At 41.3% G+C, this 288,358-nt stretch overlaps 8 protein-coding genes across 13 annotated transcripts; 4 read left to right on the forward strand and 4 right to left on the reverse strand.

Annotated features, from left to right (window-relative positions):
• Positions 1–1,532: 1,532 nt before the first annotated feature.
• On the forward strand, positions 1,533–109,920 carry PCSK2 (proprotein convertase subtilisin/kexin type 2). 3 transcript variants are annotated; one of them, XM_031504219.3, is made up of 12 exons: positions 1,533–2,031; positions 20,838–20,942; positions 60,629–60,742; positions 62,089–62,197; positions 64,157–64,194; positions 80,946–81,022; positions 86,602–86,690; positions 89,868–90,043; positions 98,875–99,090; positions 100,309–100,409; positions 102,923–103,150; positions 106,767–109,920. In XM_031504219.3, the coding sequence occupies exons 1-12, from the start codon at positions 1,846–1,848 to the stop codon at positions 107,251–107,253; spliced, it is 1,926 nt and encodes a 641-aa protein (XP_031360079.2). In that variant the 5' UTR covers positions 1,533–1,845; the 3' UTR covers positions 107,254–109,920. The 3 variants fall into 3 exon arrangements, with proteins under 3 accessions (XP_031360079.2, XP_085433348.1, XP_085433349.1); XM_085577223.1 differs by lacking the exon at positions 1,533–2,031 and adding an exon at positions 36,802–36,956; XM_085577222.1 differs by lacking the exon at positions 20,838–20,942 and having other exon boundaries at positions 1,541–2,031.
• A 343-nt stretch (positions 109,921–110,263) lies between these two features.
• On the reverse strand, positions 110,264–137,927 carry BFSP1 (beaded filament structural protein 1). Its single transcript, XM_021555878.3, has 8 exons — positions 130,161–137,927; positions 123,900–123,960; positions 120,499–120,594; positions 119,634–119,726; positions 118,843–118,950; positions 116,546–116,766; positions 115,180–115,265; positions 110,264–113,889 (listed from the first exon to the last, which is right to left on the reverse strand). The coding sequence occupies exons 1-8, from the start codon at positions 130,529–130,531 to the stop codon at positions 112,943–112,945; spliced, it is 1,983 nt and encodes a 660-aa protein (XP_021411553.2). The 5' UTR covers positions 130,532–137,927; the 3' UTR covers positions 110,264–112,942.
• A 24,173-nt stretch (positions 137,928–162,100) lies between these two features.
• On the reverse strand, positions 162,101–179,689 carry LOC110484900 (serine/threonine-protein phosphatase 4 regulatory subunit 3B). Of its 2 annotated transcripts, XM_031504518.3 has the most exons (11): positions 169,673–179,689; positions 169,014–169,091; positions 168,698–168,811; positions 167,770–167,886; positions 167,448–167,579; positions 166,703–166,805; positions 166,094–166,252; positions 165,259–165,428; positions 164,794–164,933; positions 164,178–164,346; positions 162,102–162,974 (listed from the first exon to the last, which is right to left on the reverse strand). In XM_031504518.3, exons 1-11 carry the CDS (start codon positions 170,231–170,233, stop codon positions 162,891–162,893), a joined length of 1,827 nt encoding a protein of 608 aa, XP_031360378.3. In that variant the 5' UTR covers positions 170,234–179,689; the 3' UTR covers positions 162,102–162,890. The 2 variants fall into 2 exon arrangements, with proteins under 2 accessions (XP_085433350.1, XP_031360378.3); XM_085577224.1 differs by lacking the exon at positions 167,770–167,886 and having other exon boundaries at positions 162,101–162,974.
• Positions 179,690–196,609: 16,920 nt separating this feature from the next.
• On the forward strand, positions 196,610–204,410 carry PROKR1 (prokineticin receptor 1). Its single transcript, XM_021555877.4, has 3 exons — positions 196,610–197,450; positions 198,920–199,566; positions 202,176–204,410. Exons 2-3 carry the CDS (start codon positions 199,076–199,078, stop codon positions 202,870–202,872), a joined length of 1,188 nt encoding a protein of 395 aa, XP_021411552.1. The 5' UTR covers positions 196,610–197,450; positions 198,920–199,075; the 3' UTR covers positions 202,873–204,410.
• A 5,215-nt stretch (positions 204,411–209,625) lies between these two features.
• Positions 209,626–225,622, reverse strand: APLF (aprataxin and PNKP like factor). Of its 3 annotated transcripts, none has more exons than XR_014954523.1 (9): positions 225,125–225,622; positions 222,900–223,048; positions 222,124–222,254; positions 220,648–220,822; positions 218,460–218,848; positions 214,072–214,197; positions 212,868–212,914; positions 211,859–211,981; positions 210,406–210,516 (listed from the first exon to the last, which is right to left on the reverse strand). XR_014954523.1 is itself a non-coding variant. In XM_085577225.1 (8 exons), the coding sequence occupies exons 1-8, from the start codon at positions 222,996–222,998 to the stop codon at positions 210,362–210,364; spliced, it is 1,161 nt and encodes a 386-aa protein (XP_085433351.1). In that variant the 5' UTR covers positions 222,999–223,032; the 3' UTR covers positions 209,626–210,361. The 3 variants fall into 3 exon arrangements, 1 of the variants encoding a protein (XP_085433351.1); XR_014954524.1 differs by having other exon boundaries at positions 211,859–211,936; positions 225,125–225,619; XM_085577225.1 differs by lacking the exon at positions 225,125–225,622 and having other exon boundaries at positions 209,626–210,516; positions 211,859–211,897; positions 222,900–223,032.
• A 478-nt stretch (positions 225,623–226,100) lies between these two features.
• On the forward strand, positions 226,101–230,972 carry FBXO48 (F-box protein 48). The gene is made up of 2 exons (XM_077781847.2): positions 226,101–226,467; positions 228,074–230,972. Exons 1-2 carry the CDS (start codon positions 226,216–226,218, stop codon positions 228,233–228,235), a joined length of 414 nt encoding a protein of 137 aa, XP_077637973.1. The 5' UTR covers positions 226,101–226,215; the 3' UTR covers positions 228,236–230,972.
• Positions 230,973–237,563: 6,591 nt separating this feature from the next.
• PLEK (pleckstrin) lies at positions 237,564–251,909 on the reverse strand. The gene is made up of 9 exons (XM_021555876.3): positions 251,754–251,909; positions 251,066–251,221; positions 245,847–246,028; positions 244,741–244,832; positions 243,468–243,652; positions 242,150–242,254; positions 240,434–240,517; positions 239,718–239,787; positions 237,564–238,906 (listed from the first exon to the last, which is right to left on the reverse strand). The coding sequence occupies exons 1-9, from the start codon at positions 251,799–251,801 to the stop codon at positions 238,767–238,769; spliced, it is 1,062 nt and encodes a 353-aa protein (XP_021411551.1). The 5' UTR covers positions 251,802–251,909; the 3' UTR covers positions 237,564–238,766.
• Positions 251,910–259,903: 7,994 nt separating this feature from the next.
• CNRIP1 (cannabinoid receptor interacting protein 1) lies at positions 259,904–266,985 on the forward strand. The gene is made up of 3 exons (XM_021555865.4): positions 259,904–260,181; positions 260,809–260,953; positions 265,547–266,985. Exons 1-3 carry the CDS (start codon positions 260,003–260,005, stop codon positions 265,709–265,711), a joined length of 489 nt encoding a protein of 162 aa, XP_021411540.1. The 5' UTR covers positions 259,904–260,002; the 3' UTR covers positions 265,712–266,985.
• Positions 266,986–288,358: the final 21,373 nt, after the last annotated feature.

Raw genomic sequence — 288,358 nt, forward strand, 5'->3', positions numbered from 1 at the left:
GGGTTTGACTACTGTCAAGCAGCCACTAGTAGGTAAAACTGATCCAGGAGCTCACAGGAGCCTGTGTTACCTGGAAATGCTTTAATACTGGAAAGATTTTGTAAGGAGAGGCGTTGCTGACTCTCGATGAAAACAATCAACTTGGTTTAAGGAAATAACACATAAAGTTGTTCTTAATAACTGCCTCTTCTTAGAACAAGCATTTAAAAGATGAATTCTACCAACACTAATGCTAATCTCTTAATGAGACTGCAAAGTTGTTTTCCTTCTCTACTCTGCCATTTCTCATGGTTTACCTTTCCTCCACGTTTGATTTTTTTCCAACATCAGTCATACATTTACAACACTTCTGTTGATGTAACTGGGCTTTGGATTGGGCTTCAAGTTTCCATTTCCTTTCTGTTTAAATAGGGATTTCTTTTATCCAGAGGGGAAATCAATAATTTGTCATGACAAACCAATGCTCATTTGGATTCACAATGATGCGGTCAGCTCTTCTATTGTGTTCTAAAGCACTTTAGGATAATGGAAGAAGAGCCTTGTTTGTGATTTTTGATGTTTTCTTTTGTTTTCCCTGATTTATTTAACATCTGTACTCCATTTGACCATTTGCAGGACAGATTACAGTAAATCTATAATTTTGTTTGTTTTAAAGAAGATTTTTTGTTTGTTTTAAAGAAGATTTTGCTTTCTGTGTCCCAAGTCTTTCCCAGGGGATCATTCAGGGAACCATCAAAGGATTAACCTTTGGTATGACAAAGTAACAAATGCATCTGCAAGACAAAGCTTAAGTATACTTTGCCATAAACTTGCATAACCTATACTGTTCCTTTCCAATCATAGCAGATGGCAATTACTTACAGAAGCGAGCTCCCATTCTTTTTTAGGTGCTGCTATCTCTGCAATCCCACCTGTGCACGGAACATTCTCCATCCTTGGCTGTCTCAGCACAGGGAAGGCCCAGGTAATTTCCTGCCAGTCATCCCCTGCAAACTATTTGGGGATTGCTCAGGGAGCCTCTGTGTTCCTGAGCATCCCGGCAGGGCAGACTGGGAGTCAGCGAGGAGCCCTGGCCCTGAGGCTTTCCCATGGCTCTGCGCTGTCACTGCTTGATCACCTCCCTGTCCCTTTGCTTGTGCAAAAAGAGGGATAAGGGACAGGCTGCTGACAGCCCTGTGAGCAGCAGGCGCGGGGTTCTGCCTAGAGCAGGAGGTCTGGGGGGAAACTCCGGCTATTTTGTGTTCGCGGCTCGAGGAAAGAAGCTGGGCGCAGTCAGGGCGGTGAGGGTCTTGCCAAAGTCTTTCGTCCTCCGTTCCCTACAGCCACCCGCGTTTGCTCCAGCTCGGGAGTGTCTGCCTCCCCTGGGCGACCTTCCCCGGGGCAGGGGCAGCCGGAGGGCTCCGGGCACGGCGGGGCTGGCGCCGGGAGCGGGCTGCTGCGCGGGTGCAATGGGGAGGCGCGGCTTTGCGGGGGCAGGGCTGTGGAAGGTGGGAGTGAAGCGTGGGTGGGGTGCTGGGGAGGCGTGCGGAGCGCTCCGGGAGCGAGGGAGGGAAGCAGGGAGGGAAGGGGGGCCGAGGCGATCCTCCCCCCCATGATTGGCAGCGCGGCGCGTCCCCCTCCATCCCCGCCCGGCTGCTGCTGCCCCTCGGCCGCCGTGGCACACGCATCCGCACCGCCCGGTGCTCTCCGCGCTGCTCTCCTCTCGCCTCTGCCGCTCTCGTTTGTTTTCATTTTATTTTTTTTTTTTCTTTTTTTTTCCGCCCTCCTCCCCTCCCATCTTTTGGGCGCTCCCCCTCTCGCCCGCCCGCCCGGCGGGCTGCCTCCGCGGGCGCGCAGCGCGGGGCCATGCCGCCGGGGCCGCCGCTGCTTCGGGGCTCCTTCCTCCTCCTCCTCCTCTTTCTCCTGCACTTCCTCGGCGCCCCGGCCCGCGGAGCCGTCTACACCAACCATTTCTTGGTGGAGCTGCACGACGGGGGCCAGGCGGAGGCCGAGCGGGTGGCGGCGGAGCACGGCTTCGCTGGGGCGCGGAAGGTAAGCCCCCCGCGCAGGGTCGGTGCCGTGCCGTGCCGTGCCGGGCCGGCGGAGCGGGGCTGGCCCCGGCGCGGTTCTGGCCGCCGCTCCCCTGCGGGCAGGGTCGGTGCGGAGCGCCCGCGTTAATCCGCGCTGCTCCGGGGCCGCGAGGAATTGCGGTGCCAAGAGCAATCGCAAGCGGCTCCCCGGCGTTGGCACGGCAGGGTGGTTGTCTTGGAGGGAGAGCGGAGTTTCCCACATGGGAACTCGCTGCCTTGCGAGTTACTATGTAAACATCCTGCCGTGGAGGTGCTCCCATCCTGCGGGGCTGGGGCTGCTGCCCGAGCGCGCCTGGAACGGCTCGGGGCACCTACGGGAAAAGGAGAGACTCATCTCCATGGAGAAGCCTGCACACAATTTGAATAGAATTTTGACACTCAATTTTTGGTTTTGCTGACCTTCTTAATACCCCTATTATTCCCCTAGAGAAATAGGATGACCCCGTGATAAACAATGAATGGTTTTCACTAATAAATGTAAGTTGGGAAACTTCAAGTGCCATTGGAGGTTGTTTTCGCTCCTGAGGTCCTGGGAAATCAAGCGTAGCCAGAGTGGCAGGTCCCCTCCTGGCTCCGAGAGTGTCCCTCTCTGCTAGAAATCTCTCCCATTCAAGCAATAATTAGACCTGTAAATATTTTCAGGTAACAGTAAAACTTGGGGTGAAAACAGGGAGAGGCTGATAGAGTGCCCTGGTCAATACAGTTCCTGGCAGACTTGCTTAGAGGGATGCAAAAGGAAAGCAGGCTGTGAGTGTTGCTGCTGCTTTTTAGGTTTTTTTTTTTTGTTTTCCTGGCAGTTATGCAATGACAGCCGAATCCTACATCCTACATGCTATTATGAATGATAATAGCACCCTGAACTTGAATGAGTGAAATGGCTTTACGCCTCGATTTAAAAATAAAAATTAAAAAAGCATATCAAGTGAGACTCCCTCCCTCAGGTTGCCTTGTTTCAACTCCAGTGGGAGCTTGTTAGAGAAATGAGGACAAGATCATTGTTGCTGTGACCACAGCTAATTCCTGCTCTGATAAGATGCTTTTGTTTTAGGCACACAGCCTTGTCATGATAGTGACAGATAGCTGCTGATACATTTGGGAACGGATTCATTGTGTGCATTGGGTTTTGTTATATGAGACTTAGACAGAGCTTTTTGCTTAACAGTTTTCCTCTTCTAGTCTCTTCCTGCTTGTGCTGCCTTCCTCCTCTCCTGGGGTTATCAGACTGATAAGGCCTTTTGAGGATAGAAGGGTACATTCCCACAAAGATCAATTTATTACGACTTTTGCTAGATGCTTTCAAATGATCCTGTCATCCAAGTGAGGAAGAGAGAGCGGATTTTGTAGGATGGAGAAATGCAGCTTCTGGGCTATTTGAGGGCTCTCCCCTCTACCATGCTTCTCCCCAGCATGCCTCAGCCTCATTAGGACACATACAGCTTCTTCATGGAAATTGTAGCTTACCTGAGGAAAGAGCTGGAGGGAAGTCCCTCAGGTGTGCAAGAGAGAGGTACCTGCTTTCCAGGACATGCTAAGGGGAGGCTGTGGACACGGTGTCTCTAGGAGTGAAGCTCAGCAGAGCCATGGTGTGGTGTGTGTGTGTGCACTCATGGCATGGGGAAGTGGGTCCTGTACTCAGCACACACTGGCTGAAGTTTTCTGAGTTATACTATCCCAATCCCTGAAAAACCAGTGGGTCCTGTACTCAGCACACACTGGCTGAAGTTTTCTGGGTTCTACTATCCCAATCCCTGAAAAACCAGTGGGTCCTGTACTCAGCACACACTGGCTGAAGTTGTCTGGGTTCTACTATGCCAATCCCTGAAAAGCCAGTAAGCTTGCCCTGCCTCCTCCCCAGCTGTAAGTGGAAACAGCACTCTGATTTCTGCAAGACAGTAATTTTAGGGAAGAGGAAAAGTTGGCTGGGTTTGACGCTTTACTGGGTGTGTTGGATAATCCGCGAGAGGTTGGTAGCAATCTCTACTCTTCACAGGGTTTGGGTGGTGACAATTGGCTGCCACTAGAAGCATGTGCCATTTGTGCCAGTGGCTCTTCAGTGCTGCTGGAGAATCTCCTCTCTGTTTTGCTGTCGTCAGGCTTGTCTAGCAGCCTGCAGCCTGCAGACTCAGCTTTCATGGCGATGCCGACGGTGCAGGAAGTTGAACGTGGCCGTGCAGAGAAGCACAGAGCTGTTAGTGGGAAGCTCTTGAGGGAAACTACTATGTGGAGATATGCTGGCTAATGAAATATTAAAAAAATACCAGCACACCCCCCCCCACTCCCAAATTACATCGCAAGGAGAAGTGGTCTTTTAGCTACTTCGATGACACATGCTGTTAGGATGATATATTGAGTTATTTACTTAAAACAAATCCAGTTAACTTTGCCCATATTGGAGAAGAGCCACGTTCTGAAAATAATCACGTTTATTTCAGTGCAGTGTAGGAACACAAGAGCAGATTCCTCTTTTTTTATTGTGTGTGAATTTAAGATGCGTATGAGAAAGATTCCTTTTATACGTTTAGGGTATCACAGATCTCTTTTAACATGACTTTATGGGAGCTGGTTTTTAAATTATGTATTTTTAGTGCACATTTTTTTTTCCCCAAGTAACAAGCAATCTCTGAGCAAGTGCATATTACGTTTACTTAACAGCAGATTTCTGTGGAAATGCATGAGAAAGCATTGCTTTCAAGATTAATGTTACGGACTGCATGATGCTCTTTCTAATTGATTCCTTGGCCATGCTTCCTACCATCATTTTGAAACCAGAAGATGTCAGGTAGGCTAAATGTGTGCTTTAAATTCAGTGCTTGATGAATTGACTAAGAAGGGCTTGGTGCTTACATAAACAGGTGCTTTTGTTTAGGTCTAGGATCCTAACGTGTCAAAAAGAGTAATCAGTTTTTCTTTAATCTTCCCTGAATTAATCCTGAATACAGACATCTTTGTAATGCTGATTGTGCTCTTTGGTTTTTTATTTTTAATATTTGCAATTTTTCAGTCCATTTTTACCTGCTAAATTTGATTCTATGTATTCCTGGTGGAACACATACTGTGATAAAACATACTTTTTTCTTAAAATAGTTAGTCTTAACATTTTTAAGCATTCAGGAATAGTGAGACTGCCCCCCTAATATTGTAAGAACTGCAAAAAGAACAAGTTTTTGGTTCTGATTGGGTTTTCCCCCCCATTTGATTTATTTCCCTCTTGGCACAGTTGTCACCAGAATGCATTTCTTAATGCAGGTTTTAAAAAAGCTGCTTTCTGACCTTGCCTTGCAATTTTCAATTAATTTCTAACAAGGAGAGTTGGAAGATGCATTTAGAAAGGTCTTCTATTTGGAGATCAGAGTTTAGGCATCTCGTTCCATTTCATCAACAACAGCAAGACTGAGACAGTCCACAAAATGTCAATGTAACTAAAAGGCTAAATATTTTGCTTCTAGTAGCATTGAGGTGAAGGGTTTTAAACAGCTAGCATTCAGTGGCCCCAGATTTTAAAATAAGAACCAAACCTGGATTTGAAAACACGGAGAATTTTACATTTATGTTGCCTAAAGCTGGTCTATTTTTTCCTTGCATCACCTGATCCCTTATCCCTCTAAATCTTGCAAAACTCAGTCTTACCTCTCACAACTGTGACTTTCTTTCTTCCTGATTTTTTGCTTAGGAAGCTGCTGGTTGAGGACCAGGCTTTGTGGAACCAATCAGTAATTTCTTGATGAAACACTGTGAGCATTCAGATTTTCTTTTCTTTTTTTTTTTTTCCCTTTACTTTACATAAATGCAGACATATCAAAAGCAAAACTTAACAGATAAGGAAGCTACATTTCTTACTGCAGCAACTCACTTCCCTGCATTTAGGCAGAGGTGAGGTGGGAATTGATGTGGTGTAGAAGGCAGACCAAGAGGCAGAATAATGAGTTCACAGCCTTGAGAACACCTTGCTGGGACTTCTGTCAGGGATCCTGAACATTTCATCCTGGGATGCACATCCTAAAACCTTAAAATGCCCTCCTGTGCAGACCAACCTCTAAATCTGGAAAATAGGTGTTTGCTTTTTTTTTTTTTTTTGGTAATACTTTGTGTTTTGCCTTGGATGCATAAACAGCTCTAGGAGCAAACACTAGCTAACTTGGAACAAACAAACAAAAAAAAATCCTGTTACTTAAATTTAATTAATTACACACATGAAAGCTGTAAATTATCATAAAGATCTGTAAACAACAGGCTCAAGCACATCCCTCACCCAGTTTCTGCAAAGCTCCTTCTCTACCAGAGACTCAGACTGTTTGCTGGTAGTGAATCTTCTGTTTGAGCTATAAAATAATTACCTTGTCAGATTTTACACTTGTTTGGGTGTAAAACAATAAGGTTTGTCTCCCCTACTGTAGATCCCCACTGTAATGGCTTCATTTCTGCTTTGAATATGTGGTGTGGTTATTTCTTGACAAAAGGTGCAGATTAAACCTTACCTTTACAGAGTTTTGTTTTGTTTCCTGAACTACAGCTCAATAAACAGAGAGTTATGGAATTCTGTCTGTCTATAAAGCTGCCTGTATTTATAATTTTATTTATTCCATATTGTTTGGACCCATTTGCAAAATAGAAGTGCAGTTTTTTCATTTTTTTGTTTTTTGATGCTGCAGCCCAATGGGGAATGTGGAAATATTGTTTTTCATTTACATTATATTTAGCTTTGCCAGTGTCAAGTAGAAAAGGTGTAAGAAGTGGACAGCATTCCCTGCATGCTGGGATCCTGGTCTATGTCCTGCCATCTAGCCCAGAGTGCCTGTCAGCCTGGGGTCTCCCTCTTTATGCCCAGGTACCTTTCTTGAAAATGACTCTTTCAGACTGTTCCTGGGCTCTAGAACACACAGATCCATGAATTGCCTCTGTGTGTTTCACCTTTGGGATCCCAAATGCTGCAGCTCTGTCCATGGTCCTGCTTGAAGCTCTCATTCCTCTAGGTAGGCTTTTCAGATGCTGATATGGACATCTGCAAACACACCCAGAATTGAATCTGCCCCCTGACCCCCCTCTGCACAGCTGTGCAGCAAAGGGATAAAACTCTTCATTGCAAGAGTCCCCTGATTTGGAGATGTTTTTGGTTTTTTTTGGATATTTTGCATCAGGCCAGATGGACAGATCCCATTGTCACGCCCAACCAGATCCAGATGATTTAGGGTGCTGCAAATGAGGGAGGGCAATTTGTTTGTAGTTTGGGAGCTCAAATCCAGATTGAAGTCCTAGATCAAAATAAACTATCAGTTCATGCCCAGCTTGAAATGCTTTTTCCTTCTGAGATCCTGTGGCATCCTTGGCATTTGTTTATTAGCAGGCAAATTATCCCAGAGACTGAGTCTGCTGCTTGTCTCCTTCAGAATAGGACAGAGGTGTTTGAATTTTTGTTACCTTTTGGAAAATCCAACTGCTGTGTGAAGGTGAAAGATAGCCTTCTATCTTCTTGACAAAACATGCCAGGTGACAAGATAGAAGACCCTTTCAACTCTTAGGAAAACTTTTACTGCTGTAACTATACTGTTGTGGTTAAAGTGGGGAAACAAACCCAATTGCATTGCTGTTACTATCAGCATAGGAGAACTGACATGTTTCACTCATTCCAAGTCAAAACAATATTAGCAGAAATTTAATTTCCACTGGAACTTCTAACAGTAAGACCACACTGATTAAAAAAAAAAAACAACAAACAAACAAAACCAAGCAAAAGCAACAACAACATAAGAGCTTCTAGAGTGGAATAGTTTTGCTCGTAATAGTTACTGCTTAGTGTAGCTAAATAGAAGTTTTCATATGACACTTAACCTCATCCATTGATGGAGTTGTTCAATTAAAATGGACACATGCAACTCAAGTTTCAAATGCTTGTAATAAAGCAGTTGCAAAGTAGTTGCCAAAAGACAGGTAGAATTTATCTGGTAGGTAGTTTCCATTAGTAAGTTCTGAGAAATGTCCATGCTCACAGAATATTCTGTGAGCTGGAAATCAAGCCAAATTGTGAAAATGGATGATAAATTCTGCCAGTTCTTATTAAAATATTATAGCTGGGAAACCCTTCTGTGCAGTTCCAGGCCACAGAATGGATGGGTAGTTTTTGTGTGAGCTGTAGTAGCAAATTCAGTGCTGTTAATAGATGTAAAATTTACCTTTGTCCTGCAGTGTTATTCCAGTCATCAGAAACCTTGTTCTTTTTTTTCTTCTTTCAACTTTTTTAGATAATTAAATGGGTCAGGTCTCTACAGGATGCTGCTGTATGGTGGCTATAAATATTGCAGTGAGCAGCCCAACACTTCCATCCATCCTTGGCCTCTGGCAGGAGGAAGCTGAACTGCTCAAGACTTTGTCAAAGTCTAGTGTGCTGCTCTTGTAAATCAAACTCTGCATTTGACTCTCACAAGTTCATTGGAAAAGCAAACCCTATGCTACTGAAATGGAGATTTAATTTCAGCTCAGCAGGCTCAGGCCATGTTTTGTGACAGAAAGCAGCATCCCAGAGAGAGCTGGATTCGGTGTGTACTGTGTGAAATTCTGAGTGGCCATGACACACAGTTTGTCATGCAGTGTGAAATACAATTTGGTCACAGATTTATGACAGTAGCTCAGCAGTGTAACTCCACTGTGCTGGCTGTGTTCAGCAAGTAGCAGGAGCTTGGACTTAAAAAAGAAATTATCAGCTTGGCCACTATTTCCATTTATACACTGTGATTATAAATAAATGAATTGGGTAGTAATAGCTCTTTCACAAGGAGAGAACTGGGACATGGTCCTGTATTACCTACCTTCTCAAACAAAACTTCTGTGGAAATGTTACATTCTTAACTATTTTCTCCACAGAAAGCAAATGATAATAGTGACCTCAGTGTTTACATCAAACCAGCTGGCACATGTATACCAGATAACTCATGATTTAACTAGATTGTTTGCTTACCAGATGAATAAGGTGGTAATATGTCAGAGCAGCTTTCTCCAAAGAACCAATCTGTGAAAACCTGAAACCCAGCAAATATGTATTTAAATACTATTATTATTATTAAATAGAGAAATTTGCTGTTTCAAATGATTGTTGGATACAAACCTAGAGCCAAAGAGGTAAATCCCTCCCTTGTCTGGGTAGTAAAAGAGGTGGAATATAGCCTTCCCTTTCCTGATGACAAAGGATCCTTCTTTCTACCTACTCATCCTTAATGAAAAGCCAGTGAAACAGAGGAGTGTGATTCTGAAATCTGCTCTGTGGGTGAGTCCTGTCTCTGTCACCTACTGTGCAACACCAAAGGCAGCAAAAGCTTCTTTTTAAGGCTTTTAGCTGCAGCCAAATATTGTGAATTAGCTATAACCATGACTGTTGGATTCCCATCAGCCCCATGGGGACTTTATGCTTCCCTGTATCGATTAATTTTAGAACAGTGTCTCACCTGAACTTGGCTGTTTAGAAGTTACTTAGAGCCAGTTGTAAAGTGGAACAGTCAGTTCAGAATTTGGGTGAAGTATCAAAAATCAGCACTGGAACACGTTTGTAGATTTGGAAGAATTGGCTGCTAACATTGATGGAATGATGGTTGTGGATTATGACGCATTCATCTTGACAGCATTTCCATCTTTTAATTTTTGTATTGCCATTGAAACCCCCAAACTCCACAGGCAAATGTACTTTATCTCTTAACCGTAAAACCATTCAATTTCTCCTACAATTAAGATATAGTTCAGAATAGAACCATGTCAGAAAAGCAAGTGGATGTTTTTCTTTCTTTTGATGAAGATTAAAACACTCAGTGTGATTCTGAAAAATCCCTTTCCCCTGCCTTCTAACTGAACATATATTATTCATATTAAATATATTATACCTTGCTAGAGAAACTAGTTTTTCAGGCTCTGAAGGCTGAAATGCTGAGTGATTAATTAGAAGTTTCCTTTCCTACATTTTTCTTGCTTGATTAATGTCATAGGAGCAAGATAACATATAAGCACATGCTGGACTGAAAACAATTTCTGCCAGCAATAGACTTCCATCATTTATTAATTGGCAATAAAAGACTTATTTCACAGATGCCTGAAAGGTCAGTGAGGAAGGGTAAGAGGTGGTGTTGGGTGCTGCTGTTTGCTTTCCTTTCTCATCATTATTGCTAGGTTTAAGTCATCCTTTTTCTCCTGTCTACCACGGAGCTCTTGACCCCACTCAGAGCAGCTGCTCCTTGTTGTGAAGTGACCATTAAGCTGTTTTGTCAAGAGTCAACAGGAGCTCTCTCCAGGTTGTGGTGGCTTGAGTAAAGGATTTGCCTCTGACCTGATCTCGTGGTAGTGAGGACATTGTTTGTGGCTGCCTCCTAGCAGAATGAAGAAATGTTACAAAAATAAGGAAAACAGCAGTGTTCCAAAATGTTTTTTTTTCCTTTTTTGAGGCTTTCTTCCCCTGCTTTTCTCAAGCATGCTACCTAATGTTAAAAAAAAAAATAAAAAAATAAAAGGACAAACAGTGTGATCCTCCTGTCCTTTAATGTTGCAGTTTTGTTTCTAATTATTACCCATGGGCTTCTCTCCCATAAAACACACATTTTTCTGAAGGAACTGACTGCTTCTCTGGCAGCTGGAAGACTTTTTCAGTGTGGTTGGTGTAATATCAGAAACCTCTCTGTGAAGCACTTTCTGTCCATCAGCTCTTGCTTGGCTGCCTAGCATTGAACAGACATAGAGCAAAAAGGAAAGAGTAAAGGTTTTTAATTGCAAGAGAGGTCAGATCTTCTTAAAGTGTCAGTGAGAGCTGGCATCTTTGCATTAGAGTAATTCACATCTGTGCCTTCTTGAGTAACTCTTGTCAGCAGCCAACTAATTTTGCTCTGAGTTGCTCTTATCACGCTACTTCATTCAAGCCTGAGATCCTGGCTTGGCTTTTAGCTGCTGCATGAGCTAAGCACTTGCACACATGTTTATGTAGCCACTTTGTTATGTGAATGTGGACTTAAAAGGAATGCCCAAGTGCCTTACTGAAAATCAGGATCTCAGTGTTTAGCAACGGTGAGGTTTCAGAACTGGTGTTTTGTGTCTGGGGCACGCTGCACCTGAACGTTGTTTTTTAAATAGCAAACTTTAGCTCATGGCTTTTATCTCTGTGTTCCTGAAGCTGATGTGACACCAGGCTCCTGTGTGTGACAATAGCAGTCAACCTGTTCTGTTCCATGCTTAAAAGGAGAGATGGGCTGTAAATCAGGACTGAGGCAAAGTGGCCTTTTGTAAGCAGTGCTAATTGCTGTCAGCAATATTGATCTATCTCAGAAGCATACCATGGCCATTTAAATTTGCAGACTCCAACTGAATCAAAATGTTTCTTATGAGTTTTCTCTAAGGCAGATATACTGATAGGAAGAAGATATTTCCATCTTATATTGCTTAAATATATTACAACGTTTAACAAATATTTGTTGTTAAAGAGGTGCCTGATTTCTTACGTATATATTACATGTGTAGATATGCCCATTAATATATGTTTGCAATGGCACTTGGCATTTTGCAGTGGTTTCATATCACAATCTATAATGCTGTGCAAACATTAATTAAATAATTCATATCAATAAATAAAATAACTAAACTAGTACTTATAGGAGTATGCAGTTGTTTCATATCACAGTCTATAATACTGTGCAAGCATTAATTAAATAATTCATATCAATAAAATAACTAAACTAGTACTTCTAGGAGTATGCCATTTCACATGGGAGGCAACTGAAACAAGAATGTTACAGGTCTAATTGCCCAAGATTCTCCTAATATAAGAAGATACTGAAACTCATGTCTTTGGAAATTTAGTTCTGGCTCTGTCCTAGAGCAGAGTTGTTACCATTTGAAGCAAGAGCAGAGAGGGAAATAGCAAATGAAATAGTCATGGGTTGAATGATCTTGGAAAGAAGGTCGTTTGAGGTGTGAAAACTTGTACAGAATATTATCATCTTGAGAGAAGCTTTGAAAACACAGCAGAACATCAAGAAAGTGACAGAATACCCTTAGGACCTCCATGGGTCCAAGCAGGAAGAAGGTACTTACAGCCAAAATTTTATTCACCTTTGTTAATAAAACGTGGAACTGGCAAAGCCACTTCTGGATCACCATCCTTTTTCCTCCCTTTATTCTTACAGCACTGACTGCCTCAGACTAAATGAATTTTGGTTAATTAACTGGGTCAAGTACTGACCAATTGTCTGTAAAGAATATCTGGAGTCTGATTTCTGTTTGTCTTCTTTTCTCTCTCTTTTTTTTTTTTTTTTGGTTTGTTTAGGTTTGGGGGGGGGAGGTGTTTGTTAATTTTATTTTGTTGTGTTCCTTTGTTATTGTTTTGTTTTTAGGGGTGGAGGTGTTTTGTTTTAATGGGATGGTAAAATTCTCCCAATGTTGTGTTGCACATACCTGCTTTAAGAAAATTTAATTGATTCACCTTCTCATGAAATCATATTTACTTAATTATTCTAAATGATGTGTATGTTTATCTGTTGTTTGTGTGGTTGTTATGGAGTTGTGCAGCTGAATGATTGGAGAGGTTGTCTCCTTTTCCCAGTGGTCGTTTGTTGCTGCTAAAAATGACAACACAGCTGGTAGATACTCCCAGTGACTTTTTGTGCTGAACTCCAGATTTTTTTCTGGTGCCCAGGGCTTGACTGAGGTGCACTTCTTGCACACACACCCACAGCCACCCCATTTATGTAAGAGGACATAATGATGATTGCTCAGCCTTCACTTCAGCCTATCAGTAATAATCACCTACTCCAGGTAATGACAGCCTGGATTAACTCACAGTCCAATTTGAGGGTTAGTGTATAAGCAACATTCTCCTTGAAATGTGGGAAGTATTGTGCTTTCCACAGGGCATGTGGTAGAATTGATAATGGTGTTTACAGTTACTGGGGAGTGACAGATAAAACTCTCTAAACTGCACAGATCCATTGCCATAAACCAGAATAACCGTTTTTAAAGTAGCAAATGACTTCTCCAATTCACTGATAAAACTATCAGCAAATCCAGAGTATTGCCACTTGTATGACTTTCTGTGCTTGCAGGATGGAGCTCTTCAGTGCCAAACCTAACAGTGATACAGATACAATAAAACCTTACACCTGTGTGATTCATTCAATTGCAGATCCAATTCCAAATATCACAAACTTGTAAGCAAACCAATGGAGCAGTGTTTTGTAAAGGCTTGGAGGCTCTGGGTGGGGTAATCCAACAACAAAACTGATGAGAAAATGAGAGTAGCCATTTAACATCAGAATTGATCTACCTGAGCAGCAGTGCTTCTCTTACAGAATTCAGAGTGAAAGAGCTCCTGGGGCTCAGCTCTGCTTGTCCCTAACATGGCCACCTCAGAAAAGTGAGATGAATAATGCTCTGAAAGGTTCTCTTTTTCTTTTGCCATGAATTGTGCAGGGCATTCAGATGAATTGCTCATGGACAGATTGGACATGTAAGGGTAATCTCAGTCCACAGCCAGTGAAGTTTCTTTCATTTCCTTCCAGGTTTTTATTAAACACCTCATGTCCAGCTGTTGAGGAGACTGTTCTTGCTGCGTGCAAGAAGGACTAGGCAAAAGGCTTTGTTTTATAAAATAAAATTGTATAAATAATTTCATATAATAAATTAATATAAAATTTATAAAGTAAAATTTTATACAATTTATAAAAAAGGCTTTTAGATAAAATAAAATCCAAATACATATATTCTACAAAGTCTTTGGACATCACTTTTGACTTTGCACTGTTTCTAGAGGAGAAGATAATTTTGCTATGGGAGTGAGGAAATCTTTGAGAAACTTTTGGAAATTACTCCTGCTGGCTTGAGAAGATGCAATAGAATTTTTTGAGCAGGGCTGCTGTGTTCTTGCGGGGTAACCACTATTCTAAATAACAGTAACAGGTGGTGTTTATCATGTGTGTTACAATATTTCCATTGACTTTTGTATTTCTCTACTTAGTCTTGGTCCCTTCTTACTCCCACCACCAGTTGCTGATTCCTTTAAGAGATAGTTGGGTATTTATATGAAACAGAGCTGAAAACGCATGAAAATGTCTAAGACAGGCATTTATGAATTAATTTGTAAGAGAAATTGCCACTTTGTGTTACTGAATTGATTTCACAAGGATGCTCTGATGATGTTTTCATATGAAATTTGCCTTTTGGGAGTGTTGGAGCTGTGCCTATAACACCTCCACCTGCCAGATTTGCCAAGAGAAGCAGATGAGACTTCGGTGGGGGCAGCTGGCTACAGGACACAGGTACAAGGAGAACTGAGCCAGGGGGGCTGAATCACAGCACTCAGACCTGGGCCTGACTGTGCCAGTCCCTGGGGCTCTTTGGAGCTTGTGCAGAACCCTGGCTCCACCCGAGATCCTTATTGTGAGCCTTCAGCATAATTATAGCACACTAATGAGCAAGTGTGAAATCCTTGCCTGAGGCCATGGGGATACAGAAGACTGGATTTCATGTTGGGTGATCTCTGGTCTGCTCCTCTGTGCTATTTTGCATTTCTCTAGCAATGTTTGAATTAATCCTTTGGTGTTCGTGCTTTGTTCTTGTGTCATTTCGGTGCCTCATCCCTAAAGTGAGTGAGTGCTTTTGACTTCAGATTTGGCTCCCATCTATTAAAGGTAAAATTATTTCTATGCTAATTAGGGTGGGGAAAAATTAGAGCAAAAGAGTTTATGTATTAATATTGAATATTTATAAGCATCCTCAGTGCATTTGGTGAAACCGAGATGAAAAGGTTTCAAAAATGTTTCTAATTTCTGCTGTGAGGTACTTTGTTGTGCTTCTCTTACAATGGTAACTGAAGGTGTGGGGCCCGTGAAGGCTCCAAATACATTTATTTGTACTGGGTTTAGGTCATATTTTCTGTATTACTGAGCAGTAATGGGATGAAAGAACTCATCTGTGCCAATTTATGGTTCCTTTCCAAGTCAGAAATGATGCTTGGGCAGTGCTTGGACTCTGGGGAGAGATGGTTTGTATTATGCTTCTTTAAAATAAAGGAAAAAGAAAATTTTTTGAGGGACGGGTATATTTTTTTTCCCTTCAGAACCAGTGTTTGTTTGAACTCACATCCATGGCCACATATTCATACAAAGGCAGGCAAGGAGCTCTGGGGAGGGTCTTTGTCAGCCTGGCTGCATGAGTGCTTTCTGTGAATCCCATTCACTGACAGATCCATTTATACTGGTTTTGGTGACCAAAGAAGGTGGCAACTTGCTATAAATTACCCCTCTTTTATTTATAAATGATTTCGCTCAAAATAAAGTTGTTGTGGACTGTTGTCCCCATTAGTAACTTGGGAGAGGAATCTTAACAAAAGGTGAAAGTAAACAGGTTTTAGAATATTACATTGGGGAGAAATCATTGCAAATGATGCACATAATCAGCAGAGTGCTGTAGGGATTCTGCACTGTGTGAAACAGTGTGAAAGGCAGTATGGCAAGGCTGGGCCATAGTTTTTAATAGTTTTGTTTTAATAGTTCCCATTAAAACAAGAGGGGGCAATTCAGGTTGTTCTTAAGCTTTTTGTGGGCACTGTAATGTATGTAGAGCTCTTTAGTGAGCCAGTAAAATGCAATGTTAAAGACAAGGAGCCAGTAAAATTTGGTATTAAAGATAAGCCTTGGAACCAATGTTCACCTTTATTTTTTTGTTCTATATTACCTCTTAAAACTTGTGACAGACTGTGAATGCTGGACCTCTCCCTGAGAGCCAGATAAAGTATTGATGCCACTGGCAGCTTAATTCAACTTGGGAATTTTCTTAAAAATTTATTCTTCATAATACCTTTGCTAGATGGGCTTTTCTGGTCAGGAGATGCTGATGCTTGTTTGCTGTGCTAGCTCTGCCCAAGGTGGTCTCACTTGCTGCAGCTTTAGAATGAGGAGCAGTATCTGATTTTAGTCTTTCTGTGGCTTTTCTTTAAACTTCTGCACTGCTTTGCAGCTGATATTGTGGCAGGCAAAACAGCAGCTGGTATCACTGTGCATATTGTTCAAGGCAAGACCAAGCAAGAAGGGCAGTTTGATTTTCTCTGTCAAGTAGACAAGATGGGATGGGAGCTCTGGGAACTCTGTGTGCTGCCCCATCCTAGATCAGGTGTCTCTGAGGAACAGGCTACTTTATACCTGATTTTTCCTTCTCAGAGCAGTTGAGGGCCCAGCATGGACTGTCTTTTTCTCCCTTTTCTTACCAGAGAATGGCATTTCTCTGGAGCAATGCTTGGGCCTGGCAGGGGAGAAGTGTAGCTGTGTTTTTACAGCCCTTCTTCCCAGCAGTGGCATCCAGGGCAGCACAGAGTCCCTCCCTTTTCTTTCTGGGGAAAGACTGTAAGGAGGAGAGTGCAGAAAGGTTGAGAACCATGAATTTCACTTACTCATTTTTATTTCAGTAATTACACCTCAACCTCTGTGCTTTAGCAGTAGCCTGAGAACAGCTAAGGTACTTCAGACCTATTGGTGCTAAAACTGTGGTCAATATGAAATTTTCCCTGCTTCTTTCTATACCAAATTGTACATCTTTGCCATTTTCATAGAATCATGGATTGTTAAGGTTGGAAAAGAATCTAAGATCATCAAGTCTATTTTGCTTTCAGTTAAGTCTCTTCCACTGGAAGAGTTTTTCTTTCCTGCATTTAGTTGATCACTGAATTTTTGAAAGTTATTTTCTGGTCCATGTCCTTCAGGAAGAGGTTTAAACACATTTCATTTTTGCTTCAGAAAGTGTTATTAATAGCCACAAGGAGACTGCAAATATGAAGAAAAGGAGACAGGTGGATATAAAATGTTTTGCTCTACTTGCTGTTTTGTATTTGTGATTCTGGTTTTGCTTGTATGTATTTTCCACCAGTGCTTTTACACAAATATTGCAAGTAATGAAGTGCTTGTAATTCCAGAGATTCTGGCAGTTGTGCCTTGTAATGGACAATATTTATACATCAAGGCAATAACTAGGCCTATTTCTAATTCTAAGTAATCCTCCTCTCTTGAATGTTAAAGTGCTTTCCAGTAATTACTTATCTTACTTAATTGCTAATTTTTTTTTGAGGGCAGGAAGCTTTGCTTTTTTTCTTACCAAAAGAACCTGAGCCACCAGGCTGAGTGCATTATTGTTCCATGGTACATGCTGAGCCTGCTGCTGCCAGAATAGGAATTTTACTCCATAACAATTCCAGCTTTACAGCTCCAACATCACAAAGCAGATTCTGCTGATCACACGTCGGAGTCTTTATGTACAAGAGATCTGTTTTCATTTCACTCCATTATTTCCACTGTTCATCTCACTATTTGCTCTTTTGTTCTAGCTCCACATCAAAAGACACTTCCTGGAGTAGCTGATAGTGGGAATGTAAATCCTGCTGTGAGCTACCTGTGTCCTCCATTTGGTTGTGGCCAAGAAATTACTGGTCTGGTAGCAGGAATCCCTCAGAAATGGGAGTTTCAGTCATTCCTTTGTGGTATTCACAGATCTAAGTGCAGAATCCTTTTCAAAGATTGACATTTTAGGCCCTTTCCATCCATGGTGTCTAATTTCTCCCAAATGTATGTTCATTGATTTCAAGGGTTTACTACAGGGTTTAGATTCTTCCTGAAAATTACTTGGTTTCTCCTATTGATTATTCACTGTGAAAAACGCCAATTACTTGGTTTTTAAAATTTTAGAAGTGTAATAATAATAAAATGGTTATAAAAATAGTAATACAATTAGAGTAATAAAGTTTAGAGTTAGGACAATTACAAGACAATAAAAAGCAAAGAATTACAGGCATCCAGATGCTCTTGGACACTAAGTCATGAAAAGCATGTCTTGTGAACAAAGGAATAACCTTAAAACAACACACTTATTGCATATTCATATTTCCTTCATGGTTATGCATACATTCTATTTAAAACAAGAGCTCTGTCTGTTGTATCTCAGCTGTTTCCTTTAATCCCCATGGAGTCTTTGAGTCTCAGCAAGGCCTGGAGAAATTAGCTTCTGATAAGAAGCCATGAATTCCTCTCCTTTGGAAGATTTAGGTGTTCCTCGAAGCAAGTATCTCATTCCTAAAAAAAAAAACCAAAAACAAAAAACCTCCCCACCCACGTACATAGTCTCTATTTTAACTACTAAAAATCTTCATTTTAACTAAAAAAGCACAACTAATCAATATAACATAATACATATAGTAACTATGTGCGTAGAGCCATATAATATGCATTTTTTTCACATTCACAATCCACAGTGCTGGATCACATAATCTTGCCTCACTGAGCTGCCTTCCTAGGTGTCCCCCTCTGGTCTGATCTGCTGTGAAAAGCCATGTGAACCATAAAATATCCGAGTTCCTCAAAGATTACTGGGATAACTGTGGAAGAGTGGAATAATCTTAGTCAATCTTATGACTTTGTCCATAAATCTGGTCACTGTTGTACTAATTGTAATGGCTTATGGTCAAACTTGAATACACCTGCTTTAAAAGGTTACTGTATGCAATATTGCTTCATGCTAAGAGGTGTTAGAAACTTATATGGAAATAAACAGCAAATATCTTTTACATATTCCCAGATATCTTTGAAATTGCTTAGACTAATCCTTAATGGAAGAACATCAAGATCAATATTTGACTGGATTTAATTTTAACGGTTGATACTGAAATAAAAGGAAGAAAAGTAGCTTGATTTCATGGAGAGAATTAGAAGGCTAATTGGGCCACAGGCAGCAAAGGATGGTAATGGATATCACACACCAGGATGGATTTCAAGCTGTAACTAATCTGCCTATTTAGATTTTTTCCCCCCTGCATGTTTTTGAGGCATATAGTAATATATTCAGTGTGGGGGAAGCGCCTTTTCCACGGGAGCCAGATCTATTACCAAACTATGGATTATGTAAATACCTGATCACCCACTTGGCAAAGATGTCAGGTACAAGTTTAAATGTAAATTTGCTTTTTAAAGCTATTACCTAAACCTAGACAGAATTTGAACTTTCAGAGCTCTGACTCTGAGGATATATACAAAGTGCAGGGGATTTTGTTTGCCTTTACTGTGAGCTTTCATAGTCTTGCTCCTTCTATCTCAGTTGTATTTTTCATAGGTGTATGGAGCTGAAGCTAAATATTCTGATTATTCACCCAGAAAAGCCTTCCAGTCAGCCATGCAGATCAGCTCCAGGGAACCATAATGATTTTGATGAAATCTCCTAAACATTTTATAAGCACTTTAAAAGAGATGTTTTTATCAGAAAAGGATGCTTTGGGGTTTTTTTAAGTTACTTCACATTTATATATCATACAGAATGGAATTTTAACATGAAAACTAAATGCTTTCATTTCATTGATAGTAAATGTTTCAATTAACATAAAGAAGTACTTTGAAGAAAAGGAAAACCAAACTTGCATGCTCATTTTTGGAATTACCAGATTTTAAACTTTCAGAATTCACTATCTTCTATTTCCACACTGCTTTCTACGTATAGTAAATTATGTTTGTGGAAGTGTACCAGATATAGTGATAGATTGACTGAAACAGGAGGCAATTTCATAGAAGGTAATTTATATTTATGTACTGCATATATGTGTATAAAGGAACAGCATCTGTTTTATTTTATTCATGATGCTGCTACCTGTATTCAGCCCAGGTTTTCTCAACTTTTTTTCTATCTAGACATCAGCCTTTGTATTTCAGTAAAGAACTTTGAACTCCTGCTAAGATGTTTATGTTATCATGAAGTATAGATAATAAAAAGGAGAGGAACAGACTGTCATAGCTGTTCTAGAGTATCTCTTTTAAAAAGGTATTTTACATGCAGGATAGTCAAACCTTTGAAGCTGAAGTAGTCATTCCATTAATGTGTAACTTCCCAACCAATTTTTTTCAACTTTTACAAGGACTAGCTTAATTTAAAAACGTGCAGTGACTTGCTTAGGTTTAAATGTTTAATTGGAATGTCCCTCTTAAGTTCAAATGGGGAAAGAACTGATAATCTGAGATTGAAGTGGAGCTTCCTAATCAAGTGCTGGAAGTGGGATGATGCTCTCCTAACACTATGTCTTTTAGGCTTCTAAAAGCTAAATGTCTGTGAGCCTTCCAGTTGCTCTCTGCCAGTCCTGAGGAGAGAAATGCATTTAATAATGGGAAGCCCTCCAGAGGTGTTTGCTTGTTCCTTAAATGTCTTGGACATTAAAGGTGCAGAAAACTGTTCCCACCTGAACACTGAGCTCTCTGTTTTCTTAATATACTTTGTATGCCCCATTTTGGGGTGGTCAGAAGAAACTCCAAATATAATTTTTTTCTGAAAGTGGAAATCTCTTTGCTTTTTGTCTTCCATTTTATGGTGTCAGTTTGGGTATGCTCAGCAAAGCATTTGTGGGATGATCTATGGAGTTTCAAATATTTTACAATTAATTTTGTTCTTTTATTCTGGCTTTTTCAGGAAATAGGGAATGCTTCATCTTGTGATTTGGGGTGCCTGTCAGAAATATTGGCCCTGTTGACCTTAAATGTAAGGTGGAAAGAGTACCAAGTGCATCCAAGTGAAGTTATGCAATGTGAGCCTGTAGCAAGTAGGTTTAATGCTCCTGGGGGCCCTTCTCAAAAGTGGCATTCTCAAAAGTGATTTGGGCTCTTTGGTATAACTCTTCACAAGTGTTCTCGTAGATTCCTGCATCACTTCACAGGTAAAACTTTTCTTGTCATCCTTATTAACAGCCAATAGCTCCATGACTGTTTCTTTTTTTTTTTCCCCTCTCTTCTTCCTCAGCTCCCTTTTTTAGAATCTGGATACTTTTTTTATCACAATGGTCTTGCTAAAGCCAGGAGAAGACGCAGCCTTCAACACAAGCTTCGTCTGGAAAGGGACTCCAGGGTAAGTGTTTCATCACTCTCATATTTTCTTTGTGACACAGACCATTTTTTATGAGATATGAGATCAAATCTGTGGCTATGATTATGGGTTTTTTCCCCAATGCTTGTTTCAAGCTTGGTGGCTTCAGTATGCACACGCTTCCCAAATAGCCTCAACTCTTATTTTAATTTCACTGTCAGAGGTAGTCATTCATTCTCTGAGAAGTGTCCTCTCTCCAGTAAGTCTCCAGGACATCTCTGGGCACTCTGCAATGTGGAGAGAAGCCATCTGAGGTTATCCTGGTTATCACCTCCCTGAATCCTGCTTCCCATGGGTTACTCAGCCTGAATACCTCGTGGTATGAACAGTGGCACTTTCTCAGCAATCACCATAGATTCCTTTCTTCTCAGGGAATAGTATAAATACCAGTGTAAGCTGTCAAACTTGAGTAGTTCTTTTAGAGGCTCTTGATTGCAGTCTGCAAATGGTGTGCTCAGTTTTCAGCAGCTTAAACCTCTCAGACAGGAGAAAAAGGCCCCTTTTGTGGAAAGCTATGAGCTGGCACTGACAAATTCATTTAACTTATATGCAGAGTTTCTGTACCAGTTTAATACTGGGCTGAAGTTGGATCAGGTAGCACAAAAAGGGTATTTACTGCCCAAAGAAAGCAGGTCAGCCTAAGGAATGTAATGACAGCAAATAGATTATTTTTTAATCCTTCATTAAGATTTCAATTCACTGCACTGTGAGGAGAGGGAAACAATTTTATTCCAGACATAATGTGATTGCCAGATTTGTGTTATTGGAACACCTGTGACAATGAAACACTTGAGTAGGAAGAAGAGGACAATAGGTTAAATAAGATCATAATTATTGTTGTGACACCAGAGCAAACAAGGTCTAATGAATTCTCAGCTTGATTGTCTTGCTTCTGCAGAAATTTCAAGTGATTCCAGGCCCAGGTCCAACTAGGATGCCCATGGCTGGTCACTTCTGCTGTTGAGAGCCATGTGAGGGAACCACAGAGGTTCCAGGTGCTGCCTGCCCCATTGCCCTGTCCTAAAATGCTGATAGTTGGGTGCTCTGGGGTACCTCTTCCTGGTCCCCTTCTCCAAAGAGAAACCAGGGGCAGGTAAGGGGTTATGGGGCAGAGACATGTCCAACCTGCCTTGAACAGAAATTCACAGGCTTCCATTATTTTGTTTACTAAGCAGAGATAAGAGAGTAAATCACTGGGGAAATACTACAATTAGTGGATACTAAAGCAAATATCCTGAGATGTTTCCTGTCTCTGAACCACCCCATCTTGTAAAGGCACTTAGGAGAAAATGCATGAGAAAATTTAGGAGAAAAAGCACACAATTAAGTCAGAATATTGAAAAGTAGTAGCTGGGTACAGTCACTGTGCAGAGTCATTCCATATGCTCTTTGGACATAAATATTTCTGTAAGTCTCTGAAAATTTTACAAATACCTCTGGTATTTGTATGAAACCACCAATTCTCACTGCAGCCTAATTTAATATCACATGTCTGAGCACTCCTGTGCTAATTCCAGACTGGTTCTTGCACTGGTACCTCCAGACTAAGTGTCTGCACTGCTATTAAGAACAGTTTAAGTGAATCTACCCTCTCATTCAGAGATGGTCCCTTTTGTAATCATCTGATACTTGCAGTTTCTGTACTCCCAGTTGGCTTCTGTCACATGCAGTGAAATCTCATTTTTCCTAATAATCTCCACCTCATCGTGCTACTGTGTACCAGTGGCTCCCTCCTTTGATCTCAGGGAATAAAGCTGTGTTTAAATAACAGAATATCTCCCATGTGAGGGAAAGGATGAGCCTGGGTGAATTCTGACTTCATGGTTTGCACTGGGAAATGGAAGGGGGGTGAAGCAATGTTTCATTTCCATGTGTAACATGACATTTTCTCATTTAGCCTGTCCTGTTGAATAGTCCTTGAGCTCTCATGATATCATACACATCAGTTGCTTTATATAATACAGTTTGAGAGCAATTAAAATAATTAATCTTATCTCCTTTCTTCTTTTATATGTGAAGTTTTTTTTCTATGTGAAGCCATAAAAATTCCTGTCAAATTTGTGTATAAACATGAGTTGTGTTGACAGTACTTAATTTCAAACTCTAAAAGTAATTTCTAAATGTAATGGCAGCTTTCTAGACCATTTACGATCAATTTTACTTAGCAACAAATGTCAGCACTGTCATGGTTAATATGTTAATGTGTGAAGCCAAGAATAAAATGTTCCTGTTTTCAGGCTAGCCAGGAAGAAAACTTCCACCACAAGGCTATAAAAATCTCTCAGGAACTGTTGTGGTAAATGCTGCTGCACAAAGTTGCTTGGCCCTACCCAAATGTGAGAAAGTGGGCTGCACTTATTCTGTATACTTTTCACTTTTAATGTGTTACAATGCCCAGATAATTTTAGTTACTAGCTGAAAAACAGCACAGATGTTCACTCAATTAATTAATGTTTTTTAATCAAGGGAATCCCTTGAGGATCCATGTCAGCATTTCAGGAGCCTAAGATAGATGTCAAAGCACTATGCAAACAGGTTACTGCATCATTTCCATAGTCTGCATGCCCTTTAAAATGCTCAAAAATGCTTTGCTGTGTAAGATTTACTGTATGTTTGAACCAAAATAATTTGGAGTGGTGCTAAAAACATTGCAGCAGTTATGTGATTAACATCACTGCAGTCAAGGGGGTGGGAATGGAATGTCATTAACTTTCTAAAAATCCAGCAGGAATTAATCTTTGTTTTGAAGAAACATCTCAAATACTTTAACATTATTTAATAGATTTATATTGCTGCAGCCTGGAGCAGTCCTGGCAGTGGATGAAGGTCCATGTAGTGTGGTCACATAGAGTGTTGTCCTGTTGAACTGTTCAAGAAAAAATTGCAGGTGCATGTGGCTTTTGCTGTCAGTACTGTCCTGCCAAGGTGGCAAATTCCACAGTGGACTGAACTGCTTCAAATGGAGGCTGTTTTGTTATTTAAATTATATTATCTGAGGTATGAAGAACCTTCCAGGAGATGTTTGCTTTGACTCTTTTGCATCAGTTGCAAATTTCTGTGGTTTCCAGGTGCACTTCTATTTTGTTATTTTAGCTTATATATTATATAAGCCTATTTTAGCTTATATAATATATAAGCTTATATTTTAGCTTATATATTATATATTATATAGCTTTGTTATTTTAGCTTTGGTGCAAATGAGTTGCAGGGAGGGGAGCGATTCCCTTTACAATTTTTACATCTTTAAGCTGGAATTCTAAATGAGCTAAGACACAGCAGGCATCTCCAGCATTCTCCATGTGAAATTGCATTTTCGTGTGCCTTTATCTGTTTATTCCTTTAGCAGAAATATCTCAGACCAAAAAGTCAGCCATTAGGCTTTTTTTTTTTCCTTGGGAGACTTCATTTAAGGGGCTGCTGGACTTTTCCCTGGAGCTGCAGGCAGGAAAGCAGCCCTTGCCATGACCCATGGATGCAGACAGCTGGGAGGAGGTGACAGCCAGGGCAGTGTGGACCAGGCATCAGTGTGAATGTGAAGAGAAAATAAGTGGGACAGGCTGGGACAAAAGTCAGTGAGAAGGTTGAGTGATCTGGATGTGGAGGAGTCCAGGAGCTGAGTGGGACATGGAGGAGCGTGTGTTGGCCAGAGAGACTGGAAATAAAGTGTCCTTTAGAGAGTCTTCCCTGTGAGTAGGGGGAAATACAGCTTCTGTAAGAGCAAACTTTGCTTTTAATAGTGAGGGCCAGTGGTGTTGCCTTGATTCTTAAGATTTTCTAAAGCTTTCTGAGTTTACATTCTGTTAGAGAACTTTGTCACACAACTTTCTGTAAACAAACATATTGTTTTGCATTCCTTCATAGAGGTGGAGAAACTTGATGTACTGGTGGTTTGTCCAATGTCATTGGAGAGGTGGCACATTCACTCTCCAATCCACTGTCACCTTTGAAAAAGTATAAAAGTTGGAGTCAGAAAATAAACTCTCTCTTTTTCACCTTTGCAATAGCAGTGGCTCGCATCGTGCTTTCACGTGTCCTGCAGTGACACAATGGTATGTTTTATGTGATTGCCCTGGAAAGGTGAGCCAGAAATACAGAGGTACTTCATATTGCCTTGTTTGTTAGCACAGAAGGGGCAGGATGGGAAATGGAGTCCTCTCCTGCTCCACCATAGCTAAAGAAAAAAAAACAACCATGGGATTTGCTTCTGTAGTGGGCTGATACTGGCTGGATGCCAGGTGTGTGCCAGCTCACTCTGTCACTCCCCTTCCCAGTGGGACAGGGAAGAGAAAATATAACAAAGGAGGGTTCATGTGTTGAGATATGCACTGGGAGAGATCACTCATCAAACATCATGGGCAATACAGGCTGTAGGTAGAGATATGAACTGAATTTATTACACTAACCAAATGAGAATGGGCAGAACATCTTCTCCCCACTCCTCCCTCCTTCCCAGCTCTACCTCCAGCTCCAGCAGTGCAAGGAGACAGGGAATGGGGTTATGGTCACTTCCTCACCTGTGCTTTCTTTGGTTGCTCAGGGAGGAGTTGTGGGGACCCTCCCACTGGAGACTTCTCCACCAACTTCCAGCCTGAGCCCATCCCATGGGAAGAGTCCTCCCCAAACCTCTGCAGGGTGGGGTCACTTGCAGGGCGTGCAGTCCCTCAAGGACAGGCTGCTCTAGCGTGGGCTCCTCTCTCCATGGGCCTCCCACAGGGTCCCAGCCCCTTCTCAGGCACCCCCAGCTCCCCACGGGCTGTGGGTGGGTCTCTGCATCCCCCTGGATCTCCGTGGGCTGCAGGGCACAGCTGCCTCACCATGGGCTCACCCCAGGCTGCAGAGGAACCCCAGCTCCGTGCCTGGAGCACCTCCTGCTCCTCCTTCTGCCCCCACCTTGTGTCTGCAGGGTTGTTCCTCCCACATGTTCTCACCCTGCTCTTCTCTGGCAATTACAACTGCACCATAACGTTTTTTTCTTTCTTTTTAAATGCATTACCACCATTTCTGATTGTCCCAGGCTTGCCAGTGGCAAGTCTGTCTTTGGAGCTGCCAGGGCTTGTCTCTGCCAGACATGGTGGAAGCTTCTGGCAGCTTCTCACAGAAGCCACCCCTGCAGCCCCACTGCTACCAAAACCAGGCCATTCAAATCCAATCACTTTCATTGTTATTTTCAAAGCTGACTTACCTCCTGGTCTCCTATATTATAAATACAGCTGTTGTCTCAACTGTACTATTATGTAAACATTTTTAAAAGTGGCCACATAAAGAAAAAAATTCATGGTAATTTTGTTACCTTTTTGATCCATACTTTTGTATTTTTTGCTGTTGGTGGTTATTTTCTGTTTGTAAATAGTCTTCCACTGAAGGAGAATGGTTGAAATATAGTTTTTTCTCGCACAGATGATTTTGGTTTTTCCCAAGTTTTAGATAACACCATTTTCCTCCCACACAGTCTCTTTTGTCAGGCAGCTGCCAAGATTAATCCTGCTCAGGAAAGAAGCTATAATATGCAGAGAAGAGCTGAGTCCCATTATTGATATCCCTGTGCTAGTGGATCTGTGTTGCTAATGGGAGAATAAATATGCATGTGTGGAGGGAGGAAAGGTTAAATAAAAATCTTCCACTGAGAGTGAGTTTGGCACTTAGATGATGATTTCTTTGGAAAGAAATATCCCAGTGATGGCAGCTGTTACATTTCAGCAAGGGATTAGAAAGGGAGACTTGGCAGTGCTGAGCCATGAATCTGAGGAGGGTGGGTGCAGAGCTTCTTCCAGGAGTAGTTCACCAGTGCCCATGGTTAGCAGTACTCCCAAACTGCTTGTCTCATGGGGCAAGGATAAGAAGGGGGTTTTAAATGCAAAGGATTTAAGCTTTTAATTGAATAAATCAAAGTCTTTAATCTCCTTCCTCTCCTGAGATCCTTTACATGCCCTTTTAATGTGACTGGCTTATTTATGATTGGACCCTTGCAAGCTGTGAATGCAGAAGTGCCTCTGCCCCACCCTGGCAGGGGTTGTGCAGTGCTGCCAGAATTTAGTGTTTCATCCATGGCTCCTCTTTGACAGGGAGAAAGAGGGATGGATGGCAGCTTGGGAAGGAGCAGCACAGCAGCCCTTAGCAATGGTAGAACAGTGTAAGTCAATCCTCAGGGCCTTTTCCAGCACATTAGTGGCAGGTTTGAGCTGGGCTAAAGGTGTGGAGCCTCTTTTAGGTGTCGGCACTGATCTTCCCCTTTGCAGACATGAAAATCTTCCTGATAAGATCAGGAAAAACCCAGTTTTCCTCAGTTCTCTGTAGTTGTCCAGCCAGTGTGGAATGCAGTGATCTGGGGACACCAGGACTAGGAGCCATTGGAGCTTTCCTTTGTTCAGACCTTTGTATTTGCTGTGGAGATGTAACTTATTTCTCCAGCCTTCTGTTACTGGAGACAAATAACATTCTGTCCCTGGAGCAAAGCAATAAAAGCAATTAACTTTTTTTTTTTTTTAGTGGCAATTCTTGACATTTTTCCTCCTGCTCCATGCCCCACATCTTGGTTTCTTAGATTCCTGACCAGTTTGATAAAAAAAAAAAGTAAAAGCTTGGAAGGTATTCCAAGATCCTTTCTCCATCTGAGAAGAAAGCTGGTTTGCCCCTAAAAGTAAAAGGGCAGCAGAAGAAGAAAGGGCCATCACTTGACCAGTTCCCTGTTGTAATCCTGCTGTTGACACTGTGGGTAGAGGGAAAAAACTGGTTTTGTGCATTTCACCACAGCAGTGATCCCAGATTCATACAAAACTTTTGACTTCTGTGGAACTAAATATGATATAAATTAATGTAATGCCCAGGACTTGCCATGGCCTCTCAAATCTTAGATGGAGGCTTCAGGTTCATCATCCAGTTCTCTGCCCTGCAGGGAGGTATGGGTGTGTGTTAGGACAGAGAGATGGGAGAATGGCAGGACAAAAAGCCCTTCATGGTTTTGTCTCTTTTATGTAAATACATGCTGCAGATGGCAGAGGTTGACAGACTTCCCAGTAAAATCTATTTAGCATTTTGCTGTGATATCTGCTGTCACGGGGCTGGCATTCTGGTAGGATTATATTCAGGAGAAGTTTGGAGCTGCCATAATTTTGAGAGACTACAGGGCAGCATTACACCTGCATCATTGTTATCTTTTTGATATGACATGGAATGTTAGGTAGCAAAAGCTCTGCTTAAGTATCTGTAATAAATATTGAACAGCCAAGAAAAACTCATGGGAGGAAATGTCTTCTTTCCAATGCTGAAAAAAAAAAAACCCAAACCCCCCTCAAACCTACACTCTGTTCATTGAAGCTGCACTGCACACAGGCACTGAGGAAAGTTTTGTCTCAGCCATCCTGATGAAATGAAGGATGTTGTGCAGAAAACAGGCAGTGGCTTCCATGGATGCATCCCTGGGTTGTCATTTCTGCTGTAAGTCGTGTTATGCTTTATCCAGTGTATTTGAGGAAGGGTTTCCAAGAATTTGTACCAGTTCACAGAGGGCCTCTTCTGGCAGTGTTACCTTTTCCAGGTTGAGACCATCCTGCACTGTATTTATTTTGCTTTCCCACACAGCTCAGGGCTGTTTTTGAAGACTGTGTGTTTCTAATTCATAATGAAGCCAGCTGGCCAGAATTGTAAGAAAAAAAGACAATTTTTTTTTCAGGGAACTTGAGTCACCTGTATATCATCTGGTACTTGATCTTGTGTATGTCTTATTGCTGAGAAAATTCAATGCTTAAATGGGCTTTTTTCTTTTATGCTAATTGGACCCTTTACAGGTGTTGGTGGGTGGTTATTGAAATATACAGGTTTTTTATCTGAGAACACAAGAAGAAAGAAGCAGCAGAGATTACAGCACAGTGTTTAAAAAGGAAAAAAGCTCATACTCAGAGTCATTTTCTGGGAAGGTAGAATGCAACCTGCACTTCAGACATGGAAAGAGAAAGGGTCATAAGGCAGCAGGGCACAGATAAGTAATTGCAGGAAATATAGTGTATGAATTGTGTCATTCCAAACAAGAATCATCAGGGCTGCAAAGAGGAGATTTAAGTGTCTGTTAAGTGAGGAAAAAGGTTTTTCCATGACTCTGCCCTTCTTGCAATGTTTATATAAGTAAGGGGGTACTTCTCTGCCTCCAGAATGCAGGGGATAAGCTAATCTTTAGGTCATTAAATTGTTGAAAGAGATGTATCAGACATTTAGTGAGGCATCCAGTTTGGTTGGTGACTGTACTATGAATTCCCTGTGATTGCCTGTTGAAAACTGAATCTGAAATCTAGTTTTGTTGTCCCTGGCCTTTGCAGACTCTCCTCCTGCCCAGAGAGGGTTGCTGGATTTGACAGCTCATGGAAACTCTGTCCAGCTCTGTGACCAGTGAGGGTTCCAGCTGTAAAGCACCTAGCTGCTCTTTAATTCAGATATCACAATTATTACCTGATCATTTCTGTCTTCAGAAAAAGGACTCTCTAATAATAAAAAAAAAAGATGAGGCCTAAAGTTATTCAGATACTTAAGCTGTCAGAATGATTGGGAAGTCCTCTTCACTGCAGTGTGAGGGTGCTGAGCAGGTGCTGAAGAATTTTGCAGTTTCTAAGTTTAAATTCCTCAGATTTTGTGTGGCATCACTGGCTCATCTTGGGACTGCATATGTATATTGTATTTGTGATGTGCAATAGAATTCTAAAGTAAAATATCACAACACCATTGAGTATGGAATATTTCAAACAGTTTGCTACTGGAGAAAATTATGGCCAGCACAATGTAAAAGCTAATCTTAACTAATCTATTATTTCTATTTGTAACTAGAAAGACAGAGAAAAGAAACCAATTGATCAACATTAAAGGATGTTGAATATCTTTATATCTATGTTATATGAAAAAGCACCATTAGCTGCACACAATAAAATAACAGACTATCAAAGTGACATAAAACTCAAACTCTTATGAAAATACTGTATCACTGAGATTTCAGGGTAAGCTAGAAGTGTTTCTATTAGAAAAAAATATAAATGAATGTAATGTAGTGTAATAGAATGATGGGCAAAGGCATCACTGTGCAGATTAATGTAGAATTTTACAAAAATAAAAGCAGTGATGTGCTGTAGTCCTGGTGCCATCAGGATCTGAGGAATCTGCATGGTTGGTGGTATTAAGACAAGGTTAGACAGTGACCATGGTGAGCTGGATGTGGCTAATTTCTCTCTGTGGCTCTGGGATGGTTCAGGTGACCCCTTGAAGCAATTTTGTGTCATACATTTCATGATTTTCATATTGCTGAACAGGATACTTGGTGTGAGGCAATGGAATGAGCTTTATTTCTCAAAACCACTTGTAACCATGAGGAAGTTCAGTACTTTTACAAAAACTTGTTGTGAAAGCTGGCTACATTCAGCCTCTGTTCTGCTGTCTGTAAATTGCTGAATTTGCATGAGTTGAGTTTCTGCTTTATTGCTGATGTCTTTTCTCCTGACTCAAGTGTTGCTCCCCTGTCTCCCTCTGCCTTTTCCTGTTTCCCTCTTGTGTCCTGCCTGATGCAGAGTCTCTGTTTCCTAGGGCAGGCATTGCTTTTGTTATTTGTCTGTGCAATTTCCAGCCTAGGATCTTCAGAGAGGTTAAATATTGTTAAATATTACAATGCAAGCAGTGGCAGTGGTGATGCTGATGGTTTAGGGTCTTTTTAGTAGGATGAGAAGAATGGGCAGAGTGAGCCAGTGGCTTTGCATTAACATGGAACCCACTGTGATGCAGAATTCTGCTTTGGCTTAGGACAAGTTTGGTTTGGTTTTGAAAAAGGAATGCAGTGGATGGATAGGCTGAGCTAACAGTCACTGAAGGTTTGAGGATCTCAGCATTCACTGGATCCAGGAATCCATAGGCATTTGGTGCTTGATGAGTGTAAAATATGTGGGGGTTCAAAAACGACCAAGTTACCAACATTAGAGCTGTGACAGAATTCAGACTGCCATGTGCAGCTCTGTCTTCAAGTCTGGCTTCACTTCCAGTTTAGGAAGTGTGTCCATTCAGCTCTACTTCCTTTTCTCCTGTACAAGTAAATTATGTGCTAAGAAACCTTCCTCAGGAAAAATGCAAAAATGCAATCAAACATTTTGGGCTCTGTTTTCTTTTGGGCAAATCTCTAAGCCTAATGCAAAATACAGAGGCTGGAAAACTGCCTTTCAAAAGATTTTCATTATATATATGTTTAACATACAACTTGGGAAGATTATAGAATTAGTAAAATATTGTGTCTGGTAGTATATGATACCCAGACTGTGAGATGATAGGTCTAGAATGAAGCAAAATTGTAAGTTTATTTATTTTCTTTATTGATGTCAGAAAATCAATATTAAAATCAAATGTTAAAACAGTTGATTTGGTTTCTTGTGTGTACACTTTAATGTATATGATGTTGTCAGTAAATAAAAGGCAGTGCAACTGAGGATGTGCAGTTAAATCCATAACAACATAAGTCTGGAATATTTTTTGGTGTAGTTTTTTTGGGGTGTATCTAAGCATGGTGTACCAGGGCTTGTGTCACAGGGCTGTGACTTTGAAAACTCCACCCCCTTTCTCCTGAGACTTAATCTAAAAGAATATCTTTAATGGCATATTCTACTATATCACACAATAAATGTATTATGTAGTGCATCCACTCATGCTTTTTAACCTGCTTTACTGTTCTATGCAGTATGTGCTCCATGAATACAAAAAGGGGTTTTACAAAGGTCACTGAAAGTTGATTGCAGTATTTGGAGATACAATGGAAATAAATGAAAGGTTTAGATCTAAATTATTTCTGAGTAGTTTGCTGCAGTAATTATTTGATGCTGCATTGGACTACTGCTTTTTCAGCCTCTAAGAGCTCAAAATAGCCAATAATAATTAAAATGCTAATATGTATGTTATGGGTTGGTGAAGTTGAATAAATTCTTCTTGGCCTTGGAAGCTTCCACACTGAGGGAGAGAACATGCCTGGGTAGAACAAAACACCATGGAAAGACTAAGAAATATTAAACGTCCCTATGGTACATATTTTCCCTTATTATTTGTAAAGTATCAATTCCATACCATTATAAATGGATTCTATTAAATACTGCAATTTTGCTTATAAGGAGTGGTATCTGAATGACCACATTTCTGTGAAAATACAGCTTTGTGTTTTACATTGCAAGCTGCCTACTCTCTGAGTGCTGAAAAGAAATACACCCTTATTATGTGTACAGATTTAACATGTCATCAATGTAAATCATCTGTCTTCATGGTCTTTATCTTACTTGATTCTGAGCATTATACTTCATACAGAGGAATATATGGTAAGGGATCCACGAGCTTTGCAGACATGAAGTCTTCACAGGAGAACCAGAATTGCCAGATTTAATTTTTATTATGCTCCTGGCCTCACAGCAGTGTCACTGAACTGATTATGCCAAGCTCTAGGTTATGTAACACTGCAGTGTTACAGTCAGAGTTAATACCTGGTTCTCTTCTTCCTTGCCAGCTCTTCACACCCCTATTCCTTTTCTTTGGAGGAGGCACACATACATTGGATGTGTCCCCATCAAGAACCTGAAAAACAAAATGAGCCACTGGAGTGAGGAGATGCCCTGTGTTTTGTCTTGGAGTCTGAGGCTGAGGGATTGATTACATTTGTTCCTATCTAACTTGGCTTTGTCATCCAGCAAATATGATAAACTCAGTGCAGAGCTCATCCTCTGTGCTTGGCTGTTGCTTTCCCTGGCGCTCAGCCAGCCTTGCCCTGCAGAGCTTTTGGATTGCTTTTGTCCTCCCTGTGGTTCCACCAAAGTCAGGGCTGTTATGTCTGGAGATGTTTAAAAAAACCAAAAAAAAAACCCCAAAAAAACCAACCAACCAACCAAACAAACAAAAAAAAACCCAACCCCAAAAAAAACCCCCAAAAAACCCAAAAATAACAACAACAAAAAACAAACAAACAAAAAAAAAACCAAAAAAAAAAAAAAACAACAACAAACAAACAGAAAAAAAAAAAGAAAAAAATCAAGGCATTTGAGGAGCTGTTGGCTGTAGCTACTTCATGCTTTGGAAAAACCACAGTGTAGTCAGTGACTGCACAGTGACTTGAAAAAATGAGATACCTTCTATAAACTTTGTAAGCACCATTTAGCCGCTCTTTTTTTTTTCCAACTCCAAACAAACTGAACTTGTGTTATAAAACCTTCACTTATTCCCTGAACCTGTTTGAGGGACTCAGATTCAAAGAAAGAAACTGAGAATTTCTAACGAGGCAAAATCCTGTGAAAGAGCTGAAGAAGGATGTAAATAATTCTTTATCTCTCTTGTTATTCACATTTTTTATAGTTAAGTTCTATCACTGTGTGTCAAGCACTCTGCACCAATGCTGAGGGTTGTTTTCACTTCAGAACCAATGGATTTGATCCTTGTGAAGCTCTGTATAAAAGAGCAGTGTATTTTGAATAATTTGGAGTTTTTACTCTCAGCAGCCTTCTAGTCAGAGTCTTTTCATTCCTGTCCTGCCTCAACAGCAACACCTGTTCCCTTGGGCCAGCAAGTATCACTGGCAGAATTTGGACAAAAATGCTGGATATCTTAGGCCAAGATATACTAAAATAATTATGCAGTGCTTGCTCTATTTTCACTTCTCAACTGGAATGCTCTCCTGAGAAAATATTCATTGGAATGTTGTACTTCTTTTGGAACATAAGCTATTCTTGGGATAATTCCCTTGATTGCTACTGGACTTTATTTTCTGAAAACAGGAAGGGAAATATCCATGTTAAACTTATTTCTCTGTTTCCAGCTCTAACCATGTACAGATCTCATAATTTTCAAGGGCCCTTCCCCAAGTTGTGCAGGGCATGTTATAAGAAAAGCTTATGAAAATTTTTCCATTGGACAGTCAACTAACTATAATTAGTGTTTTCCCCAAAGAAAAAATATCTTTAAGACTTCAACTCATATTGTTGATCGTGAGTCACAGGGAAGTAGAATCTACATTTTCATATTTGAAAGACTTCATCATGCAAACAAAGTATTTTATAGCATCAAATGATTTTATTTAGAAAAAAAAAAATGTTTCATTTTGTTTCTGAGTTTTCGGTTGGAACTTTCCAGATTTTGTTTCATGGTCATTTTTGACGGTTTTCTTCAGTTCCATTAATCTTTCTAAATGAACATCCTAATCCCAGACTTCTGTCAGTCTGAGTCCAGTTTCTAGAGTGTGAAAAGTATGTATCATGCATGTTTCAAAGAAGAATAGTGGAAGACAACCTCCAAAAGTAACACCTGATGATCAGCCAGGACTCCTCCAGCCAGCCTTCTCCTGGGTAGCTCACTGCTTCCTTCACTTGTCTTCCTAATTGGTTCTGGATGGCTAAAAACAAACTTAAAGGCAGCAGTGCCACTGTGAGGGACTAGAGCTTCTCACAAACAAATCCAGGGGAGCTCAGCTCACTCTGCCTTTTCTGAGAACATCTAAGGAGGCTGAGATTTCATCCAGCCAGAGCAGATTTTCCCATTCTGAGGAGATGATGCAAGCTGAGTGGTGCAGTCCCTGAAAGGAGAAAGCACTTTACTCATGGTCTAGAATTCACTGCAAACTGAAAAACCCACCCCTTAACCTGAGAAGATGAGCTACAACTGGTATTTTCTTTTTAGTTCCTGGAAGCTAGCAGGTGAAAAACCTGGAAAAGGGGATAGAAATGATTTGGTTTGGGTTGTTATCCCTAAAGATGAAGACTTTGTATGGAGCAAGCAACTTCCAATAGGGAGAATTTTTTTTTTTTTGTTTCATTTCAGAGTTGCCATATGCTATCTCAGTGGAATTTGGGTTTTAATGATGAAGTGGTTTCACTTTCATGTGCCAGCAAGGCTTGGAAGAAAGCTTAAATGTATGAAAGAAATGCAAATTCCAGATTGAGATGGAAAGGTATGAAAAAGAACATTGCTATTAGCAGTGTGAATCGATCTGACATCTATTGGTGTCCTGCCATTCATTGCAGAATATTGAACATTTTTGTATAGACAGAGGATGCATTTCTTTAAGGACAGCTGTTTACATGAAAATGTTGTTTGTCAGAAAAATCAACTCAGTGTGGTTTTCTTATTAGCACTGCACTTGAGAAGTGTATGCAAGGTGAATTACCTACTTGACTGGCAAACAATGAATAATTCAGTGGGAGCCAGAAAGTCAAATGAATCTTCCTGAATACTTTCTGTCTGCCTACAAAATAGACAGAAGTGAGAAAAGGGCTGCTTCGGTGATTTAATACTTGCAGCTCTCACACTGAAATGATCTGTCCATCTGAAATAATTTGTGGTCTTTTATAGTATTTAATGGAATAATGTTTAAGTACAGGTTTCAAAGCACACTTCAAATATGGATTATGTGTATTTCACAAATGCTGGAAATAAATGTGTGAAGAAGAGGACCTTTAATTTTGCAAAAGGTCATCCAGCAAAGCAGAGGAAATTCGCAGTATATCTGAGATGCCCAATCTACTGTCTGAAAGAAAAAAAAAAAAACCACCACCACCAACAAAAAACCAGAAGTTGGATTACAGCCATTTGTAGTCTTTACAACACCTGGGCACTAAGAAAACTGAGATGAGAACAGTGGGAGAAAAATGAAACCCAAGAGATTAGAGCAGATCCTCTGAAGCCCAAAAGACTTACACAAAGGACAGTAACCTTAAACTGTGATTAGTTGTCTAGTGCTTCCACATGCATGACCTGGAGGTGCAGGAGGAATTACTGTGCTAGAGGCTATCTAAGCATAAAATAATTACACAACTGTATGGAGTCATTTATCCCTAGGTATATTCCAGAACTAGTGATCCTGCCTCTGTTCCTGTCCTTGCTTCCCCATGGCTCATTCCAGCTTTTCCCAGGTATTTCTTTATCCTGGTTAAAAGCAGCAGCAGATGGAGAAAACCTCTCCAACATTAACAGAGATTTGAACTGACTTCATGCTCAGGAGACTTTAACCTAAACAGCACTTTTTAATTTGCTATTTTCATTCTTTGCTGTCCAGTGAACAACTTGCATTTTGCATAAGCTATGCAAATTGACTGAATGTGTTTTACTTCATATATCTGACATATACACATTCAATGTTTCCCAGAAGGTAAAATCCAACAGCCCCTTGCCTTTGTATTTTCAGGTGAAAAGCAGCAGAAATTTGGGGAACTGTGTGTCCTTTTGCTACCTTAGACCTGCATTAGACTAATCTACTGACTCCAAACTTGTAATGGTTGGTTGGGGAGGAGATGGTTTGTCAGATGTATCAATGATTTCTTAGCAATTAGGGTTATGTAGGTGTTACAGGCTTTTGCTCTGATATTTGCTCGTGGAAGTTGCAGGTCTCCTGGACCTCAGCAGGTAGGAAGGTGTTATTCAGCTCCTTGCAGTCTTCCTGCCCCAACTGCCAGGAGCATCATCAGGACCAGGAATCTTCTTAGGTCTGATCCCACACTGCAGCACTGCCTCCAGGCCCAGGTTCTGGCATTTGTGAGTGAGTGCATTACACTCTGATGGAGATGGAGAATGAAATGATAAATAGTTTTTGTCCCCTTTGTGAAGTGATTGAAACCTCTTTTAATATGTTTTGCTTGATTAAAACAGCAGCTGCTTGCCCAGACTGACTAGGGGAGCTAATGATTTTGATGAAAGACATGATGAATAATTTGCTTGAGATTTATATGGGGTTTTTTTGCCAAGTCCTGAGTTAAACTGAGAGGAAACATATGAGGGGAGACTATGAGAGAACTTTTTTCAGTTCTGCCTTTATTTTTTTTCTTCTGAAGGTAGACAACAGATAAGGTGTTTTTTTCCTTTTCAGCCCTATTTTATGTAAGGACCTCAGATAAGATTCCTGAGCAATAAAGTGACTTTCAAGGACTGTGTTTTTGTGAGATCTCACGAAAAAAAAGCAAACATAATAACTATCTGCTTCCTTCATTCTTGGCCAAGCCATGACCTCAGTTACATGTTCAGGTAAGGTATGAGCTTCTGCTTTCAGCCTCTCTAAATGTTGCCTGCTTTGGGAATTAATAGAAAGGGGAGAAAAATTGCCTTGGACAGTTTTCATCACCTGTTGGGACCTGTGAATTTTGAGTTCAACCAGAGGGAGGTTTGAACAGTTTTTCTTTAGAGGAATGGTGTTAAAAACAAGAGACAGGCGTTTCTCCGGTTTGCAGCAGTGAAAATCTGAAGCAATCTCACAGAAATGAATAGAGTGTATTTACCCTTGGACAAGAGGAGATGGAACCTGGGTCTTTGCACTGCTGGAGGACTGAATCTTTGCCAAGAAGCTAATGCCAAATGTACACTGTTGTTCCACTGCAGAGGTTCACCTGATTGTTTTTTTTGCTGTGGTGTGCCAGAGTTTAAGAGTTTAAGTATTCCTGCCTCCTCCATCCTGACTGTTTGTTCCTCTGACACCATTCTCACTACTTTTTTTTTTTTGTTGTTGTTGTTACAGTGGCAGCTGGTGTTGGGATAGGGAATGTGATTGCATTTAAAAAAAGTTCTTTCTAAGCTAAAACATTACCCAGATTTCATTTGCAATTCAGTCCATGGTGAAATGGGGTGAGATGAAACAAGAGAGACTAACAATAATAACTGGGTTGACCTTCCCTGAAACAAAAGTGAGGAATGATGAGGAGCCCTACCCAGAGGAGATAAAGGAAATTTTCAGGCCTTTTCATGGACCCCAGAGGTTTTTTCTGGTCTTTTTTTCAGATTTCCCTGTTTTGCAGAACACTACGATTACCCTCAATCTCATAAAATGATATTTTGAACCAAGACTGTGGCAGTTTCATCCCTCATATAATTCTGCTGTATTGTTGGCATTGCTTTGTTGTTTATAATTTTTCTTTGGTGATGGTTATTTATAGGTACAGCTCACCTTGTCCTTAAAGGAAAGGCCCAGAACAAAGGATGTCATCTCTGATGTCATTGATTAGTGATCACTTGCCATGTCTGTGATTCTGTCATTTAGCACTGGATGTTTTATATTTCTTCAGGCCCAAGACGTGGGACTTTCTATCCTGGTGCCAGTCTAGGCATCTCTTCTTGCCATGAAGTGAATCCTTTTGCTGTAATAGTTTATTTTCCTAAATCTCCCTTTTGTTGCTCAGGGAAGATAGATCTTGAGTGCTTGCCATAACACAAATTAATTCTGGCTTTTTGGAAATATGAAGAGCCCTTAAAAGGGTGTGCAGCAGGCACTGTTAGTATTAATCAGAGATTCATCACTTCTCATATGAGAAATACATTTTCATGAGGGAAGCTTTTCTGTTAAATTTTTATTCTGTGGAAACCATAACATGAATTTGATCTCAAAGTCTGAACAGAGTAATTTCCATAGAATTTGCATGCACATTTTTGATTGCCGGCAGTGGGAATCCTGAGCAAATTATTTTCTTCCATGATCTGCTAAACATTTGTCTCATTGGAAATAAACTAGGAAGAGAAAGAAGTAGACAATGAAGACAGCAGTTTACAGCAGTCTGTGGAAATCTTTGGTGATAGACCAAACCCTAAATATGCTTTTGCTTTTCTCAGTCCTTTGAGGTATGGGCTCCTTTCAATGAGCACGAATAGAGAAGTCCCTATTAATATTAATGCAACTTATGTATGTACACTGGGAGCAAAATATACCCTGAAGTCTAATTATTTTATGCTAATAACTGAACTGAAAAGATACGTCCTTATTCCTGGCCAAAAAAAGCAACAATGGCTTATAGAATTTTCATCAAGATGATAATTTTATCACTTCATTTAAACCAGCCTCTGCTCTGACCCAGTGGGAACTAGGAAATATTCTGGTACCAAAATCCCTGCTGGTGCACATGCAACTGCAAATTAATAATGAGTTTTGTATTCTTCAGGAACCATTTTTCATTGCTCTAGGCAGTGGATAAATAGAGGGGCTTGTGACAACTTCAAACCACTTGGATGACCTGATCCCTTGAAATCAAGGCAGAAACCTCTTTGCCTCTAAGATTTTTGAAAAAAAAAATTAATATTGCAGATGTGCTTTAGAGAGCGGCTTGGCCAGCAGTCTGTGGGGCAGGCTGCTGGAAAACATGGGCAAGGGTGTAAAAAGCTGAAGTGGGTGTTGAAAAAAACCCATGAAGAATATTCAGACTATGCTTCTGTGTCCCAATATCAAAGAATGGTTTGTGTTGGAAAGGACCTTAAAGACCATCTAGTTCCAAGCCCCTTGCTGGGCAGGAACAGCTTCCAGAAGAACAGCTTGCTCAAAGCCCCCTCCAACCTGGCCTTGAATTCTTCCAGGGATGGGGATGCCTTGTGCTGCCCTGTCTCTGAGGAGAGTTTCCTCTGGGATGAACCTGACCATATTCATGATTTTCTCAGTTTCACGGGTTTTTTCCTTCTCTGTGGGCTCTGATATGCTTGGGCCAGCTGTGTGTGTCCCCACCACTGCACTGTGTTGGCTCTCCTGCCTCCAGTTTCATATGGGATGCAATCCCTTTGTCAAGTCACTCATCATCTGGTGCCTCTCTTGTCAAGAAAAGAACTGTAGGCTTTTGCTGGGGGCATATGGGTTCCATATGCTGCTCAAGCTGAGCACTGGACATTTCAGGAGTTCAAGTGCAGAACAGTATTGTTCTGCCAATGGATGGCAGCCAGATTCTGGGGTGAGGTGGGAAAAGTGCCCTGATGTGCCCAGCAAGCCCTGCAACTGCAGCATGCAAGGCTGTGACGCCCTGTGAAGGCTGACCTAGAACAGAGACTGGACAAAGCTTAAGAATAAAGTAGCTATTGATTAAAGGTCTCAATGGATATACCTTGGGCAGTCAGGGCTACACCCAAGATGAACCCAAAAATGGTCACAAAATGGATGACTGGTCATGGGGTCTCACACTTTTATAAGTTCTGGTCCATTTGCATTTTGGAGTTAATTGTCTAATTACAGCTTTAGCCCATGGGATTTCTTGTTTTTCTCTCTTCAGTCCACTGTTTATGTTCTTGGGAATGAGATTGGGATTGGTTGCCCTTGGGTCCCCAGCTAGAGAAGGAATTGTTTTGCCTCCCTACTATGTGAAGAGAGCTCAGTATCCCCTAGTATGAAACCCAGAGCCACACACTAAAGCAGAATAGAATCTGAACAATATAAAAGCTAAAACCTGCATCAGCTGGAAGTGAAAGAGAACATCTGACAATTAAAAGACAGGGTTCTGATGTACAAGGGTCAAGCACGATCCTTTGAAAGTATCAAAACAAAATCTAGTTTGGTAAAGGCCAGAACAGTAGGACTCTAGCTGTTTCTTTCCTTTTTGTAAGCCAATCCCTTACTTGTCATTTCCCCCCACCTTTCCTCTTATTACAGAAATTGTTCTCTAGAAATGATTCTGTTTTGATGGTTTCTGTGTGGCAGATGGCCTGTCCCTGGCAGCAATACTCTCCTAGCCCAGTGCTGTAGAGCAGTGATACATAAACCTCTGCTGATTTAATTAATGTGGTTGGTGATGGGGATCCATAAACCACTGAAATAGTGTAATTGCAACCTGCACAGCTCAATCAATAGAAATCATCAGTAGCTTCCTACTTGGCTGGGAAAGGCAGGGATGGGAGCAAGCTCCCATGTCTTTTCTGTCATGTGTGTTTTGGTAATTAAGTAGCTGTGAGCAACTGCTCTGCTTTTGGTTGCATGAGCAGATACGTGAATGTCAGCAGCAGCCTAATTGCAGTTTTCCCTTTGTCAAAAGACTGGCTGGCTTCTGTTTTGTGTCTGGCTTCTAGTTATGAAATTTGCTCAGAGAAGACATTGTGCAGCCCATGCACTATCCACTAGACAGCACTTTAGGAAATCAGTGCTCTGCAGGTTTTTAATCTTGTTTCCACTGCAGTAGCAGCAGAGCTCTGAAGGTGTTACAGATGGCCAAGAAAGGCTCACTAGTATATCACTACCACTCATGTGAACGTTGAGGTTTAAGTATTACAGGTTTTAAACACTAGAATAAGCTTAGACTTCTCTGGCAGCTGTTGCTGTATCACTCCAGGCAGGCAGCTCTGTAAAAATAGCCTTTTTTTCTTTATTAAAGCCAAATGGATCTTCTGCAGTTGTCATTAGCACCTGGCTGGGAGGTGTTGCCAGCAGTGGGATGTAATCCCTCCTAGAAACCTGCCAGCATGGTGCAGGGAGGACCTGAATCAGGGCAGGGAGCTCAGGAGATGCTGCAGGAGGCGTGTGTGCCTGGCTGGTGTCCTTCTCTCTGTGCAGAAGTGTTCCCTTCGTGGCAGCCAAAACCAGCTTCTCAGCTTCAAACTGCATCGTTTGCTCACAGAGCAGGAAAAGCAGGGAAGGGAAAAGTTGTATTTAGCAGTGACAGTGCAGAAGAGGTTACAAAAGAGATTAATTACATTCTTCAGGGAACTCTGAGGGTTGCAGCCAGGAAAACACAATTAGAAGGCACTTGGTGTGCTTTCTGAAACCAGTTTTGAGAAAGCCTGGATTCTGCATGGTGGAGCCAACTTTTACTTCACTGTCACCTCCAGACTCCAGGTTTGAGGACCCACAGCTAGTTTTAAATAATTCTTTTAAAGCAGACTTTCTTAAATTAATTTAGGTCAGATTGATTTTCAGTTTAATTCATGCACTGCATGTAGGACAGCATCACTGACACTAGTCTGCCTGCCTTCCCTCCCAGGGCTGTGATCTCGTTTTTATTCTGGAAGCTGCCCTTCAGCTGAGATTCTGGCAGCAATTTTGCTACTTCTGGATCCAGTGAGGCCCAACTGCTCAGAAGGAGCAGAGGAAGCTGAAGTAAACTTTTACTCTATGCCGCGCTCCCGCCCCGGTTCCCTTTGTCTCAGCCCCGGCTAGCTCTTGTGGGGCGAGGGCGGGCGATGGAGGCACCCTCCGCCGCTCCCAGCTGGGGTTTGGAGAGTGCCTTTGTGGGTTCCGGGCAGCGCTAGCAAGCCTCGCGGTGGTAAATGAAGAGCGGATCCTGCTGGGGGCTAAGTCCGAGTTTATTGTAGCCCAACGGGGCTAAATATCCTAGAACGGTGCCAGCCAACAAGAACAAGCACAAGGTGCTTGCACTGGCTTATAAACTGTAAGGGAGGGGTATCCAACGACCAATGGGGATAGGGATAGGGGGTGGCTCCGGGATGGGGGGATATGGTGGGGTCCAATGGGGGAAGGATATGGGGGGAGCCCCAGGTCCTCGCCCAATCACCCGGTGCCCTGAGTAGAAGCTTCTGGATGGATGGGAAGGGGCACCGAGTGATAGACAAGGCACCCGGGGGGGGTAAAATGCCTCTTTCAGGGTGATGGATAGATACTGGGAAGGCGGGAAGGGCGGACAAGGCGGGAAAACTGGGGATAAACCAAGTTGCACACGGGGGTACAAAGGAATAAACCAATACATAATACAGGGATAATAAAACATATACATAACGCAACTCCACATCTCCTCCTTTTTTTGTTTAAAAAGAAAGAAAGGTGAAGAGGATAAAGTAAGTCTTTAAACGGGGTCTTCACAGTCACTGGGCTCATTTTGAAACTAGATGTTTCCTTTTTCTGGAAATTCTTCTTTTTGAAACCCTTCTTTGTTTAAGGGTTTCAGTTCATCACTATGTTAAAGCTTGTAAGAAACACAATGAGTCCCAGCAGCAGCAAAAGTCCTGTTTCTTTAGAAAGCAACTGAAATTAATAGTCGAGGTAGGGGAGGTCTAACTCAAAGGGGAACAGAGAATTTCCGGAGCCAGGGAGGGAAGAGGGGGGACCAGGTGAGGGGGACCTTTTCCGCCGTCGGAGGGCGGCGTACCCAACTTGAGGACTGTCCGGTTTTCTCTTCTGGGTCTTAGGGACATATGGTCTGACGAATTTGGAAGGGACCCATCTCAGGCCTGAGGGCGTGGATACGCAAGCGTACCCCCGTCCCCAGGTGACCAAGTCATAGGGTCCTTCCTGCCGCCAGGTCTCAGGGTTTTTAATGAGAACTGGCGGCTTCTCCCTGACCTTGCTCTGCTCGTAGGAATTAAAGTGCCTCGCGATGGGGGGGTTGAGGCACTCGAAGGAACAGTTTAAGAAATTGATGGTAAAAAGGGCCCGCGCTAACTGAACCTGGGGGGACTCATTTTTAGCTGACGACTGTTGTTGTTTAAGCATCCTTTTGATGCTTTGATGAGTCTTCTCTACCACGGCTTGACCTGTCGGGGAATAGGCGATGCCAGTTTTATGTTCTATTCCCCATTGCTGCAGGAAGCCTGCGAATTCCTTGGATGTGTACCCGGGGGCATTGTCTGTTTTTATCTGTTTTGGGACGCCTAGCATGGAGAAGGCTTGTATCAGGTGTTTCTCTACTTCCTTGGCCTTCTCCCCTGTGTGGGCAGAGGCGAAAACTGCTCCAGAGAAGGTGTCCACGGAGACATGGACGTACTTCATCCTCCCGAAGGAGGGGATATGAGTAACGTCCATCTGCCACACCTCACAGGACTTCAGACCCCTAGGGTTAGCCCCTGCGCTCACCGATGGTAGGGGGAGCGACTTACAGGACGGGCATGTGGCCACAATGGCCTTGGCCTGGTCCCGGGTTAGATGGAACTGCTGGACCAGACCAGGCGCATTTTGATGGTAAAGCTGGTGGCTTATTTTGGCTTGCTGGAACTTGTCCGGGAGCGGCGCCAGCTGTGCGGGGGCGGCAGCGAGGGAATCGGCACGGCGATTGCCCTCGGCCAAGAACCCCGGCAGGTCGGTGTGTGACCTGATATGCATCACATAAAACGGTTGCTCTCGGTGGGAGACTAGCCTTATCAGCTTAGAGAGCAACCTGTTAAGGGCATCGTTGGAGACACCTTGCAGGATTGCATCCTGTGCTCTAGACACTACACCCGCTACATAGGCCGAATCAGTTACCAAATTAAAAGGTTCAGAGAACCGCTCAAAAGCTCGAACGACTGCGGCCAACTCAGCTACTTGAGGGGATCCTTCTACTTCAACAACATCTGCCTCCCACTGCTGAGTTTGAGGATCTTTCCAAGTCACTACTGACTTGTGGGACCCTCCGGACGCGTCTGTAAAAACTGTTAGAGCCTTTAAGGGTTTTTTGCTCTGAATTTGTTTTGTTGACAGAGTGAATTGGATTTCGGAATTGAAAATTTTGTGGGCCGGTCTCAAAACAGAAATTTTTCCGGTGTAGCTGTCCAGTGCAAACTGCAATGATTCATTCTCTTGCAGCAGGTGTTCTAACATTGCCTTTGTGAATTGGCCCGATTCTAATTTCAAAGGAATGTGGATGTGATCAAAGTCACACCCCGCCAGCTCCCGAATCCGCGTTCTCGCTTTGCGGATTAGCTCTGCCACCAGCTCTTGTGGCCGTGTCAACCTTTTGGATCGTGAATGACTCAGGAATACCCACTCTATGATGGAGAGTGGGTCCCTTTTGTCCTTATCCTTGCCCTTTCCTAGGGTGTCTGCCCATTGAAAGATGACACCGTGGAGGTGTGGCAGTCTGCCCAATATGATGAATCGGAAGGGCAGGCCCGGATCGTACCTGTGGGCCTGCCTGGCAGACATTGCCTCCTGAACCTTCTGCAAAGCAGCTTTGGCCTCTGGAGTGAGTTCCCTGGGAGAACTAGGCTCTTCCCCCCCTTTCAATAAATTGAAAAGAGGGGCTAGGTCTTCGTTGTTAATACCTAACCAGGGTCTCACCCAGTTTAAAGACCCACACAGCTGCTGCACGTCGGCTAGAGTCCGAATTGAATTTTTTATGGCCAATTTCTGCGGAACAATGGTCCGCTTGTTTATTTCTAAACCCAGGTACTTCCAAGGTGGCATTTTTTGAATCTTATCTTCTCGCAGCTCGAACCCTACAGCAACCAATGCACTGGTTGTCAGTTCAAGCGCGTGTGTAAGTAGATCGCTGTTGGGGGCACAAATAAGAATATCATCCATATAGTGCTGGATGATCACGCTCTCGGTGGCTGCACGCACAGGGGACAGCAATGAAGAGACGTACCACTGGCAAATGCTTGGGCTGACTTTCATGCCTTGGGGAAGAACTTTCCAGTGGTATCTCTCTATTGGGGCTTCTCGGTTGATGGAAGGAACCGAGAAGGCGAACCGTGGTGCGTCATCAGGGTGTAGGGGAATTTGGAAAAAACAATTTTTGATGTCAATGACAGCTAATTCCCAATTTTCTGGTAACATCGTGGGGGACGGCATCCCTGGCTGGAGAGGACCCATGTCTTCTATTACATTGTTGATGGCGCGAAGGTCATGAAGGAGGCGCCACTCGTCTTTGCCAGGTTTTTTCAGGACAAAGACAGGGGAATTCCAGGGGGATGTTGTTTCCTGGATATTCCCTTTGGCAAGTTGCTCCTTCACGAGCTCCCGAAGCGCTTTTAATTTCTGTTTATTGAGCGGCCACTGCTCTACCCACACTGGTGTATCTGTGAGCCAATTAAGTTTTCGGGTAGGACGCTCTTCAGTGACTGTTGCCCGAAAAACCTGGGGGGTCGGGATGTTAATTGTGACCCCCCACTGGGCCATCAGGTCTCTCCCCCATAAGGGTTCTGTGTAATCTAATACGAACGGGCGTAAATAGGCCGATTGTCCGTTCGGCCCCTCAAATTTTACGATGTTTTTTGATTGCTTTGCCAATTGAGAACCCCCTACACCTTGAATTTTCCCTGCCACGTTTTGCAATTCCCAGCGTGACGGCCAATCCCGTTCGGGAATGACTGTTACGTCTGCTCCTGTATCTAGGAGACCGCTTAGGTGTTTGTACTCCCCATCCTTCCGCATATAGCAGGAGAGCTTTGGTCTTTCCTTCCCTATGACCTGGGCCTGGCACACCTGGTAGCTCTTCTTCGCTGACTTTTTCCATAGATCCTCAGGGTGTGCCGGAGGCCCAGATGCTGGAATGGCTTGGGCGATGATTTGGCCCTTGGGAAGGAAGATTGGAGGATGGGGGCAGTGCAGCCACACCACTAATTGCTCGGTGTTCCTGGATGTCAGGGATGGTGCAATAGTGACTTCAAGAGGCGTGAATTTTGTGTCCCCAAGAACGATGTACTTACTGTGGAGGTTCCTCCAGGTTCCTGGGTCCTCTGTGTCGACAGCGATGGAGTGCCAGTCGCTGTCCCTTAGGTGCAGAGCTTCAGTCAGGGCCAACCTATATGGGGAGAAACCAGATACGATGTTAAGTATCGGCTTGGGCTGGTTCGGGCCTCGAGCCAGCCAAGCAGTGGGAATGAAATCCACATCTTCTCTCATATAGGCTGGTTTGTCAGCCATAATCTGGTGTGTCAAGTCTAGTGAAATGTCCTCAGGTGGGCATTGCAGATAGTCGTCCCTCCCCTCCTCTGATGTTATAGAACCCACCATATTTATGTCCTCGCGCAGGGAGGGACTGCGCTGATGACTCAGTTTTTTTGTTTTCCCCCCGAGTTGGGGGCACTCTTTTCTTGTTGCTGCTGTTTAAACCTAAAAAACTCGTCCCTCAGCGGGCATTGGGAAGCCCAATGTCCCTTCTGCCTACATAGATTGCAGGCCTGATGGTGTTGTTGTCCCCTCGGGGGTGCTCCTGTAGGGCGGCGATCTGGAGAAGGGGTGGCTGGCGGTGTCACGGCTTCAACGAAGGCTACTCTCTTTGTTGGTGGTTTAGGAGTCTCTGGAATGTCTTTAGCAGGAACTGTCACCTTCTTCGCACAGACTTGTAGCATGCTTTGAAGGGTAGGCTCAGGGTCCAGGGGCAGACTGAGGATTGCTTGCCGGCACGCGTCGTTAGCGTTCTGCCTCGCAACTGTGGCAAGCATCCCCTCTCGCAGCCTCTCGTCCGGGACCTGAGCCTCCATCGCGTGATGCAAGCGATCCACGAACGCGACAAAAGGTTCTAGGGATTCCTGCTTTAGGGACAAGAAGTTAATAACCGTACCGCTGGGTCTTAACTTAAAAAACGCCTTTTCTGCTGCCCTAGTGCTGACTTGCAGCGCCTCTCTGGGGATTTTTTCCGCCTGCTTGGTCCCCATTTTCCAATCCCCCTCCCCGCACAAGTGGTCTAGCGATATTACAGCCCCATCCTCATCCCTAGAGCTATCTGCATTGGCCCAGAGGTCAGGTAACACCTCTCTGATCTCCCGCTTCCACTCGGACTCCCAGATGAGGAATTCTCCGTGGGTAATTAAACAGGAGAAGAGAGTTCGCATGTCTGCTGGGACATATTTTTTGGAGGAGAGGGTTGCTTTTAATAAGCCTCGGAAGTATTCGCTTTCCATCCCGAACCCCTTCTTGGCCTTGCAGAGCTCTTTGATGGTCTGCTGGGGGATGGGGGACCACTGTGCAAGGGGCCTACCCCCCTGCCGCGGGGTACAGGTGACAGGTGCGGCCGAGAAGGCAGGTAGGGACTGGGGTGGATCGGGGTTCCCACGCTCCCCCCCCCCGGAACCGAAAGCGTGGGAACTGGAAGTGGGGTTGTGGGAACCAGGGGACGAGGCGTGGTCTGGAGCAGGAGGAGTGGTATGGTGGGGACTCCCCTCCCCGGGGGTGGAGCTGAGGGGTGGGGTGTTGAATAATTCAAGGGAGGGGGAGTTGACGGGGGGTGGAGGAGGGAGGTGGGCGGAGAAATCCGGGGAGCAGAAGGGGTTGGTCTGCCGGAAGGGATTATGGGAGGGGGGAGGACAGGGATCATGGGAAGAAGGAGCACGAGTGGCGGGAAAACCCACGCGGTCACCTCCATCTTGTGTCCTGGGGAAGGGGGAAGAAGGGGAGCCATTTCGTGGGGTTTGGGGATGGAGGATGGGGGATGAGGGATATTCGGGGGTCTGGGATAACTGAAAACGAACGGAGTCTCTACGGGACAGGGCTGTACAGCGCGGGGAAGAAGGGGAACGGGTAGAAGCAGAGACAGTGCCTGCACCGCTCTGCGGGGTGTCTAGGGTATTCTCAGAGGGGCCAGAATCTGCCTGCGGGCAATGCCGGGATGCCTGTCTGATAATACCCGACTTCGGGAGAGAGGGAGAGTTTTGCCGCAGTTTTCCCGCAGCGCCCGCCGCAGCCGCAGCTTCGGGAGCAGCGACAGCGGCTGCCCCGCGCCCCGCCGCAGCCGCAGCTTCGGGAGCAGCGACAGCAGCTGCCCCGCGCCCCGCCGCAGCCGCAGCTTCGGGAGCAGCGACAGCAGCCGCCCCGCGCTCTGCCGCAGCGGCAGCCTCGGGAGCAGCGACAGCAGCCGCCCCGCGCTCTGCCGCAGCGGCGGCTGCCGCATCGTACTGCAGCGACTGGGCTGAGGGACAGGGAAGCGGAGTAGGGTTATATGAACTACTCGCCGAACTGGGGATCGGTTTGTTTGCGGCTGGCTGTAGCAGACTTTCGTAGCGATATTTAATTATATCGCGAATTTGGAGAGCCAAATGGGTGAATATGGAGAGAGAGAGATCTGACTGTCGCAGGATCTTCTCCGCTACCTGTTCCCAAAAAGGGGCTTGGTATAATTTAGCTGGCGAAATGTCAGGGAAAGTTTGCGACAACCACTGAACGAACCGTTTTACTTCAGATTTTTTAACTTTAATTCCCCCCACTAAAAGGATACCCACAACTTGGGAATAAATGCTCTTCTGCGGCACGGACAGCCTTGCACCCATGGCTGTTAGATGTTAAATCGTGCTGCAGCGCCTACGATTGGGAAAACACGAACGAAAAACAAAAGACCACACTTCCGGCTTTGTCACGGTCCTTTAGCTTCCCGCCCGGAAAGGGAAGCACCAAAAACAGGAATTTTTTCCCCGAACCCCGGGGAAAAAGAAACCCACCAAAAAGGGATCCTTCCCCTAAAACCTAGGGGAAAGGAACCAACCAAAAAAAAAAGGACCGGGAAAGCCCCAGGGGCCCCTATACTCACAAACCACAGGGGTCCGAGAGGGAAGGGTGGAAAAGAAAAACCAATCGCAGGGCTTCTCCGCGAGAGAATCGACTCCGGAGGTGCTTTCCAGAGCTGCCGATCCTGTCCCCAAGAGGGCCACCCACTAAAACGTGGGTCTGCTCTCGCCGGGGTAGCTGACGGCCAGGAGGACGATTCTTCAGGTCTGCGCGACCCTAAAATCCTCAAACGAGGGTCCAACGCCGCGAAAACGGGGCCGCTCGTTGGGCGCCAGCTGCCGCGCTCCCGCCCCGGTTCCCTTTGTCTCAGCCCCGGCTAGCTCTTGTGGGGCGAGGGCGGGCGATGGAGGCACCCTCCGCCGCTCCCAGCTGGGGTTTGGAGAGTGCCTTTGTGGGTTCCGGGCAGCGCTAGCAAGCCTCGCGGTGGTAAATGAAGAGCGGATCCTGCTGGGGGCTAAGTCCGAGTTTATTGTAGCCCAACGGGGCTAAATATCCTAGAACGGTGCCAGCCAACAAGAACAAGCACAAGGTGCTTGCACTGGCTTATAAACTGTAAGGGAGGGGTATCCAACGACCAATGGGGATAGGGATAGGGGGTGGCTCCGGGATGGGGGGATATGGTGGGGTCCAATGGGGGAAGGATATGGGGGGAGCCCCAGGTCCTCGCCCAATCACCCGGTGCCCTGAGTAGAAGCTTCTGGATGGATGGGAAGGGGCACCGAGTGATAGACAAGGCACCCGGGGGGGGTAAAATGCCTCTTTCAGGGTGATGGATAGATACTGGGAAGGCGGGAAGGGCGGACAAGGCGGGAAAACTGGGGATAAACCAAGTTGCACACGGGGGTACAAAGGAATAAACCAATACATAATACAGGGATAATAAAACATATACATAACGCAACTCCACAACTCTAAGCTCCAGGCACAGGGGAAGTCCCCTACAGGTCCTCTATGGTTCCCATGACTGAGTGCTGTCATTGGGTTTGGGGGTCAGCTGTATAAAAATGTCTGGGTTTTTGACTCAGAAGCAGTTTAGAAATGGAGTACAGATGAAGAGCAAAACAAATGATTATAAAGGACAGGGTAACAAGCAGCTCTTCAACGAGTGGGGCATTAGGGAGGATTTCCTGTAACATGGACACAAGGGTAATGTGTGCCAGTAATTCTGTGAGAGAAAATGCATATTACAATTTTCCAAGCAGATGGTCCAAGGTGAGTGATGAGCTATTTAGATGAAATTTGAGTGGGAAGGAGGCTGTGGAGAATGAAGTGGAAGTATGATGAGTTATAGCAAAGGTCAGAAGCTGACTTCTAATTGCAGAATCTCTTTGGAGACCAGGGGGTGTATTTTCAGCATATGCTGCAGACTTAGTTTAAGACTTCATCCTGCTGACTCAGTTTCCCTAAACTTTACCTCCACAGGTGTATTGCAAAGCCCTTCTGATCTGTCCATATGGAATACAATGAAACAATGTCTATAAAGCAAATTTGCATCTTTACAAAGGAAATACATTAAGTTAGAGGGGAAGCTGCTACAATGGTTCTTCATGACTCCAAACGTGTCTGGGCATTAGCACAAATATTCACACATTTACAAGAAGTCTCTTCTGTGTTAGGGTGAGTCAAGAGACATTTCAACAAAAAGAATAACTTTATATTTTAGTTGAGTCTTACCGTAAAAACCAAATTCAGCAGGTTTTTCTCCAAGTGGTATTTTCTCACAGTCCCCACATATCTGAAGACTTGCTTTGGGAAATAAGTTAAAATCAACAGAGTTAAAGAAGTCTTTAGCCTATGAGCAGTCCTGTTCTCTTGGGATGTAACAGATATTCATTGCTTGTGTGGAAGCAGCTACTGTACTAAGAGAATCACTAAAAAGGAGGTTATATAAAGGTGGATTGTGTAGTACATACCTCCTTATAGGACCAGTGAGTTATGGAGTAGGAGGCAAGTCCATTGCTGGGTGAGCACCCTGGGGTATAAGAAATGGTGCAAAGTTACAAGTGATGACAGAGAGAATAAATAAAATAGAAGATTCAGCATCATATGAGCATCTCTCTTCTTTGCACAGACACAGCCAGAAGGTTTGCAATCTTAAATGTGATCTGGGCCTGGTTCCCATTTAAACTAAAACACTTTTTATACCACAGAGAGGCTGTAAATATAACTTAGAACTACTCTGGTTATCACCTCAAAGATTGATAGTGTTCTTTTTAATAAATAAAAATCACGCTACAAAAATATTTCTGCTGTTGAGGAAGAATAATAATAATAAGAAGGAGGCAGGTTTGTTTTTTTCCCAAGCATAAAGTTTTAAGAAAGTCATATCTGCAGTACATGGCAAAGGAATATAAGATAAAGTTTCTGCAAGTCACAGTTTTCCTAATTTTACAGCTAGGTAGGATCTGCAGTTGATAATGACCTATATACACAAGGCCAAATTTTCTTTTCTGTCACCAGGCATGCTGTTTATACCCACACTGAGGGGTGAATATTCAGATTTATTTGGAAAGGCTGATTGTTTCTTTGACCCATGTAACTGGTGAGACAGCAAAGTACAAAATTTACCCATAAGCTGCTGATAAAGTGTCCCTGTGGTTTGCAGTCTCTGCATATCTACTGGAAAGAGAAATGTATAGTTATAGCCCAGCTCCAGGGAATTTCTTTCTTATAGACATCTTTGATTTTGTAACTGAAGTGACTATCCTGCTATCTTGGAAGAAGACATGGGAGAAAGTATAATTTACTTTGTCTTTTTTTGGTATTATGTAGAATAAGAAGAAGTTTTTCATTCCTTTGGAAACTTCTTAAGATTTCAGAAATGCTGCTCTTGCTCTCATGCTGGCTTGTTTAAGCAGTGGGAAAAAAAAAAAAAGGAAACAGATTTCTGAGAATAGCCAGCACCTGTGGTAGTGTAGATCCTGATATGCCACTCCTGCCCAACTGAAGAGAAAGCAGAGATGTGAACCAGTTTGCTTGTTCTTCAGGCATTGCATAGAATATCAAGATATGCAGGGCTTTTTCCTCTCTCTGAGTGTTTCCACTTAATAAATTCTACTCCAGGGCAAAAAAAAAAAATCTTGTCAAAGAGGGCATGATCCCATGAAAATTCCTGTTTTACCAAATTGGCATTTTCCATTGTAGACCATCCATACTCAGCATTGATTTTCCATTGCAGCTTGACCAGCTCACTTGCATTTCAAACTAGAAGCTGGAGGAGATATTGATTGCTTGGCTGAGCAGGTTGAATATGATCTGCAGTCTCCTCTTACACATTGATTCCTTGTCTCTTTACTCTCTGCATCCTGAATGTCACTGAACTGTGAGAGGCCTGCTAAATGGACAAAAATATTGATTTCCTTTCCCCTTCTTTTATTTTTAAAAGCTCCTTATTTACCAAGAGCTGAACTAATACAGCAAAACAAAAGATAAAAAAGGCAGAAGGATGGTAGTTTTTGTGTATTTTCTAAAAAAACATATGAACTTGGTTGAAACTGAAGTCCTTTAAGTTGTGTTTTCATCAGGAAAGGTTATCTGCCTGTGTGAAACCTTTGAACTCAGGCTGTTCAAGCTTCATAATTTACTATTGTCTGATTGGTGACGAACTTCTGGGGTTGGTTCCCTACACTGCTGTACCTCTAGTGTTAGGATTTTCTGTGATTTTTGCAGAGAAGTTAATGAGCAGTCCCAGCTATGCCAGGTTTTAGTGCAGAATGCAACCAGTAAGTCTTTTATCATTGTACAGTGTTTTGTTCCTGTTTTGTTCACCCACAGGTGTGACACATTGCAATAGCAAGTTGAGAGGGACGGAGGAAAAATTCAAGGAACATAAGCTGGAGTCAAATAAAAATGAGGAGACATGCCAAGAGGGATGTCTGGGGAGACAGCATGAGTGTCCAGACATTTTAGTATCTGCTGTTGGTCTGTGTAAGCTTAGACATGTTTGGGATGGCAAATGGGGCTGGTTACAGGCAGGGTAAAACTAGAACTAGTCCAGAACATCCAAATGTGGTCATAAAAATACTCAGGAGGTCCTTGTTATCCAGTGGCATTGTTTCAACTAGTAACAAAAAAGTAAAAGCAAGGTAGAGGGATGGCTAAAAACAATGAAAAATAACTATTTTACAGGGAACATTACTTTTCCTATAAATCAAAGTAATTATCATGTTGTCTGTGCTTATCGTTATGAAAATAACCATTTAAAAATGCATAAAGAGTGATACAAGTATTTTGTGGAACAAATTTTGAAATATTTGAAATTGAAAAAAAATGAAATATTTGAAATTGAAAAAAAAAAATCTTCATGTGTTCTTCGCTTAGAAGTGGTGGGGAAAGGTCTGTTGATAAACTCCCAGATTTCTAAGGATTTGTGTTCTAACACGGGATTTCTGCTGTAACAGAAATAGGGTAAGTCCCTGTACAAAACACTCCCCAGGGTACAGCTGGGGAGACCCTTGAGAAGCTGTTATGAATAATCCTTCAGAAACATCTACATTTAGCAACAGTGTCTTGTTGCTAGGTATGGAGAGATCCATGAGAGCCTTTGAAAGTCATTAGTTTGCTTGAGAGGAGCAGTTCTCATTTTATTAGTAAGAATTGGATGGTCAGTGACACTCACAAGCCCCCTGATATCCCTGCTCAGAAACTTTGAAACCGAGCAGATGGATCCAAGTCTGTCACAGCAAAAGGCATCAATTTTCTGCATTGCTGTGTGTGATGGGGTGAGCCTGGTCAGATGCCAGGCACCTGCCAAAGCCTGTCACTCCTCTCCAGAGCTAGATGGGGAGAGAAAATATAACAAAGGAGGATTCATGTGTTGAGATATGGACTGGGAGAGATCACTCATCAAACATGGGCAATACAGGTTGTAGGTAGAGATATGAACTGAATTTATTACACTAACCAAATCAGAGCAGGATTATGAAAAGTAAAATGAACCCTTAAGAACACCTCCTCTCCACCCCTCCCTCCTTCCCAACTCTACCTCCAGCTCCAGCAGTGCAAGGAGACAGGGAATGGGGTTATGGTCACTTCCTCACCTGTGCTTTCTTTGGTTGCTCAGGGAGGAGTTGTGGGGACCCTCCCACTGGAGACTTCTCCACCAACTTCCAGCCTGAGCCCATCCCATGGGGAGAGTCCTCCCCAAACCTCTGCAGGGTGGGGTCACTTGCAGGGGGTGCAGTCCCTCAAGGACAGGCTGCTCTAGCGTGGGCTGGTTACACTTCATTTATAGAAATGAGCTGTCCCCATCACCATTTAAAAGTGATTCAATTTTGCTTTGTTCATCTGACTTGTTGCAGTTCAATTAGATCAGTACTTTCTTTTTGCTATTACTTTATTCAATGCTATTACTTTTACTTGAGTGGAGAGTCACACAAAAAAGGGTTACTTCGTGGCTTTAACAAAAATGTAGAATGTGAGATGGGTGGTCCTCTCTGACATTTTAGTTCTTAAATATATATACCTCTCGTGATACAGATGGAGTGGATAGTAAAATTAAATGTCTTTGTCTAAGTAAAATTAGAAATCAAAGGTGAAAAATATATACTCAGTAACTGTCCTGGTTTTAGCAGCAGAGGGATGTAATTTATGGACAATACCCCTAAAACTCCTGTATGTACATGCTGTCCCATTCTCATAACTTTCTAAAGGGTTTGTCACCGAAACTGTGGGAAAAACAAAAACCCTCTAACAACATTTTTAATATTAGCAAGACAAGGCATTACTTTATTACCTGGCCAAGATATATCACAGAAATCATCTCATCCACACATAGCCTGAGTGTGCAGAGAGAAACATTCCATGACACATGACATTTACTAGATTTTTCATATTTTTTATACAGTCAAAACTCATAGAAATAAAATGGGTCAGTGTTCATTTGTCTAAAGTTGTGTAGTTTTTAGTACTTGGTCTCGAATTGATCCAGATTTCTTTGCTTCTGATGTTAAGCAGGTCTTCATTCCTTGATTTTCTTACCCATCTTTTCTGGAGGAGATGTCTCCAACCCTGCCAGTCTGGGGTAGATGTTCATAGATGGCCGCTGGTGGCCTTTTATCTTTTGGGCTATTCCCAGTCTGTTGAGATGTTAAGTTCATCAGACCTCACCTAGAGGAGCAATGCCTTGGAAAAAAACTTAAAATTCTTTTTCCCCAGGCAAAGGCAAACAAACGCCCTTGACTAAAGTTATACCAACATTTTTAATCTGGTATGTTTTCCAACAGGTTGCAGGTGCAGATCACTGGCTCAGCTGAACTTTTCTGTCTCTCTCTTTTGTTGCCACCATGATTCTGTGGATATGAGAAATTAATGCTGCCAGCAGTCAGCACAGCATTCCACTATCTAAAGGTGGTTTGGTGATGCCTTTGTGCATCTGGACATGTTGTCCCAAACTACCTTCAAGGGATGTTGATCTTCAGTATAGTTTATAGGGCCTGAGTCCAGCCACCAGCCTGACTTCTTCAAAAATGCAGGATATCAGTTTCCTCTTCATCTTCAGGAACAGGCCTGTATTAACCCTGAGGCTTTAGAGAAAAAAGAACCATTACTTCCTGTGATCGATCAACTCACTGCTGTGTGCTTGTTGGTTTTTAAATCCCCTATCATGCCTATTCGATGTCATCAGTTGGGACTGCCTTCTTCCTCTGGAATTTGATTCAAATTCTCCTGTTCTGAAGTTCTTGGTATTTGAGGTTCAAGTTGTGGGTACTGTTCCACTTTCATACACCCACTGGTATAATTTAGCAAATCTGTCATTTATGCTCAATATAACAGAGTCATTTAACTGCAGGATCTCATTGGTGCAATTAACCCTGTTCCTTTAAAATTAGTAGCTGATTGTCTTGGCATTCATGGGAGCAGAGAGCACAGTAAAGTGCTGCACAGTAAAGTTCCTGGCCCTTCCAGAGCAGTACTGCAGTCAATCGATTATTTTGTTAATTGGTTCTGCATCCAGTATCCTGCTGGTTTATTATCATCCAAGTGATTGTATGCACCATGCACAAGTACAAGTATGGTAAAAATCAATAGTTGAAGCATTTTCTTCCTTGTAAAGAAAGCCATCCATGGGCTACCTTTGATACATGACCTTCATTCTTCTTGCAACGCAGATAGTCACTTCATCATAATTTAGCTCTATGCTAATAAAGTAGATGAGCAGGTTCTGATCTGTACTTAAACTTGTATCCTAATTAGAAAGGAAGAAATTACTTAAGAATGAAACAAAGGCTGTTATTGTAGCTAAATAAGCCTAATTTTGAGATGGCAAAATTCACGCTATTTTTGTAAGAAAATCTTATTATTTCACTAGGTTCTAATAAATATCATACTTCACAGGCTTGAATCATTTAGTGACTGTTATCAAAAACCTGAGTCCTATGAATGTGCTTTTTCTGCTTCAGTTAGAGAAACAAGGATTTAAAAGCTGGTGTGAGGTTGCATTGTGTGTGGGATTGAAGGCTGGGTTCCACAAGCAGATGGGGTTATGGATGCTACAAGATGAGAATGTTTCCAGTACACAAAAACATCTTCTCTCTTGTTTCTGAAACCTTGATGTGGTACTTGATGTATTACTGGGGAAGCCTACTCTTCTTTCAGAAGTAGAATCAGCTGCAGTTCCTCTCCTGATCTAGACTAGACATGAAAGCAGAAATTTCCTTCTTGGGAAGAAAAAAAAAAAGCATTTTTCTACTGTAGGTACCCAGTTCTCAAGAAGATGAGGATTGTGCTGAGTCAGCTGTGTGCAGCCCTAAATGGGCAGTTTTTCACCCAGATCACTGGATCTGCATTATCATTTTCCAAGTTTGCTCTTTGGGGATCTTTTTTTTTCTGGAATGTATGGATGTTACCTGTTCTTGGGCTCATTGCTTTCTAGACGCATCTTTGTGAGGAAAAAGGCAAGTTCTTACCTTGTGCTGGTTAAGATCATGCTGCAAGGCAGCTGACTAAGGCAATTTGTAGCTCATGGAAAAAGCTACCAAGACCTTTTCAAAAAATTTCAACTCTTTTTTTTTTTTTTTTTTTTTTTTTCCCACAAAAATGCCTGATCTTTCCCTGATTCAATTGTATGACTTACAGTCATTTGCAAATATGAAGAAACCCCCTTCATTTTTTGTGGCGAAAAAGAGGTCCCAGAATTTCTGAGACTGTTCTGTCTGTGGATGGTGGCATCCTGTATGCCCTTTCTCCAGGTGAAACATTCAGAAAACAGCCTGCAGAGTGGTTTCAGCTCAGTGAAGATTATTCCTCTTTGAGGGGTGTATTTCCATGTCTCAGGAAATTATAATTTATATATTTTGCTATTGTCTGATTGATGATGAGCTTCTGGGGTGGTTTCCTAAATAGCTGTACTCCTAGTGTACAGCTAAAAAACACATTATGTGTGCAAAATATACACTATGTTGTATTGTAAAGATGGAACAAATCAGACAAACGAGATGATACTGGAGAGGGAAAACAGGCTGTGCTATTTCTGCAGATTGCTCCCTCTCTTCCTCTCCTGTCTTAAAAGACAAGCCAGGCCTCCCCAGCATTGCTTTTTAATTAGTAGCAATCCCTTTCTACTTAATCCTAATTCAGGCAGGTCCTGCAGAGGCAGCGAGCTTACGTGGGAGCACAAATGCTTGAAATCTTTTTCTCTGGCATCCCTCTGCATGAGGCTTGTCTCCTGTTCCTAATTATGTTCTCTGGTGACAGCTTGGGGTTTGCAGTGCAAGCAGAGAGGCAGGGGTGAGGAGGCAGAGTGGCAGGTGTTGTTTTGTCTCCATGGCATCACTGAGCTTTTTCTCAATTCTGTCAAGCACTGCTCATACCTTTCCTTACTGTGTGCAGCCACCTGGTGCCACAAAATGCACCTTGTGTGGCCCCTGCTTAGTCACTGTCCCCTTACCAGCTTCTTTCATATTAAGTTTTTTTTTTCTTTACTTGCCATCTGTTCCACTTTTAATCAACCTGCACAAGTCTTGGGAGCACACGTATAAATGGAAGCATCAATTTAGTGTTTTACCACTTGGTGCCTTTAGTTAAGGAGATAAAATTCATACAAATATATTGTTAGAAACCTTTGACACACAGCTGCCTTTTCAGGCCATGCTGTGCCCCATCCTGCTCTCTGTGAATTAGGTTTTTTGGGTTATAGTGAAACAGTAGAGCTGTAGGAAATAGAGGAAAACAGCTTTTAGCCCCCATCAGTTAGATCCCAATTTCATCTCTGTCACAGACACCTCACTGAGCACTGTCTTTTATGCTCATGCTTTAATTAACTGAGACAGAAAGATGCCTCCAAGAATGATTCAACTGTCCTAAGGTCTGATTGAACCTTTGGATTAATTTCTCCTGTGTTGATTTTGACTGACACTATATATAAAAGTTGCTATGACACAGCAGAGTAATTCATATGTTTGCATTTTTAATCTGAAATGCCAAAGTCATGCATATAGAAGTTGTTCTCCGAGTTATTAGATTTATTTAATAACCATGGATTCTTTTCAAGAACACACGTAAGTAAATGTTAGGGGCTCTTACTGCCTTCTTGCTGCACTTAAACATGTATTTAATGCTTTTAAGCATTCCTCTTTGATCAGGAAGGCTAGATTTTTTAATTTTTCCCCCTTTTTTTTTCTTTTTTTACAATTAAATGTTAGTACTCCTCATCTATCTCCTTTCCACGTTAGGCTAAAGAGGGCAAAATGAGTATGCCAAAGATGACAGCACCTTTTGCAAGGTCTGTGAATATGTTAGCACATATTAGTACATATTACCACTCCAGCTACAGCCACTGCGGGTCTCCTTTAGGAAGGCTCTTTTGCATGGATCCAAATAAGCTGGTTATGGTCTGGCATGTGAAGCTCCAAAGATGTTTGCATATTTAACTTTTCTTATAGTCTACAGTGCTTCCTTAAATTTTTTTTTTGATTTGCATAAAGAAAAGGATTTCTGAAAACCTGTGATGACTTGTGTTTTATAACCTGTATTTTAATATCCTGTACTTCAGCCAGTGTGGTCAGTTTAGTGGCTTTTTTGCCATATAGTTCTTGCTAATATATTGATTTAGCGCTTATTTATTGCAAGGATAATCCATGAAAGTAGATCACTTTACAAGACATTTTTGAGAGCTTCAGAAGTATGATGAAAGCTCACAACACCAGATTCTTTTCCTCCCAGAAAATTTCTTTGGCAGTGTCCTGTCCTGCTGTAAAGAGGGGAGTTGGGGGGATTATTTTTGATAGATTTCTCAGACCAGAATAAAATGACAAGGCTGCCAGCACATGTACAGCCCCTATAGGAATCCTTCACCTCATGTGTAATGTTGAAGCATAAATAATCAGATTGTCCCTCCCTATCAGGCAGGAAAAGTTATCTAATGATCTAATAATGCCCTGGAGAAAAATCTGAAAAAGTAGAAGTGTGGCTGAGACCTGCTTTGTCATTTTGTCAAATGTCTACAGCTTGGAGTTGTGACATATTTGGGATTTGTTAAATAATTTCAGCTTCTATTTTGGTGGCAACAAAAAAAATAAAACTGTGGCAAGAGGGCTCATGAGAATAGTGATGCCTGGAGAGGGGCTCAGTTTTATGCTCATTGTTTGGTGTCTAAAACATGTTCAAGCTGAGTTTTTTTCTCCAGTGTTGGAATCTGAGGTATTGATGATTCTGAGATTGTAGAAAGTCTCTGTCTTTCTGCCCCGCTGCCAAAGCAGAAACCATAATTGGTCTGTGCTGGTTTCCAGGTTGTTTATTCTGTTTATCTCTCACATGTTCTGCTGCCCTGCCCAGCTCTGTCCTGCAGGGCAGCGTGTGGGGCTCTGCCCTCAGTGGGATGTGACAAACATTAAATACCAAAAACTCCCTGGGCTGGATTTACAAGAACGTGCCAATATCTGTCACCTACGTTGGACAGTGTGTCCCCAGCCTGAACCAACAGAAAAATGCCAACACCACAGTGAGACATGGAGGGCATGAAGAAGGAGAAAAAGGACAAGACACACCCAATTTCCTCCATCTTGTCCCCTTTGAACCCCTCATCTAGAATCCTAAAATTTTACTTTTGCACCCGTGCCACACTTAATTATTATTTATATCAAACACTCAGAGCTGGTAATTCATGCTGTAAGATTGAAAACTCTTTTCCATGGACAGAGATCACAGCCAGTGTCTCTGGGGGCTCTGTCCAGGGGGGTTCTGACCCCTGCCAGGGTCCCAGACCTGCCAGGGCAGCCAGAGGGAAGCTCTGGATTCCCACACTCCAGGTAGGATATTCCTACCTGGAATATCCAGGGGGGAGTCTCTTCCCCTCACAGATGTTGCAGCAGTCCTGGAGCTTTCTACCTCTTTGTGAATTCTGACTGGAATCAGTGCCTGGTTTAGAAATTGCAAATGAATGACACAAACACAAATAGTGTGTTTTCATAATCCTTATTGTGGGACACAGATTCAGTCAAAGGAAGAAACTGAGAGTTTCTAGCCAGGCAAAAGCCTAGGAAAGAGTTGGGAAAGAATGTAAATAATTCTTTATCTCTCTTGTTGTTCACATTGTTTATAGTTAAGTTCTATCACTGTGTGTCAAGCACTCTGCACCAATGCTGTGGGTTGTTTTCACTTCAGAACCAATGGATTTGGTCCTCACAAAGCTCTGTATAAAAGATCAGTGTATTTTGAATAAACCAGTTTTGCTCTCAGCAGCTTCTGAGTCAGAGTCCTCTCATTCCCGTCCTGCCTCGACAGCAACACCTTATCACTGATGAAAAGAAATTTTAAAAAAAGCTTTTTATCTGTGTTGAGAATGCTGAGGTAAATATGTAAAAATTAACCCTTCCAGGTGAGGAAAGCTGTGCAGCAGGAGGGCTTCATCAGAAGGAAACGAGGATACAGAGACATCAATGACATTGACATCAACATGAACGATCCTTTATTTACAAAGCAGTGGTACCTGGTAAGTCCAGAGACAAAATCACAGTAATCACAATTAAGTCATTGTCATTCCAGTCGTTCTGTGTAGTTACAGTGTTTCCCAACAGTTCTTTCCAAATGCAGCACTTGGAAATGGATCCAAGGCTCTTTTGTGTTGGTTTTAATTGTACCCCTTTTATACTGGGAAGATCCAGCATATTTCAAGAGATAAATTTCATTTCAGTCAACGGAAAGGTCCTTAGAAGGCTTGAAAGAGATCTGTATTGATGTCCTGTGGGCATTGCTGGTGTGCTGATGTGGCCCCTAGAACTCATGTATTTGAGCTTTTGCCAGGAAAAATATTGTTGTAGAATTATAATTAAAAAATTATAATGCATTTGCTAGTAAAAGTAAAAGCTTTTCTTTTCTTATGGAAATTTGAATGTAATTTGTCAAAAAAATAACACCTGAAAACTGATGAATTTTGGCTTAAGCTAATGTCAAAGGAAATTAATATTTTGCTTAATTGTTTCAATTTTTCTGTGTCATATTTTTAGAGTGAGAAGTCTTTAATTATGAAAGAAAAGTTATATTTTTACTTTGAAATGAAATGATTTTTTAATTTAAAATATTTATAAAGTAATTCTGGTCAGTTTTTTTGTTGCAACATATTTATGATGAAATACTCAGTAAATTCAGTACTGCCTTGTTAACTTAAGAAGGATATTTTTACTTAAGAGTAATGTTTCTTCCTCTTAATCCATCTCTTATGTTTCATGAATCCATCCAATGTGGCTGCAGGTTTCTTTTTCCTGAGGCAAAAGTTTTAAAATGAATTGGAGGGACATTAGCATGAATGGGATTTTATCCTTGACGAAAGTGAAGGTTAATTAATTTATTTTCTGGTAGTTAATCAAAATGTTGCAGTCTTAAAAATAACAAAAATTTAGGAAGATATACAGTAGATCTCTGTTTTCAAGAAAAACTATTTCCTGCTCATAAAAAATTCCTCTGTAAAATCAGTTGTTCTAACTTTTTTCCTGAATTAACCCACTGACTGACATGTTAAGTGGAAAAGTCCTTTTTTGGGGTCCAAAAGGATCAGTGTTTAACCAAATCTTATAAACCACAGAAAACTGAATTTTGCCAGTGTTGGGTTTTTTCAGGTATTGGTGTTTTGGTGGTTATTTTGTTGTTGTTTTATTTTTTTTTACAGCTGCATTATTGCAGTAGATATGATTATGGACAGATGCATACTCCAAAAACATATGGAATATATTTTCTGTACCAAAGATGCATGCAGAGACATAAAGGAAAAAGCAGTGGCTGTGGAAATATGTCAGTCAAGTAAAAAAAGCTATTTTTTTTTTTTTTTCACTGATGTACTAGATTAACACTGGTCAAGCAGATGGGACTCCTGGACTTGACCTTAATGTAGCTGAAGCCTGGGAGCTGGGATACACAGGGAAGGGAGTAACCATAGGAATTATGGATGATGGTAAGTGAAGACTGAGTACTAATTTAATACTTCTAAGTAGACTTTTTTCATGTAATTGAAGTTTAAAAAAAAGATTAAAAAGTAATAATCAATTGCTTGTAGTGTTGAGACTACCAGCCTTCGTAAATACTTTGAGATCTTCAGGGAAAATATGATACAAAGATGGGGTACTGAAGAATGGATATCCAAGCATTAAAAATAGCCTGGAATTATCACTCAGATGTCTTCCAGGGCACACTGTAATGGCATTAAACCTAAGGAGAAATTCCCCTTGACTTCTGTAGGAGGAAATTGCTGTGCAAAACTAAGAAAATGTTTTTTGAATTACATTATTTTCAAAGTCATCCTTGATAGCTGAAATAATTAAACACTTTCATGCTGAATTTCAATGAAGATCTGCATATTAGATATATTGCTAGTTTCACACTAAGTTCAGGAAAGATGAAGATAAAAGGTACAGTTGAAGTTACAGCTCTTCTACTTAGGGGTTCTTGCTGAAGTACAGGAATTCCATGCAGTCTCTCAACACTCTTCGGAATAAATTTTGCATGTTTTCCTTTAATGAGGCAGAATAAAATTAAAAATAAATAAAATGCCTGTATCCACATATGTTTTCTAGAGCCAGCCAGGATCTGTCCTTACTTATTTCTGTTCCTCACCTGCTTACTTCTATGGCAAGGTTTTGTGGAAGTAAGAAAGTAAACTCAGACACCTGGATTTTAGGAAGAAATTCTTTGCTGTGAAGTACTGTAACAGGCTGCCAAGGGAGGTTGTGGCAGTGTTCAAGGCCAGGTTGGATAAGGCCCTGAGCAACCTGATTTATGTATTGATGAAAGATCAGTCTCATCTGAGAGATGACCTCTTGTGTCCTAATTTCACTCAGGACTTGGCTCTCAGATTAGCAGGGCACGACTGTGATGGGAACCATGGCAAATTATTTGAGCTTTGTGTCAATAAAACTGATGGTCCATCAGATACAGCTTTCAGAGAAGGGAGTAATTTGCCTTATCATTTGTTTCTAGTAACTCTAAAAAAGATGGCCTGAATAACAGGATTCTTCATAGAGATTTTTGTTGTCCATCTACCATTTGGATCAAGGGTCTCCTAAAGCAAATCTACTGCTAAGGACCCTACAGAATGAGAAGTAATCTTTCCATCAGAAAATCCATGATGAAATGGCATTCTCCTTGCAAATAAAATAGAGCATGTGATGGGGAGGTGGTTGGAAAAACAGGATAGAGTGGTGATGATGAAAATGTAGCATGAGATTGGTGGCCATTGCTTTGTATGTTTTAACTGGCTGTGTAATAAGTCATCTTTTCCCAGCTGAGTGTAGATCTGCCACCTCTGTTACACCATCCTCTGGGATTTGTACATTTGCCATGTACAGAAAGATGCCTTGCTATAGAATGAGTATATTACACACTGTTAGAATCTTTAGCATGCTACCAAAATGTGGAGCCTATACACAGGTATTTGCTAAAATGGTTTAATCCACTGTTAAAAGTTCTCTTTCATACATATAATCTGAAATGTTTGCTTTAGTGATCACCCCAAGTCTACTCTAGGTAATTTCCTACTTAGTTTACAATGGTTAAAAATGCTCATTTTTCTATCCTGTACTGTCCAGTGCTTACTAATCTTGTTAGATTTTGTATGCCTTGAGATGACAAAACTCATACAAAGATAAATTGTGATTTAAACCTTGTAAATAAATATGATCTAGTCTACAAAACAATAAACTTTGTCATTCAGCTCACTTTTTCAAATGGCATCTGGATTTTGACATAAATAATTGAAAAGTCCATGTTTAAAAACTGGAATCTGACTTCAATCAGTTGCATTATTCACCATGATTATTTTCCTATGGTTGTAAAGGAATCTTGTTCTGTGATCATTAGAAAATCTTTTTTGAAAGTCTTAACCTTTGGTTTCTGTTCTGTCATTGTCTTATTGCAGGAATTGATTATCTGCATCCAGATCTTGCATCAAACTACGTAAGTCCATGCTGACCTTTTCTGTAAGATGTGGATTTTCTTATTACTGTAGTCCCTCTGGTACAAAATTTTAAATAGGGAGTAGAACAGCAGTACTCCTGATCTTAGTGATCATACATTTTCCATTTAATGAAGCAGACTGAAAATTGGGCTGCCTGTGCAAGGAGTGGAAATGTGACAAGGCTCTTTGTGGAGGAATGACAGTCTTGTGTCACATTAAATAAGCTGCAGCTTGCAATATTGGATTTAGGACAGAAATAAGCAACCTGTGAATTTTCTCTGCTATTAAGATGCAGAATGCCCCTGTCACTTGGAGGGCCATGGAGCTGTGAGCTGTGGCAGGGCATGTATTAGCCTTTGAAACCACCTGGAACTATTTAATTCCTTTATAACAGGTGTTTTGATCTAGTGTTTCACAGCACATGCAGATTGTGTATTCTCAGCATATCCTATGCAAATTTATTGTTCTCAAATCAACCTCAGGATTCAGACCTTTGGGCTAGAGTGAATTTCTTAACTCTTTGTTTCCCTCCAAACCTCCATTGGCACTACCACTCCAATCTTCAGGTCTCTTCCTGAGGGGAGCCCAGGCTGCTTCAGCTGAGCAATGTGGTTTAGTTGGCAATTGCAATTAAATGAAAAGAGGAATGAGGTGAGCATGAGATTTTGGAAAAAGATGTCAGCCACTTGGATAGAAAGCTCCGAAATGAGGAAGACAGTTATTTTTACATATGGGCAGTTTGGAACATAGTAAAACACACAGGATGAAAACCTATTTGTGTTGCAAGGAGCAAAGCACATTTGGTAGATAATAAGTGGATATAGAAGACTTTGGAGAAGGCATTTGGGAAACAGCTGACCACAGAATGCAGATTAGCCAGTTTCACTCCTTATGAACTGGCTTAATAACAGCTAATTAAACCCTGTGCCCTGACTGCAGAATTCTCTCTCAAGAGAAATAACTCAGTAGGATGTTACCATAAATTGATAGAAATAAATAATTTTTTAAAGTGCAGTCCTTTTCTTTGCAGAAATTGTGCTCTGCGTATGTTCTAGCATGTGATGTGGGCAAAGAATGTTCACTTTTCAGCAGCAAGTGTGGACAAAGTATGTGGGAATATTCTGTTTCTAAAAATCATGTCTCAAATAGACAAGCAGAAAGTCTGCACAATATACCTCATATAATAGTTCTGTTGTTGACAGTGAATTTAGGATCATGCCCAGAAACCAAAACTAGATCCTGCTGTAATACAGTGGTTTGTTTTTTTTAAATTCCAAAATATTTTGTGTTTGATAGATAAATATTTGTCGGGTTTAGCAGAAATATATCGGTTTTAGAGTGGCAATAGTGAATATTGTGGAAATTAGTGGAAAATGATGCAGAGAAGGGCAATGCACAGACATGATGGGCGAAATCCCGAAATAATGGATCTGGAGAGAAATCTGAGAGTCAAGAGATATTGGGATGAAAACTGGAAAGAAAAGCTGTCTGGACATGGGGTCATCAAGCATTTAATGGCAGTCATGGAAGACTTGTGAGGAGACTGACTTTGAAACAAGGATGTGAAAAGATTTGGGCAGGAGTGGCTTTGTCCAAGTGAGGAGAGGTTCTGTAACGTAGCAGCAATCAGGCTGTGGAGGGAAAAGAGAAGATTAGCTGGCTAATACAAAATGCAGAAGCAAATGGCTGGTTGGTAGGACAGTCATTAAAGGAGCAGCAGAAAGATCGTGAAGGAGATAAGACCTCCAGGCTTTAATATTGAAATTCATAAATAGGACTTTTCACATGAGGTCTGTGGTCCTAGGCTGTCACAGTGCTGTGTCTGAGAAGTGGCTGGTTAAGGACAAGGTTGATTCCTTCTCCTGATGCTAAAATCTGCCATTACCTCCCTTGCCCAACCATGGCAAGACTTGGTTCACCTGCACTTTGCCCCTCCCTACAAGGCTGCATGTGCCTCCTTGAGTCCCAGGAGTTCCTGCTCTGGCAGCCTCTGCTTTCTCTCAGAGGCCATGGGAACTTTTTTCCCCAGGAGGTAATAATTTGGGCATGGATGAAAGATGAGAGATTTCAATTCCACTGAAGAAAATATCAGTTTAGATTTTAAAATGCAATTAAACTAGTCTCTTAAGCTGGCATAGCAATTATAGTCATCTTTGTACAACTCCTGTACCACATTCTTGGTGTTTCACTATATCTGCACTTTGGGGCAGCTTTCTCTCAAGTTCTGTTGTTTATTTTTAGGAAATAAAAATCTTCTCAATTGTATTAAAGCCTACATACCCTGACAGTGTATGTGCATCTTGCTTGGAACATTGGGAGCAATTGGAAAGTCTCTCAGAGGTGGTAGGTTTGGCAGTTGAGCATGTTCAAGTGTAAAACCTTGGCCTTGGCTCCTCATTTTAATTTGGCTTTTATGATTTTGACTTTCTGGTCTTCTTGCCTGAATAGTTTAATGGAAGTTAGCACTTAGATGAAATGCAGGGTCAGAGAAGAGAAAGAACTTTCTGAAGAAGAAAACTTTGCATTTTCTCTTAAGACTTGAACTTCTACCTATCACACGGAGTGCACTTCCATCCATATTTTTATTTGTAGTTTTTGAAGATTTACTGCTTGAATCATCCATTTCTGGTTTTAATGCTCTTTATATACATGGAAAGACATGTTTCTGCTCATGGTGTGGGTGGACTGCTCTCCCTCCTGGCTTGCTGCAGTATAGCTCCTTGCTTTTCTGGGATCAGGGAGTTATGGCAAAGCTGGAATTTTCCATTCTACTCTGTGAATGCAGAGAGACTCATTGTCAAATGATCTATATTTTCTTCCAAGCCTTGGAAACCCTGCAGGGAACCTTGGAAACCTTCAGGAAATTATTTTTTTCACTGCAAAGAGAGCCCTTCATTATGAACTGATAATTAAAAAGCTGGGGTCTAATCTACACCACGGTTTGCTTTCAAATCATAATGTACATATAAACCCAGCAGTTTTCAGGATGGATTTCTCCAAGATACAGCATCTGAGTGAGAAGGAAATGTCAAGTTACAAGAGCTGCATCTAAGATATGTCTAATAAAAGGGGGGGAAAGCAACTGTTGGGGATGGACACAGCAAATTATTTTAAAGAAAAAACTAAGTAAACAGAGAGTTCTTGTGCCACAATCAGACACAGGAGATGAGTTGTCTCTGGTATCAGTTTTTTATTTTGTTCTTTTATCCTTGGCCACTGTCTGCTGGTGAAGGTCAGTGTAGCAGCATTATCCCACTCAGAGCAGTGGGGAGCTGATCATCTCCTAGAAGAGGGTTTGTCCCTGATTAGCAGTAGTTAGAAAAATCAGGATCTCACTAAGAGACTCGGGCCAGGAGTGAGAAATTGCTGGTTTCTGTGTCTGAGCTCTGCCTGAAGCTGAAAACTTGTTTCAAAAAACCCAGGAGGGAGAGAGAGAGAACAAGACAAACACTGTAGGAAAGCTGGAGGTGACTATGTGAGTAGTATTGATACATGTGGAACTAGAATCATACAGCAGTTCTTAGTAATAGATAGCAATTGAAAAGATTTTGAAAATATGTAGAATTGCACAGATGTGCAAACAAGCATCAACCTGAGCAGTGCTTCATTGCTGCCTTCCCCAAACCTCCTCTCTTTTCTTCTCTGTGCTACGAGTCCTTATGGTGCAGCCTTATCTTCCCAGGTCCTTGCCAGCTGTCACTCAAACTGTACACGGGAAAGGCTCTATTTAAGGAATGAGGGAAGATTTTTTTGGATTTTCCTCAGGTTTAGTCCAAGTTTTGTGTCATCTGCCATTTCTGATTCGGATGTGAACAGCAGATGGCCTTACCTGTCTTTTCTTCCTGCTTTGTCAGCATCTCCAAACACAAAGCAGCTTCTCTCTCATCACTTCTGATAACTTGTCTCCAGCCAATGCCATAATGGCTCCCCCTGCCTTGCTGAGAGTGGGAGCATATTTTTGGAATAATTATCTTATCACATAAGCAGTGAAGCAGGGAAATGTTCCACTTCTGTTCTGAGCTGCATTTGCCATTGTTTGCTAGAGGAACAAAAACACCACTGAATAATCTTCGCAGCCACAAAAGGAATAAGAAATAGTACAGGCAATAAATTTCACACTGCTGCAATATGTGCAGCAAAGCATAGCAACAGCAGGAAGGATTTTCTTTTAGAAAGTCTGTTTTTCCTTCATTACCATGAATTTCTGAGTATGATTTGGCCTCCCTGCACACCACAAAAAGGACCAGCAAACTGTTCTGGCAGCCATGAGCCTGTTTGCAATGATTTACCAGTACAAACCATCAGTATCTCCACTAAAAGCCTCTGGGGCCTAAATGTGGGATTTTGTAGAGCTGACAAAGCTCCACTGACATTTACTGATCCACACTGCTTTGGCCTTGGTGACCTACCACCTCCCCACCCTGAAATCCCAGCTAATTTTCTTCCTGAATCCTGTAGAGTCCACTTATTACTGGTGGGGAGAAAAATGTTGTCCCTTGTTATAGGACACGAGAAAGTACAACATGAGCCACTGCGATGGCAAGGGAAAAAAGAAGAAGGTTTATTTTCTGACTCCAACTTATATACTTTTCCAAAGGTGACAGTGGATTGGAGAGTGAATGGGCCACCTCTCCAAAGACATTGGACAAACCACCAGTACATCAACTTCCTCCACCCTCAGGAAGGAATGCAAAACAATATGTTGTTTATAGAAAATGTGTGGGAAAGTTTTCTAACAGAATGTAAACTCAGAAGGCTTTAGAAAATCTTAAGAATCAGGGCGACAGTCCCTTCTCAGGGCAGAATTTGTTGGAAACACTCTTCAAGGCATTAAAAAGCTCCCAGTGTCTCTGCACTTAATATGAACTCAGGGAATCCTCAGGAATCATAAACACAAACCACAGGAGAGTCAGGGTCCTACTGGCTTAATGTCAGGGAATGATTTCAGGCAGCTTGAGGAGATCTGGTTCCCATGGCATGATTTTCAAAAGACTCTGAGACAGTTAGACTGCATTTCCTACTGCATTTCAAAGGGTTATGCAGCACATGCACTAGACACTTCATTTCAATAAAGCTTTGTTTCTGATTCATCAGAGGTATTTTATGGGAAAACTCTATGTGCTGTCATTGCTTAGCATCTATTTTTAATTGTAATGCTAAAAAACATTTATTATAAAAAATAAAGAACAATATAAACTTCTTTCAGCACATCACTAATTAGATTTGGGCTTGGTTGTTTTCTTTTGGCTTTTTTGGTGTTGTTTTGAAGTTGGGTTCTTGCTAATAAGTTTTCTAAAAAAAACACCAGCATAAAACCTTAAAATTATCAACCAAACCCTGGGATAAATTCACAATACATCATTCTGCTAGCACTGACAATTCAGTTAGAACAGTGATGGATGAAGGCTGTTAATGAAATTTCTGCCACAACCTGCTTCAAGAAATTGCTGAGACAGAATGAAGCCTCTCTTTTGCCAGGATAGAAGAATGGAACAAGTGTTAAAATGTGAGGCTGACTAATGCCTTAGCAGTCAAAACTGGTACCCTTCTGTTGGGCTGTTTATGCTGCTCAGGTGGCTTCTGGCTGCTCAGGGGCTTATTTTAGAATTTAGAATATTATTACTGAGGAAATGCATGATAATAAAGTTTCACTGGAAAAAAATGGAAGTTACTGTAAAAATAATTAAATTCTCTTTCAGACATGGCTATTTTTTCTGTTATTTTGTGCAGGATCGGCTTCTGGGCTCATTCCTATGTTCTGTGCAATCTGTTTTGGTTTTTTTCCTCAGAACATAATAAAGGCTAAAACAGAGATGATGCCATCTCTGATCATATCAGCCAGGCATACAAGGATCTCAGTGTACCTGGAGGAATGTCCTGAATTAGTAACATGCAGAAAATGGTTCAAATCTTGGAAAACATAATGGTCTCCTGCAAACAGCCCTTCCCTGCTCCCAGGAGTCACTGCTATTAAAGGAACATCAAATTGGTGCTTGTGTATTGAAGTCTAAATAAGGTGACTGTGCAGTTCCTCTGCTCTGTACCTTATTGCTGCTTATCACTAGCACTGCCAATGGAGGAGAGAAGCCTGTGAAAAGGAGATGTCAGGGTCTTCCTATTTAATGAAAGGTAAAAAGTTTCTGTAATTGTAATTTCTAGCTTTCAACTCAATCAAAAAGCTGGAACAATAGAAAGAATGTAAAGGCTGTTTCTCCTCTGGATTATTTCATATGGCCAGAGGACACAGGAAGAGGCTTTTTCTGCAAAAGAGGCTGTGATTTGTGAGGGAGGTGTGATTGCCTTAAGGAGGGATGGTTTGTGTCACAGAGCTATGTTTACAGCTGAAAGCTGGATTTCTTCACTGAAAGTTGCTATGTGAATGGCTCTGCTGAAGCCCATGTTAAGAGATCTGGACCCTGAATGCTTGACAACACCTGGGGCTTAGTACCATCCATGCAGCTGGAGTTGACACCACACCACTGATGTTGGCCTCTCCAGGGGGATGCACTGCTGGCTATAAAATAACCTCCAAACACTGCTCCTTTGGAATCAAAAGGTACTCACATATTGGAGTTGCATTTGCCCGATATTATTTTCAGATCGATGTATGCTGCAAAAAGTTTCCAGCTTTATTCTATATTGGAACCACCTGAAAAGGATAATTTTCAAGTTAAATGCATGCCTGGTGTGCAAGCAATGTGAGATGATGCCAAAGTTACTTACTGTGCAAGCTAACAAGCACTCATTGTCTGCAGCCTTTATTTTTCTCTATAATCAATGTACTTAATCAGTTGCACACTGAGAAAGTGCAAGGTGGCTAATCACTTTAATCATAGAGCACTAGTATTAATTTTCACTTAAGGCATCATCTGTGGAAAGTAAATTAAGATTGTTGAAATGAGAAATGCACAAGGATGAAAGAGCAGATGACATTTCTGCATCAGTTCTGGCTGATGCTTTTGGAATTGGCTTGTGCCTCTCTCTAGGGTTTCGCCAAATAAGCCTTTTTATAAAATAAAGTGTCCATGGGGAAATGAAAGTGAAATATGTTTATTGTGGATCAGTTCAACCTAAATTTAAATATTTGACATCCAGAATATGCTGAATTAAAACAGCAGCAATAAAATTCCATTCTGGTGCTTGGTGCACTTGGCAGAAGAGGGTCAGAGACATGGTTCCCTGGAGGCAGTGAACACCACGTAATTTTAAAATCAAGTTCAACAAATTGAGAAAAAGAGGTTTCCTTTCCCCAAAATTAAAGTAATACATTTTGCATTGAAAATGGCCCAAACAATTTTTTAAGTTTTTTTTCCATTTGAAAGCCTTTCTTTTCTGTTTCTCAAAGAGGAGTTATTTAGCTGCTGATATTTTTAAAGACCCTAACCAGTGTGGAAATCCCTGAATACCCACCAACATTTAGATGCAACTTAATTAAAATTCATGCTGTAGTTATTTCTGGTTACCAAGGTATCACCAGGGAAGTCTGAATTAGATGGTGCATGTGGAGCACTGTTCCCTCATAAAGCTTTATCAAAATTTGATGGGGTTTAGGGAGAGTTTTTTGTGCCCAGTGGTGATTTTGGCAAGGAAAGTCACAAATCCACTTTAAACTACTGGGCTTGATTTTAAAAGGAGAGTTTTGGCCAAGCCCTCTGGATAAGCTAGTCTTGCAAAGTAAAAGACTGTAGGAGACCTGGAGTTCACAAGTAGTTCCCTTTCTTTTTGAAATCAAAATGGCCTAGATACAGTAAATAAAGATATAGATGTTCACCAATACTATAAACACCTCTCCTTCACTGTACCTGTAAATTAATTTGGTTAATTTGAAATTAATTCAATCTCTTCTATCCTGGCACTTCATCTTGGCATGGTTGTTTGCTTTGCATTGTTTGATTTTATTTGTATGCATTTATTTTCTTCATATTAATATTTTACTTCTTGGCAGCTATGTAGGTAGTTAAGGTATTTTTAGACATCTGCCTTATTTCAGATTGCTTTGATTTAAGTATAATGTTAATAATTTCTGTTTCTTTCCCAATAGAAGCAATATGCATAATGAACATCTCCAGGGAAGAGAATAGCAGTGCACAATGTCTAATAAAATGCTGGTCACATTGAAGTCAATGGTAGTTTTTGTGTTAAAATCAGCAATTTGACAGATCATATAAATAGCAGTTTGTTCTACTGTGCATTGCCTTTATTTTTTAAGCATAACAGTAAGAGGCATAGACTTCAGCAGAGCAAATAATGATACCAAGGGCTGTGGAAGCATGACTGCCTGGGATGGCAGGTTTTCCTGTGGAACAGGAGCTGGAGTTTGATGAAACTTCAGCTACTTCCAGTACTGTATAGCTGTTTTCTGGTGAAACTTAAATGTATATAGTAGTGGATACCTCAGTCACACGTTCCCTGTGCTGTCCTTACCTGTAAGCACTGAATTGGGAATTGCTGGAAATGTTTTTCAGGCAAATCCTGTTCTGACTTCTGTTAAATGAGGTGAGTCTCTATTTTACATATGTACAAAGGTGAGGATGAAGGCTGTGCTGTCTTCAAGGACTTCATCATTTCAATGCTAGCAGATGTTTTTTAGAATTCCTTTTTGTGAGAAACTAAATCACTTGAATTCAGTGGTACTTAACTCATTTGCAGGATTAGTCAACCGTGATACCATGTCTGACAGATGTAGTTGAGAAGCTTTCTATCATCGAGTGATGTCTAGGAGATCTCTTAAATTTTAACATCCAGTAAATTACTGTGAATACATTAGCTATGATCAAATATACTAATCTTTAACAGAAGAACTTGGAATGATCATGTACTATTTAAAATCTTAAATACTTAAATACTTGAAAAATTTAGCGTGTGTGGATTTACATGAGCACATTCTGAAGATTCCACCTTTTCTCTCCGTAATTTTGGATTTAGGTGATTCCACATGGAATAAGCAATGCAAATTTTAAATAATGCCAGAAAATCTAAGTTGGTGCATTAAAATTCCTGAGAGCCCAGCTTGTCTTAACAGTGTTAGTCACATTATAATTTTCCCTTGGGATGCTAATGAGGTCAGCTTACAACTGAAATAACACACAATATGTCTTCAAGACCTTTTAACTCTACGGATTGTTAATCAAGCTGTGTTTGCTTTGTGTGACAGAAGAAATTCAAGTAATAGTTTGCATTATGTTTTTGAGTCTCTTCTCTGAAATTTTCACCTCCTTTTGCTTCATCTACAATGTCACTTTTATGTGTTCATTCACCTTCCATATTCATGCAATTTAGGTGAAACACCAGCTGTGTGGTTGTTAACAGTTCTCTTGTCAGCTGAGAAGCCTTTCATGAGAAGAAAAATACCCAACCAGTTTTCAGTATTGTCTGCTTTCACTTCTAGTTCCTCTGTGTGAAAAACGCCAATCACTTGGTCTTAAAAAAGTGTTAAAAGTTTAATAATAATAAAATGGTTATAAAAATAGTAATACAATTAAAGTAATAAAGTTTAGAGTTAGGACAATTACAAGACAATAAAAAGCAAAGAATTACGAACGTCTGGATGCTCTCGGACACTAAGTCATGAAAAGCATCCCTTGTGAACAAAGCAATAACCTTAAAAGCAATAGCTTATTGCATATTCATATATCTTATACATGATGCATACATTCTTTGCAAATTAAGAACTTTTCTGGTTTTTGTCAACTTCTTCTCTTTAATTTTGTTGGTTCCACAAGGATGGAGAGAAGGTGGAAGAATGTTTGTCTTTTCTGATAAGGAGGCTGTAACACTTTATGGGCCTCCTTTGCTGACATCTCTGTGTGAAGAGTTTCTTGATCATCTCATCTTCCTGCTTGAGCTTGTAACAAATCCTATATCACAGAGTTTCTATTTCAACATTGTGTTGAAACCTAAAACTACATTTAACACACTACGTAAGAGAATTAATACAGCGTTAACCTTCTAACATTACACATATAATATTCATTGTAACATTTGCAAAAAGCCAATCATAAAATATGCATTTTTCATAACTGGACTTGAAGGACTGCTGAGTTTGTACTGCAGCCTCTGAGCTATAGGTTTTCTTGCAGTGATGGAAAAAAAAATCTCCCTAATCCCCACATGCTGCTTAGGAGACCTTGGTGCTGGGTGTGACCTGGATTTTGCTGTGTTTGATGAGAAGAGCCCAGGGCAGATTTTGCTAGATGTTGGGCTCATTGGCAGGAGCAAGATGGTTTAGCTCCCCTTCCCTTCCTGCTTATCCCTCCAGGAGGCTCTAAGTGCTGGCTGCCATCAAAACACTGCAAACACAACCTTTACTGCAGCTCAGTGCAGTAAAGCACATATTTGATGTAGTGACAGGCCTGTCAGCTATTTCTTACAGGCACCTAACTAAGAATAATGGACTTGGACCTCATTTCTCTGCTGCCAGCTTTATACCTCTATTAATTTTTCAACTTCAGTAGGTCAAACTAATGCATAATCAGAGTATCTGAAGAGGAAAGCTATCCATTGGAAGGGGAAGGTGGGCTAGGTTTTTAATAAAATGGAATGCTAAAACTAGATGAAAAGTGTGTTCAGAATTTGATTTTTGTTTGCTTGTTTGGTTGTTTTTTTTTTTTTTCCCATAGTAGGTATTGCACAATTTGTATTTCCCATTATAATAAAATAATCCAAGGACTCATATGTCTCTATATGCTCTTCCCCCCCACCCCTTTTCATTTCCCCCTGAATTAAAGAAACCAAGGAGTTCACACCATAACCCAAGGCTTTAAATTTGCTACTTGCCCTGAAAATTCTTAACAGCAACCGGTTGCCTAATTTATTTTTATTTTACTAATTTTATTGCCTTAGCCTTATGCCTCCCTATGAACATATGTTCTTGATGTGGTGTAGGTACAGCTTAAAGGTTTCTGTGCACCCCCTCTGAAAATTAAGGAATGTTTGGCTGAGCAGAAATAGGTTTGAGTTTTGTAGGTTAATTTGGTTTTTGCCTTCAGAGCTCTGGCTCTGAGCAATTAACAACTGGTGATGTGCTTCAGGTTTTTTCCCCATCAACCTGAAAATTGTGGAGCAGGCTAAGAATGCCAAGAGGTGAACCATGAAGCAGTGTCTTTATTATAAACAGAAATTCATTTGGCTGCTTCTTTATAATAAAGTCTCTTGTCTGCCTCAATTTCTTCTTTTTTTTTTTCTATGTCAGTTAAAGATGCTGGGGAAAATAATGGGGAGTATTTTAATAAGCTGGTTTTATTTTTAAAAATTGATTGCAAAAAAGAATTTTCTACTTCTTAAAAATTCTGCCCAACATAACATTTTCTCTGAATCTTTGTGGTTCTCATTGTTTTGGTCCTGTTTGACTCCACACCTCTGAGCTAAGCATTAGCAAACAGCCATGGGGTTGGGTGGCATTTAGCTGGATCTATTTGGATTTTTATTTTGTTCACTGGGAAAATGCCTGACAATCTTGGTACCTAAGATTTAATTTCTTATTTCTTTCCAGTTCTTTTGAGCTGGGAAATATCTGTGCTTAAATCTACCTAGTTGGTATACAGCACTGCTATACTGCCCATGTTCTTCACCTGTGTGAAATAAAAAGTGTGTTTACTCCACCCCTTTTTTTTTTAAAGATGCTCACATGGTAGAGAGCATCAGCCAGCAGTGTAACTAATGCTGGTTTTCTCATTTTGTCTGCTGGGGAAATAGGAAGAGCATTATTGTGGTAAAAGTAAAATAAGTGATTGTGTGACATTGTAGTGCTAAGTGAGATGTAGAGAGGATCATCAGTTACTTCACAAATAAATCTGTTTAATATAGAAAAAGAATACAATGTGATATGACCTCAGCTAAGCTATTTTTCTTCATAACTGTAACTTTTAAAATAATGCTACCTTAATAAAGACAAATGCAAATGCTAAAGTGAGACTCCATGTTTTTTTCAACTGCCTTTTTTTTTTGTTTGTTTGCTTTTAAATCTAAGAATTGAAAATCGTTCAGCTTTGCAAAGTAAGTTTTTAGATAAGAAGCGGGGGACAGCCCACCTGTCTTCCTATAAACTCTGAAGCTGGATGATTAGATTTCTTACATCTTGTAAACTCAACAATTTTAACTGTTGTAAATTAAGCAGTAGGAACTTGTTGTTTGCAGTCAGTTTATCTTCTTTTGACTGTAATTCCACTAGTCTTTCCTTTGGTCTAATCCCAGATGCTTGCTGATTGTTGAGGAAATTGAAGGGTTTTTTTCACTAATAACTAAAAAATTAAATCACTGCTGTGGTGAGGTCTTTAATTGCTCCTTCTGTGGCCAAGTTGAGCCTGTAGTGAATACCTGGAACTGGAATACCAGGAGGGTTTACAGGCACCTCAGGTACTATTCTGGACCCAGGACAAAACTCCATCAATTTCAAATGATGTTCTGATTTATTATTCTGTGGCTGTTTTGAAAAGAAGAACAGCATAGAAGTGTGCTGCTATCTTATTTATTATTCAAGATCTGGCTGGCGTTGTCTGGCTCAGTGTTTTTACTTTTGTGGTGTACCTATAAGAACTGGGTAAAAGGCTGCAGTTTCTGGGGAGACATGGCAGATTTCATCAGTTGTGAATTTGCTCTTTAAGATTAATATTTTTGAACAAAACCCATTACTTTGTGGATATATTCTTGGTGTTTACACGGTCTTCAAGCTAGCTCTCAATTTGCTGGATATAGGACATATAGGAAGTAGGAAATATAGGACATATAGGATATAGGAAATATAGGACATGTATTAGTTCATATAGATGCAGAGGTATTTAAAAAGTTACAGGTTTTTTTTAATTTCCATTTTAAAATCCCCACAAACCAAACCAAAATAAAAGTGTGCTTCCCATGGCAGAGAGGAGAGGGCTTATTGTACAATGGCTGACTTAGGAGCAGTGCCTCTGCTTTTTGTTAATGACCTTTAAGCCTTGCAGCACCTCTCCTAGGTTAAACATGTTGCCTCCTTTTTTGCCTTTTGGTGGGCATATTCTGTTTATTTAAGCCTATATGTACAAAACTGAATTTCATTTTGCCACCACATGATGTTCAGAATTATTTTAATACAGTTTCCCTGAGAAGTTTTATGTTGTGATTTGAGTTTATGGCTTTGCTTGCTCTTTGGATCAGTAAAGAAATCAAACAAACAAACAAAAAAAGGGATCTTTCTGCCTCAGATCTAGTACAGGACTTTAATGTCATGAATAGAATCAGCCTGTGACCAGTGAGATGTGTCTTTAATTGTCTCCTGCACTAGCATGTGAGCATAGGAATATTTCTTGACTTACAGAGAAATAGGGTGTGTGAATTATGCTGTAGAAGCCTGTGAAGTCAGACAAAAATTTATGGTCTTACTGCATTATTCAAGGTACATAATTTTATTACAGTGCTGAACAATTCATGGGACAACTGATTTATTGTTAGTGTCATATTTTGCATAATGAATCTTTTTCCACAGATGATTTTACTGCATGTGTTTTATAAGGTACAAGGCAATTCATTGGGAAATTCTAGTCTAAGGTTATTTTTATGGAAAGCAGAATTTTATACAGAGGCAAAAGTAATCTATTTGTGTCATGGTATACAACCCATTACTTAATAAATTATTGAAAGGGTCTCATCCTGGGATCTGATACTCTTCTGTTAGTATTTTATTTGGTGTAGAGGCTAGAAAGCAAAAATAGAGGTATTCCTTAAAGAGCAAAACCATTCCTTGTTGTAGTAGCATTTTTGTGATATAATAGATGTTATTTGTAAGCAGTGGTGTATAGATAGTGACTGATAACCATCAGATCACTGCAGCAGTGAGCTGGTTGGGTTGGACATCAGGGATTAAATTCACCTCACTGTAACACCCAGTGCCAATGACCAGTCTAAGGCCAGCCCAGTGCTGGAGGCTGGAGGCTCAAGTTCTCCCTGAGGTTAAAAACCAGGCAGCTCCCTTAGATGTTGAAAATCAAGTGTTAAACACTTCAAGTCTAAGAGAAGGACCTGCCAGTAGACTAGTTAGGCAAGAAAACAGGGCACTGAATCACCTGAGTGAAAAAGCCAAGTGTGCCCATTCTAAGTGCTACTGTGGATCCTCATCTGCACTGGTTTTGATTGCAGCATCACAGGTTCCTGTGTTGATTAATTCTTCATATTAGCAATAAACTCCTTCTTGCTGCCTGCTGGGGACTCCAGTCTATGGAGGACAATGGCAAAACACAGATTTTAATATTCACTTCACAAAACATGAAATATTTAAGCCGTCCACTCAAGCAGTTCCCTTTGTGGTGTTTTAATTTCTTACTTTAGCTTTAAAAAAAATTAACAAAAGCTGACCCTAAGGTATTTGTGGATTTAATCTTTAAATTAGGAACTTGAAGCAGTCCATTTGTACTTCTCTCTGCTGTTTCATTCCCCATTTCACTGCTTCCATAGTGTGGGTGAAATACTCCTTCACAATGCTGAAACTCACTGTCTTTTCTCAAAGACTCTAATGAAGATAAATTGCTCAGTTAGCAGTTGCTTTCTTTCCAAGACTTCCTCTTAATTTTGCCCTTTGTGGATGGTTCCCACTCTATTAGTTATCTTTTTCCTATGAGTGCTGTGATATAAAATAAAGCAAATGAGAGCTAAAGGATGTGGCTGGACAACTTGGTTTATCACCTGCCTAAAGGCATCTTTCCACAAGCTGCCTTACCTGGGATGTACAGCAGGGCTGAAGTTTGTGTTATATTATTTTTAGAAGTTTGTGTACTACAGCAGCACAGCCAGAGGGGCTTTTCAGCCTTAATTTTTGCACAGGGGAATTCTAGAGCCGAGAGTGGTTCATAGCAAGTACAAGGTGCTTGTATATTTGATGATGTCCTGAAAAGTCAGCCTCACCACACCCCCTTTGAGCTTAGGGTATGTAAGTGGGACTGCATTTCTTCTAGATGGGAAAATAAATCACAGTTGATGCATGACTGAATTTAAATTTTCATCCGTACAATATTTTTAAAGTGGAATATTTTAAAAAAAGAAGTTCTGGGTGAATATGAAGTTGGCAATATGTCTGTGTGGTACCTGCATGACAGTGATCTTTGAAACTCATTACATGTTCTGTGGAAAAGTACTTGTTTCTGTTGCCTCTAAGTCTCCCCTTCAGTAATTTCAATTTCTGGAATTATGAGAGGTAGCAAAAAATAACTACTTGTCCACCTTCTCTGTACTACTCATGAATTATAGACAAATGTCAAATTCCCCTTTTTTCCCTGGCTGAAAAGTGATGTTCTGTTTACTCTATGCCATTCAAATTGCTGTATAAGCAGTTGGGGTAATTAAAAGAAGCAAATTAATCAGACAGCTGGGCACAAAGACTTAGAAGCACTGAGAATTTGTGGCTATAGCTGCCATGACTGGAAAGCATCTCCAGGCTGAAAATCAGGGCGTGGAGATATGGAGAGATCTGCAAGGATCTCAAAAAGGAATTAATCTCTGAGCTGGAAGACAGCATCAAGCCATTTGAGAGCCACTCTGAAAATCTCTGCTCCATTCAAATGCTGCCAAATATAAAATATTTACTGTCTGTGCTGAATACAAGCAACCAAGCTTTGAAGTGACCACCCAAAAAACCCCACTGTACAGTGACTTGGAAGAAACTTAGTTTTGCCCTCTAAGCATCAAGGGCAATGCTGTCCTCACTTCATCCTGGAGCAAGTTTTTGGGAGTTTAAGGGTTTGAATCCAAAACTCGTGTGCTACCAATGGACTGTCTATTCCTGTATTTCAGGAACTGAGAATCAGATGAAAGGGAATGTTTTTAGGAGCATAGCTATTCATGCACAAGTCTCAAATTATCTTCAATAGCATGCTCAGCCAAATCTTAAAAGGAATACAAGTACACATTAATTAAGAATTAACATAATTCTGTTCCTTGAGTATGATGATTATTAAAACATAAACTCAATGAACATACACTTGAGAAGAAAGTGCTAAATATTTTTAAAAGCCTAATTTTGAGTCACCCTTTATTTTTTCATTAAGAAAGAAAAAAGAAGATGGCACTTGACTTTCTGAAACTTTCTATTTGCTTCAGATCAACAAGTTACTGAGTGTCCTTAACTGCTGCTGATAGGACAAATCAGGAATGAATTAGATTTATCCAGAAAGCAGAGACATGGGATGACATTTTGAGAAGCCTGAAAGCCACATTTATGAAGCTGTTTAGGCAGCTAAAGGAATGAGAAAATATGCAAAGAGATTTTCAGGTGTATGTGCCGGCCATTAAAGCAGTTTTCACGGTTGAATTTTGAGACATTTACATTCTTAGGCATTGAAATGCTTTTAGAAATCTGACTGTTGTAGTACCGCATCTGAGGTTGTCAAAAATACTTCTTTTGAGGAAGACCCATGTGTCTGGTCACTTCCACCACCATTTGGAAAATGGGATTTAACCTTTGCTTTGCCACACCAAGTATTCTAATACCTGAATACTCTTGTAAGTGTTGATGTTGATGCTCAGTAGTAACCTGAGCTCTCACACCACCTCCCAGTTGACCACACTGGCCTACAGAGGGCTTTGCATGCCAGAAAATATTGTTCCCCAGGCTTGCTGGGGTGGAAAATGGGAAATGGCACAGCACTGTGGGGCTGGTTTCTGTCCAGATACATCTCACAGAATGAAGAGGGCAAAGTTTGCTATTGATTCTCAGCTTCTCATTCAATTTGTGTTTCACTTCATGTCTGTTCTTCAGCTGATTTTCTGTGTTCCTTGTGTTTTGTAGAATGCCAAAGCCAGCTACGACTTCAGCAGCAATGATCCCTACCCCTATCCCCGCTATACAGATGACTGGTTTAACAGGTAAATGGATTTTGGGCAGCCTGCCTTCACTTTGAATTGTGTCACATCTTTGTGAAATGTCTGTTTTCTGCTAAACTCAATGGTCACGGAACAGACACTGCACTCTCAGTGCTGCTTGAAAATTAGGGGTTACTTACAACGTCATTTTTTTAGGTTTATAGTTTATAAATGAAGTTGCTGCTCCAGAAAAGTGTATTTTTAAATTGTTTGGATAAGTGATAGCTGCATACCTTTTTGTTGAAAACTTTTTCAAGATTTCAGGGCTCAGACTGGGTGCTTATCAAAAATATTTCAGGCCTATTTGATGTGGTTTTCATCTCTAACTTAAGATGACTGGATGGTCTCGTAGTTTTGGATGGGGGTTTTTGTATTTATTTTTAAAGAAATCAATTGCAGTTCTGTCAGAGTGACACAACAAAGAAGTAGCTGAGCTTCCACCTCAGACAGAGGCCTCCTGGAATGGATTAAACAGAGTTAGGAGCTGTGATGTCCTTCTTTGTAGTCTTGCAATTTTTCAACCAAAGCAATATCTCAATGAGATTTCTGCTTCATTTTGGGAAAGGACATCTAACACTTTTAAAGTAGTATGAATCCAGTTAGTGAATGGAAAGTCACAGAAAAACTAGGGCTCTAATTTGTGAAGGTCTGCTGACTTCCTTGCTTTATGTATGCAAAAGGTCTTTTTAGGAGCCAGATGCCACTTAGCTCTGGAGAGGAAGAAAATTAAATTTAGCTTTAATGTGTAATGATAGCTTTTGTTGTTTTCAGTGTGGAACTTTATAAAATTAAATATGTTCTGCCAAGTCCCTTTAACACTGATTCCACTGCTATCAAGTATTTTTATAGTGGGGCCCAGTTTGCTGTCCTTACCTGTTCTGCAAAGTAAACTCTCCCTGGAGGAGAGTTACATCCCAAAGTCTCTTTGGACAGACCTCAAGCATTCCAGATGTGGCAGGGGTCATTGTCCCTGGTTCAAGCACTTCAGTGAAGAATTGAGGGTGAGCAGCACTATTGTTTGTGACCCAATCTGCAATAATTGAGAACAACATGATTCAGGTTGTCAGAGAACTGCAACACTTTCCTCTGTTTCTTGGGGGAATGGAGAGTTCAGGTTGGCAACAGGAAGGGAAAAACCATGAGAAATTACTTTGCAGATATCCTTTACTGTTCTTTCTTTTCAGAAAAAAAGTAAAATTGATACTTAGGAAGTATAACATTGTTTGTCAATACTGGGATTCTCCATCCCTGGAAGTGTTCAGGGCCAGGCTGGATGGGGACACGAGCAGCCTTATCTCATGGGTGGCATCCCTGCCCATGGCAGGGAGATTGGAGCCAGATGATTTTAGGGTCCCTTCCAACCCAAACCACTCTATGATATGATGAACCTTGAGATTTCTTTTGCAAGACAGGGAATTTTCTGTCTTGCAAGGTAAATCATGGGAGCACCACATTCAGTTGAGCATCCCTTTCCTGCCTTAGTATAAGGAAGGCTTTAAGATGGAAGATTCTTTGTTTTCTGCAGGTTAAGGTGCAAGCCAGCACACCACATCCAGCTGTCCAGGAGTAGCTGTGACAGTTTTTCTCTGTGTATTTCTTTGCTATTCTGTTAATTGAGCTGACATACTCCTCTGTAAGCTCTTGCCATGGCTTCTGACTCCTGAATTAGTGTTACTGGTGGGTAACAGCTGTCTGTCTGACAGTCTGTCTGTCCCCACGTGTAGCTACACAGGTGCATCTGGACAGGGCATGATTACATGGAAGATCTACTGAGAGAAGCCTGAAATAAAGGCTCCGTTTTGCCCAGCCAGTGATGCATCTCCCACTGAATTTTATGCATGCAGAAGGATCAGACTCGAAATAGGATAGCATAATATTCATTTTCCATAAAGAATATGTTTCTATGTGAGCAATTCAAGCGATTCGTGGAACAAGAAGCAGAGGACTGATCACCAAGGGGCTTTTGTGAGCTGCCAGCTGCATGTGGAATGTGTTCATTAGACTTCAAGAATAAATAGGAGAGGTTTTTGCATGGAGTATTTCATTAATCACAGCTGCTCTGCTTGTAAGCACAAATTCCACTTGGGGCTTTGTAAGACTGCTGGAATCACTTTGACCTTTCCAACTAACAGCCACTGGCCTATGAAACCATGCAGGGTGGTTTTTGGAAGGGAAGGGTGGTGCCTCAGGCAGGAAATTGCTTTCAGGCAGTTCAGCTGCTGCTGTGGGAGAGGCCCATAGATGGCTTGGCAGCCAAGGGGTTTATTCTCATGTTTGCTGTACTCACTGTTTGACTGTTCAGATCCACAGCTTGGGGACCCAGCAGGAGAGTGTACCCAACGTGGAACAGAGCTGTGCTTGAGCCTGAGGAGCAGTGGGAGCAGTGAAGGAACTTGAATCAAGCCCTGTTCCCAAAACGAGAGGCAGCCCCACAGAACTCAGTGTTTTTTAAGAACCACTTTGGGAACTGACTGATTTTGAGCACCCTCTGCTTCTGAGCCACATTCAGTACCTTGGCATGCACCACATTCTGCAGTGAAGAGGCAGCCACAGGAGTCAGTGGTTGCTTGGCCTCATACTACCTCTGATTTCATGGTGGGAGCATGCAGAGGGCACAACTCGGGCTCTCCACCTCAGAGCAATGAGATTACAAATTTCTGCCCTGATCTAAATAACCAGTAATTATCTCAACTCCCATGGCCTTTGTATGCTGTATACTCCCTCACTCAGCTAATAGGTTAGCAGGGAAAAATTTCTTAGCTCTTCTGAAAACCTATCTTCTTCAGATGTAAGAATCTTTTGCTGACTGTGGGTCCAAACCAAAGCAGGAGAATGCTTTCCCTCCTGTGATCACTCAAATGCTTCCAGGCTGATGATAGAGGCTGATGGTGAATAAAAAGGGGATTGCATTTGCCCCACAAAGTGTCCATCTGCAGGTTACATTGGTGCCCACTGCAAGCAGCTGCCCAAGAAAGGCAGATGGTCCCAGCTCTTGAGGCTGCAGCTCTGCACAGCCCTCCCCTGCAAGCAGCAGAAGAGAGGATGGATGGCTCCTGTGCTTTGCTGTCTGCAGAAGCATTTCAAAGCAGATGAAAAGGAGCCTCCATAAAAATCTGTGCCACCTCTGACACTTTCAATAACACATCAGTAGGGAGGTACACACAGGACCATTGGTAGTGGATTTTAAAGCAGAATTGCTGTCAAAGACAAAGCAGAGTGAAATTTTCATAGCTAGAATAGTGTTGCTTTTCTTTTAGAAGAATTTTCTTTTCTAAAAGGAAAACTAAACATATAGATATAGGTATTTTTTTAAAATACAGTATTCAAAACTGTTTTTCAACTAAATCCACTTCTCCCCCTTACTTTTTTATGCATGTTCATGTAAAAGGTGTTCACTTACACAAAGTTTATGTAAGACTTGCTCTACTTGCTAATATATGGTTTATCTTTGAAGTAGCTTGTTCACAGATGAAAATATTTTTGTGTTCTATCCTCTTACTTTAAATATTGAAATAGGGAAGAGGTGAACACTATAGAGAAAGTCTGTGATTTGTTCTTCTGACATGAGTCACTTCATAGAAACCACAAAGGGTTTATCAATGATACATGAACAGCAAATAGGGCTGAGTTGGAAAAGTCTGCTATTTGCCATTAATAATTCAACCAAATGCATTTCCACTAGCTCATAAGTGATTTTTTTTTTTCTCTCTAGTCAGCAGCACAATATTGAAACTCTGAGCTGCTGGAATAGGCTTGTTTACAGTCTCAATTGTGTGGGCCACTCCTCTGGAGAGGCCAGGACAGGAAGAGGCCTTCTGGTAAAACTTTTTTGTCAGGAAAGTCCTAATACAGTTTTTCTCACTGTAATCTGGCAGCATCAGTGATATTTTGCACCTCAGCATTAGTGAAGCAAATTTTCAAAAAAGCCATTTATTCTTCTCTGTGCCTTGTAGATGGCCCATAGGTGACTAGATAATGAATGCCAAGCATTGCTAGCACCTGCCAATGAATGCTGTGTTTCTGTCACACTTCCTTGAGCAAGAACATGAGGGGAAATCTTGTTGTTTGATTGTTGATAGCAATTTCTGTAGCAGCTGAATAAGAAATCTGTATTGCTGTCTTCTCTGCCCCCTTTGTAAAAGGAAGCAGATGAGATATTCTGTCATCTTTCTTTATGAAATTGCCTCTAAAAATATATTCTCCCAAGGAGAGCAGGAAAAAGTATATCTTGCATTTTATCTTTTTATTAATGTTACACTTATCTTTGCCAGACACCCTTAAAGGGAAAGAGAGAGAAAAAAGGTGATTAAAACAATTTTGCTGCCTCACAGGATGGTCCATCTGATGCTCAGTATAACCTTTATAATACAGCTTTTGGAATTGGATGAATCCTTAGCATGCTGTAGGATCAGTGCCACTTTCAGTGCTCAGAGTGGATTGATGTGAGCAGTAGGATGGAGTCAGATATTCAACATCTTAGACTAAAAAAATAAATCTGACAGCAGCACAGGTTTCAGTAGTTTCCCTGCTGCTATGCTATTTTTTAAAAACTAGGTTATGTTGTCTGCATTTCTCTTCTCTTGAGTTTAATTTCTAGGATGAATTAGGAGAAAGGAAAATGCCATCTCCCTTCCTGCAGGAGCCACTGCCAGTGGTGCCAGTAGCTGCCACTACAGCTAGAGAGTCTCTGTTAAGGGCTGCAAAGCACTTCACAGGCACCAGGAGTTACTGAAATACCACGTTCAGCCCAAACCTGGACCCCTGGGTCAGAGCAGAGCCTTTTCCCACTTGAGCAGAAAGCAAAAGCTCTGTGAGCTGGGGCACCTTGTCAGCTCTTTGGGGATTAGGCACTGGATGGAGGGATGCACGTGCCTTAGGTGCCACAGCTTTGGGGTGGCCAGCCATGTGCAACTCTGCTGTTGAGTGCAGTGACCATTGTGGCTCCTTTCTGCTACTCCAGCTTGGTATTGCAGCCAATTCTTCCTGTGGCATTTCTTCTGTTGGCAGGGATATGCTCTTTGTACTTGTTCAGACAGCAAAAAGGCAACCAGACTTTGTTCTGTGAGGTTCAAAGTAATGGGTGTCACGCTGTCAAGACACAAAAATAAAGGAATTAATATTGATCTTATATTAAGATCAATAACATACAGTTATTTTATATTTATATGTATATATTATATATATATTTATTTATATATATTTACACTGTTCTGTCAGGGGCTGTTTCTGCTAAGAGTTGATAACGAGGTAGAACCTGTCTCACAAGCTAAAACATAAAAGAATTAAACAACTTTTCAGTTAAATGCAGTGTAGGGATACACGTTAACCTCAGAGCAAGCATCACTCGTCCTGCAGAGGAGAAACTGGATATTGCCTGCTTCAGCAAGGAATGAACTCATGCCACTATTCAGCACTCCACAGTTTTCCATGGAATGGTTTTACATGGAATGGTTTTCCATGGAATGGTTTTCCTCTGCAGCCCGGGGAGCTGACTGGGGCAAAACAAGCTCACAGTGACCCAGCTCAGCTCAGCACGTGCATTAGCTGGGCTTCACCTGGTCTCTCTGCCTTCCTTTTCACAGCCACGGGACCAGGTGTGCTGGGGAGGTGTCTGCTGCTGCCAACAACAACATCTGCGGCGTGGGGGTTGCCTACAACTCCAAAGTGGCAGGTATGGTAGCAACCCAGGGTGTAAGGAGCTCCCTGTGCTTCATGCAGAGCTCCTCCTGCACAGACACAGGGGTGTTGCCCAGTTCAGAGCTGCAGCTTGGTGTTGGGCCATGTATTTATTACTTTTCACAGTAGATGGATGTGAGAACCCCAGCCTTGCTCTGGGCTCTCATAAGGTGGTGAAATTCCTCCTCCAACCCGTGCTTCCAAAGAAAAACTGTTCAGGCTCTTGCTGTTCAGTCTCAAGGCAGTTTATTGCTAGTTATCTAAAATATTTTCTTCTCAGGCTGTGGCTGCTTGGTCAGCAGCCTGGGCAGAGGCTCACACACACCTTGACATCCTCTCTGTCTGCTGTCTTCTTCTTCTCTCCCCCCGCCCAGGACTGCTGCTATCTTTTATATGGTACATTACATATTACATGTTTATAGTTTTCCCCCAAGACCTACTACCTATATTACCAAGTGCTTTTCTACTCTAAACCAATCTATAAGTGCCAGCATCACCAAGAACATGGACGCAAGGAAGAAGAAGGAGGAAGAACAGGATCAGCCCACTTTCCTCCATCTTAGAACTTCTGACCCCCATGTACAAAGTAAAAACCCCCCTGTACATGTGCTAAAACCCCCCTGTACAATACTAAAAAAATTTCCCCTCTGTTTTGTAACTACTTTTACTATACTATCTAACCCTTTGTGACTGCTTGTTCCACCTCCAAAGTTGGTAATTAATTCCATGGCTCAAACTCAAAATCACAGCTGTTTCCAGCTGCCTGCCAGGGTCTAAAATGCTTCTGACCAAGGCCTGGAACCTCTAAAAATGTCTGAGAGACATTCTGAGTCCCCACAGATGGAGAGGGGAATTTCCCCATTGCCTTTTCAATCAAGGGCCTTATAAATAAAGGCTCTTTAAGAGCAGCTCTGCTCCTGCATATGCCAGCTCCTGTTTGTATGCTGATTTTCAGTGTTTCTTCCCTGCATAGCTACAGAATTGTTTGTGGCAAATCTCATTTTGCAGGAGGCAAAGTTTAAATTCCTCCTGCACTTAAAAACCATTTGAAAAGGCAAATCTGATGCTGCTCTGACTCCTTAGGCTCTCACGGGGCAGGACCTGCAGTGCTGTAGATCTCTGTCATTGTAGGTTTCCTTATAGGAGCAGATGCAGAGAATGAAGCAGGTGGTACCTAGCACCCAGCATCCACACCTTGGGTGTGTTGGGTATTTTTACTTCTAACAAGTTCTTCTCTGCACATATATACTGAATACAGTGCTGGGAGCGAGTTAGGCTCTCCACACCACGTGTCAGTTTAGTTAAATCAGAAGAAATCTAGTTTTCCCACTCTTAAGAAAGACAGTTCCATGATGAGAACTGAAGCACGACAGGCTGACATAGATGCTTATGAATTTCACTTTACTTTCCCTGTTCCACACCAGAACATCAGCATGGATGTACCCATTGCTCCTTGCACATGGTCCACAGTGTGTGCTCATGGACACCTCTGCTCTGCTTGGCCAGCCCCTGGTCCACTCTAGTGTCAGGAGAATGTGAGGAAGGACACATTTCACCTGTCCCCTACATGACTGAAAGCTGAATCTGCACCAGAGAAGGGCACCAAGGAATGTTTGCCAAGCTCTTACCCAAGAAATATCAGTGAGAGTTAGTAACTGGCTGGGCAGGTCTAATAAATGTCTCCTTTTTTCAGCAAGGATAACATCTTCAGGGATGGGACATTCCATAAAATTTGCATTCTTTTGAGTTACTCTTCAAGGAATCTGAATTGAGGCATGGGATTTTGTCTGGACCATGTATGGCACCTATAACTCTACAACTTCCAGCTGGTTGCTTAAAAATCAAGAGGTGTGACAATATTCCTGGTGACCAATAGCCTACAAATAACCTGTTTATCTACTTTGTAGTAAAATCCCCTCAAGATTTTGGGGAATCTTCTCAGCCTTCCCTGCCTGAGGACAATGTGCACTGTGTGGTCATGGCATTGGAAGTCCATGAAAGTTGAGGGGTCCATGTTTGCAGAATGAACAGGGAGTTGATTGCAGATCTGCATTCAATAAGTATGGGAAGCAATTTCTCACCCACTGAGTTTAACTTCATCATTTCTAGCTTGAGTTAGCCCATCAAGAACATCCAGCTTTGGTCTGATTTTTATTTGAAATTTATACCACCTTTTTTCCAGCCTTATATTTGACACATTGGTTTTCTATTGAATATAGGAAAGCCACTGGCTTCTAAATCATCATCCTTATTGCCATTCATACTGTTTGGCACTGATTTCTGCCCAGTCTGTGTCCTAAACCATTGGGAAAAGCTGAACTTCAACTCAGGGATACAAATTAAGCTTGGAATGAATCCCTGGTTACTCAGGTCTCATCCAGAGGCCAAGGGACAGGTTGGCTGACAGTGAAATTGTTCTGTGTGTGAGGCACGATGGATGTAAGGGCTTGCACTGCTGTCTGCTGCACTCTGGCCTGCTTAGAGTCAACACTTTGAGTTTTTATGAAGTTTACATGTCCTAAGATTGTATCATTTAAACTCTTTAACTTCTACTGCAGTACGGGTTAAAGAAAGTGGGTTTTTAGTTTGCTTTTTTCCTCCACTTGCTGGCTGTATTTTGCTATTATATCTGCATGTTGACAGAATGATATTTTTCCAGGAAATTGCTGGGTAGCATGTTTCCCTCCTCTGATTAAATTCTGGAGATGCACCAAAATAAATAGAAAAATTACTTGAAAAACTAATGCCATGTGAACACAAAACTGAATGTAAGTTAGATGAGGGAGGGGGCCTTACTCATTTTCGCTAGCTTACAAAATCTTATTTTAAATGCCACTGATATTGTTTAAGCACTGAATTTCTGAGACTGCTGAATTCTGTTATTTTTAAAGTGCTCTCAAAGAGTAGATGGAAAATACAGTGTAATTAGAAAGCTAACAATAAAGTTCTTTGTCTTTCTGGGCCATGCTGCCTTGGTGGCTGGGTGTTCAATACTGGCATCCTGCTGGGTAAGCACACCCCGGTGACATGGAAATATCAAGTGCTGAATTACTGAATGGGTAAAACTGCCAGTGACTTAAAATACCTGTAAGTGGGGGCCTTCTGCAGGTGCTGAGATTACATTTGGTGCTGGGTAATGCATATTTCATGCTTTTGTTGATTAAAACCACAGGTATTCGCATGCTGGACCAGCCGTTTATGACAGACATTATTGAGGCTTCCTCCATCAGCCACATGCCTCAAGTCATAGATATTTATAGTGCCAGCTGGGGACCCACTGATAATGGGAAGACTGTGGATGGACCTAGAGAGTTAACACTGCAAGCAATGGCAGATGGTGTGAATAAGGTAACAGTTTTAATAATCTGGGTTCTGGGGCAGAATGGTGTGTACGTGCTTGTGCTGAAACCAGGCTGTGGCAAGCACATTTCTCTCCCTCTCAGGGTTTTTCACAGAGGTGCACAGAGAAATGAAAGAGAAAACAATTTCTATTCCTTGTTTTTCCTATGTGGAATGTGTTTGGAGAATTGTTTACCTGGGGTGAGTCCTTGGTTGGATTCTGGTGAGGATTGTTTGAGCCTGATGGACAATCCAACCCACCTGGAGCTGGGCTCTTGAGAGAGGGTCACGAGTTGTGAGAGAGCTAGAGTCAGAGAAACTAGTATGTAGTTTTAGTATCCTCCTTTTATATAGTGTATTGATGTATTTTAGCATAGTTATAATAACTTTTTCTCTTCAAGTTCTCAGAGATAAGCATCATACCCTTGATAGCTCAGCTACCTCAGGTGGCATAAAAGAAGCAGGATGGCTCCTGTGACAGTGTTGGAAACAAAAAGTTTTTATAAAAGGCAAAATAAAAAGGCTCTTTACAGAGAAAGCCGAGTCAGAGCAAGAGGTTCTTGCTCTAAAACACTTTACAAAAGCCATTCCTTCTTTTGTTTTTCTTCTTTTCTAGGGAATTGCTTAGGTGGAACTTTTTGGCTTCTGTCCAATTAGCTATCCTTAAATTTGAGGTGAAGTCCCCAAGGTCCTATGGGGTGTCTTTTAACCAAATTGAGGAGAGAAACTTCTGGGCTTTTTTACTTTTTAAGGGTACAAAGGGTAACTTGTTTATTCCATCAACAGGGAGCACATTCCTACGCCAGTGACTTGGGAACAATGCATTTGCACAAATTATCAAACTTTCCCCATATTTCAAGGTTCCTTTGATGTTCGCTCTGCAATAATTTGGATTGATTTTATAGTATAGTCTCATCATACTGTGTTTATCTCTAGTCAGCTAGAAAAGCTCTACAGATGCTTTTCATAGGACATCACAGTTGAAATGAAAGAACCTGAAATATTCCCTGGTTGAAACATGCCAGCTGAGCTACTGACACTGCATTTTCTGTTTTGGTGTGTTACCAATTTAATAATTGTTTTGGATTTAGAATTTCTCTCGGGTCACTCATGTATGGGCATTGTTATAGCTGTGACTGAACAGCAAAAGTTCAGATATGCCTGGACTAATATCATTCAAGAGCCTCCTTGTTTATTCACACATTCCCAGCTCCTTCTAGGAGCAGTCTGTGGTCTTTGTAAAAGACTCAGTATCATCTGTAATCTGTTTAACCTGTACATTATAAGATAGTTGGGGGAAATATGTGTGAGCCATAACTCAGAAATAAAATAAATTAGCCCAAACAAACCAACCTTGCATGGCTTTGTCTCCACCTCTTTAGTGCCATGCAGCCAAGACAACCATGGCTGCCCCCTGGTGCTGTAGGGAATGAGCCTCCTCCCCTTGGCTGATTATTGATGGGTTTCTGTATTGACAAGATCTGAAATTACCCAGAACGTCTGGGACAGTTTTCTATGGGAGCTCCACAATCACTCACTTTTCCATCCAAATTATTTCTTCCTTTTACTTGTGCCAGATTCTCCAATTCTTCATCACCAGCTCACTGTAAGCAGCACGTTCAGTTTACCATGTTTTGTGACATGATAATTAAATCTACTGCTGTGACAAACAGTGAAGCATCTAAAGCTTCAAATGCTGAGCCTCAGATGTTTTGCCTGTAACAGAGGAATTATAGTCACCTTCATGCTTCCACCCATAAAATTGGCAATGTACTGCAATAACACTGGAAGACTTGTCAAAAATTCCTTCTGAGTCTGCTCAGTTTCGTAGTATAAACTGTACAAAGGTCTGATGAGTTCAGAGTCCCTCTGAAGTCACCTTGCACTGGCTGTGATCCTGTGCAATCTTGTGATTTTCATTTATATAAAGATCCCCTTCAACACTTTGGTCTTGAGGAGAATCTTTCTTAGGTGTGTGACAGTTCTAGCAGCACTTTGATGTGTTATAGCTGCCTGATCTCTCTTCCACTAATGTTGATTGTAGAACATATAAACTTTGAACACAGGAAATTTCTATGTAATTTCTGTGTTGTCCTCATCCAATGGAGAACTTGTGTAAAAGTAGCAAAAAAGGTGGAAGAATGAAAACTGAACTAGACTTATTTTATCCTTCAAGAGAAGCAGATTTTAAATCATAATAATGGGATTTTTTTTGTAATTTGGTATATAAAATACCTTTGAATTAACTTGCTGTCATATTGCCCTCTGCTTTAATTTGTGTGGTTACACTGGAATTAACTTTCTCTTTGAATGTTAAATATCAGAGTAGGGATTTTTCTTTTCTGTTTTGTTGCTTATTTGGAGTCCCATACTCAGAGCGTTGGGCATATTACCTTTTTAATACCTTGCCTTCAGGAATGATTCTCTTCAAGAAATAATTTGCAGTATTAAGATCAGAAGGGGCCCTGAGCTCACTCCAGTTGAAGGCTCAGGAAAGAGAGAGCACAGTGACAGTGAGCTGTGCTCTGGCAAGGATTGCTCTCATCAGGAGACATGGGTCTCTCTTTTCAGGAGACATAAAATTAAGGGGAGAGCCTGCATTAGTAAACCAGTTCTGTTGGCTGTTGCAGAATTAGGAGGAACTATACTGGATTCTCCCTTAAAAACAGTATTGTTGTCCAGGAGCAATTAAACTTAATCTTGTAGTGGCAGCATCCCAGCTGTCTCCTGGCAGTATGTGCACAGAAGATGGGACAGTTCTGCCCAAAGTAGCTCTCTTTGTGTTGTGATCACAGCTTTATCTATCCTTCTTTTTCTCATTAATTTTGTAACGGAACATTTTTTTCGGATATAGTTTATTCTGATCTGGTTGGGGTTTTTTTGAGCCAGATTTTCTAGAGATATTTAAAGCCACAAGTGTATGTTAGGTATTCTCCATGGTGCTGTGAAAAACCCACTATAGAGTTGGCTGCATGTAAAGGAAGACTAACAAGCCTTTGATATAATAAATCCCCTTTTACCTAGTTTAGGTCTATAATATATGCATCACATTCTCTATTAACTGTAAAAATGTAAATCTAGTTTATTATTATTATTCAGTGTAACCCTCCTGTCTTATTAAAAAGTAGCTTTTGTAACTAAGAAACAAAAAAAAAAAAAGTAGGAATTCTTTTTATCAGCCTAGAGCTGATTCTCACCAGAGTTATGGTTCACAAATTAATGATGAAGCTGAAATATTGGTGGGCAGGAAGAAACATGCTGAGAATAAAAATGTGTTCTTAAACTAAAAGCAATACTCCAAATGTCCTAGAAGGCAATATAAGAGCTCTTGCATGGAGCAAGATTAATATCCTAAAGTAAAAATCAGTAAGTAGGGGTGATATAGAATTCTTATGCAGACTATGCATTTAATTGAGTTGACAAACACAGGTAATGTTTGCCTTGCTGCTGCCACACTTGGGAGCCCAGCTCAAAGAGGACATTGCCAAGTGTTTCATCCTTCCCACAATCTCCATTCCACTGTCACGTCCTTTAGAATTTCTCCTTCCAGAGCTACTGAGATGTGGGGGTAACTAGTCACTTGATAATGACAATGTGCTAAAAACTGCAGAAACTGTGAAACTTCATGTTTACATATCTATTTTTATTTCTTGAAGCCACCCAGCTATAACTAGGTGGACTAAGGCCAACATGTCTTCTATTTCTCATATATATTCTTCTAGCTGAAGATGTTCCTGCTCATTGCAGAGTGGAGTTGGATTAGATGGCCTTAAAAAGTCCCTTCCAACACAAACTATTCTCTGATTCTATTTTCCTTCCTTTCCTTTTCCATTACCCATTCTTGGCACGTGTTAAACTCACTCTTTGCCTCAATCATAGCTTCATTTTGGTGTGCTGTTCTCTTGGAAGGCAAATAGCACAGACAGAGGCAGCACAGAATAGCACAGTTAAGGACAGCACAATCTGCCATCACACTGGCAACTCCTTTATGGGCTAAGGCTGGGCACAAAATGGATGGAGTGTGCATGAGCTGGGTGTCAGCATAACCCATGTAACCAGAAGTTATTGGGAAAGGTACTCAAGCTGCTTTTTGTTACTAAGACACAATCCCACTCATTTTTTTAAATGTAATCTGGCTTCACTGTGGTACCTCATGGCTTTAGTTCAGGCACAGTGGTCAGCAGCATGACTGGGTCACTGAGAGGCTGCACTGCAAGGATAAATGAGCTCACAGCTGAATTAGCAAGCATTTGGGAATAGAGATTGAAAAGAGTTTCCTACAAAGATCCACAAGTATTTGGCAATTACCAGCACTGACCTGACACAGGCGAACACTCTAACCTAATGCAACTTTCAGCTGCTAGAAAATACTTATTTGGGATGTAACTAGAAAGGACTTTTAAAAACTGCTAGTTTTTAAAGATTGGGCTGAAAGTTGTGTGTGTACAATACTTGCCTAATGAGGGGGCCTTGCATTCATTGTATGCTGGACAAAACAATGCTGTGGGATTTACATATCTCTTGTATGAGCTGTGCTTACCCACTTTGGGAGCTAGAAGGCTTGGAGAGGGAGGTGGAGGTGGTAGATGGAAATCCTGTGACAACACGTCTCTTAATTAGAGACTTTCTGTGCTCTAGTATCTTGCATCCAGAATTGTATCAGCCATCATCTTAAACAGGAAAAGGCAACTTAGGTCAAGAACTAATTCCACTTATATTTTGTGATGCATCCTGTTTTTACTGTAGTGTCCAGTAAACATTTCTTATTTGCCATTTTGTGAGTCCAGTTCCTTCCAGCTGGAGGAGCCAGGGGAGTGAGGGATGTCAGGGATGCAGGAACGTGCAGGGAGGCTCCAGAAAACCCTGGCACTACAAAAAATGGGCAGCAGTTCAGGGATGCCAAGGACTCACTGCCTCCAGCTGGCTTGTGCTGCACAGCCACCTCTGCAGTAGGTGGCTATGCAACAATCAATCAAAGCTTCAGGAAACACTGGCTCAGGTACTAGCCCAGCAGGCATAATGAATGAAGACAACAACAAAGGGGGGAAAACATCATTTAATGCCAGAAGTTACATAAAGTGAGAAAGGCTGAAGTCTTCTGTCAGCTCACTTTTGCAAGGTAGTTTACAAAAGATGTTTCTCTGGGATTATGCACTTGTGGAAGATGAGAAAAAGGGATAAGAATATTTCTCAGGGATTTTTTCCTCATAGTGCAGTATTCCACTAAGGACACTGGAAATAGAAAACCATCTCATTTCTTAAAGAGAGCTTCACAGGAATCACCTGTCAATTACTAAACATATAGCCTTGCCTAAAATTTAATTCTGGATCTACCTGAATTGAGAGCTGGGCCTCTCTTGGGCTGGTATTAAATGATCCATTTTCAACTCTGAGTGAGATACGTCTTCAGATGGCTCAGAAAGGTGAGTGCAAGGCCATGCATCACTTTTGGAGGAAATGAGCAGGTGTCTACAGGATTCTGGAGGAAAGATATTCTTTAAAATGTATCTTACAACCTTGCTGGTGTTGTGTTCTTGACTCTTCCTCCAAGCTCCCTCTGGTGGTTACAGAATATGACACTGCTGCCTTCTTCAGTCTCATTCTTGGTCCCCATGTACAGCAGCCTGAGTCACACTAGTAATGTTTTTTAGGTTCACATAAGGTTGAGATGCAAATAGGAGCTTTCAGTTCACTTTAAATATGATTTTTAGTTAATGCAACTGGATTTTTTTTTTTTCTGGCTTATCATAGAATCATGGAGTGCTTTGAATAGGAAAGGACCTTAAAGGCCATCTAATTCTTGACCCCCTGCCATGCCATGAGCAGGGATGCCACCCACTAGATCAGGACTAGATCAGTTCTATTACTGCTACTATCCAGAGAATTGAAAATTCCCTTCTCCTGAAGCCATATATTTCTACCTGAAAAGGACAATGCCTGAGAACAGCCACCAAACAGTTTCCCTGTGCAGGCAGTGCCACTGTGGGTCTGACTGTGGGACATGGGAGCAACAAGTCCTAAGCATCATTGCAAATAATGCAGTTGGGCTGCTGTCAGTTTATTCCAGCACTTTTTGCTCCTCTTTCCAGTCCTGGCTAGGAAGGAAAAGCAATTGAAATTAGAGTATTAAGAGGTGAGTTGTAGGTTTTAACACTAAGACCCACTTAGGGATGGGACTCCTGTGAAAGTGATATCCTGAGGCCATTCTGAATTTACAGTAATTGCATGCATAAAATCCATCCCAGAGTTTCAGTTCCTCTGTGAATTCCCCTTGCTTCACACCAACAATCTGCTACATACATTTTGTGCCATTCTGCTACAAATTCCATCCATGGGTAAAATACCTGGCAGCATGGAACAGTCCTGCTGAGCACAGCTAAGTTTTTTCTTTGTGCTGGCCACTGCAAAGGTTAACTTCCTATTAGCACTTTAGAAAATTTCTCATGTGAAGTTGAAGTGTCCCCTCTCCCTTTCAAATGACAAGAAAGGAGATTGTTTTAAGAATGGGTCCATATATAACAAGCATCCTATTCCTGCCACCAGCAGCCATCTGCTTTCTGTGTTGGACAGCCACCTACTTTTTTGGGGCTGAGGCTGTCCAAAGCAGGTAGAGGGTTGCAAAGTGGTGTGGTGGTGTAGGTGGGCACGGTGGTGGCAAGATTGTGATGTAGCCTCTGAGAGCAGTTCAAAGACCAGGTTTGGGCTCTGTAAACTAATGGCAGTCAGAAGCAAAAGGTGGGATATGGAAAAAGTCAAAGAGAAAAAAGGCACAACTGGTCTTGTTCTACTGATTTTATTTTTAAAATAAATTGCTAGCATGATTTTCTTCTTAAAAGTGTATATTTTTGCAATAGTATTCCCCTCCCTTAAAACACAGGTGATACCAGGCTGTTGTGGAAGTTCTTAGATGGATTTCAGTAAGCTTTTTCATAGTCATTATCTTTATTATGAAAATCTATGTCCTGAGATGTTACATATACCAGTGTCAGCAATCCTGCTGTGCAATTCAGTGGATTATAATGCAACTCACTAACATGCTTGAAATAATGAGGTTGCTCTCTTCAGTGGGGTGCAATGAAAAATAGAAGCTACTGCTGGGAACTCAGATTTGATTTAAAATCCTGACTGCAAAGGTTCCCTATTAAAATGCCACTGCAGGTTACTAAGTTTGTATATTCATGTACTTCCATTTCGTGCTGGGCAATGGGAAAACCAGAAGAAATATTTTAGTCTTTTGCTCAGTGCATCTAAACAGTGTGTTAAATTCCAGCCTTGCAGACTTCTGGTGCTCTTGGAAGTAAATGTTGGGTTACTTGAACTAAACACAGAGAGGAATGGTGGCTGTGCTGGAATCAGTTGGAGATCTGAACTTTGAGTTCCACAGCACTGACCTTTGAGAGTTGAAGTTCTCACATCTGACTCTCTTTCAGGCAGCTCCTACCTCTTTCTGATTATGGAATTAGAAGGAGCTGAGTTGATCCCTTCCCACTACCTGCCTATCTGGAAGTTGGGGAGAGGGAATGGATTTCTTTTGTTCAATTAATGGCAAGCCTTTCTAGTGGCCCTTCAGCTTCAGTCACTCCTGTCCATCTCAGCATAGTTGCTGGGCCATTTTTCTGTAGATTATTTGCATGGCCTCATAACTTTATTTTCTCCTTAGAAGTAGAAGCAGCTTTGTCAGAAAAACAGCTCTGAGCCAATCATACTTTTGGGAAAAGAAATGTATTGAGAGAAAAAGGTGCTGGTAGAGCTTTTGAGCCACTGTCTGAACCTAACTGGATCTTACAAACCCAGCCTGTGAGATTATGATCTTTATCCCTTTTAAAAGAATTCTTTTAGACCATGACATGAATGCTGATGAATCCATAAAATATGCTGATGAATCCTTAGCCACAGGAGTCTTCAGGGTGTGAAGCAAACCAGGTGATAAATGGAAGTGGTTTGTGTACACAAGGTTGCAGAACTGGCTTTGGCTGCCATTTACCTGGATTTAATAACCTGCATAGGTCTGTGTATCACAGCTGAAACTTCATATATGTTTAGTTTCTACCATATTTCTCCTTTATAGATGCTCAACTTTACAATTAGATGTACAGTTGTTTTGCCAAGTGATGAGGGCAATTTAAAGGACATGGACACCAATAAAGAATGGTCTTATTTTACTACAAATACTAAGGCAACACAGAGGCAAAACAATACATTTAATAAAACAATAAGCTCACTATGCACTTGTCTTCAGCAACAAACAAAACAAGCAAGATAATGCACCTAATCAGTACTGTATGAGAGAGAGAGAACAGTGGTTGAGAAAGATACATCACCAATTGCCTAAATACTTTACCATCATCCAGAGCCTGCAGTCGCTGGGTCTGTTGCAGGGACAATTTGGGGAACTTTCCATGGAACTGGGAGATCCTAGAAATGTGTTCACTTCTAATTCAGGTCTCCAAAATTGCTACAAATGGGGTGTTCCAGCTTTTTTAGTACTCTTCCCAGCCAACAGCGACCAGAGCCCAGGCCATGGTGGGGATAGGGGTTTCCTGCAAATAAACATCTGGTGATGTCACTTGGGAAGGTTTCTTAAAATTATACATTTATTAGCATATCTTACAGATAGTTACACAAGATTATGTGAAAGTTCCTAAAGCAGCTTGGTCAGTCTGTATTGAAGGTTCTTTTGGTAAATGGCTAACTTAGCATCTATTACATGATTTTCAGGATTCATCTAAGTCAGCTTTGGCTTGGGCCTGTTCAAGCCTGAGCACGAAACTTCAGAAGTTTCAAGTTGCTGCTATCTCCTATTTGCTGTTTAACTCCAGAGGGATTTTCCCCTGTCACAGGGCCGGGGTGGAAAAGGCAGCATCTATGTGTGGGCCTCTGGAGATGGAGGCAGCTATGATGACTGTAACTGTGATGGTTATGCATCGAGCATGTGGACCATCTCCATCAATTCTGCCATAAACGATGGCCGGACAGCTCTGTATGATGAAAGCTGCTCTTCAACCTTAGCCTCCACCTTTAGTAATGGCAGGAAGAGAAATCCAGAGGCTGGAGTGGTGAGTCCTGATACTCCTGTGCTGCTGTTGCTGTCTTTGTGCATGATGTTTGTCTATCTGCATGACCTATTGCAACTCTGTGTACTTTGAAGCAGCAGATTTGAGATGAATATATTCTCATTTGCAGTATGTAATGGTGCCAAACCTGTCAGCTGAAAAGATGTGGGATTTTTACTGAGAACAGCAATGATCTTCTAGAGCTTCAAAGGAAAGTTGGTGCTTTCCTTTGTCAGAAACCAGATTACAGAGTTCAGTTGCCTTCTTTCTGGAGGACATTGTGTCAAAAGGTCTCTGTAAAAATCTAAGTTAACATCTGAGATCATATTTACTTGTACTGGCAGACTTCTGCTGTACAAGCAGCACAGAGCAGAATGACATTTAGTCACCCACAGAGGACATATGGGCGTTCAGATTACCAGAGCCTGCTGTTGCTGCAAGGCCATACCTATACTGGAAAACAGGCAGATTCTGTTCAATTGTATTTGGGATTCTCTTCCACTGTGGTGATCACTGCTCTTCAGCTCTTCAGCACCTTCAGACTAGCCAGGACTTAGTTCAGTTCACAGCATGGAAAATTCAGGTGTGCTGACTCAAGGTTAGTTTTTGCAAAAAGCTGTTGTACATTTTCCATGGCCCTGTCTCAAACCCTCAAGACACACTGTGCAATCCTAAATGCCCACATGCAGTAGCAGACAGAGCACTGGTTTCTGTCTTCAGTCAGCTCTGGGACATTACCAGCCAAAATGATCTGTGGCATCTTTGTAATTATTGCCACAAAATGCATTTCTGAGGTTTTCGTCTGGTCTCTGCTGGTGACTAATCTGCACAGAAGACAGCAGCCTGTTGTTGCTGCTGGTCTCAGAGTTGGACAAATATTAAAAAGCTCAATAGTGTTAACAATTCTAGTTTCAAATATTTTTGATAATCAGAAAGGAATTTAAGGCCTTTGGTTAAACTGTGTTTGTAAGAAATAGATGGGTTCTAAGTGAAAATGACCACTGGTTTACTACCTGATGACTTGGTCTTTCATTTGTGCTCCAAATGTGTCTCACGGTGGTTTTAAATTTATACACTCTTCCAAAAAAAGAGAACATATCGTGGGCATGAACACAATTAAAGAACAAGGGCACAAACACCACTTTCTGTATTTTTCTGAGTCTGTAGCTGCAACAAAAATGGGATCTCTGGTTTCATTAATTACATCTAATATCATTGCAGGCTACAACAGATCTGTATGGCAACTGCACCCTGCGTCATTCGGGCACGTCTGCAGCCGCCCCTGAAGCAGCCGGAGTGTTCGCCCTGGCCCTGGAGGCTAAGTATGCTGCTGAGAAATTCCTCCTGAGCTCTGGAGAGGAGAGGGCTGTGCTGTTTCATGGTTTCATCATTCCAGTTGGCTGGCTGTGGCACCAGGCTGCAATAACCAGCTCAAAAGCCGCCTGGTGCAGTGGTGACGTGCATGGTGACTTGCAGATGGAGCAACAGCCTTGCCAAAGTTGCATGGAAGATGGATTTTGGCTGTCTGGCTCTCTCTGTGTCCTCCCCATCCTCTAGAAGTGTTAGACTTCTCTAGCACTGTTTGGAGGAAGAGATTATTTAATTTCTCCACATGTCCTCTGTGAAACGCCCAGCCTACAAAAGCATAAGAATGACCCTGTAATATGAGACAGGAATTCCTGTTGTGCCAGGATACTGGCTGAAATGACAGAAGCTTAGGAAGAGGACAAGAAATGGGGATAAAGAGTGATCTTTCAACAAGAGCTTTGTCAATCCATGATTGACAAAAAAATTCAGTAGGTCTCTTCTGTTTAATAGCAACCAGCAGATTGATCTTCCTTGAAGTTGTCTAATGCTTTTACAAATTATCTGTATTTGGCACATAGGTCATCCAGTAACAATCAGTTCCTCAATTTTTTTTTTTTTGCAGTGGTGGTGTGGAATGTTTTCTTTGTTTTCTTAACCCATTGCTGGTAGCTTGTTTCTGAGCTGTGTAATTGCTCTGCTACATGAAGGAATAAATATCCATTGTCTGTTTACCATCTCCATGATATTCCTGGCACTGGGAACCTTTTTTATACCTTGGAGTCATTATCTTCTTCTCTATTGATTAGGAAAAGTTTTCCTTTCAATAACTTTTACCACCTTTTTACTTTATGTTATCTTTTTCATGAACTGAGGCAACATTTGCTTAGTTACAGAGCTGCAGTTGCTGTAACCAGGGCATGAAGTGAGTACTATGTGCACAGTTTCCTTCAACAGTGCAAAATAATGAAGATTTGTGAGAGGAGGCCAAGTTTACATTAGCAGAGCGATGACTGTCGTGCTCAGAACGTGACTTGGTCCAAGCCTCATTTTTCAGGTTTTATACATGTAAAACACATGACAAATGTTTAGTTTTGGATGATCATTCCTTCTTCTATCAAATTCATTCAGTGGGACAGCCACTATATAAAATATTAATATGGCCATAAAAATGTAAATTTTTAATGAATTTTCTGACCACTGAATGTTTAAACTGAACTGGAACCTAGATATCAGTAATAATTATCATTCCTCTTCATTTCAGCCACACATAAAGACTGGAGTTAGTCTCCCATTATCATGAATAGGAATTAGACTTAATACCCCTGGCTTGCACTAGAATTTCTAGGCTTTGCTGGGAAGGCAGCAGGAGAGAGAAGGAGCTGTCAGTGTCTCCCATATCCTTCTAGCTGTATTGAATTTTATTGTGCAGAACTATCCTGGATGAGCCTTGCCAGGATCACTGACAATCTCCCATGAAGCCTGTTCGTGTCTGCATTATGTCTGTCAGCTCATACACAGCATAGAATGGATATATCTCTCAAACCAGACCAACCTATGAAATAGAAAGTACAGCTTTAAAATATGTAGCAAGCTCTTAAAAGATCTCAATAAGAATGATCTCTTCTTTTCAGCTGCCTTGTGTCACCTTGGGGGAATGACAGTAATTGGCTTTTCTGGTGTACATTCAGCACGCACACATGCTTATTACTTGGGGCACAGAAAGCTGAAAAGCAGATCCTTTTTGGCTGATGGTTTGAATCAGACATATTGTGATATTGAAAGAGTTCATCATAAAACTACTGGAATAGCTTTAGTTATGTAGAATTAGAATGTCAGTTCTAAAGTTTTCAGAATAATAAGTGCCCTTCCTGTTATCATAATCACTGTACATCTAGGAAGACAAGAGAAGATGATGAAAAATAACCATTGCAGCTAGGCAAATGTTACTTGACTGCATGCATCCATGCTAATATAACATGGGTGAAAAGCCTCTGCCATACCTTCTACTGCAAAGCTGCAGCCACCCACAGCCCATGTATCCATAGGCACAGAATCCTAACATTACTAACTCCTGGATCATTAGAGCTCATCAGCTTTATTAGAGTAGGGCTTCTGAGGGTAGATCTTGGAAGGTCCATGGGAAAAGCAGGAGGAGCAGGCAAGAAAAAGGGGGCAAGATCTAAGAGGAAAGCTAGGTGAAATTTTTTTATAAACTTTGACTTTTTTGCATTTCTCTCTGGATCTGGTGTAATATCTTCCTCATGTTATTAGTTTAAAGATGCATGTTGGAACTATAATGTCTAGTTAAAATAAGTTACTTTTGATCAGAAGTGATTTTGCAATTTTAGAGAACATATTTGGAAAAGTACAATAGGCTTCAAAGCTGTTCTTGTTTCCACTGAGATCAGTAGAATTTTGGTGTTATTCATAGAAGAAAATTTACCCAAAGCCTTACTCAAGCACAGTTTTTCTTTAGCATGTGCTTGAAAATTCTGTAATGTCTGTTTCTCACGGTGCTCTTCCACAGCTTGCACCTGACCTGGAGGGACATGCAGCATCTGACAGTGCTCACCTCCAAGAGGAACCAGCTGCACGACGAGGTTCACAGGTGGCGCAGGAACGGCGTCGGGCTGGAGTTCAACCATTTGTTTGGCTATGGTGTCCTGGATGCAGGAGCCATGGTTAAGATGGCAAAAGACTGGAAGACTGTTCCTGAGAGATTCCATTGTGTTGGAGGGTCAATACAGGAACCCGAGTAAGTGAATAGTTGAGTGGATGTGGTTGGCTTCTTCCAGGCATCTGGGAGACTGCAAGCATGCAATTATGTTGACAAAGAAACTTAATGAGTTTTTTTTTGTTTCCTAAGAAACCATAAAAATACCAGTAATAAGTTGATAAAACATTTTTTATAAACAATGCTTGATGAAACTACATGATCTCTCAGTTCCTGGCTTGCTGGAGCAGTACATTCTATAGCCCATCCTATATGCTAGTGCCTGTAGTGTTAATAGCAACAACCATTTCTCCTGGGCACTCACAGCTATGTTTGTGCTGAAGTTTCTGTGAAAAAAAGAACCTAGCCCCAAATGAAAATCTGTGAGACCAGCACTGTAAATTACATACTCTGCTGCCACATGAAATATCTATCAGCCAGGTCATATCTCATTGTGAGATTCCTCAGCAGACAATTTTATCTCCAGAAGACTGAAACAATCACCTACAGGTACCAGCACTGAACACTGCAGCATTTAATTGTGCTTGCTTTAAGCTCTTTGATTCTCTAATTTCAGGGTAAGTAGTCAGGTTGTTTTCTGATTTACCTTTATGTGCTAAAGTGAATGAGTCAACAAATGAATGAATGAATACTAATTGACTACAACAGCTTTAGTTTAATTTAAGTAATTGAAATACTAACTTAATAGTGGCCTAAATTTTATCTATACCGTTTGAAATTTGACTTTCCAGTGCCATTTTTGAAGGCAACATTATTCTGTTGGAAAAATAAAACAAACCAGGATGCCACCCTGGCACATAGCTTAGTCAGGGAAAGAATGAGTTTTCCCCCAACCTTGCAAATTGAATTTGCATGATTCAAAGTTCTACAGCTGAGCTCTGAGTTTTAATTTATCTGTCCTATGCATACTCACAGGTAAAAAATGAGAGTACCAAAGCTAGTTTTAGGATATCTCTAATTTATTAATAATTAAATGCACAATAATCTCATTTATCTTAGGGCAGCTCCATTTACTGAAATGGGGATCATCCTAGAGGACGAGAGAACATTTCTTTCTGTAGGCTGTAAGGATGCCCTCCTGTCCATTGCCTGACACACCTGTATATTAACAGCACTGCTGTAATATTTGTGTTCCTCAACGAAAATGTCACTGACAGGAGATGATAAGCATTATGAAGTGCAGCATGTACCTTTTTTGAATTACACTGTAAAAAAATAGCTAGCTAAGTCCCAGCATCTCCAGAGACTCCTTGGAAATTAAAACTCTGCATTTCTGCTGTGGATAAGTGGGTTATTCTTTCAGTTTGGTTTGATGAAGCAACATTTTATATTTATATTCTCTATATTTTTATTTAAGTATAGATATTTGTATACATCATATATGTATTTGGTATAGACTTATGAAGGTGAGTATTTGATATGGAGGTGTGTTTCAGAGCAGCATTGTCAATTAAGTAAAAGGCCAGGAAATAATTAACAGAGATAATATACTGTGTGCTGAAAGCAATCAGTATTTAAAATAGAAACATTTGTTAGCAACAGGAACTCCCTCTGCTCATTTCCCACACATACAAAAGTGGATATACTGTATATATATGGCTACTATGCCATGGACATACTATATATATGTGTGTGTATATATATATATATATATATATACATATACACACAAGCTGGGTAGTGGCACATGGCAAAGCTGTGCCACTTTCTCTTCTTCACCTTGGTGTCAGGCTTTTTCCACTAACCCTGGTTTTTTTTGTTTCTTTAGGAAAATTCACCCAGACTAGAATAATTATTCTAGTGAAGCAGAGACTATTAGATCCTAGTGAATAGGAAAGGGGGAAATAGAGGAAGCCTCTTCTCATGTTTTTAGAGAGCTGAGAGAACTTCTGCACTGCAGTACTTGAGAAAGTGGAGAGAAAAGCTTTTTGCAGTTGTCAAGCCTTCTACAGAGCAGATGTGGTGGGAACACATTGCTCTTGTTTCTTTGAGCTTTGGTCTGGACAGGAAGAAAAGACTCACACTGCAATGTTCTTCCTCATTAACTGAAGGAGATAAAACACTTGTCACATCTCTGGGAATGAAGCAGTGTTTGACAAAGCTTTGTCCACTGTGTGAAGAGGCTGTGAGAAAATATGAATTTAGATTGAGTTGAGATTGAGGCTTCCCATGCAGAGAAACTTGTAAGCAAGTGGTAACTGTGAAATTACAATCCTTCACCTCTGTCTGCACCTAGTGCATTTTTCTTGTGCCTTGGCACGTAAAATAAGTATCTCAAGAGCATTATATTAAATGCTCAAATATTTCAGCTATACAATATTATATCAGCTTCTGCTCTATAATACTCAGAACAACACAGGCTTTTCAGTTTAAACTAAGTGTTTAAATGCCTTGAGGATCTTAATCTAAATGATGTTTTGCTCTGCAAGTACTTCCAAGAAGGCAATACTCTGTGGAAGGGGGACAGAGACTAGCCTGAGCCACTTAGTGATGTACCAAGTGTAATATCTGGAGCTCATCTCAAGAAGAAAAGAATTCCTGGAAGCTAGGCTTGAGTGAAATGCTTTCACTGATCTCTAAAGAACATGGTATTTCATTAGCAGAGGGAAAAAGCTGGTACTGATTTCTTTTGAAAAGAAGGTATTCATTACCACAGTGTAGGCAATGCCCTTCAAAAGATTCTCAATTTGCACAACTAAGGTCAGGGAGAAGCCACTGGAAGACAAGATAATGACAAGGTGACTGGAGTCGTTTGTGACTTGGTCCCTTTTGTAATGATTGCTGTAATTCTTGTCTTTCAATTATTTCTTTTGGACAGAGGAAAATGTCACACTGCTCACAGAACACTGATGCTGAAGATGTAGAGTATTTTTACACTTTCCATGTATTCTGCCAGCCAGTTTCTGAGGCAGTGGATAATTGAAGTTGCATCCTGACCCCAACAGGTTATAAGGCACTTTACAGCCTCAGCTCCCATGCCAGACAGCACTTTGGTAACTCAGTAAATACGTGCAGTTTCTTTCCTTGGTGTATGTACTCGTGTACAGGAGCTGTTCAAGGGTGGAAATCTTCATGGAAAACTATTTTTCAAATGAGCAGACTCCAGCATCCCACACTTGTGCTGGTTTCCAAAGCAGAACAAGGACATAGGCTTTAACGTGACTGCACTGAAATTCTGTGCAATTGGTTCCTCCAACACCAGAGAACCATTTGCTGCTGTCATTAAGGAAACTGGCATGACTGACTACCCATGGTTCTTTTACTAAGTATGCACATTGTTATGCAATTACCCAATATAGGAGTGATAAGTAAAGACAACCATTAATGTTAGTCCTTAAAGAGCAGTATGTGTGCTAGTTCTCTCTTTGTGTAGGTGTACATTTCATAATGATTATTATGAAATAATAATAACAATAATGTCATAATCATTATTTTCAAATTAAGGTTTTGGTATAATTTTCTAAACGGGGAATATTTGCTTTCTGGCTAAGTTTGAAACTATTATTATCTCCTTACTTCTTCATGTATTAATAAGGAAAATCACACATTGTTTTTCTGTGAGGCACAAAAAGCCAGTAGTTTCAGCACAAGCCGTATCGTACTGCTTGACTTGCCTTCACTATCTTTTGACCCGCAGAAAGATACCAGCAAGTGGCAAACTGCTGCTGAGGCTGACAACGGACGCGTGTGAGGGGAAGGAGAACTTTGTGCGGTACCTGGAACACGTGCAGGCCGTGATAACCGTGAATTCCACGCGCCGAGGAGACCTCAACATCAACATGACCTCGCCGATGGGAACCAAGTCCATCCTGCTGAGCCGGCGGCCCAGGGATGATGACTCCAAGGTGGGTTTTGACAAATGGCCTTTCATGACGACTCACACGTGGGGAGAAGACCCCCGAGGCACCTGGGCTCTGGAGATCGGCTTTGTCGGCAGCCAGCCCCAGCGGGGTGTGCTGAAGGAGTGGACGCTGATGCTGCATGGGACTCAGAGTGCACCGTACATAGACCAAATCGTAAAAGATTATCAGTCCAAACTGGCCATGTCCAAGAAGGAAGAGCTGGAAGAAGAGTTAGATGAAGCAGTGGAGAGAAGCCTGAAGAGTATACTGAGCAAGAAGTAGTGCTGTGTTGCATGATGGTGTCTTTCCTTCCCCACACCCCTCTACTCACCGTTCTACTATCCAAACCTCTGTGTTAGACGTATTACAATGATTGTCTCTGTAGACAAATTATCACCCTATCTTGATTTTAAAGTCTTATATCTCGTCAATAATTATTTTAATTGCCACTGAAGCAGTCCATTTTTTATCTCTAAACCACAAAATATACTCCCACCAAATACTATGTACAGTTTGTGACTGTAAATGATGATTTTTTTCTTTTGTGTCATACAAATAGGTAATAACCTGCAAAGAAGTTAATGGCTTTTCCCTTCATATTTCTGTGGTAAATGTTTGTATTAAAAAAAGAGTGAATTTTAACACTGGAAGTTGGTGATAATTGAGCACATTTTAAAAAATGACTGCAAGAGAGGGAATCACAAAGAGGTTGTCTGGAGAGGTCTTTGAACATGCTCCTTCTGCATCACTGACTTCAGTGGGACTTCCTCCACTGGGTTCAACCAAAGTACCTCTAGACCCCACAAAAAGAAATAATCCAGAGATAAGGAAAACTCACCAATCTGATTTGCAGAAATCCAATTCTTTTGAGAGTTTTATTGCATACTACAGTTACACTACATACACACTTCAGATACAGGATGGATCAACAGATATGCAATAAGGAAGGCAAAATGATGCCAAAGCTGGGTGGCAGGGAGAAGTGATTTAAAAACCAGGTCAGGGCCTTCTAGAAGCACAAGTCCCAGTTTTGCTGGATTTTTTTTTTTTTTTAGTTTGGTTGTTTTGGGGATTCTTTTCCTGTGTTGTTGTTTTTTTGTTTTGTAATTTTGGCAATTTAAATCAATTTACCATCTCACAGCAGAACAAGCACATAGGGATGAGCTGTAGGATTTCTGGCAGCTTGTGTGCATCTGCTGGTCTCTCTACTGAGATGTTCTCCAGCACTGTAAAATGAGGCTGTGTCAGCACCACGAACCACAGACACCTGTTTTCTGGGGTTTGCAACCCAGCTGCCAGTAAGCTGCTGTGGGGAAAATTTGAAGCACACAGTTTCAGTCCCAAAGCAATTTTTAATTTAATTTTTTTAAAGCTATATATTTGCTGGTATTATGTTATACAAATATATTTAAGGAGAAAAATATGCTGAAGTTATTAAAGTGTAATGCAATGTTGGCCTTCTTGAGAAATAAAATGTAGTATATTTGGGAAGATTTGTTGGCAGTCATTGTTTTTTCTGTTTAAAGTAAGTCCCACCTTGACTTTTTGGACATGAGTTAAAGTCCACTTCTCTCACCCTCAAGAGTATGCTCTGGCTATTGCTGCAAAACATAACATTCTCCCTGGTGGGAATTGCTGATGGAAGCAACCCCTACATGTTCTCAGGTGTGAGATCCCAAATTTAACCTTTGAGAAATATTCTGCAAATATTTAGGCACTTGCACTAAAGCCCATCAGTGGACCTACTTAAATGGTAATTTTAAGCAGGTATTTCAGATCTTTGCAGGATCCAGGATCTGCATTTTAGCAGTGACTAGTTTCAGCATTTTATTATGTATTTTTAGTATGCAGAGTATGAATCTAAGATGTTTTAATAAGAGTTGTCCTGGTTGGTCCGGTGCATAGCAGTAGAAACACATTCAGTAAGTAAATATTTATCTAACAAATTAAAAACGTAACCCAAAGTTTCTATGGTGGACATGTTTCACTTAAGAATGTATGAGAATAATGTTAACTCAAGAGACTATCCATCTTTTATTTTTCCATAAGAGCCCCGTTCTTTCCTTTTCCAAATGAAAAATAAACAGCTCAACCTACTCAAAGTCTGTGTAAATTACACTCTAAAGCCAGGCCAAGCAGCCTCACACTACTCACAGGTTTCTCATTGTGTGCAGCAGTCCCATCAGAAAAATTTACTACATATATATATATTTATGCACACACTTGTATGACTAAATACATACACACCCGTGGTATCACTCTCTGTGTGTTATATATATATATATATATATATATATATATATATATATATAACATACAATATATATATATTCAGAGTACGTTACGTATATTTGCATATAAATACGTCTAGAATTACATATGGTATGTCAGGTATAATACACATACATCATAACTTTTTGTGTGTATGTGATCAAAGAAAGAGATTACTGAAAGTTTTAACTGGGCTTCTAAAATTTGGAAAGGTTTTGGAATAAGAAAAGGCCATCTGGAATTCTTAAATGAACATGTACATGACTTTCCATTGCATTCATTTTGCAGTTGTCTGTTCAATTATTAAATATCTTATAAAGCAACAAAATAACTAGATGAATGTCCATATTTTCATAATGCTGACATAATTTAGTAATTGAAGAATCATAATAATGAGTGATATACAGAAATGGTGAATTTTGATACAATTATATATATAAAATTACATTTATATACAATATAGAGATCTACTTCAAATTCTTGGGGATTTTTGCTTCAGGGAATCACCGAAAAATATGTCCAGTTAGACTGAGTTTTTATGGTATTGCTGATGGAAAAGAAAGTTAATTTGTTAGTATTTATAATAAAAGGAAAAATTAAGCTCATGATGCAAAACAGGTGAGCCCTGTGATGATGTTTTATAATATCAGTAAAATAAAGAGCTGTTATAAACTGGCAGGTCCTATCATCATTGCTTATCTGAAGGTACACAGAGGTAAAATGCTGCTCTCAGTGTGATGACTTCCTACTTCTCTGATTTTACACTGCTAAAGAAATTTGTATCCTGCATATACTGGCTATGGAGAAGATAAAGAGTTGATAGCAGCAGATTATTAATAAAGTGCTTTATGCTAACTGTGAAACTGTCACATGCAAGATTCACGCCACAGGCTGGGAGGAGCTTCTTTAATTTTACATGGCATTATTTTCATGGTTCAAACCCATTGGCTCCAAGGCCAGCTCTGCAGAGGGAGCAGCAGTGCAGGAGCTGAGCTGCATTGGCAGGAGGATGTTCAGGATGTTCCTCTGCTGTTTGGATCACTTTGATTCACATTAAACCCCCTGTTTCCCTTTTCATCTCCCCCCCATAAAATTTGGGTACTTTTTAGTTCCTGTGTTCCCACAGCAGAAAGTACATTTCATTTTGTAATACTCTACCATGTCTGCAGCAGTATAATCTGGCAGGAAACCAGATCTAGTTCTGATTGCCTCAGAAATGAGAATCTGCCTGTAGAAACCTGAGTCTCATTCCAGTCTCTTGTCAAACAGATGCTTGCAAATATTTCACCATTAAACTTTAGCATTTCAATTCTCACTTCATTGAGAACCTGCATTTAATGTAGAGGTTAGCCCCTAAAATTATGAGATTTACTATACACTTCAGCATGGTCATTATTAACCAGACACTACTAGTGATTTTCTATATAACTTACATGCAAATATACAGAAATTTTACAGACTGTAGCAGAATTTGGCCCTCAGCTCTCCTTAGTTCTTGATTTCTGCTGGTTGCTGCCCAGGCAATGTGATTTGCTTCAGCAGTGAGTGCCATCAAACCAGCTTTAGGGGCAGTTCTTACATCACACTGAGATGTTGAACAAGGGTTACAGGCATCATAAATCAGGTCTGGGTCAGCAGCCAGTGGTGGCACCACAGCACAAAAAGGATTAAGGTTGTGGAGGTATTCACACACTGCACACCTCACCCAGGCTGTCCTGACATTGCCTCCTTGCCATTGAATGAGACTTTTTGTATTCTGAACTTTGGGTCCACTGTATTGCAGTAAAATCAGATGGGCTGGGAGAGGGGGAAGAATACCCAGTTCCCTCTAGGTACTGCCTGAACCTGTTTATATTCTGCTTTGTGACAGAATTATTAAATAGCCTGCATATTGCTGCAATGAGGGTTGGGTTTTGAGTTTGTTGTTTTTTTTTGTTTACCTTGCAGCAGTCAAACCCTTTCCGCAGCAATTATTCTGGGCAGTTTTTCCCAGGTCACCAGAGCCCAGCCTGCATACACATTGATAAATTCCTTCTCTGTAGTTATTTACACTGTTAATATATTAAACTGAAAAGCAACACGCTCGAGTAAGCCATGTCTGGAATAAACTCCCACAGCATTCCAATAAGCCAGAATAGACAAAAATCCCTGACTAAAATTGTGACTGTGAGAGTCACCTGTCCCTGTTTCAAAGAATAAGGTGCCCCTTTACCAGACATAAGAATCACAGTAGATCTGATGCTACACCTGTGCTGGACCTCATGAATGAAATAACCAAACCCAACATATTATTGAAGAAAAGTCTTGGGTGCTGTGAGGAGTTCCTGAAGCTCAGGCTTGTCAGCTCAAATGGCTTTTAGCCTTGCTTTGCTGCAGCTGACAGGAGTTAACAGGCAGAAAGAAAAGGCACAGCAATGGTGAGCTGAAATGAAAACTTGGAGAACTGGCGTCAGATTGAAGAAGAAATGTGTAGAGACTAATCTAGTACTGCCCTTCAGTAAGTCTTGGGTTTTAGTGGGATCCTTTGTGTGCCTGGAGTCAAGCTGAGGACTAAAGTATGAGCACGTTTAAGTAGAGCCCATTATTTTCACACATACAAGCAGAATATTGCAAAATATTTCCTTTCCCTGATTTTTTCTTTGTGAGTTTTTGGGGGTTTTGGGGGTTTTTTGTTTGTTTGTTTGTGGGTTTTTTTGGTGTTTTGTTTTTGTTTTTGTTTTTTTTCTTGAGCTGAAGGTTTCTGGGAGCTGCAAGAGTCTGCTGTTGCTGCAAGTGTTGCTTTTTCCTTCCCCAGGCATGGGGAGGTGGAAAGGTACTGCTTATTCCAACAATCCTGTGGAGCTCCATGTGACTGCAGGTGACAGGACTGAGACAGGATCCTGTGGCAGTATGAAACTCTACAGTCCAAGGAAATACTTAAAAAGAAAATACCTTAATAATCAGTCTTTGGCTGCAGTCTGCTCAAAAGCTTGTTGGCATTCATAAGTGCATTAGTTGTGTTGGTGAAGGACAAATAGTGGCTTTTTTAAGGAAGATCTCCCTTCAGAAAATTTCATTCTGAGATGATCTGCAGTAAGAGCTTATCTTGAATACAGGAAGTTTGTCTTTATTTCAAAAAAAAGTCTGCCAAGCTCATTGCTATTTAAAGTCTCTGAAAGGGAGAGCTTTGGAAGAGGTTATTTAAGAGGTATCCAGCCCTTTCCCTGGAAAAACCCCTGCACACCAGTTAGGTGATGTTTACAAGTAGGGTGTGTGAGTCAATGTTATAGGCAAAAATAAACCCACAGTGTGTATCTTCGGTAGAAGGCAAAACTTTTATTAAATGAACCAGATGTCACAAGTTAACATTTGCAGCTGTCTCAAAGGTGGGGGGGGTTGTACAGCAGTTAAAGGGTTAAAGGAGCAGTAGAGGAATATGCAAATTTGTCCCAGATACTGTGGAAAGCCAGGCAGCTCTGTCATAATAATTTCTTCCCGTGTGTCTTAATCATGAAAATCAGTTGCATAGGATGTGCCCTGGAGAGCACTAATGGTTGTTGCACCAAAGGTGAGCCTACATCAGACAGAATTGCCATCAAGGTTTCAATCTGTGCCATACCAAACAGCAAAAATCTCACTACTGTATCATTCGGTCAGGAAAAAAAACACAGTCATGTAATAACTATGCCAGACAAGTCGACTATCAGAGGGTATGTGTCACTTAAGTGCCTTTGTCACCTGGTTTCTTCTTGCTTGTCTTCTCTATCATTGTCTCAACAATCATTGCTGTCTCTTCATACGTCTGAATTCTGTCATCTGAGAACTTCTCAATGGACTCCACCACCTCCACCTTCTCATAGCTCATAGAGCCAGGTAAGGCTGCCTCCCTGAACAAAAGGCCCTGCTTATCTTCTCGCTCATATTCTGTCTCCCGAAGGAGTCCTGGCTCAGTTGGGCTTATCAGACCAGGGGAAGGAACTGTCTCAGGCTCAGAGATATCTGGGTATTTTGTGATTTGCTCAATTTTTCCTCTTGCTTTTTTCCCCCATTCATGCACATCTTCTTTTCCCTCCTCTCTCTGTTTATCTGGGAGTTCAAACTCTTCTCTCCTTTCACAGATTTCCCCTTTCTCTTTTTCGGGTGGTTCGGCGGGTTCTGGCAGCTCTGGTATGGGCTCCACGTCACCACCATTCATCACCTTCCCATTGCCAGTGGAAACTGTGATCCCTGCCCCAGCAGGGACGGAGGGGGCCAAGATGCATGGTTCTTCATGGCCCTCCTCCCCTGTCACCAGCACATAACGCCCTTTGGGATGGGCATCAGACTTAGCCTCTGGTCTCTTGTGGACTCTTATTTTCTCCTTCACAATATTACACAATTTATCAAAGGCTTTACTTATCTGGGCTCCATCAGGTACATCCTCTGGGCCCATTTCTTTTTCATCAAATTCCGATCCTTCTTGCTCAGGTTCACATCTGACTGAGCCTTCATGCCTAAATTCCATCTGATCTTGGTCAAAACCTTCCAGAGTTCTTTCGTACATTCTTTCAGGCGAGTGACTGTCGGTTATGTCTTTTGACATCAGCTCCTTTTTTCTGGCAATTTTCTTTGTCAGGCCTTTTTGCCTGGGCTTTACACTGGCGATGTCTTGCATGGCCTGGGTGATATCTAAAGAAAAATCAAAACAAAGAGAACAAAAAACAGTGCTTGAATACAGTCAGTGAAAATGTTAGAGCTGCCTCTTGCCCTCACTACTTCACGTGGAGAGCCTTTGTATCCCAGGGGGGCTAAAAGCAAACCAGGCACCTCCACTCCTGACAATTTGGAGTATGGACAGATGCTGAGAGTCATGTCAGGAGGTGTTAGCAGCAACTGATGGTCACAGAGCTGAGAAGCCGCCCATCTACAATGGCATCACTCAGACACTGTCATTGAGCTCTTAGAGTCTTAGAGCCCCCTGATTCTGATCTCCTGGGCAATCAGTAGCCACAGATCCCACGACAGCTTAGCAGCTGCAGGAGCATAGGCAAGGTACTGATTTCTATGGCATGAGCAGCTAGAGCAGAGGAGACAGGGGTTGGTATTGGTAATTACAAGAACATGGGGACATACAAATATTAACATATTTTCTCCAAGGCAACTGTTTTGTCCCCTGCCACAGTACAGTAACACTCATGAAATACCATGCTAATCCTGCAGGAGAAATTAGTGGTGTGTCTAGAGACAGGCAAATGTATAAAACACCATTTTGCATGACAGTAGTTATTTACAGCTGTGGAGGATCTGGCCTCAGGCATTATATAAATGCCTCAGGCCATTTAATATAAAACTGCTACAGTTCATACAGCAATTAGAAAAATCACAGCTGCATGCCAAAAACATCCCTCATACATTGGTTTGTCTCTGTTCTCAAGGCAGTTTGTCATTATTAAAACTCCAGTGAGCCTTGAATTTACGTCATCCCATATGTTACAATCTATCACATCAACTCCTTTGTTAAAGCAGTCTCACTCATTTAGCCCTGGCCATTTCCTTGTCAGCAGGTTTACAAGCATCTTAAATTCTAACAAGCCAATGTACAACTTAGAGGCAACATCATTCATAGCAAAACAGGCCTCAAAAATGGCCTGTGGCACTCAACAGTGCTCTTTGCACATCACTAAAGTGCCAACAAACTCAGAATGAGTCAACACAAAACCTGCAGTTCTTTCCAGTATTTCAGGTGCCTTTTTGATTTTGCTCTTGATTGGCCTAAGTAGTAAAGTGTAGAACTTAGCAAATAAATGCTTTTGGCTTATGGTTTTGGCCTTTGACAGTTTGTCTCAAGGCCAGCTGAGGCAAGCTGAAATGGTTGCATTTACAAACCTGTAGCCAGGTTTGTAAAGAGAGATGGACAAAGAGCTTAAAATGCAACGATGCTTCTCCTGACAGACACAGAAAGACACATCACAGGTTTACCTCTTCCCCTTGAAGCCTGAGGCTGGGCAGGTCGGTAAATCTGTGTGAAGAGTGTGACTGGGGTTCCTGCTATAGCAGAGTTTAACCTGTGGGGAATATGTGCATCCATCAGTTCTCTCCCCACCATTGCAATGAAAGCAAGTCAAATTAAGTGCAAAATTAAGCACAAAGAAATGTACTTCTCTGTGGTGAGGAGTCAAAAAGAATGGTGGGAACCTGTTTTTTGTCTGGGGAAAATCGACAGCCACAGCACCTTCACAGGACTGAGGCTGGTTTCTGCCAGCAGGAGACATGGGATTCTCCAGCAGGTAAAGTGCACAAGTAATTAATTACAACATGTAGCAGCAGATTTGCACTTAGCACGGCACTTTGAAAAGATGGGAAGTTTTTAGATGGGCAAACAGTCAATCCAAGCCTACCAGAGGTCAGCAAGAACTGTAAATCCATTTTAACCATGCTGGGCAAAATAAGAAATTTGGAGCAGTCTTCCTTGTAAAACATTTGAGGAGTCAGTAGCATTAAGGGTTAAAAATTAAAATTGGGAAGCATGCCTATTGCAAAACAATTACTGTATCTTTGGCCTCCCCAGTCTGCTCTGCTGGAATTTGAGATATTTTGTCCTGTCAGAGACCCTGTGTCAATGTGATTTTCTGCGTTGAGAGTTACTCTGTTAAGATACTTCTAACTAGACCTCAGTGTCCAAAATATGACCCTGAAAATTAATTAAATTCCCATTCCCCACACATAGGATAGGCTATTTAGTGAGTGTTCTTCCCCTGCACAGCCTGGAGCAGTAGTTTGGGTGCTCAGGGTTCTGGCTCTGCTGCTGTGAAAGATCCTTTTCTCTACTGTGGCTGATGGTTGACATTAGAGGGAGACAATGCTCCTCTGTAGGTTTAAGCACAACCCAAATCCCTGCCAATTTCTTGTATTTTTCCTCTTTCTCCACATGCCTGAGGAATGGCTTTGCTGTGAAGAATGCTTTGCTTTGCAGGGCATTTGCTTTGTCTGCACCCTCCATAAAATCAACCTGCTGGTAGTGTCAAGAAAGTGTCACCAACACCCAGTCTGAGGAGAGGATGTTCAGATTGCTTTTGTGTGCTCCTGACCTCTGTACACTGATGCCAGGACAGCATATGGAAAGGAGACTGCATGGACAGCAAAGCCCAAAATGGCTCTGACCCTTTCCGTGGCAGAAGTTCGACCTGATTTTGCATCTATTTAAATTTCCATCTCTAGATATCTACCAGTAAAAAGTATGAAAATACTATAGCTTTGGGTGAATCAAATGCCCTCAAACGTACATTTTTCAAAGGAGATAAAAGAGATCACTGGTCCCTTTGAGTGCCCAGAAATCCAGCCTTACCGGCTGTCCTCATTCTCGATGATCCGTTTGTACCGCTCCAGCTCATTCTCCAGGGACTGCTGGTAGATCACCAGCTGGCGGCAGTCCGTGGTGTACTTCTCCAAGATCCTCTCAGCCTCCTCTATCCCCTTCCTAAGGTTTTCAATCTGCTCATTGTAAAGCTGAATTTCATCGTCATAACTCTCCTGGGTGTTTTTAATTGCTTGCTCCAGCATGGTTGTCTGGTAAATAAAATTGGTGGTGAAAGAAGCAGCTTTGGAAAATTCACCACCCCATATTTTAAGCATAATGAAAGGCAAGTCATGCTTTATTACAATGTGATGCTGCACTGCTGAAACACAGGAGCAATTTCATGACCTTTGTTCAGTTATTCAAAAAACAAAACTTATCAGAGTGGGCAGGGCCTCACAAGCACAGTAAAAGTTCTTAACTGGGAAGATGAGCTCAAGAAATACCCACTCTTCCTTCTCTGTGGTCTGCAGACAGGGCAAATAAGACCAAATGTCATGTTTTAAACAAAGAACTCTGTTCTTGAATTCAATTCCTCAGCCTTTTTTGTCAGCGATAAAACCAATGAGCGTATCAACCAGGAGGTGGCAAAAGTCACTTTCCAAAAATAAAGGTTGAGTTTCAGGTGGGATATTTCACCCTGTAAATCTGCTCTCACTTTCTTCTGCTATTTTTAGATATTTATTATTGTTATTTTGTCACATTTTTTCCCTACTTTTCAAAAAAGTTAATGGGGCAATCAGTGACTAATGAATTCTTAAATAACTGATTTATTTCTATATGCTTCAGGCAAGATTAAAAAAGGACTTTTGAGAGCCTAAATATAGAAGTGATGTCCCATGTCATTAGTTTGGTTATGCTGTAGTGTACAAGTAGACTGAGACTGTTCAGTGCTCATGGGGTGGGGTCCATGACCTCTCAGGCACATGGCTGTCAGGTCCAGAAACAGGAAAGCAAAGAAATTTGATGACACCTCAGTCATCAAATCCAGCCTTCACCATCTCAAGCAACTGTGTTACTGACTTCCACTCATAATGCTATTTCACTCTTCTAATCTCAAAGCACAAGAATGAATAATCTATTTCTAAATGGGATGGGAAGATTTAATTTTGAAAGCAGCACGATTAATTCCCCAAAGACTGCCTCTCTCCATCTGCCAGCAGAAGGTTGATTTCCTCCCCTTTTTCTCTATATTGATTCACTATTTCATCCCCATATTGATTCCAGAGCACATGTGTCCTTTCCACCAGAGCATCAGATGTGAGAAAGAGACCATGGAAAATACACTGTCCTCACCCTAATGAAAGAAGTTATGCTCAAGAAGTTATGAGTTGCTGCTATGGCTCTCCGAAGGAGTCCAAAATCCCACCAAAAGATGTTTGTGTCAATATTTCATTCCTCTCACCTCGATGGACAGCTTGAGGCACAAAGGATGCTGTGCTTGGGGCTATTCTCCACCCCACTGGCTAAAAAATATTCAACTGCATGGAGGTAGAGTGAAATTCTATTTCACTCTACGGCCTTCAGCTGCTCCTCCACCTCCTGCCACCCTCAGTCCTACACTGCACTCAGGTTTGGAGACAGAAGGTTGATTTAGGGCAGGTTTGTCTGGGAGATGGGCATGGACAACTAGTCAAAGTCTTTGCCAGACATTTTCTGCAAGTCAGGGCTTGGCAAAAAGCATATGGTTTGTCCTGCTGGTAGTGTCCAAGCACAGGAGAGATGCTGGCTTAATGCTTAGTAGTGACATAGGTGAAGGCAGAAAGCCAAATGTAGCTCAACAGCCCTCTCAGGTTTGCTCCCCAAACATGTCCACTTCTTCCCACAGCAAGCTCAGCATTGGACGTGGCAGTGATAGAAAAGATTGGACAGAGCCTGAGGGCTCCCCATCAGTTTTCATGGAGCAAATTTCCAGCCAGAGGTCAGCGAGTAAAAAAGTCATAGGAGCCCTGTGGGACTTTTCCATTCACAATGTCCTGCTGATTCTGTCCTGCAGGAATCCAGTTGCACTGTGGAAATCTTCCCTCATCAGCCACTCTGATAAGCAAAAACAGCTTCATTGCACCTACAACACCTACAGCCCATCCTGCCATCTAAACCTGACAAATTGTTCCATTGAGAGAATGGGAATGAAACAGCTGAAGATGGAAATCTAAAAGGAAAACACAGCTCCAAGTCCACCAAGTTAATATGACCATGTTGAAGCCATGTTAGAGGTTTTACCAAGTGACCATAAAAAAGCAGTTCATGAGCAACATGGTTGTGTTTATGGCTAGTGATTCCAATACCTCTGTCTGCAGCTTGTATTTCTGTGCCTGTAGCTGGCAGAGGATGCTCTTGTATTCCTCCAGCTGGCTCTGCAGAACTGGGATCCTCCTCTCTGCTATCAGTTTTTCCTGGTTGGAAGAAAACAATGTGTGTACAGGAAAATATGTTTTACTCCTAGAAAGAGCCAAATGAAACTGCACTACTGGAAACAAACTGTAAAGACAAATAGAAAATGGCAAAAGACAGATAAAAGATGGGTATTGAACCTCAAGACAAATTCTGTTGAATGGTGGCACGGCTTTAAGAATAAAGATATCAGATGGCAGGTCTGTAACAGTACAGATTAGACCATGTAAATCTGTTCACATCTTCTTCCAAATAATGAACATTCCTGCCATAGCCACTCATATTGGTGGAAATCACCAAGTTTTCATCTAGTCTGTATCAATTAATCTCATTTAAATTTTCACCACATCTCACCCCTTCAGGATAAGATTTCTCTTCAAATATTCAGATATCCTGCAAGCTCCTCTTCAGAGAAGAAACACGACTTCAAATACGTTTGTATCACACATTTTTGAGACTAATATATGTGCTGGAGTGCACCTGACAAAGCTAATCTCTCTTTCCTCGTTGATAGAGTTTTTCAAACTACAGTAATATTTTTCTCTGATATTCATTATTCAGTACTTACACATTTTTTTGACAGTTTTCACCTAACCTTGGAGCAGAAGTTAAAGGATCTGGTACACTTTAGTTGTAAACATTACCTCTCTTAGAGGTGCATGCACTTCCCAACAGCAATACTTGCCTCACATATGCCAGTGGTTATTGGGGACACACGAGGAGTTGTCTGGATGATCTGCTGCAAGACATTGACATAGGTCTGGATTTCCATGAGGTTCTGTGATAAGGTAAAAACATTTTCATTAGAAAATGCCAGAGCAAGGTAGACATTTCCATATACTCCTGGGGCTTATTTCTAGATATGTAATGCTTTTAGCCTGTGAAAGTCCAATTCATGTTCAGGCTTGGGTTTGGAATATGATTTTATAACTGCTTTTGAGTGCAGTTTCGTCATACTGAGGTATATCACAGACTTTTGGCTAAGGACTATACAGTTCATAGTCTTAATTGGAGATTCCATGATTTCCAATTTCATAGGAGATTTTCAAAATAAGAATCACAAATACCTTTGCATGTGGCCTAAAATAAGAGTCACTTTTTTCAAAAGCAGCAAAGATTGGGCAGTGGCCTGATCCCAAGACCCACAGTTCTTCCAGGAAGAAAACAAGTGTTAAAGTCAGCTGCAGTGGAATCATACTTCCACAGGTATATGTCAGCTGATTAACTGGAGTACCCTCTCCCAAAAAATTGGATGAAAGCAACAGCTTCCTTGGCATGAAATATAAGACAGCTTGATCAGCATTTTGGGCTTAACCATGACACTAGGTTGACAAATTCAAGACTCTGCTACAGCTGTAATGACTGCACCCTGAGAAGTGTGTTTGGGGCTGGAAACAATCGAGCTGTTGTGCCCACTGAAAATAAATAATGCTATATGCACCCACCCAAACACAAATGAAATTTGCTTTAATTTGTCACTGTTTGCTCACGGAGAAGGGCAAAGTTCTACATCTATCTCTGTATGGAAAGCAGCAATTTCAGCCAGTTACCTTCTTGTATCTGTCCTTTGTAGCATTGATGTCATCCTGCAGGAACTGGGACTCGATCTGCAGCTCCAGGTTGCACAGCAAGGCTTCATCAGCTTCCTGCAATGCAGAGACACGGTGGGATGACGTGGTGGGATGACGTGGTGGGATGACATGGTGGGATGACACGGTGGGATGACACAGTGAGATGACATGGTGGGATGACACGGTGGGATGACATGGTTTGATGGCACGGTGGGATGACACGGTGGGATGACACGGTGGGATGACACGGTGGGATGACACGGCGGGATGACACAGTGGGATGACATGGTGGGATGACGTGGTGGGATGACGTAGTGGGATGACACGGTGGGATGACGTGGTGGGATGACGTAGTGGGATGACACGGTGGGATGACATGGTGGGATGACACGGTGGGATGACACGGTGGGATGACACGGTGGGATGACACGGTGGGATGACGTGGTGGGATGACACGGCGGGATGACATAGTGAGATGACACAGTGGGACGTGTGGCTGGAGTGCCAAACCCACAGCATCCCACAGGCACTGCATGAGGCACTGTGCACCTGGAGCAGCCTGCCTGGAGTGTAAGGGGTGACTGGAACATACAGCAGTATCATGAAACCAGCAAACAGGAGCCACGTCCTTCACTGTGCCCTGCACAAATGTAGTTTACAAGAGTTTGGCACTGTCAAAATAACGCTGGGAGCTGACTAGCAGACATTTTAAATATAAAATTTTGATGTTAAAGTCTTGAAATGGTGGATGAGCCTTAAACAAATGACATCAGCAGACTAAGGCATTGATTCCTCTAGTGTCATGACAAGATCTGAGGTATCCTGATGCCATTTTAAGATCCCTGGTAAAGAAGTCCTTCTAAAAACCCAGGATGTCCAGTGTATTTGCACTCTCTTTGGTATGTTCTCAAATGACACAAATGTTTGTCAATTTGGAGCCATTTCTGGAAATAAAAATGACAGTTGACCAAGTTTAGAAAAAATCACCTTGCTGCACAAGTTGATAATACTTTGGGATGTGCAAAGACAAAAGTTCCTAACATCGACTTAGTTCAAAGAACAAACCATATGACTAGCAACCATGATCTCAGAGAGCATAGGTATGAGTGTAATTGGTCTTTAAGTCTAATGAAATCTCCATTTCTGTTCAAAGGCCTAATTTAGTTTTTTCCTATGTTACATTATTTAACACAAAACATGGAATTTAGGGTAATTTCCATGGAACCTGGCAATATATTTTACAAATATGTGAGAGTAGTGATATGTTTTATATTTCTATTTAATGCATTATTTCTTTTTTAGGTTTGGCATTAACTATGATCGTAAAATATAATTTTTGAGGAAACATCTTAAAAAACTTGAACTGAATCTTCCTTGCAAATCTATAAAACTTGCCAGTTCCTCCACCAGTTTGCAATTTGCCTCAAGGAATTCCTGCTTTCTGCATTTAACTCAAAGAATAAAAAAGAGGTATTTGAAGGAATATCTTTCAAATCACCCATGTGCCATGACCAGCTGCAAAATAATCTCTGTGAGCAGATCACGGGTTGCAAACCAACCCCGGAGATCTGTGGGTGCAGCACATGACTGGTAGAAGAGGATTTTTGCCTTTTGCGTGCATACAGCACGCGCCGTTCCAAAAATGTGTAGATGTTGGCTGTCTCATTGTGCTGCTAAGCCTCCCAGGCACACAACTCTCCAGCAGGCTCTGCTTTGTGAGCCAGGGGCTGATTCAGACTCATCCAGCCCAGCACATTCAGAGCCAGCCATCAGGAATGCCCGCGCTGCTTTTCTGCACTCCTCTCCCGTCCTATTGAGAGGAAGATCAGCGGGACAATGGCCACGTTGGGAGGTTTGGGAGGGAGCCAAAAAAGAAAGCCCCCAGGCCCTTAGATAATACCTATAAGCAAATATTTCTGTGTGTGATAAACAAAAGCAGTTTTTGGCTTTCCAAATGTTCCCTCAAAGGGGGAAAATAATTCTGCTTTTATTCCATGCTTTCAGAGCGACCAGCTTCCTCGGTGGGGTTGTGTGTCAGCACAGTGCAGTGTCTACACATTTTCTTTTGAACTTTGCAGTATTTGCTAATCACTCAACTTCTGAAAAGCCATTCTGCTTTATGTTACGATTCCAGAATGCTGGTCCATGTGTTGAAGCAATATTTTCATTATTGTGGAAGAGAAATTTAGATCTCTCCAGAACCAGTGTTTTCCCAGCTGTCAGATAAAGAATGAGTTTGTACCTGCACATGCAGGTTTTCAGGCCACATCTTGGACCCTGCACAGAAAACCAGCTGTATTCTCTCCAGCACTTGGTGCTCCCAGTGCAAGGAGCTGCTGCACAGGGGTGTCCAGGGATAAAAAACACCCTTGTGCCTCAATATTTTGTGAGCTGTGCCTAGGGTTGGTGAATTAATTCACTTTTCTTTAGCTGCAGATTTGTTGAGAGGAACTGCGAAGACAGACTGACCAGCTCCAACAACCCCTTACAAAAGAGTTAGCTTCACTAAATTTTTTAAGGGTTTGCAGGATGTTCAAGAGCAGAGTGTTCTGGAAAACAACTGATGCAGGATGTCAAGAGCTCACTGGAGATAGAAATGCTAAAATGTACTTTCTGTCTTTTCTTAATATAAAACATGTGTATCATTGATATGACAATGCTCCAGCAGATTTGGTCCAGACATTTTAGCAAGGAGATAAAAAAATAATCTCTATTTAATCCATCTTCAATTGTTTTCCAATACAGAAGATGAATGATAGCATGTGCAAAGGAGAATTGGGAAAAGATATAATACTATGTTCTTCACCCAGATGAAGGCTAGCAGCAAGAGAGGATGAATCAGGATTTTTCAGTTTCACAGACCTGGTTTGGAAACTTCCAAAATACTTCAGCCAACTTTTATCTTTCTCTGAGCTTTATATTATATTAAATGTTGTTATTTTTATTATTGCTTGGTATTAGTTTAAGAATGTGTATCTTGATATAAGAGGAACAAACCAGGGGGAGCTGTGGCTTCTCTTTTATTTGGAAACCTAATGGGAAGCTGAGGGTCTGTCCTGGGAAGGGCTGACCATATCCTGCAAGGGACTAAGGAGCTTTGAGACACTCCAGGCTTCAAAACATGGAGTTAATCAGCAATTTTTTATGACATGGTTATCACTGGTGACTCTATTTTAATACAGTAGCTGTGTTTAAAAGCACGGGGAAAAGGTATGCACATGCCAAGGCTCAGACACTTGGACAGGGAGGGGGATGATGGAGAAGGGCATAATGACAAGAAATGCCTTGCTCTCACATTTTATCATCCCACTGCTCGCTGTAGTAAATGAAACCAAAGGAAAAAACTGTACACCTTTTCCCTGGCATTTTCCCAGACTTACTTTGTTAAGGCGCTCCAGGGTTTCTTTTAGCTTCTGCTGATATTCACGTTCATTTCTATACCTGCAAGTAGAGAAAAGGAGAAAAAGTTCAGCAGTTCATCCCTCTGCAAACTGCATTTTTATCTGCACTGTCATGCATAAGATATGCCTCATGCTAAAGGAGAATATGAATCTTGAAATGTCCCAAAAGATTTACTCATGGATTATCATTAATTATTTTTTGGTTGCAGATGCTAGGAGTAATTTCAGAATTGCCTAAATTCTTGTCTTCAGCTTATGTAACAGAATACAATGAAATGCCATATATTTGCTATCACTTTTTTACAGAATGCCCAAGAATAGATTATCTACAATAAAAGCATATTCCATTCTTATTGGACTACAGTGACAGCTATTCAGCAGCGATTATTCTGTGAGGATTTGCTACAATGGCACATGAACATTTAATTACATTGTTCTTGGTTTTCCACTATACCTGCTGTTGTTCAATAAGCACTTTAAACACAAGATTTAAACAAGATTTAAGCACTTTAAACACAGACACATTAAACACAAAGATTGCAATTTTACATATTGACTGTGTAGGAAAGACATTGGATTAGGATGCTGAGATGGATTAAGCTTTGTGTCCCCTTTAATGGTAATTTGTATATTAGCTTGGCCAAAACAAGTGAGCCTTAGTAAGGACTGAATTTAACCAACTATTCTTATGCTTTTATAAAACATCTACAAGTGTATGAAGTGCATGTTCCTGATGCCAAGATGGATGTATAATGTGTTTATGCTTGGTTTGGAGGAAACAGCACATATTCTTTAAGCATCAGGGCTCCACAGTTGTATGTAAATAGAATTATCTTCTAGAAAATCCTTTTAGCCACAGAGCACAAAATTTAATTGTTGATTATTGTAATTTATTCCCTTCCTTTAGTAATCCTTGTATGAAATGTTTAATGGTAGATTTGGCTTAATAAGACTCCATTAAAAAACAAAGAAACAAACAAAAAAGCCCCTGAAAAGCCACTAGCCAGAAACAACTTTGGCAATGAGACTTTGCCATCAGTACTGAACAAGTGACTTATCAAACTCCAACAGCGGCAGAAATACAGTCTTAACCCTTTAAGTTTAACACTTTACTTTCCCTAACATAATAGATGTAGAGAGATATAAAAAAGCTATCATTATCTTACTTTCTACAAGAAACACTCTGGTGGGTGACAAGTCAGCTGTGGTGAAAAGGGTCCTTCATTTGCAATAAAAGCAATGGACACCAATACAAGCCAAAATTCAGAACTGAACATAAGTCCCTGTCTGTCTTCTGAAATCATTGATCCAGCCCAGATGTGCTGTTGATATCAAAGGGGTTTGCTCCAGTCAGCAGGAAACTGGACAGTTCTTGGACTGAACACATCAAAGATCAAATTAAAATGATCCTGTCAACCTCAGTTCTTCCTTTTTGTCTCCTGAAGGATGAACAACCAATGCAATTATCAATTCTTTCAACACATTCTGGAAAGCTGAGTGGATGATGTCACTCACAAAGTGACCAGGACCACAAAGGAAGAACTTGATAGAACAAGGAAATGGATTTAATATGGTGCTTTGGTTTAACAAGTTTTTCTGAAATGCCATAATATTATCAGGGTTGGTCAATGGTCCATTTTCAATTCTTACACAAACAGCAAGGAACCAGGTGAAAATGATGAGGTTTTATTTCATTATTACTCCAACAAATTGCTGATAAGACTAAAACAATGTCCTTTTTTGCCAGTTAGTACTAACACCACTTTCACTTCCAAGGCTAGAATAATTTTCAGCTTCAGAAGTGAGACTGCCTTTGTTTCAGGTGTTTACCAAGTAGCTCAACTCCATCCAGTTTTCTATCTATTTAAGTTTTTGTGTGTGTGTGTGTGCACTTGACAGTAAACACTTTCCTAACTTTGATATTTTCTGACAGCTGAGCAAGAACGAAGCAAATTGTGGCATCTTGTGAAAATCAAATATACATTTACAATAAAAGGCTGGTTTTCCACTCACAGTAATATACAACCATCTGATGGATTCAGTGTCTAAACCTCAGCCCTAATGTAATTCAGATCTCACTCATTGCTAGATCCTGACTCAAGAGATTTTTCACTTACTAAAATATTCAGCTACATTTGCCTTCACTCTCAAATAACCTAAATATGTGCTGTGCCACAGAGCCATAAATCCACCTGGCAGCTTGAGAGAGTTAGTATTGCATGATTGTCCTTTGAAGGAGAATTTCTTTCAAGTGATTTTCAATCTTTTCCACAAGACCAGTGCAGAAGTGCTATGGACCTCTCTGAAATGCTTGAGAGACCTCAGGATGCCCCTGTGCCTGCTGAAATGTACCTGTAAGTGCAATGGCTGACAAGTCACAACCCTGTTATGCTTCAAAGTTGATTTTGGTGTTTAGCAATTGGCTAGTCATTTCCAAAAATTTTTTTATTAGATGGTTGCTGATCAGACATTCCCGGAGCTTAAGAGCCATGAAGTTAATTTGCTTCATTTTAAAAACAAAACAAAACAAAACAAAAAAGACCCCCAAAAAACCAAAACACGAACCTTCTCACCTAGTCAGGTAGCTATGAGTCAGCTACAAATGTTTTTGGGCTGTTGAAAGAAAAGGGATGTTAAGTGGGCTTTTATTTTTTTGCATAGGGGAATAGAATGGAGGGGAGGGAGCTGCCAGACTCAAAGAAAGCAGATCAGAGGGTTAAATATTTCTCAATCACATCTTTTTTTTGGACCCTGCCTCTGCTGCAGTGCAAAGACTCACTCCCCTCCAAAGAGGAAACAGCAGCAATCCACCTGAGCAGTGACAATGGCCAGATACTCAATTTGGTGTCTAACCTGAGCCTTTCACCTGAAGAAAAATGAATCCTACTGAGCTCCTGCACCTCTTGGCTGCTACCTTTGCCATTTTCTCTTTCTCTGGTGCACTTCACCAACCTTCTCTCAACAGACAGCAATCTGGGTGCCAAGGACAGCACAGACCATGGAAGAGAGGTCCTGCAAGGATGCTGCACAGGCCAGTCATAGTTGTCATCCAGGGTCATACCCTGCATGCTCAGCTGAGCCCAAGAGGGCTGTGCTGTGCTGATTTATGAACAGATTCTACCTGTGTAATCAAGAAGCCACTGCTGAGCAGCTGACAGGCACAGGGCAAAATTCTGGCAGATTGTGGAGAGTGTGGAGGGCAGGCAAATGCTCCTCATCTCAGCTGCAGCAGGATGAAGTCCTTCCTATCACCAGAGAAGCAGCAGCAGTGCCAAGAAAATCCCTGCAGAGAGGGCTAGAAGGCAGCTTTGCCTTCTAGTGGAGTCCCCATATCCTAGATATTTTATTTTACCACTTCTTTTTGTTTTCTCATGTATGTTGGGTCTCCACTGCAGCCCCAAAGGGTGTTAGCTCATCAGAGTATCACCACACAGCATATCTTGGAGAACACTGTGCTAATTACTGTGTCCAGGGAATCCTATTGCATGTTTAAAATTCACTGTATTAGCAGTGCACAAATTTTTAAATTAAACAATTGATTTGCAAGGCTTTTAATTTCTGAAGTCCATTAATCCTGTTCGGTCAAGGCCACTAAAATTTGGATTCCAGCATCTTTCCCAATATCACGGTGAGAAAAATACCACAGCCAGATGCAATGTTGCTATAAAAGTGGTGGTCAGCATAAAGACAGCATAATTAGTCTTTTTATGAGATGCATCCAGACTATTCCCAGCATTTTTTTTTTTTTTTTGCAACTTTAATAGAAAGAATTCTCCCCTGGTACAAAGTCTTGTTAATGAGGAAAGCTATGAATGTGGCCATAGAGGATTTTAAAATAAATTTTAATCTAAGTTCTAATTTTTAGTGGTTCATGAACATTTAATTACACAGACACAGTAGTTTTAGACCCTACTCTGTCTAAATGCAACATTAAAAGCCTATTTTTATAATGTAGCTTAAAAGGTTTACTTAGATATAAATCTATTTCCCCAGTAGTGAAGGTGAATGAAAGAATGGGTTGTAAGAGTCAAAATTCTCTGAATTAGTGAAGGACACAGACATTTGTCAATTAATTGGTTTAAAATTTTTCCCTCTAAGTGATTTTGTTAATCCTAGTGCACCAAAAGCTTTATGATCCAAGATGAAACAAGAAACCTGCAGTGCCTGTTGCAGATCAGGGAGGAGAGGTCTTCAGCACAGGAATGTTTCTGGTTTCAGCAGCTCCTAATAGGGCACAGAAGATTATTCCTCCCATATTTTGTTTAGGGAGTTTTGTTTATAACTTTCAGGGACTGAAATCAGAGCCATCAGATGGCAGAGAACATGTTACCAGACCAGAGGCATCATTTTAAAACCTGCAACTCGAAACCATCCCAGGTTTTTCAGACACGGAAGACGTGCTCATGTTTGTCTTCTGGACAAATTCAGCAGCTCCCAATGAAAAAAAAAACAAAAAACAAAACAAAAAAAACCCCACCAACAACATCACCAAAACACACTTGTTGATGTAAATCAATTGGTGCAATTTGGTTAAAAAGCAGCCACTGTCCTTCCATTGTCACGGCCCTGCGTATTTTTAATTTTTAAATTGCAATTTTTGGCTTTGATTTAGTCAAAGTTTCCTTCTTACTTTTGTTTACAGTGGGCATCCCAGGATTGTACAACGAAGTACCACCCCTTTTTTCTAGGAAACCACTGACTACCCCTTTAGCAGGTCCTAAATGTTACTTTCTGGAAGCACAGTCCTTTTTCTGGGTGTTGCCTCCTCCTCTGGATTTTCAATGCCCTGTATTATTCCCTGACTATTTACAGTTTGCTTAAAGCAGCTCTAATAATAGCAAATTATTCTGTGTCACATTACTTATCCTGTACTATTCACACAGATTTTTAACTAACATGCAGCTAGAAAATTAAGTACTGATTGTAGTCAAATACTCATGGGCACTGTGCAATAAAAACACATGAGCAAGTACCAGCTAAATTAAAGCATTGATTCTTAGTTGAATTTCCTCATAAATATTGGAATACAATTCTGCCTAATCAGGTGCTTATTACCCACTGGCACTGAGTCAGGACACTGTGGACATCTGACCACTGGCAGCAATCAGCGCCTCGGTGCCTGGGTGGGCTTTTCTCTCCTGTCAGATGAAAAAGAGAGAATCAGGGCTTGGCATTTCTATAGGAATGCTGTAGCTCAAGAACCCTAAGTGGCTGTTCATTTGGCAGTGTGCCAAATTTTTCATGGTTGAACTAGCCAGATAGACATTTAGGGAGTAAAAAAATCCCTGACCAACAAGTAACGGGAGGATTAAACTCTTTTGTCCTATGAGAAATGCTCAGCAACTCTTGTGTAATTAAGCCATGTAGCCGAAATTCCCTGTTGCTGGAGGGAAGGCACTCATCTCCACCAGCATGTGAGGCTCCTGCTCTTTGATTTATGGTCACACAGAGGTTAAAGAGGTAAAATTAGGGGAAGCCTATTCTTATTGTTTTAGTAGCATGAGATGGAAATACAGGATGCAAGTCAGAAGAGGAGGGCAAATTTTACACAGCAGAAAAAAAATATATCTCCTTTCTTTTCATGTCACATCAGAGATGTGGTTGGCACAGACTGGCCCAGGTGCTTCATAGTGGCTGTAAATAAGAGCTTGTCAGAGACATCCTGCACATTTCATGAAGCCTATTCTTATTGTTTTAGTGGCATGAGATGGAAATACAAGATGCAAGTCAGAAGAGGAGGGCAAATTTTATACAGCAGAAAAAAAAATCTCCTTTCTTTTTACGTCACATCACAGATGTAGTTGGCACAGACTGGCCCAGGTGCTTCATAGTGGCTGTAAATAAGAGTTTCTCAGAGACACCCTGCACATTTCAGGAGATGTCTGGCATTGTGTAACTCTGGGCTGCTCAGACACTTGCTTTGAGACACCTGGTAGTCAAATAGGGTTTTTTCCTCTTTGCAGCTCAGAGCTCAGTTCTCCTAAGCTGAATGAACAACGGCACTAGGGTTGCTGCTATGGAACAGAGAGGGCATTTTCCCATCTAGTGACACCATAAAAGGCAGAGCTGCATCTCCCTAGGTCCTGAGACCTCCCTTTTCACCATGAGCTTACGTGCCATCCCTCTTGACACACATGGAGAGGCATCAGCCTCAGCTGCTGGCGACACCGAACCCATCCTTACCACAAAGATCAACTGTGGCAATGCCACCACCCATCTCCCGTGGCCTGCGAGCCTTACTTGTTGCGGTACTCATCGAGCATGCGTTGGGCATCCTTCTCCTCCCGCTCCAGCTTGGCTCGGTCCGAAGCCAGCTCCCGCATCCGCTGCCGGTTGAACTCGATCTGCCCGGCGAAGGCCTCGTCCAAGCCCACCAGCTCGTCCATGCGCTGGAAGGTCTCCAGCTGCTTGCGCAGGATGGCGTTGCGCTGCTCCAGCACGCGCGCCCGGTTGATGTAGCTGGCGAAGCGCTCGTTGAGCTCCTGCAGGTTCTCCAAGCCCCGGGCTTGGGCCAAGCTGTCGAATTCCGGGGAGCCTCGCAGCTCATCGTAGGCGTCCGACCGCTCGTACTTCTCCTTGCGCACCTCGCGCAGGAAGCTGCTCCTGTACATGGCTTCAGAGGGGCTGCGCAGTGCCGGGGTCCCCTCCTGTGTGCCTGCCTGTCTCTCCAGTTTGGATCTGAATTATGTCCGGGGGGCTTGGGGAAGAAGAACTGAACATAATCACCGCCCCCCCAGACAATTAGGACTTGTCTCCAGGGTGGTTTGTGGCACTAAAGGCATCATCTGCGGCAGGGAACTAAATAAATCCCGATGGCCCCGCCTTGGAGCTGCCCATCCAGGCGTCAGCAGTTCGGAGGAGCGGCGGGCGCAGGAGGGCCGGGGGCTTTTCTTTTCGAGCACTGCAATTGTGTACAGCCAGGATAAAAGAGAGCAACGTCCAGCTTTCACCCGGTGGATTAAATCATTATCCATGGAAAACAAAGCAACTGCTTTGCAGTTTTGGAGGCTGAGCTCAAAGCCTTTCATGGCTGTGCTGGGGGGAGAGCTTTGTCCCATGGGGGTGTCCCCAGGGCTGTGCACAGAGGCCTTCTGCTGAGACAGGATTTTCGTGTGAGTGGATGGCAGCCCTTGATTTTTTGTTATTTGACAGTTTTGTGATCATTTAAAATGATGGGATAGTATATAAAAATTAATATGACTCCAGCTCCATGGGCAAGATATGGGCATTTGGTTCGCACTTCAGACTTCATGTTGGGCTTTTCTGCAGGTTGATTCCACCTGGAATTAGAAGCACCCAAGGAGCAGTGGTATTAAAACCCCTGGCTTAACAAAGCCTCTTTGGGAAGCTGCTTACTTTGGGGATAGCCAAAAGCCTCATGGACTTTCCATATTATCCCAGGGGGAGCCACCATTCTTCCTTTACCTTCACCCTAATGGAGTCTTGTGTGTCTTAAACCCTAAGAGGCTTTCATTTCCCCTCTTTGCATCTCCTCTAGTATTTTTCCTGTCTTTGATTTTGAAAAATCCTATTTCTTGGACGTATTCTTCCCTGATTTACTTGCCCAGACAAAAAGCCCAACACCAAGCCACTCTAATTTTGAGATCTCTGTTAATAATTCATATAAAAGTCCATTTCACTTCTTAATGGTCATATCTTAAATGAATACTTAATCTCATGTATTTTGAAGCTCAACAGATCTCAAGGCACTGATGGCAAGTACAGAGGTGAAGAAAGCAGCTGTTGCTCAGCTGACTCAGAAAGTTCAACTTCAAAAAGAAAGTTTGGGTTCTCTGCTACTAATCTGAAACAAAAGTGGGAAAAGTTCATTAGACATTTCCTACATATTTCTTATTCTGCTTCAGATTATTGGAAGTGCCATGATTTCTCAGAAAAATTAAATTAGGCTGTGCACACAGACTGTGCAGCTCCATAGTCTGCTTCCAAAGTATATAAATAGCAGAACAGAGATAGATCTTTCAGAAATGTCTGGGATCTTTATGAACCACTGAACGTGAAACCACTGGTCTCCATGCTGCACAAACATATTGGCATTTGCAGCTCTTTGGCAGGAGCAGCCCGCTTACCCCAACAATAAAGCTGAGCTTTTAACAAAGTTAATCTTTCAGAAGAGATCAGAAAGTAGATTCTGCTGGATTGTGGGCGGTGTATTTTCATGGCAAGAATTTTTATGGCTTTAGACAGCCTTTCAGTAAAATAATAGCCCATGTAAGTGCTATTCCATCTCTCTCTCAGTGACTGGAAGAAGCACTGACTCCATGTTGCCCTTAAGTCCTTAGGTAGTAAAAGGACAGGCCTTTCAGTGTCTCACCATGTCCCTAAACAGAGTATTCTGTCTGCAGAGGAACCCTTGCAGTCCCTGATTTTGTTATTGAAATTTATCCCACGCCTTCTACTGGGAAAATCTGGATTTGGTATAGCAGTGCTTTGCTATTACATGCATGTCTCTAAGGTGAGATTTCTGATTCCAAGACCTCACCTTGGGCAGTTTCCATTGCTGACTTGCTATAGACACAGCTTTACCAGGGCCAAGGCAAGCTTACATGACTCAGGCTCTGTGTTAGTGATTTTTTGAGATGGAGGTGACTTAAGGAGTCAGGACCCTGGCCTCCAGACAGCTTGTGAACATGCAAATCATAGAAATTACAGAATTGTTAAGTCTGGAAAAGGCCTCTAAGAACCAGTACTGCCACATTCACCACTAAACCATGTCCCAAGCTGTCACATTTCCAAGTATGATGATTCCATCACTTCCCTGAGGCTGTTCCAATGCTTGATAATCCTTCTGGCAATTTTTTTTCCCCTAATATCCAATCTAACCCTCCCCTAGCACAATTTAAGGCCATTTCCTCTCACCCTGTCACTTGTTACTTGGGAGAAAAGACAAACCCTACCTCACTACAACCTCCTTCATACTGTTGTAGAGAGAGATAAGGTTTTCCCCAGGCCACCTTTTCTCCAGGCTAAACACACCCAGCTCCTCTCCATCAGACTTCTGCTGCAGACACTCTAGCACCTCCATGTCCTTCTTGTAGCAAGAAGCCCAAAACTGAACACAAATGCAGCAAATCAGAATAAGATAACCTAAAAGGAGAACCAGTTTGGAATAAGCTGCAGCTGTTACTCTTTTCACAACTAAATAATCAAAAACACCTCAGAAAAATCAATTTGCTTCTGTTATGCACTGAATTATTTGGCTCATCTAATGGACCACAAAGGTAAACTGCACAGGGATCTTGTCTACTGTTTACTATTTAGAGATGGCTCAAAGACTGAAAGAATATCTGTATACACCTCAAAGAAATGCCTAAGAAAATGCTTGAAATATTTTTAGATTTAAATCAATGACTGTGTATTGAAGAACATATATAAAGAAAACTTTTCATCCTAACACCTACAGTATAAACAAGAAGGAGCATACAGAAACAATTTTCATTTTATCTCTTTATCCCTAGATTATGTGTGACTTTTTCCAATAAAAAGAAATCTGAATCTTTGCAGTTTAAATGCCCTGTATGATCTATCACCATCAACCCAGAATGGGTGTTTACTTACACAGCTCAATAAATCTGTGGTACAAGAGGGTGGTTTGTGTCTTCTTTAATTGCTTGTATTGCTAAAAACCACTTTGCAATCTAACTTGGCTGTATCCCTTATGCAGAACATGAGTATATTTTGGCAGTGCCAAAAACCTGCTTGTGCTCCTTACTGCTTGGCTAAGTCAACCCAAGTTTCTCAAACTAAATCAAAATGCATAAAATTCATTAAAAATGTCACAATCCAAAGGAATTTTATCTTTCTGATAAGAACTAGTCCAGTCCCAGCCGTGGTTGGCCACATTTTGCTGGCCATTGTTGTGGGGCAACCTTGGAGCTCCTGTTCTCTATCCTGGGGACTTCCAGCTCTGTTTCTTCTCTCGTGGCAAAAACCTTTTCTACACTGGTAGGTTAAGACAGGGTAAAAGGCAAATAGATTCCCCCAAGGCAGTGGGCTCAAAGTTTTCAAATTAATCCTCCAAATTGAGTGTTTTCTCAGTAATAGTATGATAGCTTGTTGGTACAACTGCTGCTGCAAAACAATCACACTACTTGTACAGCCCAGCTGAGGCACTCAATTCACCCTTGCAATGGCTTTTCAAGTTATTTGGCTTTATTCAGATCCTGATGCTATAGCCAAGGGTTTCCTGTCCCTGTAGTCCAGAACAAAACTTCAGAGAAGGTGTGATAATGAAATGTGGCACAAGTGTTTCATGCTGAGATCTCATAGATGGAAATTGAGGTTATTCTTAATTCTGAAAACTGATGCTCAAGAGCCATGTCCAAATACATAACATTACCTATCTGAAAAACACTGCTGTGAAGACATTCAAAGCAGAACATTTTTGTGAATATGGCTGATCAGAAAGATGAAATTAATTTGTGCTGATTAGCTTTAAGGAAGAATCAAAGAACATATATTCAAAGAGATCAGCACACTAAAAAAAAAAAAAAAAAAGAAAAAAAAAGCCTTGTGTGTTTTTTCCTTTTTCATGACCACAGCAAATAGGTCAAGGAATAATGACTTAAATTGTGCAATATAAGCTATGAATGAGATATAAGACAAGTAGGCTAATCGTTCCTCTAATGAAGCACAGGGAATAAAATATTGCAAGATCTCAGTCATTTAAGCACTTTAAAGATCAAGCTAAACAAATTCTATCCAGGTGTAAGGGATGCTTGTTTCATCCCCCTTTAGGAGAGAGAAGAGTTTATTGCTGATGGTCAGAACACTATTGAGGGGACCTTAATGCCTTTTCCCAGGGCAAGTAATTTTTTCAGGACAGTGATTTCTAAGATCTCTCCTAGTCCTGAGAGGTAAACACTCTCCCACTTCTTAAGTGCCCTTGCACTCAGTCACTGCATTTTCTTTAGAAGTTTCTATGTGGTGGGTCACGTCCATGCAGTGCATCACAGACAGATACTGACTTGCACCCTGCTTCTTGCACTCTTCCCCCAGAGATATTCTTACCCCTCCAGGCAACACCGAGTTAGAGCTGGTCAGAGCCCAAAGGTGAGCTTTTCCCCGTTATTTTATGCAGCTCTTGACAAAATAAGTGATTTGGTGCCACCAGAGGGCTGTAGTTCTACAGCAGGAGCAGGCTGTGGGTTGGAGATCCAGCACCATGTCAGTCCCTGACATAAGCAACCCCAGAGATTCCTGCAGAGAATTTGCTTTGCGGTGAGAAAGAAGCTGGGTTTTGTCCTTATTGAAATAGTAAACGTGCTGCTACAAGCTGTTGCTTCTGCTCAGGGGGACCAAATCCTGCTGGGATCAGGATGAATCCCCTAGCAGAGGTGGATGTGCTGATGTAAAGGTACGTAACTGCAAAGTTACACATCAGCAAGCCAGTCATAGCCAGGATCAATGCAAGGCCATGGAAAGCTACACCCAAAATTTGGGGACACTGTTTCAAGTTTGGGAGAGTTAAAGTTTGTTTGCCTGGGATCATGGGAGTTATAACCTTTATAGATTATGTGGCCTGTTGTGATTTGTTAGAATGTTTATAGAATGTTCCATGTTAGTGTATATAAATTGGGATTGCCCCTTGGTAGAGGTCTTTGTGTTTGGCTGTATTCAAGAACGTTCTTGTTACTGCAGCAAGAAGAATAAAGGATTTTCCACCTAAGACCTGTTGCCCACTTTTTCTTCTGCACTGACCCCTCACAACACGACACAGACCAGCCCAAATTAATACCCCAAAGTAACAACAGCCCTGGGACAGATCCCTTTCTAGGATTTTCTTGAAATCGGGCCAGAAGAAAGTCTGCTGCACACATCTGGTGCTCAGTTGTGCTCTTCAGAGAGATGGGCATGGAATCTGAGTAAAGGAAATGACACTGTTAATTTTTGTAGTGATCATACACAAAATTTAAATGGCAGGAAATTTTTGTCTGTTTTGTTCTGGCAAGACTGTGATGGTAAGTAACTGAGTTTCCCAATTGCAGTGGTAGGCAGACAAGCTTTACCCAGTTAAGCTGAGATGTTTTTCCCTTCATTTTGGCTATGAGCCAGAAGAAATACCACTCTGAGATGCCTTTTCAGTCAAAGGTTCAGATGTGAAAATTGGGTATTCAGGATTTTCTTTTTTATTTTCTATTTTCTTTTTAATTTTCTATTTTGTTTTTATTCTATCCACTCGGATTATTTTTTTCCCTTTCTGAATAATGCAGAAAGTGGCAAAGTACAACACATCAAAAATAAATGAGATCTCTGACAAGTGGTTTAGACTAACTCAAGACCTCCTGGGGAAAAAAAAAAAAAAAAAGTGGAACTCAAGAAAGTAAGAAGACAGTTTGAGCTAATTCCTTTCAGCACTTAATATTCCCTGACTTGGGGCACAGAATGGCACCTATCTATACACCTCATTATTTAATAATATTGCTAATTTGTAAGGACAGGACATTTTGGAAATAATCTGATATGTCTGTATCTTGTCACTCTGAAAATGCTTAAAATTGATATACCAATTTAGTCTTTGTAGAAATAACATTTCTTAAGAAGTTAATTCAGAAGCTTGAAGTACTGTGTCTATTTCCTTGGCACTTCAACCACAAAAAAATTCACTTGAACAATTCTTGTTTTCTCAGAATGTCTTCGATAAATGAAATATTTCAGACAAAGGTTTTCCATGCAACCTTAAGGTTTTTCCCATTTATGTTTGAGTGAAAAACGTAGTAATTGAAATATATATCATTTTCATGGGACCTATGGGTATTCTCAGTTCAGCCAGAGACAAAGGAGAGGTTTCTACCAGGCTGGGCCTGGGAAGGAGTTTCAAAGGAATGTAAATAATTCACTATCTCTCTTGTTGTTCACATTATTTATAGATATGTTCTGCCACCGTGTGCCATTCAGCATGCACCAATGGTGTGAGATGTTTTTACTTTAAGACCAATGAAATTGGTCTGCACGGTGTTCTCTATAAAAAGAGCAATGTATTTGAAATAAAGTTGTTGAGTTCAGTTATTTTAGCCTTCTGATTTGGAGTCTTTTTCACTCCCATCCTGCCTCAATTGTGCCTGGACCAATAATATAGTTCACAGTATAGAAGAGAGAAAATAAATACCATTTTCTCACTGAAGAGTTCATAATATGAGGAAAGAAAAGACATAGCATGTCTCATAAACCAAATGCTCTTTCATTATATGTAGGAAAAAAAGAGTAGGAAGCTTTTTCTGTGGGGGTGTTTAATTTCCTGGGGGCAGAAAGAAAAAAGGAGAGGCAGCTGAACTCAATCTGGGCTTCACCTGAGCCCTCTAGGCAATAGTCTGAATTCCTGTGGCAGAACAAGATAAAACAAGAGCCAGAGGAGATGTCCAATTGCTGGAAGAAACACCCCAAATGAATGAAGCAATAGAATCGGGGAAGGGAATCAAGAAGAGCTTAAAAAGAAGGCAAAAGGATAAAATTGCAATTTTGGCTGATATTCCACAGCTGTGGGCATATGCCAAGCTGGCTGTTTGGGGATTCAGAGGAAGAGCTAATGGCAACTCAGCACTGACAGTAAGGAGGTCCAGCATAAAAAACAAGACAAGGAGCCTCCAGCAGAATGGGGAGAGAACTGGGGATGGCTCAGAGCTCCACTCCTCTCCTGTCTTTGCCCCAGAGTCTCTTAAGGACAGCCTCCACAGCAGAGGATGAGCGAGACCACAAACCCCACATGTCCCAGCACCTGCAAATCTGAAAAGCTGACCCTGATCCTCACAGCCTCCAAAGGCACCTGCCACCCAGGTTAAACTGGCATTCAGAGCTAACTGGCCCTTCCTGGCCCCACAGGCCAAATAAAGGAGCCAGAAGAGAGGCAGAATGGGTATCTCTCCTCCCCCAGCAGCACCAAAGTGCACACAGCATCTCCTTCCTGTCTCTGATGCCAGCAGCTGTTGCTGTTTTTTCCTGCCCAGGAAACAACAGTTAAAAACCACACATCTGGCAAATGAGAATGTTTTTCCTAATAGCATCCACATGGGTGTGTGCTCACTTTGAAGAGCTCCTCTCAGACACATCTGAGCAACATTTCATCACAATACTGGGGATGAATACATTGCCCCAAAATGAAATGAGCCATTACACACGCTGTGCACAGAGAAGACTGCAAATTCTGAACACATAGCATTTATTTCTCTTTCCTTCCCCTCTGCCCTGAATATTTAGCAAAAGAACTGCTAAAATCCTGTCTTAAATTCTCAGAATGCAATAAAGCTAGGTAAGATGCTTGAATTCTCTCCAGCAGTAGATATATAAAGAAAGATACTATCAGGACTGATTTTTACTGGATCACATCTCCAGTGCAGTGTCACAGGAACGAAGCAAAAATGCTCTAATTCAAAAGGCAATTTTTATCCTGCCCTGTTTTTCTGGAAAATCATTCTGCCCTCAGAGATGCCAAGGGCATTCTAGTAATGAACAGACCTACAGAGGGAGAAGTAAACAACAGGGAGGTTTGTGCCTTGAGAGCAGGAAACAGAATTCACCAATTGCAACAAAACCCACAAGAGAATTTTTGAGAAGTATTTACACCAGGGTAGGGGTAGTGTTTCCTTGTCCTCTTTCCCTAATTTTACCATAGATGAAAGTGAAATGTTAAAGAATGTAAGACATGTAACAGGATAAATTAAGTAATTTTGAGTAAATGGGAGGTGAAAACAAAACTATCTCCCTTTCTGTTTGCATTGCTTGTCAGCTCTGCTTGCCATGAATCTCTTTAAACAGGAGATATGATAAAGCACTTTGTTAGTTTTCCTACACCAAAAGTTCAGGAAACAAAAAGATGATGTCTGTGACTTGAGGTAAAAATCTAAATAGTATTCTTTATGAATGAAACCCTTCCTATGATTGAAGCAGCAGCCCATCAGTTCACTGCCATTGACACTGGTTTGCATAGTCCAGCAGTCATCTTATTTTTGTTATGGCATAAACCTGTTAGAGGACATGCATACCACAAATTAAGAAAAGAATTTGTGAGGTTAATGCATATAAGGGAAAAGACCAGCTATCATCATAAATACAAGGTGTTCCATGTCATAAAGGCATTTAAGAAGTCTCTTGTTCATCTCCCTGATTGCCTACAGCAGGGAAAGTTTGGTCATGTCAGTATCAATCACTGACATTCACAGGTATTTAAGTAAAAAAGGAGAGTCCTGTTCATTTCCAGCCTGTTTCTGAATGGTTTGTGTGGAGCAGAGCACCATGGAGCCCTTCACCTCTCCTGTCTGGCCTTGCCAGTAGTGACCCTTGAAGCAAAAAAGACATGCAGAGCAGACATGCAAAGCTGAACTTTGAGGTGCCATCATATCAGGAAACTCTCCTAAGGCCATGGCCTTTGCTTTCCAAATGCCACTGAAACTGTGGGAAAAACAGGAACTGTCCAGCACCATCTTTGAAGTGTTAGAAAATCAGGTATTACTTTATTCTAGCCAGGATGTTATTCTGTACAGGGTGTGAAATGTGAATCATTCCATCCACACATGCCCAGCTGTGCAGTGGAAATCATTCCATCATATATATATATATATAATTTTTTTTTTTTACCAGACTTTTCACATATTTATACATAAACTAAAGAAACTCTTGTTCATTGATTCCATATTACACAATTCTTAATATTCAGTCTCCTATTGGTTATTGATCTCTTCGATACTAGTTTGGCCCTCCTTCTCTGGTTCTGTTATAAATCTTTTCCCAGACCAGGTGTCTCTGACTGCATCAGAGTAACATTTTTTAATGTCTGTTTATCTCCTCTGTATCTTCTGTCTACTCCCAATCTGTAGATGTGAAATTCTCTGAGTCTAGGAATCTTCTTTTAATTGATTGAAGCCCTCACCCATTGAAAGTCAAACCTTCAGTGCACAGAGTCTTTTAAAGAGAAACCTTAATTCCACCCCCCTTGGCAAAGGTGAACAAACCCATGATTAAAGTTACTCAAGAAGTTAAAAGTTGTATCATTTCCAACACAAGCATGAATAATGTCCTTTGGCATTCATTGCAGAATTACCCAATACCTGCCTGTACTGATTCTGCCTGAGCACCAAGTATTTTTTATTGAGCAAAATTCTGAGTCTCAAGTTACTGCTGGCAGCAGTCTGACCTCTTGAATCATGTGAAATAACTGCATGGTGGAATCACTGATAATCTATTACCTGACAAAAGGAAACCACCTATAATTTACTCTGAATTCACTGCATCAGCCTTTAGGGAAATTTTCCTAAGCACTCAAGGCAAATTCTCCAATTCTGCTTGTACAGAATTGCTCTGGGGGCATTGCCTGATCCTCCAGATATGTTATTATTTTGTGACTCCCTAAGAGAAATGTAGAAAGTTGGTTGTTACTATGCAGTCAACCGTGTGATTTAAAGAGGGTGCATCAGGGAGAGAGGAATCCCCAGTGATAGCTGGGAAAAAAAAGAAACCAAGTACCCTATGATGAGATGCATTTCACAATAAATTCTCCTTTTCTCCATGATGCCACAAATTCCCTCTGATGTCTGGCAGGTTGAGTCAAGGAATTAGGAAGGATCTGCCAGGGAAATACTAATTCTCATTTGTGGAGAGGAAATCGAATTGAGGGAAGGTTTAGGTTGGATATTAGGAAAAAAATTTTCACTGAAAGAATAATAAAATACTGGAATTGTCTTCCTAGGGAGGTGGTGGAATCACCATCTCTGGATGTGTTTAAAAAAAGACTGGACTTGGCACTCGGTGCTATAGTCTAGTTGTGTTAGGGCATAGGTTGGACTTGATCTTAGAGGTCTCTTCCAACCTCATTATTCTGTGATTCTGTGATTTTTTGTGAGATAATGGAGAAAAGCAGCCTTTAAGTCTCCTTGTAACTCTCAGGCACATGGCATAGCTCTTGCCCTGCTGCCACTCCTTGGTTCCAGCTGCTGGGGAAGGATCTGGCCCAGTGGTGCTGGTGACTGCAGATGTCCCTGCTCCTCTCACCGACTCCTGATGCCAGCTGCCACCACTGGATCATCCTTGGGAGCAGAAAACTTCATGCCACTTGTTATCTGCATTTCCATTATGTCCCTTGTTATCTGCATTTCCATTATCTTCCAGCTTTACATTAGAACAGGCTGAGTCCAAGTAACATGCTCCCAGTTGAGGTGTCTGCACCAATTTGTCCTTTTGACATCACTTATTTTTATCATCTCCTCCACCTCGTTCTTGCTCTCTTCACAATTTCTGGTTGGACCCTCTCTTTATTCCCTGAAACCCAGCCTTGTTCTTGTTCAAGGCTGGACTTGGTGGTTTGGTTTGCAACCTTAGGGGTGCATTTTTCCTGCAATGACTTCAGTCAGCTTTGCTGTTTTCACACCCACTGCAATACTGGAACTTCACAACTTGTCAAGCCTGACCCACAAACTGTAACCCCGTTTTTTTAATTCTGCACCTTTTTTTAATCTCAGGATTACTTACCAGTTTTTAGGTACGAACCATTTAATGTAAAAATTACATCTTGCTGTAAATAATTTATATAAAAGGATGGCTACCATCCTCAAAAATGACACTATTTATTAGCATTGATAGTGTTTTAGAGTAAGTCTCACAAATCATTTGCAATCATATGCTGATGTACGATTTTCCTTCCAGTGTCTCAAACAATTTATTTAATGGATTCACTGAAAGTTCCCAAACTAACAGGGATCAGGTTGAACTGAACTGTTTGACTTCAGTATCTTATTCTTCCTATCACTGCAAAGCTATTTTTTCCTCCTACTCTGGAAACTAGAAAAATGGGAAAACTTAAGATCAATTTTCCATAATGAGCACACAAAAATTACAGAATAGGTGTGAGTGGGAGTATCATTGGCATTTTCTGTGACCTATCTCCCATGTTCCTGGCATTATCAAGAGGTGTTGCAAAACCAAAAGAAAAGTTGGGAAAAAAAGGAATAAAAACTTTCCCTTAGCTTTGTATATAGGTGAGCTTGTAATACTTACTAAAGATTAGTGGCTAAAATGTTCTTCACTTACCTGAAATTGCAGTTCTGAGAGTGGATTTCAGATTTCCAATGGCAGAATGAAAAGCAAAACCAAAGCCTATAAGAAAACAAAGTCCTGCTGTACAGCACAGCCAGAGACTCTCTCACATGGCATTGTTTCTCAGTATAGCCTTTTTTGCTTAGAAAAAGATTTCCCAATCATTTCCTGATCTTGAAGCATCCCTACAGTAGCAAAAGATTAAGATGCAAATTTATTTTATATTTATTTATTTATTTTGTAATCTGATTTTCTAATATAATTTACAGTTCATGGCTTTTTCCCTTAAGTGGCTTCTTTTAGTTCAGAACCCAGGGCTTTAAGCAAAATTATGCCATGGATGGAGGCTGTGTGCTCACCAAAAGGAATTTGAAGTAAGTAATTGTTATATTGCTTCCTATAGTCATTTAGTGTTGGTCTTCACTGTGGCCGTTTCCTGTTCCAGTAAAATGTTATTTACCTCCTCCCTGTGAAAGGTTTGTGCAGAGCTCATTCTAAAGGGCATACTGAGGCATGTTTGTAACAAACTCCCCTTGATTTGTCTTTTCATTCTAAATGGCTCACAAATCTTCAAAACCTGACAAGAAAACATCAACATAATTAACATCTAAATTATTGCTGCAATTGTACACAAAAAGCTAGTTGCCCACAGCTGTGTTTAATTCTGTATTTATGTCCAGTTTGCTACCAGATTGTCAGATAAGGTAAATTAAGCTAGCTCCAAATGTGTGCTGAACACAGAGATTTCATATGTGCTGTCTCAATTCTCTCCCTTGGCAAAATGTGCTGAAGTTTTACCCTCTGTAAAAGCCAGAAGTCACGAACCCACCAAAGCCACTTCTCTCCACCAATATAAAGGGGAGAGAAAATTTTATGAACAGTTCATGGGTTATGCTCGGAGATCATCAAATACCATCATGGGCAGAATAGGCTTTAATTAGAATCACGGATTAAATTTATTGCTAACAAAATCACAGCAGAATAATGAGAAGTAAAAGAAAGCATTAGAAACACCTTCCTCCCACTCCTCCCTCCTTCCCAGCTCTGCCTCCTGCTCCAGCAGCACGAGGCGACCAGAGAATGGAGGTTGTGGTCAGTTCCTCCCCTTGCTGGATCTCTTGCTGCCCAGGGAGAGGAGCTGCTCCCTGCTCCACCCTGGCTTCCCTGCATGGGAGACATCTCTGTGAATTCTCCAATGTGAGCCCATCCCATGGGGAGAGTCCTCCCCAAACCTCTGCAGGGTGGGGTCACTTGCAGGGGGTGCAGTCCCTCAAGGACAGGCTGCTCTAGCGTGGGCTCCTCTCTCCATGGGCCTCCCACAGGGTCCCAGCCCCTTCTCAGGCACCCCCAGCTCCCCACGGGCTGTGGGTGGGTCTCTGCATCCCCCTGGATCTCCGTGGGCTGCAGGGCACAGCTGCCTCACCATGGGCTCACCCCAGGCTGCAGAGGAACCCCAGCTCCGTGCCTGGAGCACCTCCTGCTCCTCCTTCTGCACCCACCTTGGTGTCTGCAGGGTTGTTCCTCCCACATGTTCTCACCCTGCTCTTCTCTGGCAATTACAGCAGTGCAGTAACTTCTTTTTCTTTCCTCTTAAATGTGTTCCCACAGAGGTGTTACCATCATTTCCAAGTGGCCCAGCCCTGACCAGCAGCACATCCATCTTTGGAGACACCAGGGCTTGGCTCTACCAGACACGGTGGAAGCTTCTGGCAGCTCCTTGAAGCTCCTGTAGCCTCCTGGCTACCAAATCCAGGCTGTTCAAACCCAATATACCCTCTAAGAGGTAAAATAAGGAAGCAGATCAGAGAATATGTTCATTGCTGCTGCTACTCCCAAGTTCCTGGAGGAAATCATCCATGTGAGCATTGCACAGAGCTGTGTCCCCACGAGATGCTTGGGGTTATCACAGTGTGGGTCACCCTGCCTGGTCCAGCTCTGCAGCAGGAAAAAGAGGCAGCTCACAGTCCTGCTTCTTGTTTAAAGTGTGAATAAATACACTCTGCCACTCACTTTATAAACCATTTCTGTTACATTTGCCTAAGGTAATGGGGATATGGAACAGTTTTATGAACACCATTAGCAATTCCAGCACAGTCCATCAAACAAAATAACTGAGAAAAGTGAAAAAAACATATAAGAAATAAAGCACAATATACGCAAAACCTACCTGTGCCTTTACAAGGTTTCTTGTTCACCACCATAAAGCAAGGCAAGCCCAAGGTGTGCTGATGTTTAGCTGGTGTTTTTCTGTAAAAACAAAGAGAAACAATAACATTTTGCACAAAAAAGAATTTTTACACATTAATATGAAGAATCTTTCATGTCTTACAACGGTTTTCCTATACTCTATGGAAGAACTTCTGCCCTTTCTGTTAGCCAGTAGCCTAAAATGGCCTGTGAATTTTTTGGTAACTAAGGGGCAACCTTAATCCCCTTCAGTGTCTTTTTGGAGACGTAATCCTTGAGAACTAGAGAGAAATTAGCACAATCAATAATCTGGCAGGTGCTGAGGGCAAGCACCCACCCAAAGCTGCTGGGTGTCCCAGAGCTGTGCCTGCAATGATTCTGCCTCCTTACAGTGAGATTGACATGGCAGGACGTGAGGCAAAATGGAATGGATGCCAGGAAATGGCCAGGATTGGCATTATGTGTTCCCACTGGAAGATCCTGTGACATGCAAAGAAATTGCAAGGAAAGATGATATTTTTTTACCCGGTGTGTGAAATATGCTGGAAAGAGCCCCCAGGTAGCAGGAGGAGAGTTGCCTGTCTGATGCATCCATTCCTTCCTGTGCTCTTCTCCTTGTGCAAACATGTATTTTCTGTTGGGAGCAGCCACTAAGTGACTGACTGCCCGTGTGCAGGAAAATACCTCTCCATATAGGAAATGTAGAATCTGCCTGAAAACAGAAGAAAAGCAAAGTCTTGGAAAGATTTAGAGAACAAAGAGACTAAATGCCAGGGCAATTATCTTCTGAGAAATAAATCTAGGTATCATTTTCATACACTGTCAAATTATGACAGATAAACAGGCCATCTAAAGAGAAATTCCTTTTAATTAAAAAAAAAAAAAAAATTAAAAAAAAAATTGCCTCCTGGGAGGACCAGCCAGCTGGTATTATGTATTTCCAAGGTATTTGTCACTAATGCTTTACTTTGAAGCTTTCATTTCACTGTTGTCAATAAAATTACTGTCACCATTCAGCACATGTAACAAACCTCTCATAGATCCATCCTGCTCAGACAAAAGTGACTGCCATGCCTCAATGCCTGCCCCTGCAAAAGGGGTTCCACTGGAAAATTGCAACACTCCAAACAGTCTGCATACAGGTTGTTTGCCAATCATGAAGTACACTGTTCGTTTTTGAAAGAGCTTACATGAACCAGCCTTTCATATTTTAATAAGCAGGTGCAAAAAGAAAGAACTGAAACGTCCCGTTTTTTTTGGGACACATTAAACTGGGTGTTTCAGAGGATGCTCGAAGCACTCATAAGGCTTGAAATTACAGCTATGGGAATGAATTCCCAAAGCAGTTGAAAAAGGAATTTAAAATGTCTGGCATTGGGTGTCTGAAGTCATATATGCCTTTTTCTCCCATCGTTATCCCAGCTCTTCCTAGAGCTCTGTACTCTCCTTTTCTGTGCTCCATGAAACCCCTGGGAGGAGGACTGACATCATATTCAGTGCAACAGGTCCCATTCCACAGACAGAGATATTGAGCATTTTGTTAATGTATGTGTTGAATAAGAATAAAGACTGATGTTTCTTTGATACCTGGGAATCTGAAAGAGGATAATGTAATATTCTTGCTTTCTCTTTTGTTTTCCCTGTATTGGGAAACACTGGACCAATTTTCAATTGGGAAATGGAAACACTGGACCAATTTTCATCCACTTCAAAGGAACAGGATCCAAATTTCTCTTCTGTTGTTTGTAGAAGGTGGTAGCTGTCAGCAGGAGCATTTTCACATCTGCTCTTGGCTAAACATCATAAATTATTCTAAAATGGCTTCTCTAAACATGCACAGATTGAATTTGCTGTTTTAAAAAGACAGTGGGAAAATCAAATGTCATTTGATGCACCAGGTAATGAGAAATACATAGGAGTAATTTTTTGTTCTCTTGTTTTTATAGGAGGTAGAGAGAAGTACAAAGTGAAAATTAGAAGCCATTAGGACAGGCTCTCTCAGTGTCAAAATGCTTATTGATTTCAACAAAATATTAATCATGTTAAGAGGATTTGTGTGCTAAATGAACAGGACTAAGGTCATAGAGTAATATTGTGTTGTCTCAGCTATAAATCCACAGCTGCATTGGCTGATCCATGATCAGAACCTGTGGCAAATGGTGTCAAAGACAGACCTGAAGGCTCAGGAGCTTGCCTTGCTAGTGGTGCAGTTAAGCTCTCTTATCTATATCCAGGGCTCTTTTTTGCTGATTGCTTGGCAATATCAGCTGGCAGGTGTTGTTTCTAAGGCAGAACATTGTCAGCTTTTACAGCCAACCAAGCTAGTCAATTCTGTAATTCTCTGAATATAGGAGTTTGAAAGCTTTTTCTTTGCCCTTTCCCGCAGTAAAAATTCATCAGTACAGCACACCAGTGACCTGGATAGGTAACATCTCAGGGAAATACACCTGTGTAAATTCTAATCAGACTTAGTCTTGCCCCCTGTGCTGAGATTGCAGACAAAAATGTATTTTCCTCATCGGCAATACCCATTCAAGGAGGTAAGGCAAGATCCCCCCTCAATTCCTGCAAACTGCACAAAAAGAAGCAAGGATTCCTTGGTCCAAAAAGCTCTTCCATCAGTGTAAAATGCCTGAATTCCCAGTGCTCCTGGTGTCTCATCTGGACTCCTCAGGCAGCCCGTGTGCTGCGGCAGCTTTTGGAATTTGCCTGCCCTCCCTATCAGGGCAGCTGGCACTCACCAGCAGGTGAATTTGCCATGTGTTTCCCTGATGACAAAGAGACTGCAATATTTGCTGCATGATTCCCTCCTTATTTACTTACTTTGCACAGATGTCTCCTGCCATCTGATCGAAGGGACTGAAATCCTTGCCTTAAAGGCTCTTGCTGGCTAAATTCTGTACCACTCCAGCACTCACTTCTCATTTTTCTCTTGGATCTTAAACGTTTCACCCTTCATTCTTTCTGGTTCACTTCTCCAACTTCCTTTTGCAAGTATCAGTCAGCCTTTCCTCTAGTGTCTGTCCTCCCAAACAGCTGACCTTGGATTTGTAGAGAAGAACTGTAAGTTTTATCTGGCAGTTACATGGAATGAGTTGCTTTTAGAAACCTCTCACATTCACATTTCATTTGTTTGCCCAGGCTTTTTATTTTGTCAATCAGCATAAATTCAAACAAGGTACAAATGGAGTCAACCACTACTGGGATTTTTATCAGAGGCACTGCAAAAGATTTTGATAGCTACAAACTGCTTTAAAGGGTTTTTTTCCCCCTTAGAAATTTTAGCAAAACAGCAGAACACATTTCTAGACACATATAGCAAAACTAGAACATATTTTGAATGTTTTTGATTTTTTATCTAGTGATTTCCAAGACCTCCCAAAAGATTTATCATGGAAAGCTCTATTTTCTCTGGTTCTGTAAACAGTTATCAACATGTTCATGAAACACCAGATATAAACCTCCTGACACCCTCTCATTCTTCAAGTGAAAAATTAAAGCACTAGAAGGTGCAGTAATATCTGGAAGAACGTGGATCTTGATCCTATGACTTAATCATCAAATCACACTTTTCTGATCTTTAACTGCTTATGTTTAGTCTGTGTGCTGAATAATCCCCAATGTAGCTGGAGCCAATAGACAATGAATGCCCAATCAATCAATCAATCAACAGAGAACAAACAATTAACCACCAAGAGAAGAAAGGTCTTTTAGAGATTTAAAGTTATTTCTCATCTCATGAAGATAATGAACCTTATGTACCACCCCAGATGTGTTACAGGGACAGGAGAAAGAATAAAAATATTACACCCAGAATAAGCCTTAAGCACTATAAAACCAGCAATGAATGAAAATAAGCTCTGCTTCTGATTTGAACCTTTGCACAGGATGTAGTTTGGGGTGTATGTTTTAATTGTTGCTTTTTATAAATACTTTATGTATTTTTTAAAAATGCAACTGGCTTATTTGAACAGTGTCAGAACATGATAGCTGATGCTTCTTAATTAATTTTGGCCCTGCTACATGGACTACACAGATCTTGTGGATTCAAAGTGAGCAGCTCACATAAATCAGCCAGTGAGCTGCAAGAGTTTGAACGTGTGAACAAAATCACTCTCCTAAGTAAGTAATGGGTTTTAAGCCATTACAAACAAATAATTACACTCAGGATCTTTGCCTTTCTCTTCTCAGCACATATTGCCAATTGGTTGTTCTGTGGGAAAGGTTTAGGATTGGCTCTGTAATGACACTGAAAGTAAACATTAACAATTAATGCAATTCATTATCACAGTATTTTTAAATGGGTTCAAATTGATTTTTGAAGAGTATCCAAACCAATCTGCTTTAGAGTAACTGCTAACAGTAACTTACCTCTTTGTGGTGCTTAGCATTTACTGAAATAAAAATGTACTGTTCTAAAATTTATGAGAATTGATATCAGTGTTTTAATGAACTTCTCAGAAAGTGCAAAAGTCCTCAGTGAGCTGCTTAGGTTGGGCTTCTGACACTGTAACTGGTATTCAAGAGACAAATTTTATTCCAAGATAATTGTTAAAGTCCAGCAAGGTCATTTGAAGGACCTAAACAATAGTGTGTAATTCAGTATGAATAAACATATAAAAATCAGATATTATGAAGTGTTTCTCAGCTACCAGGAGCCTTGCTGTTCCAGTATTGAATCAAAAGCACTTACAAGTTATGTCTGCTATTTACAACTTCAGAATCAATTAGTGCATCATTACTGGTTAATGTGAGAGTTACAGGAAAGCAGAGATAAGGAAAAACAAATGCAAGCAGGAAATACAAAATTATTCAAAGTCCCAGTCTTGGTAATGGCTATTTCTAATTAAATATAAATGGATGAGAAATGTCTGGCTCTAATCCTCTAGTCAGATCACCACAGGGTAAAAAAAATGATCGATCGTCTCCCACAGGCAAACAGTTTTTCATGTTAGAATAATTGTTCAATTGACTTCTTTAGATTCTGCTGAAGTGAGTTTGATAGACAAGAGAAATGAACCTGAACCCTGGTGACAGTTTACAGGAACTATGCAAAGAGCATAGAAAATAATAGAAAATCATAACTTTATCATCCTGCTCAGAAGGTGAATGTTCTCCCTCTATTAAGTCATCAATATAATGAATTATATTGTAGGTTAACCTAATGGATTATACTGTTTGGACCTGGACATTTTGGTAGATTTGGATTTGAAAACACATAAATGGACTTCTTGTTCCTGATAGTCAATAAGTTATCTACAGCATGCAGAAGTTTGCCATATGGAGTTAGAACTTATTTAAAACATGAATTGGTCAGCAGGGACTGAGCTCCATCCAGAACAGTGTGTAGCAAAATATAACTGGGTAACACACATCAACTAAATATGACAAGGTGAGCACAAATATTTTTCCACACTACATCAAATTTGAAACTGAAAAAGTAAACTTGTTATCTCATGGAAACAGACTCTAGATAAATGTCTTGTAGTTGTCTGCTCTTGTTAAGGAAAGCAATAATAAAGCCCCCCCCCCAAATTTAAAGCTTTTATAAAATCTAACAAAAGACAGTTGTTACAAGTCTGTCAATGTCAGTCTGGTCACATTAATTCTTATTTAACATAAAAGCTTTAGGCATTCTATGTCTTCACTTGTTTCAACATATTTATCTATTTTAAAAAAAAGTAAATTATCATCATGCACATTTTAGATTTATGCCTTTCCATTCCAGCTTTATTATTTCTTATCTCTTCCCAATTGCCTTATTACATTTTCATGTTGCTCTTGCCATTGAGCTATTGGTGGTGATTACCACTTCAAAAGTTAACATTCATGCTGGAACAGAAAAATACCTTCTTCTTCTTCAGCTTTTGCTCAAGTCCCGTACTGATTTCCAAAGAAAATGCCATCACCATGAACAGGAGTTTGACAGTGAAGGCACACAGACAGTGCTTGGAGGCCAGGATTGGGAAAAAAAATTCCTTAACTGTCCACATTTGACTCCAGCACTTGCTCCAAGGTGAGTACTGCATGCCTCAACTCCCTGCATTTCCCAAAAATGTTCTTTTGAGATTCTCTTGAAACTCTGTGATGCTTCAGGCACATCTGGACTGACCAGCGTGGGATTTACAGGCAGGAAAAGCTTTTCTGTATGGTCAGGTCTTTGTTAGGAAGCTCCTGAGCTGCAGTAAGAGGCACTGTGAAGACTGACAATCCTCTTTGGGGCCAAGAAGTGATAAAACCTCCCTGGATTGCACAGAAACAAGCTCTGGGTGCTCATTTACACCATGAAAGCTGGAGGATGGTGACAGGTGAGGCAGGTGTGGAAACTGCCCAGTTTGTACATCCATCTCTCCAGCTACAATGGAAGAAGCCACTCGCACCTCCAAACTGAGCACAGGAACTTCCAAAACCCTTCCACAGCTCAAAGGGTGACTCACAGCATTAGAAATCCTGTTGAAAACACTCTTGTACCCTTTTGTGAAAAATGCATATTTTATGATTGGCTTTTCGCAAATGTTACGTGAATATTATATGTGTAATGTTAGAAAGTTATGCTGTATTCATTCTCTTAAGTAGTGTGTTAAATACAGCTTTAGGTTCCAATATAATGTTAAAATAGAGGCTATGTACGTGGGGAAGTTTTATTTAGGAATGAGATACTCGCTTCGAGGAGCACCTAAATCTTCCAAAGGAGAGGAATTTATGGCTTCTTATCAGAAGAAGCTAATTTCTTCAGGCCTTGCTCAGGCTCGAAGGTGCCAGGGGGATTAAAAGAAACAGTTGACATACAACAAACAGAGTTCTTGTTTTAAATAGAGTGTATGCATAACCATAAAGGATGTATGAATATGCAACAAGTGTGTTGTTTTAAGGTTATTCCTTTGTTCACAAGATATGTTTTTCGTGACTTAGTGTCCAAGAGCATCTGGATGTCCATAATTCTTTTTATTGTCCTGTAATTGTCCTAACTCTAAACTTTATTACTCTAATTGTATTACTATTTTTATAACCATTTTATTATTATTAAACTTTAAAAATTGTAAAAACCAAGCAATTGGCGTTTTTCACACTTTGAATCAGACCCTTTGTGAAATAAGTCACCTTTTACTCAAAGATATGTTTTTACATGCTCTGTGAGTCCATCCCTTTACCCATTCCTAACAAAAGGAGAATCTATTTTTTTCTTGCTTGACCTACAAGTTTTTGTAGGCATGAAAGTGCCCACAGGGTAAAAGCAATTGAACATTTATACCTGGTAAATGAGATTCAAATGCTGGACCTTTCTCAGTCACTAGTAGTCACTGATGCTTCTGTCTCTCCCACTTAGCTAAACCAAGGATTTTTCTGGTCTGATAAAAATCAAAACTTTGCTCCTAAACTGTAACTTTTTCCCAGGACCTGTGTGACAGAGAACCCAGCTGAAATCACATGTGAACCTGAAAAAATTACAGTCATCTTTCTAGAGTTAGCACATGCAAGCTAATTACAGTCCCTGAGCAGAAAAACACTTAATGTGGGTTTTAAATTAGTGTGACTACAAGTAAGAGACTAAAGTGATAGAAGCAGGCTGCAGTTTTCACAGCATATCCATGGGGTTAACACCTGTTAAAAACTCCTGTTTTCTGCAGCAAAATATCAGTGGCATGTTTCTCCTTAGCTGCTTCTGACTCTTTCTGGAAACCAAAGGGACCAAATCTCTTCTTCTGCACAGCTCTGCAGAGGATCACACGTGAGAAATTTTCATTTTCCTACAGGCTGCTTGCACATTTGCTATGTCATTTCCCCCTCTCTGTTGGAGTAATAAATCCTTTGGGGCAGAAGCTGCCTCCCACTCTGGTATAGCAGAGAATTTTGCTCCCAGTCTCAGTGGAGGTTTTTAGCTCTTACTGTAAGATAACTTATAGCAGATAACTACAATATAAATGGTCTGTGGTCTTCAGAAGGATCACTCGTCTGCAAAATTAGTGTTTCACATGTCTCGGGTAGAGTTTGTTTGCTTCTTGTTTATTTATTAATTGAAAATGCCTTGTGCCTAAAGGTAAAGCAATCAAAAATTATTAGCTTTCATTTGGAGGAACAGATGTCATTTTAACACAGTTTTTGGGGTTTTTTTGTTGGCTACAGTTGGCAGACCCTCACACAGAGGAAAAGCTTTTTGATTTGGTCAAGTAACAGATCATTAAACACAGCACCAGGCAAACCCAGGGAACTAGGAAAATTTATAGAGAATTACTCCAAAATAATTCAGCTGCAAGTCAGGCAGAACATACCTTTCACTTGTTCACTCTGGCTCACTGACTCAAAAAATAAACACACTGGGCAATTTAACAGGTAGCTGATGCCAGCACCTGTGGCTACAGATAGGAAGTGTACCTGATGCTACAAAAAGCAAACTTGGTAAATTTGCTGTAGGATCACAAAAAGCATCTTTCCCTTTAATGATATCTAACTGACAAACCTCTTGCAAAATAGACTTTAAAAAGCTTTTCTCATGAATTCAGGGTTCACAAGTGATAACAGGACTATCAGCCCTGCAGCGTGGGATGCACAAAACATATTCCAGTTACTTTTTTTATTGCATTCTTTAAAAATTTAAAGAAAAAAATAAAACCACTTAAATATTAAATTTTGAAAAAATTAGGAGCTGTTCTCATGACATAAAATTCTGACAAATACATTGAGGAGTCATGTTATGCCATGATGCCCTGCAGCAATGAAGCCCATACAACTGCACAGTTTATGTGCAACAAGTCCTAGTACTTATTTCTCTCTTCCAGCAAATCTCACATCACAAAATCAGCCAAATTTGGGTAGAGGTTTTGCACATCTCTTAAGCTTGTATATAGACAGCTGGCTAGCAAATCCACTTCTTTTGCAGAGTGTGTTATGTTTTATGTTTTGTTTATTAGATTAGTTTATTTAGGATGAGAACATCCTGCTGTGAGCTAATTTAATATGAGGAAAAAAATAACTTTGTCACTGGACAATGGATACAAACAATGTATTTTCCAAATTTCTTTCCACAGGTTGTTCGTTTTCTGTCGGAGGGATGAAGAACACAAAACTTACCATAATAACCAAGACAGAAGAGGGATCCTGGCTTTGGAGGAGTAGAGAGCAGTATCAGTAGTAAAGAAAAAGTTCCATATGAAGCGAGCATGATTTTGCTCTACACCCCTCTGCAGACTGACAAACAGTGTATTTTGGTCATAATAATCCATCACAACCCAAGTTCCCATTCCCCCCAACGATAAACCTATTTGAAAGTGCAATTAAAAATGGATTTATGCCAAATTTCATTAAAGGAGGCCGAAGGCAGAGAGCTGCACAAGGAAAAAATCTGCTCCACAGCATACAGCACTTGGCTTTTGATATTCTTCTCATTAAAGGAAAAGTCCTAGGATGGATTAAACAAGTGACAGTGAAGGAATGAGAAGCAGCAATATCTCCCTGCAGTAAAGGGGAGCTGTACTCCCTCCTTCCATGCTGGAAAACAGGGGAACAATCTTAATTTACCTCCTCTACTCTTTATTTCATGCACTCTTAAAATACACATTCCTTTTGTCAATTTTCACAAAAGAGGAAGCAATCAGTGAAGTCATGCATTTTGCTTAGAGAGAAATATAAATTCTCTCAATTTGAAGCATAACCAAATCCTCACCTCCAGAAGCTAGTAGCAGACCTTTCTTAGAGAGCAAATTTTTCCAAAAAATGTACAGTTTCATTCTGACCACCTCCAGACCTGAGGATAATAACTTGAAAGTAGGTAGAATGTGTCAAACCAAAGGTCTGCAGAGGTCAGTATTCTCCCTCTAATTGTAATATGAAGCCAGGCTGTTCTGCGTTCTGTTAATTATTTGTTGTCCTCTGGTATCAGTTGTTTTTCCTGTTTTTTATTCATTTTTCTCTTTTTGCACTCTCATACCCTGTAAAACTTCCTTGTTTCCTTAGGTTCATGCCTGGTCCAGCACGAAATGGATGGAAGAGCATGGGAACAGAGCAAAGAGTTAAATTTTTCCACATGGGATGGAATCCTAGCCCTCTCCTCCCACTGTGTTTGTGGCATCTGGGTTTACTCCCTTAAGCTGCAGAGCTTTTGCTGCTCTGCATCAAAACAAGTGTGAATACAGACTGCAAAGCACGGCTTGAATCTATAATGGATGATTGCTGAAACTGTTCAGAGATGCTCCATGAATATTTTAGTTAGAGATGGGTCAGCCTAGGAATACAAAATACAGCTGCCTGTTACATGGTCAATGAACAGGTGTAGAATGGTAAATCAACAGCATTTGTCTCCATTTTTCCAAAGAATGCCCAAACCTTCTTTGAAACTTTTGAATACATGCAAGAATTAATTGTCTATACTCTTATAGGGCAGCTGTCAGAGTATATACCCCATTAATTTCAATGGGCTTGAGAGATCTTGAGGAAATCAAGTCTTGCATGGGGTCTTATATTTGAAATTTTTTCTTAATGTCTATAAAAAAAAAGCTTCATCTTAATCTACACAAACTATATTTTCTCTTGGTTTTGTCTGGATATCATCAAAAGCAAGGCTTGATTTATCAATATAAAGCAAAACCAGATGAAAATTTACAAACTATGTACATTGTTTCTAAAACTAAGGACAGGTGTAATATTTATTTCCTACACAGCATACATACATACTACATAGTATCACTGGTAGAGGTGTCAGTGTTTGTGTTTAGTTATTGCTATTCAGTTATTCAGTTATAAAACTACAGGTAAAAAGATTTCTTCAGTACTTGAATTTTCAGTGCTTCACTAGAAAATAGTGTCTGAGGAACCAAGTGGAATGTGCATCTTATACTTGCATTCAGGAAATATTGTATATATTACTTTGAACACACTGGGGAAAAGTCTACTTTAGAGCTAAGGAACTGATGATTGAAAGAAGTTATGGATACAAACTCTCCAACTATGAATATAACAGATAAGTCATATTCATAATACAGAAGAATCTATAAAAATTAAATAGGATGAAGCTCTGACTTTTATCCTTCCCCTGTCTGTGGATTTGGGTGTTCCCCAATGTCTTACAGAAAATATTTTTACATGGCACTATAGACCTAGGAGCAATCTTCCAGTCTATAAACTCCACATTTAATATCTGTTGGCTTTCATTTGTCTCCTCAAAATTCACTCTAAATTACACTCCCTTAGTAAAAAAAAGACATCTCTAAAGCAGCTGCACTGAAGATAGCAGGACAATTCCAGTTAGGACCTAGGTTATGACAGGATGCTCTTGTCAGTTGACCCAGAGGAGTCAGAAAAGGTGGGTAAGACACAAATCTGACCTTTTGAAGTAAAATCTTGCTCAGAGATTCGACCTAGGCAGCATTCTCCCATTTTTCCTATTTGACCTTGTTACAGGTCTAATGGGAGCTTCAGACAAGCCCTGCTTTAGGATAAGATTTTTTGGCAGCAGCTTAAATTCAGGCAGCCTGCACCTAAATCACTTCAGCCCACAAGTTGTCAAGAATGGTAGATGAGGTCTATTACAAAATGCATTATTTATTGAATAGATAGGATTTAGGAGTCAAAAGGTCTTAAACAGAGTTAATTACTACACAGTACAAAAGAAACACTAGTAGATTACAAGAAACAGGGCACAAGATTAGGGTACCTATATTAAAGATAGCAAAGAAACAGTTTAGATTAGAAGTCAATGTTATTTACCACCAAAATTACAATAGTGTACATAGAGTCCTTTCACTCACTCCCCAGCAGAGTAAGCACAAAGAGCTGGTGTCATGACTTTGGGGACAAAGCTCCACGTTTCCAGGGAATGTGCAGAAGACTTCTGCTTTGTGAAAGTTTGGTGTAGCTTTTACAGTTTGCAAAGTGAAGCATCTGTCAGTCAGAAATTCCAGTTTATCTTTCTAAACGTGCTTCCACAGCAAGATGTTCCCTGTCACCTAAAAGCATCAATTCCCTGGTGCTGAAATCACTCACTGCAAGGCAAACTGTCCCGATTGAGTCACCAAAACTGAGGTGAGCTCATGTGAGATGCCCTGAGTTGTTCCATCAGCTAACCAGCAGCTCTCGTGTGGTGGGGGAAATGTCCTGCTACAGACCTTGCCATGGACCTCACAAACTGAAAAAGCCAAGACAAGTAAGTGAGCTGGTGATCACAGGGATGGCTTTTGCTTACTCCAAAAATGTCATGGTCAAAAAACGCTACTGCTCAAATGCCAGTTTTGCGTGTATTAGCAGAGGTAAAGGGATTTTTTACATTCTGGCAATCTCAGCTGGAGGAAAGAGAGTTTAGTATCTTAAAAAGAACAAGCAAAGTAAAGATGAGGCATTTACTCATATAAATAAGTATAAAATCTACATCTTGAAGTCCATATTCCAAGTCTTTCACTTGATTGTTACCTCCACTTTTATATTCAGGAAAACTGAAAGGACACAAGGAAGACAGGCAACCAAATGTTCAGAATTAAATAGAATCATATAATATATAGCAAGTTCTAAAGCTCAGAAAAAAAAAAAAATCAGGATATGCCAATGTATTGATATTCCTGTGCATTAAGACATAGCTGTTTAAAACTTGATATTACTTTGTTTTATTTTAGAACTCTTAACTCATCATTACTGGATTCTTTACTCTTCTCACCAAACACCTATAGACTCCAGACTAAATTACTTGTCTAGGGTGAATACAACACTAAAATTTTCCCTGTTGGCACTCCATGCATTGCTATAGAACTGCTCGGGGGAAGTCATCAAGTTCAGAAGAGGAAGGTCCAACACGAAAAGCTCAGGTCTGTCTGTGAGAACATGGTGTGAGTGACTATCTGTAGGGATAACTGGCATCTCCAGCATTGCACTGAGCTACTTTGAACGAGGAGCACAGGTATGAGTCTGCCAGCAGAGGAGATGGTAGTGTCTGGCACTGGAAATGTGGGGGAAGGTCCAAGCAGGAGCTCTGGCAATGAGCCCATTTCCCCCAAAGTCAATGAAGACCATGCAGCACCCTCAGACAAAAGCAGCAATTCAGAAGAACTTAAATAATACCCGTTTGCTATCTGACTCCCAGGAGCCAGACACCTGCCTCCATGATGGCATCTTTGAAAATCCCTACAAAGCAATTTCTCAGAAGTCTGCAGTTACCAAGCTCCAGTGCCCCCCTTCACAATGCTAAGATGCTGAAGTGCATTATTTATGGATTCAAATGGTACATTCTTCTTCCAAAATTATTGTTGTATAATTGGGATAATGCCCTTGATTGTCTGCCTAAGTGAAACTTGGGTAGTAAATAACTCTTGGCTTTCAGCCATTGGATCAGTAGTCAGAGCTGACTGAAAACTTACCATCAAGGCAATCAAAAATACTTAATCTTTTCAAATAAACAGAATATGTCACAGTGGTACTCCTCTTCCTTACAATACTTTATAGTATTTTAGATCAAAATAATTTAAAAATATCTTTTCCCCCTTCTAAAATCTTTTGCAATAATGTACAAAGCAATTACGACAATATTTTCCACCTTTTCTCCTCATCAACCTCTTCCCATCATCAATCCTCTTGTCTAAGTAGATGACAGTCAAGACTGCTATTGGAAGGTTTCAGAAAGAAGTTAAGAAAAGGTCTCCAGATTCCAGAGAGCTTTACAATGTGGAACATGGGAAACTGAATCAATTTGGCATCTAAAAGAGAGGGTTAAAACTGTGATAAATTTACTGGATGTGTCCACATTGCAGTAGTGGCAATAAATATACCCAAGGACCATAGTGGGATCTCTGTAGCTGTACTGTACAGTCACAGTAACATGTGTTTGGCATGTTAATTAACTCAGGAGTTATCACAGCTTTCAGAGCTAATTTTGCAGAGAGCACTGAGTCCTGGTTTTGCTTAAAACACCTTGCAGAACCCAACCCAAGGGCAGGAACTGCACCACTGAAATACCATGGATTATGATTTATTAAATACTTGTGAGACAACAGGCCAGCACCAACCCATCAACAGTGCACACCTGAGCTCAGACACCATGTACATGTTCTGATTTCTCTTATTTTTTTTCCAAGAAAAGACATGGTTTTCTGTAGCTTAGATTTGCTCCAAGCTACAACAACCTGCAGTTGAGGTGCCAGCTTCAATAATGTTTCAAGGCAGTTGGACTTCTTCAGTTCCTCACACTTCTGCTCTGGAATATTCCTGGGGATAGCTGTGAAATTTCAACTGATTTGCACTGATCCAGGATATTGCCTTGGGCTTCTTCATGGATACAGAGATAAATAGGACTTACTGCAGAGAAAATAAAGTAGATGTCTAATTTAGTGGGTATTTGTATTGTTTCTAGAAGAATTTGGATGAAGATTGATTTGTCTCTGAGTGGGCAACATTAGACATGTCCCCAGATGGTGACAATGCAATGAGAGAAGGGGGTGTGCACAAAGCAAATGTATGGAATCAGACTGTGCACTCTTTCCACAGTCTTGTGATATTTCACTGTCACAAAGTCTGATGTTTAATCTTGGCCTGTTGCTATGCCTAAGTGCCAAGTTAGAAAAAATAAGCCAAACAGAAAAAGAATAAAGATTCATTTATGTGAAAAAAAAATACTTCTCTCCACATCTGATAAATAGCCAGGTAGGCAGAGCTGAAGGATCTCCATGTCAAATGAATATTTGAGGTACTGAAAAATAAATTTCAGTGAATTACAGTGAAAGGATGCTAAATGTAGCTTCATTTTTTATTCCTACTGGGCATGAAAAAAGTTTATACACAATAAAATCACTACATAAAACTACAACATGTATGAGATTTAAGCTTATTAACTTGCCTTTCCATTGGTTTTCCCAATTTTGATAAAACAGATTAATCACTGTAGAGTTCCTCCTTATTTGGAATAAAAGGGCTCAATATCCACTAATTTTTATTTCCTGATTTCTCATATTTGTCTTGTTAAACGAGCTCAGTTGTTTGTAACCTTACCCCACTGATGCCATGGCAAATATCTATCAGGAAATCACTTTTCCTCAGAATTGCTCAGCCCACAAGATTAATAAAGGCAGACCACACGGACATCCAACACGCATTTCTTGGCACTCTAAAAAACCTCCTGCCATAAAACACCCTCCAGTTTCTTCCTTTGTCTTCCTCCACTATTACTTTTTTTCAATTTCTGAGCATCATCCATCATCATCTTAGCTCACACATGTTGGTTTTCCCCTGTGACTTTCCTGTGACTTCTTATGGTGGGACCTTTCTTCTCCTTTTATAGGTGGGGGCACTGCAGCAGAATATGATGTCAAGATGAGAAAAGGTGTAGGCAGCTGTGGGCCTCTTCCAGAGTACAGGAGAAGGAGGATGACAAATATTATGATACAACAGAAAATTAGGAAATAATTTAAAAACAAAACAAAAACAAACCACCCAAAAAACAAATAACCCCCCAAAAAAAACCCAAAAATCCAAAATACCAAAAAATATACCAAAAATCACCCCATTTAATTTGGCTTGGGCATTTGAGGAATCTAATGTTTTGAATACTTTCAGGGAATAAAAAGAATAAATTGTATAATCACTCTTAATAGCTTTTCTGACATCTAGGTAATTCGTGTTGAAGCTGTGTTTTATTTCACTAGACAGTAACCACAGAATCCAGAAATCAAACAAAAAAGAGCTCTCAGTGATAGAAGCATGGTGATATGGCACAGAACAACTCTCTCTGCCTTTGTTATCTGTGACCACCAGAAATACAGCCAGGAAGAGAGAGAACACCAAGGTTGCTTTAAGATGTGTATTAACTCTCAGACAACAGCAGAAATACATCTGCAACAAACTTTTGAAACAAAGAATTACTTTATGTGACACCTTCTGAGGATGAAACTGCATTTTCTTCTCCATACATACAGCTAAATGTTGAATATAAGCTGTCAGTAGAGAGAAGGCTCTAGAAAATAAGTAGCTTTATGTGGTTGAGCAGTCTGCAAGGCAGTGTCTAGCACACAGATGAGGGTCACCCAAAACAAGCCCTTCTGATCCCACAGCTAGCTGGAAAATACAGAAAAGCCATATATTTAGTGCATTCCTGAACCTTCACTTGCACAAATACAAACTTTTTTGTCCACTCATACATTGAACCTTTAGAGATAAAACCACCCAGATTTTTGCTGCTTTCTGGAGTCAAGAAACACAACCAGTGTAAGGGTTGCACATTAATTTTGCTCAGAGAAATGTTGGCCTTTTTGCACTTCTCTAATTTGGAATAGGACAGTGAGACAACATGAGCTATACTAAATAGCCATGAAGAAGTGTTTGTAACCTGGTTTACTTTCCATGCAGAGAGATTTACTTAACTCCTGTAACAGAGGGATTTCTCTAGTAGAGAGAAATCTTCTTAAACAGATGATTCAGAGAAGCACTTTGAACTCATGATTTCATAGATCCTGCACTCTCTCTTAGTGTGGTTGAAATTTCCCTGTATGTGTGGCAGGGCAGGTGATATCTGTTCACACATTTGAAGTAAACAACTCAAATATTTTAAAGTCTAGAGTACCATTAAAAGGCCAGTCTTGGTCAAGAGCCATCATACAGTTGTTACATTTATTCTAGTTTGATTGGTTTTGTTTTGTTTTGTTTTTAATATAAATTTATTTTCAGCATAAAATGTCTCCACTTAACTAAATTTTATCCATTTTCAATTTACCTAATTTTGCATTTCAATCATGATCCACAGCACTTCATCTCATTTCAGGGAAAATCTTACCTGATTTCTTCATCCCTTCTCTCCAGACACAGTAATTATCAGCTCTGAGAAGTCAAGAGGGCAGCTCCTCACAGAAACCTTAAGAATAAGTGATTTAAAAATTTGTATAACAAACTATTCTAGATATAATAATTAATTTTCCCCCTGAGCTATAAGGTTTGGGAGCTGAACGTTTTTTCTATACTGTTGAATAAAAAATGAGTTTCTGTTACAGGCTTCTAAAGAAAGTGCTCTGACAAATATGTTACAGATTTCTGCAGAAGTGATTTGGGTTGGTAGTGCAGCTCATTTCTTCTTATTTTCTTTTCTCATTTCATACCTAGCCAAGATGACAAGAGTATAAAATCTTAGTTTTCACAAGCACATAGTATGTGGTTCAAATAGACATGGAATGTTTTTGGAAAACCCTATTTTCCTGATGAAAGATGAAGTGTCACATTAATGGGGATTGCTGCAGCTTAATGGAATAAATGCTACATCTATGATAACCAATAACTTAACCAATGAATGGCTAAAATGCTTTTTAGCTCTTAATCTGTGACCTACGCTTTAGGCTCCCATCAATCTCGGGGATATTTTTTCCCCACAGCTGAACGGAAAAATAAAAACATTTTTCTATTGAAAAGTCTTATTTTACATAGGTAAAAAATTTGCTCTGTTCTTTTTTTTTCCTTTTTGGGAGTTTTCAAATGGTTAAATCCTTTCTCTGTATTCCTCAGCCAAGAAGTGACATGTTGCTGATGAATTTTAGAAGGACAAGGCATTTAGAGGGGTGGGTGCTGCCATCACCTGCCAAGTTGCCTTCCATGGAAAAACCAAATAAATGGGAGTGCTTCCAGCCCTCCAGGACAGGAGGACAGTGCACTGCTGGAGAAATCCAAGCTGGCTTCACCCTGATTATTCAGGGTGTCTTTCAGTTCAAAGGCAAAGAAGTTGGAAGGAAGCAACTTGGCTTTGAGAAGCTCATCACAGACCCCAAGAAAAGATGGATGTTTTGAGAATAAATTGCATCATCAATAAGCCAAAAGGTTTGTTTTCTAATTTTACACTTAGTTTTACAGAACTTTCAGACAAGCAATATCAGTATTTCAAATTATATGGATATTGACTTTCCAGAATGCTGGAAACTCACTGATGTGTTCAGCAGCGGGGCTGCTGAGCATCCCTGGTGTGCAGATTCATTCAACCACTGGTCTCAGCCTCTTGAGAGCCTCTAGACAACCAGATATCCACTAAAATAAAGCAACTTCAGGCAAAAGTAATTGCTTTAATTGCAAAATTTGAGATGTCACCTGCAATTCAGTTTCAAAAGAGTAGAAATCCTTTTAAAACCCTGCTCTGGCTGGGTCCTGGAAGATTGAAAGTGAAGCCAAGTGTGGGGTTACCCTCTGCACAGGGCATGGCATCACTGACTACAGCAGTAACTCACAGGAAAAGAAGCAAACCCACCCAGTCAGGTTTCATGTAACTTTTTATTAAAATAGTACTTACAAATAACAGATCTTACAAAATTACAGAGCCCAGTTTTAGTTCCTGAATTTTACAGCTCAGCTTTAATATTGCCACATATTTACAAATGGTGTAAAACAAGTACATTGGGATCTTTAATACAAAATAAACTTGTTTGAGGGAACAAACTATCTTATTTATCTATACAGAAAGCAATTTTTTTAAGCTACAATTGAAACAAGCTACTACCTTAAACTAAATACTAACTAAATCTCCAAAACATAGAAATGGCTTCATATTAAACTATTCCATGAGAAATGGACCTCACATATGTTACTATATATTGCTACTATATTTTGTAATATTAATTATATTACTTATATTATATTACATTCTAAAAATATATAACCACTACATTGCACTATTACTATATAATAATATATATTATAAGAGAGATCTATGTGATGGATTGCAGCTGGTTCTGTATTTTAACATGAAACAGTTGCAGCACTGGAAAATCCACAATAAAAGTTCATATTTTACAATTTACGTTTCCTTTAGGAGTCCAGACGAGCTCTTTTCTTTGGTGATGTCCCATCATCTTCACCATCAGGATAGCCAAATACTTCAAATAGACCTCTCTGCCAATTAAAAAAAAGGTAAAAAAATGAAGTTCCCACAGTGAAAAAATACATGCTGCACATGTGTTTTGTCCTCAAGTCTTAGGGGTGAGCAATAAAATTCTTGCCACCGTTTTCTGTAGCTGCTTGGAAGGTAAGATTCAAAAAATGCTCAACTGTCAAAGGCATAAAAGATTTATCACTCTCTGTCAGAATCAGAGGTACTGATGATTCTGAGATGTAGAAAGTCTCTGTCTGTCAGCCCCGCTGCCAAAGCAGAAGCCATAATTGGTCTGTGCTGGTTCCAAGGTTGTTTATTCTGTTTATCTCTCACATGTTCTGCTGCCCTGCCCAGCTCTGTCCTGCAGGGCAGCGTGTGGGGCTCTGCCCTCAGTGGGATGTTACAAACATTAAATACCAGAAACTCCCTGGGCTGGATTTACAATAACGTGCCAATATCTGTCACCTACGTTGGACAGTGTGTCCCCAGCCTGAACCTACAGAAAAATGCCAACACCACAGTGAAACATGGAGGGCATGGAGAAGGAGAAAAAGGACAAGACACACCCAATTTCCTCCATCTTGTCCCCTTTGAACCCCTCATCTAGAATCCTAAAATTTTACTTTTGCACCGTGCCACACTTAATTATTACTCATATCAAACACTCAGAGCTTGTAATTGATCCTGTAAGATTGAAAACTCTTTTCCATGGACAGAGATCACAGCCAGTGTCTTTGGGGGCTCTGTACAGGGGGGTTCCTGACCCCCTGCCAGGGTCCCAGACCTGCCAGGGCAGCCAGAGGGAAGTTCTGGATTCCCACACACTTCCTGCATTTTATCTGCTTAAAAACACTTATTAATTCCCTGATGGGAGACAGATTCCACAAAAGGCAATCTCATCTGTATATCACACACACAGGGCACCAGCTGAGCAGGGACGAAAGCCAAGGAGTAGCAACAGTTCAAGCATGCAGAAGAGGCAAAATTAACCTGTGCTGACCAGATTACCAGCAGACTCCAGTCCTGCCTTATCCTCCTTGAACCCTACCCCAGACTAGTCAGGGTTTCACTCTTGGTGAAACTAGTCAGGGATTTGGGTGAATTTGTCCCCAACTAAGGTACCCTGTACAAGGCTATTGCTGACATTACACCCAGTAAAGCTCCACGAGGCTGCTCTGCTGTCCTGCATGAGGACAGAAGCTTCCCTAAAAGTTCTCTCCCACCTTGGGGGCTTTCTCCACTGTGTTCTGGGTTGTGTACATTGGATAGGAGCCACTGGATCTTGCTGGTGGTGCTGGTGCTGCCTTCTCTTCACTGAGCTGCACATCTTCATCCACCTGTGAGACTGCTGCTTCTTTGACAAATGTCTCACCAGCCAACGTGACGGGGACGCTGCAAGAGACATGGGACAAGTGATGGAAGCTTTGCCTGATGTTTCAGACTCAGCCAGGTCATAAATGGCTTCCAAAGCTTTAGAATTAATTGCCTTGGAGAAGACAATCCAGCTCCATCCCTGCTTCCACCCTCACCATAAGCTTCACGAATACCCAGGTGATAATGAGGCAGACTGAATCCTAACTCAGAAGAACAAAGCAAGATTCTGCCCTTCATCAGCTGAGAATTTTCTGAGCAGAACATTTAATCTACTGACCACATCAGCTCTACTCAAACAAAGGTAGATGGGGGTTTACTCTAACCCAAGAAGTTTTCAGCCAAAATGAAATCCAACCCCAATCCCAGCCACCTGCTTCTGCTGTTCTGTGGGAAATTAAAAACCAACCAGTAGGCCTGCAGAATGGCAGTCACTGACAGCCTCATAAGGCAGAAACTGGGCCATACCTGTTCAGTTGCTTGTTTTGCTGGTCTTTTTTGTGCTCATATTTTGTCTTCAGTCCCTGGAATGTGTGAATGTATTTGACAGATTCCAGTGCATCAGAGAAGTTCTCAACTATATGTGCAATAAGGATCTGAATATCCTCCTGAATAAGAACAAAACAGGGTTTCAGTCTCAAATGTTCACACACAGAAAGTCAGAAAGCTTTTAACTTTATTTTGAAAAGTAACTGATTCCTTGTCCAGAACCAAAATATTCTTTTCAAGAACAAATGGGAAGCAATCAGATTTATTCTGAGGAAAAAAGATGAGCTCTAGAAAGAATTATTAAACTTTCCTTAGAAATGGGCAATAGACAATAAACGTCCCAGTCCCATTTGTGACCCTTTCAGTAAAACAGGATGTTTGATATTTTGGAAAATCTATGAGGTGCTGGATGTGCTGGTGCTGAGGCTGCTCTGCTGAACTCACCTTTTGGATGAATTCAAACAGCTCCATGGAGGCAGACTTGAGCAGGTTGCACTTATTCCTGTTGTCCAACACAACGTTTACAACTGGCTCAAACAGGTTTCCCCGAGAGATGTAGCGGTTGTAAAGTTCATCTTTCAGGCCAATTATCCTCCTCAGAAAGCGAAGAGCACCTGGGTGAAGAAAGACATCCAAGCATTCAACCACCACATGCCAGGATCTCACCTTCTTGTGGAAGAGTTGAAAAACCTGGCGTTATCCCAAGAGGAAGATGCACCCCCAAAGTGCAGAAGCAGACTTATTGATAGGTCACTTTTCTTTCCTTCTTGGACTTTCCTGCATATTTGAAGGTCATCAGAAACCATGGATTTCTTTCTCAAGTCCAGCAGTAATACATTCCATCATGCATAAAGATAAACTATTAACTCCCCACCATGCTTTTGTCCTTGTTCCCCTCACAGAACCAGCCCTAAGTCTTTAAAATCCTGGTTCACAGAATTTCATTCACTCTCCATGAGAAGAACCAGATTTAGGACATTATTAAGAAAGGACAATTTCCACTGAAAAAGGCAAGAAACAAAGGATCCTGTCATGAAGATTTGAAAGGATTCCTGTAGACTTCAAAAGAGACAACAATCCCCTTCCCACAAGAAACTGCATTGGTCTGTGCTTACAGACAGCCAATACCTCCTTTTTTCCTTAAATTACTTAATTGTAGCCTGTAAAACACAGCAAATGAACAGGAATTCTGAGTTCAAGTGTACATTGGTACTGCTACACCTTCCACACAGGACACACAAAGCCTTGAAAAAGGAAATCACGACAGTTCCATACTCACACAAGGCCAGAAATTTGTGTTTGGATTTCATCAAGACCAATGTTCGTCTTAGGAGATCTTTCTTGATGATGAAAATCTTCATGTGATACTTGTGCCGTTCCACACAAAAAGACAGCAGCTCCAAAACTGAGGCAAGTGTTTCTGCTGTTTGATAATTATCTAGAAGAAAAATTAATTCCATAAGTTGTACAAAAAAAAAAAAAGTACCATCAAAGTACACTGTGCTCAATTGCTATTGCAGTTCCTGACATATTTTTAGTGGGCTTTTGTTTTACTGGATTGATTTGGGAAGCAGGGCATTGGGTCAGAAGGAAAAATCCAAACACAACTGTGGCTTTTTTGCCTTTACAGTAAATATTCTTTAAAATTAGACTTGTAAAACCATGACATTATTCTCAATATACACGAAGGAAGTTCATCTTTGCAAAATACTCCATCAAGTTATGTCAGCATTCACAGCTTCAGGAAAGGGATATGAAAATCCTGCCCCCAGAATCCCTGGGGACTTGCTTGCAGCAAGTGTATTCCCAGCAGGCATCACAGGTCTATTGCTGTTACCAGGACTGTAAGGCCCTTCAAAGGGAAAAAAAAAATCAAAATTGTCATTACCTATTTCATACCATTCTTCTGATGTATCAGCCAGAAGCGGTGCTGTAAGAACATGAATGTAACGGTCGTAGAAGATATCAAGAAATTCGAATATTTCTAAACTCTAAAACAAAAATAATTTCATTAAACATTGGAATTCACATACAACCTTTTAAATAACAGAGCAGTAACAGAAGAAACAGCCTACAAAGAATTCTACTGGGTTTTTTGGATTTGCAGCACTGTTCACACAAGATCAATTTCTTTATTTTGGGACAAACTTGTGTTTCTTGTGTCTCCAAACAAGCTAGCTGTCACTAAAAGAATTCCCAGCATGGATGCTGGGAATATATACTGGAAAAAACACCAATGACTCAAAGTGCTTGATATAGTGTCCTTAAACCATTCTGAAGTGTACGTAGTTTTGCTCAGAACAACCTGTAAGACATTTTACAGGTATTCTGGTACTTAACAATGATTAAAATCTTTCAGGATTTACCATCCAGATGGAGAGAGCTACAGTCAGAAAGTGCTATGGCACGGACACATGGGATTGTGTGGTTTAATGCTGGCATGATGCCCCAGACACATACCTTTCAGCAGAAAAATTAGATTATTTTTTGTCCTATTTAAAGTCACTATCAGACCACACTCCACTCAGTTAAAAAAATCCTATAATTTTTTATCCTCTGCCCACAGTAACAGCAATAGAGAATACCAGGCTTTTAAGTTTGCCATGTTTTCACTGCCATTCATGTTCTCTTACACTAGCTGTGGCCAGCATTTTCTTTGGATCAATCAGAGCACACAAAATCTCCATTAACTGATTATCTCCTCCAAATTCAGGGTCAGGACGACAGATTATCTGCTCAATGACCTCAGTGATGAGTTGGGTATCCTGCAAAAAAAAAAACCCAAAGAAAGAAATCACAAAATAATTATTCACAAGGATGGAATGAGTTCCCTACTTTCTGCAATTTTTTAAAAAATAAAACAAAACACAGGAATTTAGGTTTTATTTTGCTGGTTATTTTCCTGTTTGCCCTAAAAGGGTTATATTCAACAAACTCCAAGCCACTTTTACTTACATTCTCACTCTGCTGGGCCTCTTGCATTACAAATTTTTGGATGGTGGCTGGACTAAATTCTACTAGATAAGACAATATATCTGTAGCAGCAGATCTAACTTGCACATCATCCATTCCCTCACAAAAAAAAAAAAAAGAAAAAAAAAAAAGAGGTTAATTTGTTAGAGTAAATAAAGTTTGGCATTTATTATCACATGTAGCTGCAAAGAAGAGGCAGTTTAAAAACTGGAGAACATTTCATTGCAAAAAATTTAATGAGAAACACAATAATGTGGTTACAGAAAAACAAGGAACTAGGCAAATCCTTTCCCTACTATGTTCCTCCTTTGGAAAGGACACAAGGTTTTCTGTGTATTTCAGAGCCCTAACTTAAGCAGGAAACATTCACAATGTCCTACTTACTTAAATATCAAAGACTTTATTGATTTTCTAAGCCTTCTATCTACTATTTTTAAATTTTGTACCTAAGGATCAACTGTACAAATCAAGCTGAACCACAGTTTCTGTGCCCATTTACAGGCAACAAGAATCCAGAATTTTCCTTAAGGGATGTGATTTTATCTGATAATAGAAAACAACAATCAAGCTTCCACATGAAAAAGTCTTTTTCACCTTTTGACTACCTTGTCACAAGGACTTCATGGCCCTCAGACTACTCCATCATGAAGTCTGAAAAGTAAAAATAGTAAGAGCAGTCAAGCCAGGCTACTCCAGAGCAGAACTGGACATTACCAGATCTGGATTCTGGACATTACCAGAAACCTCCACTCTTAGCAGAGTAAAACTTTCCAATCAGACTTACAAAAAGGTGCTCAGCAGACTAAAAACCAAACCAAACCAAACCAAACAAAACAAAAATAAACCCCAACCACTATATGGCTGTGGGCTTTTCTATTTTTATTAAAACCAGTTCTAAGTTTTCACTTACCATTAACATTTCAAGAATTGGAAGAAATCTCAACTTTGACAAAGTTTGAAGAAATTCATCTCTTTTCTCAGGTAATGTTAAAGAAAAGGCACAGAATTCCTTGAAAAACTTCATCTGGTGCACAAGAGAAAAGAAAAATGTTTTTGTGTATTTGAGTCAGAAAACTCTCTGAAAGGAAGAAGCAGTTACAATTTTACTGGGGGCTGTACTGCCTGATTCTCCAGAAGTACTTCTAAGACTGCAGAACTCTCAGAACAGTTTTACTTCATCCCTCTTATTTAAAGCCTTTGAGGAACCACCCAGACTGCTGACTTACCAATTCACATTGTTGCTCACCAGCTGTAGCTCCATTTGTTAATTGTGCAAAAACTTCAGGCAAAAATTCCTCATCTTTCTGTGAAGCACACAAAGAGAACAAAAATTACTCAGTGCCTTCTGAAAACTGAAATCTGATTGCTTTTCAGATTCACATCCTCTGCTGGTGTAAGATATTTAAGGATATATAGGCCAACACTACACTTCTTGTAAAGCGTTTCATTATTTAGACTCCAAGAAACCCAGGAATATCTTCATCTCTCAAGGGTTTTGGCACTTTCTGCCATGTCTGTCTACCCATTTCTCTGCACCCCTTTACATGGAAAACAGTGTAGTAAATGTCCTTGGAATGAAATACCAGAAGTTACATGTTCCTTAAATAGTTATACAAAACCAGCTCCAAAGTTTTGCTTGGCAATCAAAGAGGACTTTATCTTGTTACAGCCCATAAAAAGTATTAAGATATTCACCTGAAATTTATCAATTTGAAAATACAAAAAATCCAAGGGATCAGAAAGAAGGGAAAGCATTCAAAACATTGTGCGAATGAAAGTGCCTGTGATTAACTTATACAGTGTTCACCAGCTTTAAATAATTTCCAAACTACAGCCAGAGGGATCTCTACAGATCCCACCTAAGCCTCATTAAAAAACCACTTACCTGCAATGCATGTAAAATCTCCTCTTTGCTGGAGCTGATGAAGGAATTGAGGGTAGAAAGAAAACCCACTTCAACATCTGATGGGTTAGGCATGATGATGGTGTGAATGTACTGTGCCCTGGATGTCTGGCGGATTTTTTGCCTGAGTTCAGGGTCTCTGATGGGAATAACCTCCTGAAGCTTTGCTGTTTTGGTCAAGAATTCCCTGTGCCATCCTGGCTGAGCCAAAGAAGGATCATATTCAAGGCATCCAACAACACCCAGAATACACTCATCAGAAAACATCACCTCGAACAGAATGGCTTTGTCCAGGTACAAAATTCCTCTCACAATGTCAAAGAGAAGATGCAAGCCTTCAGTGTTCTTTACACTCTCACAGACTTGGAAAAGCTGTAGCAGCTTTGGAATATAGCCTTCATTCCTCAAGGCCAGCGCTAGCTTTTTCTTACGGATGCGTGAGAGGCGAACAGAAGCCACCAGCTCTGCGATCTCACCAAGTCTGTGGAGTTCACAGGTGGGAAGGTCCATCAAATGACTGATTCTACCCATGTCTTTAGGCATTCCTCTTCTGACTCGAGAAGGTGCAGGGTGACTGCCAAATGACACCAATACCCAAAGGGGACGAGAGGGAAGCAGGGCAGGAGCCCACGCTGCAGAGCCCTCCTGCTGCTCTGCGCCTGCAGCTGCCTCAGGTGCTCTGCAGTCCCTGTGATGTCACCTGGATCTGAGCCTGCTGGTTGGTCCGTCTCTCTAACTCCCAGGCTCCAGAATGTTGGGCTCATGACTGGCCAGGGTCAAGTGACCAACGGCTGCTGGCTGCTGTTGGCCTTTTAGAACTTCTAGAGCCCCTTCCAGAACCTGCAGAAGGTTCTGGAGAGAGCCTCGACCCAGGGGCAGGCAGGGAAGAGGGGAAGAGCTTAAGCTGTTTCTACTGGATACTAGGAAGAAATTCTGGACAATAAGAGTGGTCAGGCACTGGCACAGGTTGCCCAGAGAGGTTGTGGTTGCCTCATCCTCAGAAGTGTTGAAGGCCAGGCTAGATGGGGCCTTGAGCTACATGGTCTAGTAGAAGGTGTCCCTGCCTATTGCAGGGGTGTTGGAACCAGATGAGCTTTTAGGTCCCTTCCAAACCTAGCTATGATCAAATTGTCATCATGGAAGCATGCTGGGACACTTCCCAAACTGCCCTGCAGCTGGGGGCTATGGGCTTTTCAGAAGCAAGAGGCTAGGAAGGGAGGGGAGGTCAGTGTTAAGGAAACTTCCCTGTCCAACCACGCAAGAGCTGCTCTGGAGCCACTCTCACATCACCTCACTTGGGACCAAAGGTCTTCCCAGCTGTATTCTCCACTCCCACAAAGTCAGACAAGGTTTCCTTACCAGCTTAGCCCTGGGTTTCCCATAGCAGAGTCTCAGGTGTCCAGATCCTCAAAACAGTTTAACCATGATGCTGTAACTAAATAACAAAATAACAACTCAAGCTGGTGCCTCTGAGGAGGAACCTTGAATAAAGAAACTCGTGTGCTTTTATCCCCTCGCTGTCTGATGTGAAGGTCTGGGCTCATCAGCTCCTACTGTGCCCCTGAGTCTCCTGATGCCCCACAGGTCCCTGCAAAGGGCAGGTCATGGTCCCTTGCCTTGGGCTTGGGCTCCTGCCCCCTCAGAGCTCAACCTGCATCTTGTACTGCAGCTGCATCCCGAGTTCAGCTGCACTGAATGTAGTCTTTAACACCCACCTCACCAACACCTGCTGAGAAGGTGATGCAGCTGCCTGCAAGCAACCAGGGCACTCCTGGAGCGTGTAGAGGACAACTTCCTCATCCAGGCGTTGGACAAGCCATCCAGAGGCCGTGGATGCCCCATCCCTGGAAGTGTGGAAGGCCAGGCTGGATGTCTGCCATGGCTGAGGGGTTGGAACTGGATGATTTTTAAGGTCCCTCCTCGTGAAAACCATTATATGATCATCCTGGCAACAACTCCAGATTGGGATTGCTGGAATCCTCCGGGCTGATACATCTGAATGCTGTGTTCCAGTAACTCCATCAGGGAGATTCATCACCACTGACACCAAATTGTTCCACCCCAACGCAGAGAAAAGAGACTTTATGAGTATGTAGGAATTTCAATGGAAAGAAAAGGCTGATCACCAAAATCCCAGCCTTGGGTGAAACATTCCCTGTAAAAACTGCTTGCACTGGGAGGGGTATGTGGGCAGAGGGGGAACCTCTGCTGGAGTGGTCAAACCTGTGACCCACCCAGTGCCAATCCCAGGCTCAGCATTGTCCTTTTCTTTGTGGCTGGCTCAGACAGAATTCAATCACTATAATAAAATTTTATTTTTAATTCAGCTGGATCAATTTTTATCCATAACACCATCACATGGTCAGCTGTTGTTTTTCTCTTTCTTTGGCATTTTGAGGTTTTCTTTTGTTACAGTATGAGTGTGTGTAGGGGGAGGTGTCATTGTTTAACATAGCTTGGTTTTTAGAATTAAAGAAAGTGGCTTCTCCAGAGTCCATTCCCCAGCTCTTGCATGTACTAATAGTCATGGAATTCTTCATTGGTGGAAACCAAGAGTACCATCTCCCCAGTATTGCCATTACAAAGAACACACTGATACAAACAACACAGAAATGTGCCACTAAAAAAGATGTTAGACTCCAAGGCCAGCTTTAGCTGAGCAGATGATATTCTAGCTATTCAGTGGAAAAATACTAATGCAATTTTTTTCTTGATCCTCTGCAACTAGTTATCAAGCAGGGATAGTCTGTCTTCTGCTGGGGAAGAGAAGTAAAAAATGCAAACTCTGAATACCCTAGGTATTTTCAAAAGTACCTTATAGGAAAAGCATGAAAGAGCTCTACATGTCTAGTAAGTATATACTCATTGTGTGCTTATAAGTCAGAAATGGATTTTTTTTTTCTAATTGAAATATTTTAAATGTGTTTTAAAAACAAAATTGTTTAATTTCTCAAAGGGAAAGAAATGCAAGGCCACAGAATGCACAGTTGTTTCCATACTGTCAAATGAACTGCTTCCCCAGCAATGCTCAAGGGTTTTTTCTGCATGAGATCAGTGGAAAGTAGAGCAGTGGCATTTATTTGGTGAAGAGAGATTAAGGACATTATGCAGGAGCTAAGGAGATGTACAGCCCTTATTGCAAGAGGTCCAACTGCCCTGAGCCCTGTGTGATCTGCCAGACTGGACTGAGAGCAAAATGGACCTGACTAACCCTTGCAAGATATCCATCACAGAATTTGAGATGTTCAGCAGTCTTTGCTGCTAAAGCAAAGGAGTTTGCTCTGTTCTAGGCCCTCTTAACATGATTAACAGAAGGTTTGCAGAGTCTAGACATACCACCCTGAGGAAGGTAGAAAAGAGACCCTAAGCTGCCTTCAAATATCATTACTATAATTTCATGAGATATTTTCATATGTTTTCATTAGCTGTAGTACTGTAGTCTTATAATTATCACAATTAAACTCTCTTGCCCAAATAAGAAACTCCAGAAACCCACACATTCCAGCCTTAGAAAAATCCCTTTCATGCCCTTCTATTTAGTCATCATCATCTGAGCCCTGTATTAAATTCTAGCTACAAGCATTTCTACACTGAAATCCTTATTGATTAAATCTGTTGGATCTAAAGTTTCTCCCTCTGCATTTTTGCAAAATTGTAAAAAAAACAGAGTTGACAGAAAAAGACACAGGAAGCAAATGTTGGGGTGGATGCCCATTCAGGCAGAAAACTCTCATTCCAGAATAATGAAATTTCAAGCACAAAAACCTGTGGCAAGGCTGGATAAGACAAGTAAAGCTCATTATTTTGTATCAAGCCATAATAAAATCAAGTTTACTTTCTTGCAAAAGACTGAACATGTCAAGACCCTGACCTGGCACAGGAAAATGAGTGAAAGTTACTGATATACTAGAAAGCAAAGTTAAGGAATGTGTACCTTGCCAGAAAATTGTAGTTATCAATTTTGCCACCAGCCTCCATGACAGTGGTAAAAGCTTTCCTGTGTGCTGGGGAAGAGGTTGGAATTTTAAAAAATTTTCAGTCTTGAAGCACTACTGTGTGTTACAGTCAAATGGCAGAATAGCCTTTGAGAATTAAACAGATTGAGAGGCTTTAAAGATGGCATTTTTGGACAACCTGCATTCACGCCTCTGCCTTTTGAATTTGAGTGGCACCTAGGAGCAGGCTGAGGATGAAAATGGTTTTGTTTTAAAATAATCTATTTCAGCTAGGAGAAGCATTATCCTCCTGAGAAATGAAAGGGATCTATGCCATACATTTATTTTCAGGACATAGCTGGGACAGGAGCAGGACAACTGAAGGAAATTTGTGTGGGATGCAGAGGGTGTTCAGCTTCCATCAGTCCCAGCAAGCCAGTGTTTAGGGGAAAATGATCACAACAAAGTAAATTTAGTCCTTCTGCCTACATCAAAAAACCTTCCCAGAAGTACTAAAGTTTTAATTAAATTGCTGTTTTCATTCATTTGATTTTAAAGACCAACTTATCTTCTGGGAATTTTAGCAACCCTAGGATATCAGAGCAGAATATTTTATATAATTAAACCAATCTCACAACAAATTCCAGACTGGCTGTGCAGCACAGCAGTCCCTGGGCAATCAGCACCTTATTCAAAACCTGTTTTTTGCTTAGACTGTGCTTGGTGATGGTGCTCTGAGCCAGAGAAGGGACAGAAACCTGTAAAATGCATCTTTTCCTGAGCATCTGGCCCTCTCTGCTCCCAGTGAGGCAGCCGTGGGTCCAAATGCTGGAGGGTAAATATCACTCCTTTTTTGGAGACACATGAGGGAGGTTTACTAAAAATCATGCCCAACACGCAGGTGAGATAGCCCAGTGCTTCTGGACTCCTGCACAGCACAGCTGGAATGAATCAAAACTGCCTTGAAAAGTACAGCAATATAGACACAAACAACGGATTTGGTCCCCCTGACTTAAACACATTTCAGTTTATTTCCTTACTTCTCAAATTCAGACAGACACCATTTAAATCAAACACTACATTTCAAAAATCATGTCCCTTCTTGAGACTAAAGAAAACAAATCCCTGACTGCTGTTTACTTTTCAGTACAGTCCTCATTATTCAAACATTATCCAAGGGGAAAAACTAATGTTCTTCATGTAATTATGTTTCAAATATTTCACTTTCAGGTCATTAAATCCCTGGTATCTTCCTTGCACTCTCCAAGCACCCCCTTGTGTTGTTGCTCTTCAGTGGCTCTTGCCTGTGTGCCCAGCCTTCCCAGCTAAGGAGCCACTAATACTGCAATTATTGCTATATTGCCATTAATTGAATACACAGTAAGGTGCTCAAACAGCTGAAATTGCTTCTTCCAAACTGTCATCTCTTGTGTTTATTGACTATGAACTAGAAAGACACTTGCTGTTGTGCTGCTTGTTCATTGCTCTGAAGAAAGACCATGCCAGTTAAACCTTTCTACTTAGAACATCTTGTCAGAAAATTCCTTTTCTTTTTTTTTTCTTTTTTTTTTTTTTTTGTCTTCTACCATTCCACTGCTCCTTTCTTCTTCTCTCCTAATATTCAGGATTAACAAATTAATATTGAGGTCATTGCCTCCAGGAAAGGTCAGGTCTGTGGTGAATGGACAGTAAGAGTGCAGAAATCTGATGCCTGTCACTGTCCTGTCACAAGGAACTCCAGAAAGTCAGCACAAGTCACCTGAATTCTCCCACAAAACGAGGGAAAATGTTCCATACTCTGACCGCAGAGGTCTTTTGGGAATCCCTCCAAGGAAAGTTTCAGTTCTAGAATGTGAACTTTTTTTTAAAAGCATCTTTTCAGAAGTAAACTCCAGAATATGACCATGGATAGAGATCGGGATGATCAGAACTATCAGGATCAAAACTTCTACACTTCTGGGTTATTTTGCCACAGATTATTGATGTTCTTGTCCTTGAGCTTTCATGGGTATCTTCCACTGTGGTGCTGATGAAGGAGAACACAGAATTCCTCACAGGCACAATGTGACAAGGGCAACTTCCCAGAATTGAATGAAACTTGGTTCATGCAGAGCATTGTATAAGGAAGTCCTTAAAAAAGCACAGTACAATTGAAATATACAGAATAAAGAACGGGAGTAAAGGTGACTATTAAGATTTTAAGGTGCTGATACTGCAGCTCTGAAGTAGCCTCAAAAAAAGGTGATTTCAAAGTGCCTGGATCCAGAGTAACATATCAAAAAACGTTTTGGTTTGAAGGAGATCAGGACAGTATTCATGCAGGAGGAAACCTCCTGCCTGTTTAAGTGCATTATGGATTCTGGAGGAATGGCTTCACTGTGGCAATCCAGCTGTCAGTTTGTTTGAGTAAACATGCACTCAGCCCAAACAATAATGTTTTCTTCCAAAAGTTGCTAAACGTCTCCACAAGTGGATTAAAATTACGTAGTCAGCAGTTTTCCCTGATTGTTGATAAAACTCCAAAGTTGAGAGAACAATCAGCAGTTAAAGCATTGCCGCATGTTTGCGTGTGAAATTTGTGAAATCAGGGACTATAGAAACAAAGTCTTCAAAAATAGGGATTGTTTTGACTTTTGTTGCTGAACAATGATGCTCAGAAGGATTTGCACAGTTCCCCAGGAGCAGCTCTGATGTGCTGGTTCTCTGAGAGTCAGCTCATTACATCCAAATAGCAAATGTCACCGATTTCCTTCCTTCCAAATTAAGGATTGACAAATGTGCATGAAATACTGTCTGAAAGAAGACAAAAACCAATGAAAAGTCTATGAAAATCATTGTTCTGTACTTTAGAAAAAGTTTGAATACTTACAAAACATTTCTGGCCAGCTGTTGTTATTAGACATAAAGTGGTTATCACTGTTATCACTGTTGTTATGATGAAAATGATAACGAGCTCCTTGACGTCAATACAAGGCTCAAAACAACATCTTCTGAAGTATAAAAAAAAGCCTTGAATAACTATTTCTCTCTTAAAAAAAAAAAGCCATTGCATATGAATAGATAAAAAACTACATTGTAAATAGATCTGTATCTTAGCCATGCAAAATGTTGGATCAGTTTTGAAAATGTAGAGGTTTAGACATTTTAATTCATAGAAAATATTAAGAGAGGTGCTTTGGTGCAAATACAAGAAGTGGAAGTATGTTTAATATCAGCATGAAAGGATGTTTAGAAAACAGAGATCAAATGCATAAAATTACTGGAAAAAAATGAAAAACATTTATGGCCTTAACTTGGTTGCTTGGTTTTATTTCACTCTCTGTATCTGCTATACTGAGTGGTGACTGTGCCAATAAGTTCAAGACAAAAAGAGGAATTCAAGTTCTTTACCATATCTCAGTAAATTATTTTATCCTCTCAGAGCAGGTATATGGGAAATTACTAAAAGAATGTTGCTGGGCTTTGGATTTCTGGGGTTCTCTTTGTTCAGAGAGGTGTTCAGTGATTTAACATTCTGCATTGCTCTGCTATTAAATTTATCTCAGTATACAGTAAAAAAAAAAAAAAAAAAAAGACAACAACTTTGCAAATTTGGAGTGTAGGGACTCAGGTTTAACCTAGCAGCAGTCAAGCTGCCACAGCAGAAAGCAGGGAAGTGATACCCAGGGAAAAGCTTGGTATCAGGATAATAAGAAAATAATTAGAGTAACCTTCCCCTTCTGCTAACACGACTGCTGCTCCCTCAAAAAGCCAAATTTCTCCTAACCCCTCTCAATCCCATCAGCAGGAACTGGGCTGGTGAATATAACAGCCAGAAAAACCAAGCGTGGAAAAGGTGTTATTAAGAAAGTTATTTACAGATTGAATTCCTGCCTCTTTCAGCAATATCCTTGTTAAATTCACAGAGTCTAGCAGAAAAATGGGAATACTGGTGGATCACATCTGCTCCAATATCAACTACCTTAGGCCACATGAACCAGTTTTCATAAATTTATTACCCCTTCAGTTTCAAAGCCAGGTAATAATTTGCAGGGCTTTCCATGCCTAATGCACAAGCAATCCACATCAGTGGGCTTCCAAGAACATCTTTATTATAAAAGGGAAGAACAAATGAATGGTGAAAATATATTTTCTTGCAAAGAGATAAATTCACAGTAGGCAAGAGAAAAAAAATTCAACTTATTTTCATTATTTTTATCACAAAACCGGTGCTTTGGAGCACGAGTTTTGTGATAAAAGTGCTCAGCCAAGTGGAAATGACTTAGAAGAGGCTCAGAGAGCCTGTGCTGATGCCACCTCCCAGGTGCCCATGTGATTCCTAGGCCAGGATGAAGGGATTCCCCCCATTCCTACTGCAGGGAATGTCAGCCAGAGCTGCACAGTGCCCTGCCACGGGCACAGGAGTTATCCTGCAGGCTGCACAGCTGCCAGCAATGCCAACAGAGCATGCTGTGCCTACATCCAGCTGTGAAAGGTCCCATCTGCACATCCTTGGCCATTTTCCACATCAGAAGAAAAGCAGATTCTAAAGTACTATCAAAGCTATTTATATAAATAGCCCTTCTAACATGCAGCCTGCCTCCAGTTTAATTTCCCCTCTAGCTTGTAGCTTAAGCATTACCATAGACAGAGAACTTCTTTTCTGCTGTTTTGATGAATTAGAGTCACTGGCAGGGCAAGTGCTATTGAAAAGTGATGTTCTGCAACTCACCTGCATTACCAGTAAACCCCAAATCTTCTTAAATAACTGCAGAACAAGGGAGGCTTCTGCCCTTTGTGTCTAAAGATCTGGACAAACTCCAATATTCTCTTTTATATGGCAGATGAATCTGTTTTCCAAAGAAAACAAGAAGGCTTAGAAAACTCAGGCCTGCCCTGAGTGCTGGTGCCCAAAAATCACAATACCCATGAAGCCTTAAGAATCTAAAAATGAAACAACACACATTTTCAAGATAAAATTAGTATAAGAGGTAATATAAAGGTTGATCTTTATTGAAGGCCTCCAGGGGTAGATATGAAAAATGTCCACAAAAGCCCACCCCCACAGGGGTGAATGCAGTTTTTTAGGTTTAGCAAATTAGCATATTTAACAAAAATCACCAATTAGGAGCACAAGTGGTGATGTAATTTCCCTTGCCAGTCCAAGCCCCTTCTAAATCATCCCCTCATCAGACAGGCCTAAACATTGTTGATGAAAATGTGTCTCAAAGAGCTGATTCTTGGCCTTGGTTCCTAAGGAGAACCAAGACAGGATGGGAGCTTTGGAATGTGTTTTGCTTTCTGCCTATTAGGGCAGGGAAAAGTACTGGGAAAAACTGGCTGTGAGTGCAATAATAGATTACAAAGCTACAAATAAATGTCTGAAGAATACAGAGAGAATATATAAAAGAAAAAAAGGTAAAAATCATTAGGCATCACCCTGAGCTGTCACTTGTTGTCTCTGTGCTGGGTTCAACCCCTGCCAGGCAGGTCTCCAGCCACAAGGCTGCAGAGGGAGAAATGCTGAAGTGAAAATTCAGTTTTCTGCACTGCATCTCTGCAGCACAAATCTCCACCTAAGACTACTACTTCGGTAGATACGGTGCCAACTGTGAGGCAGACAGAGAACAGCAAAAAACTTGGGGATATATAGATTTACAACTAATAACCAGTAAGATCATGAACATTAAGCTAATAAAATACAACTACTGGCCAGCCATCCTTAGGAAGCTGTGTTGGAGTACAGATAAGAAGAACTTAGGTACAAAGACCTTATTTCAGAGCCAGTTAAACAGTAGCTCAGCTATGTTTCAGTCCAGTGTTGAGATGAAGCTGGTGTACCAGAAATCCTTTGTCTTCCTGCCAGATGGGCTCTGAGGGACTCTGGATAAGAGAATTTAGGAGATGGAAACAGGTGGTACTGGGACTCTCCTGTGGTCATGCAGGAAACAGGGATGCACTTCTCCTTAAGGACCTTTCATCAACAGACTCACAAATACAAGCCTCTGACATGCCAATCCCTAAAATTTGGAGGCAAAATCACAATCCAGCTACCCAGCTATTCCATTCCTGCTCCTCCCTACATCCTGTAGGAGTGAGCAGGCACAGAATTTCAGCCCTACTCTATCTGTTTGGTGGTGGAAAGCCAAGTTTCAAACCTAATCAGCAACTTCAAACTCCTCTCACCCAGGAGGCTGCTCTGTGGAAGGGATGTAAATTGCAATGAGAGCTGGTCTGAAGTGCAGATCTTTCATTTTATTTTTAGGTAACATGGAAAAACACGCAGAGCTAAACTCCAAACATGCTACTTCATCCTTTCAATTTGAGCAAGGCTATAAAATCTGTATTAAAAGTTTAGGGTGTAAGAACAGGACACTAAAATAATCTATCACCAGTTATTTCTTTTAATAAAGATTGTATTTATAATTGTTTCCTACCATTTTAAAGCAATTGGCCGTTCACTGAACTTAGACAAATGAGAGCTTTGAAAACACAGCTATTAAGAGAGATTAATAACAGCTTCTCATCTCTTATCCCAGGAGCCCAAGATATTCTCCCATTATTGCTATTCCTCTCAACATGCAGAATTAAAGAAAAGGGCATGAGGACATGGAAGCCATTAGCAGTTCCCAATTGCAAAGATATGGCAAGACAGGCAATAACATTTTGTTTCAAAGCATAGCCCATTCAGTCCAGTGAAATTATTTTAGCCTCTAAAATCATAAATCTAAAAACTTAAAACTAGAGGTCACTGAGCATCCAAGCTGCCATGCAGCACCAGTACAGTCAGGTGCCTTCTGACACGTGCAAAGCTCAGTGTTAACAGATCTGCTCTCTAGTGCTTATGTCTGGTTTCAGTGCTCTCTTTCATGAAAGACTTTATTACTAACAAATATTATTGCTAACATAATTTATATTATTGATAACTAAAAAATTAATTGCTATTTATTACTAACAAATAGAATCCCTCTATACTCCTTGTGTAGCTACAGTATTTTGGCTAATCAAAGAGTTAGAATTTCCAAATAAAATTCCTTCAGAGTCAGGTCAGAACAGTGCTAACACAACATAATTACCCTGAATATATACAACTTCTTGCTGAATCTATACAGCTTCCTTTTATTGAGGAAAATAAACAGTTCTCAAACACCTATATCAGACATTCCCTTGTAAGATAAATACTGAGACTTAAATAGACACAATTACCTGTTTTGGAGGTTACTTGATATTTACACAGAGAAATCTTGATAATTTTTCTATGAGAAATACAGCAGCTAATGTGATACAGCACATCTATAAAGGAGAATGTTCAAAGCAAATTATCTCTCTTTGGTAACATAACTCCTTGTTATAAATCAAGACAAGGTAATCACCTCTTTTGGATCAAGGTTAATCTACTCATAGCCATTAAATTCACACACATGCATTATCAAGGGTCTATTTTACAGCTTCTCACTCTAATAATTTGAAGCAGCACCAGCTGAACGTGACATTTTCTATCACAGATGCAGAAAAGCCAGAAAGGATTTGTACTGTTGTGTAGCTTCCAGGCTATGCATTGAGCTGCTCAGGAACAAGATCAGTAAGAAATTTCAGCAATACAGCAAGGCAAAGCTATAAAACATGGGAAACCAAAGCAGATTGTCCCACTATTGGGTTTTTTCCCCCCAGCAGATGATGGAGAATATTTTTGCACAGTAATAGTGTTAACCTAGCACCTCCAAAAGCCTAGGTAAAAGGTGACAAAGCTAAGCCTCACCACTCCCAAAGGCTGGAAATTATTGCATGATGAAGTCCAGCCCATATTCTCCTTGCTAAAAAGCTGAAGTTTTATTCCATTTAATAGACTTTGTTTCACTAAGTGACACATCTCTAATTAAAATATACCATGTTCTAGTGTGAAAAATCCTGAACTACAAGGGAAAACCAGAGCCCTATTCTACTGTTGATAATTCCAGGAATCCCCTACAAAAAACTAGCATTAGTAAAATCCATATATTTTGGTAAGAGTGGACAGATTACTGTTTATCTTTGCAAACTGAACAAATCAACAGCAGTTTTACACCACTTGAAGATTTATCCCTCTTTCTCCACCTTGCATGCTGCAAACAGCTGGGCACTGCAAATCTCTGAGAGCTCAAATGTCTAAGCAAGAGCAACGATCAACACAAGGTAAATGTAAACTTGAAAACTGCTTCCTCCACAATCAAAGAGGATGGTTTTCAGGCATATGAAACCCAGGCTAAGTGCATTTAATGACCCACTAGCATTTGCTGCCAAAACCAACTGGATCTGAAACATTAGCTTTGATTAACTATCTAGTAATATATGAGGGCAGCTGCTCTAAGGCACTAAACAGATGTATCTCTAAAAGGAAATAGAGAGAAAAATGTTTACTCTGATTAAGTTTTGAAAAAAACTTGACAAACACTTTTGCAAAGAGTTGAGAGGTAGCAAATACAGACATCAGAGTATCAGAGAGACGAGGCACTGCCTTTTTTTACAGCAGGAGTAAATGCTAAATTTTAGATTAATTATCTTAGTTTAATGTTACCAGAGGTATTACTGGTGCTTGTCTAAACTCAAAAGAGTGACACGTGCATATACACAGTGCATTACTAATGGAAAGCCATGGAAAGCCAAAGTCAGAGGTTGATTAGTTTATTTTATGTGTAAAAAAACCCCCACAAGATCTTCCAAGATCCATCCTGCATGAAATGGCTGTGCTGATTACATGAGCATTCCCTGAGAGCACTCATGTGGATGCAGAATGAACAGACAGGCAATGAATTCACAGCACCAGGCCCTTGGAAACTGAAATGTGCCTTTCACAAACAACCCACTAAATCAGGTTTAAAAGAGGTTATAAAAGAGATTTTAGAGAATTAGAAGTTCAGTGAGTTCATCCATTGACATGCACCTTCCAAAGTGGCGTTTTCACAGATTAAAGCAGTGTCACCCTCTGCATATAACAAGAGGTGTGATTACCTGGCAGCAAATTGCACATTTTTGTTAAGGGAGATGACTGAGGCTTTTTATGAAGGCTGGCATAGGCAGCACACAGGGATTAATGTTATGTTTCTTAGATTCACAGCGAAAAACAACAGCACGTTCAAACATTCCACATAATTAATGCCTCATCTCACACAGCCAAAGGACCCAGAATTTCCTCACAGAGATCTTGTGAACACAAACCCCCAGGAGAGATGAGGGAGGGCAAGTGTTGACCCTGGGAAAGCCTGTGGAGAAACATGACCTCAGCACAGCTGGGAGCTCCAGAAAGGTCTCTCTTCCCAAGGAGCTTCTGCCCCTACTTCTTCCCCTTCTGACAGAAGACATTAAATGAACATGATTTGGAACTGCACTTTCAACCAGACTCCAACACATGTGAGAGAACTGAAACTATATGGAAATATGTAACCCACATACCTGGCTTCCTTTTTGTAGTGGCTTTTCTGACATGATGGACACTTCCCTGAAAAGAAGTCCTGCTTGGCACCAAGATTGGCACTGGTTTCAAAAGACTTCCTGGGGCAATTTTTCCCCAATTTCTCAATGCAAAATTTCCCCTGCACGCTTTCTCTGCCAGTTGTGTGTTTATGGCGCAGTCTTAACCTGCTCACACTTTGGTGAAAGGACAACTGGAACAAAAAAATATCCATCATTTAATGCAAAAACACAGAGGTAACCAAGGCCATCAGATATGCCTGGGTACTGTGGCAATGTCTGTTCTTGTACAGAGTGAATCTCAAAAAACTGGTGGTGCTTCCACCCACAACTCTGCTGAGTGACTGATTAGGCTGTATTGTGGGAGCAAATGCCAAACTCAAAAGAGGTTCATGGAGCTTTCCCTTCTGGTGGCATTTCTCTTAAAAAATGAAGGGAGTAGCTACTCAAATTCTACTCCCAGGCCAGAAAAGGAGCAGTGTTTAAATGCAAATAGAGGCAAAGACTCCTGGAACAGCCACCTGGAACTGCTCAGCATCAAGTCAGTCAACATGACAGAGCTCTTGCTGTCTGACAGTGTGTTAAGAATGGCCAAATTCTCTGTCAAGCTTTACCTTTAAAAGGATCCAAGTGTAGCCTGAAGTGAGCTGCAGCACAAGTGCACTGCTGAAGCTGAGAGCAGCAAGTTTTCAGCCAGGAGGAAAGGACACAGCTGCACAGCCAGATGCCAGCAACAACACCACGGTCACAATGGGGACACGTGGTCCACAGGCCAGCCAGATGTCTAAGCACTTCATGAAAATAATCATGTTATCAAAAGAGCACAAATCTTATTTTCTGTTTGTCTCCATGGACTGGTTTGATGGAAAACCAGCAGGAGGAATTGGCTCTGCACAAATACATTGTGAGAGATGCCAAGTCAGAGCTACAATTTGATAAGAAAATTACAGAAACAGTGGTTTATACAAACAAAATCAGAATATGACCTGACACCCTGTTGGTCAGGGTAGTGGCAGCAAGTTTGTTGGAGAGATGGATGTGGTCCTGTTGAAGTGGTGATCCTGTGGAAAGGTCTGGTCCTTCTCTGGAGGTCCAGTGGTGGTTATCAAGAGCTCCTCTCCTCTGGGAATCCAGGGGTGGCATTGTGGTGTCCCAAGTCCGAGATTATATACAGGTAGGGATATTCAGTTCCTCTCCCAGGGCAGGGCATCTCACAATGGGATGATACAATTTTATGAGAAATTCTGGGAGACCTTGATGGCCCATTAGCAGAGATGGTCCCCTCAGGTCGGCTGCTGCTTGTCCAGAGGGAGTTACCAGGGCTGAGTCATGCAGAAGGTAAAGAATCCTGGTGCACAGCTCATGTAGATGGCAGTAGAATATGTACTTTGGGTACACCTTACTTTGTAACCCAAGACACCTCATTTGCTTTGACCTTCATGTGTTGGAATCTGAGGCATTGATGATTCTGAGATTGTAAAAAGTCTCTGTCTGTCAGCCCCGCTGCCAAAGAAGAAGTCATAATTGGTCTGTGCTGGTTTCCAGGTTGTTTATTCTGTTTATCTCTCACATGTTCTGCTGCCCTGCCCAGCTCTGTCCTGCAGGGCAGCGTGTGGGGCTCTGCCCTCAGTGGGATGTGACAAACATTAAATACCAGAAATTCCCTGGGCTGGATTTACAATAACGTGCCAATATCTGTCACCTACGTTGGACAGTGTGTCCCCAGCCTGAACCAACAGAAAAATGCCAACACCACAGTGAAACATGGAGGGCATGAAGAAGGAGAAAAAGGACAAGGCACACCCAATTTCCTCCATCTTGTCCCCTTTGGACCCCTCATCTAGAATCCTAAAATTTTACTTTTGCACCGTGCCACACTTAATTATTACTGATATCAAACACTCAGAGCTGGTAATTCATCCTGTAAGATTGAAAACTCTTTTCCATGGACAGAGATCACAGCCAGTGTCTCTGGGGGCTCTGTCCAGGGGGGTTCCTGACCCCTGCCAGGGTCCCAGACCTGCCAGGGCAGCCAGAGGGATGCTCTGGATTCCCACATTCATGAAGCTTTCTGAGTTGGCGTTTATGCATGCCTTAACCTCTTTTAGTAACTAAGAGAATTTTAACCCTTCTTTCTGAATTAGGCAAAGGGAGGTCAGACCTTCAGCACAGTGAACGCTCCCCTTATTTCTATATCTCTATACCAACTATTTCAATCAACCAGGCCCTCCTACAACATTCCTAATCACTGCTGCCTGTTCAGAGTCAAAGTGCATTAATCTCAAAACCTGCAGTTCTGAGGGGAATATAGGTTGGAGAGAAGTAAAGTATTTTAAAAGACCAAAATAATAATGAAGGGTTAAATACCATTGTCTATCAGTATTATCTTAATTTTACAGAGTGCACACAGGCACTGTAAGAATTCCTTTGCCCTTGGAAAGGATTGTAACTTGCTTTAACATTACAAGGATTTTCTTAATCTTTCCTCAAAGTGTTGGAATTTCCTAATTTATCTTGCAAATTAATTCTGCAAATACAGCTCTAGAGGCTGGTAGAGGCTGGACTTGATCAGTATGTCCCTGTGCCACATTTTCAGCCCTGACTTCTAATTCACATAGCTGCTGTCTTCTCCAATAATTGTTCAAGAATTATGTTGTCAAATCATTGGTATTTACATCAGAGAATCTCAGCAGCTTGTCATGCTAACAGGGGTTGAACCAGGTTTCCTCTGCAAGTATCCTGTCATTGCTTCACAACTCATTTAGGCTCATTGCAGAGTCCACTCATAGTTTCCATAAGAAATTTCTTTCAAGGGCTACCAGTAGAAAAATATAATTTGATGCTTTGAAGGGCCATGAAGAACTTAAAGAAAACAGCTTCTGCCAATTTCCTTCCACAGTCTTTCAAAAGAAAAAGCAGTTACTTCTGCATATTGTGGGAACTGAACTCAATTTCAAGGACAGAATACTGTGTTATTATCCCAGGCAAAACAATTTTAGAGGGAAAAGTACTTTAAACATTTAGAATCACATAATCATAGAATATCCTGATTGGAAATGACTCACAGGGATTATTAAAATCCCAGATCCTGGCTCTGCACATCAGCCCCAACAATCCCACCTGTGCCTGAGAGCATTGTTCAAATGCTCCTTGGGCTCTGTCAGGCTTGGTGCTGGGACCACTTCCCTGGGGAACCTGTTCCAGTGCCCAGCCACCCTCTGAGTGAAAAACCTGCTCCTGATATCCAGTCTAAACTCCTCCTGACACAACTTCAGGCTATTCCCTGGGGCCCTGTCACTGCAATGAGGGCTCCCCTCTGTCTCCTCCAGGCTGAAGAGATCAAGTGACCTCAGCTGCTCCTCACGTGGCTTCTCCTGCAGACCCTTCACCACCTGCTGTGGTGCCAAACTATTAGAAAATAAATGATAAATCTATTTCAATGCTTGCTCCTGGTACAATCCAGGAATTGCCAAGCTAAGAGTTTACTGACAGATTCCTGTGTTGATCAGTGTTAGTCTGATTCAGGATATCATCCAACAATTGATACCTCCCTCTGTGATATTCCAGATTCAAAACTGTGATATTCCAATCCAAAAAATAGATGTAAGTCTTTGACAACTTGCAAAAACTTACAGAAATTTCAAGGGTTTGGAGGTTTTTTTACCCTTTATATATTTGGTCACATACAAAACATCTGAGTCACTCCTGAAATCCATTGCTTGATATTTACTGGGAAAGAGTAGAAATGAATTTTCTCTAAATTCTAAAACACATCTACTTTTTTTGAAGACAGATCTTGTCTCTTCCTGTGGGTGGGTACTGTGTGAAGCTGTCATTGACAGACAGTGAGAGTTTCAATGTGGTTTTAAATACATCACTCCATAATATAAATTAAACCATGACAGACATCACAAGTGCCTTTCCACCTCCCTCTACCCCACCCATCTTAACAGTGACACTTTTGTCTGCCAGTGTCAGTTCTAGAGAGGTTTATCATCTCTGAGTGATCCCAGGCTATCCAATCAATGTGATTAATTTTTAATCTTTTCCAATAGTTCAACTTTCCAAAGCAAAAAACATCAGTTTTAATATCTGGCAATTTCTACTGCCTGCCATTTTAATGGCAGGGTTTGTTTCAAACTCTTGCCTGTCAGCAGCAAGGATCAAACCTTAGACCACCCCACCAGCACCAGGAGATGTTATTTTAAAACCAGCAGATCAGCATGATCTTAGGGTGGCTTTGTTCTGAACAGACCTAAAAAATAAGAAGTGGCTCTGGTGTTAGGACCCGTTATTGGTAGAGCTGAAGGTTCTCAATATTTTCTTATCATCTCCTTGCCTTGCCAGCTGTACCTGCAGACTTTCCTACAGAACCCTGGATTCCTGATCATGTTACCACCTTTCATATAATCAATTCTTAGTTCATTAAGGGAGAGAGGAGTCTCTCCTGTGCCATAGACCCCCAGGAAACACAATTGCAACCCTTCTGTGTTTCCATGGGCCACCCCAAAGGGGTCAGGGATATCCTCTATGCTCTATGTATGTCATCTTGGGTGGTGAAATAAATTATCATATTTTGCAGACTAGCAGTCTGTTTGGAAATTACTGAATAAAAACGGTATAGAGAGCAGAAGTTGGAAAATTCAAGATTTTATCTGACTCCAAATATCTTCCCCATTTTAGTGACCATTGTAAGTTCTGTTTTCATTAATTCAGCAATTCATTAAGAGATCAACCTTCTGATATTCGTACGTCTCTTTTGGGGTATCCCTGTCCCCTTTGGGGTCTCCCTATCCGTTTTGGGGGTTCCCTGACCCTTTTGGGGTGTCCCTGTCCTTTTAGGATGTCCTTGTCCCTGATACAAATCCTGCAGAGGACTTGCTTCCATTGCAGAGAGGAGACTTGGCACACTTCCATCTGCCTGCTGTTAAATTCCCTGACCTAAATCTCTTTAGTCAGGTGTACAGGGGCTGGAGGATGCTGTGTCTCACTGTAAAAAATGCACACCCTGAAGACAACAGACACTTGGTTAGCACTGGTTCTTTGACTTTCAGAGCATGTTTGGGAATTGCTCTTCCTCATCAGGGCACACAAGCAGGTTCCTTGTATCCCAAGGCAGGCTTTCACACCATCATGTTGTAAATATAAATAATATCCGTAAATATAATATAAATATCTGGATATCATATTGCTCACTAAGTGGGCTGAAATAAATTTACACATGTGCTACTTTTCTGTGGGCTTTAGCAAATGACCTCTTAATCAGCCAAACAGAACAAAAACACAAGCAAAAAAACCTTTCTTTGCCCAAGAAACCAATGCAGAAAGCTCAGGAAAATCCATTTGCCCTGGCAGAAAGAATATTGCATAATGTCCCTGAGTACTGGGAATGGTGACTTTTCATCATCTTTATCTTTCTTTAAAGGCTGTCTCAGGTTCAACAGGGGGCTACAGATCTGGGAGATGCAACTGGCTCCACAAGCAGCAAAAGAAAATAGTAAAATGGTAAAAATCTCTAGTGGTAAAGTAATGGATCAGCTATTGGGTAGAAAAGAATCTGACATGATTTCAGTCTGCATTTGCATGAGAAGTGAGAAATAAACCTTCTGAATAGTATTCAAATATCCAGTCAGTCATCCTTTTCTCTTCCAAATGAACTCCCTGAAGCAAAATTCCCTAAATTAGAGTATACTAAATTAGGGTACTGGGAAACCATAAATTTTTTTACATAGTGTCTTTACAAGTGAATTTCTTGATGACTAATAACAACAAATCAGTTAATAAAGAATTTCATTTTAAAGGGCCAGCTGAGCTCAGATTACATGTTTCTTCTGGGAGAATTTCAGTTTTAAAATTCCAAACTCATTTAAATACAAGTTTGTGGGAAAGAGCAGGCATCCTGCTGCATCCCATGGCCTGGGAGCTAATTCCCAGTCTGGAAGGGGTAATCTCCCTTGCCTCTGCACTTATGTGGACAGAAACACCCCCAAAGGCTCTCTCACAGCAGCTCCGTTTTACTGTGGACCACAAACAGGATTGGATCCACCATCCTGGCCTTTGGGGTTATATGACATGGGATGACTTTTTCTGAGGAGAGGAGAGGAAATAATTTACTTTGGGATCAGAAGTCAAGAGATACAAATGACCTCTGAACAGCTACATTTCTTCCCAAAAAAAGTCTGGAGATTGTATTCTAGCTGATTCATCCATTGTCCTGGTGTTGGCTGGGCTAGAGCTCATTTTCATTTCAGCACCTGGTACATGGCTGTGCTTTGGATTGGGATGAGAATAATGTTGATAACTGTTTTGGCTGTTGCTGAGCACTGCTTGCCCTAAGTCAAGGACTTCTCAGTGTCTCCTGCTCAGCCAGCAAGGAGCAGCACAGGTGAGGGAGCACGGCCAGGAGAGCTGAGCAGGACTGGCCAGGGGGATGTTCCACACCACAGAGCATCATGCCCAGTACCCAAACTGGGAGAATTTGGCTGAAAGGGTCTGACCACTGCTCAAGGACTGGATGGGCTTTGCTCAGCAAGTGCTGAGTAGCTGATTTCTTGGGATTTAATTATCTATTCTTGTTGTTATTGTTGCTATTATATTTCAGTTTGCTTCTATTATTAAACTCTTCTTATGTCAACCCACTAGGGTTTTTTATTTTCTTTCTGATTCTTCTTCCCATCTCTCTGGGAGGGGGCAGGCAGTGAGTGTCTGCACAGGGCTTTGTTGCCAGCTGGGGTTAAACCATGACATCCCCAATGCTGAGAGATGTGACTTTGGGCTGAACAGCTCATTCCTCCTAAGCTAGTTTTGTGACACTGTGTCATAGCCCCTGTACAGGTTGTTTTTTTAGACCACAATTAATGGGATATGATTTCAAAAGGGCAATTCTATGCCAATTTTGGTCTCTACCAAATAGAAACAATTTATAAAGAGGTCCCTTAGAAAAGGCTGGGACTTAGCATGCATTTTATTCCTCAAGAACTTGTAATTCGGGAATTTAGGGGTACCCATTCCCACACATCTCTAGCCGTGCCACATTCTCCTATTGCCTCTAATTTGTCCACAGAATTTCTGAATATTCTCAGAAAAGCACCACCACCGTTTTGAACCAGGAGGTGCTAATTCATTGTGATCCCGTTAAGAAAGGCACTCAAACTTTGTACATTATCACCTAAAATGCCTTTTATTACAGTTAATATGACAAAAAAGGAGAGCATGGATAATCTTACCTGACTCAAGTGGGACCCCTGGGATGTACCTTATTCAATCCAAACACATCATCCTGATGGACATCCATAGGAAGGTTTTCACACTTTAGTGTTTTGAGCTTTGACAGGATTTTCTCAAATCCTCACAAAAAGGATTTTTACACAAGAACATGTGGCTGCAATTTTAAAGACAAGGAACATGGGGGTATAATTGCCTGACAACTGTGAGCACCAGCAGAGAGAAAGGGAAGGTTTTCCTCCTCATCACTACCAAATGGTAAAGAGATTCCTTTCGCAGCACTCCTGCCCCAAAATATTCCATCAGTCTGTGCAGCACACCAGAATGGAAATGCTGAGCCCTTGGCTCTCACATCCATGCCCCTGAGCTGCCCCTCTCAGACAAACCAGCATCCATCTCCTTTTGACTGTAAATAATCTATATTCCACAGAGTCCTGAGCAAGATCCTGTTCCACCTCTGCCAAGCACAAGGTCAGCAGTCAGCCCTGGAGTGCCTGGGGGGACACAGACTCCACCCCAAAACATGGATGGACACCTTCTGGCATGGGTTTGCTTAATCTCCACCTAGTTTGGGAAGCCTGGACATGCCTTTCATCTCCTGTCCCTTCTACAGGGCTACTCTCAGATTTCAAAAATATGAGGAGGAAGTACCACAAGGCCTTTTTTGTGTTAGAAATTAGGTGACACCATGTTTACATGACTCATCCTGACACCAAGATTGTGTTAGATTGTGTTCTCATGCTCTGGGTAGCTTCAAATGAAACCACCACCATTAAGAATAATTCTGTTGAATTAGAATTCAAGAAAATCTTGGAACCATTCTGCCTGCCATGGTGAAATACCAAATTGTCAATGACAAATAGCAATGGCAAATCCACCACAATATTCCAAAGGGGAGACGTGAAGGAGCAGGATTCTGTCCACAGCAAATGAACAGAAAGTAATGATCACTGAATACAAAGAACAGAGAAAAGGAAATGCTGCAGTGATGATAATAATTTTGTTAAAAGAGAACAGCAATGGCAAAGGAAAGTGCTGGCAACTGAGCTTAAATTTGAGACTGTAGCTGGAATGGATAACACTCAATTTTTTTAATTAATGCAACATCCAATTTTTCCTACTTAGACCACCAAAGAAATTGGCAGGTTTTTGGAAGGATCTATCTCCTACTGAGACATTTCAATTAAAATGCTGCTTCATTTCCAAAAACATTCCACAGCTCATAGCACCCACTGAAAGTGAAGATGAACCAAGTGTGTCTTTGAGTAAAATCCAAAGTCAACAAAGACTAAAAATCCAAAGGAGTGACAAGCCTGAATGAGATATAGGAAAGATTAAGCTCCTTTGGATGTTTCTAAGTTCAAAGGCTTTTGAATATGGGGTCTTTGGTATCTCTGCCCCTCCAAGAGAAACCCTCAGATAAGAGGAGTGAAACCACTGCCCTGTTCCCCTGAGCTTGGCAGCTGCTTTTGTCTCTCTTAAGTTCCTGGTCATTATTGTCTCCTAGCAATACATATGGGGGAAAATTCCCTGAGAGAAAGAACCAAGAAGAAGAATCCCAAACCCCAACATTTATGTAGCCCAGGAACAACAGTACAATAATCCTGAGATTTCTTAACATTTGCCTTGCAGAAGCCTTCTGCTCAAGAGAAGGGTTTGTGCTAACAGACATTTGTTCTAAGGCAGGCAGATTAAAAAAACAAAAAAAAAAACAAAAAAACCCCAAACACACAAAGCCTAAAAAATGCATCCAAAACCCCCAAAGGAATACTTAATAATTAAACAAAAAGTTGCATGCTTAAAGACTGAAATGTTTTTCTTGTGGTCACTCATGTCGTATACTGTGGTGTCAAGACCCATGCACAGTCCTTGGGCTGCTCCTTGTTTCCTGCTCTGCCCCAAATACTGTTATTTCTGCTTCTCTAGTGAGGTGACAAGAGACAATCAGAACATCAGCTTCTTAGAGCTATTTCTACATATTTCATACACTGTTGTTGAGGGGTATGCGGTGCTTCTCACAAAATGCCATGCTAAGCTGAAGTGAGCAAAATAAACACCATTTTCCTACACAGTCACAAATGGATGAACAAACATGAAGAAAGCAGGAAATAGACATTGTCAGAAAAATATAAAGTAGGGGAAAGAAACCCCAGAGAAGTGAAAACAAAGGATCTTCTTACTTGGAAAAGAGCTGCTGATTGCCCCTGTGTCACCTTGCCATGAGCAGCTCAGCTAAATCTTGTGTCCTTCAGCTGTGAGAGCCACCTGAATGGACTTGTCCACAGAAGCCTGTGCTGCTCTGAAAGGAGAAGATCTTTGGGATGAAAGTGCCACATCTGTTCCCACAGTGCTGACAGCCATCCTGGCAGTGTCACTGTGGTTGTTGACAGCCTGCTTTACGGCTCCTTCACATGCTTTGTGCCTTTTCCCAAGCCACAAAGTGATGCACACTCAGTAAGGAAGCAGAAGAAATAAGAAGAAACTAAGTGGTGACATAATCCAATAAAAAAGTCAAATTCTTCTCTACCCACTCCTTCCCAGGACATTTCCACATCCCAGGTTACCACTGAAACAGCTGAGTAAGGTCGAATTCCTTCAGTGCGCCAAAAAGTTTGCCAAGCCCTATCCAAAAGTCACTTTCCTCTTGTGCCACACGGCACATTTCCATGTATAAAAAAAAAAAAATATATACCTAACTTTCTGCAGGCAAATGTAGTGTTCATTAATATCAGTTACAGACTCTCAATTTGAGTAAAGCCCTGGGCCAGGTGGTGAGCAAAAATACACATGGTTGTAATCCATGTGTCCCTGCACCACCTGTTTGCTTGTTTTCCCAGAAAATCACAAGTCTGATGCTTTGTCCCACTTCACTGCCTGATTTATATTATCAAACTTTGGAAAATTCCAGCTGTGCTTTTAGTCAAAGCTTAGGTAAGATTAATTACTTCACTCAAATTTATTTAGCAATTAGGAGAAATTAGACCGTAGCTGAGTTTGCTCCTTTGCAATGAAGGGCCTGAGTCCTCAGGTCTAAATGCTGGGTTTAGAACTTCCTGATTTCAAAGTCTCCAAACAAGTACTTTACACTGCAATTGTTGTTGCATCATTCAGCCTCCAAATAACCTCCCTATTCAACCTGTGAGCATACTAATGATCAAAATATTGATCAACAATGATAAAAAATAATGATCAACAAATAAACAGGAATGTGAATCTTTGTCGTGGTTTGATGCTGGCCAAATTCCAGGCACACATGAAAATCACTCACTCGCCCTCCCCTGCCTCAGCTGGGCAGAGAAGAGAAAACTGAGATAAGGACTGGGAGAAAACACCCCAAGGGTAAAACAGGATCAGCCTAGAGGTACAAAGTGAATGCATTACTAACAAAATCAGAGGAAGATAATGAGAAGCAAAATAAGCCCTTAAAACCACCTTTTCTTTCCCCTCACTCCTTCCCACTGACAATGCAGGGAGAAAGGGCAATTTGTCAGTTTGGTCAGTTTGTCACCCAAGATTTCCTTCTGCTGCTCCAGGAGAGGAGTCCTTCCCCTGTTACAATTGAACAGAATGGGGCCATGGGGTCACTTCTAGAGGAGACAGCTCTGATGAACCTCTCTGATATGGGCCCAATCTCACAAGTAGCAGTCCTCCCAAAACTGCTGCGATGTGGGTCTCTTCCCATGGGGTGCAGCCCTCCAAGGCCAGGCTGCTCCAGGCTGGAAGCAGGGCCCTCTCTCTCCACCAGGTCTCCCACTGGATCACAGCCTCCTCCAGGCACCCACCTGCTCTGGCGTGGGCACCTCCTCCATGGGCTGTGGGTGGATCCCCACAAGCTGCAGGTGGGTCTCTGCATCCCCTGTGGATCCCCATGGGCTGCAGGTGCATCTCTGTGTCTCCTTCACCATGGTCTTCACCATGGTCTTCACCATGGCCTTCATCATGGCCTTCACCATGGCCTTCACATGGTCTTCACCATGGCTTTCACCATGGTCTTCACCATGGACTTCACCGTGGTCTTCACCATGGTCTCACCACAGTCTGCAGAGGAATCTTGGCTCTGGCACCTGGAGCACCTTCTCCCCTTCCTTCTCCACTGACCTTGGTGTCTCCATGTTGTCTCCCTCACATGTTCTCACCTCCTCCTCTTCTTTGGCTAAAAAAAGCCCCCTGTGTCCCCCATTGGTTTGATTGTCTTCTTAAATCTGTTATCACAGAGCCATTACCATCATCTCTATTTGGCCCAGCCTTGGCCAGCAGCATGTCCATCTTCAAAGCCATCAGGAATTGGCTCTGCCAGACGTGGTGGAAGCTTCCAGAAGCTTCTGACAGAAACCACCACTCCCCTCCACCAAAAACCAGGCCGTACAAAACCAACACAGTATTTTCCATAATAGTTTTCGGTAGCAACTTTTCTTTCTCAGCCTTGTCGGAACTCAAAATGTCCCTCAGACATTTTTGTATGTTCTGGGCCCAGGTCAGAAGCATTTGAGACCCTGGCAGGCAGCTGCAAACAGCTGTGATTTTGGGTTTGAGCCATGGAATGATTTACCAACCTTGCAGGAAGATCAAGAAGTCACAAAAATTTAGATACTAGAGTAGAAGTAGTCACAAAGTAGAGGGAAGAATTTTTGAGTGCTGTACAGGGGGGTTTTGGTTTTGTACATGGGGGTCAAAAGTTTTAAGATGGAGGGATTTGGGCCTGTCCTGTCCTCCCTTTTTCTTCTTCCTTACCTCCATGTTCTTGGTGATGTTGACACTCACAGATTGGTTTAGAGTAGAAAATCACCATTTAATATAGGTAATAGGCATTGGGGAAAACTGTAACCATGTAACACGTAATATACCCTATAAAAGACAACAGCAGCCCTGGGCAGGGAGAGAAGAAGCAGTCGGGGTCAGAGAGGATGTCAGGGTGTGTGTGTGCCTCTGCCTGAGCTGTGAGCAAACCACAGCAGCCCAAGGAGAAAATCTTTTAGATAACTTGCAACAAACAACCATGAGACTGAACAACAGAGACTGCTGAGCCTCTCTTTGGAAGCTCGGGTTGGAGGAGAGACTTTTCCACCACACGGAGCCCCTGAACCAGACCTAGGTTCTGTCAAGTCTGAACGTGTGGCACTGGTAACACTGGGCCCAGGAAATGCCTTGTGATGCTGTGTTGAATGTTGTGACACCATTGGGGAATCATCAATTCATGTTATTCAGGAGAAACCTTGTCCTCTGCAGAAACTGCACGCCCAAATCACGTGCATACACTTGCTGCACACACCCCATGGCTTTAGAGCCCTCAGGTCACCACACTAGCCCTTGTTGCAGAGGGACAGGGTGCTGGGACAGCCACTGAGGCTCCAGACCCAGCCCTGAACCTCCACTCTGCCCAAGGACAGTTCCCAGCACCTCTGGTTTTGTTCTCTGTCCAGTTACTCCCAGTCAACAGCTGTAAAGCACAGCACGTGTAAATCTCATTGTTTCACAGTGCTGCTGGTGTTCTCTGAGAAACAGCCTGGCACGTACAGCACCATTCCTTGGAGCACAGGAGATGAGCTACTGCTGTGCAGAAGCTCTCACTGAGAACACAGTGCACATCTGGAGTTATCAAGGTGCTGATGCCAGCTTGCCTTGAGTCAATGGGGAGAGACAGTGCTGCAGCAGATGAGGTTTTGGCCTAAAGGGATATAAATATTTGGATATCATATTGCTTGATTAGCTCACTAGATAACTTCATGTGAGACAGCTGAGCAAAGTCTTAAAGAGATCAAGAACATTCTTAATGTAAAACTCCCTTTAGTGTAATAGCTTTTCTTCAGGGGCATTTAAGGTTTCTGTGGCCCATTTTAGGGACCATTTTAACATGGTTCTGATATACAGTTTCCTTTGCCTCTCTCTCCATATTTACTATATTTACATTTTTTATGTAACAGAATTTAACAGGTGGACTGGATCCGATCTCCTCATTGTTCATCTGGTTGCACCCTTTCAGGACACTAAAAATTCCTTAGTGTATTTTCAAGTATTAAACTGGATGTTCAAAACAAAGCCAAGGAAAGTATTTGTTGTGAGATTCTTAATTCTCTCTCCTACATGCAGACACTGGGTGCTTTCCAATCTTCTTCAAGTTTTCTGGAAGGAATGCCACAGTAGTGGCTCTTTTATCCCAGATATATTTTACATTCAGAGGTTTCTTTCCTTACCTTCTTTTTCCAGAGCTAAGTGCCCACTAGCTCAGAAGAGCCCAGCCTTGTGCACTGGGGACACACAGTCTAAGTTTTCTGCAGACCACCTACACCCTTCATGACCTTTGACAGCCTCTGATGGGGACAATGTAATGTGTCCCACTGTGCACCTTGGAAAATGACAGCTAAGTGAGTAAGTCTGGAGGTGAAGAAGACAGGTGATGTGCCACACATTTCCTTTCCTTCTGGACAACTGGAAAGCAAAAGTACTGCTCCCTCAGCTGTGAGTGCTTCAGGGCAGTGAGGAGGCAGCGTTAGCAAAGGACACCAAGCCTTTAAGGATTCACTGCCACTTTTCTGCTCGGAGTAATTCCCTGAGAGGGCAAGGAAAGCTGTCAGGGGTCCTGTGATTTACGGCTATTCACTGTGTGTCCCTCCTGCTGGAGCTACTGCAGCTGCACTCCAAAAGACAATAGCCAGAGAGAGACACACAGAGAAAGGTTCCCGGGGAAGCACATCACCCTCCTTCCTCCCCCTCCTTTCCATTTTGTTTGTATTTTGCTTCTGTGGCACATCAGGTGCAGGCTGCTGCTGCCTAGCACAGGAGAAACCCAAAGAGGAGGGCAGACGGGGTTTGTGTGCTCCATGCTCAGCCTTGCTAACAAAGCCCCTCTGCCAGCTCCATGCACTCAGGGGCTTTGAGGCAGAGGAACCCCAAAAGGGCTGTGCTCTATTGTCTCCAGATCGTGCTGCCTCTTTAAAATCAGAAATGCACGGACAGCTTCGAGGTGCCTCCCACCGAGCAGAGGCTTTAGATGCAGGCACAGAGGCAGAGGAGCCATCCTCCCCTGAGCACAGGGCTATCCTAATGGGAGAGAAGGCAGCGCTCAGCAGAGTCCTTGGGCTGCTTCCAGTGGTCCTTTCTCTCCTCCAGGAGCAGCAGAGGAGAAACCTGGCGGCTCTCCACAGTTCCTGAAGCCTCCAAGATGAGCACAACTGCAGGTACCCTTTGAGTCTTATGTCAGTTTGTAGATGGTTTTGTTGTCTGTATTTGTTTTACAGCTCTTTTGGTATTCCACAGCAGTGGAATCTGTCACAGATACTGCCCCTTGCTTTGGCCAACAGATTTTTCATCCAGGTGTTTATATAGCACTCCTCTTAAATGAACGTTTACCTTTCCAGGCAGTGGAAGTGTCTCCTGAAGCAGCCTCTTGTCAGAATTGTTTCATTTCAGGCTTCAGCTTTCTGTCATTCTGTTCTGCAATGCTCAGTTTAAAAAACAACGTGGTGACCAAAGTTGTAAAAGAGAGTTTCTGACAGGTATTTGTTAAGTGTCGGTACATCAGGGTCTGAAGGTGGTTCCAGGGAAAGAAGGGAGCAGATTACCCTTTGTAGCTGTGACTGCTATTGTTCAGTAGCGTTTGACACCCCGAGGACTTACTGCTTCAGGGTAGAAAAAGCAGTAATGCTCCCAGATCCTCTGCTCGGATGAGGTGAGGCTGTCCTGGCAGCTAGGAGTCTGCTGTGATGATTCCTAGATGGCCCATGGGAAGATACAAGAAGATGCCCTCTCAGCATTCTGATACAGAGAGGCAAAAATAAGGAGTAGATGAAACTTTTTTTTCCCCCTCTGTGTGGGAAAAAAATAATATTTTTTAAATATTTGGTACAACTGGCAGTACAAAGAGGGGAGCCTCCTCCTCCCAGCATCAAAAATGCAAGGCACTCTCTCTTGCTTACAGAAGATTTTCTCTTTCACCTTTCACTCTCTGTGGAAACACTTTCCCTGTGAATGGCAGATTTGCCTTCACAGCTAAGCTCTACAAGTTGGTTCATGGGGTAAAATTCTTGTCTCTGCAAGTTGGCATACTTCAGCTGTTTGACAGAAGTGACAATGGATTACACTGGCAGAAAAATTTTGTCCTTGACTCAATTAATGGCTGCCAAAAGGGAAGTGAGGGATGTAGTATTTTCTTGGGTCTTTGTGACTCTTACTTCATTAAGAAATGTATTTAGAAGCAAGAACATCAGTTCTCTTTTCATTCCCCTCTACCACATCACTGTGAAACAACCAGAATAAACTTTGTCCAAATGGCACATTAAATGCTTTACAGAACACTGAGTTGTCATTTTAGCGTCTTTTACCTTGCACAGTGATGACAGCACCATGGGCTTGCGGGCTGGTAGAGTTTTAAACTAGATTTTACATTCCTCCTAGACTGTCATTTCACTGCCTAGTGAAAATTTCATTGTTAGTAAATAAAACTGCTGCTGTAACAAACAGTGCATGAAGCAACTAGAAGCATTTATTTTGTAAGAACAGAAGCATCCCTTCACAGGGTATTTCCTCCTTCTGTGCACATGCAGCAACAGATCTGTGGGGCAATCAGGTGGCTATTGCTTTCCTTCAAGATCAGTACTTTTGCTGTCATTTCCTTTCAGGAAACATTTTCTTCTTTTTGTTCCCACAGAAGGAGACAAGTGAGGCTGTTGTCCCACAATCTTCTGGGGACAAACACAAGGTTACTCACAGCAAAAAAGGAAGTTTTGGGGGAGGTCTCTCACCTGCCACTCTTGTGGCTAACACAACACCAAGCTGCACATGCCAAAAGAAGACAGACGTGGCCATGGAGCAAACTGAAGGCGACCTAAATGCCACCACCCACCTCAGCTTTGCTGCAATCTACGACATCCATGACGGGGATTTCACCTCTCTGAGAAACTTCTCTTTCCCTTTCAATTTCACTTACGGTGATTACGACCTGCCACTGGACAGCGAAGAGGACATGACCAAAACCCGCACCTTCTTCACAGCCAAGATTGTGATCGGGGTTGCTCTGGCTGGCATCATGCTGGTCTGTGGCGTTGGCAACTTCATCTTCATCGCTGCTCTCGCCCGCTACAAGAAGCTGCGCAACCTCACCAACCTGCTGATCGCCAACCTGGCCATCTCAGACTTCCTCGTGGCCATCGTGTGCTGCCCCTTTGAGATGGACTACTACGTGGTGCAGCAGCTGTCCTGGGAGCACGGCCACGTCCTCTGCGCCTCCGTCAACTACCTACGAACTGTGTCCCTCTACGTTTCCACCAACGCTCTCCTGGCTATAGCTGTTGACAGGTAAGTGGGATCCCACAACTGCACAGAGATGTAGCCACAGCTTCCGAGGTTCCAAACCGTGTCCTCAAGTGCCGCATCCACGTTTTTTGTGAACTGTTCCCCGGGCAGCATGTTTTGATGCCTGACCACTCTTTCAGTGAAGGGTTTTTTTTCCAATTGTGCAGCAGCCCTAAGAGACTGCCTGCCTTTTACTCCAGGAATTTTAATAATTTAATTTAATTGTATCCCTTCTCAAGACTTTTCTCAGCCTCGTGCACCACAGACTCTGACAGACCAAGGCACTGAGGATCAGTCTGGTGCTGGCATAAGTCTGGCATGACTGACTCACAGAAAGTCAGAGACCAGCTCTTTACAGAAAGGCCATCATCACAAGACCTCTTTCATGTACAAACACAATACACATCTCTGTAGACCCTTTGCACATACATATGTGATTCCCACCCTTTCTTCCTCTTCTTTCCCCAATTTTTCTCATGTGCCACTTCAAACTTCAGTGTAGCATGGCAGTTTTCAGTCCCTGATGCAAAAATCAGCTCAGGAGCAGTGAGCCCTGCTGAGAGCTGTACAGATACAGCTTATGGCTGATTCAGCTGTTCCTGATGTGAATGGAAGTCTGTGAAGACACTCTGGAGAAGCTCGGAGATGTTTTCACTGGTGTGGGCAAGGGGATGATCAGCTCCTACAAAACAAATCCTTAACAAGCATCTAACAGAATAGGCTTTCACAGCAGCTGAGGACTCGGGATAAACTTCTAAACACTATGTATGCATTACCATTTTCTACCAGTTTTTCAGCTTCTACAAAGTTTTCTTGGAATGCTCTGCCAGTGCATCCCAGGCTGATGAAGTAACGGGTCATGGCGCCCTTATGCCTGTTAAGAAATCAGATTTATAGCATATCTTCCCACATATCTTTAAAAACAAGCCTGATTAACAAGATTAATCCCTGAAGCTTGTTATAAGAACACACTGTTTTGATTTCATTGCTTTTCTTTTTTTTTTTTCTTTTTTTTTTTTTTTTTTTTTTTTGCAAGCTATTGGTTTGGTAAACAGAGAGAAATCCCAGTGTTTAACAAGCACATATTCCATGTTAGTTATGCCATGTGGATTGTTGACTTCTGTCTCTAAAAGTTACAGGCTGCTAACAAAAGTCTTCCCATGTTTAGGTCATTTAAAAGGAATCAGCCGTGTAAAGTAAGTCTGTCCCACTGAGGATTTTCTTTAGGGAGGGCTCTCTTTCTTCTTCATCCATGCCTATTCACATGAAAAAATAGGAATTTCACATTTTTAAGGCCACACCTACACTAGAAAAAATACAACATCTGAAGAGGAAGAGCGCATGGTAAGGGTCTAATGTCTGCACTGAAAATATTTAACTGGGTCCCCTGGACCAAACACCCATGGGCATTTGGTGTGTTCTATGTGCACTTTTGGAGCATAATCTTCCAGGATATTTCATCTGAATTCAGTTTGTGAGCTGCAGAACCACTCCACGGTAGCAGCCCAAGAGGGGTAAGCAATGACAATCAGGAAATCCACCACAAAAGCTTCCTCTGGACTCTGCTGGACGGATGGATCCCATCCAGCCAAATATTCTGCTGAGCAGATATGCATACATTATGATATGAGCACATTTAATACATACACATACATTATGCCACGACTTACTTCCCCAGGACCTCATCTAAAAATGTTAACCTTCTGCTCTGAAGTGAGGCTGACCCATTTTGCTGTCCCCTGACATTTTCCCTGCACTGTTAAGAGCCATGAACAATTTATCTGCTTCCAAGAACTGGCTGATGAAAAGTGCTGCTGACTTTCCATTTTACTTTTGAATAAATATAACTTATAGATACTATTCTATGTATTGAATATATACAGATGGAATAGACTCCAAAGGAATGAGAAATTCCACTTTTTGAAACAATACTTTGCGTAAAATATTGTTGTACTGGGATGCCTGATAAAAATCTCCTCCTACAACCTTGCAGCTTTACAGTTCTAAGCAGTGCAAATATCTAACTCAAGTGTCCTGCTTAGCCATATTACTGAATAATGTATATTTAAGATGAATAAGCAATAGTTACCTCCAGAATACACACAAAAAGGGTTTGTGTGGGCAGAAAATAGATACTCATTCTGTTGGTGGCCTAAAATCATGTTCACCTGTAACCATACATTAGCATCACCTTCAGGTCTTTACACCCCACGGAATAACTACAAAAATAAGAAAAACACTGTGATGGGTATTTCACCTCTTTATAAAAAGAGCTATTTAAGTAGCTCTCTGCCTAGGGAAAACATTTTCCTGATTCTACATACTTGTCTTTTCTTCCCTGGGCCTGACTAGATGCATAATACTGCATTTTTCAGACTCTTGCTCCTGTTTCAAAGGAAAAGTTGTGATACAAAAATGTAGCTCAGCTCCAGGCTGCTACTTCACAGCATGTTCTTACAGATGATTATGTCCTTACAGACGAATATGTTCAGGCTCTCCCCTCAGGAATGACAGCAATTTCCTCCTGCCCAATTCTGTTTGCTTGTATTTTGAAGTGTGTTATGACCAACAGTGTTTTCAGACTTCATTTTGAATATATTTTTCTGTTCTAGGTATTTGGCCATTGTCCACCCACTGAAACCACGCATGAATTATCAAACAGCAACCTTCCTCATTGCCTTGATCTGGGTCATCTCCATACTTGTAGCTATTCCATCTGCATACTTTGCTACTGAAACTGTGTTGTTTATAGTGAAAAACCAGAAGAAATTTTTCTGTGGCCAAATTTGGCCAGTTGACCAGCAGATCTACTATAAGTCATATTTTCTCTTCATCTTTGGCATTGAATTCGTAGCACCTGTGATTACAATGACCTTGTGCTACGCCAGGATCTCTCAGGAGCTTTGGTTTAAAACTGTCCCAGGATTTCAGACAGAACAAATCAGGAAGAGGCTTCAGTGCAGAAGGAAAACTGTCTTGGTGCTAATGTGCATTTTGACTGCCTATGTTCTCTGCTGGGCACCTTTCTATGGCTTCACAATTGTCCGGGACTTTTTCCCCACCCTCTTGGTGAAAGAGAAGCATTATCTTACTGCCTTTTACATAGTCAGGTGCATTGCCATGAGTAACAGCATGATAAACACCATGTGCTTCGTGACCGTGAAAAACAACACCATCAAGTACTTCAAGAAGATCATGCTGCTCAGATGGAGGTCAACGTACAAGGGAAGCAAATCTAGCACAGATTTGGACCTGAGAGCAAGTGCAATGCCAGTCACAGAGGAAGTAGACTGCATAAAACTACAATGAATTTTCTGAGGTTCTAATCTCACCTTTTTTGGAGAGGGGTTAAAGAGGAAATACCACCTTCTCAGAAGTTTCTTCCTTGTCTGTGGGAATACCCACCACTGGTGAGAGCCCTCAAAAAAGCAGCCTACTTTGCATTCCCACCAGAACTCTTCTCACTGGACTGCTGGATAATCCTTAAGCTTGAACAGATGCTGTGCTTCAGTTCATGCATCTGTCAATTTGGGATGTAGACACTAATTTTATAGCTGTTAAATAAGAACAAAGAAGTTTATGAATGCATTAGAGCATCCTACAATGATGGAAAAGTTGAGTGCTGACCCTAGCAGTGATGCTTGTTTCTTAAGAGAAACTGCTTAACTCCTTTGAGCTTATGACTTGTACCCTCAAGCTATTTGGTGTCCTTTTCTTTCTGCTCAGAAGAGAAAGGATGCCAAAAAAGCCCATTTTGCTTCCTGTCACTCTTTAACCTCTCAGTTTACCCCTCCTCTTGAAGTCTACAGACCACCAGCTTTCTACTGTCATTGGACAATATGCACAGCATGCTCTTCTGAAAGGCACATGCTCTGAAAGCTAAAATCTGCTTCAGTCAAGTGAAAGCCACAAGTTTCCTGTTACACCTTGTTTAAGAATGCTTTATCAATATTCCACTCTTTAGTTTTATGGAGAGTGTTACTCTGTTATGCATTTGGAAATGCCACAGATATATACCATAAGGATCTACTCCCTCACCTCCAGGCACCCTGTGGCCAGCTTCTGCTGCCTTGAGGTGCTGAGCTCCTCACAGAATCAATCACAGAATTGTAGCACTTGTGAATAACATCTCCACATTTCTAGCCCATCTGCACACATTAGCCAGGACTGTGTCCAGCTAGGCTTTGACTGACTCCAGGGAATGCTGGCAGTCTCCCTGGATCACCAGTGTCAGTGTTCAACAGCCCTCACTCAGTGAAAAAATCTTTTCTTACGCTGAGATGGAGTTTCATGTGTTTTACCTTGCTTGTCAGTGGGATCCATACAAACCTACAGCATGGAGGTGGGAAAAATCCAACCAGGCATCTTACCAAGTGTGCACCTTCACAATAAAGGAGAAGCAACACCAAAATACCAAGGAGATCCTGAGATGATCCATCCATCTTTTTGGAAGCAAGCTTTAGGCTTCAGCCAGCCAGCCTCTGGTTGAGTTGAGAAACTTATTGTCTGCTCAGATATGATGCAACAACTTCAGATGAATTCTGCTTTTCCTTCCACAGTGCTTCTTTTACTGTTCTGATTTATTGCAACTCCAGTTTGGATGTTTCATGACTGGCAATTGTGACAAAGCAGGTGACAGTAACAGTAATACCTGCTCATTTAAACTACTCATAAGGTATCATGGACTTCCGTGTGTGGAAATAAAATCTCTTCTTCTGTGATGACAAATGCTTCCTGTTTTAATGTGGTTGTGCTTACTTTTGGAGTAAATGGTTTTGGTAAATAACTTTTGTTTATTTGTGAATTTAAAGTGATCAGCAAATCCTGCAAATAAAACATGGCCTCAGTTTAAACATTCTGAATTATTTTTTGTCCTTTTCTCTTAGCCATCACTTTCTTACCCACCTGAGTAATGTGAATGATCTCATTGCTGCTGAAGAAAAATTGACCAATTAAATTTAAGGGCAAAAAGATTTTCAAATCCATTAAAATGTTCAAAGCCTCCCATCATTAGCTGCTCTTAAATATATGTTGAAGAGTATTTCATCATTTGCTGTTAATGAAAACAAAGACTGAAGTCATCCTTCAAAATGTCAGTTTTGAACAGGGGTAAGTACTAAATCCCTTTGTTTTCCAGCCTGCCACAGAAATTTAAAGGACCAGAGAGTTGAAGTATTTCACTATCAAAAGGTTTAATCTTGTAATCTCCTGAAATCTCATGGTTCCTTCTGAAACCTGCCCTAGTTGTAAGGGATTAGCTAGCATTACTGTTATTAGAGTGTGTGATACTCCTCCCACCTGTTTTCCCTACATGGTTTTGGTGCAACAAAGTCAACTGGCAATTTCCACACTAGGGAAATCCATCTAAGGCTGAGTTAATGAAAAAAAAAAAAAACAACTTCAGCCAAGAAATATAGTACTAAACAAAATCTGGTGCAGAGAATTGCTTTAAAACTCTGGGGATCACTCTGAGCTCCAAGAGAGCTTTTGTGGACTGGCACTGTTCTCCTCCCCGTGCCTGCCAAGGGTATTAAAGCAGCATCCTCCACAGCCCCTGCTGAGGGTTTAGGTTTTGGGACTGCTGTGTTTTGACATGTTGAGGTCCTCCAAGCAGCAAAGCAGTGTTGCTGCCTGAACATCTGGATAGAGCAGAAATCATGATTTGCCTTCAACTGCATCTGTTGTGAGCTGCATCCACAGAAAGAGGGGGACTCCCACTGAGGGAGGGAGACAGCTCTGTTCCCTGATCCAAGCAGGCACATCACCTTACCCTGTGTTGGCACCAGCTCCAAACAGCCCAAAACAGGGCACTTTCAGAGGCAGTGTTTGCTCCCAAACTGAGCTCCAGCAAGCAGAGACCTGGGGCTTTGCATGGCGACCAAAAGTCACTTAAAAACTACTGTGAATATTCCTGAAGTGTGCAGGCAGTGGGAACAGGCTGTGACCCCAGTGGCTCCCTCAGGGCAGGGTCTGAGGGACAGAACCAGACCCCACATTCCCCAGGGCTTACATGAGCTGTGCAGGGAAAAGAAAAAAAAGGCTTTTTTGTACCCTCACAATTTACCTAAAGGACAACATTTAGAGAAGGAATTGAATATGGACTGCACCTACTTGGAGCTCTGCTTGTAAAAAGAGAAAGACAAGCATAAGCTGGGAAGGAAGAAGGCAGCACTTGTCTCAGAGGAGAAATTTGTGCCTTTCCAGCACAACTCCTGACTATTGGAAGGCAGGAAAAACTCCTCTGAGCAGGACCTCTGTGGCCACCAGCTGCCTACTGTAAGCTCTAGAACAGCTCCATCATGCAAGAACTGTGACATGTGTCATGGATCAGGAGTGGGTGAGACCTGAGAGCTTTTGGCAGTGTTTAGACCACCATCCAGTGAATCAACCAGATGTTACCATGTCTCAGTTGTGGCTAGCTCAAATTTTTGCTGCCCAATGCAAAACTGTGGTGCTACCACACCAGATCACTGCTCAGCTGTCCTCCTGCAGCACAGCTCCAAAACCATAGCCTCACTTACTTCTACAGCAGCTCCTCCAGGGATAACTTGAGAGTGAAATCCAGTCTCTGCTCCTTCATGCTGAAAAACATAAACCCAGGTGCATCTGGAAGCTAAAACAGTGACCTGGAAGGGCTAAGAGAGCATAAGGAGAAGAAAAAGCAGCTATTCTCAGCAGCAGGCACTGAGAAAACAAAGGCTGTGTCATTAAATCAATTGTCCCTGTACAAAAGGGGGATGACCTGCAAGATCCCAGGCCAGCATACATCAAAGTAGCCAGTACAGAAAATTTCCCTGGAGACTGACTCATTCAGGAGCTAAGACTTCGCTGTGATCCTTCTTTGAGCCTTTCCTGTGGCAACAGCTCCCTCCAGCTGCTGCCTCTGCAGCTCAGCATCACCACAAACTGCATCAGCTCACATCAAACACCGAGGGAATGGCGTCAAGCAGGTATTCCCAGGCTTCCTATGGCTCCAACAAGTAGCAACAGATGCTTCAGCTTAGGACAGCTGGGTACCCAGGCACTTATCCAATGCCTGTAGTGTCTGCATTCCCCCTCTCCCTGTGCTGGCAGGGCTGGGTGCTTGGGCTGTCCCCTGTCTAAATGCTCTGTACCACCTGTGCAGAAAAACACACACCACTGAGCAGAAAAAAGCAGAATTGAGGCAAGATAGACCCTTGTCCCTCAGACTCACAGAAATCTTGCTCTCTCATACTCTCTGTTAGACCCTGTCCTATGGGCTGCCCTGTAACCCACATTGCCAGGGTAAGCCCTAACTTGCACACTCAATTATGTTGGAAATCTGAGGTGCTTGAGTCCAGCCTTTGGCCAAACACCACCATATGGACGAGACCATGGCACTGAGTGCCAGTCCTTTCTGAAACACTTCCAGATACAGTGACTCCACCACCTCTATTCCAATGAAACAACCCTTTCTGTGAAGGAAAGTCCTCCCAATGTCCAACCAGAACCTCCCCTGGTGCAGCTTAAGGCTGTGTCCTCCTGTCCTGTTTCCTGGGAGAAGAGACCAACCCCCAGCTGCTATGACCTCCTTTCAGGTAGCTGTAGAGACTGCCAAAGTCACCCCTGAGCCCCATCTTCTCCAGACCAAACACACCCTCAGCTGCTCCTCAAAACCCTCAGCTGTTCCTCAAAACCACTGGCGAGGCAGGAATTCCTGCAGCTTCAAAAGTGACCTTGTAACACCAGCCAGAACAGAAGAACGTGGAACAAATCCCAGTAGAAAAGTCACCAAATAATCATGGATAGTAAGCAACATCACTGAGCACAAAGTTGCCCAAATTGTAAAGTCATCACCTTCTTCAAAACCAATACCAAATGACAGAAAACACTAAGATGGTAACACCTCCTGGAAAAAGGCATCCCTGAGATAAAAAGGAACATCAAAACTCTACCTGCTCATCTGCTGATTCCAGAAGAAAAAATGTGGAAGGTAACACATGGAAAGCAATCACAGGAAGCAATAGGATCTGGGTGCACAGCACTCTGAAAGCTCCAGAAGTGACACACTGCTCCAGGATGGCTCTGTAAAGTGCTGCAATGTATGTCAGGCACTATAGAAATAAAGAAAAAAGCCATAGGGTGAAACACCTCTGAAAGGCAGAGCCTCTGAAAAAGCCAAATGGGAAAACAATCCAAAAAACACCAAAAAGTTGTGAAGAACCCCTCCAGGGCCATGTGGTGACACTCTCCAAAAAATACCAGGAGGAGGAGGAAACTGGAAGAGTCAGTAAACAATATGCAGCCAAGGACGCCTCTGTGAGGCTGTGATTAGCAACTCCAATTAGAGTAAGGCAGCAGTGTGGTGAAGGAATCCAAGAGAATTCAATGTAAGATTCCAAAAAAGAGCTGGGCCTCGTGGCAGAGGGATCCTGAGGCTTGACAAGAAGGTTTGCTGTGGGGCTGCAGGCTAAAGGGCTCCTGAGAGATGGCACCGTGAAGGCTGACAAGGGAAAGAGGCTCCCAAGGGGTGCCAAAGAACTGGCTCCTGCAGGGTATGATGAGCACAAAGCAGTAAAACCCTACAATGCAGAATACAATACACTACTGTACCACATGCTACAGCAGCTACCCAAGAAACCATGGTATAATGCGGTACATACTCTGCAATGCATTTAAAATATGTAAACTACAATAAAAAGCAATGACAGCACACAACACATCCAGCATTGTAATGAAAGGAATGAGGGGGATATGAGTTACAAACTGTGGGTCTGCTTGCAGACAAAGCCAAATCCTGATAGGTGAAAGAAGCAATGGAAGGAGCCATAAATTCCAGAGGAATCCCACTAATTGACACAGACTGTTGCTCATCCAAGACCGTGCTGAATTCCTGGACTTAGAGAAATAGAAGAGCAATACGAAGGAAAATGGGGGAACAGGGTGGGGAGGTGCACATTAGAAGGGTTTCTGTATTAGGCTATTCAGGAAGTCTGTACCTCTCAAGTACCTCAGCCAAGGGGGAAAGAGGAAAATGAAGCAGGGAAATGAGGGTTAAAAGGAGGCTGCATCCTCCAGCAATTTGAGAGACTTCATGGGAAATGTCCCATGGCCTCTCCCTTTATTTGAATAATGTTGCAGCACTCCCCTGTCTCCTTTTAGGACATAAACCCCTGGCATTGTGGATTAATTTTCCTAACAATAAAATACAGTAAATACCACATGGTTCAGTACACACTGTAACGCACAACACACTTTTCAGCCTTTGAAGAAACCTGCAATTCATGCTAGGCCCTCTGTGGCCAACATACAAGGTGGCCCCTTCAAATGACCTGAAGAGCTCCTGTTTCACTCAGAATCTGCATCTGTCCTCCTCTGGTCACTCTCACTTCACCCTCCCTGTGTGCCCAAAAAACAGGAGACACACAGGCAGCACAAATCCCATGGCAGCTTTTCCCCTGTGCCACCACAAGGCATGGCACTGTACCTAAGACAGCAATCCCTCCACCCTACTGAGTGAATGCACCTCGTAGGAATGCCCTCCCTTTTGGCACAGGGGACCTGAAAGAAACCAATCTGACTTTTCTTTATGTCTCAACATATGTTATATACAGGTTGAAAAATTACTATAGGGGCTGCTAGACATGCTGGGAGCCTTAACAGGGAGGCAGAAAATGGAGGTGTCAGGAGAATTAATCCACAATATGTCAGAAATGGAAGGATGCCCCTGTGTCCTGGCATTAATGCTGTCCCTGTCTTCTGTTTCTCCCTCTGTCTCTCCTTCTCCCTCTCTGCTCTCTTTTCTATCCCCCTCTAGCTGGGTTTATATCCTTTTTTTAGCAAGAAACAGTTCTCAGATATAATATTGCCACACTAGTGCTTCGTTTTTATCAGAGAAATCCCTCCAAGAGAATGCTTCCCCTTTCAGCAGAAGAACCAAGATGACCCTCCAAGAATGGAAGTTTCCAAGTGCCAAGGTTGTGTAATGAGGCTTAGTAAAACCTTTTAACTTGCTTTCCAGGAAATTCATGGGAGTGATGAACACACTGAAGGCAAGATCTTCCAACAACGTCTTCAGAAATCAGAGACACAGTTACATGCTTTTCCCACTGTATGTTACAAGTTTAATTGTGCAAAAATACAGTCATCAAGACTTTGCTGAGAATTGGACACAGTTCCAGTGATGTACACAGAAGAAGAACTGTTGTAATTAAAGCAAATAACACTTGTTGAGCCAATCAAGTGGTTCAATACACTGAGATCCTGTTCTCAAGTGATTTAGACAACCTGTATTTAACTACTGTACCTCATGAGAACCAACAAAACAACATCTGGGAAAGATGGAAGCAGAATAAAGAAGTTTAAAACTGCACTAACTCAACAATAAAAATGGCTTAGGCTTTCCTACCAGTATTTTTTTCAAGCACAGGAAGATGAAGTTTTAACAACCTTTAAAATTGTATTTCAAAATATGAGATACCAATGGTGTTGCAAAAAAAAAAAAAAATAAAAGAAAGAAAAAAAAAAGGGAAAAAAATAAACCCACAAAAGTTTTCAGAGTTCTCTCCTCTTGGTCCATGTGGGTCCATGACTTAATAAAACAAACACCACACCAGCCCCAAAATAATACACATGGATAAGTCTTTGCAGAATCTCCTCACCCTCATTATTATCTTCCTGTAGCCTACATCATGGAGAAAAAAATTTTCAAACAACTCCTCTCCTTTGTGCAACCATGTTTTAACACAACTACACTGGACATTTGTTAGGCTGTTCTCAGCAGCTATTTTTTGATCCTAACAAATCTCGATGTTTCTTGTACAAGTTTGTCAACATCTTAGTCATCCTTTTCTTCTGAACTTGGTTCCCAATCTGAGTCTTCATCAGTAGGTTCACACTCCTCCTCCTCCTCATCGTCTATAAAGCTGTCATTGAGGTCATATTCATTGGCTTCACCATCATTGATACTGTCCTTCTTCACAGCCCTTCTTCCTGTAGGGACAAAAATGTCATGCATTCATGACTAATAAATGTAGAGCTCAAGATGCCTCCCAGAGCCCACAGAGTAAAAACATTTCTCCTCAAAAGAAAGAATCACCTAAACATCTATCTTCCAGTTAAGCCTATTGCTAAATGGCTACTCTGACCCTGAATTTTCTGCCTCCATCCATCCATCCATCCATCCATCCATCCATCCATCCATCCATCCATCCATCCTTTATATTCTTGGTCTTTGGAAGCTAATAGCTTCACATGAGAAGGAAATCTTCTACATCACTCACTTCCTATGTTCTCCACTTGTCTTCATGCTGGATAGCTTGTGTTTCCCTTCTGAAAGTCACTTCCTTCAGAAATGCATTTTGGCAGATGTGTTTCAGCCTTGCTCTCAACATCTGTGACACCTCTTTTCTTAAATGTCCAAAATTCCTAACTAGCTATGGCCTGTTAATATTCCAATCATATCTCATTTATCCTTAAGTCACACATCTGAGTAAAATCATGTTCATTCCTCTGCCTCCCACCCTCTCAGTTTTGCATTCTTACCTCACCTAGAAATAACCATGCAGTGATATCAGTCTAGCTAAGTTATCTGTTGAGCAGTTGTCACCAGCTTTCATATGAAACTATAAATATATATTTCTTTTCTTTAGCTACAGACCACAGCCCAAACCCTAACTCTTTACATTAACCATAAACAATTCTCAGCAAACTCTTTAAACCTCAGGTCAGAGCTCTAGGCACAAACACCACCACCAGTACCTCATGTAGCCAGACTACAGCCTCCTTCAGTCACACTTTTCTGTGAGTGAGAATGCTCCTGTTGCAGAATTACCTGCCTTTTTATGCTTGCTGGCTTATTGTTGAACAGACTTCAGAGGAAATTAATCATGCCATAATTGGGAAGGCATGTTCATTTCAGGATGTTTCCTCCCAGTTTGTCTCAAACCAAGACACATAACCAGCAGAATTTCTTAGTGGAATCACAGACTATAGTGATCAATCATGCAGAATTAATTATGTCTCAGAAAGGAAGGGTCAAAAATGAAGATGCTGAATAAAGTAAGAACAAAATCTCCCTTCTCAGACTGAAGTTATGTTTGTTTTCTTGTCTGCTTCTAGGAAAATACAGGTATTATCATACAGATTACCCAAGAATACAGGCACAAATGCAGCTGAGAGAAAACTCGTAAGAAAACAAGAAGGATTTTACTAAAATAATGACTACTTTATGCTCATTATCAAGCATCTCCAGCACTATTAAATGCAAAAAGAGCCACAGCAGACCAGCTGTGTCCCAATCTGATGTGTCCACTTATAATAATGGAATACTCACCATTGCTTGGAGCTGGTTGTCGTGTTCCTCTTCCAGTTACTAAAGAAAGGGAAGCTGTCAGTCAGGACAGAGGGAACCCTGCCATAAGGGTTATTCTTAGAGCTGCTACAACAGGAAACTCACCTATTAAACAAATGCTGAAATGGTTGTGCTGTACTTACAGCTATAAAAGCTACTCTGATGCCCCAAAACTACTGTCTTTGTCTTGAATCATTCCCAAGAGATTACCCAGATCAATTGTTCTTTAAAATTATTACCCCTGCCATCTGTAGACAAATGTCATCAATTCTGACTGGGGTATTTTAAGCAGGAAATTGGAATATTTTAGGGCATTTAAATATTGTACACTACTGTTTCTATAAATGCTGTTCTTTCTTAATAATGTCACAGCCCTGAATCTTCAAAGTAAAATGTATTATCATGACATTTTCATAAGTGTTCTCCTCTAAACTACTGTTTATTCCATTGGGATTTCATGTGGAAAAACTCCAATCCAATAATCAAGAGAAAGCACCCAAAAAAAATAAAACCAAGAAGTATCTCTTTCAATTCTTTAAGAGCAGAAAAATGTAAACAGCACATTCCCCTGTGGGTTTTTTACCAAATCAAGTTACTGGAATACAAAAAGACTACAAAGTGTTAGATTAGGAAGTCAAATTCAGTTTTACTTATATTTCCTCCAGGCCTCAAGAGAACATATATGCAAAAATTAGCTCTCACTCTAAGAAAATCACTGGTAAAAACAACCCAACACAAAAAAATGACAGCTATGGTTGCAGTATTTTGTTTAGAGCACCAGAATACCCTAAAATTTTATCTTCTCTGAGAATTTCTTAGTAAAAAAATATCCCAGAAAAAAAATAATCCTATTACAGAGGGAGCTATAAATGGAATTTTATTTCCTACAGGGAGATTAAAGCGTTTTATTGAGATGGACTTGATGGTCCTTATGGGTCCCTTCCAATTCAGAATTTTCTGTGATTCTGTAATATTAAACAAACTGGCCCACCTGGAGGTGCACTGTGCTTGTATTCCACCTTGTGTTGGGGGTTCTTCCTGCAAAGAAGAAAACAGTAAAAGCTTGACTCCATCACCTTGTTCCACATTTAAAAAGTGCAGAATTCCCTTGTTTTTTTATGGATCATTTTCAAGGCACAGCATTTAAATCAGTCAATTAGTAGCCAACAGATAAGGACAAGAAAATTAACATGAACCCCTTCAAATTATATATGTTGCTTCATCAGAAGAATAATCCATTTTTCATGGGTGCCTCCTTTTCTCTATCCTCAAAGAATGAAGCACAGATTAAGAAATTACCAACTAATGCAACACAGAGGTTGTCTTGTCTAGAAGGAGAGCCAGTTTGGGGTTTAGATAAAGCATCACTGTACTCCTGAGAAGCATGTTGGCAATTTCATTGCTGATATAAATCTGTATCACTCAGCCTGAGATGGAAAATTCATCTCATAGGTGTTTTTAAGCTAACCACTTTTTCTGCATTAGCTGAGTATCACCAAGGCTTTTTCCTAAGAGCTGTCCTCATTCTGCTAAATTTCATGGAGACCACAATAAATGTTTCTGTGCAGAAACAATCTTTAACAGCAGCCACCAGTTTCAATATGCTCCCACAGGAATGCTATTGCCTCAAAATATATCTTTCTGTGCATTGTGGTAATTATGCAGCCTGCTAAATATGTAAAACCTAGATACTGAAAAACAAATGTAATACAACAATATTTTGAAGAAAATCAACAGCACTTAAAAGAAACAGCAGTCAGACATAAACTGGATTTTATTGCTGTTACCTCAATTATGCTTTGTAACAAATCAAGTACTGATTAAAATAGTTTGTTTACAAAACCACAAAAAATACATTACCAAAATTTAAACCAAAAGTTACAGATCAAGAACAACATGTAACAATAAATTGCTTATATCAAAGAACAATTTACTGAATGTTGAAAAGAGATACAGTGTTGATCTCCAGGTCACTGAATAGGCTCTTTGAACAGTCAAGTTTTCATCTCTGACAGCTGACATCATTACCAAAATAGTAATTTTTACTGTGTCAATGTTAAAAATATGCACAGACTTGGATGCTTTAATGGTAAGCTGTAAATTCTGGAAGGCTACAGCCAAAGTAAACATCAATAATTAGTCATTAATCTAAACAAAAAGAGCCTGTAACTCACCTATAGCAAGTGATTTCTCACCTGTAACAAGCTGTTCCATAGGGACACTCAGGCCGGCTGTCATTGTCACCCTGAGCCACCACCTCCATGTTGTGATAGTCATCATCATCAGGGTGACTGAACTGCTGGAAGTGAACGGGATTCTTCCTGCAAAAAGACAAACACACACTGAAACTGACCCATTTCAAAGCAGGAGAGGACATATAAAACGTGTTACCGCATCACTGACAGCTCATTTTTCTATGGTTGCATGAAGAGGAGATTTTAATGTTTAATTTGATGCAGAATCTATGACCTACTTTCAGGATAACAGAAGAAATTTTGTCTTGGCACCTGCTGCAACAGAGGTTAAACCAGGAATTTTCCTATTTCCCATCAGCTTTAAGTTTCAGACTTCCAACACACACAGAGAAGGCTTTACCTGAATTACAAAAATTAACATGCTGACATGAAGTTGTACCATAAGACCTTAGATCATCATCCACAGCTTCTTGCTCTACAACACTTGAATCCGAGCTGAACAAGTAGGGAACACAAATTTATGCATCACTGCAAGAACATTTCTACCATTTCTAGGCAAGAACTTTGTACACACACCACTCAAGACTAGGCAGTCATAAACATCACTTAAAGAAGAGTTGTCTTCTTTCTAGAACTGTTGTAAGTGGAGTTTAAAAGAACACAGAAAATCAAATTCCCACTTCAGAGAAATTCATGTGACAGATCCAAACAGGATAAAAAAATTACATCAAAATTAACATACTAGTAGCAAAAGCAAATCTACTTTTTCCCTATAATTTCTTGTAGACTTCTTTTTCCGAGCGTAATACTGAGAAGCAAGAAATGTGAGATTTTAAAATAAATTATTTTCCACAAGACACCTGCAAAATACTTGACTGATTACCTCAATCACTCCCAGAGTACATAACCTTTAGTGTGTTTGTGCAAATGATAGAAGTGAGCTGCCTGCCTCAAAGCAGGAGGAATAACAACTTCCAGCTACAGAGCAGTTACTGCTTTAGCTCAGACTTGCTACAGCTGCATTTAGAAGCAGCTATGGAACACACCAAGGACGTGTGCAGACACCTCCATACACAGAAACTTCCTCACTGATCAGAGAAACTCCTGTAGACTCACAGGTACCTCTTCTGAACTTCACAGAGGAGAGCCAATATTCATTTTAGAATTTCAACTACCACTATAATAAAAGAGCATTTGCTACAGCTTTTATAAAAGGATGACTTAAACATCGTGAGCTCTGCTGGCCATTCAGACCTCCTTTTAGCATTTATACCAGATATTTAGTATTAATTCTTTAAATCTCCATTTGCCAGGTATCTTTCACTCAGGAAACTCCACAAGCAAGCTACAGATAAACTCTTCTACAAGCCACTTACCAAAGATCCCTTGGATCTACTTACATAGGTGATAGGCTCTTGTCCTGTTTTTTTGTTGCTTCTACAAACTGTAGGATAATTGAATAATGTTTCACCAGAAACTATTGCAGGGTTCCCATCTTTTATTCCATAGGAAATTCTCATGAAGCATCACTTCTTGTGACAAATTCAGACTGGCTGCCTACTTCTTTCCCCATTAAAAATAAATGGGATGAAATTAAATAATTTAGAGGCCATTTGCCACTTTGTTTTCTTCATGCACAGAACTAACATACTTGCAGTAACAGCAAGAATTCTCAGTCACGTGAAGTAAAATTTATCTTCTGAAAGGGACACAGCAGCAACTGATGTTCTTTGAAATAATTTTAATCCTTATTCCTACATCAAGATACATACAGCATCCTAGCTGCCAAGGAAAGGAGGACTAATAGTTGTCAATTAGCAGTTTTATTGTATTTCAGGAGATATCTGTTTCCTTTTAAAACGTTGATTCAAGACCTACTTGGACAACACCAAACGGCCACTCTTGAAGGAGAAGGGGAAAAAAGAAACAGGGGAGAAAGAAGGAAGAGCAATGAAAGAGCTGTGATGTACAAGTCCTTGTCACTAGGCTTCAGGAGTCTTTTGGCCAGTAGATGATGCTCCTCAAATTATACATTACCTGTGGAGCACCTCAAACATGTTCTATCTCCTGAACATGTTCTACCTCAGATGCTCAGTAGAAACATCCTATTTTATCTTAGCTTTACCTGGCTAATTTATATTCTATGTGTAGTGCAACAATGCCCCATGAAATACAAGGAAGCAGAGAAGTGCATAGCTAATAAGTAAATATCTTCCCTTTTCTCAGAAAAACCCCAAGGCTTCTTCCTTAAAGGTTTTGTTTGGGGTTTTTTAATATTTATTTATAGATATAAGATATTTGAGTTACAGGAACACATCTATCACATTATAAATTGCACTCCAAAGTTAATTGTTTCACAACAAAGCCTCAGTGCACAGGTATGTGCTAATTCATTTGACCAAAACAAAATCATTAGGCTTTACTTGCATGAAAAGTAACCAATTAAAAGCCTATTTTAATAAGGAAGTTTTATGACTGTCGCCTTCTTATAAACATACTGACATAGTTACTGCAGCCTTGCTTTCACAGAAGCTCTAAACAGCAGCTCCTCTGAATTTGGCCACCTCAGAAAGTGACACTGGACAAAGGTGACAAGAAGGGTCCTTGGGGCAAGAGGTGTGCATCAAGTTTAACTCTTTCAAAAGCTGTGTTTTCAAATTCATAAATGAAGAAACTGGACTATGGGTTACAAATTTACTTGCTAAATGTTTGCGACAGGCTAATAGAAATGTAGTCAAATAACTAGAACTAACATTTAATCTTTGCTCTAACACACTTTTGCCACCATGCAGGAACAACTACTTAGGGGCCTTGAACTAAAAGCAAATACAAAGACAGATTACAAAGCATGTTTCTTTTGCTGCAAGCAAACAAGTTGAGTTTCATAATATTTCCTGAAGATCAAAGCTCATTTTTGATTCTCCCTATTTACAAATTTCTCTGACAAAGTAAGACTGCTATTTGTTATTTCAGAAGCAATACTTCCAATACTTTCCAAAAGTATTGCTGCCAAGTGTTTCACAATCAAGAGACCCAGGAAGAAATGTGCACATACAGACTCCTACTCCCTATGACAAGTACCTAAGATTTGCCTTCTTAAAGAAAAGGAATATTTCTTCATAGCAGAGCATTAAATCTCCTAAATACCCACACAGGGCAAAACCTGTCTCAGCAAAATTCAAAGTAGCTGAGCAAACCAGAGGCTGCATTTGCACTACTGGATCAACAGAACTCTCTAATAAGACATGCTTTTGTCGTAATCATGACAAAACATGAACACAGCAGCTTTACAATTTTGATATTCACAGTTATCTCAGCATCAGGCCCACCAAACATACAAGAAGCCAGTCACTTGTGCTTGTTTGGTTCCTAATCAAGCTCACTGCTTTTATTATTGCTGAAGCCCCTTGGGGGAAGATTTAAAAAGTCACAGGATCTGCTGTTTCCTGGATTAGCCTTGTCTTTTGTATTTATGAAGTACATGGGATTATCTAGAGCTCAAAATCTTCTCCTAATTTTAGTTTACAGGTTACTGGGCATTTTCAAGAGCATCTCTAAATTTCAACCTTCCCTTCAATGTAACACCCCAGGACACCACAGATCTTTTCTGGGCAGAAAGAACCAGCAGGAGGCCAGGCACCCAGCAGTGGTATTTTGGAATTTCTCTGAAATATCTGTATGACAAATCTTCTACCATTCCATCTTGACAGGATATGAGTGGGTGAAAAAGAAGAGAAAAAACCCCTGTTATTCCTCACTTGCAGTATTTCCAAAGACTGTCCAGATAAGGGTTACCTTTGAGTTCTAAGTATGCTTTGTTCTGGTTTTAGGGGTGCCTGAAAACTTTAAAGAAATTGCAGAAACACTAAGTTATAATAAGATAAATTCTTGATTATTTATGGATGACAAATAATAAGTATTTTAAACATTCAGATCACAAAGCGGGCAGTTACTTCAATAAGCACAATTTTCTTTCATATAAGTCTCATCTGCTAAAAAAAACAAACCTACAGGGTCTGTGTTGGGCATTTGAACCTTTTACATCTCTTCTCCCTGCTAGTACCTCATACCTTACACACAGGTCTTTTATTTCTTTCCCTTTTATAATGAACTTTTATCTTCTATTTTCTGCAACACTTCATCTTTTAGTTTGCTTAAGTACTTCATCCCTTGTTTGGGTTGTATCAGGAGTTAGCAAAACGTCCCAGCTCCTCCTTTTATCCCTCCAAAGTTAGTGTTCTGCCATTTGTTTCTCATCAGACCCCTGCTCAACAAAAGGTTTTTTTTCCAAATCAAAGCTTATAGCAACTTTACAATTTTCTCTTCCATAGCTAATACATTATTTCTGAATAACAAGCTAGACCAAGCTAGTTTTAATTTTGCTTTACCTGTAACAGCTACTTCCATACTTGCAAGGTATCCTCTTATGCTGCATCTTTTTGGAGCTTTCGGAAGCATCTGCACTTCTGGCTGAATCAGAAATCTCAGTGCTGCAGTCCAGATTTGCATCAGGCTCAAGAATGCCTTCCTGGGCACCAAGATATTGGCAAGTCCTGCCCCAGGGAGCCTGTTGGCTTGTAGAACCAGTAATGTGCTCTTTGGTTTCTGTTTCCTCAATTCTGTTGTCTTCATTGGAGTTCTGACCTACTCTTTTAGTCCATTTGCTGTGCAGCTGCCTAGCATTTTTTTCCAGAGAACTTCCAGGGTTCTTTGTTCCAGTCTTGCCACTTCCTTCCATATCTCTCATGACAGTCTCAAGAGGAAATCCGGATGTATTCTGTGGAATAAGGTTACATTTTGAAGAACCTGAAAATGTACACTCCTCAGAATTAAAAGTTTTGAAGTAAAACTGCCTCATCATCTCTGCTTTCAAAATCAGTCACAGAACAGCCTGAGTTAGAAAGGACCTTGAAAGATCATCTGGCCTAGATTTTAAAAACCTTCTACTGCACCTCCCAAACTCAACACAGTGCTCAACACAGCTGCTGAATGAAAACCTCAAGTTCAGAAAACAGAGAAAAACTTATCTTCAAGGAAAAACTTAAAGAAAAACTCATCTAACAGCTTCCTTCCTCAGTTTCAGTTCCCTCACACGACCTCTTCTCTCATCACCTCAGTTTGTGAACAGTCCAAGAACTAGTTTAAATTAACTTACAATTTAAAGTACTGCTCCTGAAAAATTAATGGAGATTATACAGGTGAAGATGTAGTAGACTGTAGAAGAGTGTAGACTCCTACCCATGAATCAATTTAAATTATTAAGGAATCGCTTACTAATTTAATGAGTTTCTTAATAATTTAAGCACCAAGATACATGGAGTATATATATATTTATCTATACAGAAGATATATGGGAAGTCAGGATACATATCCTGAGGTTAATCTCACACTGATACATCTTAAATGCTTCAGCTCACAACTCTAAATCACAACAGTCTGTCATAGACACCATTAAGCAAATATTTCAGTTTTGACACAAACGGCATTTTAAATTTTGGAAAAAAAAATGTACATTTAAAATAAGAAATGTGTACTTTAGAAAAAAAATATGAAACACACAGCTGAGGAAAAAACTGTCCTGACAATTGAGACATTACCTGAAAGCATATTACATTCAAGGCTAAACTACTTTGATATATCATAGGGCTATTCAAAGGTCTGTGCTTTCTAAAGATTATCTATGTTTCCCCTCCAGTTAATTTATACTTAGTTTACACAGGTGTGTTTTGCAGAGCTTGAAAATCAGCCAGTGATTTCCTGTTTTTGTTCCTTTCCAAGCAAGTCTCATAAAATTTTATCCAAAACCAATTACATTTGAGCAGCAACTTGATTAAGGAAGGGCAAAGTCAGCATTAACATCAGATGATCCTGACAGAAGCATATTTAGTGACTCCAAGACAACTCCCAAAATACAGCTCATCAATCAACTGCAATTTAAGAAATAAACCCTTCCTCTGCAAAAGAAAACATAAATTACTGTTATTTGCCACTGCCACTTGTGAGTTCTCTTCCACCACTGCCTTTGTGTACATAAGGACACAGAAGGCTCACACTGATGCTTGGTTACACACCAGGCTGTGATCCAGGGAAACTCAGCACTCGGACAGCTTCTGGTGGCTGCTGCCAACCACAACAATTCAAATTTTTTTGCCTTCTTCCCTACAGAACATTTTTTCCATTGCCTTAAACACAACAGCAAGACCATGATTTAGGCTCTGATATCCAAATTACAGTCTTTCAGAGCTCTCTATGGTTACTACTCTTGCTTGCCCTAATACATCAGTTTCTCTGCAAAGTCCAGAAATCAATTTCTTGAACTGTAATTGAGATTAAAATGATTTATGAGATTATTAGGTGAAAATAAGTAAGATTTCCTACTTACAGATTGCAAAATTGAATAATTCATTATGTAGTCACTCAATTTATAACCTGGCAAAGAGAAAACAGCTCAGCAGCTGTCATTAATGGACCTAGTGGACCACTGTTATACCAAACTACTACTACTACTTGTTCTCCATGCACAGTTTGTTTCAATTAACCTTAAAGCCAAAATTCTGCCCTGAGCCAAAAAGTTACCTGAGATGAGTGAACAGGGATGGAAAGGCAGCTCCTTTTCCCTTGATCTTGCTCTCCATCTTCAAAGTCCTCTATAGTTTCTTCAGAAGCCAATCTTTTTTTCTTCTGTACATGTACTTCTGAGTTGAATGACTCTGTATGACCTTCTCCCCTTCCTTGCCCTTTTTTCTTCCTGCTACCTTAAAAAAAAAGAAAAAGGGTACTTTTGGAATGCAACTTTTTAGTGAAATCCTGACACTAGAAATTATTAAAGCAGAACATTGGGCACATGGCATGAGAAACAGCAGCAGTTGTGAGAAAGGCTTTTTAAACAATTCCAATGTTTGCATGCATCCCAAGTTCCCTCAAGTCAGCCTTCAGATACATCTCCCCCACACAGCTCCTAATCTCAACACCAACACAACCAAAACATTCAGTCTTTGAAATAAACATTATATTCACACATATAACAAACGTTATAGACTGGCAGAGAAACAAACAAATGGACAAACAAATCCCAACTCTCCCAAAAATACAAAACAAAAGCACAAACATAAGAAAACTATCACACCAGTACAGCACTCAACACCATGCAATTTTTATATAAATATGGCAGAAGGGAAAAGTCTAGATAGGATGAAAGAAAAAAATACTGAAACACAGTTTTTCTTTGTCATCTTATATTTTTTTCCAAACTAGCTTTAGATGAAAAGAATAGGCAGTGTGGTGGAGGACACAGACTGAGGTGTTTAAAGACACAGCTGCCCTCATCAGTGCACACAGACACCTGTATTTACAACAGGAGGGAAGAAGCAGCTGGCCAGACACTGCATAGCACACTCCTGGGGGCCTGCTTGGATATTAAGATCCAAATGCATAAAAGCAGAAACAGGAAAACCAGTTTTTAAACTCTGGAAAGAGTCACTAGAGTAGAGATGCTGCACAGAGGGGAGCAGACACACACTCACTAGCCACAGTTCTTGCACTTGGACTGATCAGCAAAGACACTGAAGTTTGGACTAAGTAACCAAGTTTTATTCAGCAATGATTAAAAAACTAACATGCAACACCACCCAAACCCTTCTGCCTGTAAAACCTGTGAAATTAAGAATCTAAATTTAGAAAAGCAAAACATCAGTGTGGAGAAGGCTAGGAATTAAAGAGACAGAAACTACTTAGAATTTACATACAAAATAGTCAAGTTTGTAGGAAAGGGCTCCTGAACATCCAATGCTCAGCTGTACAAACAGAGTTTATTATCTGGCATTAAAAACAAAAAGAACAGAATGAAAATTAAGTGATGAAAAAAGAGCTCTACAACACCCGTAGGACTGATGACAAAGGAGACAACAGAAGTCAGACTTTGTCAGCTGCCCCACATAGAGCATGGAAAGAGAAGTAGCAAATTATACTTCCTATCACCATCATTATAATTGTAAAAATTGTATCAAAGCACAGAAATGCACACTGGAATGCAATCATTGTCCCACTACAAACCTACCTCCTGTCAGAACAGGCTTGGAAACCCTCTGCACCAGAAGATCTCTTTCCAACATCCAGGATGGAAGCACTCTCTTTCTTTGAATAGATTTTGACTGTTTGCTTTCATTATCGTCAGACAGAGGAACCTGAAAGAACATTTACTGTTTAGTGCCTTTATCCAGTTACAGAAGAGTGGGGGGAAGCCAGACCACAGTTTGCACTCAGTTATGTCCTCCAAAAGCAGCCTGGGTAACAACCTACTTTTTGTATGGTGGCCATTGCTCAAGTATTTTACTTTTTTTTTGCAGTTTCCATCCACTCAGAAAAACAACATTTATAGGAAACTTTGTGCAGTAAAAACAAAAGAAAATAAAACAGAATATTCTTAGATATTTGGAATAAATATCTAAAAGGCTACAAACTGAAGGATTCATAGAAGAGCTTTACCACCACCTTGCTCTAGTTTCCCTACATATATAAAACAGAAAGAGCAAGTTTAACAAAAGCCTATTTGTCCAAGAAAAAAAAAGGCAAAAACCTGCAAACATAAAAGTCTTTTTTGCATTGCTACAATTTATTTCTCCAGAAAGTAATCAGATTCTAAATCTCTGAGTCACATTCATTATTTACTGAAAACAACACTATCCTTTTGGATTTCCTGAGCCAGTCCACCCCCAGGATCGCAACCACAACAAAGGCTGACATTTCATTTGTATAGAGAACATAACACCTCCTTAACTTCCAACACATGCTTACAAATATTAAACTTCATTAAAAACTTAAACACCCACCAAAAATCTGGAGGCAGCATCATTATTCCTCATTTTTGCGGCTCCCTCTACCTCAGAGCTGGAACATGCTGGTTCCATTAACAATGGAATACAGGACATCTCAACAGCATGAACAGTTGGTGCTTCTGCATCAGCCTCCTGATTTTTTTCTGACAAAACAAAAAACAATTTTATCTACTCACACGCTGCAAATATAAACATGCACTTTTGACTCAAACACAAAAGTTGGTCTGAATGTTTGCCATTAACAAATGCAGTTTGAAACTGACCATCAACATCCTCTTAGCATCAGCTTAGAGAGGAAATAAATGCACCTTCCTTTTACCTCACACCTAAAGTTTTGAACAAAAGACTCTCTAATAACTGCCGACCACGACTGTGGTGTTTTGGGGTTTAAGTACATAATTTACACTGGTTGCTGCCATGACAAAACTTTGAGAAAGCTGAAACTGCATCTCAGAATTTGCTTTATGGTAAATCTGCACAACTCCCCAAAATCTGATCCTATCCTAAAAGTCAGGCAACAATTTTAGGATTTCAGGACCAGATGCCCAATGAATCAAGCAAGTTCTCCATACAGGCTATCGCGGAGACACTAGATACACCGGTGCTAGTCTCAAAAGCCTCAGTTCAGAGCCACTACGTCTAAAAAGCTTTTTAGGTTATGAAAGCACACCCAAACTGTAACTGTTTTTCTTTTAACACGTTGCCCTTACACTACTCAATGCACCAGCACAAAAGATCAGGGGAAAACGAGTCTAATTGGTGCAGTATTGCCTGCAGAGAAGCACTGGGGTGTCTCTGCCAACCTGCTGAAGACCACCCTAGGTCACGGGGTGGCTTTGTGTGGTGAAAAAATCTTCTCCTCCAACCCGTGCTTCCAAAGAAAGGCTCAGCAGTTTCTTGTTGTTTGGTCTCATGGTAGTTTATTGCAAGTTATCTAAAAGATTTTCTTCTTGGGCTGCTGTGGTTTGCTCACAGCTCAGGCAGAGGCACACACACACCCTGACATCCTCTCTGACTCCCGACTGCTTCTTCTCTCCCCACCCAGGGCTGCTGCTGTCTTTTATATGGTACATTACGTGTTACATGGTTACAGTTTTTCCCAATGCCTATTACCTATATTAAATGGTGATTTTCTATCTTTTATATGGTACATTACATGTTACATGTTCACAGTTTTCCCCAATGCCTATTACCTATATTAAATGGTGATTTTCTACTCTAAATCAATCTGTGAGTGTCAGCATCACCAAGAACATGGAGGTAAGGAAGAAGAAAGAGGGAGGACAGGGCAGGCCCAAATCCCAAATCCATCTTAAAATCTCTGACCCCCATGTACAAAACAGAAACCCCCCTGTATAGCACGCAAAAATTCTTCCCTCTACTTTGTAACTACTTCTACTATAAAATCTAAACTTTTGTGACTTCTTGTTCTTCCTGCCAGGCTGGTAAACTGTTCCACAGCTCAAACCCAAAATCACAGCTGTTTGCACCTGCCTGCCAGGGTCTCAAATGCTTCTGACCTGGTCCTGGAACCTCCTGAAATGTCTGAGGGACATTTTGAGTTCCGACACCAACCCTTCCAGAACTTGCTGCACTGCAGAGAGCACACCCTGACCAGCTGAACTTTCTCTTTGTCACCCTGAGAAGAGAAGCACCAAAGGCTGAGCTCTGCCTTATTCCTCCAGCTCTGCAGGGTCTCACAAAGCTCCAGGATGGGCGAGGTTCAGCAGAACCACAGCGGGACATCCAGCCCCAGCTCCCTGCTCAAGAAGGGTCATCCCAGAACACATGGCACAGGATGGCATCCAGATGGTTCTGAAGTATCCCACTGATATTCCCACTCCTCAGCCTCTCTGGGCAATCTGTTCCACGTACAGCCACTGCACAGTAAAGAAGTTCTTCCTTATAGCCAGGTGGAACTTCTGTGCATCAGTATCTGCCCACTGCCTCCTGTCCCATAGTTCTGCACCGGTGGGCACAGCCCGGTGCATTCTTTTGGCACTTTTAGACACTTACGAATGAGGTCCCCTCTCAGCCGTCTCTTTCCGAAGCTGATCAGGCCCAGCTCCCCCAGCCTTTCCTCCCACGAGAGATGCTCCACTCCCAAACATCCCCGCTGCTGGAGCCGAGCTCTCCCTGCCCCTTCCACCCGCGCCAGAGCCGCCTCGGGGCTCCAGCGGTGCCCTCGGAACCCCTGAGCGGGGCCGGGCCGGCCTCACCTCCAGGCTGCCGGAGCCGCCGGGACGGGCACGGAGCCGCTGCCGAGGGTGGCAGGGACCAGCGGGACGGGCACGGAGCTGCTGCCGAGGGTGGCAGGGACCAGCGGGACGGGCACGGAGCTGCTGCCGAGGGTGGCAGGGACCAGCGGGACGGGCACGGAGCTGCCGCCGAGTCCAGCAGGAGCGGCCGGGACGGGCACGGAGCTGCTGCCGAGGGTGGCAGGGACGGGCTCGGAGGTGCTGCCGAGCCCCACAGGAACCGCCGGGACAGGCACGGAGGTGCTGCTGAGGGTGGCAGGGACCAGCGGGACGGGCACGGAGCTGCTGCCGAGGGTGGCAGGGACAGGCACGGAGGTGCTGCCGAGCCCCACCGGGACGGGCACGGAGGTGCTGCCGAGCCCCACGGGAACCACCGGGACGGGCACCGAGCCGCTGCCGAGCCCCGCGGGAGCCGCCGGGATGGGGCCGGAGGTGCTGCCGAGCCCCGCGGGAGCCGCCGGGATGGGGCCGGAGGTGCTGCCGAGCCCCGCCGGGACGGGCACGGAGATGCTGCCGAGGGCGGCAGGGACGGACACCGAGCCGCCGCCGAGCCCCGCCGGGACGGGCGCGGAGCCGCCGCCGAGCCCCGCGGGAACCACCGGGACGGGCACCGAGCCGCCGCCGAGCCCCGCGGGAGCCGCCGGGACGGGGCCGGAGCCGCTGCCGAGCCCCACCGGGACGGGGCCGGAGCCGCTGCCGAGCCCCACCGGGACGGGGCCGGAGCCGCTGCCGAGCCCCACCGGGACGGGCACGGAGCCGCTGCCGAGCCCCACCGGGACGGGCACGGAGCCGCCGCCGAGCCCCGCGGGAGCCGCCGCCGGCTGATGACGCGCGGCCGCCCCGTGACGCGCGGCTCCCCGGGCCGCCCGGCGGCGCCGCCTCCGCGGAGCCGAACGCGCGGAGCCGAACGCGCGGAGCCTCGGGCCGGGGGCAGCGCCCCGCGGGCCCGCCCGCCCCGGGACATGGCGGCAGGCGGGCGGCCGGCACACGGCGCTGCCGGCGGCGGCCGCCCGCGCTCGGAGGGGCCGCAGTGACGCCTCGCCGCCGCGGGGATGGACCGCGGCAGCGCCGAGGGGGGAAGAGGAGGAGCGGGCGACTTGGTGTCTGCCCTTCCTCCCGAGATCAGCTGCCGGATTTTCAGCGGGCTGGACGTGGAGAGCCTGTGCCGCGCCTCCGTGGCGTGCAAGGGCTGGCACCGCCTCATCGAGGGCAGCGAGCGGCTGTGGCGGCAGCACTGCCTGGCCGTGCGCGCCGTCTGCCAGCGGGAGATCGACTGCGACCGCGGGCACGGCTACTCCTGGAAGGTAAGAACGCCTCCGGCCGCCCCACGCCGGCAGCGACACGGGCGAGGATGCCCAGGGCCAATGGAAAAGTGCAAGGAAGTGACATCAAGCCTGTCGCGCCCGTCCCGGGGTGGTGGCGGGGGATGCGCGCAGCGTGGCTCGGAGCGCATCCCGGAGCGCATCCCGGCAGGCGGACAGCTGGGAATGAATATACTGGGAATAAAGCAAGGCTGGCCCTTTTCCCACCCGGGATACAGCCTGCCCGCCTCGCATTAGTCGTCTTTCACGGGGCAAAGGCCACATTCCCGCAGGCAGGGAGAATGGACTCAACTCCGATAGGCAGCGTCTGCTCTCTGGTTGTATTTTCTGTCTTTTGTATTTTCTGCTGGTTAGGAATGGCTTCCTGAAAAAGCATCCTGGATAGCGCTGTCTCAATGCATCTCAAGTGAGACGCATTCAGGAAAAAAAAAAAAAAAAAAAAAAGGGACTAGAAAAGGAAATGTGTCACCCTGATTCTTAAAATTTTCTAAAGCCTTCTGAGTTTACATTCTGTTAGAAAACTTTCCCACACATTTTCTATAAACAACATATTCTTTTACATTCCTTCGTGAGAGTAGAGGAAGTTGACATACTAGTAGTTTGTCCAATGTCTTTGGAGAGGTGGCCCATTCACTCTCCAATCCACTGTCACCTTTAAAAAAGTATAAAAGTTGGAGTCAGAAAATAAACCTTCTTTTTTACCTTGCCATCGCAGTGGCTCATGTTGTACTTTCTCGTGTCCTATAGCAACAGAAATGAGCAGGAGTTTTTATAAACTTTTTAGAAAATCGCCCCAGATGCAGACTGCTCTGAGGAGTTTGCAGCAGGTGCAGCTTCAGAACCTGCTGGATGATCTCTCACTGATGAATCCAGCCTGGAAGCTGAGATAGATCAGAACCTGATCAGGTAGACCAGGTCGCTGGTTCCACAGGTTACTCTGGGCCAGCTATAGGGTAATCTCCCACCTTATTTAAGCTAGTGTGTTTGAGGGGTGAAAAGAGAGAAGCAGCCGCAAAAGAAACAAAAGCAGCCACTGGATTCTGACATTTCAATAAATTTTCTGCAGTATGAGGCAGAGCCATGAGCAGATAGTGGTTACCCTTTCAGTGTACAGATCTTGCTACCCTAGCACAGCAATTTTCAGAACTCCCTGTGCTGATTGTCAGTTTTATCTGGAGGGGTTTTGAAATACAATCTACAAACACACCCAGTCTACATTTTCTTGCCCTTAAAGGCTGGCAGAAGAAAAGAACCCAGCCGGCCTCCAAACCAAAGAAAGGTCACAACCTAAACAGAAAGTGAAAGGTGCCTTTTTTAAGGAGTAAGAGGAATTCCTGGTTTGGGTTTTCATCTTGACCACTAAAGAATTGAGGCAGGAACAGAAAAGTTGGAAGTGGAACATGTTCTGCTTCTCGGCAGCATTGCACCTTCCTGGGCTTAAGGTCTAGATATCCAAAGGCACATTCCAAATCCCAAAGGCACATTACAAATCCCTTTTCCAGCACTATTCTTCTAGTATAATCTTGCAATATTGATTGCATTTTAAATTGGTTCCTTTCTGAGATCTGTCTCTATGTTTTTCCACCAGATTACACTGTTGAGAAACTACTGGAAAAGCAAAGTGAAGCAAGAATGGCTAAGTGGGAAATACAGCAACATTCCTTCTCAATTCAGTTTGCCAGACAAAAGCATGTATCCAATGGATGTCGACACGTGGGGAGAAATCTTGGAAGCAGAACTTGAGAGATGATAAACCAGTGCTGATTCTTGCAACTCAGAAAACTTTTGCCAATAGCAGTCACACCGTTCAGCAGTTGTGAAACTGATTTTGAACTGATTATGAATTTATGATGAAAACTTCTCCAAAAGAAAGTTACGGGTGTCTTTTTTTTAATTTGCATTTTAATGTATTAATTTTATGCAAAATTCTAAAGGCAACTAAATCTTCAGTTGTAATTTATATTTATAAATTTAATGTTCTACTGCACTGTCAAAAATATGCTGATTACCGTTTCAGTTTGCACTTTTTGTTTTGGAAGAGATGATTTTTATATTATAAAAAAAAAAAAAAAAAAACAAAAAAAAACCCACCCTAAGGTGTGTTTGACCTTTTGATATGAAATGTATTGTATCAGCAGCACATGAGAGCTTACAGAAGTAGGCTGGGGAAGGGGCAAATCCAGACACTGGAAAGAATCCTCTGGGCAGCAATGCTCGTTCCCCTCCAAGCCAAAAACGAGAGAACGAGGAGCTGAGCCCAGCCCCTCACTAAAATCTCCCCCTTTCAAAGGAAAAAAACTCCTCACCTATAAGAGTGCACCCCCTCCCCCTTGGCTACATGTTTTGTCTCTCTTAAGTACCATTATTATAATTTTTTAGGCAATAGACGGGAGAAAAATCCTTGAGAGAAAAAGGGAAACAAAAAAAAAAGAAAAATCCTAACCTCCAACAAGTGTAACTCAGAGTAAAGAGCATTCCTAAATACAGAGGATGTAGCAAAAAGATCAATTGCAAACACTGCTTCTGCTATTGTTAGCTGTTCTGCTGCAAGATTGTTAGTGCAAATTAAAGAAAAAATAAAACCAGCAGAAAAAGGCACACCCAAGCACATTGAGGGTACTGCTTCACTCCCTGCTCACAGAATGTTTTACCCTGATTGAAGAGAGTATAAAGTGTAAAAAGTGCATCTAAGTTAATAAAGAAGAAAACATTTCTAGCAGTACATTCTCATCACCTCAAAACTGCCCCGTTTTTTAATCATAACATAGGGAAACTGCACAATAATGGATCTGGTCCCTCACCTTTCTCATCCAGCCTTCTCTGTTACCTCCAGTCTGTAACTCCCTGACATTTATCCCCTATTCCTGCTCCTCTCATGCCCTTCTGCTGTAAATTCTCATGTATTTGTCTCAGGATAGCGTTTGTAAATAGAATAATATTCAAGTATGAATCCTAAAAGTTACTTCACTGTGCACTTGGCTGTAGCTTTTCCCCATTCTTGAATAAGCATTAAGAATCCTCAATATATGTTGTGCCTCTGATGAAATCAGGTGGCTGTGCCTCTTTTAATCAAGGAATTAAACATGCAGCTATGCAATTACACAAGGCCTGCATCTTTAAAGCTGGAGTAACAGTGGTGTAAATTCTTGTGAAAAATCTGTTAGTGAGGGGGAAAAAATAGTATTTAATTGCAAATCCACATAAAAACAAGGTTTTCTTCCTCTCCCCGTTCTGACTCCTTCCTTTAAGGGTTTTAATTCCCCCTGGAGATTTCATTACATCATATCTGATCATCTGTTCTCCTCTCTGCCCCTGCACCTTCTACTCAGCCTCCCATCTTTGCTGCAGGATGGATGTGTTCCCTTCCCTTAAAAAACATCCCATCCAGTTCTGTGCTCCTTGCACCTCCTGGTTTGGGCTCATCTCTTGCCCCTTCTGCCCTGCCAACAAAAGCCACTGAAATGCAAGAAATAGGAAGATAGTACCTAAATTAGCACTCATGTGGGTGTCCTTCCCCAGAAAGTGTGCTCAGCAGCTAAAACCACACGTGTAAAGCCCTCACCACCCAGGGCATGCATTAGCTACCCTCACACCTTGGCTGGTGAAACCCTTTTTCCACTCCAGTGCCTACCTCTTACCCACAGGTTTTTTTGCTGAAGTGCAAAGTTCTACTTTTGCAAACCCCATTCTCAAAGTTCTGCTTTTGCAAACCCCACTGACCTTCCATTCTCATGCCATTTTTGTGCCCCTGACACTTGGAAGGTGTCAGCTGCAGAAAGGTGCCCAGGGTGTCCATCACCTAGGCTTTGCATTAGCCACCTATGATGTCTCAGGTTTTAGCTTTTCTATTTTTCAGATTCTGTGCTGCTTTAGTGTGCACTTCTGAGCTTTATATTAGAGGATACTAAACTCTCTTCACAGAGTAGGTAGACAAAACAATTCCTTCTCTATCTGGGGATCAAGGACAAATGTTCCAAATTTCAGGCCCAAGAGCTTAAACAACGTGTACTGAAGAGAGAAAATCAAGGAGGATGGGACTTCATGGGCTAAAGCTGTAACTGGACACTTAACTCTAATATGAAAATGAACCAGAATTTATAAAAGTGTGAGACCCCGTGAGCACTCGTGCATTTTGTGACCATTTTGGGTTCATCTTGGGTATAGCCCTGGCTGGGCTCTTGTGCTGTCCAAGGTGGATCCATTGAGGCCTTCTAATAAATCTGTGCGTCTCAGATTCAGTCAAAGGAAGAAACTGAGAGTTTCTATCCAGGCAGAGGCCTGGGAAAGAGCTGGGAAATAATGTAAATAATTCTTTATCTCTCTTGTTTTTCACATTGTTTATAGTTAAGTTCTATCACTGTGTGTCAAGCACTCTGCACCAATGCTTTGGGTTGTTTTCACTTCAGGACCAATGGATTTGATCCTTGTGAAGCTCTGTATAAAAGAGCAGTGTATTTTGAATAAACCAGAGTTTTACTCTCAGCAGCCTTCTGAGTCAGAGTCTATTCATTCCTGTCCTGCCTCGACAGCGACAAATACCTGCTTTATTCTTGAGCTCTGACTAATTTGTTTTAGGTCAGCCTTCACAGGGCATCACCTGGCCTTCCTGCCATTCACCATCCTGCCCACCTGGTTTTCCTAGGATACAGAGCACGTGAATTTTGGTGTGCAGAGCTGTTTGCAAATGTTTTCTGCCCACACAACTCCACTATGCATCAAGGCTTTAAACCAGCCAGGCTTCTGTAAGGACAAAAGGCATCCCTCCTGCACAAAACCCTGTGAGGTGCTGCACAGCTGGGTATCAAATAAAGCAGCATCGAAGCTCAGCTGGAGGGCCCCCCAGACCAACATTTTATTTCTGCATCTCCAAAACCACCTGTGGTGGTTTTAATAACACCCGTTGGTGTTAGAAGCTTCTTTGCAGCTGCTCGTTGTTGCAGTGCTCCATTTTTGAAGCGACTGGCTGACAGTGTGGCTTTATTTCACCATGGCGCAGGATGTGGCTTTGGGCCATTCACCATCAACTGACTAAATGAAAAAGTATGCACGAGGTATTTAATCAGCACTGACTTTTGATCAGACCGCTCAAATTTCAAGGCTAATTTTGTCAAGTGTTTCTGCCAACAGGCAGGAACGTGCAGATAGTCATGTCTTTGTCCTGATCATCTTTAGAAGGTACCAAGTGACAAAGTTATCCCAACTGAAGGTCGAGCAGTTGAGCTCAGGACTGGGATCAGTTGTTTCAGCCCACCAGAGCTGACAGGAAGACAATAAAAGCATACAGCTGGGAGGACTTAGGTGGTGATGGTGTTATTTTTTTATTTTCCCTCCAAATTAACTTGGGATGAGGTATATTGAGTTCCCAAGAGCATGGTGACACTTGGCAGTTGTTTTTCACCGTATTGATTGTTCAGAAAAGTCCATCTCTAAAACCATAAAAGAAATTACCTTCTTTGAGCATTTAACACCTTAAGCCAGCAGGAACTTCTGATCAGCACAAAGCCAAGAATTGAGTGCAGGGGGCCAGGAGGGGTTGAGGCCTCAGTGTAGGAAGGGCTAGACCCACTTCTGCTATTCTGCTAAACCAAAAACCCCAAGCTACAACTGTGGGTTGAAAGGGAAGGAGGGAGGTGATAGACTGCAAACTCAGAAATCCTGGAGGATCTGCCAAGATGAAACCCAAGAGGATAATTCTATGTACTGGCACAGTTTGCTGCAGTCTCCCCCAGCTCCTCAGCATCACCCTGTCCATTACCTATGCCTCAGAATCACCCTGCCCAGCAACTATGGATTTACAAAGCCACAGGGGAATAAAATCCAGCCTGCTAGAGCACTCAAATTAACCTCAAATTAAGTACAACATTAGCCGCTTTTAACTCACATTTAAAAATGTTGTTAAACTGCATTTTTAAAAACCTTAAAAAGGGGCAAAGGAGCTGCTGTTTGCCAGTCCAGGGGTGCTGACTGCATGGGCTGCTTTTCTTGTTGAGATACCAGAGCTAACCACAAAGGCTTCTCCAGATGCCACAGGACAGCAGTGGTCGTGAAGTAATGTATCAGTCATAGCACCAAATATTGCTTTTAAACATTTCCATGGTCTCAGAATGCCAAAACCAAAAGATGCTGCCAGCTGCTTATTGGAAAATTCAGCTTGAAGACTTGAACTGAAGGTGTAGGTTGAGCAAGCTGGGGACAGAGAGAAAACTTAAATCTAACAAACCAGCCAACTTAAGCCTTTAATCCTTATATGGGAAAAGGGAAAAGTTGAGAAAGACAAAGTTTTTTTTTTTGCAGCAGCAGCAGCAGCAGCAAAGGAAATATTAATAAATGAAATATTACAATACCCCATAAGAGTTTTACTTTTCCATTGAAGGAATATTTTCAATAGTTTCCTTTACTTTTCCATCATATTGCTAAAGAACAAGAGCACTGAACAAATATATCTGGGATATCCTAACACCTAGGTTTCACCAGGTACTCTATTTAGCCCTTTACCAGCATAGCCAATGACAGAAATGTGTCTGAAGTCACCCAGTGTGACTGACCAGACTAAATTGGCTTTTCTAATGCACCTTTATTTTTGAACATCCACTGGTCTGCCGACAATTTGTTTCACTAAGTTACACTGCTCTTTAAAGTAATTTTAACATGGGACCTGCTCAAACAGGGACCCACTAACCATAAAGGAGCTGCATATCTATGTACAGCCCACAAGTATGAGGAGAAGAGAGGAAGTTTTTACTGTTTTAAGGGGGTGACTAAAGAACACATGGCATGCTGTAGCAATTCTGAAATGACACTAGGCATTTATGTTTTCTCTTCCAAGATCCACTCTGTGATGCCTAAAAGCAGAAACACAAACTGTCTTTTAGGATGTTTAGGTCAAAATAGTTATAAGAAGAAGGATATGGGGGAGGGCAGAAGAGAAGAAAGGGAAAATTGAAGATCTAACTTGGGAAATATACCGTTTCTTTAAGTAAAAAATATTAAGAGAAACCCAAACCAACAAACCAATCTTATTTTACCAGTTGCATACCAGATCATTAAATACTTCCTTTTAGCAAAAAACTACATAAGAGTGTTAAAAGCCTGATCTAAATAATTCTTCCTATTATTCAAAAATATCTCACATATGTGCATTGATTTTGTTACTGCATTTTAACCATCATGTATTTGGGAAACACAGCAATTTAAGCAACTTAAGCTTTCAAAAGCAGGATACATACATACACATATAGCAGAAGCAATGGGGGACAAAAGAGATGTGTTCTTGATTTTCTTTTGATATACTTTGGTGATTAAGAAAGGATTTTCAGACTCTTCTTTATGATATGGAAGCAGGTACATGAAAAGACTGATCATATACTGATTTACATAATTGATACTCTTAGTCTGAACTAGGTTGTTCTAGTATATTTGATAGAGAGAGAGGCTGCTGACAATTCTCTGAGAGTTCTCAATGTTCTTTTTATATCAGAGTTTGAGGATGTAGGAAGGGTAGGGTGACTAGTTTTTTGGTATTTTTTTATTAAACCAGTCAATCCCCTGGTCTCTTTCCTCTCCCTTGATCACTCTAGTTTATTAATATTCAAAATTGTGGTGAAAAACATACTGAAGGCAAATTTTAAACAATACTAACATCATCCCTCTCCCTTTCAAGTGCTGGAAGCAAAATTCTATCAGTTTTATCAGCATTTCCCTTTGATTATTTTCCTCCCTTCTGCCCAGTCATCTTTTAATGAGTTGAAGAAAAGGAGAGAAAGACATTGTCATCTTAAAAAAAGGCAGAGTCCATGCAGGAAAGCAAAGAGTTCTACTGGAGCCCATAACATTTAACATGGAAGGCAAATGAAGCATTAAAAACAGCATTTTATTCACCTTTCATAGAGTCTTAGTCTCCCTTTTACTGCACTGGAAGAAAAAAAAGTTAATCTACAAGAACCAGAAACAAAGTAAGGAAAACCACAGTTTTTCTTCCAAATGCAAAGCAGGAAGTGCTATGTTCTAATCAAAACCTCCCTCCCAAGCTTATTTTGAAGCCAAATAAAGAAGTTCTATTTCCAATAGTGTGATGAGTAACAACAAAAGAAGAACTTTGTTTTCGGTCAGAGTTCACCTTGAGTGCAGAAAAATCTCTATACATCAACGAGAAGATCCCAGCTCACAAACAAAAATCACCTACACTTTTCAAAACACAAACTGAAGGCACCCACAGAAATACCAACAACCTGCAGAGGACATTTATCTACTCATTTTCCTTTTTTAAGTTTCTCCTATAGTCTCCTACAGTCTTAAAAGGTACGAGCTGAAAAAGAACAACCAAAAAACCCAACCCATTCCCACCCCACTGCCCTCCCTCAAAAACTCCCACTCTAGTTAAATGTTTCTGGCCCCCACCAAAAAGATTATTTAAGGAAATTTTTTCTGGATTTCAGTGTTGCCCAAGCTCTAACTCAGAACAAATGGAGGAGCATTTCAAACAGTGAAAAGCACTAATCAAGAGCCCTGTGAAGCAAGTAGTTTGAACTTAACTTCTCAAATATTTGAGAACAAACTGGGGGAGAAAAATGGGTGTTTAACGTTTGTAGTAAAGTGAACTCTAAGCCAAAGACAGAAGAGGTGCTACTGCATTGAAGAGTTATATGTAATATTGCAAAAAGAAATGAAACAAAAACTTTTCTAAAAGAGAGGTTTGACAGTAAACGTTAGATACCTGAGGCCTTAACGAGTTTTTTTGTCTTTATGAAACAACTTTGATTAAATGCTAGTAAGTAAACTGTTCTATTACTAATCCACATTTTCAGGAGACCTCTCACACTTTCTGTTAACTCTTTCAAATAAAAAGCAAAGACAGCACACTGGGAAGAAAAGCACCAAAATAACCACACTTATCAACAAAGTTATATCACCTTCAGAAGAAAACTCTGGGGCAGGGAAAGTAAACAGCTCTTTGAAAAAAATGCTAGAGACATATAAAGCCCAAACTACATCCATATGTGTTTTCTGTTGGATTATAAGAAGTACTAACACTGACTCAAGCTGAAAGCTTCTTGGGCTGGGGTTATTATTTCTTCAGCATCTGTGTTTGTGGTTTGCTTCATGCCATTTTCTTTTAAACTTCATTTTAAAATGGAAGTAGGAGTGCTGTGTCTGTGTGGGTGTTTTTATGGGTTTGCATGGTTAGGCAACATTCTCAAAAATCTGACTGACTATAGTAAGCAAGTAGGCAGTGTTCCAGGGCAGGGAAAATTGCTCAGTGCAGGTTGTGGCAAGACAAACATGAATTTAAGAGGATGTTTATATGAGATTATATTGCACATGTCTTTCAGTAACTGAAGATAATAAATACAATTTTTATCTGCTATGGTTTGTTTATTTTGCTGTCCTTTAGACTAGGTCTTTCTTAAAAGTAAAACAGAAACTGATGTTAATGTAGTAATTGCTGAGGGTGTGGTAGAAGTGTGATTTAAATAGTCAGAGGGTGAAAGTTAGAGGAAGCATGACACATGTAGCTCTGCCCTTCCGTTTTCTCCCTTTTGTTTAGAGGTTCCTTGCACAAAGCTGCCTCTCTCTTCTTTGTGCCAGTATTCAGGATCTGTGCCTCTTCCATGCCTTCCGAGTCACCGGGCTGGCCTTATCATCTCTGATCGACATGCAGTTACTTTTTAATTCTGAATTCCCTTGGACAAGACCTTCTCGCTGCTGCCAAGAAGCAGAGGCACCTACAAACCCTTGAAATGTGTCTTCTGAAGTGTTGAAATGTTCCTACCTGACGGAACCCAGGCTTGGTTTAGGGGTTCCGTGTGGTGGAAAAGTTTCTTTTCTAACTTGTACTTTTAAAGAAAGACTTAGTAGTTTCTTGTTGTTTGGTCTCAAGGCAGTTTATTGTAAGCTATCTAAAAGATTGTCTTCTTGGGCTATTGTGGTTTGGTTAGTAGCTTAGGCAGAGGCACACACACCCTTGACATCCTCTTTGTCCTCTGATTTCTTCTTTTTTCTCCTCGCCCCAGGGCTGCTGCTATCTTTTATATGGTATATTATGTGATAAATATTTATAGTTTTTCCCTAATACTTACTATTTATATTAAATGGTGCTTTTTTACTCTAAACCAATCTGTGAGTGCCAACATCATTAAGAATATGGAGGCAAGGAAGAAGAAAAAGGAGGAACAGCACTGGCCTACATTCTTCCATCTTAAACCCTCTGACCCTTATGTATAGAATTAAAAAAACCCTGTATAGGTGTTAGAACCCCCTTGTACAATACTAAAAAATTCTTCCCTCTACTTTATAACTACTTCTGCTATAATATTTAAAAGTTTGTGACTTCTTGTTCTTCTTGCAAAGTTGGTAAATCATACTATAGCTCAAGCTCAAAATCACAGCTGTTTCCAGCTGCCTGCCAGGGTCTCAAATGCTTCTGACCTGGGCCTGGAACCTCCAAAAATGTCTGAGGGACATTTTGAGTTCCAACACTACCCATGAGATTACAGACCCCATCAATATAGAATGGTACAAACATAAGAGCCCTCCCATAAATACTCTATCATTCTCTGCCCGAGAAAACACCATTTATATGTGGGCAGCCATGCCTTGGACTGGACACAAGTTAAAATGATAAGGTCATGGACTGGTAAAACATTTTAGTTTTATTAAATTTTAGCAGTCACGTCCCTCCTTTGGTAAGCTGGACAAGTTTCTGTTATTTGGTTGTGTGGGGTGTTTTTTTTCTCTTTTCCCGTGCCTTCGGGTATATTTGGGTTAGTGAGCTCTGAGAGCAAAAATAAGCAGCAACAAGCAGCAATTATCAAGAAAGCAGGCTGAGCAAAAAGTGGATCTTTTTACCATGAGTCTTCCTTCCTCAGAATGACACATCAGACTTCAAGACAGCTTGCATGGGAGACAGGAAATGCCTGCCAGAAGCTGATTTCTGCTGGCCAGCTGAAGTGGACACGATGATGCAGTGTCTGAGCCTGCTGCACCTGCAAGGCTGTGTTTTCTTTGGCAAAAGTAATGCAAGACAACAAGGCTTCAGGCTTATTATCTCAGCTACAGGTATAATTAAGCACAACCAGAGAGAAGCTTTAGCTCTGCGTTTATTTTTAGATGGAAGAGATCCCAATAAGGATTCTTGAGGATAAGGTACCTTATTAGATCTATGAACAGAGTTTTAAAGATTTTGAAGTCTCCATCAGTCAAACATCAGTCTGTACCAGGAACAGCCTACATGCACGGTCTGACATTAACTTGATTTTCAACTCCTCCTTAGAGTTTAAGACTTATAAGTTTGTTTGATATACAGTCAGACAAAAAATGCAAGGAATAATCAGGTGAACTGACCCTATCAAATAAAAATATTTATTTCAGTTACAAGCATAAGGTTTCTCTTATATTGCTAAGGCACAGAATCAAGGACTGAGTATGTTGCTGGAGGTTAAAAAAGGAAAACCTAATCAAAACTACTTCAATCAAAAGTTCAAGTAACCAACCATGCATCCTTCCCCTTCTTCTGCAAGATTCTTAATTCAAATAGAGTGCAGTACCTAACAACCCAGCATCTGCTTTGTGAGACCTAAATAAAGGGAAACAATGGTCCTGGGGCAGATTCTTGTGGAGAAATTTGGCAAGACTTAAAATTGGGTGATATGGAGTTTGGAGTGAGATTGCTTTGTGTTTGAAATACTGTGGGAAGAGACTCCACAACTGCTGTCATGGAGTTAAACTTGGTTCCACATGGTGTTTCCATGCTGACAGATTGGAAAGGAGTGGATCAGGTTTCCAAATGAGTTGACTTCTTTTCCTTATATCTATGGCATTATTTGTATAAGTGAACAAGGAGCAACAAGAACTGATAAAGAAGAAAATGTGAAAATTGTCTGGAGAAGACTGAAGTACGTGAAAATCCTGAAACACATCACAGGCTGAAGAGGGTGATTAATTGAGGTACTCTCTGTCAGTGACATGACTGAGATCCCTGTTAATGGGGAGATTCCCACTATCAGCTGTGGCAACAGGTGCAACCTTTTCAAGGTAGACAGATTTCTCTAAGCAACACACTAATATGACATGTTCTATGATATAATTTAGTAAAATATTGCCATAACACAAGTGGAAAAAATGTTAGTTTGTTAGTGCCCAGTATAGAACTGAAACTTCCACCCAGTCCTCAACCTCAACACACAAGCCCTTTGGGGTGATACTGCTTTCTCTTGGTGAAATGCTAAATTCTATTTTCTATTTTTCTGAAAAAATTTGTCTGTCTTCTTGTTGGAAGATCATCTTCATTTACCAGTCCTAGAAACTGACTGGATTGCTTTGATCCACTCTGTACGCTCTGTGGATGAGGCTGCTTGCAAGTAATAGTGGATTTCATTTGCTGTGATGATTTCAAAGAGGATGTTGTCAGCATCATGCTTCTTGGCTACAGGGAAAAAATAAGAAAGTCAGCTATGAGAGAAAAAAGTCTTGTTGTACTTTCAATATTTCCTCCTTTACACACTGTAAGGGGATCTCCTTTCTTTTTACAGCTGAGCCTGATCAGGCCTTCACAAAGACTGGGTCCAAGAGATGAATCCCTCTCTCAGCAAAACCACTCATGAATTCTGCATGTTTCACCTTCAGGAGTCTCTGGTTTGTTGGTCTCAAATCATGGAAGGACAAATCATATTCCCCAAACCCTCCCATGCCTTGCCAGCTATGAAAACAAAATGTTTGAGTCCATTTCTTTTCGGAGATGCCAACAAACTTGCTTGCTGGATATGATAGCCAGCCTCTCCTGGGGAGAGGAAAATGCATGAAATGAAGGTTTCTTGGTCCTTGCAGCAGCACTGTTTCTGTTCCCACAACTTCTAGCTTTGGGAAGGAAGAGAAGCTGGACAGTAGCAATTTGTTGGCATAACCATTTCTAACATGAAGCTTCCATCCCAAATTCATTACCCAAAGAGATCAAACTCAGCTTACTTTACCTAAAGGCCAGTTCTCCTAACACAGGGTTTGTGTCATCTTTTTGACCAGCCTTCCCCAAAGTACTGACAATGCACAAGATTTCCTACTGCTACTTTTACCACAGTGCCCTTCCCAGTAATTCAGACAGAAAGAGAGAGATCAGTTATTAGAATTACTGAATCATTGTCCATAGATTGCTTTGGAACAAAAAACACTCATGATTTTAGGCAGACTGAAAGGGGGGGTTTAAAAACTTATTAGAGAGGTAATTTAATATGGATCCTTACTGTCTGGCATATCTTCCACTGCTGTCACCACGCAGCCTCTCAAGTGAATTGCTCCCAGTGGTTCTTCTCCCTGGGGAGGACATGAAATCAAAATTAAATGCAACACTTCTGAAAGTAGCATGTTAATATATGGCTACATTTCCAGAATGAAGACAAAACCATTTGATTATTTAGTATGTCCCCCCTGAGAGAACAGGGGATTTTCAGTCTGTGTTGATATGGAGGGTTGGGGGTGTGGTAAGAGAAAGGCTTGCAAATAATCAGGGAATCTCTTGTGCTTTAGAATTCATGGTCTGCAGAGTATTTAGTATGGGAATGGGCCCATTAGAAGTACACAAGATGCCATGTCTCAGCCTAGCATGGCAAATACCTCAAATACAAACTGCAAAATTACTGTATTGTGTTCATTTGCACTTAGGACCTAATTTGTTTTGCTCAAGTGAGAGTCCACATTAATTCCAATTAATCACAGATAAGAGGTGAAAATACAGATCAGTGTTACTTATTCCCAGGTCTGGGTGGCACTTGCCACCCTGACTTGACAGCCCCAGAAACATTCACTCTGCTTTTCCAGAGGGATGGCTAGGCCATGGAAGAGCAGTCCCAGTGTCCTGCCTGATCTTCCCTGTCACATTCTCATGCAAATACTCCATGCAGGTACTTCTACAAGGCACTGGATTCAAAACAAACAGGGAAATAACCCAAATCTCTCTTACTCCAGCAGGATCATAGTAGTGAAGATATGCAGGATCATCTCTTAAAACGAACTTTCTCACTTTCCAGTTCTTCCTCCGATGTCCCTAGGAAAATTCAAAACCAGGAATGTCACAGAGCTGCTTTGCCTGCATGCAAATGTTACCCACACATGAGAGGACAGGCAAATACAAAAGGGGAAAAACCTGAATATTCTGGACAGGAAATACTCACTGGAGTAGGACTTGAATCTGCCTTTTCTACATTCCAATCTTTTGCACAAGAACTGGACTATCAAACTGCTTTCATTTTTTTTTTCCTTTTTTTTTCTTTTTTTTTTTTGTGCAAAGCAGAGGAGATTCCCCTAAACATACCCCACATTCTGGTAGTTATGGCATTCACTTGAGATCTGTAAGAACTGGGTTTTACTGCTTGCTAGAAATCATGGGTGCAAAGGGCCTTGCAGGAAGGTACCTTGAATTATTGGCAAAGATTAGCTGAAAGTTTTTCTGTCCCTGCAAAGATAACAGCAAAAAAAGAAAAAAAACAGCTTATCTAGCTTAAACACCCTGGAGGGCTCATGGCTGAGAAGCTGAGGCAGAAATATGGATATATAGGTGCCTCATGGCCCCTTTTCATGACTGAAAAGAACGGATGTGGAAGCATTTTCAGAAGCAGTGACCCACAACTCACTGAGGGTGACCAAGTGCAGACTAACACTGGTGGAAGGTTGTCATGAATCATTTCCTCTGGCATTTCAAAATACAAGTTTCTCAATTAGCTCCTGTTTGCATGGAAGCTCTTACTAACTAGGTTGGTAAGAACGTGACAGAGAAAAAGAGCAGCAAGGTGTGGGTCTTATTTCTTCCACTGAGTAAACTGATTAAACAAGAGAAATACTTGTTAGCACCACCAAAAAGTTCTTAGGCCTAAAAGACTATTTTAACAGCACAGGTTCAGTCTCAATATTAGGAAATTTTTCTTTAGAGAGGAGGTGGTCAAACACTTTAACAGGCTAACTAGAGAGGTGATCAATTTACCACATCTGTCAATGTGTAAGAAGCTTTTGGACAACAAAACCCTTAAGAATGTGCTTTTACCCTTGGTCAGCTCTGGAGTAGTCAGGTGATTGGACCAGAGGATTGTTGCAGGTCCCTTCCACCTGATCCATTTTATTCATTGAAAAATCCTGATTTTGCCTCCAGTTCAGTAATATCTGCCTGCAGTGGCCTTAGAAACATGACATTCACTGTATTGCTTAAAGTTTTGCTGGAAATGAAGGCACCCACTCATCTTCTGTCTTATACATCAAATATTAGTGACTGAAACAACTTCTTTGCTGAAGCATGCTGAAAAGGTCCATGAAAATTGGCAACTGAATCCAGTTGTGTGTCCAAAGGGACACAGGAGTGGCAGCTTTTTTACCTGAGTTCAGTTTTGCCTTGTACCAATGACTTGTCACTTCTCCTGTGTTGGAACACTTTCCTAATTAAAGCTATCAACCACTTTAATTTGTGGTGAGAGCAATTAACCTTGCAATATTTGCCCAGAGTACTGCTGCTGTGCTGTATGCAGCAAGTGTTCCTTGTGCAAAGGCAAGAGAGACAGAGATGAAACCTGCCAAGTGTGGAGATGCCATAAGGTAATTTCTCTCTTACCTAAAGCTTTTAAGTGTAAAAGAGTAACCTTGCACCCATGTAACATCATCCTAGTTAGAATGGAACATGGGCAACACTGACCTGTTTCAGCAAACATCCTTGTTTGACAATTGTGCCTCTGAATTCTTCTTTTAGGACCACATCATCATCACTGGAGTATCCCTCACAGAAAAATCCACTGTCTGGCTGAAAGACCACAAGAGAAATGTTACAGAAGTTGCTGCATGCTTATGTACATGTACCAATCTGGCATCTTTTGGCTTCCCTCCATGCTGCTTTTTGCCACTCCAAAGAAGGTATTATTATTGACATTGTTGTTGTTATGGTTATTGTTAAATAATCTAACCTTTTACTGGAAGAGCCTCCCAGTGAAGTTGAGGAGCTCTTCAAATCACCATGGGCACATTTCAGTGTGAGGTGGGACTGCACTTCTATGATACCAAGTCAAGACATTGACTTTCTGTGGCCTCCTCACACCACAGTGGTATTGATCCAACCCAGAAATAATCCAAAAGCAAGCAGGGTACACGTGGGCTGCTACAGGAAGCATCCCAGGAGGCCACAAGGCTGCCTTCACCAGGAGTGTCTCTGCTGAACTGGTAAAGTCTCCCTAGCAAAAACATGTTTAGGAAAACAAATGAGTAGTGGGAGAAGCATTTTGCTGAAGCCAAGTGATTCCATGTGGTAAATACAAACAGAATTGTAATGCCAATTTACTTGCTTTCACTTTATAGAAGGCATACTTTTTTGTTACCTTAAGTCCATAAGCTAAACATCTTTCAAACAGTATTTGACTGTGATATTTCAAGTTCTTCAAATCAGGCCACAGAATATGAAGTAATAAATGGAGGAGCCTGGGTATGACACCCAGGACAGATTACTGGGGGATATTAAAAACTTTTACTTCTTTGCTCACAGGCAAGCTGTGTGTGTGCACACTCGCACTGAGTCAGATTTGATGGCTCTGCACAAAACTAGGTTTGTAGCTTCTGCCACTCTGTGAAACTCTGTGATAATGATTTACTCTCTTCTCTTCCACTGAGTCAACAGGGAAACAGATGGTTAAATTCTGGTCATCCATACAATTACCAGAACAAAGTCTAAGTTAAAAAGAACCCAGCTTAAAGATGGGAGCTTTGATAATTCTCTATGAATTTATTTCCCACACTTAGTCTCAGCACTCAATTCACAATTATATACCAGAAAAAAAAAAAATCTGCCCTGAGTATTAAAGTGAGCAGGCTTATTCTGAGTATCACAGGAAAAAGATAATTAAGATAGATTTCTCCATTTCTGTACAATCTTTCCTCCAGGATTTAAGAAGCCCAACAAGAAGCATGAGAAAAGCAGAGCATCAGTAAGTCTGAGACAATAAAAAAAATCAGAATATAATGCTCACAAAGTAATAGTAGGCATCACTGAGGTCCAGGAAGGGGGTGTCTGACAGTCCCTCAGCAGCTGCCTTGGACGTGTCCCCAGCAGGCTGCAGGTAGCCTTCACTCAAGAGGGAAGAGGCAAGCAGGAGACCTTCTCTGCGATTTCGGACAGAGCTGCTGGACACCAGCCAGTCAATCACACCGGTGCCTGGTTACAAAGGAGCAACACATCAGCCACAAACCAAGACAGACGTGAAGAAGCCTAAAAGTACACAGGAAACAAGCAAACTCTATGTATTCATCAATCTCCTGAAAAATGTTCATAGCAACTGTTGCTATAGGACTCGAGAAAGGACAACGCAAGCTACCTCTTATTTGCAAGGTAAAGAAGGTTTATTCTCTGACTCCAACTTTTGTACTTTTCCAAAGGTGACAGTGGATTGGAGAGTGAATGTGCCACCTCTCCAAAGACATTGGACAAACTACCAGTACATCAAGTTTCTCCACCCCTATGAAGAAATGCAAAACAATATGTTGTTTATAGAAAGTTGTGTGAGAAAATTCTCTAACAGAATGTAAACTCAGAAGGCTTTAGAAAATCTTAAGAATCAGGGTGACAAGCAACATGAGGAGCTAATCTATGGAGGTTCCTGGCCATCCAGTGAGGTGCAGCCTTTCCAGCTGATGGCAGGGGCCAGGACAGCTCTCAAGCACCATTCCTGATGGAGAAGAGAGCTGGGAGGGGATGCAGGGCTGAGCTGGGAAGCCTCAAAGACAGGGACTGGGGAGGTATGGAGGATAGCCAAGCCTGGATCCAGGCTGCTAACGTAATGCTGTTGGAAATCACTACGGTTGGAAAAGACCTCCAAGATCATCAGTGCAACCATTAACCCAACACTGCCATGTCCACCCCTAAGCCGTGTCCTTAAGTGCTACAACTATGTGTTTTTGAGCACAAACACATATTTGACTTTGAGAGAAACTGGAATTACAGTGGGACACTATTCAGTGATGAAAAATCCAGGATGGAATAATTCTTCTGTATTCAAGTGTTTCACACTACAATCTACTCAAAAGATTACTTCAATCTTTCTGACACAGGTAAAATTTCATCCTTCTCCTTTGTTTACCATGGCCATAAATGAACACTTTTCAAAGATACATCCTTTTAGCATCTCCTGGGTTAGTCAAGAAAATATCAAACTTCTCTGTGCTCTACAGAGCTGATTCATCTCTTTAGTTTTTCAACTTTATGCTCCCTTTATTGTATAGAATAGAGGTACAGGAGCTCCTTACCTGTAAAGCAGTGATTGAACACTCTTTTATCTTTTTCCAGCTTCAAGGCCTTTATTCCATTTTCAGGATCTTTCATGGAGAGGTACAAAGCACTATGCACAAAAAGAACCACAGAAACTGTTAGCAAATAAAAAGGTTTTGCCAGTTTGTACAACAGTGTCATTGTCATTCATGGGGGCTTCATGTCCAGCTCTCTGCAGAGCTGTAATGTGGCTTAGTTTCATCTCCTGAAAAATTCAAGTTGCAAAGCCTGGAGGTCTCACTGAGTTACCTCACAGCTGTGGGAGCAGAGGGTGGAGTGCACAAAGGGCTCACCACATCTCCCTATTTTGAGAGTGCAACTATTTGTGGTGACTATAGCGTGAAGAGAACACCCACAGCTGAGACACCTTCCCAGGGCCCCACAGCCCCTGCAGGAGGGCTCACTGCTGTGCTCTGTATTCACCCAAAGGTCCTGGGCTGAGCAGAAAACATGTTCCTGTCCCAAAGCCTGCATGCTCTCAGATGATCTTGGCTCTGTGCAGTTTTACTGTCTTATAAGAACACTTCAGGCTCATTTTTATCTTGCTATTTACAGCTCAGAGGCAGAAAACAAGTCATGCTTGATGTTGAAAAGTACTAACAGATTGCTTCCCTTTAGCTCTACTTCTCCCTTGGCCAGTTTCATGGTCTTTGGCAGGCACCACAGTCCCCTCACCATCCAAAAATTAGGCTAACATCAGCATTTCTTTGGAGAGCAAACAAAAGATCAGATCTAAAATATTTTTTGTAATAAATGATTTATTGTATAAAATGCTTCTGGAAGAGTCACACTTTAGCTGGTGCATCCTCTTGCACTCCATTATACCCAGAAATCTCTTTATCAACAAAAATCTTTGCTAAACAAGCATGATTTGGTAAATGATAGTATATTAAAAAAGATCTTCCCAGTTCTGATTTTTAGCTCATTCCTGACACATTGTACAAACTGAAATTTTAGTCATGCAGAAAGGTTGTGAGAGAATCCATGGACAGACAGGCTCGTTGTTCTTCCTGACCAGGGTTACATGTCTGACACACTGACTGCAGATGGAAGTAAACGGGGGAGCAGAGCTATGAGAACAAACCTCAGATTGATTGTTTCAGGCAATCTGATGGACTTCCTCGTGGATTTTCTGGCAAACCTTTGGCCTCCATCTATGTGATGAATTGCTTTCTTGATATCCCGCACCCAGGCATCTCTCTCCTCCAGGTAGGCAGCTTGAAAAAAGTGGTCCTGCTGCTTGGCCACAGTGAGCTTGAAGACAAACTGGAATAATAAATTATGGGAGGTTTTTTTAAAGGTTGCTTTGGCTTAGCCAGTTGGGCACAATTAAGGACTACACCTAAGGACTTTGGAAAGTGCCTTAGAGGCACAAGGAAATGATAGAAACTCTGAAGAAAACCATGAACAAGCACTGCACATAACTGAGTCCTTTTGTTACTTCACTGATCCTGACATCATCAGCACATCCAAGGTGTGCTGTGGTGGCTGCTCTCTGGTCACAGAGAGAAACAGACAACTTTCCCAGGCATTGTTCTGGGAAAGGCTGTGAGAAGCTCAGAGAGAATTATAAATTTATAAAATAATTATAAATTACAAAAAAAAAATTATAAATAATTCTTATCTTGACTTGCTGCACCTGGTGTTGTGAACATGTGGAACGTGTTAATGTGTTATGGAGATTTGTTTACCAAAAGGGTGGTTTTTTAATTAGCCAGTGGTGATGGTGTTTTAATTAAAGGGCCAATCAGGTCCACCCGCAGTGAACTAAAATTTAAAAAAAAAAAAAAAAAAAAAAAAGGAATGGGTTTTTTTAATAAAATGATTTAGCCTTCTGTGAATGCATGGAGTGTGGCACTCATTTATCTGTGTCATTTCTGACTCAATAGTGACAGTGTGCACCACCAACACAGCTGATTCTAACTTTTGCTGGAAAGTTCAAAACAGCTGAAAGGCTGAAGTGATTCCTTGGAGTGGCTACCTGGAACAGAGGCTAGACAAGATTAAGAGAATAAAAGTGAGTATTTATTAAAGGCTTTCAATAGGTACACCTTGGGCAGTCAGAAGCTTCCAAGGGGAGGACGAGATGGACAATGTTCACGAGTTTTTCAGACAGATATAAGTTTGGTCTATTTACATATCAGGGATTAATATTCCAATTACAACTTCAGGTAATGAAGTCATGTAACCCCAGTTTGCTTCCCTCCCAACTTACTTTTGCTTATACTTTCAGGGTCTGGGACAGTGAGATGTCCTTGAGCTGCAGGCCTAGAGGAATCATTTTTTCTGACCAAAATGTGAAGACAGTAGCTAACACTCTATGTGGAGTTTTAGAATTATACACTAAAACAGTATAGGATTTGAAAAATTATAAAGTTAAAATACTAAGGCATCAGAAGCACTCAACCCCTGCAGGCTTAAAATGGATGTAAATTTGTTTTAATGTTTAGAGACACGTGAACAGTCTGAAGAAGGCAAAATACCCCATATCATATTCAGCTACTGACTCATGAGGGAGGAAAAGGCCATACACTAGAGAGTACCAAGTATATTTGCAGCTTGGTAAACCTTTTATGGCTTAGTAGGGAGATGTTACATCCAACCCTTGGCCACACCTTAGGATCACCTATCTAAACACACTAGCAACAATGGAAAGACTGTATTTCCCAAAAAATTTTAATAGATCATCAAGAAGTAGTTGCAAACAGAAAAAATAACAATAATCTGAAAAAAAATTCCAAACCAAAGCAAAAAAAAACAAACCCCCAAAACGGTCCAACAAAGTTCACACTGTTTGAACTCATTTCCATCCAGTGATCTTCTGGATGGAAAATCTGGAACTAATTACTCAAGTTTCCACTTCCTCTAAAATATAGCTCCCCATGAGTGACACTAATTTGTTCTGTAATTGTGTTAATATAAATATCACAGGTTCTGACTCAGCAGGTGCCTGAAAATGCCAAGCTAAGCCACAAGCCAGCAGCACGACTTGATTGGGGCAAGGAAGGCAAAGGCTACTGTCAAAGAGAGCAAATTTACATCATGAAATCCACACACTGAATGAGTCTGCTGAAGTCCACGTTAGTAAAGGATACATTTCTGAACACCCCTCACAAGCATTTTCCAAACTACGGCCAACAGGAAAAATTCTGACATCCTGAAATTGTGCAGAAGTCCAACTGAATTTCATGGACGATACATTGAAAACTTATAAAGAAACAAGTCCTCAAAGTCCATCTCAGGTGGAAAAGTAGCCTTTTCTTATCTTATACACTGTTCATATTTCCAGCAATACTCACCTTTTCTGTTATGCAGGAAAGACCTACACACTGAAAATCAATGTACAGCGTGTGACAAAAGCAAAGAGACAGATCCACCCAAATCCCAATATTCAACATTCAAGCCAGCACCCCAGATTAACAGGATGAAATACCAAAGCATTGATGAGATTTATTACCAAAGGGAAAAATCTGCTTCTCAAAGAGCTGAGAAGCAGCATACAGTGAAATGCTAAGGAGAGTTTTCATTTTCAGCACATGGAAAAGACTGGCAAAGCCATTTCTTCTTAGCATTTACAAAGTTAGGCCAGTATTTTAGATAGACTTCCAGGCTTCCTCTGAAATTGGTAAAGAGGTTGAGTCTCCAATCCTATATGTGAACAAGCCTCCCTCTGATTATATATATCTGGCTGTGTTTTTGAGAAAATTAGACCATTAGACTAAACTAAATACCAGCATTTTACATAGTTTAAATTGTTAGAGATGAATCTAACTATGAACAACCAAACAGGATAATGCTGTCCATAAGAAAACCATGGGGGAAATAGAAAAAGCTGAAGAATATCAGAATTTATGTTACATAAAACAATGATCAAACATCAAATCATAGACAGAAGACAGTGGTGAATGCATTTTGAAATATAATCTCAAAATATGCAGTTGCAGCCCCTTCTGAACAGCCTTTATCTGTGCTTAACAAATCCAAGATTGCTTCTTTTCCCTTCAGAACCTGCATTTTGCAATTGATGTAGTAAACAAAGCATGCTGGTGATCTGCTCTCAGCTTTCAAACAAAGTCCTGGTGCAGATACACAAGCTGATTCAAAAATTTAACCAGAGGAATACAGAAGTTTGTTTATGGCCCAATAGTCCCTGCCCCAAACTGGGCCCAGACAAATGAGACCATACTTGAAACTGATCCAGTGAGAATTATCCCACTATTCACCATACAGAATTCCTTTTCCTTTCATTTCTAGCCATATAAACTTAAGAACCCAAGTAATTCCCATAAGAGGTATGCTTTGACATATAACTAGTGAGAAGCCAGAACAGAATGCAGAAACACTGAATTCAGCAGTCCAGTAAAGCTGTAAAATGTAAAAATAAAGATATTACATTTTCAAGAATGCATGTAGGAGCTTAGGTTTAATCATATTGGGCAGTACTAGCAAGAACAATCCTGGTGATAGCTTTACTCAGTGAATGAACATATTTGATTTTTGACTATTTGAAATTTTAAGAGAAAATCCATCTCCAGGGCTACTAGTTTATGGACTTGCAGAACAATCTCTCCACCTCATATGGAGGATCTGCTCCAATGCCTGCTGAAGTAATTTGGATTGTTTCTACTGACTTTAGCAAACCCTGCAGCAGATCTCATTTATGAAAAGCTGTTCTGGGTGCCTCAAGCCCCGGGTCTCTCTTTGTCTTTATTATCCCTCAGAAAAGACCCCAGGAACTTAAATGAAACATAATTTAAACCTCATTATGTAAAAACTCATTATGTAGAATGAAGCATAACAGAAAACCCAGTGCAGCCAAAGGAATGATCTTCAGAGATGTCACCCTTCCATGCAGATATGATGCACTTTTTGGAGACTGGAGAAAGGAATCCTTTGGGCAGGTGAGGATCTCTCTCACTTTGCCTTCAGCTATTTCAGACCTCTGTGCCTGCTTTGTTGAATGCACATATGCTGGTGAATTATTTTTGCTTTATTGTAAATATGTTACTGATATTTTCAAGCAACTACTATGAAACAAAGTTGACGGCAGTGCCTTTCTGAGAGTTAAAGGAAAAAGCCAAAACCCTACACAAAACTGGAGAAGAATGCTTTGTGAGGAAAAACTTAATTTCTACCATTATAATCTAGGTCTGTGATACTCTTGCATAGTACCCTTCATACCTCATGTATGGAGTAAGGAGTGTTGTGCTGAGCCTTGTTAATTACATAATCAGCACAGGATTAACAGCAATATTTATTCTCTGCCCCATCCTTTTTCTATACTGTCTCAAAGACATCTTGGAAGTTAACAGATCCTTTCCTTTAACATGTGAGTCTAAAAAGATTTAGTAAGAATCAAGGTGGGTTTTTTCATATAAATAGGGGTTCTGCAACAAAAAAAAGCAACAAAAAAACACCAACCCCACCAACTCCCCCCCCGCCCCCCGCCCTTTTTTTAATAAAAAAAAGGAGAGGAAGAAATCAGAAGAAAGGAATGAAGGAAAAAGCAAAGCCAGCAGGTCCAAATCTGACACAAGGGATGCTGATTCCACTTATTACAAAACCTAAGGACAGGTTTAAGTATCCTCACTTTACTCATATGAAAAAAGTAAAGTTCACTGTCTCAGCCATCTCTCACACTTTCTATTTTTCTAATACTCTCACAGAGAATTCTGTCTTTAGTCAGGTATCACTGTGGTAAATTACTTTAAACTGTGGTGGACTAATGTTCCAGATTCTGGGCCACCCCTTTGTCAGAGAAATTCATGGGGGTGTCATGCCTATTTGATGAAACTGAGTTGACAAAATAAGAAGTGACTAATTATATGATTCTTTGCTCATAAGAGAAATTCTGTTTTACCAACAACTGTTTTTCAGGAATCCTGTAACAAAATATATGTGTCACAGCATTTGACAAAAAATACATGCTTCTCCTGCTCACAAAATATTTTCCCACAGCTTTATTCTGTGGCACTTAGATTTATATTTAATACAGGAGTTGTTGCCATTCAGCTGAAAAATGTCTTCACACCAATACAATTTAGTTCTGCTCTCCAAGAGACTCAGAAGTTTAGAAACAAAACCAACCAACCAACCCTCCCAAATGCTTTCTGAATTATTCCTCTTGAAGTGTCCTGAATTCAAATAGTGCACAATTCCAAGCGTGCTTGTGACCTCCTAAGGCAAGTGAGAATCACCACTAGGATGAGTGCCAGGAATTTGCAGCCCACCACCCTTTTGCCTTTTCAGTGCTTCCAGAAGTATAAGTATACCATCAATTCTTTTTATAAAAGAAGTACATACCATTCTTTTGCCAAAATCTTGGCATGGGCTGTGAATAGAGCTTCCTTTTAGTGGGATCATCCCTTTGGGACTGTTATCAGCCTTCCGCTTGTAGAATTCAATTCCATCTTCTAAGAGCACAACCCACATTGGCTTCCAGGTATTAAACATGCTGCCCTGCATCAATAAATCACATATTATGTTCAATGAAGCCCTCTTCATGTGATACCCAAGGAAGATGGGAGTGTCTGACTGATGCTAAAATAACTACAATTTGTGTTTCAAGGGGAACATGCCGCAGCCTCACCCATCTACTATGCAGTTAAACACTGTTGTTATTTTTCTGACCACCATTTATTTCCCCTTGTAGTTGCTCTGCCAGTGGAAGCCACTGTGGATTTAAATAAAAGTAAAGGTTCTATCCTATGGGCTGTACTACAAAAGACTCCAAAGCAGAGTTCTTCCCAAAGACTTCACCTCCTTCCCAAAGACTGGATGTGCCTGTGGCCCCACCACTGTCTGGAGGCCTGTGACCTCTTTAATCTCATTATTCTTCCTTGATGTTTGACCCAATGAAGTGCCGCTGGGTAGGGTGTGGCTATTTCCTGTTAACCTCTTTGCCAGGATTCCACAGGATGTTCCCCTACATCTTCCCAACTTGTTCAGGGTTAGTTTTCTCTTCCACTCAGTCCAAAGCTACCCCACTTACCTTCTTAACCAAGTATCCCTCCCTTATGCGCATCGGCTCTCGCTCCATGGCTTGGGCAGTCCCACTCCTGGCTCTGCCAGTGCTGCCTGTTGGGTTCCTCTGGCAGCAGAGGCTGTGGGATGGTGTTTTTACAGCACAGCTGTGTCATTTCACAAGTTCCTCTCAATGCTAATCGCAGGCCCATTTCCTCTTACCGAGTGAGAGATAGGGAAATGCAGAAGTACATGTGTGTTTATTTATAGTCCGTCTCTGACAGCACAGACAGCAGCCTGGCAAAACCCTCCCTCGTATCAAACACAGCCAGCCTCAATGACAGAGTCCTGGGAGGTTAAATAAGTTAATAAGTTAAATAAATTAAATAAGTGCTCAGTCACAAGAAACTGGGCCTGCTCTGCAAATACATGAACTCCACCAGAACAACACAAAGGGCACGGAGCTGCTGCTTGGCATGTGCCAAATGATTTCAGAGACAGGTTTCCAATGCATCTGTGCTTCCACTCCACCCTGCCTTCCCAGCCTGGCTCCCTCAGGGCAAGCATGTGAGCCTGGCAGGAAGGTGAAGACCTCACCTGGGCAATGAGGATGCGCCCTCTGCTGATATGAGAAATTTGTTTATCAGACCTCATCAGGATTTGGATTTTGATGCTCAGACCTCCCAAAGACGTCAGCTGTCAAACAGGCACAAATGGATTAGACCCGTGCATTACAGAAAGCACTGACCACAAAATGCTTTCTGAAAGTATCTTTTACTTGCTGCAGAGCTTGTTTGGCTTTATTTGGGAAAAGACAAGGCAAACCCATAGTTTTTTTATAAATACCAGAGTCACAATCCCTCTTCCCCATATAGAAGAAAGTGGGGGTATATGGGAAGCAGTATGGCTGTTTCATGGTGTCTCGAAGCAGCCTCTTGTGTTCTTCCAAGCACAGGATTCCAGGTCACTTTTGCAGCTAAACTCATTCAGGTGTTGATTGAGTTGTTGATAAGTGTTGATTGAGCCCAGGGTGACTCCATCTGTCACCTCTACCAAGTGTAAAGATCCCTAAACAAGGATTCCCAAAGCAGAGATGATCTAACAGGATTTCTGAATTATATTTCTGTGAAGGTTCTCTTCATCCCACATAAGTCTTAAAAGATGTTTGATGGAGTGAGCGGCTTGTAGAATCCTCTTGTATAATGTCTTTTTTGGTCACTAATACTTTTTGCTTTAAGAAGGTGAATTGTTTCCTTCTCTTCTCTTTAATTTCTGTGGTTATATCTTCAGGAAAAGATACTTTTTTTCCTTTTCTCCAATTAGGTAAAACAAAAATATTGGTCACAGACAACAGTAACTCTCAAAGTGTAATTTGGATATCCTTTTATTATCTGCCTTGAAGACATAATGCTTCAGAGCTTGGAGCTATGATTAAAGACTGAGAACAGAATCACAGTTAGCTCTTCCTTCTGGCTCTACTTTGCTTCCCCCACCTCGGGTCTGAGGAAAGGAACCCCCATTCCCAGCTGGAAGGCTGTCAGAATCTGAGGTGTTGATGATTCTGAGATGTAGAAAGTCTCTGTCTTTCAGCCCCATTGCCAAAGCAGAAGCCATAATTGGTCTGTGCTGGTTCCAAGGTTGTTTATTCTGTTTATCTCTCACATGTTCTGCTGCCCTGCCCAGCTCTGTCCTGCAGGGCAGCGTGTGGGGCTCTGCCCTCAGTGGGATGTGACAAACATTAAATACCAGAAACTCCCTGGGCTGGATTTACAAGAACGTGCCAATATCTGTCACCTACGTTGGACAGTGTGTCCCCAGCCTGAACCAACAGAAAAATGCCAACACCACAGTGAGACATGGAGGGCATGAAGAAGGACAAAAAGGACAAGACACACCCAATTTCCTCCATCTTGTCCCCTTTGGACCCCTTATCTAGAATCCTAAAATTTTACTTTTGCACCTGTACCACACTTAATTATTACTGATATCAAACACTCAGAGCTGGTAATTCATCCTGTAAGATTGAAAACTCTTTTCCATGGACAGGGATCACAGCCAGTGTCTCTGGGGGCTCTGTCCAGGGGGGTTCCTGACCCCTGCCAGGGTCCCAGACCTGCCAGGGCAGCCAGAGGGAAGCTCTGGATTCCCACAGAAGGCCTTATGGGGAGCAAAGACAAAAGAACTTGCCAATATTTCCCTCCCTGCAGGCATCCTTTGTGCAGGTTTTCTTGCTCACCTGCTCCTGCTGACTCAGTGTTTGTGCTGAATCAGGATGACAGGGCTCTGCACAATGAGTTGGTGATATGAGATGACCATGGATGGGTACTTCTCAATAGAATATCTATATATCCCTATTCTAAAAAGTGGTTTAATGAAAACAGAAAAGGATGGTGACTACACAATTTCACAAAAGCTCCTTTTTCTCAGTTACCTGCATAAAAAGCCTTTGGAGGTATGAAATGTAAATCTAAACACAGTGACACCTAGCCAAAGGCTCCAGAATTTACCATTACTATTTATTCTACTCAGTGTCAAGACACAAAATAACTTCCATCTAATGTTTGCTGCAGGCAACCACTTTTATAACACTTCTCTATATTGTTTCTTCAATGCTCAGCTGGTCCTTTTGCTGTTCCACTTTACAAGTCTGGTACAATCCTGTTCTTTAATGCTGAGGGTTGGTTTCATTTACCACTCACCACTGCAGGGAAGTCAGCACTTCACCCCTCCCCAGGGAGAAACAGGCTGATGTAGCTGAATCATTCATGTGAGGCAAAATGGTCCTTAAACACACAGTGGCTGTGGCAGGTGTGGATTGTGGATGTGGGACTTTGTCCAGCTATTCCTAAAGAGCAGCACCAGGCATGAGAGAGAGGAAAAGCTGCATTTCTTTCACCTCCCCACAAAGGGAAGGAGAGAAGAAAGAGAAAGAGAAGATAACCTGCAATGTGGAAATCTGCTATAATTTACTACGTCCTCTCCATTTCTGTCTCAGGTAGGTAAAAGTGCACGATGTCAGATGAGCAGAATTTGTCACAATATCACAATCTGCAGCAGAGCTGAATATGTTAGTTTACTGTTCTTGTACAGGAGAACTTACTGCTGGATTTCTTCAGAAAATTCTGCTTGATTTCTGCTCCTTCAGAATATGAGTTCCTGCAAGACTGAACAAAAAAGTGATCAACCACATTTATCTAAGCAAGAGATCTACCTGAGGGACTAAGAAGTGTTTATACCAAAAATTGGAGCTATACAGGAGCTACAAGGAAGGAAAAATTCTCAGTTACACCTGCTCCATTGCTCCAGAAGCCCTTGCAGAGATAGTTCTAACATGTTCCACCTGATCTACAGCAAAACACATGGCCTCTCCATAAATATGTCACTACAGCAAATCAAGATGCATCTGCAGGGGAAATTATAACAAATGTTATATGTTCAAAATAATTGTCTGTATGGGAAAGATGATGCACTCAAGTGATTTCCAAACAAGATAAAGACTGTCCAGCTGGTATTTCAGTAAAAAAAAAAAAAAACACTTCTCTTTCTGCACAGAGGCAAAGCGCTCAAAAGAATCAGTTTTAAATTGAGAGCTGGCAGGTGCAAGCCTTAGCACAATTCCTTACATACAGAATCACACATATGGCTATTTATAGAGCATGAGAGATTGTGGCTTTGCATATCCTTCTTGAAAAGAAACCCCAAACCACACATTTCCAAATTTAGCACTGTCTTAAGAAATTAATCAAAGAGGGGCAAGCATAAAAAGGCTAATACAGGTATCACATGTCACCTTAGAATTTAAATGCTGTGCTTTGGCCATCTTAAATGAACCATCTTGTTCTTCCTCAAGGTACATTTTACATGTTTAACGATTGTTGAGCTTTGCAGCAGGATTAATGCATTAGTGAGAAGGTCTGCCTAAATGCTAATACTTGAAAGCTTATGCAGTTGACACATATTATCATGCCTAGAGAGATCATATTGAGTAGAAGCAATCAAAAGACCAAACACATCTCTCCAGAGTGTTTTCTAGATAATTTAGAACTGTTTTCATGGAACACATCCACCTCACCCCTCCCCTGCAGTAGTTCCCCATCACTGACACATGCAGGTTATGCTGGTGCAGCAGGGAAGGTCTGTGCACAAGAAAGAGGTTTTGGAGAATTGCAGCTTGTTTGTAGCTCACACATCTTGCAGGATGGGTGAGACTTTCATAGTCTTAGGAAGAAAAGAGGTATAGAACTGCTGGGTACCACTCACTCAGCACTCCCTGCAAAAGCACTGAAGCATTTGCCAGGGCACAGGTGAGTGCTCCAGTCTTCCCACCCCAAGGGCAGGGAATTAGCTTAGTGTACCTCCCTGACTCCCCACAAGAGACTGGGAAGCCTCAGCTGCCAGGGGAATGAAAAGTAGATTTGAAGGACTAAAAAGAAACCAAACCAAAACACAGACATGTTCACAAAAGCCCAAACAAACAAACAGAAAAGCAGAAAAACAGTTTTGCAATTTGAAAGACATTAAATATTGCAGCCCCACCCCTCAAATGTAGGTGTAGAGAATGGTGGAATTGACACAACTTTATCTTTTTGTTCCCAGAAGCGAATTCCTGCTGTGACTTTGGAGAAATAGGACTTTGTCCTAAGTCTATGATCATTTATTTAGATTTGAATCTTGTAAATGTCAGTATGTTTACTCTGTGCTCCTGGAAAAACCACACCAACTCTTCTTCTTTCAGGCATTTTGCTGTTTATGGAATATCAAGTGATTAACACCAGGTAGTGTTGAAATCTGGGATCCATAGTAAATCCCCATGGGAACTGGAAGGGCCAGGGCCCATCCCACAGCATCAAACACCTCCATCCCTGAGCTGAGGTCAAGCCAGCACTCAACGTGCAGGGCGAGGTCAGGGGTATCCATGGCTGGAGATGTCTGTCAGAGCTGGAGAACAGCCATCCTAAGGGTAATCCAGGAAGGGCATGGCAACCAAAACTAAACTAAAACTAAACCATGGGCACCCCCAGGTGATGCTGGTCGGGGCCATTAAGGTGGGCAGCAACAGAACTCATCTCCCAGAAGGATTTAGCAAAGGCAAGCCCTTGATGTATACTGATAAAGGACATCTGGTGGGATCAGGTAAGTAAATGTATTAACACAAGTGAAATGATTAGATCAATCAAAAGAAGTTCATTGCCTAAATTAAGAATTTCTTCTTCATAAATGTTCTACTCTCACCATGTTACACTTGCATATGGTAAACAGTTACTATACATACACATTCCGTAATATGATATTTCTTTATTTATCCCTCACGTTTGCCCAGTACTGGTCAGGGATAAAATCCCAGTCTGAGCTGTGTCCATAGAAAGATAATCATTCAGGCAGAAATAATGAGAGAGAAAAAAAAATCCCTCGTTATAGATCTGACCTCTCATGTACTTCAGAAGCTAATTGCAATCAATGTCTTCAGCTACACACAATTTACTACAACATGATATGTCTGGCCCATGAAGCAAGTAAATCTGATCCCTGGCAATGGCCATTACTCTTCACACACTGCTTTAAGTGACAGTATCAGATTCCCCTCAGGTCATACCTCTGTGATTTCATACAGAATTACATTTAAACTTACAGAAAGGGCGTTTACTGCCAGCAAAACTTCCAACAGGCCACAAAATGCAGCAGTTTCTGCAGAATGCAATGCAAAATGAGATTTCTCGGCAGGGATGAAAAGAGATAAGGAGAAATGCACCGGGGGTGGGTGTTGTTATTGTTTTTGTTTTGTTTGTTTAGTATTTTTGCAGAGATACACAGTTCTGAGAGGCAGGGATCATATCCTGCCCCTATATTTGTGGGAACCTGAATGCCTGAACACATTATAAAGCCTACAGACTCTAAGCAAGGGGTATTCAGTAGGATTTGAGGGGTTTGGGTTTTTTTCCGAGAGGTTTTCAGCAGAATGTATTATTTTGCTTAAAGTTCATAATAAAATTAAATCACTGGATAACTTTCATGCATAAGAAAATGCAGCTGGGCAATGCTGTATCTACAATTTTTCTTATTTTGCATTACAGCACCACATGTACATCCCAACCTTAGAGAAATAAAGAACAGGTTAGGTCCAGTGCAACATGGACCTATGAAATTCTCCAAACAAAACCATTAACTCTGCCATAATGTCCAAACAAAAAATATGTTTGTGGCCCAAAGCTTGTGTCAGACATAAGGGTACTAACAGTTTTAACAGCAAATAAAAAAGAATGGAAAAGAGACACAAACCTGCCTGGGTTAAAAGATTGGAATGAGATGGGCTGAGAGTTGAATTATGGTAAATGGTTCGGTTTCAAAGATCCCCAGATAAGGGCTAGGCAGGTGGCTTGGGAGGGCTCCCAGGTGAGGGGATCAGGGGGATTTGGGGGCTCCCACAGGTGAGGGGTCGGAGGGATTTGGAGGTTTCCCCAGGTGAGGGGTCAGGGGGGATTTGGGGGTTCCCCCTAGATGAGGGGTCAGGGGATTTGGGGGCTCCCAGCTGAGGGCTTGGGGGAATTTGCTGGGTTCCCCCAGGTGAGGGGTCTGGGGGATTTGGGGTTCCCCCAAGTGAGGAGTTGGGGGGATTTGGGGTCTCCCCCAGGTGAGGGGGTGGGGAGTGATTTGGGGGGTTCTCCCAGGTAGGGGTCGGGGGTGATTTGCGGGGTTCCCCCTAGATGAGGGCTCGGAGGATTTGGGGTTCCCCCTAGATGAGAACTCGGGGAGATTTGGGGTCCCCCAGTTGATGGGTTTGAAGGATTTGGGGTCCCCCAGGTTATGGGTCGGGAGGATTTGGGGTCCCCCAGATGAGAACTCAGGGGATTTGGGGCTCCCAGGTGATGGATCTGGAGGATTTGGGGTCCCCCAGGTGAGGGGTCGGGGGGATTTGTGGTTCCCCCTAGATGAGAACTCGGTGAGATTTGGGGTCCCCCAGGTGAGGGGTGGGGGGGGATTTGGGGTTCCCCAGATGAGAACTCGGGGGGATTTGGGGCTCCCAGGTGATGGGTTTGGAGGATTTGGAGTCCCCCAGATGAGAACTCGGGGGGATTTGGGGTTCCCCAGATGAGAATTCGGGGGGATTTGGGGCTCCCAGGTGAGGGATCGAGGGGATTTGAGGCTCCCAGGTGATGGATCGGGGGGATTTGGGTTTCCCCAGATGAGAACTCGGTGGGATTTGGGGTCCCCCAGATGAGAACTCGGTGGGATTTGGGTTTCCCCAGGTGAGGACTCGGTGGGATTTGGGGTTCCCCAGATGAGAACTCGGTGGGATTTGGGGTTCCCCAGATAAGAACTCGGGGGGATTCGGGGTCCCCCAGGTGAGAACTCGGGGGTTTTGGGGTCTCCCAGGTGAGAACTCGGGGGATTCGGGGTTCCCCAGGTGAGAACTCGGTGGGATTCGGGGTCCCCCAGGTGAGGACTCGGTGGGATTTGGGGTTCCCCAGGTGAGAACTCGGTGGGATTTGGGGTCCCCCAGATGAGAACTCGGGGGATTTGGGGTCCCCCAGGTGAGAATTCGGGGGATTCGGGGTCCCCCAGGTGAGAACTCGGGGGTTTTGGGGTCCCCCAGGTGAGGACTCGGGGGTTTTGGGGTTCCCCAGATAAGAACTCGGTGGGATTTGGGGTTCCCCAGGTGAGACCTCGGTGGGATTTGGGGTCTCCCAGGTGAGAACTCGGTGGGATTCGGGGTTCCCCAGGTGAGACCTCGGTGGGATTTGGGGTTCCCCAGGTGAGGACTCGGGGGTTTTGGGGTTCCCCAGGTGAGACCTCGGTGGGATTTGGGGTCCCCCCGGTGAGAACTCGGGGTTCGGGTCCCCCCCGCAGCAGCCCCGGCGCTGCCCGCCCTGGCCGCTATCCGCGCCCGTGGTGCTGAACGGCGCAGCCCGGCCCGGGCCGCTCTCGTTTCCTCCGGGATTAAACCCGCGCTAATCGGGGCCGGATTAACTCCCTGGAAACCGGCTGCGATTTGAGCAGCTGCAAATGTCCCCCCCAAACGGGGATATGCGGCGGGGTGCCGGGGGGAGCACGATTGTGGGAGTGGGGGGACAGACATCACCCGGCCAGATGCTACGCCGCGATTAAACGGGAGGGAAAATAAATAATCGAGGATCTCATCCGCTGCTTTTGGGAAGGGCTGGGCTGGCTGGGATCCGGCAGCCCCTCCTCTTCCTTCTCCCTCCTCCTCTTCGTCTGGCTCGCTGCTGGCCAGCCGCTGTTCCTCGGAGACGAGCGCCGAGCCCGCGGGCCCCGCCGGCGATGGGCGACATCCCCGGGCTGGTGCGGATCAGCGTCTCGCTCAGGATCCAGCCCAACGACGGCGCCGTGTACTTCAAGGTGGACGGGCAGCGCTTCGGGCAGAACCGCACCATCAAGCTGCTCACCGGGGCCAAGTACAAGATCGAGGTGTCCCTCCGACCCGGCACCGTGCAAGCCACGTAAGTGCTGCCCTTCTCCTTCTCCTCCTCCTCCTCAGGGCGGCATCCTCTTTATTTTTAGATGTTTAATGTTTTTTCCTGGCAGGCTGACAGCGCAGGGTTGCCGTGATTTCTCCCTCGCCGCCCTTCCCCGTCGGTGGCCCCGTTTCTGCCAGCTGTTCCCTGTGCCAGGGCTGGGAATCGCTGCCTTCCCTCTCCCTCCCCGCCTTCTCCCGGAGATTTTTCGAGCCCAGCTGCTTTTCTCCCTCCTTTTTGCCGGAGGAAGAAGCTCCTCCTACACAATGCCCGAGCCTGGCTGCGGCGTGGCAAAGCAGGGACAGAGATGGGGAACCAGCTCTGGGTGGAAATTAAACCTCTCCCCGCCGAAGAGATTCCACTGGCCTCTCCCTATCCCTTCCAAATCAGATCCTGCCTTCCTCTCCTTTCTGCTCCTTCCCTGGGTGACTGCAGAGCCCTGGCGTGTTTCAGCAGCCCCAGTGAGTCAGCAGCACATGCAGGTCTGCTAAAATCCCTGAAGCTTTTCCCCAGCACGCAGGCTGCCGGGCTGCAAACCCACGTGCTGGCTCCAAATTGGCAAGGAAAGGGGGAATTCGGGGCTGTGAAAGGCTGGATCCTGTCTTTTTGCAGGACCATGGGCATCGGCGGTGTCAATGTCCCGCTGGAGGAAAAATCACGGGATGCACAAGTGGCCTCTTACACGGGGATCTACGACACAGAAGGGGTGCCCCATACCAAAAGTGGGGAGAGACAGCCCATCCAAGTCAACATGCAGGTACGTGGTGCTCCAAGCTGCCATGAGAGAACCAGGGAGGGCAGCAGGGGGTGGATTCCCAGGGAGAGTGTGGCGAAATATTCCAGGGCAAAGTCTGGTGGCAGCTGCTGCCTTCCTCTTTGCTTTGGGTCGCTAAGGTCGCTGGCCAGAACGTAGCTGGGAAATACAAATCCTGCTGCCTTCACTCCCAGGAAAACAGCAAAGGCCAGGAGGAAGTAGAAGGTTTTCTAGCAACCCTTTGGGGTGCTGCAGCAGAAAGAATTGTGAGCTGAACATCCCACCCCTTCTATAGGACATACTACACATATCAGGCAGCTCCCACCAAGGTTCTTGGCTAGAAATCCAATCCCTTGGCATACAGGGACCCTCTTTTGCCTGGCAGCACCATTTTTTTTTTTTTTGGCACAGAGCATGCCCCAAGCACAAGGGATGACTGCTTTCCCCTTCCATCTGTCACCCTCAGCACGCCTGAGGACTTGCCAGAGACTAGAAGCATGCATGAGAACAACACCTAAGGCTGTCTTCTCTTTTCCCATATGTTTCCATTATCTGCACCCACAAACCAAAGTTCATGTTTCAGTGGCTCCTCACCCCAGCCTTAAAGAGAGGCTCCATGGCCCCAGAGTGAGATGACAAAAGCTCCAGCCCACAAGGCAGCAGAGCTGACAGAAGACATGAAGAGCAGCAGGCAGATTTCCACAGCACTCTTTGGGTGGTATGCTCAATTTTGGCAGGTTTTTTTTTATTTTCTTCTCCTGATTATAGCTGTGAGGGATTCCTGCTGTTTATTCCATGTCTTCTGTACCAAAAAAAGAAATCAAGGCAGTAAGCCATCTTCATCTGAAGCTCTCTTAAGAGTCTGTTCCAGTTTATACAAGCCCACCAGATTTCAGAATTTTATAACATTTGCTTACTGCACACGGGATTTCATATTGCTCTTCAGGATTTTTTCTGGAATCATAGTTCAGCATAGTAATCCCCTTCTGAATAAGAACTGTAACATCTCCATTTGGTATTTCTAATAATTACAGTGTGCCTTACTTAATTTTGGAGACTACATCACATTACTATTTCATCATCTTAGGTTATTAAGACTAATATGGAGTGTTACATTAATCACTTTTATATACGGCCACCTCCTATTAACACCCAGGAAAACAAAGCACAGTATTTTTTCACAACAAGCTGAACATAGCTGCTGGATGCCACTGCTGATCACTGTAGTTATATTTCACCTTGCACCAGGAGGAGAAAGGACTGCATTCCCAAAAAAACATTTGCTTTGACTAAGGCATCCCTGTTTTGCTGGTCACCTTTGCCCTTAAGTGAGGCAGTGATGTGAACTCTGAAAATCTAGAAGTTTAACTTTTCCTTTGGAGAAAACCAAGTCAAATCACAGGTGAAATGTAAGGATTTCTTACACTTCCTACAAGCTCTGGCATGGTTTGTTGCAGCATCAGAATGAGTAGCCACAATATTTGCCCAAAGAGCTGCTTTTACAGATCAGATCCTGGGATATTAACCATGAAGCTAATAGGATTTTCAAGCATTAAGCAGGTTCTTAAGTCCTTTTAGGAACTGATCTTGATAGATAGGTTCATCAGTACATGATATTTTAAGTATTAAATATAAGCAACTCAACAGGGATTTCCATGTTTAACTCATGATTTAGCTGCTTAGCTAAGCGGAGCTGTAACAGATTTAGGGAACAAACCTCAGATACCCCAGTCTGAAAACTGCTTTGGATACCTACTTCCTGAATCTTCAAAACTGAGCTTATTGCAAGCAGCTTTAAATTTTCCTATTTCCTTCAGCTATGAGGAACTTCTGCCTCCACTTCCTTTTCTAGAACAGACAGAATCCCAGTGCATCCTATGGTGATAAGGACAGAATTTTAGGCATAAAAACTGAATTCACATTAGAAGTAGATTGTGAGATCAGTCCTGCAGACAAAAACAAGTCTGATACTGCCAATCTAGTGTCTGAATGACTTCAGGTACATTAAGATCCATAAGAACTTCTTTCCTATCTGCTTTGAAACTTTAAATAAATAATGCTTTGTGTTGCAGCTTTAACTGGCTAGTAGAGATCTGTCCCATGACAGCCAGAGTTTATACATGTTAAACAACAATCCTGTTTCTGAATTCCAGGATCTGATTACAGGTTTCTGTTACCTGATTTGTCAATCAGGCACACAATCCAGAAACTGCTCAGCTGTCTGGCAAATGGTGTAAACTAAGTTAGAAGTCTGCCTTTGGGCCTCATTTTATTCTTGATCAGACCAGTCTAAGATTGAAAAAATAAGCTAGAACTGTATTCACAGTAATAACTATAAAATCATCCCAGCATGCAAATGTAGAGGGAGTGATTCAATAACTATTTACTCCTACAGCACCAGATGATAGAGAAGAGCAGACAGGAAAATGCACTTAACCTGAAGGCTGACCTGCAAAGAGCAGGGCTGTTCTTCCTCCCTGGGGATGCCCATATATAAACTCAGTGGAGTAGCCAGGGTTGGATTGCAGGAGCCACCAGGGGAGCTCTGAGGATGCAGAATGTTCTTTATGCCACAGAACTTCTGCACGTGCTAAGTACTGGGCTAGGGGAGGCACATGGTAGTAGAAAAGCTGTGCAATTAATTTTTTCTTTCTCCTGGAAATCCACAGCAGTCAAACTACTCAGGATAACTCAGCAAACAGGGTCACTGAAGGAAAATTAAATTTGCTTTCTTCATCTGTCTTTTTGAAATTCAGATCCTTCATACATTAATGAAATCAAATTATGCTCTTGTGTCACATCACCTTCTACAAAGGTTATTAGAAATGCCTTTTCTTCCTCTGTTTCTGCACTGAGGGTGGCTGATTCTCCTCTCTGACAAGTTTTGTGGACTGTGCACAGTAATATCCAGTGTACTTAACCTTTACTGTCATGCATTATAAGCAAAACAGGGCTACTATCAAAGACAATTGATTTTAAAAATGTTCTTAACTAAGGTTTTAGTTAAGATAAAATAGCCTGTATATTTGAGTCTTTCTTAGAGGAAGTGGCAGAAATGTTTCAGTGACTCCTTCAAGGTAACACTTGTAACTGGAGCCAATAAAACCCCTCCACTTACAGCACACAGCAACTTCTGCTATTGTCAAGGCTAAATTTAACTTACCACAGTGGGCAGAGGGAAGGTTTAAAGCAATGGCTGTTACACAGCAGCACCTTACAAACCACATTTGAATTTCAAAAAAACAACAATAAATATGTCCTTCTGAAAAAATCTGGATACAGAAGACTCTGCTTGTAAATCAGGAACAATTTCTCTGTAAAAGGGCTTTCACACTGATTTTGCAAGTGTGATTGTAGCAGGCAGATGATCAAAGATCAGTTCCCAGGCACATGATAGGAATGGAAAACAGTCAAATGAAGAAGCTGTCATTAAAGCGAGTGATGGAAATACTGAAAGGGAAAAAGTACTGAAGAATGGTGCCATTGAGTAGCACTAAATTCACTATTTATTATCTTCTAAAACCATAACACAATCAACAAGCCATACTGGCTTAGGACCAATGGCAATACATATAGGCTTCACACCCACACTTGAGATTCTCTGCAATGTCTCAAGGCATAGGAGCTCAAATTTTCCATTACCATTAAAACTGAAATCATAGTTTATGCTTGAAAGCTTCACTGGGGTTTTTCTGATGTTGTACAGGTGTCTAGGAGTGGCTTAAAGAAAAAAACAAAAAACCTTTATTTTGCAGAACTTTTTTTTATTATAGCCACAGAGCTTTCATTATAGCCACAGACTCACTCACTTCAAAGCTGCATGCACAGACAATTTAAAGTCAATGTCTCGCTACTTTGCTGTATTAGACACTTATCTGCTAAACAGGCTGATTACCTCTTTACTAGCTCCTGTTACTCAGTTGCACTATCACAGTCCAACTAACAGTTCCAGATATGCACACAGAAATTCTCTTGCTCAAGTCTCATTTGAAATGTGGAATGGAATCCCAGGAATGTCATAAGTGGTGTGCAAGAGCAGCACATCTCAGTCAATACACTACAAACACAAGTCTCCAAAATGCAGATACATTACAAGCTTCAGACTAAGGAAAAGAAGAATCTTCCCAATCCCAGCTGCAGCTTGTAGGTATGGTATAAAGGTAAATACCATTTTCCTTTAAAGGTAAATGTTGTGATTATACTTTAAAGTGGTGGTCTGTATCACTGCAGACCACTGGTACATGATCTACAGTGCATACAAGCTCTGTCATCTTAAGAAAGATTATGGCTTTGATTTGTGTTGTCAGTAACATTTATCCATTAGCCAACTTGAGTATTTTCCTCCCTTGTCTATCCCAGATGTGTGTGCAAGAGGAGGACAGTACATGCAGGATCTTATCCTTCATGGCTAAAAATAAAATACTTTCTGATTGCTAGAGCAGGTTTTACAGGTCTTCGATTTCTTGATCTGAGGAACAAAGATCCTTATCTCAGGTGTTTTATGTTCTGCAGCTTCACAAGTGCTATTTCTCAGGATGAGAGAGAAACCAACAAAACAACCAGCTCACTAACACTGGTATTCCCTCTTCCTCACAGTTTAATGACATTGGTGTCTTTGAGACAGTCTGGCAAGTCAAATTCTACAACTACCACAAACGGGATCACTGCCAGTGGGGAAACAGCTTTGGCAGTATTGAGTACGAATGCAAACCAAACGAAACACGCAGCCTCATGTGGATCAATAAAGAGACCTTCCACTGAAGAGATGGGAAACCAATACTGCTGGACAATCTCCCTAAAGAAAAATCTACCTTTATAAACCAGCAAGAAGCCTTAACAAAGGCATACTGTAACACTGCTTTGTCCATAAGGTTCCAGCAACTACATTGTATATACAGGTGGTGCCACTAAAATATTTGCCTATTACTGTATTTTAAGTTTACCATGGCATCTGCAACATTCTTTATCTGTCACCCTGAGAATACTAAAAGGTTCATGGTAAAGGATTATCTGATAGCTTGGTAGGAAGTCATATCATAATACTGTTGTAAGTATTTGGATTATTCTGACTAGATGTAACAACTTTTGTGAAGTGTTTTGCTTCGTTGCTTAGAATTTGGATTAACATCACATTGGTGATTTCTGTATTTACGTTTGTGTTTGCTCCAAAATCGGTGTGTTCCTTCAAGCATTTTGTCGTACTGTCCTCCCAGTGGGCACCAAAAATTAAAAATATGGTTACTTGTAGGTTTAGTTAAATGGCAGCTAATGCACTGTTGGTATTGTGCTTTCATACCAAGGGATTTGGGAACTCATTCTCCCTTTTGTTAAGTGCTGTAAGATATTCTGTGAAGTTTGCTAATTTACCAAATCTAAAGAGGATTCTTTTTTATTAAGTTGCCCAGTCTTTGAAATAGCATTAGGAAATGGTATAAAATATTTTGAAGGAAGAGCAATAAATCAGTTGTGTTATCCAAGACATCTAACAACGTGGCTAAGACCTATCTTAAGATCATATAGGATCCTTGAGAGATACAGCAGCCATACTTAATTTATTTCCTAGAGTAAGAGTTCTGACATTAAACTCCATTTTTATTTTAATGGCACATTGCTGAAATCAGTTAAATCTCACAAATGAACATTTTCAAGCCTGACCACTGTATTCATTGACAAGATTTCTGACCAACAAGCACTCAGTAGTGTGAAGGGTGCAGATCCCAGTGCATGTTTATACATGCACTGCAGTCTTTCAAATAGAGATAAGCATGCAAGCATTTGCATAGTTATAACAAAAGGTGCTTCATAAACACTAGATCAGTGTTTGACACAAACACACAACACAAAACAGACATATCTTTTATTTCAGTAAAGACAGGGAAGCAAGGAAACAACTACATTTGTCCTGTCCCCAGCTTGGGTTGAAGTAAGCTGTCAGTTCCTGCATATCTGTTATTCCCTTTGTGAATACTTTGTAAATTGTATATGTAAATGGTAAACATGACTTTTGATCTTTGTAATAAAGGACCTAAACAATTTCTTCTCTACTGTGGCCATCTAATAAGCTGAAAACAGTGTATAATAAAAGGCAGTGGTTTTAGAGAATCAGACAGGAGAGGGTATGGAGCCAGTGCTTTCTGAGAATGCAGTCCAAAGTACCTTCTGTTCTTCACCCAAAGCTACTGTTTCTAGGAAACACAGACCCAGTGGGCTAAAATGCAGATGGTTAATGTGATAACACTCAGAAGAGCTTATTCATATGCACTTAGTTCCAGTAATATAGTGTGAAAAGTAGAGATTTAGGACAGAATTGAATGAGCAAATAACTATTTTCTTCCACTGAATTATTAATCAAAAGGCTTTACTAGTTTTCTAGTTTTACTAGATTTCTGCAGCCAGAACAACTGACAGTGGCACTGATGTAACATGGCTGTGGAATGGTGAGCCAGCCAGCTGCATCTCCACTCTAAGGCAACATTAGATAGGCAAATTTTACTGAAATGAAAATCTAGAAATAATCTTCTCCATTAACTTCTTTCCTAGACTTTTCCTAGCAAGAATTCTTCAAAATGAAAAAACTGACCAAACTGAAACCTGCATTTCAGGCAGAAGTACTACTGCCAGCATTTTAGCAGAAGTTTCCAGATAACATGATTTTATGATTCTAGACTTCCAGCTGTTCTGTCTCTACATTGCTAGAAAAGTGATTTTATTCTTCAATAATTTGCATATTTGGGTTTATTTTGTTTCTACATATTAACACATATCTACACTTACACACTGGCAAGAAATATATATGACACATAAATTCACAGACTTCTGTCCTAGTAAAAAACACAGTGTCCTAGCTGTCCAGCATTTCAAAAATGCTGCAATGAATAAATCCAGCTGATCCTGGCAAAGTAGGATGGTTATTCTCAGCCAGCTGGAAGTATACCCTTCCTAAGGTAAATTCTTGTGCCCACATTAATGCCAAATAGAGCATCTTTTCACTTACAACCTAGCATGTCCCGTAGTAATTCAGTTGAGAGGATGCTCAAGAGAAAAAGGCTGCAGATGGAGTGAGTTGCTTTTAAAAGGAAGGAGAGAACAGCAAGAACAACTGTTGTAGACACACCATATCCTAAGACTGAACATTTCAGCACCCCTTTCACAGAAGCAGCAGGGATAGAAAGGATGAGAATTGGTTAATCACTTCTCTGGGGATGTTGTAAATGGCATTTATCAGCTCTTATATCCTTCTCCCCCGGGTGAGGTTTAAGCATACAGAAATGTGATTTGCATTATTCTTAAATAGATTATTCATGGGATATTGGTTGAGTATCCATACCACCAGCTCTGCTACTCCACACATGTAAAGCAAAAGTCCCATCAACCTCCTCTTGCTCATCAAGTGCTTTGCTAACAAAGTAAATATTTGCACCTAGTAAAGGAGACCCAAGACTTCAGCCATTCCCTGAAAGTAATGTTCTAAATTTCTTTCATCCAGGACAACTCTGTTGAATATTCATAGCATTTGAGTCCCTACAAAACTGTTACTGTGACAGTTTGATGCATTATTCAATAAGCAGCATTTAATTCTCCAGACAAGTTTGTTCTTTACACAGCTTTTTCTAATTAATATGTCCATTTTTATACAGAACTCCATAATTCAGGACACAGTACATTAAGATTTAATATATATGTCAGAAAATGCTGACAATGTGTCAATCCAGCTGAAGCCACAAAGCACTCATAGCTGGAGGTTTTATAAATAAGAAACTTCAAGATTTTTGTCATGAAGTGTCCAGCTGTCATTTTCATCAGAAAAATGAAACAAACATTCCAAATCTTTGTGTCACTTTTTCATCTATATTTCGAGGTAGCAGATAGTTCTTTGATACTGCTGAGTAAGAGGATTCAAAAGCAAGTTATTAGTCATGACTATTAGAGTTATGATCCTGCACAGGGCTTTGTATTAGATCATTTGATTTTGCACGCTTTGTGTTTAGTGCAGCTACTACAGACTTTGGTATCTCCCACCAGCTGACTGTATATGAAACAGAAATAATTCACCTCAAGTCTCAATGCTCTGCTTTCTCATGGTAAAGAGATTTTACTGGCTTCAGCTGAAGCTCTGCCCATTGGTTTGCAAATGCAGTGACCCTTACTGATTCCAGACTAGCAAAGAATCAAAAGACATCATTTATGCAATTCTTTGTTTAAAAGATGTGACAGAACTTCTGTACAATAAAGGTGTAAGTTTTGTCATACAAGGCTTTTGCATGCCAGGAGAGGTTCTCTTTCTCTTGGTTAAGAGCACTGCCCTCACTTGCTGTGTAAAATTTTAATGTATGTGCTGCATGTTCCATTCTTCTAAAGCCTCATGCAAAGCTGTGATTAAATAAGGACGTGGCACGTTGTAAATGCTAACCCCTCTCTGAGATCTGAAACAAATGCAATGACTTTCAAAATTCAAAGCAGTGAGCATTGCCTTAGTAGCAGCAGTATAATGAGTCTTTCAACATTTATGTTTTCTCCTAACTCTCCAAAGCTCACAAGTAATGACTTGCAAAGTCCCCTTTAGTGTAGCTGCTCCAGAAGAGGCACTCACTCCTGCCCACAGGCTTCCCCTGCTGCATGCTTGGCAGCTGCCACCAGCATTCCTTGGACTGCTTCCTTTCCCCCCTCTCCTGATACCAGGATTTAAGGCTTCAAATCCCTATTGAGCATTGGCTTTCAGCATTAGGAAGACAAGGTGGCTGTCACTATAGGACACGAGAAAGCACAACACGAGCCACTGCGATGGCAAGGTAAAAAAGAAGAAGGTTTATTTTCTGACTCTAACTTTTATACTTTTCCAAAGGTGACAGTGGACTGGAGAGTGAATGGGCCACCTCTCCAAAGACATTGGACAAACCACCAGTACATCAACTTCCTCCACCCCTACGAAGGAATGCAAAACAATATGTTGTTTATAGAAAATGTGTGGGAAAGTTCTCTAACAGAATGTAAACTCAGAAGGCTTTAGAAAATCTTAAGAATCAGGGAGACAGGTGGCATCAAGCTAGGAAGAGACAAGCCAGTTCTCTCTGCATTGCTTCTCTCTGTCTGCTGTAAGGTTTTATGTTATCCCACTGCAGTTACTGGAGTCTGTTACCATTTGACCCACAGTGAATTGCACTATGAGCACATAGACAAACAGATCTCCATTGGAGACATGGCTTAAAAGCAATGACAGACAGACTCTCCATCAATATTTATGCCAAAAAATAGTAAATTTTATTTAAATAGTGAATTATTTCATGGCAGCACATCTGCCTTGACCAGGTGTAAAGCTCTGATATTCTGTTTGTCCTCACTCACACAAACTTGAGTCTTGATGCTGCAATCCACGTGCAAGTGCTTTGCACACTCTCTGTAACACATGTTTCCCTCCCCCAGACAACAGGCACTCCTACTTCCTTTATTCCAACAGTGAGGAACAGCCTGCTGTCCTATATAAGATCTGCAGACTGAACAATCCTGGGAGAAGAAATTACAAACTTTTAGGGCATGATGATGAAGGCAAGAACTACATAACTATGCTGGTGGTTACCTGGACCTTCTGCTCATTCTCAGCACAGTAAAGACAAGGCTGGGAGCCTGCTGTTACAGGAGTTACTGTGACAGCACTGTCAGTAACATCCTCGTGAAACTACAGAATATGTGCTGCAGGGACCAAATGTTCTCAGAAGTTTGAACTGAATCTTTATGAGTTTAATGTGAACCCCAGAGGGTCTGCAAACAAGTGGCAGTAGTGCAATAGCACAACATACACTCTTTCTGACTGTGATGGATGGCATTCTCCTGCTCACTAATTTGCTATGCCAACAGATTCACCTCAGGCACTTCCATAATTCAGACTTACTGGAGAGAACAAACTATGATCAATTCTGTGCATAGAGTATATAGTCTGAGTTGGTGCCTTTTTTTTAATTTGTTGGGTATAGGAGTTTTTTTTTTAGTTAACTGTATAATTTTCACTTCTGGCTTCTGAGACATCTCTGACTAAATACTATGCTACAGGTAAGCTGAGCAAATGTAGGAAACAGCAGGGTATGAAAATACAACTGCAGTCATCCCTGTTTTGTATGGAAACTATATGATTACCCTCCAAAGACTTTGAAAGCATTAAAATAAACAAACAAAAAAGTATCAAGCATCTACACTGTTCAAGTCTGGCAGCATTATGTGTATCAGGACAAAGTACTAGCCAGATATAAATGCGCTGGTCACACAATAAATTAAATTTATAATGTTTTCACTGAACTTTGCTAACCTTAAGGGAGGTAGAAGGTAGATAGTTAAGAAAACAAAAGTCCCAAATGCACTGCTGGTACAAAGTTCCACCGAAACATGTGTAGTAAACAGGAGAGACAAATTTGCCCTAATATGCTAAAATGTGAATGAACTTCCCTTGCTTAAAACAGAACTGTAAAAATTTGGACCTAACCATTTAAGTACAGATTAAGTATAACTTAAAGATGTTGAGGAAACACTTCCAGGGAGGTTGTCTGTTACAAATACAGCAAAAAGATTTCCTCTACTGATTTTACCCTATCTTAAAAAATACATTTCTTTTTCTCCTGGAAGCAAGAACTAACATTTTGCACTTGGAAACAGGTAGAGAATCAGTTGTACAATAAACTTACAGAGCTGAAAAGTTTCTTGAAGGGTTGGGTTTTTTTTTTTAATAAAAGCAACTATCAATTTTGACTTCTTTCTGCTTCAGCCCTGCAATTCCAGCAGCAGCCCTCAAACACAAATACATAAGCAAAGAAGGAATGCTGCCATATACTTAGCTCCAGAACTGAGAGATAATGCAAGCAGCACAAGAAAGGGAGATTATTTGCCACCTTACAGTCTGCCTATAACCTTTATTCTTGAAGAACCATGACTAGGACAGCTAAGTACACAATTTTTACTTATACTCCTGGATTCTACAAATCCAGGAGGAACCATGCCTTAATCAGAGACACCAGCTTCTGTCCAGGTATCTAAAGGGAAATCATTGGAGAGGCATGGGCTTGGAGTCATGATACAAAGAAAGATATAGGAGAATCTCAGAGTGTGCTTTTGACCCACAGGCACTTGGGGAAACAGTCACTAGGAGTGTCCATATGAAAATATAACACTAGCAGAGAACTCCCAAAAAAAATCTCTTTTGGTGGTCTCCATGTCAGTCACCATTAATGCTTTTTCTCAGTTCTGCTAGAAAGACTGTTCCTAACATCAAAAATCTCCTACTGAACTCCCCGTGGTTTTTATTGGTAAGTAGCTTTAAGCTTCTGGTTTACTAAACTCAGGGTCAGTAACTTTCCACAGATTTCATACTAATCTCAAACTTCTCAGGTTTCACTTCCTGTCACTGCTTATCTACGTCCCCTGTCTCTCATCTTTCATCCATAATGGAGAGACAGAAAAGCCTTTCTCTTCTCTCAGCATTTGCTGTTCAATCTACCACTCATTTTCCTTGAAGGCTCTGGAGTAAGTGGCAACTTCCAAAATATAAGGCCCTCAGTCATTCAGGAACTTTTAAAGTAATAATCCAAGAGGGTGGGAGAAGCAGCACAATATTCCATAGTATGGAATGAGCAAGGAAGCCCTTACACCTCCAGCACAGAGGGCATAGCAACGGAGTACATCAGTACCCTGTGGAGCAGCACTCCTCAAAACATTAGAGGAATACTCCAAGGAGAAGTTGGCACAGCTCAGCCAAGCCAAGCATGCTGCTCATGTTGCTGAACAACATTCAAGCTAGTTTTATACTACTTAACAAAGAATTTTAATTGAGTGGAAAAAAGGGTGGAATCAGTTTTGGCCCATCTCCTTCTTGCCTCCTGGGCTTTTATTAAAATCTCACAGAAATGAAAAATTAAATAAAACAATGGTCTTTAGGATGCAGTGGAAAAAAAGTAGGCTGTCAAATCTCAGCTCAGAGTGACATGTTGTTTAGCCCCTTTAATACAGAATTCCTGGGAGGAGGACAAGGCTTTAATGCAATCTGCAATAGGTGATACAAACCAGTGCTTTAAATTACTTCAAAAACACCAGAACTTGTCTCTGAAATGGTTTCAACCATAATCAACAAGTTTTCAAACAAGACTTCATTTAAAGTGAGCAGGTACAAATTATTAGTCATTCCAGTCCAGAGTAAATGTCCAGCTCTGGCAAGTTTTCTCCTCTGTATTTTTATCATTATTTCAATTTCCACAGCTATTGTAAATGCAGGTGAAGCCAATGGGAAGAAATGATGATGTCTGACTCAGTTCAGAAGGCTGAATGATTCCTTTATTATAACTATGCTAAAATACATTAATATACTATATAAAAGGAGGATACTAAAACTACACACTACTTTCTCTGACTCTAACTCTAGCACAACTCGTGACCCTCTCTCAATAGTCCAGCCCCAGGTGGGTTGGATTGGCCATCAGGCTCAAACAATCCTCACCAGAATCCAACCAAACACTCACCCCAGGTAAACAATTCTCCAAACACATTCCACATAGGAAAAACAAGGAGCAGAAATAGAAATTGTTTTCTCTTTCATTTCTCTCTGTGCACCTCTATGAAAAATCCTGAGAGTGAGAGAAATGTGCTTGCCACACACAGCTCCAGTAGAAGAAAATTAACTGCTGAGGATTCAGAGGTTTAAAGCCATTTCTTCCAGGTCACAGTTGCTTTGCAGAAATCACTGCCATGTGAATGCTAAAAACAGTACAACTTTTATTTTACTTTTGTTCTCTTAGTGTGTCATGGTGAACCATGGGAATTATAGAGGCTAATTTCCTGTCCATCTCCTGTGGATTCCCTGGTGATATAACATTACAGTTCAATTCATGATGCAGCACCTCTATCATTAGGGAAACTTAATTTCATCCAGTATACTGTGTTCAGATTTGTAATTTCATAAACTAAAGCAACTCAGGAGTTGATTTTCATTAAAAAAACGTTTAATATTGGGGGTGGAGGGGTGCAGAGGAAGGAGAAGAGCAGAAAAAAATTGCTGTAGGGAAAAAAGCAGCAATCAGAAATCCCAGCCAATTGGTAGATGGGGCCACTAACAGCAAATAGAGAACTGTAGAATTAGCCAGGTTGTAAAAGACCTTTAAGACCATCGAGTCCAGTTGTTAACTCTGCCAAGTGCACCGCTGAACCATGTCCCCAAATGCCACATCCACACATCTCAATCCCTGCAGGCATGGTGACTCATCTGTACCAGGAAGGAACTTTCAACCCTAAGGCCATTTGTGAGCTGTAAACCACAGGTAAAACCTCCCCATCCCCATTTGAGCTGCACAGACCTCTCTCCCTCCCACACAAACACTCCAGCCTTGCAGAACCCAGTGCAAGTAATTCTGAGTGAACTCCCCTTTGCTATTGCTGATTTTCTCTAATCTGAACTGGCACCTGACGAGCAGCAGCCAGCGAGTGCTGTGTGGTCCAGAAGGGGATCAGAGAGGTCCAGGGGAGCTCACACAGCACTGGACATCACTGGTCACTGTCGAGGCAGGACGGAAATGAAAAGACTGACTCAGAAGGCTGTGAGAGTAAAACTCCAATTTATTCAAAATACACTGCTCTTTTATACAGAGCTTTGCAAGGATCAAATCCATTGGTTCTGAAGTGAAAACAACCCAAACCATTGCTGCAGAGTGCTTGACACACAGTGATAGAAATTAACTATAAACAATGTGAACAACAAGAGAGATAAAGAATTATTTACATTCTTTCCCAGCTCTTTCCCAGGCTTCTGCCTGGCTAGAAACTCTCAGTTTCTTTCTTTGACTGAATCTGAGACCCACATTTCTGCCAGCATCTCTCATGACCCTGACTTCATCCTTTGTTACATGCAGCCTCGTGAGAATCTCTGCTTGCCCACAAGTTTGGGAGCTTGCATTTCTTTGCAAGCACAATCATTAGGACTGCTCACCCAAACAATAACATTTTAACAGCTCTCATAAATGAAGATAATACTCCCTTAGCACAGCAACCATTCCCTACTTCAAAAATGACTCCAAACTGAACAAGATGACAATTTGGAAATTTGGCCAATGGATAGGATCCCAATATTCAATCTCAACAGAGCAGGTTTTTGCAGTGGGTCAGAGCACTTGGTGCTGGCTCAATCTGCTCTAGCTGGCAATGAATTGGAATTGGTAAAATTAAAACTCCACTGGAATACTAAAAATCCATCTCCCCCTCCCCAAAAGTGCTTCATTCTCAGGGGAATAACATTAGCATTTATGGAATAAATGCCTCAGGGTTTTGTTAATGTGCTAATGAGCTAGAGCCTTCCACCTTCAGATCACAAGCATGAATCATATTCAGCTCAAAGGTAAAAATACCGTTTCTAGCAGGAATTTTATATCAAGTTCTACTTCCAGCCCCTCCATCACAATTTCATCTTTATGCTTTCTATGCAGTTTTATTTTCCAAGTCATACATGGCTTTGAGCTCAGCAGAACATTCTACCAAGGACCACCAATCACAGCAAGACTGAAAATCATTTTAATACAGATCTTCGATATATACAGATTATCAAACTTAAAAAAAATAAAATTAATATGAATTTTTTTAAAGTAAGCTCTACAAACTCAAATTCATAGAAATGTTGAAAATACTATGGGTTTTCAGCAAAGAGCTGAAAAAAGAGCAAAGAAAGCAAAATCTGAAAAAGTATCAGCATCAGCTGCTTTAGATCCCTTTAACAATACAGAATCCACTGTGGCCACATCATAGTATTTAAATGATCTAGTTTTACTTACAGCAAGCAGTTACTTTTAAAACTGTATCTCAGTTATAAATCATAGTAAATTAAAATTTTACTTTGAGAAAAAAAAAAAAAAACAAACCAAAAAAAACAGGGAGCAGGGTCTTTCATTCCCATATTTGCAAGGTCCCACAGTGCTTGTAACCCTTTTTCCTGCTAATTTAAAATCCCGGTGTGATGCCCTTGTGGCTGCTCCTTGTCACAGCAGAGGTTCATGTTTTCCACAGGAGGGAGCTTTTCTCTCGCTAAGATGACACTCTCGCAGGTCTCAATTTGGAAATGTGTAGGAGCTCCAAAGATGCTGGAGTGCCCCACGCCTGACAGCTTCCACACAGGATTACCAAAGAAGATTCAAAAACTGAAAAAAAAAATAATAAAAAAAACCCACAAAAGGCCCATAAAATGAAAGATCAAGCATTTATAAGCTAAACCCTTCTTGCACCCTTGTTTATGTCACACTATTACTATTATTTACATAGTGGAAAGACCTGAGCACATCAAGTCCAACAACATTTATGTCCAGATGTGTCTGATGTATATAAATGCCACTTATGTGGCTAAAGATATTAGCTATCCAGATAGCAGTAGAAGAGGAAAAATAAATCACAATAATATTGAGAATTTAACATCTGGCCTAACAACTGAAAATAATATTTGAATACTTGAAAATATATCTTATATAACACAAAAAGAAGGAATCCTCTCTTTGATTTATGAAACCAGCTTTTATGACAGGCAGCTTTTACCAGGGTTCACCTTAATGGCTATTTTTTCCAGAAAAACAACTTTGACCTGCAATTTCCATCAAGGTAACACTGTGCAATCATTATGTTTCCCAGCTGCTACTTCCACAACTGTTTCCTTAGGAAAAAAAAAAAAAATTACAAAATGCAGAGGTAAGAGTGATGCTTAAACTGTCCAGTTTTAGAGAAGATACTAAATTTAGTCCAATGGGTAAATCCTCCTCCTGATGTGTCGATAGTGGGAATAACACATGTACACAAAGGAGTCCTTGAGTCTTGTTGTATCCAACTTCAAAATATAAGGGGAAATATATGGGATAGGTAATAAGCCTGGGCATTATTTTCTGTGTTGAAGAGTGTATTATGGTTTTGCACACCCAGAGAACTAGACACCCTACCCACCCTGTTTCCAGGTTTGCAGGAACTTCAAGAAACCACTCTGCCCTGAATAAGAAATTTCTGTGTGTATATATATATATATATATATATATACACAGATCTATGCACACACAGATTCAATCCCATTATCAAAGCCCTGTGGAGCAAAATGAGGTAGAAAGGATTAGACAAAAGACAAAATACAACTTCTGCTCCAAAGGCCTTCCATGCTGCTCAAACCCCCTTCCTCCTATTAAAGTTATAAATGAAAAAAATACTACAAATCTTCCTTGTTTTCAAATGCTTGCTACTATTTCAAAGCCAACTATGGTATAATTATGCAGGCTGTGTTTTGGCTTACACATAATCAACACCTAGTAAAAACAGATTCAGCTGCAAGCTGTGGTCAGCTCCACAGAAGGTTAAACATCAAATCAGAAAACCCAGCTCTGACAGATAACTTTGTAATGTTAAATTTTCAATAATCAAAGCCTTACCTAAAATAACTGCAATCTACAGACCAAATGAGATCATACTCTATGCTTGAGGCAATTTTTCAGAACAAAACTGTTCCTGTTCACCAGTAATTAACCCTGCAAAATTATCATGTTATATGATAAATGTTAATAATAATAATAATAATAATAATAATAATAATAATAATAATAATAATAATAATAGTAATAATGAAACAATACAGGCCAGATAGCATAGTTTGAAAAGAGTCTGCAAGGCAACCAGAATCTTGTTTGTTTAACATTAATAAGTCCCAGAGGGAAAAGGGACAGCTGTGCAAAGCCACCTCAGCTGTCCCTTTTTTTGTCATTGCAATTACACCTGATGTTGCTGATGTTCCATACAATGAAAGGTCTCAAGGGTCTTTTCAAAGTTCAGGGTGAATACAGATAAAGCTTGGACATACAGTGCAGATGAAAAAGCATCCTCAGTGATACATTTTGAAAGGTAGCCAAGATCATCTTGGAAAATCCCCTTAGGTCCAGTAAAAATCCTTACTGAGGGACATTGTGTATCTGCACTCACTTGACTTATTAGGACTGCAAGGATTTAAAATGAACTTGACATCAAGTCTCCAGTAAGGCTTGTAGTCACTTAATGGCAATAATTACATTAATTCTATTACATCTGTTCTATTTCTTAAAGTAGGAATTTTGATTGTTTGGGGATTTTTTGGTTTGGTTTTTTCCCCCCTGCATTTGAAAAGAAATTATAGCCTTTTTAAAGATTCTGAAAACAGTAATTTTCTTACAGATTGAAACTGCAACTGAGAAACAAAATGCTGGAGTCTAAGATAAAAAGGTGAAGGACAGAGTACAAAGTAGCTAATTAGAACTTGTCTGGGAAACAAGAATTACTTGGTTTCACTTAATTTATAAGATGATAAACTGAGCCACAATGTTTTAACCAAACTAGATACCCAGATATATAGTTTGAATTTCAGAGTTGCTAAGCATCTACCTGCTTCACTTGACTTGAAAGAAAAAAGAACATTAGAAACTGTAAGAAACAAAAAAATTGGAGCATTCTGAAAAAAGGAAAATTGTCTCTTGTGATTTAAAGCATTACCTGATACTAAAGATTCTTCAAAAATTACTTTTCAAAGAAGGACTGGAAAAACACATGCCAACTAAACCCTTTAACAAAAAACTTCATTTTCAAGCAGATTGAATGAAAATGAAATATATATGCACACAAAAGAGTCAACTGGAATTTTAGGATACTTAATTTTTTGATTTTTTCTGCAAAACCCTGTTTTGATTTCAAGAGCTCTGTAAGTAGTATTTCTTAACTAAGACTGTATATTACTACGTAAATTATATAAACTACTTACCTCTATCATACCTGTAAAGTTACCATGGCTTATAGACGTGATAAACATCAAGTGTTATTTTTTTTTCCGTTCAAAATATTACTTTCCAACAAAATGATGGGTTAAAATAATCATTTGGCTCTCTAAGATTTTATTTGCCTCGAACTTTTTTTTATTCCAAATTAGTGAAATTAAACTGTAGGGTACAATCCTTCCTAAACTACATACAAAACATGGCATAACAAATACAAGAAGCAAGCACAGAAAAAAACAGAATGGTTATGAGGACTCCTCTGCTTCAGTTAGATTTCTGTTTGAAGGTAAAACCTGAATTTGGGCAATTACAGTGCCTCCAGCTCAGAAGCAAAATAAACACATTATTTTGAAGCTCACTTCCATGGAAAATGAAATACTCGTATAATCCCTGGATATTATTGCAACATACATTCAGCTTTCTGAATTCATTAAATCATTTTCAAAGATTTACAACCCAAAATGGTTTTCCTTAAGGTATTTGGCCTGTCTGGTAAAAGAGACTTATAACAGTGTGTGATGCACTCCAATTCTGAGTCATTTGTATCTGTGAAATGGCAATGGACACAAAAAAATGTTCTTAACTTTCAATACTTTGAGTACAGCAAATAAGAGCAGGAGACTGCAGAAGTGCCTGCATCTTGGGAGTTTGGGAGTAAAGCCTGCAAAAAGGGAGTGTGTGTGGGAAGGTGTTTTAAGATTTTTTTATTTCTCATCATCCTACTCTGATTCAATTGCTAATAAATTAAATTGGTTTCCCCAAGCTGAGTCTTTTTCCCTGTGGCAGTAACTGGTGAGTGATCTCTTTCTGCCCCTATCACAATCCATGAGCCTTTGGTTATATTTTTCTCTCCTCTGTCCAGCTCAGGAGGGCTGTAAATAGAATTTTGGTGGGCACCTGGTGTTCAGCCAGAGTAAACCCATCACAATAAAAATAAGAATTATTTGAAATTAGTTTTCATCATGTCTATAAAGAGAAATAATACTGAAACAAAAAAATGGATCAGCAAAAATTGACAGTAGAAAAAAGAACTGACTCCAGGTATGAGAAAAAGGTTTCAGACACCACCCAGGTTCACTGAGATTTGTGAGCATACAACCCATACTGAGTCAGGATAAAAATCAATTATATCTCCAATTCTAATAGTGTTCTGTGAACTTTTGCACTGTGTGTTTGCCATACCTCATAAAGCTAGTATGATCATATCCCCAAATACCAGCTTCAAAATCAATTTTTCAGAAAAGGAAAAAAAATATAGTACCAGAAATAAAGAAATTTGGTTTCCTGCACACTAATATTCTATATTTGGTTGACTGGCCTTTAGAAAGAGCAAGCTTTAATACAAGTGGGAAAATAAGGTATTGGTCCTCTATAGATTTTCGGTTTTTAATGAAAGATTTAAACCTATCTCTTTCCTCATGTAAGGATAATACAAAAATCCTTCTCCTCTGCTCTGTGGTTTGTTTTCACACAGAAAACGTAGTATTTTGGAGAATTTTGCTTGTCAAATGCAGCTGATCATCACTGCATATACCTCATTACTTAAAGCTAGCTAAAAAAGGCTTGTCAAAATGTCAGTGGCAGTAATGGCTCTTCCCCACCCATGGGTTTTGGGTTTTGGGGTTTTTTAAGCTCAAAGAGTTACTGGCAATCACAGCACCAAAAATGCATCTATCTATGAAATTTTAAAACAGAAAAGGGGGATATAAGTGTGGGTGTCTTATCCCAAACAGATAAGTCATAATGAAAGATACATTGCAGCTCATTTGTAGTATAGTTTAACCCTCATCTGGTAGGACCACATTTAGCCTTTAGCCAGGTCCTCAAGCGTTCCAACAGCATTCTTTTCATGAGCAGTGCCAGAAATTTAATGTGCATGGGGTTTTTAGGAGGTTCCTCACTCTGGCTAATAGTGAAAACCTTGCACCATTTCAACACCACATATGGAGAGCAGCAGACTCCAGTTTTCTTACATCTATGTTCTTTTTAAACAGTACTCAGAACATGCACAAGTTGTTTTTATTAGAGCTGCAGTCAAGAACACATCAGCTATAATGAAACAGTAAAAACTGAATGCTGCCAAAAATATTTGGCTTTGGTCTGCAGTCAGTTTGAGCTTTTGCCCAACATCCACTTGCTCTCCAGTCCCACAGAGAGCTGCTCTTCAAACAGTCTTAAGTTTATTTTGTTTTTACTGCAACTCTTCACTATGCAGCTGCGCCGTAGTAAACATGACCTTAACATTGAGTGGAAGTTTGGCAACAAACTTGATTGCAAATGTAATCTACAACAACCGTGGAAGTCAGCCAAGTCAAAAGCAGAGTTACAGCTCTTAAAAACTCAGGCTATAAATGGCTATACAATATCACACTTCACACTGCAGTTTGCAAGTGTGCTTAACAGCTGTGCTGAGCTACACCTGCAAAACATTTCTCTGTTTGCAAATACTGCAGAATTAATGCTGATGCCCCAGGATCTGATTGTCTCCAAATCAGGTAACAGTAAATGAAGAGTAATAAATCAGTAGTATTGTTTGAAACGTGCATTGTTAAACAAGTGTGCAAGTCTCCATGGGATCAGGACCTTGGATGGTGAAGTGATGATCTCAAGTGCACTGGAAAAATACAATGGCAGTGTAATTTTTAAGGCTCAAAATGATGGCTTGGTTAATGTAACAGATAAAAATTAAAAGCCTTCATCAAGTTTTTAGGAGAAATGTTTTAAAGTCTTTCTGAGTTTTAAAATATTATTTTCTAAAGATTTGTAGTTACAAAACACATTGCCATGTTTTATAAGATAGAGGAAGCATCAGAAACATGAACACATCTGAAATTTACTTACAAAAAAGGTGCAGAAATAGCTAGTACTACCCTTGCTGCTGTTAAAATGAAAGCTGAATTAAAAATATTAGGTTTCTCTGACAGCAATTATCTAGGTACATATAAAAAGAAGATGAAAATAAAGAGATTCAATCAAGTTAATTGCAACAGAATCTCTGAAGTGAACATTCTGATGAAATTCTGTGGCCAGCTGTCAGAGGTCAGCAAATGGTAAGAGACATCAAAAGTCAATCCTGACAGCATCTTCCATACTCAAAACAGCACCAAGTAGATACTTGGCTCGGGGATATGCTTCCAAAGTCACAAAAAGCACTTCAAATGATTATCAGTTAGATAATTTCCTCATTTAAACTGGCTTAACTCCCAACCCAATAATTTTTCAACAATTTCTGCTACAGCAGAGTCAGGCCCTAAACAAGTGGCTTCCAGAGCAGCTTTGTAATCAGCTTAATTTGTAGCTGTCTCTCCATATTTATCACAATCACACGTTCCTGAGTATCCCCACTAGTGGCCATACAATCCCATGCTCCAGCAGCTCAGGAGGATGATTTGGTGCACACTCATTTTCAGGGAGGTTAATTTTCAAGCACATGAACTCCCAGGTTTCTGCCATGCTTGCAGCCCTGGGAATACAAATAATGGCACAAGGTCAAAAAGGTGCAGCAGGGATGAGCTGTGCCTCAACGAAACATGAAACTGTGTTTTCATACAGAAGTTCAGGCCTTGGCTCCCTACAGCATTTGCAACCCTGCTCAGCAAAGCACACTGACTTGAGGCCTCAGTTACTATGGTGATAAGCATGGAATAAATACATAATACATAATTAGTTAAATTATCCCTTCAAGAAAGCAGTCGTCCTTCTCACAGGCAGCTACTCATATTTTTTAAATTAAATAGATGTAAAAATAAATTAAAATTTTAAAGCTTAAGAATCACTACTACTCATCCATAAGTTAATGGTAATTTAAATCTATAGCAAGAATTTTAAAAAAAAAGAAAACTTAGTCTATGAGAAACCTATCTCTTCTGAAAACTACACTGTAAATGCCCTACAAAATAAGCTAATGATTGGTTTTAAGCATTTTAGAGTTTTGCTTAAGAAAAAGTGCAATTAATAATAAAACTATCTTCTTGTGTAACAAAACCTAAAAAATACTTACTGAATGAAAAACTAATGCATGAGTCCTTTTCATCTGTCAATCACTAAATTAAGTCAATCCTACTTGTAAAATATAAGCAGAATTTTCTAACTCTAAGCTTGCTACAAAAGCCATATGCTGATATAAACAAGTTAATTTAGTCAAAATGCTTAGTCCATAAACTCATGAGTAGCTTACTTCCTTTTTCAAAAGACTATGAATCAGCAATTACTGTAGAACCATCTGCCACAAAGATGAATATTCTGCTCACGGTTTTGGAGAACCCTTTGCCAAAATATTTATGTGTAACTTGAGGGGTTTTTTTTATTAAGAAAATACAGTCCTAAAATGTGAGCACTAATCACATTACTTAGGATATAAAGTAAGGATATGTATATCCTTACTTTAGGATGTAAAATGGCCTTAAATTAAAGGAATACTAAGTTCAGAGTAGACAAGATGATTTCCTAGGATAAATAACTATAAAAAAATAACTACAAAACTTAACCAAACACTGAGTTCTTCCCTGAAGAAAAACAAATCATTGACAAAATGCAGTAGAAGCATTGCCAGCTGATGAGCTTCTTTCTTCCCACTATGATACCATCTGTTGCCAGCCCTTGCCTTGCACTACACTCCTCTCAGCCTGACCCACATCCAGCCCTGGTCTCAAGTGTGCTAATGAAATCAAGATTTATCCACCCAGTGGGCACCAGTGACTGACTGGTGGTGAGAGATGGGGTTTTGCTGACAGTGGGCAACTAAAGAGGCTTCTAGTCCCAGTCACCTAATACAGCTCTTTTCTTTTACAGACATTTTTACTCATTTTCTAGTCTGCCAACGTAACTGCGTGTGTATTCTCTCCCCAGCCCAACTGCTTGATAAATTGACTTTAGAAAAACTTCAGGCTACATGAAGTGTCTAAGCTAAGGATAAGATTTTAAGAACTGAGTTAGGATGCAGATACGTGCAGGTTCATACAAGCAGATCCTACGTGGGAAACTCCCAGTAAGGAGGGCAGAACCAATGGTATATTCCCTTTTCCTGCAGCATGGCAGCAGCCAATGCACACTCCTGCTATCTACCCACACACTACAACCTACTGGTAAGGAATAATGAGCTCCTAACCCTAATAAACTCCTAGAATAACATTTAGTTATCCTTTACATGTAGGCTGTCAGTTCCTCCAAGGCAAAGAGCTTCTTCAGTGCCCTGCACTTGTTGACACACAGGATATGAAGGGAAGCTGTACAGCTGATCATGAAGAAGCAGAACATGATTTTGACTTGCTCTAAGAATAGGCCAAATGCCTTCCTCCAGTTTGCATGCAAATGTATTACTGAAGACAATGCAGGTATTTGAGGGAAGAAACTCAGCTTAGAATCTGATTATCTCTTCAGAAACCACCCAAATTTTAAAATACCTTCTCAAACACCAAGGTTTACAGCTTTAGCATCTAGAGAGTTTTAGGTGATAAACAGTTACATATTTAAGCAATCTTTGTTTCAGCTGAGTGTTTAGCTGCAGAAAGCAGTGTGTTATTGCAAAAGGTAGTAACTAGATAATTAAGTCAAATGAAATGTCCTTTTATCATTAAAAAGATGTGTTACTATTAATTCACAAAACATTCACTTACATTTACAAGGTAATCCATAGCAAGGAACCAGACATCCCCAAACACAGACACTAGAGCTGTTGGTTGTGCTGAGAGCAGATAAATTGGCTATTATGCAGCAAAGCAATTTCAAAGTGGGGGTTCTTTTATCAATACCTTTAATATTTTGAGTTGTTTCCAACTTCTATGGCACACAGACTTCAGGATCCTATTTTCATTTAAATGTGAAACAGTAAAGACAGTAAGAGTTTAGTTGAATACCTTTACTGGAACAACTATCAATTTAGGCCATAGCATAAAAAAAAAAAAAAGGTAAAGAAAGAGCAGCTTTTAAGATTTGTCTTGCTTTTAATACCTGACCTGACATTTCATTAGTGAGCTGGTCTGTTTATCTCTTCTACACAGACACAGAAGTTCATCCAAGACTCATCAGTCATTGCATTTTGAAACATTTGTAAGTCATTAATAATCTTTTTGTTCTTTCCATTTTTCCTCTACAAAAAACTATTTAGGCTGGACATATCAAGCAAGGTTGAATTTACCATATTTTAATATCATGTACTTTTCAGTAACTTAAATATGGACTATGTAAATAACAATGAACATATAAATACACTAGACATTTGTATGAGAATTTCTGAATCCTCCATCTATTGCACTTCAAAAAGAACATTTCAAAAGAGGGCCTAAAATCTGCACATCCACCTGAGATACTTACTGTATAAGGTCACATAGAAAATGAATGACAAATCAGTTGTTAAAAATCCTCTATTTCAGCTCACTGGTGTAAACTGAGTATTAGTGGAGGTGTTCCCAAAATGACATCCAGAAGAGCATGTGCACTAGAGCACTTGTCTTAGACATCAGGATTACTACTAACCAACCTCACTGATGCTTAACTAATGGATTTGTTCATAGTTGTAGCAAAACATCACTGTGGTCATGACCAAGATTTGGCATCCCAAGCTCCACGAGAAACCTAATACTCAAGTGCTTAATGATCCCATGAACCAGAAGAGAAATGAACCTTGCAAGCTAAACCTTGTGCAGATAACAATGTCTGGACCTGTTCTCTGGTCTTCATCACAAGCAGGTCACAACATTTTACTACAGTTGAGGACACATTTGACCCAGGTTGTGATTCATGAACAAGACCACACACACCCTGGGGACAATTAAGGATGCTGCAGAGCCTACACATTAGCTCTAAGAGACTGGGCAAGAGGGGCTGCACATAGCAACAGCTTTTCACTGCTCTCCTCAGGGAGAGCATGCTTCCAGCTCAGCCTCACTGCTCAATGAAACTAGACTCACTCCCAGTGAAATTCCTGGGAAACTGGTTTTATATCTTAACTGGAAGTTATCTGCAGAGTCACCCCAATCCAAACTCTCTCAAAATAGAAATATCCCAAAACTGTCATGAGATACACAGGAGAAGCCTCAAAGCTGGCTATGCATGAATGTAGGTCCTGAGCAAATAATTAAACTGGGTTTAAGTGATTGGCTACGATGTAGTAGTAGTAGTATTACTTAGTACTTAGTAGTATTAAGTAGTTCTTGGCTAATATGATGCCAAGAACTGAGTACTTCAAACTTTAATCTATGCTACAACATACATCTACACATGTATGCAATTCAGTGAGAATGAACACCCACATGTTTTAGAACAAGATAAACAACCATCATCACTAACAAATTAACCATTTGAGCAGTAAAAGGTGTGCTGTCTGCTACCAAAATACCAATAAACCAAAGGATTTAAACTGTGAGGCTAGTTCTTCCTTAATGATTATACAAACTAGATACATAATTGAACACTGTAAAAATAAGATACACTCTTAAAAGGGGAGTCCTAACTGCTTCAGTGATGGATGGTTTTTATCTCAATACCACAAGCTTTACTGGCTTTATACATTCACTGCTCTTTTTTAGCACCTTTGAGGAGCTTCATAATGTAGGAGCATTTCCTCTTTAAAAAGTCTATTTGCAGAGTCACTCAGATTTGCAGGAACTGGGAGGCCCTGAGAGCAACACAGCTCATATCTGGGGAAGAGTTTTTGTTTTGTTTTGAAAACACTGCTTACTCCACACAGCTATTTCAAACGCTCTTACCTCCCAGGGTTTGCAACAGCTTTAGGGTATACCCAAAGGTTTTTGAGTGTTGAAAACCAGGTTATACTGAAATTTATTTCTCTGTAGAGTTAATCTAAAATATGCTCTATTTATTGCACTCAGAACAGCAGTGCTTAAATCTAACAGCCCACACAAGAAGGGCTGCAGGTTGTTCAACATTAAATGTAGATCTTCATTTACATGTGTGAGCAAAAGTGGAATCCTTCATGCACACCAGAGAAATTCTCTCACTGTACCAGATGTGGGCATATCTGATGTGCTACCCATATAGACTGACCTGGTCAGGAGAGGCAGATTGGGTTACACCACCAAGAGGATTACAGATTACTCCTCCACCCTAACAGCATCCCTTCTTTCTTCCCTGACCTTAGGCTAAATCCAGTGCTAACTGCTGCTGCATTGGATCAGCAAAAGACTGGCTATGTATTCCCTGGAATCCAGGCATTAATTAGTCCCTTCCATCCCAGAGTACAGGATGCAGACACAGAGAATGAAAGCTTTCAGCTCCTGCTCCTGAGGTCTTGGTTTAAGTACTGCTAGAGCTGGAGAAGTCACATCCAGCAGCACAAGAGAGTATTGATAACCTGTGTTTATTCTTTGCTACAGATGTCAAAATCGGGAAGTAGCGTGTTGCCTCACTGTACCATGATAGTGTTGCTCAGAATGGTTTCTATTTGCAACAGGGACATAACATAGACATTTCCCAGACACATCCTACACTTTTAGCTCTGGGGAGGTAGCAAAATACTCCTGTGAGCACAAGTCAGCGAGAAAACGGTAAATTATGTTGACCAAAAAGCCACTGCAGTGTTGTTTCTTCTAGCCCAAAATTGGTGTGAGCTATAACAGGAAAAAGACACTGACTGCAATTCCACTGAGGTTTGTCAGAATGGCAGTACTGCCTCATCCACAGGCTGTGCTTACCCTGGGAACACTGGGTCCCAGGGTCCAGCAGAACTGGACACACTTCAGTAAATCTTTTTCAGTTCTAACCCATGGAGTCATAGCATTAGTAACATGCTTATTACAACATTGAACAAGTCTCCATATTTTTTTAATACTGAGATTTGCATGTAGTACAAAGGTCTCATGGCATTGTGAGGTTCAAGTGCATACCTTACTTTCCTGGGCATTAACTCTCCTCTGCAAATTTACCAGCTAAATCTGCAGAAGGGGTCATATGACAACTTCAACTGAATGGGAAAAGACAAACCTGAAGTTCTTTAAAAGATAATGCAATTTTTTTCAACACAGAGTCTCATCTCATTAGTACTATCCTGATAACTAAATCTGCACTATTTTTTTTCTGACACTGTTATCTTAAGCCTCTTTTTAGTTATTTATGCATAAACACATGATCCAAGGTCATGGAACATCCAAAATGTTCTGTTGCATACCCCACCAGCTGAAAAGCATTAGAATCATTACTGGTCTTATTGTTCCTGCCACAGACAAGGCTTACAGAAATGGGTTTTTGAAACTAGATTTCATATTGAGAACAGCCTGGAGTATCTCTTCTTGTATAATACATGCTGCATAAACTAGGGACAGTACATTTAAGGGTGTTATCATCCAATGGAAAATTGTTTGGGCTTCAGCAAAATTCCAGTGGTGGTACTTTACAGTACAAAATCTGAAATTGTTTTCAGCCTGCAAAGCAGGCTGCAACATAAAATGCACAATTTTTGGAGAGCAGTATTCTTCCCTATTGACAGAGGAAAGAAAAATAGCACTGTATGACTAAGACACACAAAAATTTATGGTATTTACTTAGGAGCCTCACTGTCATTATGCATACATTTTGTCTGCAGGGAGACAAATCGGGGGGAGTTTTGATAGGAAAATAAGATTAAATGTCTTTATTCTGATTTCTGAAATCTCCTCTGGAAACATTACAGATCCTT

The sequence above is a fragment of the Lonchura striata genome, chromosome 3, assembly GCF_050655825.1.
Source record: "Lonchura striata isolate lonStrDom1 chromosome 3, ASM5065582v1, whole genome shotgun sequence".
NCBI lineage: Eukaryota > Metazoa > Chordata > Aves > Passeriformes > Estrildidae > Lonchura > Lonchura striata.

What these genes read in the sequence shown, in the direction of transcription:
- PCSK2 (XM_031504219.3), top strand. Translation starts at nt 1,846, where the DNA reads ATGCCGCCGGGGCCGCCGCTGCTTCGGGGCTCCTTCCTCCTCCTCCTC. An exon ending in CAGATCTTGCATCAAACTAC is followed by an intron (nt 64,195 to 80,945) that starts GTAAGTCCATGC and finishes TGTGTTTTGTAG; the next exon opens with AATGCCAAAGCCAGCTACGA. An exon ending in GGGTCAATACAGGAACCCGA is followed by an intron (nt 103,151 to 106,766) that starts GTAAGTGAATAG and finishes TTTGACCCGCAG; the next exon opens with AAAGATACCAGCAAGTGGCA.
- BFSP1 (XM_021555878.3), bottom strand. Translation starts at nt 130,531, where the DNA reads ATGTACAGGAGCAGCTTCCTGCGCGAGGTGCGCAAGGAGAAGTACGAG. An exon ending in CCCTGGAGCGCCTTAACAAA is followed by an intron (nt 120,595 to 123,899) that starts GTAAGTCTGGGA and finishes TCTGCATTGCAG; the next exon opens with GAAGCTGATGAAGCCTTGCT. An exon ending in TCAGGCTTCAAGGGGAAGAG is followed by an intron (nt 113,890 to 115,179) that starts GTAAACCTGTGA and finishes ATTTTTCTTTAG; the next exon opens with ATATCACCCAGGCCATGCAA.
- LOC110484900 (XM_031504518.3), bottom strand. Translation starts at nt 170,233, where the DNA reads ATGCCTAAAGACATGGGTAGAATCAGTCATTTGATGGACCTTCCCACC. An exon ending in AAATGCTGGCCACAGCTAGT is followed by an intron (nt 166,806 to 167,447) that starts GTAAGAGAACAT and finishes TTTTTGTTTTAG; the next exon opens with AGTTTAGAAATATTCGAATT. An exon ending in CAGTGGAGAAAGCCCCCAAG is followed by an intron (nt 162,975 to 164,177) that starts GTGGGAGAGAAC and finishes TTTAATTGGCAG; the next exon opens with AGAGGTCTATTTGAAGTATT.
- PROKR1 (XM_021555877.4), top strand. Translation starts at nt 199,076, where the DNA reads ATGGAGCAAACTGAAGGCGACCTAAATGCCACCACCCACCTCAGCTTT. An exon ending in CTGGCTATAGCTGTTGACAG is followed by an intron (nt 199,567 to 202,175) that starts GTAAGTGGGATC and finishes TTTCTGTTCTAG; the next exon opens with GTATTTGGCCATTGTCCACC.
- APLF (XM_085577225.1), bottom strand. Translation starts at nt 222,998, where the DNA reads ATGTCCTGTATTCCATTGTTAATGGAACCAGCATGTTCCAGCTCTGAG. An exon ending in ATGCTGCCTCCAGATTTTTG is followed by an intron (nt 222,255 to 222,899) that starts GTGGGTGTTTAA and finishes ATGTTCTTTCAG; the next exon opens with GTTCCTCTGTCTGACGATAA. An exon ending in TCCCTGTTCACTCATCTCAG is followed by an intron (nt 218,849 to 220,647) that starts GTAACTTTTTGG and finishes CTTATTCCACAG; the next exon opens with AATACATCCGGATTTCCTCT.
- FBXO48 (XM_077781847.2), top strand. Translation starts at nt 226,216, where the DNA reads ATGGACCGCGGCAGCGCCGAGGGGGGAAGAGGAGGAGCGGGCGACTTG. An exon ending in GGCACGGCTACTCCTGGAAG is followed by an intron (nt 226,468 to 228,073) that starts GTAAGAACGCCT and finishes TTTTTCCACCAG; the next exon opens with ATTACACTGTTGAGAAACTA.
- PLEK (XM_021555876.3), bottom strand. Translation starts at nt 251,801, where the DNA reads ATGGAGCGAGAGCCGATGCGCATAAGGGAGGGATACTTGGTTAAGAAG. An exon ending in AGGGATACTTGGTTAAGAAG is followed by an intron (nt 251,222 to 251,753) that starts GTAAGTGGGGTA and finishes TTATTGATGCAG; the next exon opens with GGCAGCATGTTTAATACCTG. An exon ending in ACTACTATGATCCTGCTGGA is followed by an intron (nt 239,788 to 240,433) that starts GTAAGAGAGATT and finishes TGTCCTCCCCAG; the next exon opens with GGAGAAGAACCACTGGGAGC.
- CNRIP1 (XM_021555865.4), top strand. Translation starts at nt 260,003, where the DNA reads ATGGGCGACATCCCCGGGCTGGTGCGGATCAGCGTCTCGCTCAGGATC. An exon ending in CCCGGCACCGTGCAAGCCAC is followed by an intron (nt 260,182 to 260,808) that starts GTAAGTGCTGCC and finishes GTCTTTTTGCAG; the next exon opens with GACCATGGGCATCGGCGGTG. An exon ending in CCATCCAAGTCAACATGCAG is followed by an intron (nt 260,954 to 265,546) that starts GTACGTGGTGCT and finishes TCTTCCTCACAG; the next exon opens with TTTAATGACATTGGTGTCTT.